The 288,358-nt window shown below is 40.0% G+C and overlaps 6 protein-coding genes across 17 annotated transcripts; 3 read left to right on the top strand and 3 right to left on the bottom strand.

Moving 5' to 3' along the window:
- Positions 1-13,298: 13,298 nt before the first annotated feature.
- On the bottom strand, positions 13,299-112,647 carry pag1.L (phosphoprotein membrane anchor with glycosphingolipid microdomains 1 L homeolog). 10 transcript variants are annotated; one of them, XM_041565469.1, is made up of 11 exons: positions 112,435-112,646; positions 101,959-102,070; positions 98,205-98,285; positions 92,249-92,319; positions 52,792-52,863; positions 24,900-25,111; positions 24,160-24,211; positions 22,273-22,369; positions 20,177-20,793; positions 17,702-17,761; positions 13,299-15,818 (listed from the first exon to the last, which is right to left on the bottom strand). In XM_041565469.1, the coding sequence occupies exons 6-11, from the start codon at positions 25,046-25,048 to the stop codon at positions 15,477-15,479; spliced, it is 1,317 nt and encodes a 438-aa protein (XP_041421403.1). In that variant the 5' UTR covers positions 25,049-25,111; positions 52,792-52,863; positions 92,249-92,319; positions 98,205-98,285; positions 101,959-102,070; positions 112,435-112,646; the 3' UTR covers positions 13,299-15,476.
- A 14,187-nt stretch (positions 112,648-126,834) lies between these two features.
- mrpl53.L (mitochondrial ribosomal protein L53 L homeolog) lies at positions 126,835-134,187 on the top strand. Its single transcript, NM_001094318.1, is given in 3 exon segments — positions 126,835-126,952; positions 128,218-128,330; positions 132,391-134,187. Coding segments are annotated over 3 exon segments (327 nt in total). The 5' UTR covers positions 126,835-126,857; the 3' UTR covers positions 132,510-134,187.
- An 11,910-nt stretch (positions 134,188-146,097) lies between these two features.
- On the bottom strand, positions 146,098-154,449 carry fabp4.L (fatty acid binding protein 4, adipocyte L homeolog; the record flags this gene model as incomplete). Its single annotated transcript, NM_001095783.1, is given in 4 exon segments — positions 146,098-146,290; positions 147,547-147,648; positions 147,960-148,132; positions 154,085-154,449. Coding segments are annotated over 4 exon segments (402 nt in total). The 3' UTR covers positions 146,098-146,239.
- An 8,988-nt stretch (positions 154,450-163,437) lies between these two features.
- Positions 163,438-171,330, top strand: pmp2.L (peripheral myelin protein 2 L homeolog). Its single transcript, NM_001090167.1, has 4 exons — positions 163,438-163,546; positions 168,078-168,250; positions 169,472-169,573; positions 171,071-171,330. Exons 1-4 carry the CDS (start codon positions 163,474-163,476, stop codon positions 171,125-171,127), a joined length of 405 nt encoding a protein of 134 aa, NP_001083636.1. The 5' UTR covers positions 163,438-163,473; the 3' UTR covers positions 171,128-171,330.
- A 44,373-nt stretch (positions 171,331-215,703) lies between these two features.
- LOC108719312 (E3 ubiquitin-protein ligase RNF31) lies at positions 215,704-257,497 on the top strand. Of its 2 annotated transcripts, XM_041566526.1 has the most exons (22): positions 215,704-216,000; positions 222,867-223,157; positions 229,132-229,178; positions 231,775-231,865; positions 234,189-234,245; positions 235,298-235,461; positions 236,611-236,719; positions 237,130-237,187; positions 238,733-238,770; positions 241,264-241,389; positions 243,805-243,854; positions 244,074-244,244; positions 244,546-244,728; positions 244,890-244,988; positions 247,267-247,356; positions 247,672-247,786; positions 249,556-249,674; positions 250,209-250,322; positions 252,623-252,671; positions 254,030-254,063; positions 255,991-256,159; positions 257,388-257,497. In XM_041566526.1, exons 2-22 carry the CDS (start codon positions 223,151-223,153, stop codon positions 257,427-257,429), a joined length of 1,932 nt encoding a protein of 643 aa, XP_041422460.1. In that variant the 5' UTR covers positions 215,704-216,000; positions 222,867-223,150; the 3' UTR covers positions 257,430-257,497. The 2 variants fall into 2 exon arrangements, with proteins under 2 accessions (XP_041422460.1, XP_041422459.1); XM_041566525.1 differs by lacking the exons at positions 215,704-216,000; positions 222,867-223,157 and having other exon boundaries at positions 228,100-229,178.
- A 3,272-nt stretch (positions 257,498-260,769) lies between these two features.
- impa1.L (inositol(myo)-1(or 4)-monophosphatase 1 L homeolog) lies at positions 260,770-272,224 on the bottom strand. Of its 2 annotated transcripts, NM_001087166.2 has the most exon segments (9): positions 260,773-261,451; positions 263,198-263,349; positions 264,368-264,476; positions 266,174-266,282; positions 267,185-267,230; positions 267,648-267,752; positions 268,139-268,272; positions 268,678-268,746; positions 272,089-272,224. In NM_001087166.2, coding segments are annotated over 8 exon segments (843 nt in total). In that variant the 5' UTR covers positions 268,741-268,746; positions 272,089-272,224; the 3' UTR covers positions 260,773-261,326.
- Positions 272,225-288,358: the final 16,134 nt, after the last annotated feature.

A 288,358-nucleotide genomic window follows, 5' to 3' on the forward strand; every position in this document is an offset into this window, starting at 1 on the left:
TTTTTCATAAAGTTGTACAATGAATCTTAACTGCCTGTGTGTATAACACCCATGCCATCAGTTCATGTAATATTCTTTGTACATGCCATAAGTGGGCTAAAACAGAAAGACCATTGTATTAAATGGTGTGCAGTGGGATTTCTCTGATTTGTTTTAGTTGTACTGCAGTGCAGCATGTAATGCTAATCAATTTCCCAGCAATGATCTTATATTGCTATGCAAACTCTTATACTGAATGTGGTTTGCAGATATAGTTACATAGTTATGGTTGGTTGAAAAAAGACCATATATATATATATATGTGTGTGTGTGTGTGTGTGTGTGTGTTTGGTATTCATTATCCAGAAACCCGTTATCCAGAAAGCTTTGAATTACAGAAAGGCTGTCTCCTCCCATAGACTCCATTTTATCCAAATAATCCAACCTTTTCAAAATGATTTCCTTTTTCTCTGTAATAATAAAACAGTTTCTTGTACTTGGTCCAAACTAAGATATAATCAATCCTTGTTGGAAGCAAAACCAGCCTATTTGGTTTATTTAAGGTTTACATTAATCACTACTAGACTTACGGTATAAAGATCCAAATTGCGGAAAGTTCTGTTATCCGGAAAGCCCCAGCCGAGCATTCTGGATATCAGGTCCCATACCTGTGAAGTTCACAGGCACCATCTTCAGCCGCTTCCGTAATCTTCGGGTCTTCTTCCGGCACTTCAGCAATTTCTGTGACTTTTGGCGCATGCTCAGTTGTCGCGAAACAGAAAATTGCTCCAACTTCACATGCGCCGATATGCCGCTCTATTCCTGAAGATTAACAAAGAGAAGAATGTCATAATTATCCATTACTATATGTTATCTATTTAGAGTCTGAACTCTTAAACATATGAAGAATAAGAAAACCCTTAAAATCAGCCTTTATCTATGACAAAGAATAATGTTGAAATACAAGGATAGTGGATGTAATTGTGTCCCTTAAAGGAATAGTTCAGTGTGAAAATAAAAACTGGGTAAAAAAATAAGCTGAGCAAAATAAAAAATGTTTCTAATATAGTTAGTTAGCCAAAAATGTTATGTATAAAGGCTGGAGTGAACAGGTGTCTAATAAAACAGCCAGAATCCAACTTCCTGCTTTTCAGCTCTATAACTCTGAGTTAGTCAGCGACTTGAAGGGGGGCCACGTGGGACATTTCTGTTCAGTGAGTTTGTAATTGATCCTCAGCATTCAGCTCAGATTCAAAAGCAACAGATATGACTCATGTGGCCCCCCCTCAAGTCTCTGATTGGTTACTGTCTGGTAGCCAGGGTAACCAGTCAGTGTAAACCAAGAGAGCTGAAAAGCAGGAAGTAGTGCTCTGACTGACTTGTTATACATGAAATCACTCTAGCCTTTATACATTACATTTTTGGCTAACTAAATATATTAGAAACATTTTTTATATTGCACAGCCTATTTACCCAGTTTTTATTTTTACACTGAACAATTCCTTTAAGCTGGTAATACCTGCAATCTCTCAATTTCATGTGCTCACAGGACTCCTGTGCCTCCTCTATAATCATTTTCCTGTTTACATATTAACATAATTGCCAAAATCTAGCATAATACAAAACAGACGCAGCTTTACAATAGTGAGTTTTTTTAATGTTTAATTTTTTTTTTTAAAACTTTGAGCCCTGTACGGTTATATTTGAGGGCTCAACTCCCCCCCCCAAGAGGGTCTAGGTGGACAATTGGCTAATAACCAGGACCCCCTGGGAGTAGAAAGCAGGTTTAACTAGCCATAACATAACATAATCAATTGTGTAATTACAATTTTCAGTTAGTTGTACAACCCCAGTCCCCAATTGTAAAAAAAATAAAATGTAAAAACACAAATTTGGATGATGTGCAAATCATTTAAAACCTATATTTATTTGAAAATAGTACAAAGACAACACACCACTAATAAAAATATATGCTCATTTTGAATTTGATGCCAGCAACATGTTTCTAAAAAGTTGTGGCACATTTCCAATTGTTGCATCAGCTCTTCTTTTAACAACACTCTGTAACCTTATCATACAAGGCAGGGAGTAGAGTGCCGCACGATGGATCAAATGTTTTTATGTTACTGGTCCTATAACTGTGCACCTTTGGGTGGTCACAAACTCTATAGGGACAGACAAAAGGAGCTGGGAGTTCTAAGGCACAATTACGACATGGCTAAATCTGAAGAGGCTGCAAATCTTATGTGTGCTCAAATAAGTGCTTCCCCAAAGACTGTACAGAAATTAAGGAGATTTTCTCTATCTACCATAGCTTGCTGTTGCCATTACATTGTAAAAGGAAGATATGCGCAGTAGTGTTTGTGAAGCCTTTAAAGAAGAACTAAACCCTAAAGTTAAAAAAACCCTACCCTACATAGACCCCCCAGCCTAGCTGCTACCCCGGGCAAATTCCCCTAAGTCTTTACTTACCCATCCGTGCAGATTCTGTCCAGCGGAGGTAATGACAGCCATCGTCTTCTCTTCGGTAATCTTTGGAATGAGACCGGCATAGTGGCGCATGCGAAGTTGGAGCAATTTTATGTGACAACTGCGCATGCGCTGAAACTCGTGAAAATTTCCAATGCCCGGTCACATTCCAAAGATTACCGAATCAGCTGAAGATGGCACTCGTTAACTCCGCTGGACAGAATCTGCACGGAGGAGTAAGTAAAGAATTAGGGGCATTTGCCCAGGGTAGAGGAGGGAGGGGGGTCTATGTAGGGTAGGGGGATAGGGGTTTAGCTCTCCTTTAAGGAAGTCGCAAGACTAAACGCGTCAGGCTATGACATCACTCAATTTCCTGACAGATGTCGGCTGAAAAATCGTAAGATGTACGATCGTTGGAATCCCACTAACCGCACGATAATTTCGAAGGATTGGTCTGACTTCCCTAAAAATCGGTCGTTCGGCAAGAAGAATCGTCGCGTCTATGGGGAGCTTAACACAATGTTATTGGTCAGTTATCTGCTTATCAATTTACATAATTAATTATGTTAAAGGCTTACATTGGAATGGAGTACTGAAACATTGATGTTATAAATGAACCAGCATTACCCTATTAGAGGTTGGCCTGGAAATTGAAAGTAGTGATTTCTACTCATTAACCCGCAGGTGCAGAGAAACACATGCCCTTGCTCTTAAGCTGGCCCATAGACGCAAAGATAAAGTTGCATGAAAATCGGTTTCAAACGATTTTCAGACCACGTGTGGATTATTCCAACATTTATTCGTTCCATGGCCATTTAGTCGATCGGACAGGTTAGAAGATTTCTGTTGGCTAACAATAAGATTTCTGCATGTATTGCCTATTTGATGATATCAATGGGTGACTGTCACTTCTATTTGTCAGACATAACGTTCGTACGATTGATGTCATAGCCAGAACATAGCCTGGTTTGTTCTTTTACTATTTTATGTAATATGAATGTATAAGCTCAGATCAGAAGATTGTGACGTCAGATATGAGGCTAAAATCCGCACATCAGCTTTAGTCTTCACTGTGCTCCATCCAAGACCCCCCTGTAAGAATAGCAAATGATAGGCTTTGCAACTTACTTAGGGTCTGATATGAATCGATATCCTCATTAACGAAGAGGGATTGTTAACAATGATTGCTAACCAGACCTCCACCGACACTGACTCTGTCAACCACTCGTTAAATCTCTGCCCTGTTTGAACGACCCTGGTCAACTATAAGAGATCTGATTGTAAAATGGAAAGCTACAGAGCAACAATTGTTCAGTTGCAAAAAAGGGCCAATGCGTAAAATTACCTATCCTCAATTGGAACATTTACTGCTCAGTTGGAAACTCAGCAGATCTATTAGTGGCGAGTTTAATGACACTGCTTCGTATAGGTGAGCAGCCACACACAAACTTTACATGACCCTGTCCTAGTGTACTAGTTTAAAGTTCTACTGTAAAAGCGGAAGCCTGTTGTCTGAGTGATGAATCGCAGTTCCCCATCCTAGTTTGGTGGATGTAAGGAGAACATTACTGGCCTGAATACAGCTTTTGCGGATGTAAAGTTTTGGTGGAGGAATAAAAATGGTATGGGCTAAAGGTGACCATAGACATAACAATTACAATCTTTCTTGGAAAAGATCTTTCCAAGAAAGATTGTTCATTTCAATACACACGTGTAGAGCTGAATCGTCAGATATACAGGTAGATATACGGGAAGAAACAATAGAATTCTACCTGTATCTGACGATTCAGCACTAACAATGGGTGATGTTTGGGTCCCTTCAAAGGCACCCGATCAAAATTTTCCATCCAGCCCGATCGACGAGTCGACCGTTATCCAAGTCTTCTGCCGATATCGGTCGGCTCTTTTTCCACCATACACGCAACGAATATCGGACGAAAATTTGTTTTGTACAATATTATCTGTGCGTCTATGGCCACCTTAAGTCTCCCAGTTCCAGTTAAAACAAAGGGGTTGATCACCTTAGAGTTTACTTTCATATGATGTAGAGAGTGATATTCTGAGACAATTTGCAATTGATTTTCATTTTTATTATTTGTGGTTTTTGAGTTATTTAGCTTTGTACTCAGCAGCTCTCCAGTTTGCAGTTTCAGTAATCTGGTTGCTAGGGTCCAAATTACTCTAGCAACCATGCCTTGGTGAGTAATAAAAAGTAGCAATAATTATACATTTGTAGCCTTACATAACATTTGTTTTTAGATGGGGTGAGCGACTCCTATTTGAAAGCTGGAAAAAGTAAAAAAAAAATTATGAACTATAAATAATGAAAGCCAATTGAAAAGGTATTTATATTGGGCCATTCTATAAAATACTGAAAGTTAACTAAAGGTGAAGCACCCGTTTAACGTTATCTCAGTACTTTGTTTCAACAATTTAAGGAAATAATCCCCCTGTGCACAAATCCAGGTCCATATAGAATAAATTTGCTGAGCCCTGACCTAAACCCAACAGAACACCTGTGGGATGAATTGGAAGGCTGATTCTAAACCAGGCCTGAGTACCCATCATTAGTGCCCAGTCTTATGGATGCCTATGAGTATGGATTGTCCAGTGAGTAAAGAGGTTTTAAACAAACTGGACTGAGAAGTCACAGGCTAAGTTGAGGGTCATTTTTACATTCTGGACTCAACACTCTCAACCCACAAGGCGCATGGGGCAGGAACTTTTTTTCTAATTTTGGTTCTGTACATTACCACAATGAATTTTAAATGAAACAACTCAGAAACAGCCTTTACTTACTCACATTTTTATGCAATCTTTTTGTTCAACCCACTGAATTAAAGCTGAAAGTCTGCATCCAAGTTGTTTCTTTTAAAATTCACACACACACATATATATATATATATATATATATATATATATATATATATATATATATATATATATATAGATATATATATATATAGATATAGATAGAACAGGAAAAAAGCTTGCACTCACAGGTCTTAGCGAAGAAAATATAGGTGTTTATTAGAAAAAATCGACTAACGTTTCGGCAAACACTCAAGCCTTTCTCAAAGTGCAAATACAATTTTTACTGTTCTATATTCTTACCTTTGGCTCTAGCACCCAGGCATCTGTGACTATTACACGAGTTGTGCTGGCTTCCAGACTTATTATATATATGAGTGCAAGCCAAAACGTTAGTTTTTTGAATAAAACATTTTTTGATGTGATAAGCCCTGAGAGTGCGAGCTTCTTCATTCTTCTACTTAATTTTTGAGCCTTTTGCACCCAGGCAGTGATGACCTTTTGACGTGTTGTGCCGGCTTTTGGACTACATATATATATATATATATAGAAAGAAGATCAGCACTCAATGTAGTTTTGGTGAATTCGTGTTGATTTATTTGTCAAAAATCACATCTTATCCGACGTTTCGGTCCAGCATGGGGACCTTTCTCAAGGACGTTTCGGTCCCCATGCGGGACCGAAACGTCGGATAAGATGTGATTTTTGACAAATAAATCAACACGAATTCACCAAAACTACAGTGAGTGCTGATCTTCTTTCCATATATATGAACTACATTTGGATCGAGCACCACTGGCTTTACCTTTTGGTTTGTGTGCGGGCACTGTGGGACTTCATATATATATATATATATATATATATATATATATATATATATATATATATATATATATATATATATATATATATATATATATATATATATATATATATATATATATATATATACACACACACACACAAGCAAGAGGGGCACTGATGCAAGTAAAAATTAAAAAGTAAGATACTGGGAAGGGACACACTGGATAGATTTGTTAATGAAGAGAGAAAATGGTAAAATTGTCAAAATAACACTTTGTACCTACTGACAATAATGGGCAAAACTTTGATTGAACCTGAGATTAAAAAATCAAACTGCAAATTTTTAGATGATAATCAGTCTAGGGACGCCTGCAAGTATTGCCACGAGAAAGAACCTAAATAGCTGAGCTAAATAGTAAAATTACAAAAGAAAAGGAGCATTAGTTAAAACATCCACTATTTAGAAGGATATATGGGTGCACATACTGTATTATTGGTGCCATTGATTCAGTGGGAAAAGTATGTGACTGTAGTACAATGGGGAAGAATTGTATATTTCAGCAAGTTGATGATGCATAGACAGACCTGGATTTGTGGCACCCTGGCCTAGGGCAGCAAAACTTCAGGAGCAGCATCTCACCCAGTCGCATTCTATGGAGCCGCAGCTCCCCATTGCTACATGTGCGGGGGGTGAATGCGAATGTGCGCGGGCGCTAGGACCTGGTGGCCAAGGGGACTGAAGAAGGAAATCTAGACCTGGGCATAGAGAGTACAGTATATATAGTAAACAAGCTGGAATGTGAAACATTTGGTAACATTGTGGAGGCTAATATAGTAACAGTAGCAAAACTCACAGCATCAGCCAATCAGCAGTTACCTTTTAGTAGCCGAATTCATTTAGATTAATGGAAAAACACTTTTTTTTTTGAAAGAACTTTTTTTTTTTAGTCTGCATCCCTTGCTCTACCAATTGCATTGCATAAATTTACAGGTACTGCCAGCAGAGACTACCTTATACAGTATATACCCTCATCTAGCATTATCCCATACCACTTACCTTCTGCTCACCCTGCCAGCTGGGCTCTCCTCAACCTCATTTACTTTAGCTCCAACAGCCTTGTACCTTGTCTCAATTCTGGCCGTCGGTTACCCCATCTCTTCTATATCCTGCAATGCTTGTAAGTCCACTCATTTTGTCTTTAACTCTGTATCAGTGACTGTATTCTGCCTTGTTCTCAATCTGTAGATTTAGAATGTACAAGACCAGAAACGTTCTTCTGCATTTTACGGCACTTATGGGATTCAAATGTTTACGGACTGCAAAGGTATTTTCTGTTGCTTTGGTGTTTGCGCTGTAGGAGATTAAGCATAAGGAAAGCTGGCTGAATTGGGAATTTTTACACTGGATAATAGGCACTTAAGGGTGGATAATGACATTTGTTCTAACTTAAATTTTTACAGCAGCTTTGCATTAAAACTCATGAATTCAAATTAGGGTTTCCAAAACGCAAATGTGCGAGAAAAGTTTGAAAAACTTGAATGTGAAACTTATGCATATTTAATGTGAGTTCCTGTAGAAGTCAATGGGTGTTATCCTAGGCAAAATGTAAGCAATATTTTCCAATTCAAGTTTTTTGAATGTTTTTGAGAGGCATAGACAGTTTGTACACCCATTGAAAATGATGAGTAAAATACGAATTTGATGCATTCAAGATTTTATTTTTTCACAGTTTTAGCCAATTGTGTTTTTGAGGTTACATTTTTTAAATAAATAAGCAAACATCCGAGCTCAGTAAAATGCACAAATTCGAATTTTGACTACATAAGGGGACTTTAGCAAAAGCTCTTTGATCATTTATTCACCCGCAGATATCTCCAGAGAACGCAAAGATGTTTCATCTAAAGATCTAAAAGGGTTCCTAAGCTGTGATGTTGAGGAATTATTTCTCTGAAGTGGTTGTACTGGCACAAACATTAGATAATAAAATAGAGTTACTGAAACTGTTAGGGCAAAGTCCACAGGCTGGTCTGATTGCACTTAATTCAGAAAGTTGTTTTTTTTTTCTTTCTGAGGCAAATTGGAGACAGCTTCAGATGGAGTTTGCTTTTGATCAGCTACAAGTAGGTGTGTCTTTTTTTCAACCTCATCTTCTAAGTCACTGTGTAACTCCTGCGACCAAAGAAATATGTCAAAAGGAAACTTTCCCCTTACGTTCTCCATAGTGGGAGATGGAAGCTTCATGGAACGTGTTGCTAAGTAAACATGGTCTCTGTTCAAAGTTATTTTTAGGATCTGTGTTTTTTTTTATCCTGGAACAGTTACCCCCAAGTATTGATAAGCTGCCATAAAGGAGAAGGAAAACTACCAAGGCAGTTTATTGCCAAAAGATAAGCCACAACAGTGTAAGCTAGAACACCATTTTTATTCTTTAGAATTCTTTTCCATACCCAAATAAACAGCTCTAGAAGCTCTCTCCGTTTGTCTAGGATAGCAGCTGCCATATTAACTTGCTGTGATGTCACTTCCTGCCTGTGTCTCCCTGCTCACTCATAGCTCTGAGCTCAGATTACAGCACAGAGCAGCATTACTATGAGGGTTTACTAATGTATTTATATAGACCTTTCTGATAAAGCTAACTTACTTGTAACCTTTCCTTCTCCTTTAAAAAGAAGAAATTGTCTGTTGTGGATCCCACAAGATTACACTATTCAAGGCCAGAGACTACTGGAGAGGAAAGAGCATTATTATTTACAACTTGCCTTCCTGTGTGCAAAGGGGGAGGGGGTGCCAACAATATCCGGAAGGTCCTTAGTTCCCCAAAACAGATTTTTAATACCTTGTAAATGCCATGCATATGTTTTAGTATATAAATGACACTAACCAATTGTCATATACTCTTTATTGTATTATAGTAAACTTGTACTTGAGTAACACATTACTCTTACAATGCACTTTACAATAAAATGTACATGCAAGTCCCTTTGGGGTGGCTTCCCTGCCACCCATCTTCTAATAGTACCAAGGTGGAAAGGCATTTGGGAGTTAACTTATAACAACACTGCTATAGTCCAGTAAGCCAAACACAGCAAATAATGAGAATGGATGCTAATGGCTTTGCAGCCTGTCTTCCCCTAGAACAGTGATCCCCAACTAGTGGTTTGCAAGTAACCCTACTCACCAAGCCTTTTGATGTTGCTCCCATTGTCCTAAAAGAAGGTGCTCTTTTTTGAATTTCTGATTTGGAGGCAAGTTTTGGAGGCATAAAGACCATGTTTACTGCCAAACAGACCCACCTGTACTCTACCAGTCCACATAGGGGCTACCAAAATGCCCAATTACAACCCTTATTATTTTGAAATGTGGCTCATGGGTAAAAAAGGTTGGGGACCCCACCCTAGAAGATAGTCCCAGGCTGTGGCATAGGGCTTCCTTAAAGGAGAACTCAACCCCTAACTAAAAAAACTCTACTGCCCTACCCTACGTAGACCCCCTCCCTCCCGGCAAACGGCCCTTACTTTTCACTTACCCCCAGGGGAAATGCCCCTAACTTTTTACCCCTCGGCACAGATTCAGGGATCGCAGTTCACCGCAGCCATCTTACGGGTCTTCGTGTCTTCTTCCAGCGCTTCAGCAATTTCCCTCCATTTCGGCGCATGTGCAGTTGTCGCAATCTGGTAAAATGCTCCAACTAAGCATGCGCCGCTTCTCCGGTCTCAGTCTCAGCTTACTGAAGACCAGTAAGATGGCTGTGGTTAACTGTGATCCCTGAATCTGCGCCGAGGGGTAAGTATTTTCCCCGGGGGCAATTAGGCTGGGGGGGAAGGAGGGAGGGGGGTCTAGGTAGGGGAGGGTTAGTTACGGGTTGAATTCTCCTTTAAGGGAGGTAGACTGAAAGTCAATGAAGCTGAGGTTTGGGATGAATATATTTGCCACAATGGAGGATCACATGAACCCCCATATGTAATAAAAGGCACTACGTTTGCCCAGGAGCAGTAACCTATAGCAACCAATAAGATGTTTTATTTTAAACAGGGTTACTGCTCCTGGGCAAACCTAGTGCCTTTTATTACATAACCCCATAATGTCTAAAAACTGCTGCCCTACAATATTGGCACTTACAGTGGGCGTTTACTGGTTTGCTACCCCTTTCTTATCCTTCCAAACTAGTAATAGATTTAAAACGGAAATCTGTAAAGTGCTCATTGCACTTATGTTATCTGGAGACTGAGCAGGTACACCAAATACTCTACTGGTACTTGCCGTTCTACCAGAAACAATACACTACACCTGGCTTTTTCACTTCTGTACAGCTGCATATATTGTGCCTCATTGTGTTACTATTTGTATATTACATATTTACAGTATAAACACCTTTATTTTATGTACCTCTTATAAAAGAGCAAATGCTTTCAGTCTGTTTAATGAAACTGAAACACTTGAAAGTCAGATTCATTTGTCTCACCACTGTCTATTATAAATGTCTAGTGTGACAGGGATACAGCTATCCAGAAACCCTTTATCCAGAACCTTTTTCTCTGTAACAATAAAACAATACCTTTTACTTGATCCCAACTAAGATCTAATTAATCCTTATTGGAGGCAAAAACAGCCTTTTGGGTTTATTTAATGTTTATATGATTTTCTAGTCAATTAAAGGTATGGAGATTAAAATGACAGAAAGACCCTTTAAACCCCAGGTCCCGAGCATTCTGGATAAAATGTCCCATACCTGTATATAAGCTACTGGTTTTATAGACAGTTCCCCTATATTTACCAGCATTTGCAACACACAGTAATAGACCAAGCATGAAAATGGGCAATAAGTGAATAAAACAGTTGTACCAATATTTATACTTATAGTTCTAAATTAACTTGCATAAGGCAAACTCAAGATCATCTTTACAAAACATTACATTGACTCCTTTTGGTTTTATATTTTTACAGCATTTGTTGAATAAAGGAAAAAAAAACATACCTGAGTAATAGGTGTATAGAAGAAGAAGCCATCCCAGGATGAACAGTACTTCAAGACATACAGACACCAGAAATTAAAGGAACAGTTTGGTATAAAAAAATAAAATGGCTAAATAGATAGGGTGTGCAAAATAAAAAATAGTTTGTTAGCCAAAAATGTAATGTATAAAGGCTGTAGTGATGTCTAACATAACAGAACACAACTTTCCAGCTCTCTAACTCTGAGTTAGTCAGTGACTTATCAAACTGGTATATATATATATATATATATATATATATATATATATATATATATATATATATATATATATATATATTTAAAAGCGATACTGACACTAAAAAACGACTTTTTAAAATATGAATCTACATTAAAAGTTGCCTATAGGTCATGTTGATTGTTTTTTGCAGAGAGGTTTGTTTTTGTAAGTAATTGTTAGATGAAGTTTCTAAAGGCCCACATACACGGGCCTATAAAAGCTGCCGACAGACCGAGTTTATTGGCCCGTGTGTGGGGCCATCCGACGGACTTCCCCGATCAATATCATCTCGATCAGGCAGGTTAAAAAATCCCGTTGGATCGCGGCCGTATCTGTGTGTTTATGCTGTCCCGCAATCCGACCATCCGTATCGGAATTAGTGTTCTGGCTGTTATGTTAGACATCCAGTCACTCCAGCCTTTATACATTACATTTTTGCCTAACTAACCATTAGAAACACAGCTATCTATTTACCCAGTTTTTTATTTTTGTACTGAACAATTCCTTTAAAGGGGTTGTTCACCTTTGAGTTTACTTTTAGTATGGTGTAGAGAGTGATATTCTGAGACAATTTACAATTGGTTTTCATTATTTATTATTTGTAGTTTGAGTTATTTAGCTTTTTATTCAGCAGCTCTCCAGTTTGCAATTTCAGTAATCTGGTTCCTAGGGTCCCAATTACCTTAGCAACCATGCCTTAAATTTGAATAAGAGACGGGAGTATGAATAGGAGAGGGCACGAATAGAAAGATTAACAATAAAAAGTAGAGCAAGAAAAACCTTTCGTACATCATAACATTTTCTTTGCATAATATTTATAAATTTGCCATAAGGATTTGTCTGATGCTTTTACATAATCCATCTGATTCAATGTTGCTCTGTGAGGGAGCTGCCATATTTGTGCAGCATTAGTCAGGTTGGCAAAATAGTCAGGTTTAGGGACTTCAAGTAACAATTACTTACAAAAGTAAACATATCGGAAAATGATCAACTTGACCTATAGGCAACATTTATGGACATTAATATTTTGAAGAGTATTTATTTTATGGTCAGTATCAATTGAAGATAGGGATGTCACATCTACAGCTTTCTCTATCTGTTGTCTGCTACAGCTCCCAGTCGAATTACTAGGGATGCACCGAATTCACAATTTTGGATTCGGCCTGACCGACAAATTCTTCGTGAAAGATTCGGCCGAATACTCGAATCCGAATCCTGCTGAAAAAGCCTGCATCCCAAACCGAATCCTGGATTTGGTGCATCCCTACTAATTAACATAACATAATAACAGCGTGAGGACCATAAATGTCAAAAGTAATTTCTGTTCATCTGAATTAATATAATGGAACAGAGCAGCTTTATATACAGCAGGGGTGCAGTATACTAGAGCAGATACAGGTATGGGATCGGTTATCTGGAAACCTATCCAGAAAGCTCTGAATTATGAAAAGTCTCCCATAGATTCCATTCTATCCAATTTTTTTTTTTTTTAACAATTTCCTTTTTCTCTGTAATAATAAAACAGTAGCTTGTACTTGATCCCAACTAAGATATAATTAATCCTTATTGGAAGCAAAACCAGCCTATTGGGTTTATTTAACACTTACATTACAATTTTCTCGTAGACTTGAGGTATGAAGGGCCAATTTATGGAAAGATCTAGTATCCAGGTCCCGAGCATTCTGGAGAACAGGTCCCATACATGTAAAAGTTTGGCCCTATATACACTTTTTTTAGTCACTGGAATGGCAGCCAGCAGCACCAGAACGTTTTACCTGTAGTTAGATTAACCACTGTACTGCTGATCTAAAGCTAAATTGTGCAATGCACAATTTAGGGCAGCAATTAGTGACCAGTCCTGCCCTCCCCCACAAAAAAAATGAAACTAAAGTTGTCTAAAGTCATTGTAGTTGTATAGGGCACTAGTTAGATTCACCTTTAACCTTGTGACCTAACTGATAAATGTTCTTCTCCTCATTAGCCACTATTTAATACACACAACATACTGATGAAATATATAACTTTATAGTGTTCACTTTATAGTATTCTACACATTGTTATAATATGACCTCAACTGGAAATTAAACAATAACATAGCATTGTTTTTTTTTCTTTCCTAAGTAATGCTAACATGTCCTCAAAAATACTGCTTTGCAAACCATGCAGGACTGGTCATATTGGAACTAAAATAAGGTTGCTTGTTGGAGCTGCTGCTATTTAGTCAAATGGACCATAATTATAATAAAACCTTAGATTACTCCTCCGATGTACATCCGTGTTCCAGTATTCCACTAAATTGCCACTAGAGGGCAGCAGAACCTGTAACTAAAAGTCAATTTTAAAAAGGTCTCACAGAGTCCGGCTTCTCATTTCATTTTGATGCATCTCCCCTTCAGCCCTTTTTGTTTAGGCAACAAGAAATATCATTGACTTTGGTGGGGAAGGGAGACTGAAATAAGAAGACAATTCATTTATAGATTTATATAGAACATAGGATATAAAAGGCAGCTAACCGCAGCCTCACTTTTCCAGTTCTGGCCTCCTTCATGTGAAGTGTATTCACACATTAAACTCCAGCCTGTCATGGTCTCCAACCAGCCCCAAGTCCAATGACTATAGTAATGGTCCAGTCTCCCAAGCGTCCGTGTTCTATCCTGTACCGTTTATAACTGTATAGTACAACAAATAAAGATATCTCATTGTTCTGCAGCAGTAACTGCACCGGATCAACTGATTATAAAGGTACCGACATGACCATAAAATCCGATAGTATGAATAAATGTCTGCAGCCAGCCCAGGGTTGCCAAGTTGATGGTTTCCCAGCCAAATTGAGCTACTAATTTAAAGGCCAGTCAAGTTTGAAAGTACAAACTAGCCAAGGTACAGATTTGGTTGGTTTGTGCTTTGGAAACTAGCTAAAGTTTTTTTCTTGCCCTAATGTGCCTAGCCTGCATCTCCCAGTGCATGTTGGGTAATGCAGTTTTTGTTTAACAACTTGCCAACTGCCAAGTTTAATGTAAGACTACAATACCCAGCATGCAATGGGACTGACTTGTGTAGAAGTCAGGAGTTACCAGATTTTGGGCTCTGTACCCCAGCTTTCCGTCCCATTCTCGCATTTTCCTCCACGTCAGACAATTTGGGTCAAAAACCTTCTTGCCACCAAAATGTCTGGAGGTTGACCCGTTTTACCAATATTTAATGAAATTGAATATGAATTAGGGCCTTATGGGGCCCCTATACTTCTTGGGCCCCCATCTGTATTTACGTCCCTGGTTACAAGCTAATCTCTCCTATTTTGCTTCATGGAAAAATTTGAGAATCGTTAAAAATTTTCATATATATTCATTTTTTTTCTTACTTTTTTTTTTGCTATTTTTGGGCTGGTTTTGTAGCTGACTTTGGCTGGATTTGAAAATTAGAACTTGCAACCCTGGGCCAGCCGAAACAAAAAGCACCACCAACTACATTTTGCACAATGGGTTAATGCTCTCGCTAGAAGAGAGCATATTTCCTATTGCCAGACTTGGCCCATCACATTGGATTTGGGTTAAAACAAAGCCAGACAGATTTTAATACCTCGATTATAAGAAGGGAGCATAAAACCGAGCAGCTGTACAGAGGCGTGACTTAATCCCATTTACTCTGGCATCAATCTCTAGAGTGAATCTATTGCAGACTTCATTTTACAATGCAAGCGTTGCACTTGCTGCCATACTACTTAATTGAATGCTATTCAGAAACAAAAAAATACTTTCTGGCATATCCAACGGTATTCTAAATAATGTACATCCTGCTGAGAACATAAGCTTTCACCCCCTCCCCCAATATAATTATCAATACTGTCGAGTCCCTATTATTTGTATACACAGTACAGCCGCAGAATAGAAGTCATTTACAGAGGATTTCTTTAAAAAAAAATGATACAAAAACGACTTAAAAGCTGCCAGAATTCAAGATCAGTTCCCATTTGGCAATCGTTCAGATTATGTTTAATGCCTGGCACATGTTCTTTAAGGCTGATATGAAGAGGCCCCTACGTGGGCCTGGAAGGCAGCAGTAAGCAGATGTGCTTTCTCTATGTCCCAACTCCACAATGACAAACAATACAAAAGGCTCCATCACAGGCATGTGCTATTCAAGCTGGAGAAGAGAAAATGATACTACCCTTAGCCCCCCCCCTAAAGCCTTGTGAAATCCGCATTTTGTACCAAATCCCCAATACTTTCATAGTCACTCTCTCCATGTGCATTAGCGTATAACATAGTCCTCTCCTCTTCTCTGCTTATATTAGCAATGGCTTCATACTCCGGATCAGACCCTCCGTTTGCTTTGTCCGTTGCATGGGGCCCAGCAATGATATCTGGGCTTTTGTCAAGGTCTCTGACAGTGGCGTAGGTCCCATTGCAAGTGGTTGGGGACGTGTCCTGTGCAATATCCTGAATGTAAGCATAGTGAGAGAATTCCTCTTGAAGCTCAAAGGACTGTCCCATTTTAGACACAGTAGAATACATGGCTGAAATCTGAACCAGAGACATAATAGAAATAAGTGCCTATAACATGGAACCTGAGACCATCAGATTTAACAGTTTCTTCCTAAACATACTAACGTGACTTTAAGGGAAATCTGACTCCACTGTGCTAGGGCTTGTATTTCTTATTGTGTACATTGGTTCACAGTTTTCTGCTGACACTTTGTTTCCCTTCTCATTGATGACTCACCAAGCAAGCTTGTCTAGCAGTACCTGTGTATAGTTTGAATCTAGGAACTGCAATTAAACACCTCCCTGTCTGTCGATTCAGCACCTAATTGAGCTAATTGTTAAATCGTTAAATCGGGCTGCACCCTGGTCCTGGCATGTGTGGCGCAAGTGAAGGTGGGGCATTGAATGGCCAAATGACTGCCCCGGTATAACTAAAATAAGTGCAAGATCAAATATAGTGTGGCGTGCTGGTTTGTGTTTTTATACGGACTATGCCCCTAGGCTATGGAGATTGAGCCGACCCATGGAACCCTACGCACCGGTACCATCCGCTGTTGCTATGGGTCTACCACGGGGTCAACAGTCCCTGAAGCGTAGCGTGACGTAATCCGCTCCGCCCACTGTAGCTACTGGCACCTTGTGCGCAAGGCACACGCCACTACAGGACCCTGGACAGGTCTCAGGACACGCCCCTCAATCCTTTGCTTTCACTCTGGACTAGGTGCTGATCAATGACATAGGTGTAGAATTTGGTGGTGAGGAGGGATTAGTTGCTTGCTACTTTAGCGATTGCTAAGAGAGGGGAACAAGTCGACTTTTGTATTATACACGAAAACACTGACTTTTCTTTCTGGTTGCCTAGTAACCAACTTTGGCGCCATTATTTGAATTTAAACGCCGCACTGTGCACTTTTTTCCTCCTTCCCTGACGAAAGTTCCTGTGAGGAACTGAAACGTTGGTCTAATAAACCTACACAATGTTTTCAAGCTGATTTTGGTGTTGATGCGTCCTTGGTGTGCCATCTACTTCTCCAGATAGAGATATATATATAAATATATATATAAATATATATAGAACAGCAAAAAAAAAAAAACCCGCACTCATAGGACTTAAAATGCAAAGAAAAAAGTGTTCAATTCAACGTTTCGGCTCTTAAACGTGAGGAAGTGCTGACGTTCAAGAGCCGAAACGTTGGATTAAACACTTTTTTCTTTAAATTTTAAGTCCTACGAGTGCATTTTTTTGTATATATTCACATTTTAGAGTAGAAATACTTATAAAGTATAATCTGCACAAGCCCTTTGAATTTATATTGAATAAGGGGTAGATTATCATGACATATTCATATAAGTGCAGTTAATACTAGTTATTTTAATGTGTTTATTATGCTATTGAATAAATAGTTCATAGAGTATTATTAGAATGTGCACACGTTTATGGGCAGACAATCGCTGGAAATATTTGGGGACAATTGGAATTCTGGTGTTGAATCAGTAAAATCATTCAGAAGATCAGTGTAAAACACATTTATGTGGAAACGTGTAAGCGCAGCCTAGAATGGAATACCTGCATGACTATTCGCATAAACAAGTTATATACATAAATCACAATAGAGCTCATTTATCAACACTGGGCACATCTGCACCTGGGCAGCTACCGACGCAGCCAATCAAATCTTTGCTAAGATTATTCTACTTCACTGATTGGTTGCTGCAAATTCCCCTAATGCTGATGAAAGATCCCCCCCCCATGTTTATTATGTGTATCCATCTATCAATCTATATGTCTAATATATAAAATGAGGTAATTTGGAGGGGTATTGTCTTTTAGAAACCCAAATTAAGTAGAACTATGTAATGGCACACTGGTACTGTTATCTTAATTTACACAGGAAATTTTAGATTAAAATCAAAGTACATACATCCTCTTCTGTAAGACACGGATCTTCTTCTCGAGATTTGTAGGATACAGAACTTAGTCTCTGAAAAGAAAGAAAGAAAGAAAGGAGAAAATCAATGGCACTGTATAATCTATGAAGGGTGATGTATCGTCAGGCTAACCTGCCAGAGAATGTCCCAGTGTGCATTGGAGTATTCTTAGCCACCTATTAAAGGGGACCTGTTAACCTAATAAATAATTCCAAATTATATTCCATTGGGAGAAAGGTACAAAGGCAGGCCAGGCAAAATATGATGGACAGCCGAGTTTTGCAAATACCTTTATAATTGGTATAGATGTTTAAATTAAAAAAAAAGAAAAAAAAAAAAAGAATTTGGTTTTCATGTTTAATATGAAAAGGACTATTATTATACAACTTTTTTGTTTGGGTGTCCACTTAATTTTTCCACCTTGGACCTATATAAACAAAAAAACAATACAATGTGGCATGAGCTATATCTAATTGTGGTCATGGCTATTCAGTGGCTATTTTCAGTTTTGCCATTTGCCAAATTAAAATTGCTTAGAGAAAAATGTAGACTATAATATAGGGGGTTACTCATAAAAAGGTTGGGTTTTAGAGGTTTGTGAGGTTTTTCAGTTTAAGAAAAAACTCGAATGAATTCCGGGTGAGCATCCCCAAGACTCGAATTGTGAAAAAAAAACTTGAATCGCTTGAAAACTTTGTTCGAAACCCACTGAAAAAAACCCTGAATATCACGAAGCTACAAACATCTTCAAATGTTTCAAGAGACCTCTGCCACTGACTTCTACGTGATCTTAAAAAAACTGAAAAATCCTAGTTTTGACTGAAAAATACCATTGAATACTCAGATTGTTTGGGTTTAATACAACTTTTATATATCGGGCCCTTTAATAAATCTGCCCCTAAATGTAGACTGTAAGCTTTGTATTTAGCAGGAATACTCATCCCGCTGCTTCCCACCTACTTGGAAATCTGTCCTGACCAACCTATGTTCCCCCAGCTCTGGTTTAAACATACAACATCCCCAGATGACACATATTGCTTTCACGGAACATGATTGCTAAACATACATAGGGTAAGTACACAATGTCCCAAACTCTTTCCTCTGAACATGAGTCAAGCAAAGTTTCTTTTTATTGGTTGTGGATTGCAAAACAGAATCATTACCTTCTGTTGTCCTGAATGAGAATTTCACGTGAATTTCTCCTATTTACCCATTGTGGCACTGATAATATTTCTCGGATAATATACGGTAATGTTTTCATATGGATTTCCAAGAATGAAATAGTATCACTCAGCAGTGTGGGGACATCATCATACAGTATTTCTTCCACCCTCACAGGGTCCGTTTACTGAAGCGCAGTTAAAATATTCGCACAAAATATAGACAAATTTGTCTCCAAATATGTTTTAGGCAGTTTACTAACCTTCGGTTATCGCATTTGCTGAAAATAACGCTACGTACACATTAATGCCTGGTTTACTAAACAGCCAGAATATTCTCAAAATTTACCACCATCTATATAGTGGCGGTAATTTATTTTTTCACCAGAAAATTCTCAAGGGGACAGGAAATATCCCATAACACCAGCATTCTGTTCCTGTAGAAGAGAAAAGTGACGGGATAATCAAAGGTGTTTTGGGTTATTCTTTTGTCTGCTGCTATAGCAGCTTTTTCAGCTGAAAGACGATTTATTACAGCTAGGAGGGACCAAAGGCTTCGTCAGCCTACATTAAACTACATTTATATGACGCACTCAGATTGATTGGTAAAACGTAAAAAATATTTGCAGTGATAACATGCGGAAACATATTGTCAAATTTACCGTGCTTTAGTAAACGGACCCCTTTGCCCTTACAGTAAAATATTTGTATCCCTTCTGACTGATTGAGCTGCCACCACAATAACACCACTGATCCTTATGTTTTGGGACTGCGACATGCTTTCACAATATTGTTCTCAAATACTGAATACCCTTGATCTAATTATGCAAAACAGGCTCCACAGAGACCCTTGATCAGGAAAGGAGGCCAATCTGTTAATTTGTGCCAGGAAATGACTTGTCTAGGGATGGAAGTTCCTCCACCCACCTCCAATCCATAACTGGAGCAGAGATATGAATCATGAACGTGGTAACATTTGGTGCCTCTGATTAATCTATGACCCTGGTTAATAACCATTCCTGCTAATATAAACCAGGCACATAAGTCATTTTTCAATGTTTCGTATCCAAAATCAGTACCTGTTTCCTATTGTCCGCCATGTTAATAAATTATTATTATATATAATGGCGTGACTGTGTAAGCCTGCACATAATCTTCCCATTGTTCCATATACGTAACATTTTGCATGAATCTTATGTTTAGGAAATCATGACTAGTACATCTTATCAATTGTATCCCAGTGGCTGCAGAACATCTCTGCAGAGACCCTACACATTTAATTTGTATGTCATTTTTCAATAAACCTACTTTGTCATCTTGACAAGCTCCCTCTAGATTTTCCTCTGCGGCTCCTGATTCTGCTTCCGGTTCCTTGCTTTGCACATTTTCATTTTCATCCAATAGTTTCTTGGGCAGTGGAGGAGGAATGTCCTCTTCTTGGGATGTCGGGGTGCTGCCGGCACTTTGTGTGTTGATGCTCTGGCGGCTTTTCCTGTTGTGATCCACAGAAGCGTATTCTGCACCAGCCTCTATCCTAAATTCTTGTTTCCTGGGGCTTACAGGGTGGCCAATATCATCCAAAGATCTATCCCTTTCTTCTCTCCTTTCTTCTTTGCTGGACAGTCCATTAACATCCTTTATTTCTTTTACAGTTTCATACAGACAATCCTCAATAATGTTCTCATGAGAGGAACTCTCCTTCAACACCTCATATGGCCCTTCATTTCCAAGAGGTAAATCATTTTCATCGCCTTGTGCTGGGAGCATGGTCTCTAGGTTACTGTTAGGGGGGATTCTGGGTAGCTCTCTGCTTTGGTGGCACCTTGTTGATTTCCCTGTGCAGTCCTGAAGGTCACATAGGTCAGGGAGAGAGCCCTGTACATCTTCGTATGGCTGAATACAGGCAGCGCTGCTGTCTTCTGAAACTGCAGGAAAAGCAAAATTCATATTCAAAGGCATTTTCAATCCATTACCACGATCAATAGCGCAGCACAAGAAAAGAAAGACTGTGGAAATCATGTTTATATAGTAAAATAAACGGGAAACTAAATTTGTACTATCACAGAAATATGATAATTAAGAATTCTGTATCAAGTTAACTCTATGTAGAGACAGGCTGTCGAGAGGGGGATAGTATAAAGGTGTCACGTTTTGCCGTAGCCAGAAGGGGAAGACGTGTTGTATTCCTTAGAGCAATCATCTGTTTTATGCTAATATTCAGCATATTCTGATTAAAATAATTCTGTCTTGATTTTTATGATGTAGTTTTTATTTCTAAATTACACTGTTTACACTGCAAATAATTCACTCTACCATATAAAATTGTATTCCTGAACCAGCAAGTGTATTTTTTTTTAGCTGAAATATTGGTGTGTAGGCGCTATCTGAGGTCATTTTGTCTGGTCATGTGCTTTCAGAAAGAGCCAGCACTTTAGGATGGAACTGCTTTCTCACAGGCTGTTGTTTCTCCTACTCAATGTAACTGAATGTGTCACAGTGGGACCTGGATTTCACTATTGAGTGCTATTCTTAGATCTACCAGGCAGCTGTTATCTTTTGTTAGGCAGCTGTTATCTGGTTACCTTCCCATTGTTCTGTTGTTAGGCTGCTGGAAGGGGAAAGGGAGGGGTGATATCACTCCAACTTGCAGTACAGCAGTAAAGAGTGAATGAAGTTTATCAGAGCACAAGTCACATGACTGGGGGTTCCTGGGAAATTGACAATATGTCTAGCCCCGTGTCAGATTTTAGAAACAGATTTTAGTGAGAATTCTGCTGGAGCAGCACTATTAACTGATGCGTTTTGAAAAAAAACCATTTTTTCCCATGACAGTATCCCTTTAAAGGAGAATTCAACCCTTTAAGAAAAAAAAATGTACCCCCACTCCTCGGAGACCCCCCTCCCCCCCTAACTGCCCCCCCCTGGGAAATGCCCCATACTTTATACTTTCCCCATGGCGCTGATTCTGGCATCAGAGTTCCACGCAGCCATCTCCCGGGTCTTCAGCAGGCGGAGTGGGAGATCAACATGTCGGCGCATGTGCAGTTGTAGCAATTTGACGGTTTGTGACAACTGCACATGCGCCGAAACTCATGAAAATTGCATAATTGCCAGAAGAAGACACAAAGACCCAGAAGACGGCTGCGTGGAACTCCAATGCCAGAATCTGTGCCGAGGGGTAAGTGTAAAGTATGGGGCATTTCCCCGGGGGGGCAGTTAGGCTGGGGGGGGTACAGGTTTTTTTCTTAAAGGGTTGAATTCTCCTTTAAGGTGTCCAAGAGGAACATACACAATCACTGTCTCTTTCTAACACTGTGTTAGCTCCACCGAATGGAAATAGGAATGTGGGAATGGCACAATGTAAACTGACTGCTACTTTGCCTATGATTGCTGCCGTTACTCACCATTGCCATTACTGACTGCACCATTTCGGTAACTACTAGTCGGTGCCTCAGTCCCCAGGCTTGTAACAGAGTGGCTGTAGGTTTCCTTATCAGAAGGCTGCAGTTTTGACATAATAAAAATAAAAAAAGAAGTTACTTTTGCTGCTTTAGCTAGAATACAAAACATTACCAGATATTCCTTGGCCAGAGAAAAGATTATGCATTTTTACAAGAATAAGTCAAATGTCAGACAATGTTAAGCAAAGATAAATGATAAACATGGACACACGAGCACATTTTCCTTAGGTCTCCACATATTGTATAGAGCAATACATCTGTTTTGTGACATACAACAAGTTCTACACCGAAAGGCATAATTCTAAAAATCATGGAACTTTAGTAAAGCAGAGTTGCCAATAGTCACACAGGTTACTAATGAGTCTAAATAAGTTTTATAGCCACATATTATGGATCACAACTGAATCTACAAAGGAGTTCCACAGTCATATAAAGGCACATGAGGAAAGCAAAGTGCTTTTATAAAGGTCATGGAATTTCAAAGTGACTTCTAATATCCTAATATTTTAATACGGGGGTACATTTTTCCTTATAATACACAAGTTATGTGACACTTATTAAAAGAGAAGAAAATGTTATTCACCCTCAGCGATAATGATCACTTACCTGGTTCCCCTGGGCCCCAATGTTCTGCACCAGCCTCGGGTTCTGCCATATTCTGCTAACAGAAGCACTGGCCTGGGGTATCGGTAAGTGATTATAATCAATGGGGGTGCCTTATATTTTGGTACCCCCCAGTGAATTCACCTTTCCTTCTCTTTTGATCTCCAGTTTGCAATTTCAGCAATCTGGTTGGAAAATGGAAAATGTTTTGGAAATATTTTTTTTTAGGATGACAGGTCCCCTTTACTTAGCAGCAGTCCAATATATATTAAGGATATTTAGTGACTTTCATAATTGTAATTGCTATTAAAGTTCATTTGTTTATGCCCTTTTGATCCCTGCACTTTTGTTCATCATCTGCTACATTGTTTTGGGAGTCAGAACCAGTAATGCAAGGAATATAAACTGCCACACAGAGACAGCTTTCAATAGCAATTACATACTTTCACCGGTTTTAAATCATCTGTAATTATTGTATATGGTACAGTTGCTTAGAATTACATTTTCTTTCATTATGGAAAATATTTTTTTTGTTAGAAATCCCCTCTTGGGGGATATAAACCCATCTCATTTTGTATTCTCTGAGTCCTGCAGCGGGTCGGGTACACGTGGGTTACCGGCAAAAACCTGCGGTTCCCTGGGGGTTGCGGGAAGAAGTTCTGGGTGCGGGTATAGACGTGGTTCGGTGGTTCTGCGGGTCGGGCCGCAGGTCTTCTTAACGATTTTTACTCCTTTTTTCTGATCACGTCTACTTCCGATGATGTCACTTCTGGTTTACAATGACAGCACTTCCTGTTTTACTCCTTTTTTTCTGATCACGCCTACTTCGGAAGATGTCACTTTCGGTTTACAATGACAGCACTTCCTGATTCTTGATGGTCAGCAGGTCGCGGGTTGTGGATAAGGTACTTGCGGGTCGGGTAGCGGGTAAGAATGCGGGTTGCGGATTGCAGATCGGGTACGGGTTCAAAAAAATGGACCCAGCAACTCTCACTTTATCTATATTATTTGAAATGTCCATGGCTCAGATGTATTAAAATGAACTGAGTGCCATAGTTAGATAGTATATCACATAGACCTTTTCATTAGGCACTGGGAAAGAATGTAGTTTAATCATCATTGAACAAATGGTAGGGATTATTTATACATAGTGCCATATACATATTTCTGTCAGACCAATATACCAGTGTATTTCTACATGTAGATAATAACACATTATATGCTTACCGCTGTCATCAGATTCTCATGGTCCCCATTCTGATGTTTCTTTTTCTTTTCCCTGTTGAAACCAGATTTATACTTTATTGGAACATTTGGCCTAATATGGGTAAGTGCCTTTATTTTTTAAGCAATTTATCATTTTAAACTAAGATTTAAAAACTGATTTATACCATACAATGTAGGCTGCTAATTAAGATACACATTTAGCATACATTATATAGTATACTGTGCTATATTGTGTCTTTTAAAGGGCACCTATAACTATGATAATGTTTTGCCCATTGGGCAAGTGGGCTATCAGAACCTCACTTCGGATGGGGGGGGGGAAACAAAATTTTCTGAAGAAAACCCCCCCACCATCATGTGCTGTGCCCCCCAGACTGAGACCCCAGTGACCATACTAGGGCACATTCAAGCACATCACTTTATTGGCTCCCCTATCTGAAGCCTAGGTTCTGTTAGCAGACACCTCCAGTGCGGGAAAAAATATTTTGGGGGACAGGTGCTTCATAATTATGGAAAGGCATCTATAGCTTGCAGTGCCCTCTATAAAGACCAGTCATTGCCCTCCAGTTGACGGCAGTAGTAGCTTTTTAAATTTGCTATCCAGACTCTGTAGAAGCCAAAGTGTATTTTACCACTCTTTTATTGTTTGCCATAGTACATCTTGCCACGCTTTTTTGCTCTTTAAAAAAACTGTATCAGACCCATGTTATATATAAGAGTAAATAAGTTATCAGCCTTGCCTGTAACAGCTGGAACAAAGAAAGAGAAGAATGGAGACAACGATGATGGTTGACACAGCAGCCAGGCCACCCCATGCCATGAACTCTGCTTGTTCCCCACTCAGGTCATTACTTGGGCTTCCCACCATCTCCTGTACAATGGGGGCCATTCTTAGTGGATGGGTATCTGCTCAGAAGGGGGCTTCATTTGTGGGAACGGACTGTGCTTCTTCCTGGAAATAAACAAGCAGAAATGTACTGATGATACTCAGGAAAACACATTAAACAACACAAGTTTCTAATAAAAAAGAAACTAAACTCAATATATGCAATTTATATTCCCTGTAGCCTCCAACTGGATTCTGTCTGTCCTGCTTCCTAAGCTGGCCATACATGCCCAAGATTGGTTGATTAATTTGGCTAATTTCTGCTATACAACCCAACTATTTGCCCATGCATAGCCAGTCAAGGGGCTGTTTAGACTGAAGAACCATGGATAGCTATCTTCAGGATACAGACTTTAATGTATCTGATGCCAAAATGTATCAGAAGAACACTAGCCATAGTTGCACTGTATGCAGCCTCTATGGTTAATTATAGTTAAGTGAACTTGCAGAATGTCAGAAGCTAACCCTCTGTACTGCAATTTGTTTTTATTAGTGACATCTCTATTAATGATCCTTCTATTTTTGAAGGTTTCCAGTATACCTAAGAAATGGTGCCAGATCCCAAAGTGCTCTAAGGAAGGTATTTCTGAAATGCTCCTATCTGGGGAAAGGGTAACCTTTACTGTGATGTATTATTTTGCTTTTTCACAGGCAATACTGCACAAAATAAAGATGTACATGTTACAGGATACTGGTTCACATAGAAGCACCATATGCATTAGCCCAAAGCATAACCAGCCCGGCCAAAAAGCAGTAAAAAGTACATCAGCCAAAAACTTTGAACCCCTCCCTATATAAGCACCCTCCTTTAGTGTGTTTTCTCCAAGCCATAATAAAGAACATAAATGTACACAAAACAAAGTTTACTGGGAGGAAATACCATGTTGCCTGTGGATCTAAAAGAAAGGGGATTTATACCAAGTATAAAGCCAATAAGAGTTACAAAGAAGTAGAATAGGGAGGGAGGAATAAACCCACACAGAATAAAGCTGCTTTTTGAGGTGCTGCCAGATCTAGATGGAAATATTTAATAAAGGTAGAACATTTTGACTCTGACGATACATATGATCCACAGATACCCTTGCATTTTGTTCATAAGTGCCTGCCATAGCTCTGGGGAATGAGGTTTTAATTCTCCAGTTAAAGGAAGACCAGCTTAATGTAGCAGTAGTAGCCAGATTGATCTAACATGCTAGAATTTTTCTTGGGGGGGGGGTATTCATTTTCCTATTTATAATATGAATTAACAAAAAATGTTAGTTGAGAAAGTATTTTTGAGATCTGGAAAGCACTGTTTTATAGAGTCCTGCAGCGGGTCGGGTACCTGCAAAAATCTGCGGTACCCTGCGGGTTGTGGGTGGAAGTTCCGGGTGCGGAACTTCTCCTTTTTTCTGCTCACACCTACTTCTGATGATGTCACTTCCAGTTTACGACAGCACTTCCTGATTATTGATGGTCAGCGGGTTGCGGGTCCGCGTTGCAGATAAGGTACTTGCGGGTCGGGTAGCGGGTCCAGGTTGTGGATTGCAGGTTGCGGGTACGGGTCAGGTCTGGGTTCCAAAAAACAAACCCGCACAGGACTCTACTGTTCTAGTTCAGATACCCCTTGAGACAGACACACACCGCAGATTTAGAACAGTGCTCACACTGGATTTATTTGTCCACCTTGTCCTGGAACAATGATTATTCCTTTTGGGAGCTCAGTTCTTAGTCATTGCACTGACCTTACACCATTGAATAATAACGTCTCACTGGACTGATGTTACCCAAAGCCACAAGAGGCACCAGAAGGCTAAATAATAGTTCTTAAAATAAATTAATGACAGATGTATTAAAAACAATACAAACATTCATTAGAAAAAATGACCAACTATTAAATGAAAAGGAGTACTGGGTACTGGGGGGAGCCAGTAGAGAATATACTTTCAATCATCAATCCAGGGACAAATTCTCCTGGCAATGGCAGAGATGAAAAGGGACAGATTCATCCATCACTACTAGATCACCTACAATGCATTTTCCCCTCTTTAGTACCAGGTAACCACAGTACATTGTCCCACAATATTCCATTTCTTTACTGTATAGGTTTTGGCAGCGATAAAATGAGTACATTTCATTCTATGAATGAACACGTTGTGTCAATGGTTATTAATGCCATGCCTAGTCAGCAATATAAACTCATTTAGTGAATTCTTCTATAAACCCTGCACTTACACATCATGCGGACAGTTCAGTGAAAGAGCGGCTGTGTGAGGACTGACCTAGTTGGCAATGCTTGGCACACTCTAGTCACAGGACACTGCACGTCCACAATGAAACCATGGCAGATATACACATAATAATATCAGTATATAACTGTCTGGCCTCTGCCGTAACATGTTAACAGAATGACCTGTGTGGAGTCAATGTGAGGCAGCAATATGAAAATACAGTATGTACCAGCGTTATGCTTCTAGGACACACCACAGGTGCCAAGCTTGGATCCCTGCCACCAAGAAGGGTTCATTTCGGGCTCTTGGAGACAGGATTAAGAATTGGACTGTAATCTTCAACCTGTGGCTCTGCAGCTATTGCAGAACATTCTATCATTCAAACAATGGTTACACAAGAGCACACAGTTAAATGAGGCTGAAGGAAATCGTACAGCTGTTATCCAGAAAACTCCAAATTACAGAAAGGCAACCCCTATAGACTCCACTATAATCAACTAATCCCAATTATTTAAAATAATTTCCTTTTTCTCAGTAATAATAAAACAGTACTTGATCCCAACAAATATATAATTAATCCTTACTAGAGGCAAAACAATCCTTCTAGGTTTAATTAAGATCCAAATTACAGAAAGATCCCTTATCTTTCAGTAAACCCCAGATCCTGACCATACTGGATAACAGGTCCTATTCTGTACCAGGAAACTGGACCTATGCCTAGAATTATGTGCCTGTTTGTATCAGAGCAATGGCCCCAAAAATCTCAAGGTAATTAAAGGAAAGCTATACTATCAAAACAATTTCTTAAAGGGCATGTAAAAACAAAACAATTAAAATCCAATTTTTACTTTCTTTAATGAAAAAGAAACCTATCTCCAATATACTTTAATTAAAAAATATGTACCATTTTTATAAGAAACCCGACTGTATTCAGTGAAATTCTCCCTTCATTTACTGCTGTGGATAGGAATTGTCAGATGGTCCCTAACTGCTGAGCAGGGAAACAATCATACTTATGAACAGCAGGGGGAGCCCTCGCCTTACTTCCCAGCCATGAAGAACTCAAGCAGCTTTGTTTGTTTCCCTGTAGAGCAGTCAGCGACTGTGTAGAAATTTGTATTGGATTTTATTTTGGCTTGACACCCCCTTTACTGTTTCCAACTGCAGCTGCAGGGACAAAGATCATGGAGCCAGATTTAAATAGATAAACTGGGATTCTATTTAGAGGATTATTTTGCTGCAGTGATTGGTTCTGCAGAGTTGGAGAAAGTTTGTATTAAACAATACAAAAACTAAAAAATCCACATTAGATTACATGAAAACACACAACCCAGTGTAGTCTGCCTATTCTGATTACTAATCAGTCTTGCTGTATCGGTTTCTGGCAGATATTATTTGACTTGTGCTGTTTTGATCATTTATGACAATCCCTAAGCAGCCCAGACCACACTGAGCATGTGCACAGTCTTGGTCTTGCAAAGTTGTTTAACAAAGTTACAAGATGGTGACCCTCTGTGGCCAACTTTGAAAGCATAAATCATTTGTTTGATTAGGCTTTTGGTGCAGTATACAAAATACAGCATTTCTAGCCTTATTCTGTTTTAGACTTTACTTCCCCTTTAAGCTAATGATCATTTATATCATGCAACAAATTAAACATTTTTACCTAATTGTCATATGCACATCAGTAAATACTGGCCCTTTACATCTTTTACCATGAGCCACCATTTTGTTATAATTGGGAGTGTCATTCACTGATCACCTGGCAGGAAATAACACAGGAAGTGAAAGCTTTGTCCATTCATTGGCTGATGTAACCTAACATGTATGCGTGCCCTTGGTTTGTATGTGAGCACAGAGCCTTCTATGAGCCGGAGGGATTATCCAATGGCACATATCACTAGAAAAGTATATTTTTCATGAGAAAGCTTTATCACTTCGAAAAATCGTAATTGTAATATTAGAAAATTCATATATCTTCTTCGTGTCTATTGTTCACATAATGTGAGGGCTGTGCCTTTTCTACCATAGTTGCTGTGCGACACTGTCCTACTTTCATGTAATTCACCTCAGCCTCAATGGACACAGACACTGCAAGCTAATCTGCCACCATCCTCTGGGAGTCCCCGCCACGTACTTTATTGATGGCACTGCAATTATACTATCTAATGAGCTGAGACTAATGAAATTATAAAAATCTTTTGAACTAATGAAAAACAGGTTTCTCCCTATAGATTTTATTAGGAGCTGATATATAGCAGAGACTCCATTCTAATGAAGTATTATCTCCCAGCGTTCAGCGGCATCCACTCACCAGGCCCCAAGGAGCGATGCACACGATATGCATCTTATTATCTTTATTATTATCCCTGATTTAGAATGGTCAGGAATTTCCCATATGGCTCTGCAATTAACATATTCAAACATTAAGGGTAAGGGCACATGCTAAGATTCGGGGAGGTTTAGTCACCCCAGTAGCGTTCGTTTCGGGGGGTGGGCCCTCGTGCATGACGCGCAGCCGGGCCCTGCCCCCTCTGTGCGGCCGCATTTGGCCACATTTTCAATGGTGAATGGACTGCCGGGGGGCCCTGAGGGGGTGCGGGCCCTGGCCCGCTCGCACCCCCTGCTCCCCCAGTAGTTCCGCCACTGAGTCACCCGGCGACAAATCTCCTTTTCAGGTGACTAATCTCCCACGGGATAGAATCTAGATCACCAGTCGGATGGCACTCAGGGCGCTTAGTTTTCCGAAGATGCCTCAAGAGGAAACTTCAGGGAGATTTAGTAAAATCTCCTCTTCTTCAGGCGACTAATCTCCCCGAAAAGCTTTCCCGCTGTCAAGAATCTAGATCGCCAGTGGGATGGCACTCGGAGCGCTTTGTTTTCCGAAGTTGCCTCAAGAGGAAACTTCGGGTGACTTCTTTTAAAGAAGCGCTCCGAGTGCCATCCCACTGGCAATTTAGATTTTAGCCGACGGGAAGGCTTTTTGGGGAGATTAGTTGCCCAAAGAAGCATCGATTTGTCGCCGGGCGACTAAATCTCCCTGAATCTTTGTGTGCGTGTCTGTCCTAATTAGTAATGGAGAGATGTTACAAGAAAAGCTAAAACTTTCACAAAGGATTCTATCGCACAGATAATTTAAAGTAAAATTACAATTGGTCATTGTAAATTAGATGACAAAAAAAATCAATTAGGATCAGGGGCTGGGCCATAAATGGCCTAAATTTTCATTTAGCAGTGAAATTCACTATCTATTCAAGTAAAAAAGTATACAATAACAGGGATTGTAAAAACAATATATTTCTCCTTTAAGAGTGAATACAGAGGAATCAAAAGGTACATCTCAGCTTAATCTTTCTTTTGTTTGAAACCCTGTGCTGTATCTATCAGTGCTCACATGAGCATCATTATTAGATAAGATGGTTCTTTCAGGTGCTGATTTGCATATAACATTTTCTAGAAGGCATGGAGCGGGCACATTATGGGCAGTGAGTGCATAATCGCCCCTTGTTAATGAAACAATAGCCACAAACCTGCTGGCATATCAAGTGCAGATAAATCTTAAATAAAGGTGAAAATCAGCATTATCAGCTCTAAGTTAATGCAACAAAAAGCAGCTATGAAGCTTAAGAGGAAAGAAGGGCATTAATTCAATTAAGCAGGCTAATTAGCTTGTCTTGTCATCTCAGATTTGTGTGTGCTGTTCATTCAGACAGATAAATCAGCCATGGGATGTCATTAATATATTCTATACTTAACCCCGGCGAGGCATCCAGCTGTAGATATTTCTAGATTTTAATTTGGTTTCTATAAATGCCCTTTTTGGTCACTTTCTGCATTGTAAAGCAAAATGTGACCTGAACAGTTAGCAACTGGTGAGTGAACATATACAGTAGATTTCTATTTAAATCTAAATTCCTAGAGCCATTCCTTTGTTTGTGGGGGAGAGGCTGGAGGATGTAGTTCTGCAATAGATGGAGGGCTGCAGAAATGCCATAAATATCCTTATATACCCTTTATATTTGCATTATATACAGATATTTCCCAGGGGTGAATTATTTAAAGCTTTACCCTAAAACCATCCTTGCTGTATTGTGCCAGTAGCTTATGAACAGTCACATAATATTGTTAACCTTGAAGGGGGTGGTTCTTTCTTGCAAGCAAGTGCAATGGGGCACCCCTTCCTGGAGAATGGTTGGTTCTTTTGATGTAGTGTAGAGCCCAGAGCACATCCTTAAACCAATCTTCATGTGCCCATGACATGCTGATCCTGTACGATAACTGCCCCGGCACAGTCACTTTCTAATAATAGGAACCCACCTAATCCAAGGCAAACAATGTGACACTGAATAAAAAAAACAATTGGCGTGAAGCTGAAATTTGAAACATCAATCTGGTTATGTTGTAAGATTTATTTACGTGTCAGTGTGGCGGCAGGAGGATGAGGTTTCCGCTCGGGTGCATTTATTACATTCGTGCAAGCACTGCTTAGCCAGGCAACACCTCCAGGGTGCAGATAAAGAAAGGACTAACTTAATATGCCTGCTCAGTACCCAAGCTTAAAGTTTTGCCAAAAGAAAAACCTTTTAGCTTCTATATATTAATCCAATTGTGGCAGAAATGAAATTTCCCCTGAGATAGAGGCACATTCTAACAATAGTTCTTATTTCAATCATCTGCCTTCCACCCACTGAATATTAATGGCAATGCATCAACAGGAAATTAGAACATTTTTCACTTCCTATATTGCCAAGAGACATTAAGTAGCTGCCCCAGATACCCAAGGAAGCAAACAATACCAGCACGTCTGGGGCCCACCAAGCAACGTGGAGTCTCGGCGGTAGATTCAGCGGCACTTGTAAGGGTAAGGGCACACCTGGCGATTCATTTCCGAAGTCGCCTGACAAGGAAACTTCGGGTGACTTCGGAATACAAATTGTCATGTGTGCCCTGCCGCAGGCGATTTTTCATTCTAGCGGAAGACAGGGGGAAGCCGTTTGGGGAGATTAGTCGCCCCAAAAAAGAGGCGATTAGTCGCAGGCGACTAAATCTCCCCGAATCGCCAGGTGTGCCCTTACCCTAAAACTCTGCAAGAACACCGTATCTTACTCATATTATAGATACAGACATATAAGCCCCTAGCAACATTACAATGCCAAGCCTGCAATCTCAACAAAAATGGTATAGATTATATTTCAAAAACCACATACACACTGCTCTATAAATCATAAAAGTGTTAAAGGTGAACTACCCCTTTAATCACCCATTCATGAGAGCCTTGGGTCACATGTCAACTTAAATGGGACTGTCATAAAAAGCTGTATAATAAAAGTCCTTTTCAAATTAAACGTGAAACCCAAATAATTTTTTATTGCAACATCCATACCAGCTATAAACTTGTTTAAAATCTCAGCTGTCAATCATATATTGCCCCTCCTCCATGCCTAGTTCTAGAATCGGGGTCAGTGCACTCCCCACTTTCTCCCTCCTCACCATCAGTAGAACCCCCATTTTACGTTTTTCAGGGAACCAGAAAAAAATGGTGTAAAATCCAGGAAAATGTAAAATCAGGGAAATGTGTTATGCATGATATATAGGTGGGACCACAAAACAACAATGTAAAATGAAGGAAACCTTAAAATCTGGGGATGTAAAATGGGGGTTCAACTGTAATTGTTTAGCCAGTGAATGGGCATCAGGTGCCCCATTCTGGCACATAAACAAGATTTTAACATGATGCAAAGCTTGTCCTTATAACAATGCCCACAAAATTACATTTTACCTCCCAACTGTCCCATTTTGAGTGGTACAGTCCCGCTTTTGACAGCTCAACCCGCAGTTCCAGATTTGTGCGGAAATGTACCGAGTTTCTCTTTGATCTGCTGCACTGAACAGCCAGAAAAAGATACAAAGTGTCAGAACACATACTTAAGATACTTTTGCAACAGTTTTAGATAAGATAATAACCAAGTCATGCGCCTTCATTAGCAAAACTGTAATAACATATAAAAACCATAGAAATGTGTTCAAACTTTCATAAACTGCCAAATTTTGTAAAATGGACATGATAATTAGGGGGTGTGGCCACAAAATGGGTGTGGTCAAAGAATTTGCCATGCATTTGTCCTTCTTTCTGTTTCCAAAATGTTGGGAGGTGTGCATCTGCCTGCTCATTGTGAATTACAAGACTTAAAAAAAAAAAAAAAAAGATTTATATACTTTTTATAGTGGAAGTGAAGTTGATTTTGCTTGACTAACATAAAATAGGATTTGGAATAATTTCTTAAAGTGACAGGTCCCCTTTAATCACCTGGAATTGGGTTCCTTTAAAAGCGGTTTAAAAATTAAATGAAGCCTTTTTCTAACACAGAGACCAACCCATGGCCTCAAACTCTATTTAAAATAATAAATTATTAATATGCCATGGAATAAAGCATTGTGAAGAACGTTTCGTATCAATTAAAAACACTTTCCCTGACGAGTTAAACTTGGGTAATGGAGCGTTGCTGCGGCTGTATATGGCTTTTCATAAAATAAACAACATAATACATTAATTTCAAGTAAAAAAACATCTAGAATGTATCTGGCTGAGAGTCTAGCACTTTATTATTAACAGCCAGGCCGGCCGTGCAGTCATTCAGTGATACGGACTCTCAGTGTTTTTGTGCAAATGATTCCACCACCTTAATAGATTGCAGTTCTACAAAAGTCAGGCTGAATGACACATCTGAGCTGTGATCCTCACTCCAGGCCTTTACCAGTCATAACCCAACAACTAAAGGACAAAAAGCAGCTTCGGTCAGATCCATGTACCAGCCATTTATTCAATAAACTAGTTATTTGTTTGAAGCAACCCACTGGACTGCTCTTAAAGGAGAAGGAAACCCCCTGGGCGCAAAAATCCCTCCTCCCTCCCCTGTGTTGCCCCCCCTCCCTCCTCCACCCTGGCCTACCTGTCCCCCCGGGCAAATGCCCCTAACTTGTTACTCACCTCTCTGCGCAGGTCCAGTCTACGGAGCTCACAGGCGCCATCTTCTCCCAAGCGTTTTTGGCGCATGCGCAGTAGGAGCATTTACTGGGTACGGATCTACTGCGCACGCGCAGAATGTCACAAAGTTTTCAGACTTCATGACATTCGGCACATGCGCAGTAGATCCTTACCCGGTAAATGCTCCTACTGCGCATGCGCCAAAAACGCCGGTCAAAGCAGGAAGAAGACCGCTTGGGAGAAGATGGCGCCTGTGAGCTCCGTGGACAGGACCTGCGCAGAGAGGTAACAAGTTAGCGGGACAGGTAGGCCAGGAGGGAGGGGGGGCAACACAGGGGAGGGTTTTTGCGCCCAGGGAATTTCCTTCTACTTTAAGGTGGCCATAGACACAAAGATCCGCTCGTTTGGCAACATGGCCAAATGAGGGGATCTTTCCCCTATATGCCATTTACGCGCATGGCTATATCGGGGGTAATGTGATTGTTCGGCCGTACGGCCGAACGATCCAATTACGATGCGCAATGGGCTCCGGCGGGATCAGTCGGGTCATAATCAACCCTGACTGATCGACCAAAGGACCGATCTCCTCCGGACGAAAGATGTCGGCACACGCCACACAGGATCCGAAAATCGTACGAATCCTCGATTTGTACGATAGAATCTGTGTGTCTAGGGCCAGCTTTAGTTCCAACCTGGTTGATGTGTGCACCAGGAGACATACAGAATCCACCTGAGGGTACGGTCAACGCACACTGCAGGGAGTTGCTCACATCTCAAGGGTATTCAGGATACAATAGCAGTAAGTCACACTACTTAAACACCATTCTCAGGCCCACACACAGGTGTGCTACAAAAGTACCATATGAGCTTCCATATAAGCATTTATTACAGAAACCCTTTGAAGACATACAGTTAGGTCCATAAATATTTGGACAGAGACAACTTTTTTTCTAACTCTGTACATCACCACAATGAATATTAAATGAAACAACTTGGATGCAGTTGAACTGCAGACTTTCAGCTTTAATTCAGTGGGTTGAACAAAATGATTGCATAAAAATGCAACTAAAGCCTAAACACAATCACTACCTAACTCTATATGCACAAGTCTCGACCAGAAATCGATGGGTTCTGGCAAATGCCAAAGTGGCTACTTTAATATGCTATTAACAGTCTCTGCTTAGTGGGCTGGTGGGGGCTCTCTGCACTTAAAATGCCAGGGCCTGTAATGAATCCCAGTCCGGACCTATATATTATCTATACATTAACTTGTATTTGTACAACATGGCTTTTTTCCTGGGTGTAATAAGAGAAAGTGCACACACTGCTGAGCACTGTAGAGATCACTCAAGCAGAATTATAGTGCAACACTGATCTAATGTAGCAATGAAATGCAACTAATTACCATTCAGTGGGATAGGGCAAGGCTCCTCTGTGCCTACGATCACTCTGTAAAGAAAAGACTGTCAAAACACTATAAATGGGTTTAAACGGCAGAAATAAACACAATGGGGCTTAGAGGCTAATGTCACTGAATTTCACAAGCAAAAATGGACACTAGCCTTCATTTCTATCCAGCATTACCCAAATACACACAGTATAAAGCAAGGGTCAACTTCATAGACATGGGTATTTGATAAAGCTCAATTACTACATCACAGTATTTGGTCACGTTTTATTGACCTCAGACTTTGAACATTGCTGATCATGTCCCGGCTCCATGAAGAAGGGTTTATGGAAACTTACGGAGAACTCTCGGCTCAGTGCATCAGTAGGGAATGTGTTGCCATTAATTAGGCTCAAATATTGGCTGCTTCATGATGTGCCTAAAGGAGGCTGCAAATGTCCAAAGCTGCAGAGAGAACTCCGTGGTATGAAAATCTGTGATACTATCAAGCAGTTACGGTGACTGGGAATGTGAGTGTCTTGCTCTGGGGCAGTTTGAGATGCAGTCGCTAAGGACTGTAGAATTTAAGTTAGTTATCTTTTTCATTTTTTTTCAGTGGGCATTTACACCACCACCGCCCGAGGGGGGGGGCTGTCCATATTTATTTATGATCTCAATAATCTTGTGTCTTAAGGTAAGGCTGAAGGCTGAACTCAAAATAGATGGGGTTATGATATCACTAAGTTGGTTTGCACCCTTTTCATTATACTGTATGTGTTGGTTGGTAGGAAGTACGATTTATATTCCTGATGATGGCTCTAGAATAGAAGTCCCCTACATGAGGCTCTATTTAGCAGCACATCTGTTAAATAAATAGTATTATTTATCTAGCTCGGGGGACCCTAACCTTTTCTACCCATGAGCTACATTCAAATGCAAAAAGAGTTGGGGAGCAACAAAAGCGTGCTAAAAGTCCCTGGGGGTACAAAATCAGGGTTGTGACTGGTAGCCCCTATGTGGACTGACAGCCTACAAGAGGCTCTGTTTGATACACCAGTTTTTTATACAAACAAAACTTGACTCCAAGCCAGAAATCAAAAAAAAAAAAAGCACCTGCTTTGAGGCCACTGGGAGCAACATCCAAGGGATTGGTGAGTAACATGTTGAAAATAAAAGTTTTTCGTGCTTGCACAAGTCCAGAAGAGTTTTCTCGCCCTCTTTCTCGTATATAGCAAAAGGCACAGGTCTTCAGTTAAGTTTAGAGAGTTACACAAAGGCATGCAGCATTTCAATAAAATAGGGTTAAAAAACAAATTACAAAGTCACGTGCTACTCAGCACAGACCATGTGATTTTAGAACACTTCCGTCTTTTATGCTGTGGTTAAGAATGCCTAGCCGTTTCTAATGAAAACACTCAGCACAAATAGATCCCCTTTTGTAACTCTCTTTAGAATTCAGGATATATTTACTATGTTCAAGGCTTCTGATGTGTCTTTTTAGAACAGGGAGGACATATTTTGCAAGTGGCTCATATTTACAAATCATTTTCCATTACTGCCGATTCATAATAAAAAGGCTTTTTTTTCTTCAGCTTCACAAAGTGACCATAGAATATCGTTGCATTAAAAGCAACTCAAATCTTAGTTCAACACGTTAAACACAGACACAGACAACAATCTGGTGAGGTTGCTGCTCACATCTGTCCATTGTGTTTTACTAGAGATCAGAAAGTTTTTATGATGGTTCAGGCAGCGGTGGGACCCCAGTTACAGAGGAAGCAGACCCTGCGGTTGCAGGGGGCCCCAAGAATGTAGGGGCCCAGTGAGGCCCTAATTAATGAGCAATTTTAATAAATCTTGGTAGGCTAGGCCAACTTATGAATATTTTGGGGTCATATAATGTATATAATATTGCAGAATCTACTCACTTTATTGGGTGGTGCTCTATCTGGGATCCTTGCTGCAATCCTTAGTCCATATATTCATAGAAATCAGATGGCACACACAAAAGCATTCTATAAGTTGTAGTTTTATTTGAGATCCCCACAACGTTTCGGAGAGCACTTGAGAAAGGAGGCTGTGCCTCCGAAACGTTGTGGGGATCTCAAATAAAACTACAACCTATTTAGCACGAATGCTTTTGTGTGTGTGCCATCTGATTTTCTATGAATATTTTGGGACCCTAAATTGAATTTGCTGTGGAGCCCCGTAGCATCTAGTTACACCACTGGACCCCAGTGTAGGGCATCATTATATATAAGCATGGCTGTGCAGGAACTGAATAATACAGATGCACATCTCAAGTCTCAGTAGTGTCTTTGCCACCCTCTAAAGGTGGCCATACACGGCCCGTGTATGGGGGCCCCCGACGGGCTTCCCCGATCGAGATCTGGCCGAAAGTCGGCCAGCTCTCGATCGGATGGGATTAAAAATCCCGTCGGATCGCGGCCGCATCTGTTCGTTGATGCGGTCCCGCGATCCGACCGCCCGTTTGGCGAACGCTAGGATCCGATCGTTGGGCCCTAGGGCCCACGATCGGATCAGCCCGATATTGCCCACCTCAAGGTGGGCATATCGGAGGGAGATACGCTCGTTTGGCGACATCGCCAAACGAGCGGATCTATCCGTGTATGGCCACCTTAACTCTGTACCCACAATAAATAAATGTGACACTCAAGTGTGTATGTAACCTTTCAGCATTAGCCGGCTAGTGACCAGCTGTCATTTAGTAGATCAATGAAAGTGTCAGTAGCCTGCTATACACTATGCATTCTCATCGTGCCTTCCTTTTTTTTCAGGCTACAGCAGGTTCCGTTTAGAGAGGCTGCCATTTGCTGAATTAGCTGTGTGCTGAGAATGGTGCAGTCTGTGGTTAGAGATGTAACTCACTCGCCACTTCCTTTTGTTTGCTACTAACTCAGGGTGAGGTTAAATTTAGCAGGTTTGGTAAAGCCAATTTCCCACTGGAGTCTCATAAACAGCTTCTAAAACAACCTCTTATTCTACTTCACTTCTACCCAAATCGCCCTACTCCAATATTGTGAGAACAATTCCATCTGCAGAAACTAAAATTCCCACAATGCTTTGAGCAGCAGCACACAAAGGCTTGACTGCTGAGAATCACGTGCATAATGTCTACAAGGAACGACCTAATGTGTTGGCACCATATGAACATATCAATAAGAACTAATAACAGTCCACTTCTAATTCTGTGAGGTTAATGTAATAACATGGGTAAAGTCTAGTAGCCCAAAAGCAAACCATTAACATTTTGAAACAGCAGAAAGTGTTATAAATAGATGGAACTTACGTTCCTCCAAAAGTAAAAGATTTCATATATACTCCCAATGATAGGCATAGCCACAAATATGCACATATGACTTCATAACTTATAACTATAGCATTTGGTACAGGGAAACTCACTAAGCTTTCAGGACAACATACAACAGTTGTTGAATTTTATGACTCTGCATTATACGACAAGCTCTCTACACGGATGATGCACAACTAGATTCTTCTGATATCTTCTCTCTAGCCCTGGTCTATTGAGCGGCTGCATAACTGCAATAAGGTCCCGGCTAATTTCTGTTCCAGTAGAACATTAATGAGGTCAGTCGTGGGAAGGACATCCCTGTTACTCCCCATGGTGCAACAAGGTTTCTGTTCCAGCTGGGGGTCATGAGCTGGGGCAGCCACAGAATTCTTCCTCCTAAAATTCTCAGCAATTCAAAGCAAATTTACCCAATTTCCCAGCAGTGACCCAAGCCACAAAAACACTTCCTTAGTATTTCTTAATCATTTATGTTAAAACAGAAAGGGCCACATTTAATACCTTGAAACAGCAGGAGGCTCTGTTTCCAACCACAGGACATTTATCTTACATCTCCCCCACACACTCAATAAAGAAACAGTAGCCAGCAAAACTCTGTCATAAGGCACAAACACCAAATTATTACATTACATCAGGGTCGGATTGGGGCCCACCGGGTTCCAAACTTCTGGGGCTCCTGCGCATGCGAACGCCGGTGCATCAGGCCACATATTTCTATAGGGGGAGGGGCAGTCGATCAGGAAGCGGGTTTTTTTCCGCTGTTCGGCCCAGTCTGCCTGCATTAATTGAACATGGTTGAAAAAGTTTCAATATTTGCATTATAGCTGCACAATCTGTAGGATTTAACCTGGGTTGACCTGACTTTACACCAATTTCACAAGTGTTGTTTCTTAAAAACACTCAGTGGTGTAATAACAGTCTATGAACATGTTTTCTTTCCCATCCTCCATTACGATTATCAGTAACTTCTCGTTCTCCATGATGCATACCTCCCAACTGTCCCGCTTTTAGAGGGACAGTCCCTCTTGTCAGCTCAACCTGCAGTCCCTCATTTATACTGAACAGCCAGAAAAAGAAACAATGTTTCTAACTTAATTGGCTTTTGGCAGAGAGCCCAGAACAGCCACCAGGTGCACTTAGAAACTTTTGTAACAATTTCAGATAAGCATATAACTAAAAAGCTTAAAAGGCTACTGAAAAAAATCACAGAAATGTGTTCAAACTTTCATAACCTTTTCATAACCTGCCAAATTTTGTAAAACGAACATGGTGTGTGGCGACAAAATCGGCGTGGTCAAAAAATGTTGAGGGACCTACTCTACCAACCAGTCACTGTTCTGAATGGCAGACGGGAAGATGAATAGCAAAGGGACTAAAGAAAAACAAGTTATAAAACGATAAACAATAATTAAAATTCAGCCTCGGGATGAATCTGCTTTCCGACTGCTGGCATTGTGGACACCAACAAACTAATACAACCCTAGCATTTACATTTCAGGTTACAGAGAAGCAGAACATGAAGAAATTATAAATACCTGCATTATCCACAAAAAGTTCACTCAAAGATGTATTCTAATGCAGAAATTCATCTTAATAAATCAGTGTTACCTAAAGAATCCTGCAGCGGGTCGGGTACCCACGGGTTACCCGCAAAAACCTGCGGGTTGAAGTTCCGGGTGTGGGTATAGACACGGGTCTTCTCAATAGCGATTTTTACTCCTTTTTTCTGATCACGCCTACTTCTGATGATGTCACTTCCGGTTTACAATGACAGCACTTCCTGATTCTTGATGGTCAGCGGGTCGCGAATCCGGGTTGCGGATAAGGTACTTGCGGGTGGGTAGCAATGCGGGTTGCGGGTCCAGGTTGTGGGTATGGGTCGGGTACAGGTTCCAAAAAATGGACCCACGCAGGACTCTACTCTAAGGTGTACACTTGCATGCACACAAATTCTGCGGCCATCACACACAAGAAATTGTGGTACGCACAAAGAATTGTGTATAAAAATACAAAATGTTATTTACTCCGACCTGGTCTCAAAAGTTTTAAAAGTTTAAAATGTGCGCACAGCCAAGAAGGAATCAGAGGGAACATTGTTTATAATCCTGACATAACAAGGGGGTATCACAGGTCCTTGCTTTACCGACAGTCAAAAATAGGACATCTGTGAGCGCACACCGCCAAGCCAGGCTACTAGTACAGAGTATAAATATAGAGATTGTATAAATATAGAATTACAAAGAATTCCCAATAGCAGCCTAGACGTAAGATCAAGCCACGTGTTACACTGTAGTAAAATTGTTATAAGTGAAATATCCATCCAAAATACTCTTCCCTTTATATATCAAGAGCAACTTTAAGAACCAGCGTGGGATTTAGGATTCTCAAGAGAAATGTTTCCTAAAATTCTAGCATTCTTTGTGGTCACTAAATGGAGTAGTGTCTGCTGCCAACTGTGGCCAGTTCATCAAAATTAAAGGGGTGGTCCACTTTTAAGTTGACCTTTAGTATGTTATAGAATGGCTAATTCTAAGCAACTTTTTAATTGGCCTTCATTTGTCCTTTTTTTTAGTTTTTTTAATTATTTGCCTTCTTCTTCTGACCAGCTTTCAAATGAGGGGGGGGGGTGTCTAAAAACAAATGCTCTGTGAGGCTACACATTTATTGTTATTGCTACTTTTTATAACTCATCTTTCTATTCAGTCCCTCTCCTATTCATATTCCAGTCTCCTATTCAAATTAATACATGGTTGCTAGGGTAATTTGGACCATAGCAATCAGATTGCCGAAATCGCAAATTGGAGAGCTGCAGAATAAAAAACTAAATAAATTAAAAGCCAGAAATAATTATAAAAAATACCCTCTAGATCACACTCAAGGTTCATTTAAAGGGTGAACAACCCCATGAATTGCAACAATTGCGTTTGCAAAGTAGACACAGCTATGCTAAACGTTTTTAATGTCCAGAATTCTGCCACTCACCAAATCTTCAGAATGACCTCTGTAGGAGATTCTGTAACAAAACTGCATCTCCTCTCCTATAACGCTGCCTTGGGAAGTCCATATCAGAGCACATGGTGCCCATAGAAAATATGATGCCTGACACACCCCTGCCAAATGTTTCTGCTCGGCCAATGAAAAGCAAAGACAAACCAAAATCTAGTTAAGCAGCCAACAGCTCAACTAGATCTTCCAGTTTCTATGACTAATTAAATAACCAGCCTCACCAGTTCATTAGAATTTAGTGTAAAAAAAAAAACCAGAGCAGGAAAACCAAATGCTTCAGAAAACTCTGTGTCCCCCTCCCTCACTAAATAAGGAGCCACTAACAACACTGGCACAACATCTATTCTTATCTCTGCCAGAGACCATCTGCTCTTCCCAAAGCATTGGACTTGCTGGCCTCTGCTGCACGCTCTCAAGCTTATGTTTTAGGTAACCGTTTAGTAACTTTCGTTTGATTAAATGTGCTGCAACTGCAGCCCGTGCCACACACAGTAAGTGCAGCTGCACAGTAATAAAGCACTATCACTACACAAGGGTCTGCAAACTCAGCCAAATTCTATTTTTGCTACCAAATGTGTTTTATTCCCTTTAGAGCAAATTCAGTATATCTGTACCTAGAGCCAATGTTATACAGGTATGGGGACCTGTTATCCAGAATACTCGGGACCTGGGGTTTTCCGGGTAAAGGATCTTTCCGTAAATTGGATCTTCATACCTTAAGTCTACTAGAAAATCACGTAAACATTAAATAAACCCAATAGGCTGGTTTTGCTTCCATTAAGGATTAATTATATCTCAGTTTGGATCAAGGACAGGGTACTGTTTTATTATTACAGAGAAAAGGGAAATCATTTTTTAAAACTTGGATTATTTAGATAAAATGGAGTCTATGGGCGACGGGCTTTCCGTAATTCGGAGCTTTCTGGATAATGGCTTTCCGGCTAATGGATCCCATACCTGTATATCACAGGCACATAAGTTGCACAGTGCACACTCTCTGGCATGCAGCACCAGCATGTGGACCTTACCTCCATTCTTTGCATTATCACGCACCCATCCCTTGCATGATCACACACCCATCCCTTGCATTATCACGCACCCATCCCTTGCATTATCACGCACCCATCCCTTGCATTATCACGCACCCATCCCTTGCATGATCACGCACCCATCCCTTGCATGATCACGCACCCATCCCTTGCATTATCACGCACCCATCACTTGCATTATCACGCACCCATCCCTTGCATTATCACGCACCCATCCCTTGCATTATCACGCACCCATCCCTTGCATTATCACGCACCCATCCCTTGCATTATCACGCACCCACAGCTTGCATTATCACGCACCCATCCCTTGCATTATCACGCACCCATCCCTTGCATTATCACGCACCCATCCCTTGCAATATCACGCACCCATAGCTTGCAATATCACGCACCCATAGCTTGCAATATCACGCACCCATGGACCATGCAGAGCGAGTTCACAAGTAGGAATCAAAAAGGCAATATTTACCTATACGCACACTGCTGTCTCCCAGAGAATGAGCATGGCTATCCAGAGAGCCTTTAGAATTTGCAGCTTTTTCGGTGCCTCCCAGCTAATCCTCCATCAGATTGGAATTTAAAGATTGCTGTGCGCTGGGTCAGAGAGAGAATCTGCATGCAAAGCACAGAGCACTTCCTTATTAGGCTGCCAGCCTCTTTCACTCAACAATGCCTCCTCTGTCAGCTCACAGCTACAATCAGCCCGTCCTTGTGTACAGATCCATGCTTTAGCCTCACACGCTTAACCCACTCGCTGCCACATACTCAAGGGTTAAAGAAAACCCCTTTTAGCGCGCTGCAAGTTCGTTTAAGGGTATTTCCATCCCAAAACGGTTTCTGTATGATGAAACAATGGCATTCTAAGCAAAAAAAAAAAAAAAAAGTAATCTGTCTGGCCGTTAATCTGCACTGCTGATTGTGACTCCTTAACAGTGTAGCAGAAGCCAGAGGTAACAGACCTAGAGGGGAACTCTGCTATATAGATTTTCAGAGAACAGAAAGGGATAAACAAATTTTGACTGCAATTACATTTGCATAGATGCACAAACTTTTAGATTGTAAGCTCTTTTGTGCAGGGCTATTTGAAATGGAATACGGTATGAGCAATGTAGTCACCCATTAACTTTACAGCTCCAGGGGCAATTTAGAGCAGGGGAGATAAAACGTCCCATCACCCGTATAGGGGAACTTATAATAGCTTCCCCTCTCACTTCCTTTTTATATGCACTGAAAACGTGGTCCATCATATTAAGCTTTTCAACCCCCCTCCAACACACAAACACACAGTGATCGCTAAAGCAGCTGGGAAATGGGAACTAATGTGAGCAATGGATAGGGACTTCCTGTCTGAAATTATTATCTGGCCTATTACTTAAAAAAGAGATTTCTTGCCAAGAGTCAGGATATGAAAGGCAAAAGGAAAATAAATTGTTGAGAAAACAAAATAATTCATTCTGAAGGATGCCAATTGCATCGCCTCAGGGGCAGGAACATCAGAAGGACGAGCAAAGTCTTTCAACCTTCTGCAAAGAATTATCCATGAGAGCGAATAGACATCACTTAGTCTGGAGGGAAAAAGAAATCAATAATTGCTTTTGTGTAAATATCTAGGAAATGACTTCCTTCAATGTCCTGTACACTAAGTACAGTGGAACTTTCTATTCATTTCAGTTATAGAATATTCACTCAAAGGAAAACTCATTTATGGATCAGAAACCGGCCATCGTTTTTAGTGCTGAAGTTCCCTAAAAATATTTAATTATTGTGTGGTTTTTCAATGTGGTTTTAAAAATATATATTTGATTTATGACCCACATTCAGGCCAAAATTTAATAAACCATCAGGTTTAAAATGTTTATAAACATTATTTTACCAGTTTGCTATAGTACCGGGGGCGTATCCAGTATAGTGCGCAAGCAGTCACCCCCAAATTGTCTTCAAACTGGGTAACCCGGTCCACTGCCCCATAGATTTTATATTATTTATTCTGCACTTCAAGGAAAGATTCAGAAATTACAAAATGAATTATTTACACAATGCTTTAAGGATTGAAGAATTTGCCTTTAGGTCATTTGAACCAATTAGTCACTAGGCCTCCGTTTGAGAGTCAAATCGTTGGGGATGTGCATGTTAATTATGTTTCTTGTCGATGGTTTGTCCTTTAGGTGACGGCACACGTGGCCATAAATCTGCTGCGGGCGAATTTCACAAAAATGCTTTTCCACGGACACTAATGTAAATCAACAGTGGGAAAACATAGGAAAAAGTGACACGTATGTTTTGCCACCAGTAGTTTCAATTATTGCGGGAAAAGCACTTTCTGGAGATGTCACCCACAGCAGACAACAAATCTCCCCATTTGCCATGGTCCTTAAAGGGGAAGGAAACCTAGTCGGTGCAAACCCCCCACCCCCCCTCCCGTTTGTTGCCCACCCTCCCTCCTCCCCCCTGGCCTACCCGTCCCGCTGGGCAAATGCCCCTAACTTGTTACTTACCCTTCTGTGCAGGTCCAGTCCAGGGAGTTCACAGACGACATCTTCTTCCACGCGATCTTCTTCCTGCTTTGAAGATCATTTAATATCATTTCACCGGTACGATCTACTGCGCATGCGCGTGACTTTTGGCGCATGCGCAGTAGATCCATACCGGCGAAATGATCCTACTGCGCATGCGCCAAAACACGGGTCACAGCAGGAAGAAGATCGCGTGGAAGAAGATGTCGTCTGTGAACTCCCTGGACTGGACCTGCGCAGAAGGGTAAGTAACAAGTTAGGGGCATTTGCCCAGCGGGAAGGGTAGGCCAGGGGGGAGGAGGGAGGGTGGGCAACAAACGGGAGGGGGGGGTGGGGGGTTTGCGCCGACTAGGTTTCCTTCCCCTTTAAGGTGGCCATATACAGAGAGATTCGCTCGTCTGGTGATGCCGCCAAACGAGCGGATCTCTCCCCGATATGCCCACCTTAAGGGCAAAGAATACGGGCAGTCGGATCGCCTCACCGCATCAATGAACAGATGCGGTCTGTGATCCAACTGGATTTTTACCCCTTGCCCGGTCGACACCTGGTCAATTTCCAGGCAGATATCGATTGGGGAAGCCCGTCGGAGGACCCCATACACAGGCCAATAAGCTGCAGACTCAATCTGTTTTTATCGGCCTGTGTGTGGCCACCTATAGAAGAGAAGTTATGCTGGTTCCCCCTAAAGAACATCTAATGGGCAAAGTGTGCTACTGTTCTGATCACCTACAGCAGGGGTGTCCAAACCACGGCCCAGGATGGATATGAATGCGGCCCAGCTTGAACTTCAGGAAACATCATGTTGCAATGTCACGCACAGAGCACGTATGTACAGGGTCGCTAATTGTGTGCATGTGTGGTTTTAATTTTTACATGGGATGTGCAGTGTGTGGCTTTCTAGAGCAGGAAAAGTGGTTAACAAGTGAGTGTTTGGTTACTTACAAAGGCAGGAAAGCATTCTTTAGCGGCATCGCCCGCTATGCTAGGGATATATGCAGCACCTACATTTGCTAGCAACTTTTTTCAAGACTAAACACACTTGGGGGGTTATTTACTAAACTCCGAATCTTTTCATGAAATCGGACTTTTAAAAAATCACAAATTTTTCGGAATTTATTAAACCCCGAGGATGGAAAAGTCCAAATCAGAAAATCCGGCATCTCAGAGCTGTCGAGGTTGCATATAAGTCAATGGGAGAAGTCCCAATGATTTTTTGATGTGCGCTGGATTTTGTCCAATACCCAAACGTTTTTGGAGTTTTCGGGTAAAAATCTGAGTTTTCCGATGAAAAATCCGGAAAAAAACGCAAAAATCGGATTTTTCTCACAAAGCAACATTTCAGGAAAATATAATAATAAATAATCGCAAAAAAACCTGAGCAGATTTGATCGAAGTTTGTAGCAGAAAATACTGAGATAAATTCTGACTTTTATAAATAACCCCCTAGGAGTAAAATTAGAACCAAATTATCTGATGAGCACCTTGAGAATTAGTTTCTCAAACACAATTTTAAAAAATCCCATTAGGTTTATGATGCCCTCTTTCCTTTTACGATAAAATACATCAAAAGCTTGCGTTAGTGTTTGTGTGTATTTCAAGTGTGGCCCCAGAACATTTTTCTTCTTCCAATGTGGCCCAGGGAAGCCAAAAGGTTGGACACCCCTGACCTACAGCAACCAATCAGGAAACATTTACTGGTCATGTGTTTAGACACAAGCATCTTATTGGTTATTTTGGGTTTCTGCACCTGGGAAAAATGTTAAATTGTGTGTATATGTATATATATATATATATATATATATATATATATATATATATATATATATATATATATATATATATATATATATTATATATATATATATATATATATATATATATATATATATATATATATATATATATATCCTTAGCTATGAGTCTGATGTCTTCATATTTCTAAGCAGGGACTGATAGCTCTTCAAGGAGATCATAACTCGAAACTTAAACAAACGTTCCCTCTTATGGCCACTTACCCCTCCCCAACTATACTTAAGAAACCCAGAAGGACAGCCTCACGAACTCGTGTACCCATACTGAAAATGCACTGATTCGCAGTGAAGATGGTGGTCTCCAACACCACTGTACAACTATTTGTTTTTAAGAGCAGTGCAGGGTGGGGCAGTTATTTAAGGTTTCTTTGCTGCAGTTGAGGAGGGGGATGAGGGAATTGAAATGTTTCGCTCTCCTTTAATTAAACCCATATCAAATGTTCTATTTAATAATGCATCACTTTAGCTTGACAATTAACAATGAAATTCCAGATTAAGGAAATTGAAACATGAAAGGGCTTTCTATACTAAATTACAGGATTGAATTAGGGCATGAGAGCCCCATGGCCAGAGAATATCCTTGGTTAAAAAGAACATATTACAAATAGTATTGTATTCTCTAGTAATAATTATGTTCCCTTCTTACAGTCCTCCAGCTGTTATTAAACGACATCTTCAAGCAACTGCCAGCCTTAAGGTGGCCATAGACGCAAAGATCCGCTCGTTTGGCAACATCGCTAAACGAGCGGATCTTTCCCCGATATGCCATTTACAAGCATGGCTATATCGGGGGCAATCTGATTGTTCGGCCGTATGGCTGAACGATCCGATTACGGTGTGCCATGGGCTCCGGCGGGATCAGTCGGGTCAAAATCAAACCTGACCGAGTGTCCAAATGACCGATCTCTGCTGGACAAAAGATGTCGGCACACGCCACACACGATCCGAAAATCGTACGAATCCTCGATTCATATGATAGGATCTGTGTGTCTATGGCCACCTTTAGACTGAAAGGTAAAGATTAGTCACCCACTGCTTGAGGGTCCCACAGGTTGGACTATGAACACCACCTTCCAAGATGGTGAGGCTTATATTTTCCAGCAACTGGCCCTGAGTAAGTTATTCCTTGGCTACAATAAATATATATATTTGACAAGGCAGAGGTTGAGCTCGCTGGCAGTGAAGGAGTTGACAGTGAGGACTGTCTATTTGCCGTTGAACTTGACTCATGGGAACTGACAATGCCTGCAGTGCTGGCAAACAGTATCTCATTCACATGCACTTCCCAGATGTCTGACAACTTCGTACATCTGAAAACCAAATGGCAACTCTGAATAGATCATAGGTTTTCCTTTCAGCACCAGCGCAGAAATGACATTACAGCCCCGTTCCCAGGAAACAGACTGATTCACAGAACATAGTCATCATTCAAAGTGATGGGAACAGCAAGAGACACCCTATAAAAACATATTTGCGATTTACATGAACAGACAATGATTTACCTTATGCGAGATAATATGTAATGAAGCATCATTTGTGTTTAAAATAATAAGGGGTATAAATAGTTACATGGAAAAACGTACCCTAAATATTGCAACCAATCAGACTACGGGCTGGTCATTGTGGTTTTGCTAAAGTTCTGCCCCAGAGTCCCTACGGGGGGGGAGGTCAATCTTTATTATGGTCACTCTCCCTGTTCCAACTTTAGGTGGCCATACATAGAGATCACCAAACCAGCGGATTTCTCCCTGATATGCCCACCTTGAGCTGGCCGATATTCGGCTGATTCGATCGTGGGCCCTAGGGCCCAACAATCGGATTATAATGTAAAAATACTGGCAGTCGGATCGCGGACCACATCAACGAACAGATGCAGTCCTCGATCTGACCTGATTTTTACCCCTGCCCAATCAACATGCACGACTCTCGACCAGATATCGATCGGGAACGCCTTTTCGGAGAGCCGCACACACGGGCCAATAAGCTGCCGACTTGGTCTGTCGGCAGCTGTTATCAGGCACGTGTATGGCCACCTTAATTCACCGTCTTATATGTGATGGAAATTAAATTCATAAATGGTAAACTTTTCTCATCTTTACGGGCATTTATTGGGAATATTGTTATAAAGTTGATCCACTACCAAAATCAAAAATGATGGCAGCAGCATCTGCATTCAAGCTCGGGTATTAGGATTTATTTAAGCAATAGGCTGAACACAATATTATTAATAGGGAATAAAAGAAATATATAGGAAGGCCGATATTTTTTCCAGAAAAGGTGGCAACCCTATATGTGGTTGGGGGGGGCCTCTGTGGGAACCATTGGTTTAAAAACATACAGAGGACAGTCCAGGTCTACTACACATTTAAAGCGATACTGACACTAACAATTTTTTTTCAAAATATTAATCTACATTAAAAGTTACCTATAGGTCATGTTGATCTTTTTTCGCTGACAGTTCTGCTTTTGTAAGTAATTGTTACTTGAAGTTCCTAAAACGGACTGTTTTGCCCACCTGACTGTCCCTTCTTATCTCAATGAATTTCCTTCGTTGGTTTATTGGTTGTGGTATGAATACCCAACTGACTTTAATCCTAGAAGTCTGCTCCCGTACCTTGTCCAATGAACATAATAGAGGCAGACCAGGAAAACGCAGTGCTTTGCTGCAAAATATCCTTTATTCGACAGTAGGGGGCACATTTACTTAGCTCGAGTGAAGGATTAGAATAAAAGAATACTTCGAATTTCGAAGTATGTTTTTGGCTACTTCGACTTCAAATCGAACGATTAAAACTAATAATCGTTCGACTATTCGACCATTCGATAGTCAAAGTACTGTCAAAGTACTTTTTCCTTCGATCGCAGAAAATGCAGTAAATCCTTCGACAGTCAAAGTATTTTACTTCAACGGTCGAATATCGATGGTTAATTAACCCTTGGTATTCGACCCTAAGTAAATCTGCCCCTACATTTTTTGAGCAAAATTGCCCTTTATCAAGTGTGCTTCACACCATTAACACACGCTCTTTAGACAAATACAGGTGGTGGAGAGTTAAGCTGGCCATAGACGCAAAGAGGATTCGCACGATTCGTACGATTTTCGCAACGTGTGTGGAGAGGCCATGACATTTTTCGCCCGGCCGAGATCGGTCGTTTGGTCGATCGGACAGGTTAGAAAATTTCTGTCGGCTGCCGATAATATCTCTGCGTGTATTGCCGATCGTACGATTTTCAGCGGGAATCTGTCACTAGCTTTGGTTGGACATAGATATTGTACGATTGCTGTCAGGGGCAGAACATTGCTGATCTGTTCTTTAACTTCTTTTTTTGGTCGGAATGGTAAAACTTTGATCTGAATGGTTAGTGGCGGGTCGTAGATGGGATCGGATCTTTGCATATGTGCCAGCTTAAGTAGCCCGCCCCTAGAGGGAGGGTACAGGTCAATCCTATTTGTGCAAACAAACATGATTATTTAACACCAATATGTGCACATACATAAGTCTATTATTAATTGCCACCCCGAGGTGATCTGTGTCAAGTTCCAAATTGAATCCATTAATATCCATGTAGAAAAAGAGAGTTCAATGACCACTGTTGGTGGCTTCATGTCAACCTGGTTAGATAAAAACACAGGCAATTTAGGCATGGGCAATAGCGATCCTAGAGGGGGGCGGACCCTGGTGCGTGACGCGCAGCCGGGCCCCGCCCCCCTCCATCCCACATTTTCAATGGCGCGCGGGCTCCCGGGGGGGAACTGGCCCGCTCGCACCCCCTGCTCCCCCGGTAGTTCCGCCACTGGGCATGGGAAAGTACCAACTTGAGGAGTATTATGAAAATTTGTTTGCATTAGACAATTAAGGATAAGCTATGTAAAGCTGAATTGGAAAGTAAAAGTTGAATGCAAACAATTTTTCATAGTACTCCTCAAGTTGGTACTTTGCCATGCCTAAATTGTGTGTGTTGTTCATCTGTTATAAAGGGCCAATACATTAGTCACCCCACAAAAGGACATAAAATAAATATGAAACACTTTGCCACAAGTTCGGTAGTATATCTGTTAGGAATGATAGGGGAAAAAAAAGCATGATTGCAGAGAGAGCCATGTGGCTTATGAATGCTGATAGCATGCAACCGAATGGTCTAAATGACCAATGGAGTGTTAGATGCTTCCTGTAATTGTTAACCTAATACAGGCTTTTTTTCACTCCACAGATACAAGCGAGTTCTGCCCTAACCTTACATTCGGTAAGAAATGAAATACTTCATACTTTCATAGTGTGTCAACTTATGAGGTCGTTTTTATGCAAACATAATTCGTTTTATGTATAAACATGAGATGTGAAAGAAACTGGTTACTTGCGTGTCAAGGCATTGCCCCAGTAGGTAAACAGTTTGCAGTTCTAGCCTTTTAAAGTGTATTTATTTGTACAATGTTTTCAGCGCCGGATTCGCTGGGCGGGCGCCCCTAGGCCATGCGCTCGAACGATTTTAGCATACGATCTAAGGATTTTTATTCGATGTGTAGAGACTTAGAAAAAGTTTGTAGAAGGTCCCCATAGGCTAACATAGCAATTCAGCAGGTTTAATTTGGCAAAGTATTGAAGTTGAAGTTTTTTTTAAAGAGACAGTACTTCGATTATCTAATGGTCGAATATTCTAACGATTTTTTCTTCGAATCGAAGTCGTAGTATCCTATTCGATGGTCGAAGTATCCAAACAAATACTCGGAAATTCGAACTTTTTGTACTTCGAAAATTCACTCGAACCTTAGTAAATCTGACCCGTAGTGTCGAATAAAGGATATTTTGCAGCAAAGCACTGCGTTTTCCTGGTCTGTCTCCACCCAACCTACTTTTATTATCCCTTCTTTTCTTGTCAGTTAAGAGTTTCTAATGCTAACGGACTCATGCTGCACAAATATGGCAGTCCCCTCATAGAGGAACAGGGTAGTAAAAAAGGTCATGTAAAAGCATGAGGTAAATACTTTTATGGCAAAATGATAAATAGCATTCAAAGACAATGTTATGATAGATAATAAAAAAGGTTATTTTCTGATGTCAGTATCTCTTTAACTACAGGGTTTGTGCTGAATCTAGATGAGTGATAAATACATATACAGCAGCAAACACAGTATATCAGGGGCCTATTTATAAAGTTGTGCAAATAGACTGCATATCCCTATATAAAACTTATACATTATAACTCATTGCATCAAGTTACTGATTGCTCTAATTGTAGATTATTTGTAAGGAAGCTTTTTAGTACTACAGTGGAACCTCAATTTTACATCCCCTGATTTTAAGTTTTTCCTCATTTTACATTGTTGTTTTGTGTTCCCACCTATATATTATACATAATACATTTCCCCGATTTTACAAATTCCTGGATTTTACACCATTTTCACGTAAAATGGAGGTTCTGCTGTATAAACTTAATATTATTTTCCCTTACCATCCAAGCTTTCAATATTCGACGTATTCCGCATGTCTCAAAACAATGGCGCATAAGTACAGCTGGGCCATCCTGCAATACAAGAACAAGCACAGACATTTATTAGAAGATGATAGAAATAATCATGAATCCGTATGCTAATCCGAATCCGCCCAAAAATGGATGAATATTGGTTAAATCCCAAACTGAATCCTGGATTTGGTCGATGTATCTAATCATTGAGAGCCGAGTAATGATTTGTCATGAACAAGTTTTAATAAAATAAAACCAGCTCTTCTCTTGTCCCCAGTGTGTCCCAGTACAAATACAAGTAACTAACAAGAATCAAAAAGTTTTCTGGACCACGCAATTCTCCAGGTTTCATTTAAGAATTAAAACAAAAAAAAAAAAAAATCATTATTTCACATATGAATGGCACAGGGCATTAAACACAAGCCAGTGTATCAATATCAAAATATCAAACACAACTCAGGGTATCAATATCTAAATATCGGAAACTCTATTCAAACCTGAAAAACTTGCTGTAAATCTATTTTATGGTAAAGGAAGACCAACTGCACTGAACATATTTATATATTTTTACTGCTAAATGGAAACCCTCTCAACCTTTTCACGCCATGTAATTAGACTTCCTCAACAATTGTGTCTATGTAATTGGTAAGGGGATAAACATTTCCATAACAACCTTCTCTAGCCGTTGTAGAAACAGAAAACACTTGACCACAGCTGTTAAACCACACATCCAAGCAAAGGTGCTTATTTAGTATCTAACTGACAAAAACAAAGAACATTTCTTGGTTGACATTGTAGGACTTGCCTTAGTGTCTGCACAGTAATAACATTTGCCTCAGATTAAAAACCCATACCAACTATTTAGCCATAATATATAGACCACACCCAAGAGTTAAGGTTCGCATGTATTTTCCACGAAAATTCGAGTTTGAGTATTTTTTGGGAAATTTTTTGGGGAAAAAAACCCTTGAATTTTCGAGATTTATTAAACCCCGACCCTGTAAATAGCTTGAATCCGAAAATACAACATCTAAAACCTGTTGAGGTCATGTAGAAGTCAACAGCAGAGGTCCCCTTGAACCATTTGAAGATGTTAACAGCCTGGTCTTTAAGTTTTTTAGGAGGGTTTTCAATTAGAGGTTTCGGGTTGTGGGACTCGAACTTGCAGAATCAGTTTTTTCTCATTTGAGTTTTCGATTCGATTTGAGAATTCATTCAAGGTATAAAAAACGAACACCCAAATTTCGATAAATAACCCTTCAAATGATGTCCACATTTCAACTGGGGAAATCACTTAAAATATTCTAACTGCATGCTGAGATAGTTAGTCGATCCTGCACTTCTTGGCTGCAACTCTGTCATTGAGTTTGTCACCTGTTTAGGTGCATTTGTTCACTGGGAAAGTTCAGGGAAAGTTTTATAGGGACCCCTCCTTGTATTGGGCAGCTACAAGCTGGCTATTCCCAAGTTTCTCTTATAATTCTATACTATTTAATCCAGGGACTAGCCATTTTGGAGTCAGGGAGAAATTTCTTCCCCCTCTGAGGCAAATTAGAGACGCTTCAAATGGGTTTTTTTGCCTTCCTCTCAATCATCTTGCAGTTAGGCAGGTTAAAAGAGACTTTAAAAGGTTGAACTTGATGGACGTGTGTCTTTTTTCAACCTAACTTATTATGTTACTTATAAGATAGCCAGCGGGTATAAGAGCAGTAGTGGCTGGTACCACCAATGGACAACCAGGTGGTTGTGCTTAAGGCTGGGGAGATCAGGGTTGGACTGGGGGCCCTGGGCCCACCGGGGCTGCTTTCTCGGGACCCTTCCGACCCCTGCCCATACTGCAAAGCTCATTCTGGGGCCCCTGCCATGCGTGCAAGCCCCCCACCCACCACCCTGGGGAGATTAACTGCACTTTCAAGGCTACTTTGCAAGGGATGACCATTGCTTTGATGTTAGAATCCCACTGGATAGTGTTCAAAGTGTTTCAGAAAGCTCTTAACTGGATTATGGTGGTTAGGACCTGGTTACTCTTAATGATTCTTAAAGGAAACCTCCCTAATTTTATATCTATCCCTGGAGTTAGCTGCTAGGCTAAGGCAGTAAAAAAAACTAATGATATTGTGATTGATGGAAGTGTAAGCAACTTATCTCACTGAAAAATGAATTACACTTCTGCCCAGAGAGATTATTTTGTTAGCAACTACTCTATCATGCCAGATAGCAGCTGAAATTCCCAAACTGCTGAGCAAAATAATTCAAAAAACCATGAATGAATTCCAACTGCAAATTGTCTCAAAATATCATTGTCTACATCGTACTAAAAGCTGAGGTAAAGGTGAACAACCCCTTTTAGTCGTGTACTAACTTGTGTTACTTCAGAAATTTCCCGTCAGCCTCCTTTGGACTTCTGATAAAATAAATGACTTTCTCCTAAATGAGATATTAACATTTTTAGTGCCTGGGACTTATAAATAGCTAAACCATCTCATGAACTTTGAGTAACTTTGTTGGGTGGTTTCCCTACTCGTTTCTTTCCCCCTTTCCCAGCCCTTTCTTCCCCTTCTCTTCTTTCATTTCCTTTTAGCTTTTTCTCACAAAACTAAGTAAAACCTTTGACACAAAATGTTTGCCTATTTAACTACACAACACTCTAGAGAAATAACAGTAGAGGGCTTTGTATTATCTCCTCCCCACTCAAGCAGTGTACCTTTGCACAACAATAAACAGCTCACTCTCTCTCTGCTGTATTCAATTTCACACAGAAAAAAAAATACACAATGGCAATCATGTACCAGAGTTCAATGTGTTTCTAGTAAGACTTCCTCCCACTCTAACCACAAAATCTCACACCCACAGCTCTTTTCATTCTTATGAACTCAAATTGAATTAGGTGGGAATAAAATCAACTTAGGGATTTGACCCCTACTCCTTGGATGACTTCCCAGCCTATCACTTTATATTTAGCATTGAACTGGGGCCAGTAAATATAAATATAATGAATTCCAATCTAGGGCCTCCTGCAACATATGACCATGGGCCAATATACAGAAATGCACAATACTGTAAGTTGGTGCTCTAAAAATACAAGTTAATAATAATAACTTACTGCTTCTTTATATTTAAATGAAGTTAAGCAACTTTAGGGTTGCCACATTTCTGCTTCTGAAACTCTGGACAGGGGGGCAGACAGTGATGTCACAGTGGAGGGATAGGTGACATCCAGTGTGGGGACATGATTTCAGGGGGTGATACCATAAAGGTGGCCATACACAGAGATCCGCTCGTTTGGCGATGTCGCCAAACGAGCGGATCTCTCCCCAATATGCCCACCTTGATGTGGGCAATATCGGGCTGATCTGTTTGGATCCTAACAAATAGTAATGGCCGGTCGGATCGCGGGACCACATCAACGAATAGATGCAGCCGCGATCCAACGGGATTTTTCGTCCCATCCGATAGAGATCTGGCCGACTTTCGGCCAGATCTCGATCGGGGAAGCCCGTCGTGGGGCCCCATACACGGGCCAATAAGCTGCCGTCACGGTCTGTCGGCAGCTTTTAATCGGCCCGTGTATGGCCACCTTAACACAGTATCGACCAATCAGGGAGAGCCCTGTCCGAATTTCCTAATTTGCATAATTTTGCAGACAGTATTGACTTTGACAGCCCTTTTGAAAAACCAGGCTGTCCCGAGTCGAAACCCAGACAGGTGGTAACCCTAACCCACTTGTATAATGAAATCGTCCTTATCTGTAAAACGGAGACAGGCTGGGGGAGGAGATCTTGTTTAAACAGAGCTCATTTGCATTTATACTACTTTATAACAGAGTGAAGGAGAGGCAAGTACTAGGGATTAAAACAGAAAAGTAATAGCAGGCTGAGGTAGCATGCACTGACCTATATGATGTGTAGGAAAATGAAATGTTTAAACCTGTCCAATGTCAGAATAAACTGATAGTACATAGATATCTGTCAGGACCATAGAGATGTTGGCACACGCATGACTAGTTTAATTCTAATGACCCTGGGAGATGTGCCGGGTATATGTAACATATGTGCTTTGTTCAGTGGAGGCAGATTGTGAGTAACAGCTGGAAGCATCTGTTTTGAGTGTGTCTGGGGGACAGGGTGCATTTGTTTCTACTCCAGTCCCATACGGCTATGAGAAACCATTATGTACTTGTGTAAAAAAACAAATAATTGTAGTGTGGGAAAGTCCGATCATTATAACATGTAAGCGAACTAGAAAGCAATGCCAAAGCAAAAGAACTGCCCATACGACTGGATCTGCAAATGATTACAAGAGACAGCAATTCCTCCGTATAACTTAATGCAGGATTAGTAACTGGACAACCTACAAACTTATAACTTCCAGGACCCCACTAAGAGCAGAATTCTGAACAGCTGCATAAAAAGGACATTAAAAAAAGTCTATTTCCCCTTTAGAAAATTGTATTAGAAGAGTATATCGGGCAGTAGAATAGTGTCTCAACAATATGTAAAAAGGCTCTGGACCCTGGTACTCCTGCAGCATTTTTCCCTTGTATACATTTATACATTATTTCTGTTGGTCTATGAGAAACAAATTAAAAGTGTTCTGCTAGAGGAGAGGACATGGTGGTTACATAAAGCCGAGGCCACACATTAAGAAAATAACTTTGTGGCATAAATACACCAATGTATAAATACAAGCAGATTCAAGCTGATTTTTGAGGCGTCTCCTTTTAAAGCAGTGATTCCCAACCAGTGATGTTGCTCACCAACTCATTTAATGTTGCTCCCAGTGGCCTTAAATCAGGTGCTCATTTTTTTAAATTCCTGGTTTGTAGGCAAATGTTTAAGGCAAAAAAAATCCAAGTGAACTACTCAGACAGAGCCTTCTACAGGCTGCATGTCCACATAATGCTACCAAACCACTAATCAGTGCCCTTATTTACTATTCCTATGAGCTTTTTCATGCTTGTTACATAGTTAGTTATAGTTACATAGTTAAATTGGGTTGAAAAAAGACAAAGTGCATCAAGTTCAACCCCTCCAAATGAAAACCCAGCATCCATACACACACCCCTCCCTACTTTTAATTAAATTCTATCAAATTTAATTGTGTTGCTCCCCAACTCTCTTTACATTTGAATGTGGCTCATCTGTAAACAAGTAAACGTTACAATTATGAAAGTGGACTTCTAAGCAATTTACATGAATCATTTTTTTTATTCATCATTCTGACCACCAAGTAGTGAAGGAAGAAAGAGGGCTGTTCTGACAGTGGCATAACCAGGGGGACACAGACCTTGCAGCTGTGGAGGGGGGGGGGGCAGTGGTAGGGGCCCGGTAAAGATAAAATACTACAAGTACTGAGTTATCCTAAAAGCCCAGCCCCCAGTGCCAGCTTTAGATCTTTATAGGACTGACCCTGCCAAACCAGGCAAGTCTGTGATTAACAAAGTTACCAAGATTTTTTTTTTTTTGCATTCCCTTTACCTGTACATTCCTCTGGCCTTCCTCTATCCCAGGGGAGACAAACATATTTTGGGAGAAAGGTAAAAGGCGCCCTCTTATCACAGATTTCCTCTAACTTGGTGCCTGATCCTGTTTCACATGAATTATCACAATCGGGTGAGGAGCAGGGGTCGGAAATAGCTGTACTACAGTTGACAATACTTTCCACCCTTGCATGTGTGGCTGTGTCTGTTAATTTTACTTGACCCCTCGGGTCCCTCTCCTATGTATTACCTCCATACCTTCCAACTGTCCTGTTTTTCGTGGGACAGTCCCAAATTTGATAGCTCAACCCGCAGTCCTGGATTGTTACTGAAATGTCCCAAGTTTCTGTTTGATCTCCTACTCTGAACAGCCAGAAAAAGATAAGAGTATTTCTGAAATTAAATTAAATAAGAGGCTTTTGGCAGAGAGACCAGAACACTTGACAGCTGCACTTAGATACATTTTAACACTTTAATAAGCAGGTCTCTTGGGGAAACGGTGTAGACACACCAGTGAAGATTCGGGGAGATTTAGTCGCCCGACGACAAATTGCCTCTTCTTCGGATGACTAATCTCCACAAACTGCCTTCCTGCCAGCTAGGGATAGCATTCTGAGTAATCCGAAGTCGCCTCATGAGGAAACTTCGGACAATTTCTGAAAACGAAGCACTCCGAGTGCCATCCCGCTGGTGATTTACATTGTAGCCGGCGGGAAGGCAGTTCGGGGAGATTAGTCGCCCGAAGAAGAGGCGATTTGTCGCCGAGCGACTAATCTCCCCGAATCTCCACACGTGTCTCTGCCCTAAAGGGCAATTTTACTTTCATTGCCAAAACTGTACATAAAACCTGACCCTAAAACCCCCAGAAATGTGTTCAAACTTTTCATAACCTGCCAAATTTTGTAAAATGGATGTGGTATTTAGGGGGTGTGGCCTTGTGGCAGATCTTTTTGTCCCGCTTTCTGTTTTTTAAATGTTGGGAGGTATGTACCTCCTTGTTATCTGCATCTGGGACAGATCAAGACGAGTACAACAGCAGAAAAGTAGCAAGACAGAAAAACTGAATGTAAAAGTAAGGGTAATAAAATAATGAGTACAAAAATAAGGGAACGCAGAAAACGGTAAAAGTGCGGCACAGGAGGAAAGGTAGAGCAGTAAAGGTGACGGAAAAAGACTCTAGGGATATGGCAGACGCACCTAGTTGACATATGCACTTCTACTGCTGGATATATATATATATCTAATGTCTAATATATATATCTAATGGCCCTGGGGTAGCAGTCTCATGGGCCCCCCAGTCCAATACCCATTGTAAGCAGCAGTCCTGCTTTATGTTAATGGGAAGCCCATGTAGTAGTATGTTTTTCAGCTGTGGAATTTACAGTTGCCTGCATATTTTATTCTGGTTTACATCTTTTGCTAGGATTTTGATTAGTAATTATATTGGTAAGGCTAAAATAGCAGTCATCTGACGTTAGGATGGAACTCACGTACATCATTTGAGTTGCACACTAGGGGGAAGGGGGACCCGTAAATATATTTTGCAGGGGGGCTCGGTGTTCTTATGGATAGGAAAGAAATTAAAAAAGTTATCTGGGGTTTCTAATGTTTTTCCTAACCAGAAGAACATCAGAGCAGCCCTCTTTCAATTGTACATTTGCTTATTTTAAAGGTTTACTTATCCTTTAACCTTTTCCACACTCCTTTGCAACAGTAGCTTCTTGCTCCCCATGATGCACTGTAAGTTTGGCTAATAACATTGATGTAATGACGTGGGGCACCACTAACGAGGAGGTACCATGCTCCACATAATGACACAGTCTTGTGAGAATTGCAGGTGCCATCTTGAAAATGTAGCAAATTTCACTGGCCCCAATGCAGCCCCTTAAGCTTATCTCTGTTGTGTTGGGCGGGGACAGGGTCAACCCTCTGCACTAGCCCATAAGCAAGAAACATTCAGGGGCTAATTTATTGAGTAGTGTAAAACAAAATTTGATGAAGAAAACTACTATTAAAAGCTGTGTAAAATAAATGGGAATGCATCAAGGTGTATTTTATTTTACGCAGTCCGAACCCCAGATTTGACAGTTATTTCACGCCACTTCCTGTAAGTTCCACTGGAAGTCACGATGGAAAATGCACTGTTTTTAACATGCAAAGCCTGGCAATGTGTGGCAAATGTTTTCTCTATATTTCACATTGTATAATAAATCTGCCCCTTAGAGTTCACCATCTCGTTCATGCCACAATCCCAAGGCCTTTGTTCAGAAATGATCAGACTCCGTGTTTCCCTGCACCAGTAACCAACCTCCCATTATTGTTATTAATAATAATAAAATAAAGAAAACAGAACATATTAAAGGCATTCTTTAAAGCAATAACTGAGCAGTAGGCGTGTGAGCTTCCTTTGCACAAATCTTCCTGCAGATGCAAATTTGTATCATTTGACTACATGATATTTCTGGTTTCTATTCCCTATTTTAGTCACACTTAATTATATTTCAGAGAGATTTCCCATGTGACTTTGAGCTTCCCCAGATGTTAGACAAACAAATTTATAGACACTTTTGTTTGACTTAACATGTACCCTGGGCCTGCAACATTTCCTCTTATATAAAAAAGGTTTTATATACGTTTTGGACATCGGCTTGGAAGTGTTTTAGACCATTCTTCCCAACAGAAAAGCTTCAACTCCACCAGGGATGTTGGATGAACTGCCTCCTTCAGGCCTTTTGCAACATTTCTATAGGATTTCTATAGTCTTTCTCTTGACTCGAGTTTATGGATAGTCTGGCATTCTCCTACAAGATTTGCTGGTACAATTCAGAATTCATAGTTCCGTCAATAAAACAAGCCAGCAAAGTCAGCAAAATATGCCCAAACCACAATACTGCCACAAACATGACTGACAGATGAGATAAGGTTCTTATGCTGGAATGCAGCATTTGCCACCAAACATAACACTATTAATTTAAGCGAAAAAGTTCTATTTTGGTCTTATCCATTGACAGAACGGTCTTCTGTTATGCTTCTGACTTATTCGTGTAGATGCCCAGCAATGTTTTCTTTTGGATAGTTGTGGATTACTCCTGGCACCTTGTCATGCACACCATTGTTGTTCAGTGTTCACCTAATGGTGGACTCATGAACCATGACATTTCCCAAGAATAAAGAGGCCTTTAGTTCTTTAGCTATTTGCCTGTTTTTTTTTTAGATCTACGAGTATTAAGCTGGCCAAACACTCGTTTGGCAAGGTCACCCCCTTTCCCAGTTATGCTCACCAAAAGGCGGGAAATAATGGGCTAATCAGATTGTTTGGACCTACGGATGAGAACAGCATCAACTAGCCAATACAGTCCTCAATCAGGCAGGAAAATCAAACCTGACAGATATCTGTCTGGGAGGCACGTCAGAGGGCCCCATACACTAGCAGATAAGCTTCCAAATCGGTCTAAAGCAGTGCTGTCCAACTTCTTTGGTACTGAGGGCTGGAATTTTTATGGCCTACGTGGTGGAGGGCCAAAAATAGAAACCGGTATTCACCACTCCCTGTTTTTAAACCACACGCATTTGGAGTAATCTTCCGGTTCGCAACAACTGTGCATGCGCTGAAAGAGACGGAAATTGCCGAAGGGGAGAAAGAAGATTACCAAAGAGAAGAAGATGGCGCCTGAGCGCTCCGCTGCACTCACTCTGTGAGTAAGTCTGTGCAGGGAGGGGGGCCAATGGGGGGTTCAGTTCTCCTTTAAGTCCAAACTCTTAAGAAATAGTTCTGTAACTTTTTCCAACCCAAGGAGCATTAATAACCATTTTTTGGACATCATCAGAAATGTCCTTAGTTCAAATCACAACATGACACTTCCACAAACCTGTGTTAAGATCAGACTTGGCTAGTGAAGACCCATATATCCCTCAAGACCCCTCATATTTACATCTGATTTAGAAACACATCTAATTTCCCCTTCAAATTAACGGAGAATCCTAGAGGGTCACATTTCTCACATAATTAGATAGAGGATTCAGTTAAACATTGCACTTGTTCATGTATATATTGTGGAAAATTATCCAAAGTGGCATATTTGTGTGTGGCAACGTTTTGTTTATTTAACTGAATTCTCTTTATCTGGTTCATGACTGTAAAAAAAAAGCCCACCACATTTTAGGTCACATTTATGCAGAAATCTTAAGAGTTTGCAACCTTTCAGGCATTGTTATATGTACGTATGTATGACCCCAATAGCAAAATACAGTGAGGTTTTTGTTCCAAAAATATTAATGGAATGTCTGGAACTTTGTTTATCCATTTGTGCTCCGAACTGCCTGCTGATGTTTTCCTTTCTACTGTATATAGGTCGTATTTTCAGCTCATACCCAGTATAATCACTTTTAGCTGCAGGAGGCAATTAATTTGTACGCTCTGTTATACACTCTGCTTACAATCTGAATTGCTTGCTACATTATGAACATTGGTGGGGGAAGGAAACAGTAGGCTTGCTACTCACCCAGTCTATAAACTAAAGAATTTGTTAAGATTATTATAAGACCCCTGTTTAAGTCCTACTAAGCCCTACTTATTTAGTCATGCTGAACATAGATGTATATTGCCCCTAAAATAAGAAAGTCTTCTATCCACCATTGTTTGGTGAATATTGTGCTACTGACTTGTTGCTGGACATGTCACCTCCATCTCATAATGTGCATATATTAGGGTCCTGCAGTGGGTAGGGTACCCACAAAAACCTGCAATACCCTGCGGGTTGCGGGTAGAAGTTCCAGGTACAGGTATAGACGTGGGTCGGTGGTTCTATGGGCCGCAGGTCTTCTCAATATAGATTTTTACTTTTTTTTTCTGATCATGTCTACTTCCGATGATGTCACTTCCGGTTTACAATGACAGCACTTCCTGTTTTACTCCTTTTTTTCTGACCACGCCTACTTCCGATGGTGCCACTTCCGGTTTACAATGACATCACTTCCTGATTCTTGATGGTCAGCGGGTCACGGGTCCGGGTTATGGATAAGGTGCGAATGCAGGTTGTGGGTCTGGGTTGCAGGTACGGGTTCCAAAAAATGGACTTGCGCAGGACTCTAGCATATATCATCTTAACTGCCAACAAGTGTGTCCTCATGTAGTGCTCATACTGTGCTTCTGATGCTCAGGACTAAATCGATTGAAGTCCATCAACTTTAGGAGCCTCATCTCAGTGGCCAACCTTACTAAACAAAGCATGGAAATAAATGAGCAGCAAACCTGCTCTTTTCCCAGAGTGCCTTGAAGAGTAGGTGGCATGACACTGCTCATGATCATTGATCGGAGATCGCCTGGAAGCTCCAAAATGACAAATAAAAAGTATAAATAGATACATGAAGAACCCTGCACTTAAACAGTTGCCAATCTGCTGGTGTTGGTGGCCCAAGGTACCACATCGTTGAAGGAAGCATAAATGGCTTATCGAGTCCAACAAGGTAAAAACCTATGTTACGCTGCTGCAAATACGTGTAATTATTATTTATTGAACAAGATCATGCTTCTAAAAAAATCATTAATAATCAACTTACAGCAAAAACACAAAGTGCACAAATGACACGTCTGCCCCTGTCTGAGACACTTGTCAACACAAGATCAATCTCTTTCTGCACTCACGTTGTGTGGCACACGGCCAGAATCCTATGCGGCAACTAAACAGACAACACCTATTTCTATTGACTCGCTTTGCATTATCTCCTGTAGAACAATAAAACTAGTGCGGGGATTTGTAGCTTGACATTTATTTACCAGATTGTTTAAAGACTTTCCTTTGCATATTCTTGGTTCAGCCATTTTATTAGGCAGTAAATGTCTACAGTTTTTCCAGTAAAATATTTTTAGATTTTTATCCGTTTAGGTCTACCAAATAGATATGTGACTCTCATACCAAGACAATTTTCAGTTCTTAAAAGCTGAATTGCAACCTTTCTGGCCTGGTAACGACATTATGCCTCAAATATTAGGAACAGACTCAAGAGTTGGGGAATAATGTTATTACCAGGTCAATAAGGTTTCTGGGTGGGGTCTGTATGGACAGGACACTCCTTCTGGAATCAGGAAGGTAAGCACATACCTCAGGTGGCAGAAATGTTGATTCTTTTGGGTAAAGAGCTTCTCTTCCCTAGAGACCCCCCTAACCTAGTTTGAGCATTGGATAACATTCCAGCATTGTTGCAGATGCCAGGGGGGGGGGAGTTGTTTCTAAAGCAACTGAAGTTAGATGTGTTAAAAGGGATATAAAGGCAAAAGACGAAATCCAATTTTTACTTTCTTTAATGAAAAAGAAACCTACAGTGTCTCCAATATACTTTAAGTAAAAAATGTGGTGTACCGTTTTTATGAGAAACCTGACTGTATGCAGTGAAAGTCCCCCTTCATTTTACTTGCCCTGACAGCTGCAGATAGGAAACTTCCGACGGTCAATAACTGCTTTGCAGGGAAATGATCAAACGGCAGGGGGAGCCCCTCCACCTTACTTCCCAGAACTCGAGCAGCTCTGTTTGTTTCCTTGTAGAGCAGTCGGAGACTGTGTAGAGATTCATATCCGCAGACCAAGTGCAGTCTGCATATTCTGATTAATCAGACCCGCTGTTTCAGCTTCTATGGCAGATGTTATTTGACTTTTGTACTGTTTTGATCATTTATGACGATCCCTAAGCTTAACCGCCCAACTGAGCCCAGACCACACTGAGCATGTGCATGGTCTTGGTCTTCCAAAGAAGTTTAGCAAAGTTACAAGATGGAGACCCCCTGTGGCCAACTTTGAAAGCATAAATCATTTGTTTAATAAGGCTTCTGGTGCAGTTAGTTCATGTTTATGTTTAGTATACAAAATACAGCATTTTTAGCATTATTCTATTTTAGACTTTAGTTCCCCTTCGAAGTCCAAAGTCCAGTTAGTGAAAAGTCCAGAGGTGGTGGTAGCTCAAAGGTTCCCACCTTCATCCATAGGAGTAGGGCTCAATTTGGAACAGGAGAAAGACAGCAGCACTAAGTACAACTATAAGGACGTGCAAGTAACATGTTGACTCAAGTACCTTTAACAAATGGGGATTTGTACAATGATTGCTGGGAAATTTGTGAGCCCACAACTACAATTTTGGCTATAAATAACAACTAATGGTTGCTCTGCTGAGGCCACACATTTCAACCAACCTCACCATCCATTGATCCCAAATCAAATCCATTTACTGTAAACTATATAAATGATCTAGTTTATTATGCAAGTAAACTAGGGATGCACCGAATCCACTATTTTGGATTTGGCCGAACCTCCGAATCCTTTTCAAAAGATTCGGATGAATACTGAACCGAATCCTAATTTGCATATGCAAATTAGGGGTGGGAAGGGGAAAACTTTTTTTACTTCCTTGTTTTGTGACAAAAAGCCAGGCGATTTCCCTCCCTGTCCCTAATTTGCATTTGCAAATTAGGTTCGGATTCGGTTTGGCCAGGCAGAAGGAATCGACTGAATCCTGGTCGAATCCAAATCCTGGATTTGGTGCATCCCTAAAGTAAAGTGTCTGGTGCTTCATTCTGCTAGTTACATATATGCCAAACTGGGTACAGATTTGTGTTCTTTTATAATCCCTACTTGCTTTCTCATACAGATAAAGATGCATTCAAATAAAGATGCAATACATTAAGGGAAGTTCTGGATTCCAACTGCCATTATCATTTGTCTCATTTGCATTAAAACACAGCCAGATGCATTTCATTAATAAACCATCACTTTTTCCCCTGGTAGAGCCACAATTAGCAAGCGCTGATTTGCATATCGAGGGCAGTGGATCAAAGGGCCATAACATATAATGAATAACAAAGAATGATTAAAACTATATACTATCGCTCAATGATACCACGGGGCACAAGGAATATAAGCAGGAACCATCTCTTCAAATTCCATTATTGTCTTTTCCAGGGACACAGCTGGGAGTTCAAAGCGAAGTGACAGCTAAAACCCAACGTTGTCCCAAAAGGGATTATGTTGCATCCTCATTTATCAGTTCTCTGCACCATTCTACAAATTATCGACAGGCCTTCAGGCAACTGAAAGGGTTAAGAGATGCTCCACGTGAAGCTCATTGACCTTTCCTGGCTGGGAGAGCATTTACATTCCTAGCAGAAGCCTGACAGAGATTGGATTGATTTGCTCTCCAGTGCCAAGGGAGCCTGGCTGACAAGATTTCTTGGGCTGAATTTAAAGCACATTAGTGGCTGTGTTTCATGTGCTTATGTGCACTAATCTAATCTGTTGGGCAGTTCTATTAGAAAGCCTTTGCCGATCCTCTGTGGTCCACGGATGTGTAGCAGAGGCACTAAATGAACCCTAATGTACAAAAAGCGCCCCATGCAAAATTACATTGGGAAGAACTAAAAATAATTATCTTTTCTTCTAGTCTACAGCTTTATTATTATCCCTTGGGAAGATGCAGCAGATAAAATATGCCTTACCTATGGAATAAATCAGTGCTGAAATCAGATTACATTACTGTGTCCGATACCCTGACATATTAAAAGACACTTTGGGCCAACATTAGTTTGCAACTAACATGTGCATGTTATATATGGGATGGCAGACTCCTGAAGGTTTGTAGAAGGGAGGAGGCATAACAAGAAACACTTCTATGCAGGAAGGCATTTTGGATTTGGAAATTAGAAACATTGTTCTCTAAGGGGTTTAAATAGAACTGGAGCTTGACTCTGATTTACAAAGATTATTCATCATTCGCTGCTTCAGTGGTGCTTACAGCCTAATTTCCCTATAACATTCACACAACATACGCACACACTAGGGTTCATTCAGCCAATTAACCTGCCTGTATTTTGTTTTTTGGAGTGTGGAAGACAACTGCAGTTCCCGGGGGAAACCCAAGACTTGCTCAAAGTCTTCTTACCCAAGTAATTATCCGTATGCAGAAAGTTAGCGTTGGTTATGGGCTCCTCTACCAGAGTACATGTCTTAGGGCAGTGCTGTCCAACTTCTGTGGTACTGAGGGCTGGAATTTTTCTGGCCTACATGGTGGAGGGATGATAATGGAAGGCAGTGTTGCCCACTCCTGACATACACAGGGAGCATAGGGAAGGCAGAGTATGACACACACAGACCTGCAGAGTATGGCACACACAGGGAACATAGGGCAGGCAAAGTATGACACACACAGGGAGCATAGGGAAGGTAGAATATGACACACACAGACCTGCAGAGTATGGCACGCAGGACCGCCATTAGAAATCGCAGGGCCCCATACGACAAAATTTCCTGGGCCCCCAAGCCCCACCTACAGGTCCGCCCTCCCCACCCCACAAGTTCGCCCCCCACCACACAGTAAAAAAACAAAAAAAATATTGGTGGCTAGGGTTCCCACATGTTAATAAAAAATTAAAAGATATTGGTGGTCAGGGCCCCCCATAAAAAAAACATTTGTGGCCAGGGTCCCCCCAATATGGCTAGGACCCCACATGAGAAAAAAAAATTTGGTGGCCAGCCCCCCCATTATAAGAAAATTGGTGGCCAGGGCCCCTTAAACGTCCATTCCTTCGCGAAGTCCAGGGCCCCCCCAATAAAAATATTGATGGCTAGGACCCCACATGAGAAAAAAAAATTGGTGGCCTAAATTGGTGGCCAGGCCCCCCCACACACATTATAAGAAAATTGGTGGCCAGGGCCCCTTAAACGTCCATGCTTTCCCGAAGTCAGCAGCTCTCAGAAAGATGGGGGGCCCGGCTAATCAAGTAAGTGTGGCGTGGCCAGGCCCCCCTTACCCTCGGGTAGGGTTGCCACCCGGCCGGTATTTTACCGGCCTAGCCGGTAAAATACCTGCCAAGGCCGGGGCCGGTATTACAAATTTACCGGCAATGTAACTGCCGGTAAATTTGTAATACGATCAAAAGGAGCCCTCGGCCTGCCCCCAATCGCCCCCAACTTACCTTTTCTTTTGCTTCTATCGTCCGTGGTGCCCGTGGTGTGCCCCGCCCCTTTTGACGTCACGTCCAGCCCCTTTGAGGCCCCGCCCCCAGCAGCCGGTAATTTTTTTTATAAAAGGTGGCAACCCTACCCTCGGGGCCCCCTACAACTCTCCCCCCTGTCCCCCCCTGATGGCACGCACAGGGAACATAGGACAGAGTATGGCACACACAAGGAGCATAGGACAGGCAGAATATGGCACAAACAAGGAGCATAGGACAGAGAGTACGGCACACACAAGGAGCATAGGGCATGCAGAGTATGGCACACACAGGGATCATAGCAGGCAGACTTTCATGTGGTGGGTACCAAAACAGGGGGGGGGGGTCACAGGCCACTAGTTGGACAGCACTGTCTTAAGACACTGTAACACACGGGTTCCAGGATTAATACATATAAAACAGGGGAACACAAAATTTTTTCTTTTCTACAAAAGTAGGAGGCTAGAACTTCTACAACAATGAAAACTCTTGGCCACAAAATTCTATTGACGCTTTCTGGTGGAAACACTAAATATATTGGGAACAGCATTTCATAGAAAATAAAACTCATCAAGGGATGTCATTCTGTTGTGACATACCTTCACTGTAAAACAAAACCCGCTTTATATAATGAATGACAAAAGCGGCCGGCACTGAAGCAATAATTTACAAAGTCACATTCATTATTTTGTAAGTGGAGCCCTAAAGGCCTGTTCTGATGGAGGCCCTGGCATTAGGCCGGACTTATTAAATATAATTTTCTCCTGTTTTTGCCTTCAGCATTGAGTTGATAAATTTTTATGTTGGGATAAATCGATACAGATTTTACGATGGAAAAAACCTATGAAATAAAAAAAGAAATAATTCGCAGTTACTGATCTAGCTACTAGAACTAGGTGAGATAAGGGAAATTTGGAATGGGTTCCAATAGTAAATAAAGGAACCAAAATATCTGTTCCGTGCAAATGACTGTTCTAAAACACAAATCATCCCTCGGGAACATGCAGTTAATTGCCCAACTATTAATCGGCTGCATGCCAGTGTCAGAAGCCTGCACATAAATCATGGAATGTTCAGCAAAGGGAAATGGAACCAATAATTAATAAGGCATCAAAATTAAAATAAATTAGTAGTATTTTGTTTAACTTTTAGTCCTTCTTGGGGTCTAGCCTGGGCTGTGGAGTCGGTACATAAAACATCAAAAACTGAAAGTGTATAAGATAAGATATCAAAGTATTTAAAATATAATGTACTGTTGCTCTGGACTGGTAAAATGGTTGATATATACTGTATATACTATATTCTTCCTGAAGCAAACTGCTGTGTAGCCAAGATGGCCGTTTTTCAAGCTGGAAAAGAAAGAGGAAAAAATAATATACTTTATTTAAAATTTTAATTATTTGTTTAAAATGGAGTCTGTAGGAAACGGCCCATAAAAGTGACATTAGTTCAGATGTTGCTATTTGCATGTGATATACGACTGCGTATGATAGGTTACCCTTAAAGAAAAACTATACCCCCAATACTATACTAAAAAAAACTATACCCCCTATAGATTTTTACAGACAGTTGCTGGAATAATTTTAAATACCCAAATAATGCTACTTATGCTTTCTAAAACTAATAAACCATTCCCCCCTCAAACCCAATCACTAACCTGTGTCGGAGTTGAACATGCTTTCCTCCATTGCTGCTAAAGCTGCGATTGGGCACATATGTTAAAGTGCCTCCAACCCTACAGTGTCTTGTCCTGCCTCTACACCCACAATTGTGGCTTCAGTAGCAACCAAAGAAGACATAATCAAGGCAAACATTTATTACATGCCCCCATTGCTCACCATAGGACCTTATTAATAATATCTGTCAGGGGGGAGCTCTGTAAGCAAAGTAAAAGAACAAACACAGAGCAAGCAGCATGGAGTCATTAAAGACTGATGGAAAACCATCAATTAAATGTAAAATTCAATAATAACTGTAAAGAAACCCCACAAACAATACCAAAAACCAGTACAAAGAAAACAGTATAGATTTATCTATCTGTGTTTGTTATGGCCCTGAAGGGAACTATATAGCCCTGGCTTAGCCAACAATTACACACACATCTGTATATATTACCATTATTTCTAAAGCATTTGTCTCATAACCATGTGACGTAATTATTTATAAAGAAAAGGTTAGACTGCACTAGTTACCTGGGAGATAACATATCAGTGGTTTCAAATTGTAGGGCTGGACACTAGTGATGTGCGGGCCAGCCCAATACCTGCGGGACTCGGGTTTAGGCCAACTTCACACCCCCCTTTGCGGGCGGCGTGCTGGCCCACCAACTTCAACTGCCAACTTCATAGCCGCACGCCTGCTTGCCCCGCCCCTTTGTGACGTCATCTGCGGGGCAGGTCTATAAAAGGAAGCTGGAAGTCAGGAGGGCAGGGGCAGATCGGGTAAAAAAACCCGACCCGCACATCATTACTGGACACCCAAGAGCAGTGATCCCCAACCAGTAGCTTGTGAGCAACATGATGCTCTCCAACCCGTTGGATGTTGCTACCAGTGGCCTCAAAGCAGGTGCTTATTTTTGATTTCCAGGCTTGTAGGCCAGTTTTGGCTGCATAAAGACCAGGTGTACGGTCAAACAAAGCCTTAATGTAGAGTGACAATCCACATAGGGGCTACTGCATGGCCAATCACAGCCCTTATTTAGCACCCCATGCTAGTGTTCCCAACTTCTTTTAATTCTGAATGTTGCTCACGGGTTCTTAAGGTTGGGGATCCCTGCCCAAGAGGGTCCTGAAACAGCTTAACATAATATCCAGAACACTACTTCCTGCTTTGCAGCTCTCTTGGGGGTAAATTTATCAAAGAGTGAAGTTCCGACACTAGAGTGAAATTAAACTGCTCTCAATTCATTTCTAAGGGATTTTGAAAGGCGTATTCATCAATGGGTGAAAGTTCACCCTTTGATAAATACGCCTATAAAAATCCCATAGAAATGAATGGAGAGTGGGGAATTTCACTCTAGTGGCGGAACTTCACTATTAACTTCACTCTTTGATAAATATACCCCTTGGTCTCTATTGATTGGTTACCAGCACATGGGTCATAACTGTTGCTTTTGAATCTGAGCTGAATGCTGAGGATCAATTGCAAACTCACTGAACAGTTATGTCCCAAGTGGCCCCCCTTCAAGTTGCTGACTAACTCAAGAGTTAGAGAGCTTAAAAGCAGGAAGTAGTGTTCTGTTCTGTTAGAAATCCCGTCATTCCAGCCTTTAGCCATTACATTTAAAGAAGAAGGAAAGATACCGAAGAAGTTTATTGCCAATAGATTAGCCACAATTTTGCAAGCTATAACACTAAATTTATTCTGCAGACTTCTTTACCATACCTGAGTAACAGCTCTAGAAGCTCTGTTTGTTTAGGATAGCAGCTGCCATATTAGCTTGGTGTGACATCACTTCCTGCCCGAGCCTTTCCCTGCTCACACATAGCTCTGAGCTCAGATTACAGCAGGGAGGGAAGGAGGGAGGGGAGAGAGGAGCAAACTGAGCATGCTCAGGCTCGGGGCAAGGAGGTTTAAGGCAGGAAGTCTGATACAGAAGCTCATGTGTACACATTAGAAGGAAAGAAATGTGATGTTTCTTTTGACAGAGAACTCAGAGCAGCATTACTTTGAGGGTTTACTGATGTTTTTTATATAGACCTTTCTTATAAAGCTTACTTAGTTTTAACCTTTCATTCTCCTTTAACTAATTATATTAGAAACATTTTTTACTTTGCACAGCCTATATTTTTACCCAGTTTTTATTGTTTACACTGAACTGTTCCCTTAAGTCTTCTAGAAAATAATGTAGTCATTAAATAAACCCAATAGGCTTACCAATTTGCTTACCAATAAGGATTAAGTATATCTTAGATTGGATCAAGTACAAGCTACTGTTTTATTACAGAGAAAAGGGATTTTTTTTTTTTTAAAATTTGGATTATTTGGATAAAATGGAGTCTATGGGAGACAACCTTCTGGATAATGGGTTTCTGGATAACGGATCTCATATAATAAATAAAGTACCCTCTGTTGCAAAATATGAGTTACATGATCTGTATAAAAACACTGGGCCCTATAATATCCTTATATTTTACAAGAGTGGGCACTATATATTTGTCACAGCAGGGGCATAAACCATCCAACTTTTGACCATAATTATCTGCAAGTCAGTATTTTACTTACTGTTAATATATACATGAAATATTAGAACCTTCCAATCATATTAATGATGAAGAAACAATCCACCCCACTTAGAATCTCCATATACATAAGGATAGTAAATAAAAATATATGAACAGTTTCTAACAGCATACATGAGATGGTAACCATGCTATAAAGACACACCCGTGCCAACCCTACAGTGTAAGGAATGATATGTACCAGTAAATAACCACTAATTATTGTCATTTCATCTCTGTCTCAGGCAAATCATTGGTACATTTATGGCTTTGAAATTCTCAATACATGTCAAACAGGCAATTTAGTGTAAATCATACCACGTTAATATACAAAGCATTCCAACTGTGGAGATATTATGTGGCAGCAAAGTCATAAATAACATAGCGCTAAATTATTATGTCTCTCCATTGTGTCCTTTCAAGACAGAAAATCAAACACAAATCAATACAGGTTTCCAGTTTATGGAAGCATAAGCATTTTTGTTCACAAAAGAAAGTTATTTCTTGCAGGTGCTTGTAAGCAAATCATGTACATTGCTCTGTGGCAACTCTATGTGTTGCAGGTAGATTCGTTGCAAGGGTTTTATCCTGGTCACTATCTGCTTTGCATGTTGCAAAAAGTAACATGCCAAATAAATAAAATTAACAGAAGAGTGAAAAAATATTAAATTGCTTAACAATAACCTCAGGAAAAGATTAGAGTCATGATATGTTAGGAAGGCGATTGTGTAGGTAGAAGAGCAGATGAATAGGTCAATGGAGAGACCAAAGACACTTGCATCTCTAAAACAAAGTAAGCTTGGATGTTTAAAAAACAAGGTTTAAAATGAATGCCCTCTGCTTTTTTAGTAAAGGTTTAGCCTTCTGTCCGCCCCCAGGTAGGTCTTGTGTTTCCTCGTTCTTCATCCACCCCCCTACAAATGATATCTTGTGCCCATAATTGTACACCTATGCTGCCAGACCTTCATCCTTTTGGATCTGTGGAACTTCTCCACCTAAAATGAAATAATTTTAAGGTCTGTAAGATCAAGAGGAACATGTATGTATAGAGGAACAAGGTGTTCTCTAATCACAAAGACTCCAGTTAGACCAGGGCTGTCCAACCTTTTGGCTTCCCTGGGCCACATCGGAAGAAGAAAAATTTTCTGGGGCCACAATCGAAATACACACAAATGCTAATGCTAACTTTTGATTTATTGTAAAAGAAAAGAGGGAATCATAAACCTAGTGGGATTTTTAACATTGTGTTTGAGAAACTAATGTATCAATATCTGGTTCAATGGAAGTATAGTAGAACCCCCATTTTACGTTTTTCAGGGGACCAGAAAAAAAATGGTGTAAAATACAGGAAAAAGTAAAATCAGGGAAATGTATTATGCATAATATATAGGTGGGACCACAAAACAACAATGTAAAATAAGGGGGTTTATAATGGGGGTTCTGCTGTAGTTGCAATTCTCAGTGAATTCTCAAGGTGCTCATCAGATAACTATAACTTGGTTCTAATTTTACTCTTAGTGTGTTCATTCTTGAAAAAAGTTGCTCACACATGTAGGCGCTGCATATATCCCTAGCATATGGGGCGATGCCCCTGAAGAATGCTTCCCTGCCTTTGTAAGTAACTGAACGCTCACTTGTTAACCACTCTTCCTGCTCTAGGAAGCCACACACCGTGCACCCCATGTAAAATTTAAACCACACATGCACACAATGAGCGACCGCGTACATACGCTCTCTGTACATGACATTGCAACATGATGTTTCCTGGATTGGCAGACGTTCAAGCTGGCCCGCGGGTTGGACATCCTTGAGTTAGACTATACATTTTACCTACACTCTCCATCTACAGCCAGAAACGCCTGCATGGAACAGCTTTTTAGTTGACGTCTTACCTAACACACTGCTGGGATTTCCATTAGGGGGGTCTTCTGAGCTCTTTTTTTTTTCACTTTAAAAATGTACCTCAAAACAGCTCAGAATATAAGCAAGATCTAGAAAGAAAAATACCAATCATGAGAAAAAAGATGCAATAGATGCAACCACCAAGGCCTGTTCATCAGGAGCTCCCACAACTCATTGTAACAGAATGAGTTCTGGACTCCCACTTATCTGTAGAATGATTGGCGTTTGCTAGGAACATGTCACTTGGGACATTAACAAGCCTAATGAGATATGATATTTAGTGACAATATTCATGAACTCCCTTCTCTGAACAGAGATATTTTGCCACCTAAATGAAGGAATCGTAACCAGGTTGCCATCTTTAGCAATAACTGCATCATTCTCTGACTACTTGTTCTGAAACAGAGCTCAGAATGTCAAAATGCTCAGCTTCTTACATCTGTTAGGGCAGAGACACACGGGCAGATTCGGGAAGATTAGTCACCCGGTGACTGAATCTCCCTGAACTGCCTTCCCGTTGGCTAGAATGAAAATCGCCAGCGCTTTGTTTTTGCTCTTCTTCCAAATAGGTCCCACCACCCGACCTTAGACTTATACTGAAATAATGAAGGGTAGGAAGGGGGACATGAGCCGCAGTCTCAGCTGCAAATCTTTTATTTAACATGTTACAGACCGCATGGATCCTTTTTCAAGTGCAAAAATACAAATTATTTGTATTTTTGCACTTGAAAAAGAATCCATGAGTTTCAAAACATGTTAAATAAAAGATTTGCAGCTGAGACTGCGGCTCGTGTGCCCCTACATACCCTTCGTTGCCTCTGTTTAAGAATTTAAAACAAAAAAGTAAATGAATGCGTCGCCATGTGATAGATGGGATCCGACCAATATCCCCACCTTCCAAACATTTTTTTTCAGTTCAATTGTTTTCAGATTGTTCACCAGAAATAAAGGCTTTTTTTCAATTGCTTTCCATTTTGTTTTTCTAAAATTGCAGTTTAAAGTTAGTTAGTTTCTCTGGTGTTTGAGTCTGGCAGCTCAGTGATCCAGGAGCAGATTCTGAATGGTTACAACTTGGTCCATTAGTTGATACATTTCTCAGCGGCATCTGTGGAGTATTAGCAACTATTGTATCAATTCTAACAGCCGCCTTTAATTGAAACCCAGGGATTCTGCTCAGCAGGGACAAACATAAGAAATGTACCAATTATTATATCATTTAGAACAGTTTACAGAATCGGGGTGAACTGCCTCCCAGAGCAATTTCATTAACACATAAGAAAAAAAATGAAACTTTAAACCTTAATATAGGGAAAAAAAACTGTTACAGACAAATAGAAAGTCATTGAAAAAAGTATATTTCTGGTGAAAAATCTAAAAACAACTGAATTGAAAAAAAAGTGTGGGAAGGTGAACAACCCCTTAAACTTTAAGAATGAGTTTACTCCACAGTCAGTGCAAATACAAACTGCCTCCATAGATACATCATTATCTACTTATTTATATATAACACCAGCAAGCTACACATGCATTTAAATGAATCACAATACATACAATACAGATTGTCTCTATCTAGGCAGGTCAATCTAGATACAATCACAGACACCAGAAAATGCAGAGATTGGGCAGCTTTTGTAGGGTGCCCGACACCTATAGTATCAGTACCTATAGCATTTCCATCTAATGCAGCTGAACCATATGGGGCTGTTTCCATGAGATTAAAATCCCTGGCAACTCATAAAGTCCTCTCCTCACATACAGAACCTAATCAGCCTGTCATTTGGAAGAGAGTAGGCCCGTATTCCTACCTACAAATGTGCAGGTTTGAAAAACGTGCTTGTCAGCAATACAACAGAAGTAGTATTCACGTTTCTTTCTAATCAGCCTTTCTTCTCTGCAGCGAGCAGTTAATAAAAGGTTCACACAAATTAAATATGCTCTTTATCCAGCAGGAGCAGCCTGCATAGCAATTACTGCGGAAACAGAACCTTAACTCTGTGGGTGCCAGACTCATCCCCCAGAACATCCCTAGCATCATCATGTTCAATGTGAGAGAAGGGGTGAAATACAGGTTAAAGGGGAAATAAAGCTTCTAGAAGAAGCCAATACTGTTGTACATTGTCTACGTTCAGCAGTCCTATGCTAAATATGCAACACCCCCACACTTTTCTTCTTGGCCCAAACATATCTGGTGTCTTTCCTATAGTGAAGCCTTGGTATTTCTGTATGAGCAGCCAGTATGGATCAGAATTTGTCTCAGTCTACTAAAGATCGGAGAACACTGAAGCCCCCCATGCCTACCTTTTTTCCTGCTCACGGACACAACCAGGGCCAGTAGGGAGGTCGAGGGGCAGAGCCAATAGCGGGTCTGGGCTGGCGGACCCACCGCGTTTTTTCCCCATTGTCCCGTCAGACCCTGATAATATTAGAGCTCTATTGATGCCATGCTGTGCTGTACTAATCAGCCTTATATTATGACATTTCTATTCTATGTGTACTGTATATTGTGAGTGGGTCCCTAAGCTCAGCAAGTGACAGCAGCACAGAACATGTGCAGAGAATCAGCAGAAAAGAAGATGGGGAGCTACTGGGGCATCTTTGGAGACACAGATCTTCACTGCTAAAGGGCTGTGGTTGCCTTGGGCTGGTACAGAAGTCCAAAACATAATGTATAACATTTCTATCTTACATTTTTAGTTAAGCTTAAGTTCTCCTTTAAGAAATTGCTCTCCCTGCTCTATATATACTGTGATTAGTTGCTCCTATATGGACTGGCAGCCTACAGGCTCTGTTTGTACAGTACACCTGGTTTTAAAGCTCTTGTACGGTGTAAATAGTCACAATGACAGACAGAACTAAGCAGGGAGCATCAGAATACATTCCAACATCAGCAAATTCATCTTTTGCCATTCTGGCCAGTCCCCGACCAGTGGAAACAGCAGAGAGCATGATGGTATCTATTTAAAAATATGGCCAATTCTCTTCTAAATAAATAAACTTGTTGTATTGAATAAATGTAGATACAGTTGTCGCTAAAGCAAGATGCCTCAGCAAACTCCTTTGTCAGCAATTCAGTCTCCCAGCTCCTACGGAACCCATTGTTACACTGCGCCTGAGAGCGCAATTATTCACTATATGTGGCTTGGAAATGTTACGGATATAAAGATTCCACTGCAGCCGCAAGTAAATCATTACCGGGTGCTTATGACAGCTGCACCGAGATCTGTATTCTCTCTGAATTTTAAACAATGAAAAAAATGGAAGCTCATACGAGACCACATGCATGGTGTGAACCATGTTAGTTTTAACCCAATTTTCCCCTACCCCTTTTCTTTTTCCTGTATCCACATACTTCTCCGATTTATCTTTGTCTTTAAAAATTTAAAAAAAAAAAAAAGATACATACATGCATGTTCCTGGTATACTTACATGCACATCCATTGTTTCACATGCCAAATAAAAAAAAGTACTCTCTGAGCTCCGTGTAATATCACATTTATATTCAGAGCAATTACATTAGATTAATCAAGCCCCACAGTTCAAGGGCCCTTATTAGAGGCAAAACAATCCTATTTGGTTTATTTAACGCTATGGGTTAGGGCACACAGGCAGATTCAGGGAAAATAGTTGCCCGGCGACTAATCTCCTCTTCTTCGGGGCAAATAATCTCCCCAAACGAATGAAAATCTCCAGCATTTTCCGAAGTCGCCGAGAAACTTTGTGTGACTTCAGAAAATGAATCACTCCGTGTGCCTTCCCGCCGCCGATTTTCATTATAGCCGACGGAAGGCAGTTTGGGGAGATTAGTTTCCTCATCAGGCAATTTCAGGCGACATCGGAAAACAAATCGATCTAAGTGCCATCCCGCCGGCGATTTATATTTTAGCCGACGGAGAGGCAGTTCTGGGAGATTATTCGCCCCGAATAAGAGGAGATTTGTCACCGGGCGACTAATCTCCCCAAATCTGCCTGTGTGCCCTGACCCTTAAATGTTTTATTTAGCAGACTTAAAGTGTTGTGATCCAATTTGCAGAAAGACCCCTTATTTGGAAAGCCTCAGGTCCTGAGCATTCTCGATAGCAAGCCCCATGCCTGTGTAAATACAAAAATGTAGAGTTTACAAGAAATCAGCATGTTTATCAGATTATTTGCCTCAGTACATGTTGCGATCTCTTACTAGCCAGGCTGTCACTCTCCACTACTACTATAGGTCTCTGATTTTTTCCATGGCACTTTAAGGGTACAACTACACGTGCATCTTCAGCGCGATTCCGACTGATCCAATGTGGTGCGCCAAAACGCAGGCATTAAGTCGGATGCCATGGTAAATAAGGTAAGCAATAGCAACGTCGGATGGTGTCGCATTGTTCATCCAACATGACTGACGGATGCAGACGCTGCACAATGCGTCTGCATCAGACAGTTGTGTCGTGTTGGATGAACGATGTAACAACATCCGACATTTGTATTTCTTAGCTTATTTTTCCTGGCATCTGACTTGATGCTTTGTTTGGCGCACCGCATCGGATCCACCGGAATCGCATTGAAAACGCTTGTGTAGTTGTACCCTTAGTGAATAAAAACATTTTTCAATAAAATGAACGGCCCTCTCAATGGTTTGGCAATAAAGCACACAGAGCTGGAACAGTAGCAGATTTTGTTCCCATCATCATGGAGAGGGTTGATAAAGAACGAGTTTCAGGCTTTGCTTTACAAGCCCAAGTGACAACAACCTGCAATGTTCCCAAATAATGAAAGCAAATCTCAACACGTTCTGTCAAAGAACCGCCGGGAAAAGCAAGACATCCCTGTAAATCCAATCTACGTGGTGTTCCGTGGCAGTTTTATTCTTGTGGTACAAGATAAATTACCAAGAGCTGCAACGCAGTCAGTATTTCTAATAAGCCAGGAACATTGAACAGAATATACATATTCTATGTAGTACAGATCCGTTATCCAGAAAATGCCCCAGCATTCCCTATACAATACCCATGCCTGTGTACAGCTTTGTATCCTTTCAATTTCACAGTGAAATGAAGGATCACCATTACATCCAACCTGCAGTCTCCAGCTGCACTATACTAACAGGAACAGTTTATAGGGCTCTTATTGAAAGAGGCTGCTGGAAACTTTAATTTGGAGTTAGAAACCTGCTCTGCTACATTGGTTAGGCATGCTTGGGTGAAGGCAGTTGCTTTTACTCATACAGAAGGAAGGAAAAAGCAATATTGCCTGTGTGGGTTTAACCTCCTGTCAAAAAACGTATGGCTTGCTACCATCAAGGTTATTTGGTTGTTGGGGATGGGGTCACTGACCCTGGCAACCAAAAAAATACATACAGAGCTAGAATGTGATCATTATTGCTACTTTTTATTCTTATCTTTATGAATAAATCCTCTTCTATTCCTCCAGTTTGACTTTAAAAAAACGGTCAAGTTCATAGGGTAATTATGATTTATAAATATACACCTCACACAGTGAGCAATACACATAGGTGGTATGCTTTTGCGATTAGGTATTCAGTTAGAAAGATTATTCCAGTACAATGTACAGCAAGTCAGCATGTACAACAATATGCAACACTTTACATCCAAACAAGTCAATGTGTATAATCCCACCCTGCAATAAAAAAAGTAAATTACCAGAAAGTGAATACTCCTGGGTTAAATGAGAATTACCCCAACATTTCGTTGCAAGCTTTTGTTGAGGGAAATTCTTTGATAGGGACCCTATCCGTGGCGTAACTATAGAGGCAGCAGAACTCTATAGCTAATAAGAAAACCCCCTCCTCCCCAGCCACTCAATTACTGGCGAGTAAGGGTTGCCAGGTTGGTGGTTTTCCAGCCAATTTGGGCTACTTATTTAAAGCACAGGCGGTTTTTGAAAGTACAAACTAGCCAACTGGGCTCTGTACCTCAGTCTCCAGTCACTCTTAAGCTTTCTCACATTTTCCAATGACTTTCCTCAATTTCAGACAATATTGGGGAAAAAATCTGCTGGCCACCAAAATGTCTAGAGGTTGCCCTGTTTTACCAATATTTATTGGAACTGTACATGTGTTAGGGCCATATGGGCCCATATACCTCCTGGGCCCCCCTCTGTAGTTACACCCCTGGTGACAGGCAAATCTGTCCCATTTTGCTTCATGGAAAAATTAGCAAATCGGTTAAAATTTGAAAAAGGCATATTTTCAGATATATTAATTTAGACTTTTTTACTTCATATACAGTATTGTTGTAACAATCTCGTTATTAGGAACCTTGTGTAGTGAACGGTACCTTTGGTTGCACAGGTGAACCCTGTGGTTCCGGTGTTCACCGACGACCTTTTGGGGCCCCGGGCTTTTCTGCTGAGGAAGCAAACAAGGAAGTGCATAGCAAGAACGAAAACGAGGTACCGGCAGGGATAAAGAGTAAGCATAGTCGGAGTCAGGCGAAGAGTTCAAGGCAGACGGCAATAATCGTAGTCAAAAGATCAGGCAGAAATCAAAACCAGGATATCGATAAACAGGAAACCGTTTGAGCAGGAACAGAAACTGAAGCCTAGCTTGGGCACTTTAAAAATGGAGATTGGCTTTTTATTAGAGATATGCCGCCAAAGTTTGAATTCTGCGCCCAAAAACGACATCATGTCGATTGACGTTAAAACGTGGGCATCCTGACGTTTGACGCTGGCGTCCATTAACTTTCGATGATGTCAGTGTCGGACACCTGCCCCTTGAGACGAGTAGAGACAAGCGAGAAGGTAAGAACAGAGGAAGATCTCCTGGAACGTCTTACAATTGTGCTATTTTTGGGCTACTTTTGAAGTGCCTCTTTGCTAGTTTTGGTCTGATTTTGTAGCGGACTTTGACTTTTTGAAAATTCTGGCAACCCTGCAAGTCAGGGCGGGATGTGGGCGGAGTCTGGTGGCTTGTGGGCAGAGCCTGGGCAAGAAGTGGTCGGGAGGATTGGGATCAGGGTGCGCCGGGTCCCTATGAAGGTTTTCTTGCAGGGGGGCCGGTACACTCTAGTTACGCCGCTGCTATAATTTACTATTATCTTTAAAACTAATGATGTTTCAATGGACAGCTTCCGATAGGTAGAAAGATATCAAACTGCTCCTTACTATGTATTACCTACTCTTCCTTCCCTGGTTACTCATATCTTTACAACATTGTACCGTTAATCAGCTAAACCACTACTCCAATTCCCACAATGCTTTGTATGTTTGGTGATTAACAGACATGAGAAGGAAAATAACTGTAGTGCGCAAAACTCTTGGCTGGTGGAGAGTTGATTTCTGTAGTCTGGCAAACTGAGAAGTTTCAATTCTTAAACTTGAAAACCACTTTACAATTCTAAGTGGCTTAGAATTAGATTTCCTTTCATTATACAAAGAACAAAAATAATTTTCCGGTGGCTGTCCCCTTTAATGAAATAAAGGATCCATTCAGATAAAGGAAAATCGCCACGGAACTGTCCTTATCAGAAGCAGATGATATAGAAGGAATGGCTGCTCCTGAGGTGTTTCATTGAGGGTAATTAGAGCAGCTCCAGGGTATGCAATAATCCCTTATGTGAGTACATTTATAATGGAGAGCAGCAGAAGTAAACAATCAATCTCTGATGCATCACAGTAAATCCGCTCCCAGGCACGGAGATTCAGTAACAAAATAAAGGCAGGCTATGATAAAGGACTTTAAAGATTTTCCGACAATGTTGTACTTTGCACAGCGCAGGGTTCTGTTCCAGATATAATGAAAGATGAATTATTTGTGTGTGACAGAGAACTGCAAGAGGTTCTTTTAAAAATACATGTATTTAATCTTTCCATCGAAAAAACTGGCTCAGAGTCAGCAAATGCTGCTTACTGATAACCAGCACCGTAAGGATTTATGGCTCTCATAAACAGGTCATCTTTAATCTTGCCATTACTTGCCTTCTTTCAGATACGGCCTGTGCAGACCCTGGCCATTCCTACAGCGTATAAAATAAGCAAGTCTGCTCAGATTCCCTTGAACTGTGGTGTCAAAATATTCACAATGAGAAAGTCACAACAGGTTAAAAACACACAAAATAAAATAATAGTACCCAAGCACTGATGCTGCTTAGGAATTACATTCAGAGGAAGGGGTAGTTTATCAAGAAGACTTGGGACCTTCTTGATCCCTCATTTGGATTCACTATGTCTAAAATCTAATAAAAAAAAGACAATTAAAAATTAGAAAATCCAATATGAAACTTTTAAAAATATTTTTCATGGAATTCACTGTACGGAATGGCACAGCCAATTTTCAGAGTGTTCTAGATACTGGATGGGCAGGTTGGAACATGTATGCCGAGTAACAGGGTGAATAGAACATAGAATGGGTTTGTACACTCTAAATAACATACAAACAAAAGGTGGTATAAAATAAATGCAAACCCATTCTATGTTATATTGAGCTTTTGAGCTATGAAAATTTGAACATATTTTTTTTCAGTGATTACAGTTTTGCTAATAAAGGTGAATTGCCCTTTAAGCTGTGAGTCTAACTTCTCCCAAGGGACCTGTTATCTTATTTTGTTACAATTACTTATTTGCTTATCTCAAAATTGTTACAAAGTATCTTAGCTGCACCTGGTGGCTTTTCTGGGCTCTCTGCCAAAAGCCAATCTTTCTCTGACTGTTCAGTGCAGAGAAAGTTGGGACTTTTCAGTCAAATGCGGGACTGTGGGTTGAGCTGTCAAAAGCGAGACAGTTGGGAGGTACGCTAGGGTTGCCGCCACCTTTTGGTCTATCTAGCTACAGTCAAGGGGTGGGGCCGTGATGTAATGGAGCGGGGTAGTGGCACGACAAGGGCAGAGTCAGGGGTGGGGCTATGATGTGGCAATCGGCCAATTGCCACATCAATCATGGGGAATCCTGCCCTTTTCCGAATTTGTAAAAACAGGCAAGCAGTTTTGACACAGACAGCCCTTCAAAAAGCCGGGCTGTCCGGGTCAAAACCAAACAGGTGGCAACTCCAGGCATAACTAGAGAGGAAGCAGACCCTGCAGCAGCCAGGGGGCCCCATGAGCCACTACCTAAAGGGGAGGTTCACTTTTAAGTTAATTTTTAGTGTGTTGTAGAATGGCCAATTCTATTTTCTGTTTTTTATTTATTTATTTTTTAAATTGGAAATTCCGCTCTTAAAGGGTACCAGGAGTGGATTTTTGCCCCTGTTAATGTGCTCGCCACTGCCGCCTGAGGCGATTTTATCAACTTGCCTCATTAGGTAGCGCCCCTGTGTGTAACTTCCAGTGGGCCATGAAAATGGACAGTCTTCCCTCTTGCACAGTGAAACAGAAGTTACAACAGGCAGCAGGCAGACAGGACTGTTAAATTAGCCAGGGGTCAGGAAATGCAGCAAACAAGAGCAGGATCCAATAAAAAGGAACATACCACTGTCAGTAATAAGGAAACACCACCACAAACAGGTAAGGACAAAGCGAGAAATTCAGGACAGAACTGCAGTTAGATCACAGTTAAGACCTAATATAATCAAGCCCACAGGACAAGAGGCACCTATTATAGACCCTTATTTAAGGGGTCCATGCACAAATAGATATTACCGTATGGCAGGAGATGAGCCGACCGATATCCAGTGTTTACTGCTGAATCATCAAATACAGGTAAAATTCTACGGTTTCTATCTGTAAATCTGAATATTCAGCTCTAAATGTCTGTATTGAAAACAAGCGATCTTGCTCGCAGGAAAGATCGTTATTGTAACGTGTATGGCCACCTTATTAGGAGAATGCTGGTAAATGGGCTTAATGAGGTAAATGCTCTTTATAAGAATACTGATGTGATAGCTATAAACTTTGTTCTTATCATTATTATTATTATTAATAACATTTTTAGAGCGCCAACATATTCTGCAGTTCACTTGTAGGGGTAAATGCAAGCATCTCCATGTAATACATAACCTACAGGTTTACATTGCTTGTTTAAGCAAGGCTCCTTCATGCTCTACAGTAATCACAATGCAAAACAGGGGTCAGTGTATAATATCATTACCAACAACTTCATACATTTAAGGATAACATAACACTCATTTGGAGATTCATTTCCATCCTAGCTATTGTTAGAAGGCCGTCTTCCTTAAGACATCTAATCAAATTTAGCAATAAACATGTTTGATATATAGTTCCTCCATCTTTTAGCCTCTAGGGAGGCAAAATGGGAAAAGCGATGAAGGATTCAATCATGGCTACACAGTTTCCTATAAATCAGAGGTTCATTCATTTTGTGCCACTGCTTTGTTGCCTTTAGAAAATAAAGAAAAAGTGAACAGTTTATAATCCCAAGCACAAACTTGTTCAGTGGCACACACAATATACATACAATACTTATACATGCACGCAGACAATGCCATAAACATCAGCCTTGTTCCAGATGACTCCAATGTGGTCCTACAAGTAACACAGAGCGACATATTTATTTAGAATTATGGAATACACCATTTATTGAATGTCTGTAAATGTAGTTTAAGGGCAGAGACGCACGAGAAGATTCAGGGAGATAATCGCCCGGCGACAAATCACCTCTTCTTTGAGCGAATAATCTTCCCGAAAAGCCTTCTCGCCGGTTATAATCTAAAACGCCAGCGGGATGGCACTCAGAGCACTTCTTTTTCCAAAGTCGCCTGAAGTTTCCTCGTGAGGCAACTTTGGGCGACTTCAGAAAACAAAGCGCTCCTTGTGCCATCCTGCCGGTGATTTAGATTCTAGCCAACGAGAAGGCAGCTCGGGGAGATTAGTCGCCCGAAGAAGAGCCAAGGGCGACTAAATCTCCCCGAATCTTCGCGTGCGTCTCTGCCCTAAATGTCGGGATCCATTCTCCAGCACAGGGATGATATAACTGGAGCGCTCTAATTTTCCTAAATGATAAAATTAATGCATGAAATGTGATAATAAAAATGCAAGCAAATTGGTAAACGCGATAATGGAAAGAGAGGAATTTCAAAGGGTATTTCACTTGACCCTGTACAGATACATGAGCAAATTACTTGATAAATATGTGCTGTTTAGGTGATATTTCGCATCCAACTGCTTGTTCATAGGTTAGTCATCGTCCTTGACCATTTCCAAAAATGCTACAATAAAGTTGGACCAGCTACGTTATTTCCAGAAGCCACCGATGTTTCTTCATAGCGGTCTCAGCTGCTTAGGCCTGTCCAGCATTTTATGTTCCAAACCTAAAAACGGCTATTCTAAACCTATGACAGATGTCTTGCATAAGAGATCAAGAGATACTTGATCTTTGACCATTGCCTTTCATCTGTATGATCTGTTTAACCCTACCTACTTCATTGACAGAGCCGTTTGCCTAATCATGACCTCTGTCTACTAGCGGCCTGGTTATATCTGTTATTTAACCAATACCACATCCAATATACTGTGTATCTGCTTAAAAAGAGATTTTGCATTGAGTTTTAAAAGAGGGCTGGTATTAAACTGGTACAAATGCAGTAAAGTATTGCTAACAGTTGTAGCTAGTAGCTCATCATCATCATCTTTCCTTAAATCCCCACTGAATAAATAAACTTATTTTCTGACTTGACAAAAAGACTGTTCATGTCACTGAGACAATGGTTTATTCCACAAAACCTGAAAGCTTGACATCCCTGTTGTAGAAAGCAAGGACCGCACACCTTAAATCTTATCTTGGTGCTCAATGATAGAAGAATCGGCCACCTCACATCCAAGGTATGAAGTAATTCACCAGCACACAAGAATTGCATTAGCAGGTCAAGCCCTTGCAATTTTATTAATGCACGCCCCTTTGTCAAGCATCATGCTGCTGAATAAAAAGCTAAATAACTAAAAAAACACAAATAATAAAAAATTAAAACCAATTGCAGATTGTCTCAGAATATCACTCCCTACATCATACTAAACATTAACTCAAAGGTGAACAACCCATTTAAAAGAAATTCAATGCTGGTGCTTCCAGACCATTTTATAATGCCATGATTTTCCCTAAGAAGGCTGTGGGGATAATGTCTGTGCTGCAGCCCTTACAGAAAACATTTAAAAAACTTTTGGTGCAGAAAAAAAATAAATCAGAAAATCCCAAAGTATATTTCATTGGCACACACGCAAGAAACCACTATTGTACAACCCGGATGAAGGAGAATTTCTGCATTTATCTAATCAAATAAAAAATACGTTCAGGCCTTTGTGCAGATGAAGCTCAGGGTAAGGTTTCTGTTTTCCTCCTGCAAAACACAGACGCTTTAATATCTCTAGTACCAAGCAATAATATGCATTAATCATATCCTAGTAATAAATACACTGGATACACAAACTATTTAATTATTTAATACAGGCAGCCTTCATTATGTGCCGAAACCTAGAAGACTACAGATCATCAATAGACACCAACTATGCACAGAATATATTCTATTACAGAGCATCTGGAAGACAAAAAAAAAATGCATCTCCTGAGACACGATGCCCATTCCATATTCAGATGAAAAAGAAATAACAATGGCAGTATGAATACAAAGAGTAATATGGATTATGATAAAAAAAGTGGATAAAATAATGATGTTGAAAATATACTAACTAAACCTCATCAACAGAAAGTTCAATGTAAGGAAAGGGTCTTGACATCCCCAGACTACCTGTTTGCCGAAATCATGTCCCCAAAGGTGTATGGTCACCTTGTAGCTTATGCCAATTGCATACGGAGATACATTAGGAAGACAGAAAAATATATGAACTGAAGACCCCAAAATAAGGTATCTACATGTGCACAAGTGATAGAAGCCAGACAACTACCTCATAGGATTGTCCTTGCAGTTGAAATATCATCCTTACGCCGTAGACCTCTACTCAATGCTTTTGAGACACAATATGGATAAGGACAAAGGCAAAGTACCTACTTATATACATTTTTTTTTACCTTGATCTAAACACACAAGGGAACGCTTGGTGCAGGTCTAGTCATCAAATGTGCAATCAGAAGATAGAATTATTTGATCTGTTAGAAATCAAACAATCCAACCTATAGAACTAGGGCAAACGTTGCAAATTTTACTGGATTATCCCACAGATATTTCCAATATTTCCACAATTCAGAAAAAGTAGAGGGGTCTGTGATAATGTCCTACTGATGATAAAGCAAAGCTCCTCTAATAGCTATAGACTATTATTACATGAAAACTCTAAAATTTTGTTTATGTTTTGTTCTGGGTGTGGGTCCAGGATTCCCCTCCCTAAATCCTATTTTCATCTGTGGGAAGCAATCCAAAATGTTAAAGATACTGTTATGGGATTTTACCGCCTACATTTATGAAGCTCCCACAAGGGTCTGCACACAAAATATTGATCAGCGGAAGAGCAGGAAGCGCTCACAAACATGGTTGTTATTGATCTGCCACATAGAAGCCCCTTCTTTATCCTGCCTCATTAAGATAAGGGGTGGATAGAGACATCAGAGCTGTGCTGAAAGGTTCTTTATCAGGGGGAAGTACATTATTAGCACTGTTAGTATTGGACTACTACACCACCAGCCTATGTTGCCAAGTTTGCACTATTATTCCACTTATTGAACTGGTCTGAACCACTAACAGTGCCGATTTAACTTGCAGAGAGTGTTTGGGCAGGGACAGGCAAGGAGGATTTAAGTGGTGAAGATAAGCTTCTGGGCCAAGCTGCATATACAGCTCCTAAAATTTAGAAGTGTGCTAAAGGGGTTGTTCATCTTTGAATGAACCTTTAGTATGATGTAGAGAGTGATATTCTGAGACAATTTGCAATTGGTTTATTTTTTTATTATTTGGTTTTTGTTATTTAAAGGGGTTTTTCACCTTTGAGAACTTTTAGTATGATGTAGAGAGTGATATTCTGATACAGTTTGCACTTGGATTTTATTTTTTATTATTTAAGGTGTTTGAGTTATTTAGCTTTTTATTCATCGGCTCTTCAATTTTGCATTTTAAGCAATCTGGTAGCTAGGGTCCAAATTACCCTAGCAACCATGCACTGGTTTGAATAAAAAACTGGCATATGAATAGGAGAGGCCTGAATAGAAAGATCAGTAATAAAAAGTAACAATAACAATACATTTGTAGCCTAACGGAGCATTTGTTTTTTTTAGAAGGGAATCAGCGACACCCATTTGAAAGCTGCAAAAAGTCAGAAGGAAACAGCAAATAACTATAAAACTATAAAAAAAATATATGAAAACCAACTGAAAAAATTGCTTAGAATTGGCCATTTTATAACATACTAAATGTTACCTTAAAGATGAACACCCCCTTTAACTTATTGTTCAGCAGGTTTGCAATTTCAGCAATCTGGTTGCTAGGTTCCAACTTAACCTAGCATTTAAGACTCTCCACCTTTTCTACAGCAAGAACATCACAATCTGCGGAATGGCACACGCGGCGGTTCGTATTCCGAAGTCGCCCGAAGTTTCCTCGTGAGACAACTTCGGGCGACTTCGGAATATGAATCACCGCGCGTGCTTTATCGCAGGCGACTTTTCATTATAGCGGGCGCAATACAGAGGGAAGGCGTTTGGGGGATTGGTTGCCGCAAAGACGAGGCGATTAGTCGCCAGGCAACTAAATCTCCCCTAATCGCCCATTGTGCCCCTAACCAAAGACTGTTTCTGTCAGAGAGCTGCATAACACATGTAAATAGAGACAAAAATGGAAGGGTCTGAACACACAATAAGCAATGGGAAACAAACACTTTTTGATCCAGGGTCCCATTGATCTTGCAGTGTCACACATTGCTATTATAGATCAAAGAGAAAATCAAAGATTCAACAGTGAGAGCGGAGTTGCCCTTTTAAGACCATGCCGCCGGGCACTCAAAGGGTTAAACTATATAAAACGGTCTCTCTCTCTCTCTCTCTACAGATCTGTTTAATAAGAATAAAAATACAGAAGAAAATGAAATACAGATAGGCCTGTGGTTATTTCACCGTCTCACAGCAGAAATTCTCTGGAGCTTAAATCACAAAAGAATATTGTGTTTATTATCGGGGGAATCTGCACTGAAAAGCTGCACAATAAAGCAAAGCATCATACAGCCCCAGGTGACACAATCTGTATGCAAAATGACAACGACAAAACCGAAGCCCAGGTGGAGCCCAGAAACTTAGAGGTATATCTATCAAAGAGTGAAGTAAGAGTTAAACTCCGCCACTCTCCATTTATTTCTATGGGATTTATCAAAGGGCAAACTTTTCACCCACTGATAACTACTCTTTTAAAAATCCCATAGAAATGGACAGAGAATGGCTAAATTTCACTCTAGAGGTCTGTGGAGATTTCTAATTTCAATCTTTGATAAATATTCCCCTTAAGAGTCTCTTAATGATTGTGATTTCATAAAGCCACACTGTCCACTGATCTGTTTTGTTAAAGGGATCCTGTCATCGGAAAACATGTTTTTTTTCAAAATGAATCAGTTAATAGTGCTACTCCAGCAGAATTCTGCACTGAAATCCATTTCTCAAAAGAGCAAACAAATTGTTTTACATTCAATTTTGAAATCTGACATGGGGCTAGACATTTTGTCAATTTCCCAGCTGCCCCATTTCATGTGACTTGTGCCTGCACTTTAGGAGAGAAAAGCTTTCTGGCAGGCTGCTGTTTTGCCTTCTCAATGTGACTGAATGTGTCTCAGTGGGACATGGGTTTTTACTATTGAGTGTTGTTCTTAGATCTACCAGGCAGCTGTTATCTTGTGTTAGGGAGCTGCTATCTGGTTACCTTCCCATTGTTCTTTTGTTTGGCTGCTGGGGGGAAAAGGGAGGGCGGTGATATCACTCCAACTTGCAGTACAGCAGTAAAGAATGATTGAAGTTATCAGAGCACAAGTCACATGACTGGGGGCAGCTGGGAAATTGACAATATGTCTAGCCCCATGCTGTTTTACAATAAAAAACAGCAACAAGCCTTGTGTTTCACGTTTAGCAGGAAATACAAAGATCAATGTGGGACATGTCTACACCTGTCATGGCTTTACATTGTTGGGGTTATTTATCAAAATATTTTTTTTTCTGAAAAGAAAAAAAGTCAGACCAAACTAGAATCCACAATTTGACCTTATTAATCATCGGATAAAATCGCTTCGGAAAAAAAAAAACTTGAAAAATGTTGTGCCATAAACACAAACTTTTCATGAAATCTCTCGAAACCTCCCAATTTTTCTGGATTTTGGGCCGAAACTCAGTGCAGACCATGATACCTTCAAATTTGAAACGGGACCATAACCATTGACTTCTACAGGACCGTGACAGCTTGGAGATGGAGTATTTTCAATTCGGACTTTTAGCAGCCTCGGGGTAAAATAAAATCACAAAAAATCAATTTGCTTTTTTTTCCATTAAAAATGTGATTTTATAGTTAAAAATTTTTTTTTTGGCATTTGGACTTTAATAAATCACCCAGTGTGTTTTATTGAATACATTAAAATCACTTCCGCAATATTCAATCTGAAAATCAGTATGGCAGTACTAGGCTTCCCTGGAACTTTTCATGTGGAAAAACTGCTACAAATATATTTGGCACTTGGGTAGGGCAGACACATTGGCATCAGTAATTTTACTGAACAGTGTTTTGACTGGCACAGTTACACATGGATATTTGTACCTTGCGTTGTGCTTTGCAATCATAAAGGAGTCCTTATGAGAACTATAAGAACAGCCATAGCCTGTTTACTCAATAATAATAAACTGAAAGACCAAGGATTTACTCTCAGACTGGCATATGTCTGTCCTAGATTCCATTTAATCTATATGTTAACAGAGCTTAGACTGAGGGATCATCTCCAGGGACATCTTTCTGATATATCTTGTTGTATGTAGACAGAATAGGTGAGTGGGGTCAAAGACCCTGACTGATCATATATAAATACCTTTCTGCCCTGCAGCAAATACCCAGAATTAAGATCCATGCTCACATAAACAGTTCTGTAGCAATTAAAAATCTCAAGCAGGGAAATAGCACGGCACAATGCAAGATACTCAAGGCCCGTATACAACTGCAGCAAACATAGAACGTTGCAACTTTTATATTATATTCAGACATTTGTTTATCTAGTTGGTACAGGACAAGGCTGCACAGCTATAGTTTTTATTGTTACTTCACCCAGGGTCAGGGCAGCCATCAGGGGGGGACAGGGTGGAGAGTTGTAGGGGGCCCGAGGGTAAGGGGGGCCCTGCCACGCCACACTTACTTGATGAGCCGAGCCCCCCATCTTTCTGAGAGCTGCTGACTTCGGGAAGGCATGGACGTTTAAGGAGCCCTGGCCACCAATTTTCTCATAATGTGGGGGGGGCCCTGGCCACCAATTTTTCTTTTCTCATGTGGGGTCCTAGCCACCAATATTTTTTAATGGGGGTCCCTGGCCACAAATATCTTTTTATTTACATGTGGGTACCCTAGCCACCAATATTTTTTTTGTTTTTTACTGTGTGGTGGGGGGCGGACCTGTGGGGTGGGGAGGGCGGACCTGTAGGTGGGGCTTGCGATGGGTGCAGCCCAGGGGGCCCAGGAAATTTTGTCATATGGGGCCCTGCGATTTCTGATGGCGGTCCTGCCCAGGGTCACACTGGGCCAGGGGGAAAAAAGCCAGTGGGCCCCCCTGTCCCAGACCCACTCCCTGCCATTGCTGCCCCCGACCATCCTCTCCAGCCCAGTCACGGCAAATTAAGGTACACACATGCAAGCGTGGGGGGGGGCTTTGCGGCATGGGAGGCGGGGCCCCTGAGACAATGTCCCTGAGGGGCCTCAGGCCCCCAGTCTGACCCTGACTTCACCTACAGACCCCAAACTCACCAGCCGGGCCTTTTTTTTTGAACTACAAATAAAATGTTGACAAAGTAAAAATGAATTCCTACCTGAATTTTTTAGCAGCTGTGAGTCAGGAGCGAGAAAGGCAGTTACTAGGGGCCACCAAGTATGATAGGATCTGGAAAAAATCAATGATAAGATTTAGCAAATATACAAAAGTAAGGGCAACATATAGGAAGTATTAAGAGGAATAAAAGCCCAAGAAGCAGCATATATGCTGCCTTCTAACGTACAGCAGAACTGTAAAATCCAAGAAATCTCATGCTGTGTCAGTCCCCTGTGATTTGCATTCACACATGAGCACTGACACAATATTTTGTCTGGGTCTCAGATAAAAAAAAATGATGTGTTAAGCTGGCCATAGACTGGCAGATATAATCATATCTGTTGGATAATGACAATATCTTTGAATGTATTGCCCGACTACTATTTTGTCACTACTATTCTTGGGACATAAATTTTGCACATTTACGGCCGGTCAATTAATGGTCAGAAATTGTCTGATTTGTTATTTTATCTACTTTATTCCTACAATTTAAATCTGAATGGATCTTGGCGCTGAAATGTATGACTGATATCCAAACATTCGTCGTACACAGAATATAATCTGAACGTCTATGGCCAGCTTTCGGCCTGCACAGCAAAAGAGTGTAGAACGAATAACTAAAATTCCAAGTTATATTGGCTGCTGTACATTAGGTCTATGTTTAAAACACAAATATAATTTTCTCTGGCTTTGGTGCCCAATTAAATTAACACTGTTTCAGGAAAATGTGGTTATACTGTAACAACAGAGTGTAATTTAACATAATGTGGCTGAACAATGAGCTATTAAAAGCAATCTGTGAAAAAGAGACCATGTAAGGGTTTTATCTTCCACATACCTTAAGTACATCTATATCAAACAGAGTGCAATATCTGACTGAGCCCCATTCAGAAATTAGTTAGGGGACTATCATCATTTTGAACCCAAACAATTTAATAAGCTATCAAGATTGCAGTCCATATTGACCAATGTTCTATCTTTTGACAGAAACACAGTCATTTAAGGCTTTTGTGAAGGTACCGCCCCCCCCCTGAAAATCAGGCGGTTTTGAAAATCCTGATAAACAAGAAGCACATCAGCAATCCCTATCTAATGGGCCCAGTTCATGATCCGATTGTTGGCCCTGGAGTCAGCCTGATTTCACCATATGTGTGGGTGGCCAATATCTGCTGCTACTGTATCTATAATCTATAGATGTGCATTCCCACTTGGCTTCTAATGGACCATGCCTGAGTTTTTCCATTAGAGCTTACTGTGTGCCCTTAGGTATGATAAAATGAAATGCTTGCCTCATTTTGAGATGGACAGAGCTTTTCCTCCAACTGAGAGGCAATGAAAGCAATCAGATCTCTGAAGCCCTAATCAGCAACAGATCATCCGCTCCAGCAGGAACAGCATCCAAACTCCATTGTGCTCAGCACAAATCATCCAGTAACACCTCTAGCTCACTAGCAATCCCCTCCATTATAGACTGTATGGAACCAGCTCATATCAAGGGGGATGAACCTCATGTCCCACGAGGTAAGATCTCTGAAGGACAACAACCTCAATCGGCAACAGATGCACCAACGCTTTCTAGCAATTTGCTGCTTTACTGCTGAAAAATGTGCATGCTGGTCTCCACATCAATAAATGCAAACTGTAAAACCCTATGTTGCAAAACTATGGCCAATGCAGAAGCAGCTTGAGGTTGAGCCTCCCAGGGTGTTTGTACAATACACATTTATACAGACACAGAGAATCCCAAACACTTTATTGATTCAATAATCAAACAAGTGAGCAGCAGAGGAATTGATCTGTACCATGAATACAAATGTTAATATATTCCTAATAACAAAATAACACTGGTATATTCCATCGTAAGAGCTGGACACTGTTTATTAGAAGGGGTACATTTGTTTCCCATTTATTTCCATTACAGAATAAAGCTAAAGATAATTTACTGTGCCTGCAATGCTGTTCAGATTTGCATGTGTGGCTGCTGCTGCCATCATTTGCCTTCAAATAAGAACCTCTGCCATGCATGGTCATGAATCAGACCATACCAAGAAAAAGTGGGGGACAAAAATGTCACCCAAGATTATTAGTTACAAAATAGTCTATTTCATAAGCTGAGTAGCTTCCAGTCTTGCTGGCCATATTGCAAAGGACAACTTACTTTCATGTATAACGCAGATACCTGGCTGTTGAAGGGGCTCTGGACCCCCCCTAGCGTAACTTCGCTTTGCTTGGCGAAATAACGCTAGCGCAACTTCGCAACCTTACGCTTCCCCTGAGCGCAACTTCGGATTTTAGTGATTTTGCGTAGCACTGGCGAAAATACGCCTGAAGTGCGGCTTAGCAGACGCTGGCGCAACGACGAATCTTAGTGAATTTGCCCCTATGTCTCTCTACATGCAGAATTTGTGAAAAATCTGTTTTTTTTGTTAGTAGATTTTGTTTGTACTGGAATAAGTTTTTTGAGTGAGTGAGCTCCAATTCATCTTCTAGGAAAGGAGCCCCCCTATAAGATATATTGGATCTAACCGTCGATGAATATCCCAGATACAGTACAGAATGTTTAATTGATTATATTTAGAAAACTTCCAGTATGCTGAAGCTTATATTACATTTTCACGATAGTTCCCCTTCAACTGGCACATCTGCAAGACTAAAGATGGGAAATCCAATGGCAAAATGGTTCTCTTTTGAAGAAGGCATGAGTTACCAGGTATTAAATGTAATAAAAAAAAAAAAGTATTTACTTAGTCCAAGGTCTGTCAACTTGAGTCAGAAACCCTATTGTCCTGAATGGACAATTACCGGTTTGTTTCTGGAAATGTTGCTATTTGTTCAAAACCTGAATGAATACAGAGAACTGGGGAGGAGAGATAGCAGAAATAAGCTCTCACTTTTATTTGAAACCCTGCCTGTTCCATTCTGAGATACCAGATTGAAAACGAAACTGTTAAACCCGTATTACAGCATAAAGAGCACTGAAGAAAGAAACTTCAATTCTCTTTTTTTATCACTAAAAAGAATAACAGTATCAGTCTTTGAAGAGCTGCACGGACCCAATGACCTACATTTCATACAGGACATGACATGAATGCAGCACACGCCAGTGTAAACAGAATATATAATATCCACCAGTCAGTAAGATGTTACCAAGTCCAATAACTTACAGTGATTGCACGGCCTGAATGAAGAGCCGAGGAGCTCAGCAATCACTTGGCAGCAATTCCAATGAGAAATCTGCCACAGCCAAGCGTATCGATTGCAGCCTGTAATTTCACTCGGCCTCTCTCACTGACACATATCAATATGTTGCCTATTAGCCAAGCGAAGATCTGAAGTAAGGCATGAGGGATGATTAAAAAGATATTTGCAGGTTACACAGGTAGAGATTTACTCAATACTAAATTATATTTAGACAGCAGAGATGGTATTTGCATAATGCTTCATTACTCAGCAAACGAATTCCTTATTCTGCTCCACCAAGGAAAGTAAATCATTATGGAGTGTATGAACCCTAACAAGAGTAACATTGCGCCGAGTTGGCAACCTCTGCCAACCAATTAGATACATGCTATTGTCATTTCTACTGAACAAGAACACGCGAAGCTAGAGGAAGACGAGTAACTAAGGGTAACTAGGCCACAATATGTCTCTGATTACTATAAACCAAGGGAGTAATGAAGGGATATAATCAAATGTAGCCATGTCTTACTTCATCCACCAATTAGGAGGTATCCCCCAAAAGCTCACTGCTAATTGGTGACTGTAGGTGCTAGGCCTGGGCTAACTTTGCTCATGTTGCTGTATAACCACCTAATGGGTTTTGTAGTAACCTGGGCAAAACTTGCCCAATCCTATTAACCCAAAACGACTTGCTTTACTCTAACTACACCAGTGAAAGCTAATAAATGTTTGTCACTCTAAAGTCATATTTTGTCAAAATGAAATGGGTTACTGGAGAAAGACTGTCCTTTCCCACCTCTATGGACAGAAATCTCAATCGCTCAATTGTTAATCTGCCAAAATATTTCCACTTGTAGCAGCTCTCCAGCCCAGTGACCACTCCAGTAGTTCTCCATTTAGTCATTTGTTATAGGGACAACCTATTTAGGACTTCAGTAGAAATAGAGGGGTTATTTATAGATAATGGGACACTGTGCAAAATATAGGCACAAGCTATGTACAAACAATGTTTATTTGCACTGTAAACCCTAGTCGTCCTGGCTTGCCACCCAGGACGACAGCTCTTTCTGAATAAGTACTAAAGGCCGCCATTTTTTCCTCTTTAGTGCTGTAAAATTTATGTTGGGGCAATAATTAAGGAGGCCCTATAAGTTATTTAAAACTTGTAAAATTGCTGGAGAGCTCAATGACTGAGAAATATACTTGGTTTTGACATCTTACTTTATATTTAATATAAGCAGATTTGAGTTCTCATGTTATTGTTTCATTGAACTCAATGAGACAAATATATACTAAGAATACAGCTAGTAAGCATATTAAAGTAGTTGTACAATTATTAGAATGTTTTCTATTAGCCATTTCATTAGTGCGCACCTCCGATCTATCCAATAAATCACCGTATATTAAGCCTCTCACTATTGATTTGGAGAATATTTGCTTTTGCTGGGTCATGGCCAGGAATGTTAGAGCAAATAAGGGGCTTCATTTATTTTCTAATTACAAAGTCAATAGTCAGCTACAAAACAAGTCCACAAAAGGGGCACACATACGCACGGCTGCTCTGTCATATAGATGATGGAATGGAAACCTCCTGAATTCTGTTTCATACAGAAAACACTATGCTAAAGTAGTTTTATGGTTTCTCTTGTTTTATCAGATTCTCAAACTAGTGGAAGTGGCACCATCGAGGCTCAGATAATTGGAGGTCTTGTGACAACATTATAGATGCTAGAGGGAATGGTATAAGCGTAAAATAACAATATTCAGCTCTTAATATTTTCCATCAGAAAAAAAAAAATTTTTGTGCTGGTTGGAAAAATCATCTACTGATGCACTACTTGGTCAGTGTATGGTGCATCAGCAGATGAGGAAGTAAAGAGGCACCACAGCTCCTCTTCACTTCCTGAATTTCCAATTATTGAAGCTGTTGCCTGAAAGAGCAGAACAATATAAGAACCATTAAAAATATGCTCCCTGCTTCAGTATACAAAATATGGGATCAGTGCATGGTGCCATTAGGTCCCCCTTTAGAATCTGGACATCTTTATTTGGCCTCCTGTTCCCTTTGATTATCCGCATACAAGTGGCTTTCAGGAAACCTGAACATTCACTCCCACACAAAGACTCTCTCCACAAGATCAGTGAAGATGTCATACTTAGTCTGACTGGTGGGCATCAAGCCTCCAGACACTTCGATCACATAGTGTGAACCCATGCAGTCTCCATAGCATTTTTTTGTAGGGAGATCAGTCAAAAAGTCTAAATAATCTACAATACTAGCATTTTGCATTTACTTGAAACACCACTATAGCCTATTGCTTTCTATATATATATGCATTTTTGGTTGACATTCTAAAATACACACAGTAGTATAAGTAAATTTGAGACAAGACCCAAGTTCTCATGAATAAGTAAATGTTGTATAGTCAAACACTTAATCAGCCTGTCATTGCAATTCAGTGATTCCCTCAGGCTGTGCTTGTATCTCCCGCTGCTCGCTGAGGTTCATGCAACAGTGGACACTTTATGTTCCTTAGGGGTTTTAACTCCAGTACCAAACATGTTACTCTCTTGTTTGCGGTCTTTGGGCTTGAAGAATTGAAGCCTGGAATGCTAATAGACATGACAGTACTGTTGTTTCAGAACTCAGATAAGTCTTATCCATTTCAGAGACGCACAATATGCAGCTATTGTAGTAAATGTTCCTCTGAATATACAGCACCAGGCCTAGTAGTTTTGGCACCTTGGCAAATGTCACAGGTGGTACTCTCTCTTACCCTATCATTTTGTATTTGTTTCGGCCTTTAATTCTTCTCAGTGCCAATTCGAAAGTTTTTCATGTTTTGTTGCCTCACAACCTGGAATTTAAAGAAGAACGAAAGGTAATGATAAATCCCTTGCCTCCAAGGTAGTTCTCCTTGAGTAGTAACAGAACGCTAGCTTTATTGCTCGCATATTGCTTCTATAATTCGTGTTTGCCAATGCCGCCGCCATGTACTTAAGGAAACTGTTACTTCCTTTAACCACAATGTGCTTCTGTGCATGTGCCAAAAATGCTAACCTAGCCGCGAGCTGGGGAGAAAGAAAGATAACTTTTTCAAGCATGCGAAGTATTTCAATTTTTGTCAAAAGTGCATCTAGACTGCATCGGGCAGTGGGGTGGATACAGCGGGATCTTTGAGTGATGTCAGCCAGCCATTTTCTACAAAGTTGCAGCAGGAACGCAGGAATAACTATGCACTGTGAGTAATAAATAAGGGTGCCTTTGCAGTAATACTTTTTTTTAAGGTTTCCTTTAAAATGGATTGTTTTCAGAGTTTGCACCATTTAATTTACAGAACATGCCTACAACTTTGAAGATAAATATATATATATATATATATATATATATATATATATATATATATTTTTTTTTTTTTTTTTTTTATTGTGAAGCAGACAACAAATAGGACAAAATAACAGAAATCTTCAGCGTGCATAACTGTTCACCCCCCCCCCCCCACTAAAGTCAGTACTTTGAGAGTCACCTTTTGCAGCAATTACAGCTGCAAGTCGCTTTGGATAAGTCTCTATGAGCTTGCCACATCTTGACACTGGGGTTTTTGCCCATTCCTCAAGGCAAAACTGCTCCAGCTCCTTCATGTTAAATGATTTTCGGTTGTGAACAGCAATCTTCAAGCCTGACCACAGATTCTCAATTGGATTGAGGTCTGGACTTTGACTTGGCCATTCCAACACATTTAAATGTTTCCCCTTAAACCACTCGAGTGTTGCTTTAGCGGTATGCTTCAGGTCATTGTCCTGCTGGAAGGTGAACTTCTGTCCCAGTCTCAAATCACAGGCAGACTGACACAGGTTTTGCTCAAGAATATCCCTGTATTTAGCATCATCCATATTTCCCTCGACTCGGACCAACTTCCCAGTCCCTGCAGCTGAAAAACTTCCTCATAGCATGATGCTGCAACCACCATGTTTCACTGTGGCGATGGTGTTCTTGGGGTGATGGGAGGTGTTGGGTTTGCGCCAGACATAGCATTTTCCTTGGTGGCCAAAAAGTTATATTTTAGTCTTATCTGACCAGAGCACCTTCCTCCATACATTTGAGAAGTCGCCCACATGCCTTTTGGCAAACTCAAAACGTGCCTTCTTATTTTTAACTTTAAGTAATGGTCTTTTTATGGCCACGCTTCCATAAAGTCCAGCTCTATGGAGTGTAAGGCTTATTGTGGTCCTATGGACAGATACTCCAGTCTCTGCTGTGGAACTCTGCAACTCCTTCAGGGTTACATTCGGTCTCTATGCTGCCTCTCTGATTAATACCCTCCTTGCCTGGTCTGTGAGTTTTGGTGGACAGCCCTCTCTTGGAAGGTTCGTTGTGGTCAATGTAGTGTGGATTGGCACACCCACCTTGTCGATGAGTGAAGATATGCCTGGTGCACGTGGGTGGAGGCTCGGCAACCCCCCAAAGCAGTAATGTAGAAAGAACCTCACGGCACACAGGTCTGCATGAAATTTTCAGTGATTTATTGAAGCGGAGTGCACTGCAACGTTTAGGGGTTACCCACTTTGTCAAGCATCACTTGACAAAGGGGGTAACCCCGAAACGTTGCAGTGCACTCTGCTTCAATAAATCACTGAAAATTTCATGCAGACCTGTATGGCGTAAGGTTTGTTGTGGTACCATGTTCTTTCCATTTGAAGATGATGGATTTTTTTTTTTTTAATAACTGAACCCTGACTTGTACTTCTCAACAACCTTGTCCCTGACTTGTTTGGAGAGCTCCTTGGTCTTCATGGTGTGATGCCTCTCTCTTAGGGATGTTGCAGCCTCTGGGGCCTTTCAGAAAAGGCGAGTTTATACTGACAGATCATGTGACACTTAGATTGCACAGGTGGATTTCATTTCACTAAATATGTGACTTTTGAAGGTAATTAGTTGCACTTGGATTTTTTAGGGCTTCGTGGCAAAGGGGGTGAATACATATGCACATGCCAGTTTTCAGGGGTTTTTTTTGTTTGTTTTTTTTTTTAAATTCTCTTTTATATATATTTTTCTCATTTTACTTTACCAACTTAGACTATTTTGTGCAGATCCATCACATAATACTTTTGCAAGGCATTTGTATATACAGTTCAGTTTACCATTGTTTTGCCATTTTCCCCTTTCGCATCTGTTCTATTTTAAGTAAACACTGGCTTCTTTCCACATCTTTCTCCCTCTGCACTTCTATTCTCCTCCTATCTGAAGGGTCAGTGGCTGCCATGTCTGGTTTCATCACATCCTCTCTGACCTTTTTACTGCAAAAAAGAGGTGTAGCATGCACCAGGGCTGCCATTATTAATCATGAGGCCCCCATACTATAAAGGTAGTATGCCCATTAATCCCCAGGGTACCCCAATTATTAGCCTACTGGTGACCCGGGCCCCCTGGGTGGGAGGCCCTGGTAAAAACTTAAACTGGGAGAGAAAATAAAAGTAATTTACAGGCACAGCCACTCCCCAATTATGCCAAGTCTTATTGTAAGCCACACCCCTTTTTTACCAGTGATTTCCACCCTTCTGGCACTGGGCCCATGACCGCATTAACCCCTGTACCCAGACTCAAAGCAGTTCTCCATCTCCAAGCAACAAACCCCACTGTCTGTGAGGCTAAATAAATTTATACAGTATTTCAGAGAAAATTTTATAAACTCTTTAATAATAACTGCAATACACAATGGGTTCTTATGTATTGCACATTGAGTATATTATTTTGTAATCTTCATGTTGGTTCCACCACCAAGATTCACACAAAAGCATCTAGCATATGTGGTACAAATATGGGACCCGTTATCCAGAATGCTTTGGACCTGGGGTCCTTCCGTAATTTGAATCTTCATACCTCAAGTCTACCAAAAAATAATTTAATCATCAATAGGCTGGTTTTGCTTCCGTTAATTATCTTAGTTTTTGATCAAGTACAAAGTAATGTTGTATTATTACAGAGAAAAAAGGAAATAATTTTTAAAAATGCGGATTATTTAGACAAAATGAAGTCTATGGGAGATGGCCTTTCAGTAATTCAGTGCTTTCTGGATAACAGGTTTCTGGATAACGGATCCCATTTCTGTATAAGGCTGGTGTGGACTAATGTAGTATGTAGAAGGCAATAGACAAAACTGAATATTAAGCTGCCATGTCAGGCATCAGACCTATCCCCAGCATTTAAAGCAAAAAAAAAAAAAAAACTTGTTAGTGGGGTGGCAGATGCAGGTTGGGGGTTCAGGTCAGGCACAGGTCTACCCTACCAGACCCACGCAAGTCTCTAGCTGAACCATAGGAATGCTCTTCACTAAGAAGGAAAAACCAAAAAGCCATAAGAAGGAAAAACCAAAAAGCCATACAAAATATTTATTGACAATCTAGTCTATCTAAATAAATAGATGAACACATGATAACATTGTGCATATTTTATAGAAAAGAAATCCAAGCTCTGTCATTCTGTGTTTTTTTAGCCACTAACAGAGCCTGGAGCTTTCCTGTTGCATTTACCTTGCTTGATTCCCTCTTCTAAATGGATTTCTAAGCTTTCACCGGACTCCCTGGGGTAATTTACTCCAAGAGAATGGAATGGTGACTGCATTGCGAGAAAAAGATATACAGTCTAAAACGAGAAAGAAAGTGTGTGTGCGTTCATTAGCTTCTTTATGCATTTGATCATATTTTAAAATATGCAGCAGATCAGATGCATTTGGGACACCAGCAGCTTCTGGATGAGATGCAGGAAGGTTGCAGATAGAGGGGTTCAGGTAAGATAATGATACAGTTTCCAGCAGGTCCAGCTCTGCCAGAACTAGGGGTATTGCTTTCCTAGAAAAACAGTTATCCTGCTGAATGAAAACTCACAAACGTAATATACTTTTAATAAAAGTGTTGCTAGATCATTAAAAACTATACAACTTTATGGCCAATTCTGATTCCCAGTAAGCTTCATGTTTACTAATCTCAACAATGTTATTCACCTGACCCTAACTGCAGTTTTTGTTTTTCACTTTTTATAACCAGAGATCTACTGCTTTTCCTGCAACCTCAATACCCCTTGGAGCCAAGCCTCTGTCAAGCAGTGCTCTCTAAATTGTCCAGTGTACCCCACACGTTCATGCTCCCAGATATAATATAATGGAATTGACGTAATTGGAAGGAGTCTATAGTCCCAGTTGGAAGGCTGGGGGCAATAGAAAGGCTGCATCATAATGGGCTTTGGGGCTCTAGTTGGGCAGCCCTATATACAAAGATATCATATGCTTAAAGGTCACACACTGCTGAAATCAAAATTAAAGGAGAACTAACCCCTAAAAATAAATATAGCTAGAAATGCCAGATTTCATATACTGAGCTGCAATATCTTTATAACAATAATGATTCAGGCCTTCAAAGTCATCACAGGAGCTCTCCATGTTGGGTTTAGTTAGGAGTATCAGTCACAGGGGCATACTCTGTCTGTGACACTGCACATGCTCAGTGTGCTCTGGGCAACTATTGAGAAGCTGTTTAGGGGTTGTCACAAATCATCAAGCACCCCCACTTAGTCCTTTGGGAATAATATGCCCCACTTGCAGATGATGGTGAGCAGCATTTCCTAGTATCCTACAACCAGCATTAGTTGGTCCTGCTCTACTGTATGTGGTTAGAGATAATGTTATTATCGAATACTGGCTGATATTTTAAGAACTTGAGACCTCTTTGCTTCAGTACAGGCACACAGTACAATTTGTATGGCTTACAGAACATTTTTGTATGCAATAATTTAAATACCTGCAAGTATTGCTAGTGATTTTTTCAGCTGGCAACATTTGTAGACTTCGTAGATATTTGCCCTACAATGTGCCATACTTTTCTCGTCTTACTTCTAGTGCTTTTGTGTATTTCACCGTGAGTTCTGCCTACCCCCTTTTTTTCTTTTTTGGTCCTATTATATGCTTGTCTGTCCTTGCAGGTGAGATTTGAACAAGCGCTGTTCTTCCTATCCCCATACTATTTATCATTGTTTGGCAGATGCAGCCACATTTGCTGACATCCTTCTCCTTGACATGCGGCAATTACCCAGTCCCTTCCAAGAGCTCCTGGAGCTTATGTGGTTTTGAAACGGACAAATTAAAGTGTTGGCACCTCTGATTTTATAGCAGAAACATTAATATGCATTGTATTAAAACCATATAATGCTTCTTTAAATTATTTAACAGCCATTGATTTAGCCTCTGGAACCCAATGAGACAAAGTGAACTCCTGCCAGAAGAGTCAAACATAGCCAGTCTGTTAAGAGTTCCCCCTCATTTTTAAAACCAGACAGCACTAATGGTATTAAAAAAGGGGCATCATTGGCTTTAAAGGTTTTCATTCTATGATTATTTTAAGCTATGATGACGTTTTAGGGTTTGGCATTTATTTCTATGAGTATGGTTTTTGCCTTTCATTCTTTCTGCAAAGCTGTGTTAATAAAATTTATAAATATTTATGTAGGATATTGGATAACAGGTAGCAACACAAAACTTGATAAGCGTCATTGTGTTAAACCTGACAGACATCAATCTAGTTGAACAATTTGTAGGAATATTCTGCCTTTCAATATAAGCTCAGCAATATGTGTTACAAGCCAGAGTGGCAGCTGGTGACCTAATCTCATAGGAAAATTGCATTCTGTGAATGAAGATGAAGCACAGAATAATACCAAATGCTGCTATTGTATAGTACATAAACAAAACAATAAGAATGTTTACTGTCAGCTAAGAAAGAGCTGATAACTGTAGTGCCTTTCCCTTATAAACCCACAGGTAATTACGGCCGCAGATGCATTAAAACAACCTCAGCTAGTAAAATAAAAGCGAGTGTGATGTACAGTATCTGGCTGTGCGCTAGCGGAAAGAATGGGCATGAAATATTCAAGATAACGACTCCAGACTCGCACTGCACAATGGAAATGTAAGCTCAGTGACTCCGCTACCTAGGATCTGAACAAAAGAACATTAACCTGGCACTTGCTTTCCAAATGACAAATTACAAGCGGTTTAACGTGACTGAAAGAATTCTCAAGCAAGTTATAGTATGGGGAAATATTCTGCTAGTCCGGTCAGCACAGGGACTCATTAATAATATTCTTCCATTGAAATTGTTCTTCCGTTGGTACGGCACTGCACAAACTAAAGATTTTGGACAGCACCAGGGTCGGATTGTGATGCATCTGGAAGATGTGGGGGCCCCTGAGATGGAAACCCCGGTGGGCCCTGGACCCCCGGGCTGACGCTGGATAACACTACCCCCTAATAATTGGAAGGCCTGGATTTACATAGAGGATGCCCCATGCATTTGCAAGTTTCCCTAGTCAGGTACGGAGCACTGGGGATTGGTACAAAGGAAATTTTAAAAAAAGTCTCCTGTGTCTTCCCAGTGCTTTGGAACCAATTCAGATGTGGCTGGGTAGCATCCTGCTACTCTAGGTCTGGGCCTTTGTGCCATTTCCAAAAATAAGACAATTGGCACAGACATGCCTAGCTACTTAATTTATGAATTTTATATAGCAAGTACATCAACATGAATGTAACGTCAGTTTTTTTTTGTTTTTTTTTTATTGCCCATGTTTATTGCCTAGGAACACTGATCAGCATGGGTGCCATATAAATTTTTTAATTGTCAGTTGAAAAAATGAAGTGCTAACATTGCATTTTATGCCCCAAGAACACACAGTAGTATAAAGGCAGGGCCAACTCATGTCACCGCCTCTTTGGTAAAGGTCTGTACATGAGGGAGGCAGGAGAAGGGTTTTAACTTTAAAACTTGTGTTTTACTTGGTTCACAACAAAAGGTTTCTCTCTTCTGTTTATTGAGAAAACTGGGTGCCCAGGAACCTGCACGAACTACTTCCGCCAGCCAGCAGTTATCCAGAATTTGAGAGCCATGCACAGGTAGGGTTGCCACCCAGACGGTATTTTACCGGCCTAGCTGGTAAAACACCTGCCAGGGCGGGTATTACAAATTTACCGGCAATGTAGCTGCCGGTAATTTGTAATACCCTTAAGAAAAGGCCTTGCCCTTGGGTGGAAACTTACCTTCTTTTCCTCATCTTGCCCTCGCGCAATGTGGCCCCGCCCCTTTTGTATTGCGGCTCTGCCCATTTTGCATCACAGACCACCACCCCCACCCGGTAATTTTTTTTTTTTTTTTACACAAAGGTGGCAACCCTATGCACAGGTCAAGGCAGACTGCAGATAGATCCAATGCCCCTGACCCTTATACAGGTATTGGACTAGTTATCTTTCCATAGTTGGGATCTCCTTACCTTAAGTCTACTAAATAATAATTTAAAACATTAAATAAACTCAATAGGATAGTTTTGCTTCCAATAGGGATTCATTATATCTTTGTTTGGTACAAGGTTTTAATAATACAGAGAAAAGGGGTGGCCTTCCCATAATTCAGAGTTTTCTGGATAACGTTTCCGGATAATGTATCCCATACCTGTATTTTTATTTATATAGTGTCAACCCATTTAGACTGCATGTTCCATACAGTTGAGCTTACAAAAGAGCATGTGCCCAAAAAACCTAAAGATGAGTCTGGAATGTCGGAAAAAACTGCAAAACCCAAAGGAACTGCATAACAGTCTGTCAATACTACCCTCTAGGGGACACGGCATGTAATAATTTATTGGCTAGGATATATCAGTATTAGCTTTAAGTGCATATGTAATGGCACACCATAAAACATTTCTGACATTAATAATAACTAGTGAAATGAAGTGTCCATAAATTGGAGTTGTAGAGTATTTTACATCCACCGTAACCACACCCTTAGCCCAGCTCCATACATGATACCACTAACACTTCATCTCACAGCAGAATTACAGAGTAAATAAATGCAGTGCTCTGTGGGTATATCCAGGGAGGCTGTATACAAGCAAACTCTGTATATACCACACCTCAGTACTTCATTCTGCCAGCAACCACACCAGTGTCTCTAACACAGCTCTAGACAAAGGAAAACGGCCGAGATTTGCAGTAGGATTCAGTGATACTGTGATATCAGCCTGTGGTCACACAATTCAGACTAAATCATGGATATTAAGTTAGTTCATCGAGTAAAATGTCTAAAATGTATACAGAGAAAATGAGACAGTTAACCATAAATTTGTGTGTTCGTAAAAGTATAACAGCTTGGCACGTGCCACCTCACTCTTGCTTTGCCCTTTGCCACCATATGTCATCTAGTTAGTACTGTCCAGTCCCGGGACACAGTAGAGGGGCCTGAAATAAGTCATAATGTAAGTCTTATGTACTAGTGACCTGCGTTCAGCTCCTCGCACTACTCATTCTCATTAATTACACGATAAGCTGACAGTTACATACATTATCTGACTCATTTGACAAGCAGCTTGCATTTTTATTAGCTCACCGAGACATTCACAGATGCACTCGCAAGAGCGACTGACTCATGGACTAAAATACCTACATTACTCATTAGTTATACATCTCCCTCATTCCAAAGAATTGGCATGGCCAGCAGCAGTCAGTAGGCAGTCAGTTACATTACCTCTGTGGGTCAGAACCAGAAACTGGGTCCCCATTCTATTTAATTAAGATGTAGTTTTCTCTTAATATAAAAAAAAAACACATAAGCAAATCTTGAGGTGTAGGCGACACACTGAACCTATATCAGAAGAAATGCTGAACTACACAGCGTGATGGGGTCCTCTCAATATAATAATGCCCTGAGCCAATAACATTGCAGTTCAGCAAGCATACTTCCCAGTAGGTACACTTATGTAACGCGCATTGTTCAGGGCTGCAATTTATCTGCAGCTCTCTCTATATATGCTCTATCTGCAGTCTTTCTCCGATGGAAGCGATATGAGATTTCCAAGCATCCATCATTGCAGGAAGTATTTTTTTTTTTTTTTTAAAGGTGGAATATTAAACAATGATGGATGAGGAGGTTGGCTAGTACTACAAATATAAATATAGAACACAGCTCAGCCTTAGCCCTATTGCTCTGTTCCTAGAGAGTATTTTCCTGCAGTGCCATTCCCAAACCCCAGCACATAGAGACATCTCACCGGATTCTGCACCTTCAGCTGTTCAGTGCTGCACAGAGACGGGAATCACAACACCCGGATACCAATATCATATGATGGGCATGCGGTCCTTCCAGCACACTGAGCCTGCAGCCTTATCTCGATGCCCATGTGGCCAAAACGGCACCTGCCTGCTGTATAACAGGGGAAGGATCCAATCTGCAGCAGCTGACACTTCTCTGCCCCCCTCCCCTCCTCACATGGCAGGCCGGGCCTACTGAATATTCACAGCTGGGAGAGGCCAGCCCCTGGTGAGAAGTCTTCTTTCCAAAATAAACAAAAACACTTTGATAATCTTTAGTTGTGTAATTCAGCTGTTCCCAACCTTTTTAGCCCCAGGGACCGGTGGCTAGGTGGGTGTTGCATAATAAAAACACAAACCAGTCACAGTGGATACATAAAATATGTATACATACAAAAACATTTGTTTTTTACTTAGTGAGCTTGCTAAAAAAAAAAAATTGCAAATAGCTCAGCCCGTGGCCCAGTGGACCCCTGGTTAGGTGGCCGCTACAATTACAATCTTTCCCAGAAACATTGTGCCTTTCAATACACAAGTGTAGAGCTGAATTGTCAGATATACAGATAAAAACAATAGAATTCTACCTGTATCTGACGAGTCAGCACGAATGCTCAATGTTCAGGTGCCTTCCAAGTAGAGTTTTCACCAGCCCGGTATTTTACCAGCCTGGCCAGTAAAAAATTCAGCTTGATCCCAAAGTTATAAATAGGGAAAATAAATAATAACATAGGAAGGCCGGTATTTTTTTTTTCAAGAAAAGGTGGCAACCCTAGGCTCCAAGGCACCTAATCAAAATTTATAACCAGCCTGATCGACAAGCCGACTGATATCCATCGTCTTCTGCCGATATCGTTGGCTCGTCTCCTACTATGCAGGCAACGAATATTATACGAAAATTTTTTCATATGAGAATATCTATGTATGGACATTTATATCCATGCTACAGGGTGTCTAGACTTTCGCTGCAGGAGTTTGGTAACCACAATTTTTAGCAGCTCAGGGGGTGGAACCAACCTGCCTGTAATTGATCCCCACTTAGGGTTGCCACCTTTTTTGGAAAAAAATACCGGCCTTCCTATATATTTATCTTTTTTTCCTATTAATATCATTGGGATCAGCCATCATTTTTATTGGCCAGGCTGGTAAAATACCGGCCAGGTGGATACTCTATCCCCACCACTGGCCTTACGGCAAGTACAGATGTCATTCCCCCGTGCATTCAAGCTGTGCAGTGTTCTGTTGAGATTTAATGGACTGTCAATAGCAGCTGAACTCAGAACAAATACTGCAAATACTGCTCTGTATTTATAGGTTTTAAAGGACAAGTTGGTACTACAGAGAACTGTAACAAATGTATCAAACTAGTGACTGCTCTGAAATAATATACCAAGAATGGGACATCTTGCATATAGAAAGATTAACCCTTTAACAACAGGCATCAATATTGCAACGGATAGGCTGCCCTCTCACACAGCAATGGAGTAACACTGCAGGGATGCTGCTAAAGACCCAACAGTCAACAAGAGGTGTTGAAACCATGAGTACTGGGAAAGTAAATCTGCTGGGACACCTACATTCAGTACCTGGTGGACTGGAGAGGATTAAAGGTCACCAATAAGCAAACCCCTATGTGCAAACGATCCTTAGTAAATACACAAAACCTTGCCTAGTGTGGGCATGGGAACTTTGCATCTTAAAACCCAATTTTCAAAAATAAAATATGGGACACTGTATAAAATATAAATAAAAATACATTTAATTGCAGATAGTACAAAAACAACATAGCAAATGTTGAAACTAAAGCTGGCCATAGATGTTAGGATTTTTAAAAGATCTTTTTCGTTATCATAAGACCAAGCTTATCTTGAAACGATCGTTTCAATGTACCGGTACGATTTGTCCATCAACTAAAAAGACCAATTCAAGCAATATTGTCTAGTTGAAGCCAGGAAAACCGAGGGTAGCTACCTGATTGGCCCTGCAAACAACTGGGCAATAGATAGATTCCACTGTGACCGATTAAAGTTTTCTAACCTGGCCGATCAATTTTCTGACCAATGTCGGACGAAAAATCGTTAAAGGCACGACTGTTCGATTCCCACTAATCTCACGATAATGTGACGGATTGGTCGGATGGCACTGAAATCAGTCGTTCATCAAAGAAAAATCTTTGTGTCTATGGGGGCCTTGAGAAACACAGGACACTTAATCATAGGCTATAATCAGAGCCTATGATTAAGTGTCCTGTGGGGACACGAAACGCGACAGGCTATTATTTTTATACAAGATGTAAATAAAGATTTTTGTACTGCTTTACTAATATTTTGAGACTTCTGGATTCTACTTGATTCATTAATATTTTTGGGGTGTTGGAATGGTGCCAGCTTTATTTTCTAGGTTTTTGTATGTATTTCCCCCCCTGCTGAGGGTTTGGAGCATGAGCACCCGGACCCCTTGTGGAAAGCGGTAAGCTTGTCCTTATATCTTAAAAAGTCCATGTTTTTTATGATTTTCTATTATATAGGCCAAGGCCTTAGTTGAGCTGTAGGGCCACTGGGTTGGCAGCAGTGGTGTAACTAGATATTACTGGGCCCCACAGCAAATAATTTTTCAGGCCCCCAAAATGTGTAGAGATTGACCTGATTTACCAATATCTATTGAAATTGTATATGAATTAGGGCCTCATAGGGGCCCCCTGCAGCTGCCGTTGTTACACCACTGGTTGGCAGTATGTTGATAAGAATTTATCCCAAATCATCAGGGGGCAATGATCCAGTCCTGGATTTCTGAAACCTTATTCCACATTATGCTGGCAGCCATTATTTCTCAGATAACACGGATGAAGCTGGCATCTCCATCACTAGGAATCAAACAGGTCAGATAACAAAGGAATGTTTGGGATCCCCAGAGACACAAACACTTTTTTAACAAGTTTGCACAATTGCAACAGCGTTAACACGGCCATGGAAACAAAACATCAGAGGGGGAACTCACAACATCGGGGTAGTTTAACTTTGGGACAGAAACCCATATCGTGTAATTAGCACTTTAGCTCTAATCATTCAGCTGCCGTTAATGAAACAATTCCGACTGGTTGCTATGGGAGACACCTCCTGAGTTAATTAACACCTGTTTTATGGATTACCTCCCCCAAAGTGTTAATTTCATTGATTTTAGTCATCCCACTCCAAAGACTTGCAGAGCTGCTGGGAGAAACAGAGAGGGGGAAAGCTACAGATGATATGGATATTGCAGCCAATGACAGCTGTGCAAGGGGCCAGGTATTATTTTCTCTTTATACAAATAACCCAATGAATTGACTAAAGCTGGCTATAGATGTAAAGACTTTTAAAAGATCCAATCGTTATCGTGAGACCACGATTATCTCAAAATGATCGTTTAAATGTACGATATGTCCATCAACTAAAAAGACCGTTTCAGACGATATTGTCAGCAAAACGGAAGGGTAGCTGCCTGCTTGGCCCTGCAAACATAGATAGATTGCACTGGGACTGATAAAGATTTTTTTTAACCTGGCCGATGAATTTTCTGACAGATGTCAGACGAAAAATCTTAAGATGTACGATTGTTCGAATCCCACTAACTTCACAATAAAGGTGGCCAAGTCAGCAGCTTACTGGCCAGTGTATGGGACCCCCCCGGCGGGCTTCCCCTGATCGAGATCTGGCCGAAAGTCGGCCAGATCTCGATTGGATGGGACTAAAAATCCCGTTGGATCATGGCAGAAGCGGCCCTGGCGGTCCCGTGTTCCGACCCCCCGTTACCATTTGTTACGATCCGATTGTTGGGCCCTAGGGCCCACAATCGGATCAGCCCGATATTGCCCATCTCAAGGTGGGCACATTGGGGAGAGATGTTGCGATGTTGCCAAACGAGCGGATCTCTCCGTGTATGGCCACCTTTATTTGACGGATTGGTCAGACTTGGTCGGCTAAAATCGGTCGTTCGGCAAAGAAAAATCTTTGCGTCTATGGGGACCTTAACATTATTTCCAAGTAAAAAATAAACAAAAACCCACGTTAAGAGGGCTACAAAGTGGCAGTTTCAGCAATTGCAACTTTCAAAGCGGTTGTTCACCTTTAAATTAACTTTTAGTATGACGAAGAGATGGATATTCCGAGACAATCTAAATTGTGATTTTATTTTTTTTTCCTTATTTGCAGTTTGAGTTATTAAGCTTTCTATTCAGCAGCTTTCCAGTTTGCAATTTCAGCAATCCGTTGCCTAGGGTGGAAGTTACCCTAGCAACCATGCATCAATTGGAATAAGAGACAGGGCCTGAAATAGAAAGATGAGTAGCAATAGCAAATTTATCAACTTGCTGAGTATTTGTTTTATGGGGACAGTGAAGCCCTATTTGAAAACAGGAAAGAGTCAAAAGAAGGCGGCAAAGATTTCAAAAACTATAAAAAATGAATAAAAGTTAAGATTAAAGGTGAAGCACCCCTTTATCCGCACTTGCCTTGTGGGAAGGATTCCTATGACAGGAGGAAGGGGTTATGTTTATGAATCCCACACATTACTGGCCAAGCAGATATTTACACGTCCCTCCATTATGTCACCAAGCAGTTGACTCATTAAAGCATTAGCAAAAGCTGTCCGGGTGCCCGAGATGCTCCATTACAATGTGGCGCTCATTCATTATGCACGAAGCCTGGTCCAAGCGGCTGTAACTGCGCCTCACAGAGCGATAATCGCGCGCACAGCAGCCAAGAACAGCGAGGGCTAGGACTACTGCAGCTGCCAACACATTAGCTACAAGCCCGGGAACTAGGGGGTTAATAATACACACAATTAGCGCCCTATCTCCACATCGCCATTCCCTAACCCCGTCACACACACAGAGTCAGAGGCTTCTCACCAGCTCTCGGTCGCTCAATCCCGCGCGACACCCAATGACCCGAAGGGCTCCGGTTCCTCCTTTACATAGAGCCGACAGCAGCCTCTGTATCCCTCCTCAGGCGAGCGCTCGTCCTGTTCCCCATGTGTCCAACACAGCACCTGCCTCACTGCTAACAGGGAAACGATCCAATCCGCAGCCGCCGACCCCCCCTCCCATCACATGGCTGGTCAGGCCTACTAAATATTCACAGAGGGGAGGGGCCAGCGGTGGTGGGAAGCGCTGTACTACGCTATGGTATCGGTATGTTCTTCATTCAGTGTTGCTATTGCTCCTTTTGCTTTTCATGTGCTGCAGAGGGCGTGGGACATTATTATATATATATATATATATATTTTTTTTTTTTTTTAGTTACCTTTTATGAACTAAATCTGAGCTTCACCAGCCACAGTGCACTGTACACCCCAATACATAATATTCTAATGTATTGGGGTGTAACACTAATTATTACGCAGTGACGAGTGAATTTATTCGCCAGCCATGGATTTGCGGAGAAATTTTTTCTCAAAACTGCTGCAAAATTTCACAGCGGAAAAATTCGCAGTGAATAAAACACCTTTTAGAAAAAACGCCCATTGAGTAATGCATAAGGGCAAAAAAAAAAGTCGCCATAAGAAAAAACGCCCATTGAGTAGCATAAGGACAAAAAAAAAGTTGCCATAAGAAAAAATGGCCATTGACTTTAAGGGTAAGGGCACACCTGGAGATTCGGGGAGATTGTTGCCCGGCGACTAATCACCTCTTCTTTGGGGCAACTAATCTCCCCGAACTGCTTCCCAGTGTCTGCCTGCTTCAATAAAAAACTCCTGCGCCAATGTACTTGCGGAACTTCAATTTTCTTATTCGTGAGGAAACTTCGGAAATCGAAGCGTGCGCAAGTGCATTGGCGCAGGAGTTTTTTCATTGAAGCAGGCGGAAGACATGGGGTAGCAGTTCGGGGAGATTCCTCGCCCCAAAGAAGAGGCAATTAGTCACCGGGCGACTAAATCTCTCTGAATCTCCAGGTGTGCCCTTACCCTAATGAATTAGGAGAAAAAAGTCGCCATAAGAAAAAAGGCCCATTGAGTAATGCATACGGACAAAAAAAAGTCGCCATAAGAAAAAACGCCCATTGACTTTAATGCATTATGGGAAAAATTTGCCATAAGAAAAAACGCTCATTGAGTAATGCATAAAGACAAAAAAAGTCGCCATAAGAAAAAAACGACCATTGACTATAATTCATTTAAAAATCCCGTCGGAGGACCGCATGGGTTCATTTATGTGGTCCTCCATCCGACCGTCCGTAATTCTCCTTGTTGTGATCCGATCGTTGGGCCCTAGGGCCCATGATCAGATCAACCCGATATCACCCACCTCAAGGAGGGCATTTTGGGGAGAGATCCACTTGTTTGGTGACCTCGCCAAATGAGCGGATCTCCGTATGAGGGACAAAAAAAACAGTTTCAACAGTTTTATGTGTTTTTACAGTTTTGCTAATGAAGGTGAATAGCTGCTTAAGCTTCAAGCCACAGTTTCCACAAGAGACCTGTTTATCTTAGTTACAATTGTATCTTTGTATATCTTAAATTGTTACACATGTGCAGCTGCCAGGTATTCTAGGTTTTCTGCCAAAATCCTCTTATTTAATTACATTTCAGAAACATTGTATCTTTTTGTGGTTATTCAGTGCAGGAGACTGAATAGCATATTTTTATAATATTGGCCATATAAAAAACGACATTATCACTAACCCTAGCAACCCAGAAAGGACTTTTTTCTTGAGCACAACCTTAAAGGAACAGTTCAGTGTAAAAATAAAAACTGGGTAAATAGATAGGCTGTGCAAAATAAAAAATGTTTCTAATACAGTTAGTTAGCCGAAATGTAATGTATAAAGGCTGGAGTGACTGAATGTGTAACATAATAGCTAGAACACTACTTCCTGCTTTTCAGCTCTCTAACGCTGAGTTAGTCAGTGACTTGACGGGGGGGGTCACATGGGCATAACTGTTCAGTGAGTTTGCAATTGATCTTCAGCATTCAGCTCAGATTCAAAAACAACAGATTTGACTCATGTGCCCCCCTCAAGTCTCTGAAACCAATCAGTGGATACCAAAAGAGCTGCAAAGCAGGAAGTAGTGTTCTCGCAGTTATGTTACACATCCAGTCACTCCAGCCTTTATACATTACATTTTTGGCTAACTAACTATGTTAGAAACATTTTTTTATTTTGCACAGCCTGTCTATGTACCCAGTTTTTATTTTTACACTGAACAATTCCTTTAACATCATCATGTCTGAGGTCTATAGGACCATGGAATAACCAAGCCATTACTAGAATAAATGCCAAGTGATATGGACAGGTCTTTGTTAATGTTCCTCTTTACATACCTGTATCAGACTGTCAGACACCACTTCACTCATTGCAATTGAAGAAGTATAGTTGGGTTTGAGGCCAGGGCAAAGACCAAATCACATGCGGCATTAGCTTAGTTCATGTTCTACCATTTCTATGGATTGAAATCACTCCTAACCTATATCTTTGTCTTCTATGGTTTGTAGAACTTTTTTAGTTTTTTCAAAGTACAAGTGGTGCCAGTGAATTGGAATCAATAGTAGGGACGCACCTAGGGTTGCCACCGGGCCGGTATTTCACCGGCCTGGCCGGTAAAAATGATGGTTGAGCCCAATGTTATTAATAGGGAAAAAATATACATAGGAAGGCCGGTATTTTTTTCCAGAAAAGGTGGCAACCCTAGATGCACCAAATCCACTGCTTTCAGATTTGGCTGAACCCCTTGCGAAAGATTTGGCCGAATCCTGGATCCAAATTTACATATGCAAATTGGTAATAAATGGTGAAAGAGAGCCACACGATTAAAACATATTTTACATCATTTGTTTGTGTGATGAAAAGTCACTCGATTTTAAGGATTCGGATTCGGTTTGGCCAGGCACGTGTATTCGGCCCAATCTGAAGCCTGCTGAAAAAGGCAGAAAACGAATCCTGGATTTGTTGCATGCACAGTTTATTATCAATTATGTTGGCAAAGAAACAGAAAGAAAAAAATACAGTGCATGGGATTTGAAATTGCAACCATCAACACTTAGAACAACATAAAATGTTTATTAAGATTCTTTCTTTATTACAAAAAGTCCAAAAATTATCGTTCATCTGCATAGTCTTGCTGTAAGGCTACTGGTACACTGAGCCAGCCTGTCTGTTCCCCCCTGCACCCCACCTCTCGCAACTTGTACCCCCACAAACTCTTACTGCTAGTAATAGAAAGAAGGGAGTCTCCAAAGGGGACTGGGTGGGCAACGGATTTAACAGCTGTTTGAATCTCCTACCCAGTCCACAGAATAGCTCCCTTCTTTCTACTATCAACAGTGAGGTCTGCAAGTATAATGTAACCCCTAAAAACTTTCAGCTCTAGGACTTTGTGGCCTTCCCTCAAACCTGGGTGTGATCTAGGGCTTGCACAGAACAACAGCACTTAATACAGTACATCCAAATGCAGGAGCATTGCCACTCAGCAACTATCAGCTTGGCATTTCCAAACTGCTTTCAGTGATGTCTGGAACCTAAAATAATACATTCACACCAGTTTTGACTGACCAAAACAGAACAGCAGCGGACCCAAGGACACCAAAGCCTAAGCAGACAAATGCTCTGAGGGGACATGAATTTCATTTGACCAACCAAAGCTTGAACAGATAACTCATTTGTCTTTACATTTCCTTTTAAACTCCAATTTAAGACTGGCAATAACATGATTAAATATTAACTAGAAACATTAAATATTCATGTAAGTGATAAACAATTATTGTGAACTAGTTTTAAAACAGATCATTTGAGAGACAATAGAGAAAAATTTGGAATTTCACACAATTAGTCTTTTAGGATTTATTTAACACTTGTTGCGAAGTCTTATCTTTCAAGGTATTAGAAAATCCAGGGGCCAGAGCACTCATTTGCCCCCCAGTTTCCCAGTCCACCTCAACTACTTCAGGTTAATTTTCTGTAATTACTGATCTAATATTGGCCACTGGCTAATTGCTCCCTACATTTCTCCCATTTTCAGCCGTTCAAAGTGGTCATCTGCCTGTGTATGGGCCCTGTTATTACTTATCACACCAGTTTTGATTGACAAAAATGTAAGACCTGCCAAACTGAGGGTCCAATTGTTTGTAGTGACATTGGAGGCTGAGTTGCTAATTTGATTGTTTTAAGGGTTGGGGCAAAATCATGCACAGACCAGTGTTCAGAGTAGTCTGGTCCAAGATGACATACTATGTAAAAAACAGAAATGTGCTAGTGCATTATACTGTTTAAAATACAGAAGAAATGTGCTTAAAACACTTCTGCTGCCTCTTTCCCAGGCTGTGCAGGGGAGCCAGCAGCACTTAGCACTGTAGGATAGGAACCAATCAGCAGCTAGGCCGACCTGGGAACTGAAGCCTGTCTTTGTTTGTGACTGTCTGATTGGCTATCCCCCTTCTACCGTGACCATTAGGACACACCCACCTTTTTAATGCAAAACATGGATACAGTCCAGAGAGGAGACCATTTTTAAAGAGATTCTGTCATGATTTTTATGATATAGTTTTATTTCTAAATTACACTGCAAATAATCCATTCTACAATATAACATTTCATTCCTGAATCAGTAAGTGTATTTTTTTAATAATATTAGTGTGTAGGCAGCTATCTCAGGTTATTTTGCCTGGTCATGTGCTTTCAGAAAGAGCCAGCACTTTAGGATGGAACTGCTTTCTGGCAAGCTGATGTTTCTCCTACTCAATGTAACTGAATGTGTCTCAGTGGGACCTGAATTTTACCTTTGAGTGCTGTTCTTAGATTTACCAGGCAGCTGTTATCTTGTCAGGGAGCTGCTATCTGGTTACCTTCCCGTTGTTCTGTTGTTAGGCTGCTGGGGGGGGTGATATCACTCCAACTTGCAGTACAGCAGTAAAGAGTGATTGAAGTTTATCAGAGCAGGCACATGACTGAGGGCACCTGGGAAACTGACAGTATGTCTAGCCCTATGTCAAAATTAAATATAAAAAATCTGTTTGCTCTATTGAGAAATGGATTTCAGTACAGAATTCTGCTGGAGCAGCACTATAAGCTGATGCGTTTTGAAATATTTTTTTCCCACAGCAGTATCATTTTCATATTATTCACTATTGCCTACAAAATTGGGGGAGTTAAGTTATGTTATATGTCCCCTTTAATTATACCACAAACCTGTGCATATCTGTCCATGCATGGGATAACTATTGGAATATCCCGCTGTTTGGCTCAATAGAGGTAGTGTGAGTTAATACCACTGAATATTATGGAACAAGCAAACAAGGTAAAAAAATGGAGATTAGAAAAGGAAGTATAAAATAAATGAAGATGGAGGTTTTCTGGCCCTCACATCCAGTGGCCCTGTATATCCTTTGCTCCAATCCACAGCATTATATCATGCCATCCTATACATTTATTGTACAACATGCAGAAACATTTTTCAGGACAACTTGAGAAGATAAGATCTCCTGTCTGTCATGACCCACCGATATATATGACCAATATGATTTTGCCGCTCAACAAAACATGTATTAGGGTTTTTTTTAAATACACGGAGCTTCAATGTGCCGTGTGATTACCCCAACATTAAAAGCTTGCCCATTCGACCAATGTTATTCCATAGTATTGCAACAACTGGCGAGGCATCATGCTCCTATCTGTACCTAGCAAGGTACTCACACGAATCATGCTGCTGAGACTGAGGGAGGCTCTAGACAAACGACTGCGAGATGAGCAAGCAGGCTTCAGGCAGGACAAATCTTGCACGGACCACATTGCAACACTGCGCATCATCATAGAACAATCACTGGAATGGCAGTCTCCACTTTACACAATCTTTGTAGACTTTGAGAAGGCCTTTGATAGCGTAGATAGAGAGGTCGTCTGGAAACTTATGGCACATTATGGGATACCACCAAAATTCATCCCCATTATCAAACAACTTTACAACAACTCCACATGCCAGGTTGTGCATAAAGGAAAAATGACAGAGCCTTTTGAAGTGCGGACGGGGGTGAGACAAGGCTGCATGTTGTCACCAACCATCTTCCTGTTGGTAGTAGACTGGATTATGAAGAGTTCCACACAAAATGCCAACACAGGAATCCACTGGTCCTTCACTAAAATCTTGGAGGACCTAGACTTTGCAGATGATGTCAGCCTCCTGTCGCACAGACAACAAGATGCACAGCAGAAACTCACACGTCTATCAGAGGAAGCAGCAAAAACTGGCCTCAAGATCAACACTAACAAAACAGAAACCATGAGGATTAACCATCAGCAGCAAGATCAAATCCAGCTGCAAGGAGTTGACATTAAGGACGTGGACAAGTTTGTCTACCTGGGCAGCGTAGTAAGTAAGGATGGAGGAGCAGATGAGGACATCAGGAGCCGTATCAACAAAGCCAGATATGCATTTAACACCTTACGTCCCATCTGGAACTCCACTGCCCTTTCACAACAAACCAAAATTCGTATTTTTAACACCAATGTGAAAGCAGTCTTGCTTTATGGTTCGGAAACCTGGAGACTGACCATGACAACCACAAGTAAGCTCCAAACCTTCATCAACTGCTGCCTACGACACATCCTACACATCAGATGGCCAGAGAAGACTTCCAACATCAGCCTATGGAAAAGATCAAAACAGATCTCCATTGACCGAGAAATCAGAAGAAGAAAGTGGGGCTGGATAGGCCACACCCTCAGAAAAAGTTCTGACAACATCACAAGGCAAGCCCTTGAGTGGAACCCACAAGGGAAAAGAAAAGTTGGCCGGCCAAGACAGACATGGAGGAGGTGCATGGAGGCTGAAATGAAGGCAGCCGGATGGACATGGGCTCAGCTGAAGAGGACCGCTGCGAACCGAGTTCGTTGGAGGAGTGTCGTTGAGGCCCTATGCTCCCCGCTGGAGCAAACGGACTAAGAGAGAGAGAGAGATTGGAGAACTACTGAGTGTTGTTGCACAGGAGAAAACATGTACATAGGGGTCTTACATGTGCGGTGAGGATATTTGTGTTCCATTTGCCTGCACACCTGATTGGCCAACTACCTATCTAATCAATGAGACTGTGGAACTCCATAGTATAGGATGCTTGTAAATATTTTGCAACAGAGTTCTTTTTAATTAATTATTTTAGAGATGTAACATCATATATTTATATATCATATATACATGCAGTAAATATTAAAAGTCATACTGAATTTGCCTAGCGACTGGAACCTAAGCTTGCACAGCGCATACGCTGGCATACAGTGTCTGGATAATGTTTGTGGAGGAAATGTTTGGCAGATGAGGTGCTCTGCTTCACATTGGATATTGCTGATCCATATTAATAGTGAAATCTTCTATGGACAGGTTGCCAGTAATTAACTTTGCGTGCAAATTGATTGGGTAGCATATTGCCAGATGGAAGAGGTCAAATCTTTAATTAAAATCCAGAAAACATTACAAAGAAGAAAGCACTGACCTAGCATATAAAACGTGCAACACTGACTCTACTAAACTGCAAATGGATTGAACAAGACACTCATTTACTAGTATACTGTATGTCACTTACTAATTCACTTATTCATAGTAAAGAATTACAGAGCAGTACCCTAAGAACTTACCAGTTTTTTTTTCAGGAAAATATGAATTTGCCGAGGAAGACACCTGGGACATTGGAACCATTCCCAAATGCATCCTAACGTATCAGTGTTCCCTTTTTGTTCACTTTGGCCATATGATCAAGATTCTCTGTGTTATAATGTGAAGTGTGTATTGTACACAAGACTTGCACAGCTTAGAACATTGCAACCTTGGTCTAGCAAAATCTATCCATGAATCTAATGCAAATAATATGTTTCAGAAATGTCTCAACCAGACAGTAAATTATTTTCCAGAGTCTATGGAGAACCCAGCTTTCCAGTAGTGATCTGTGGGTCGACAAACAGTCAATCCACACCCAACCCTAACCCACCCATTTACCACCCTCACCCAAACCTAACCTGGCACACATTCTTATTTATAGACCCACCCTGTATTGGTGCGGGGCATGCAGACGGGAGTCTATAAGATCATCATTAGATATGGAGTAAAGTAGAAATGTGGATACCAAAAGAAGCATGGATTAGGACACCTTTACAAGTATTACCTTTCTTTTAATATTCCATGGTGCATCCAGTTCGTACAGCTTCCGGAATCCTTGAGGAAGAAAAAATAGGAACTTGGGTCCACACGAGCCAGGAAGGTGCAAGGCTTATAACCACTTTTATTTGAGAAAAAGGCAAGTGCAAGTAAGGTAGAAACGTGGAGCCAGACAGACTGACTGCTGCTGTACAGTAAAGTAATAAAACTTGAGCTCATATTCATTTTGTTTGATAAATATATCTGCTTCACTAAAATATTATTTTGCATTTTTGAAGAGACGGGATGATGCAATATCTCAAAATTATTTTACATCTACACTATCGGGCAGTAAAATACCGGCTAGCAGTGGCTTAACTAGATATTACTGGGCCCCACAGCACATTATTTTTCAGGCCCCTAGGTTGACCAGTTTTAATAGTATTTATTTAATGGTATAAATTAGGACCTGATGGGGCCCCTATAGCTCCCGGGCTCCACTGTAGCCACAGAATGACACTGCCCAGAATTAGACAACTTGTTATCTACAAAAACCCCAAGATCCTTCTCATTTAAGGAAACTCCCAACACACTGCCATTTAGTGTATAACTTGCATTTATATTATTTTTGCCAATGTGCATAACCTGCATTTATCAACATTGAACCTAATTTTCAAGTTTGCTGCCCAGTTTCCCAACTTAGACAAATCACTCTGCAAAGTGGCAGCATCCTGCATGGAACCTATAGTTCTGCACAATTTAGTATCATCTGCAAAAATAGAAACAGTACTTTCAATGCCCACCTCCAGGTCATTAATAAGCAGAAAAGCAAGGGACCTAGTACAGAGCCCTGCAGTACTCCACTAACAACAGTGGTCCAATTAGAAAATGTTCCATTTACCACCACTCTTTGTAGTCTATCTTTTAGCCAGTTCTCTATCCAGATACAAATACTATGTTGCAGGCCAACATCCCTTAATTTAACCTAGGGATGCACCGAATCCAGGATTCGGTTCGGGATTCTTCCTTTTTCAGCAGGGTTTGGATTCAGCCGAATCCTTCTGCCTGGCCGAACTGAATCTGAATACTAATTCGCATATGCAAATTAGGGGTGGGGAGGGAAAGCATGTGACTTTTGGTCACAAAACAAGAAGAAATATTTTCCCATTCCCACCCCTAATTTGCATATGCAAATTTGGATTTGGTTCAGTATTCGGCCGAATCTTTTGCGAAGGATTCGGGGGTTCGGCAGAATCCAAAATAGTGGATTCGGTATATCCCTAATTTAACCAGTAACCTTTTGTGTGGCACTGTATCAAATGCTTTAGCAAAGTCTAAGTAAATCACATCCACTGCCATCCCAGAATCGAGGTCCCTGCTTACCTTTTCATAAAAAGAAATTAAAGTTAGTCTGGCAAGATCTATTATGCATAATAGATCTTATATTCTCTAATGCTCAAACCAGAGGTTTTTTGAGTCTTTTCGTTTAAGCCCCATTTAAGATTTGGTTAATGGAGAAGGAAAACTACTGAGGCATTTTATTGCCAATAGATTAGCTGCAATAGTGCAAGCTAGCATGCTATATTTATTCTGTATAATGTTTTACAATACCTGAGTAAAAAAGCTCTAGAGGCTCTCTGTTTGTTTAGGATAGCAGCTGCCATATTAGCTTGGTGTGACATCACTTCCTGCCCGAGTCTCTCCCTGCTCACTTATTGCTCTGGGCTCAGATTACAGCAGAGAAGGGGGGGGGGGAGAGGAGCAAACTGAGCATGTCTACGCCCAGGGCAAGGAGGTTTAAGCTGAAGGCAAGAAGTCTTTACAGAGGACTCAGAGCAGCTTACTTAGTTTTAACCTTTCCTTCTCCTTTAAAGTGCCCTTCAACTAAAAATGTCAAAAATGTCTAGAACAAGAAGTGTGTCTTTTGACTCATATGGAAAAAAAGTGAAAATTGTATTTTTACAATTAAGGTTTGTATTTGTTTGTTGATCGAGCATTTTCATCTGCCATTATGAAGCCTTCAAACTTTCAAGAGGAGCCAGTAGAGCAAACATTTTGTCCCCAAATCTTACCTTAACTGATGTTCACTCCAGGCCACCCCATCCACTGTTCTGGGATACCTTGGGGAGTCAGGCCAGTTTAGGAACCGCTGGCTTAATGCATAGTTGCTCAGACTGAACCAATGCTATTAAGTGATGTAACAGCATTTGACACAACAGAAAGCCATGCCCATTGTGATGTTTCCACAGAGTCTTCTGTTATTCGTTCATCCACATTTGGCACAGCAGGGAATCTCCTTTGTACTGTACCACTGTATCAGAATCTCAGTGCTCCTTTGGAATGGCGATTATGACTTCTGTGCACATTAAAAAACACTCATGCAAGCAGATTAGTCAGACGAATCTTGTGGTCTATGGACGTTTGCTGCTGTATTATAATGGCATTCTGCTGCGCAATGAGAGCTGTTGATGTATTTTTAATGAGATGCTGGTTCACTCGGCTCAGCTGATTGCTTTCTGTGAAATGCATTGTGTGGTGATAATAGAAAGTGTAAGATGATTAAGACAAAATAGGGCAAACTCCCACAGACAATGTTTCAAAAAGGAAAGGTTAAATATTGTACCCCTCTGCGCCTATTTTGCATTTTAAACACTGTCACAAGTCTTGGCACCCTGTTTTCGAAGCGCAAAGAGACCTGCAACTACTCCCATAAATACAATACTGTCTGTATTCAGCAGCATTATTGGCATTGCATGTCAAGGAGACATAAAAGTTAGGGAGACGCAGATAGAAGCAGGGTCCTGTTCTTAAAGGGATACCGTCATGGGAAAAAAATTTTTTTCAAAATGAATCAGTTAATAGTTGCTGCTCCAGCAGAATTCTGCACTGAAATCCATTTTTCAAAAGAGCAAATAGATTTTTTTATATTCAATTCTGAAATCTGACATGGGGCTAGACATATTGTCAATTTCCCAGCTGTCCCAAGTCATGTGACTTGTGCTCTGATAAACTTCAATCACTCTTTACTGCAAGTTGGAGTGATATCACCCCCCTCCCTTTTTCCCCCCAGCAGCCAAACAAAAGAACAAAGGTAACCAGATAGCAGTTCCCTAACACAAGATAACAGCTGCCTGGTAGATCTAAGAACAGCACTCAATAGTAAAAACCCATGTCCCACTGAGACACATTCAGTTACATTGAGAAGGAAAAACAGCAGCATGCCAAAAAGCATTTATCTCCTAAAGTGCAGGCACAAGTCCCATGACCAGGGGCAGCTGGGAAACTGACAAAATGTCTAGCCCTATGTCAGATTTCAAAATTGAATATAAAAAAAAATCTGTTTGCTCTTTGGAGAAATGGATTTCAGTGCAGAATTCTGCTGGAGCAGCACTATTAACTGATTCACTTAGAAAAAAATGTTTTTCCTATGAAAGTATCCCTTTAACAACTTGCCTATGACTGTACTGCACCCCATGACACTATGTTCTGCAACAGAATTTTTGAGCCAGAACAAGTGCCAGCTAAATGAGCATTAATGTGGTTGCAAATGATCTTTAATGTCTCTTACTAACAGATTATTTTTTATGCTTAAATTAGCACCACCTGGTGGTGTATTAGGGTAGGAATAAGAAGGAGTTGGGCTTCTGCATTCCCTGCAACAAGGGACAGTTAACAGCCTGTGACATGCATTCCCATACATGGAAATGGGTAAACTCAGTGAATAAATGCTGGCCAGCACAGTGCTTGTAGAGTAAATCAGATTTATTATTATCTCAGAATTATAAAGTGCCAACACATTCTGCAGCTCTGTACGATAGAACACTGTGTAGTAGTTGGGGCAACAACGGGACCCCTTAATGTGATGTTATTTATGAAAACTGGCAGCAACAGAGTTTTGTGGTGCAATCAGGGCCCCGTCTGGGGGGGGGGACAGAGGGTACTCCAGTCAGAAGCCCATGCTAGAGGGTAATCTATGAGAAGCCACGGTGCAATTTGTTGGTCACAGTGGGATGGGAGTGATTTGGACAAGATTAAAGGAGAAGGAAAGGTTAAAACTAAGTAAGCTTTATCAGAAAGGTCTATATAAATACACCAGTAAACCCTCAAAGTAGTGCTGCTCTGAGTCCTCTGTCCAAAAAATCCTGCATTTCTTTCCTTCTATTGTGTACACATGGGCTTCTGTATCAGACTTCCTGCCTTCAGCATAAACCTCCTTGCCCCGGGCGTGAGCATGCTCAGTTTGCTCCTCTTCCCCCCTCCCTTCTCTGCTGTAATCTGAGCCCAGAGCTATAAGTGAGCAGGGAGAGACTCAGGCAGGAAGTGATGTCACACCAAGCTAATACTGCAGCTGCTATCCTAAACAAACAGAGAGAGTGTCTAGAGCGGTTTACTCAAGTATGGTAAAGCATTCTACAGAATAAATATAGCTTGCACTATTGCAGCTAATCTATTGGCAAAAAAATCCCTCCGTAGCTTTCCTTCTCGTTTCAGGATGGGGTTTGGGCATAGCAGGGGAAAGATCTGGGGCATAAACCTATAAATGGTAGCCATTCAATTTAACGTCATTCTCTACCCAGGGGAACCTGGTGACCGGTAGGCTAACAATCGGGCCCCCCGTTGATGGGAAGGAAGGGTCCTGGTCACAGCAGTATGAGTCCCAATGATTACTGTACTGGGCCCTCTGCTGAATGTGCCTGCCCTGACTAATGCCCGACAACCTGGCATAGATATAACAATGATGATAAGTAGACCATAAAATTCACATTGTTGATGCCTGTATGGAGTGTATGCTGTCGTCTGCAGTATGTTATGTAAGCAGTGCAAGCGCCAATGGAAGTTGAAGAGGATAAAAGGGCACACCATAGTCATAGGTCTTGGTTTAAAATAATCTGTGATTCTTGGAAAGAAAATTGGGCAAAATTCAGCAAGAATGATTTGCTTAGAGTTAAAGGGGTGGTTCATCTTTAAGGTAACTTTTAGTATGTTATAAAATGGCCAATTCTAAGCAACTTTTCAATAGGTTTTCATTATTTGTTTTTATAGTTTTATAGAGATTTGCCTTTTCCTTCGGGCCATTTGCAGCTTTCAAATGGGCGTCGCTGACCCCTTCTAAAAAAACAAATGTATTGTTATTGAAACTTTTTATTACTCCTCTTTCTATTCAGGCCTCTCCAATTCATATGCCAGTCTCTTATTCAAACCAGTGCATGGTTGCTAGGGTAATTTGGACAATAGCTACCAGACTGCTTAAAATGCAAATTGAGCTGCTGAATAAAAAGCTAAATAACTTAAAAACCTTAAATAATAAAAGATTAAATCCAATTGCAAATTGTCTCCAAATATCCCTCTCTACATCATACCCAAAGTTAACTCAAAGGTGAACAACCCCTTTAAGAACAACGCAGGCCTAATTTAGAAGACTAATAAGGGCTTATTTACTAAAGGAAAGTGGAAATGTGATTTTTCCACTAGTTTTACCCATAATAAAACCTCCCCTACCTGGAATTCCAGTGTAGTCGAGTCCACCATATTCAGAGGCAAAATCTAGTAGAGGGGGTTCATCTGTTGATAGGGGTTGTCACCTTTTCTGGAAAAGAATACCGGCCTTTCTTTAGATTTATCTTTTTCCTCCCCTATTAATAACATTGGGATCAGCCATCAGTAATACTTGCCAGGCTGATAAAATACAGGCCAGGTGGAAACCCTACCTGTGGATGGAACAAGAGAGTAAACTTACATTAACTTAATTCAGCTGACGTTCATGCAAGGGTTGTCACCTGTCCGGTTTTAACCAGGTGTTTTAAAGGGCTGCCCTGGTCAAAACTTACTGCCAGTGTTCCGATTAAGGAAAACCGGGCAGGATTCCCCATGATTGACACGGTGATCGGCCAATCGCCAAGTCATAGCCCCGCCCCCAAGTCACGGCCCTGTTTCCTGCCCGGTCTCCACCGGGTGAAAAAGTGGCGACTGTAGGTGCTTATATTGTGCTTATATTGTCAACACAAAGATATCCCTGTAATTTGTACTCGGTATTGCTTTATTGTTTATATATAAACCCATATAACCCCTAATCATGTCCTATCTAGACTCACGTCTTTTTCCCCAGCTTGTAGAACTACATATCCCAGCAAGCTTTGGCCGGGGGGCGGAGAGCCATTTACGAATTGCATTCTGGGAGAGGGAGGATCTGGCTGTCATTGGCTGCATGTGGGTAGGAACATGGCTGCTGTCGGTGCTTCGGAGCTGCTGCTAAAGTCAGTGAAGTCCATCGCTGTGCGATTCTGTCCCTTTGAACCCAATGTCCGGCATGTTAGGTAAGTAGTTCCCCGCAGGAGCATCGATACTGCGCTCAGTCACTCGGCTCTGTATGGGGCGCCAGAATGATGTACATTCTCCTCATCAACTGCTTAAGGTCATAGAGACTTCTGTCATTAAAGTCTAATAGAGGCAAATACAATAGTGCCCTGGCCGGTATCAGGGCAGTGTATTGTTGTTACACTTTGTGTTTGAACCAGCTGCTTTTATTTGCACTCCCCCCTGGCTGCAGGTGGTACCTTCCTATAAGCGCCAGTGTCACAGCAGATGCAGCCTAAGGCTGGCTTACCCTTTAATATAAGTGTGTATAAAACAAGCAGTTGTTTGTTCAGCTATGGGACCTGTAATCCAGAATGGCTGGGACCTGGGGTTTTCCACATAATGGAGCTTTCTGTAATTTGAATCTTCATAACTTAACAGAGTTGTTCACCTTTGAGTTAACGTTTAGTATGACGTAGAGAGGGATATTCTCTGACAATTTGCAATTGGTTTTCTTTTTTTATTATGTTCTTGTAGCTAGGGTCCAAATGACCCTAGCAACCATGCACTTATTTGAATAAGAGACAGGAATATGAATAGGAGAAGCCTGGATAGAAAGATGAGTAATAAAAAGTAGCAATAACAATACATTTGTAGCCTTACAGAGCATTTGTTTTTTTAGAAGGCGCCCAATTGAAAGCTGCAAAAAGTCAAAAAAGGCAAATAACTATAAAACTATAAAACTATAAAAAATGAAAACCAATTGAAAAGTTGCTTAGAATTGACCATTCTATAACATACTAAATGTTCATTTAAAGGTGAACCACCCCTTTAAGTCTACTAGAAAATCATGTAAACATTAAATAAACCCAATAGGCTGGTTTTGCTTCCAATAAGACCTAATTATAAGTTAGTTGGGATCAAGTACAAGCTACTGTTTTATTATTACAAAAAACAAAGGAAATTTGGATTATTTGGCTAAAATGGAGTCTTTGGGCTACAGCCTTTCTCTAGCGGATGCCATACCTACACTATTTACAGATGGAGATGTTCCCAATACCTGAAAGAAGTGCTAGTCCACCATATTAAAGGGAAACTACACCCATTGGCTCTGTTTTGTCCACTATCGAGGGGCACAGGCAAAGCAAATTATTCTTGCTATTGGAGGCTTCTTCCTGACAGACATGCAGGCAAAAGTGTCATTTATTATAATTAATATTACTCTGATTTAATTGCAAATGACAGGACAGTTCTTCACTATTTAACAATTTATTTTGCCTTACAGAGAATTTGTGGAAAAAATAAACTCGAAAAAGATCCGCTCTACCAACGCAAACTGTGACATTGCTGTAGACATAAGGCATGACCGGAGTGAACCCCGTGTAGATGTTCTATTTGGTAAGTCTGTTCAGCTGGGAACGTTCCTGCACTTGTAACTGCACTCACAGTCACCTACTTCAGCCTAGGTGCAGCCACACAGAGCGGATTTCAGCACATAAACTTTTACACCAAAATCTGCTCTTTGTCTGCACCCAGGCCAACACAGCAAACCTGTGAGTGCAGGCAGATGATCCCAGTTGATTGGCTGATTCTTGGCCTAAATCAGCCCTGAGTTGCACTATTCTGATACTGAGCAATAAAGACTGATTGGCTGTCTCTTGTCGGTGTTCCAGCAGGAATCCAATAAGCAATTCAGGCGACACTTTGAAAAAATGTAATGACGTTTATGGCAACATAAGGGTAACAGCATCGCCTTGTGCGTTTCGGGAAGCACTCCCTTAATCATGCCTATCAGTAAAGAAGCGCTTCCCGAAACGCGTAAGGCAATGCTGTTACCCTAATGTTACAATAAACTTCTTCAAATTTTTCCGGAGTGCCACCTGAATTGCTTATTGGATCTACGTTTCAGTCGGGACGCTGGTGGCTGAGAACACAGAGTTTGTGGAGCTGATTGGAGGGACACGGCGTGGTGGGGTGAGTCTAGAGCGGTCACATTCTAATTGAGTTCCAGCAGGAATGACTGACAGAGTTAGTTTAGGAATGACTGTACATAATGTGTCAACAGCATAGATTGTCATATCTATTTATGTAGCTGAGATTCATCCTCCACCCATAGACCCTGTGTTAGGTACTTCACCACTAAGTGGCGCCAAAATGCTATGAAACCAGCTATAAAAACAGACAACTACAATACATTAAAGGGGTGGTTCACCTTGAAGTTAACTTCTAAGGTGGCGATACACTATAAGATTTTTGCAAACGAGTGGATCTAAACCCGAAATACCCACCAAAGGCAGGGAGATTTCGGGTTGATCCAATCGGCGCCAACGGGACGAGGGCTGCATCAACTAGCCGATGCCTCGATCACCAAGAAAAATCAAACCTACCTGATCGATATCTGCCCGATTTTTGGCTTGATATTGATCGGGGAGACGCCTCGGAAGCCCCCACACATGGGCAGATAAGCTACAGAATTGGTCTAAAGGACCGATATCTGCTGCCCATGTATGTTATAGAATTTCTAATGCTAAGCAACTTTTAAATGTTATAGTTTTTGAATTATTTTCCTTCTTCGTCTGTCCAGCTTTCAAATGGGGGTCACTGACCCCATCTAAAAACAAATGCTACAAGGCTACACATTTATTGTTACTTATATGACTCCTTTTTCTATTCAGGCCTCTCCTGTTCATATTCCAGTCTCTTATTCAAATCAATGCACGGTTGCCAGGGACCCTAGACACCGGATTGCTGAAATTGCAGACTGGAGATCTGCTGAATATAACGCTAATAATTATTAAAAAGTGAAAACCAATTGCAAATTTTCTCAGAATATCACTCTCTAGATCATACTAAAAGTTAATTTAAAGATGAACAACCCCTTTAAAGGTTGCAGTCAAGACAAAGGAATGCACAATCTTTTTTAGTTTAAATGGGTGGTTTACCTTTAAGTTAACTTCTTTTTTGTTACAGAATGGCCAATTCTGAGCAAATTTTCTATTTGTCTTCGTTATTTATTTAAGCCAAATAACTAAAAAATCACAAATAAAAAATGAAAACCAATTGCAAATTGTCTCAGAATATCACGCTCTAGATCATACAAAAAGTTAACTCAAAGGTAAACAACCCCTTTAATAATACATCCACTGTGGAATAGAAATACTTGCATGGCTAGGGTGTAACTTCCAAAACTGCTTATGAGCAGTTCAACAGTTTATAAGCACTTATTGGTCTCTCTGGGGCCCTGCAGGCAATACAGGGGTAAACTGGCACCTTTTTTTCTTAGATTATTATTAAAGGATAAGTAAACCTTTTAAATAAGTGAATGTAAAAATGATGAGAGTGCCATTCTGAGCACTCTTGAAATTTACATTCATTATTTTCAAAGATATTAAGGGATACGTGTACTGTTTATATGAATAAACACCTGCTGGTAAGTTTCCCACCATTCTGACCACCGGGTAGTCAATGAAGTTGCCAGGAGAAAGAATTAGAGATTGTCTAATGTTCTTCTGGTTAGGAAAGATGTGAGAAAATTTATCTGAGGTCTCTAATAAGTTTCATACGCTATGGGGACTGTCGCACGTTAGGGGGTACACTCTCTGATCTGATTTCCTTTAGTTTTCCTTCACCAAGCCGACTCCACATTTTTCATAGTGAGGTGAAGGTAGTCATTCTTTATTATCTACTATGTGTTACACAAACTAATGGAACCACAGAGAGAATTCTTATGGCCTCCCACAGCCTTTAGTGTGGCAGCTGGAGGGCTGCCATGGCATGTGCTGGAGGATACCCTCTATTTTTGTAGATAGAGAACCCTCTAGCAGTACCCAACTGTCATATATATCTCCAGATTTCATGTACATTACTGACTGACAGTCACATCACACACATGCATCTCTCCAGCCTCCTATTTACAGCACATACTGTACCTATACCAAAAAAGCCTATGTATGAATTATGGCATAATATACTGATAAAATATATGCATATTAGAAGTCACTTACACAGTCGCATTTTGTGACCTATACAAAAACAAACCAGTAGCCTTCCCAGTGACTACTAATATGCTTGTTTAACACTAGGAGGTGCCCTGTCGTTATACAGTGAAACTTCGATTTTGAGTACCCTGGTTTTAAGTTTTCCATCTTTTTCATTTTTTTTTTGTGGTCCCACCAATTTATATTGCATTTCAATAAGTGCATTTCCCTGATTTTAAGTAATGTTTTCCCGGATTTTACATCAAAATTTTGTCCTGATATACCCATCAGGTTTCCACCATGTCCCTCTATGAATAAAGAGTGAAATAAAGAGGTTTAAAATACTAGCCAGATTGTTTATTTTGCCATGGTTCTGCCTGTAAATGGTCAATTCCAATTAGCCTGTCCATTATACAGTCCTGCACCAATCACTTATTGATTTAGTTTGTTTATGTGACTGACGGAGAGGCCTTGCACATGCCGCCCATAGTGTAACATTAACACTGCAATGCTTAACCCTGGTTATTAACACAGTAAATATTGTATCTCAAAGTAAAACTGACTCAGTTGCTTATATCCTTTCAGTACTTGAAGAAAAAGTTACTTTAACACATTTCCCTGATTTTACATTTTCCCAGATTTTACATCGTTTTTTGTTGGTCCCTTGAAAAATGTAAAATGGGGGTTCTACTTTACTCCGAAGCTTGTAGCAATGGTCTGTTCCGTGAGCAAATTAAAGGGTTTACATTTAGAGCAGCAACATGTGGAACAATTTAATTACAGCCAGTATTTGGTTTGGGGAGACCCCTGGGATGTCCGACGCACTGGACTCACTACTATGGGCTGTGGTTTATCACAATTACTAGGCCTGAAAATTGCAGTGAGCAAAATAACACTTGTGTCTGGCTAATTTATCTCTGAGATTGGAAATGGTCTCCTCATGACACACCAGAGTGGCTTTAAAGACAGGGCAGAATGTAGAAATTATTTTGCCACCCCTTTAGGCTCAGTTCCCTGATTATTTGACTCTAGCGATATATAATTAACTTTATCAAGGGTATTGGATGGTTTGAGATGTGCCTTCCAAGCATCTGGCTCTGAGCTTACACCCATCCAAGTTGGCTTTGTTCTCATTTAGCATTTAGCTGTATAGCAGAACAGATCTGCATTGCCAGTGTTTAGTTAGGGATTCTGGCTACGAGCAGCTTATGAATAAGTAATGTAATTATCACTAATCGTCTTCATTTGTATAGGGCTTGCAGTATCCATCACACATATCGGTATAAATGGCACTTCTTCATTTCCTGCTAATGGCAGTAGCATTCTGAAGCACTTTCATTTATATTCCAGTTTTACTCGCACAACCAGCAAATCTCTTTTTTAGTTAAAGGGGAACTAACCATTTATGTCCAGCAGTGTCTGTATTTGCCTTTAGGCCACAGTCGGAAGCACAATTACATATTTTCTATTTCTCTTTCCAGCTGACGGCGAGAGGCTAGTGATAAAAGGCTCCAATGTGACCTCCAAGGAAATGCTATCGGCATTAAATGTAAAATGTGCCTCCAAGGACCAGCAAGCAAAAGACAGTGGCAGAAAGTAGTGCTTCTCTTTTGATCATTGTTTCATATGATTATGTAACCTTCTGCCTGGGGCACAGCAGCATCATCATGGACTATTTCTACTGGGATCAGCAGTCATAACACAGTCTTCTAGTGAACTGGCAGAATCACTCTGAGCCAAAACCCTACATTCACTGGAGAACTTGTATTTGCTTTCTGTTAATATTTCTTTTCCACCTGCACAAAAAACATTTATACAGATAGATATTTCCACTGTTTTAAAAGACAATATAACTCATCTGTAACAAGGGTTTGTATTGTATTCACTCTTCTATAAAGGGATACTATCATCCTAAAATTGAGTCTGTAAACAAGATGTAATAATGCAACTTGGTTTGGACAAGCCACTATATCACTGAGATGGGTGAGCTTATTTCTCGCTCCTTATGTGACTCCACATCCCTATTTCTTAACTTTGGGTGCCCAGATGTTGTAGAACTTTAACTTCCATAATTCTTCAAAACACCAATAGCTAATGTATGATTGAAGTTGTAGTTCTGCAACGAATCCACTGTTATGGATTCTGTGAATACCGAACCGAATCTGAAGGGGATGCGAAGGGGAAAACTTCCTTGTTTTGTGACAAAAAGTCATGCGATTTCCCTCCCCGCCCCTAATATGCATATGCAAATTAGGATTCAGTTCGGCCGGGCAGAAGGATTCGGCCGAATCCTGGATTTGGTGCATCCCTAGTAGCAGGGCTCTATTTCTTTATAGCAAAAAAGCAGAAGCTGTGTTGTTCTTCAGGGTTGGGATTCTGGATGAAAAATCTGTGAAATAACCTTTGATTCCTTTACCATTTAGGGAAAAAACGTATTAACTGTTATGGCTGTTAGCGGTTTAACTAGAAGGGTGGAGTGTGTACAAACATTATATTTTTTTGCTGAATTGCTCTAAGAATAGAGGAATACCTATGCTATCATTATTTTATGGTATCTCTCTGGCTATGAAAAAATGTAGGGAGTTGGTAGGCCATGTCTCTCTTCAGCTTTTAGTAAGGGAATTGTATCACAATGGGCTTTAGGAGACAATAAGGGACTTGTGGATAAAACTTCAAGCTGAGAGCTAGTAAGACCTTTAAGGTGGCCATAGCTGACAGAAGACTTGGATATCGGTCAGCTCATCAATTGGGCAGGCTGGAAAATTTTGATTGGTTTGAGACCAATGGCCGCAGGAAAGATTGTAATTGTTATGTCTATGGCCACCTTTATAGAAACTGTAGAAGTTTCCCAATTCATAAGGCAGGCAGTGGAAAGGGCCCAGCTTGAAGGCCAATTACCATGATTTTGTTAGTGGGAAGGACCTGACAGCAAAGTGATAGAGCCTCTGTTTTTGTATCATTTACTTTTTGACAAACTAAGGGCTGCCTAAATCCAATATATCTTAGTATCTATCTTTCATTAATATTCACGTTAGACAAGTTCCATAGGGAAAGTGTAAATGAAGATACAGTGGAACTGTAAGCTGCTACCAAGAAACCAAAACCATTTACAATCAAAATATATAAAAATTTGGGCTTGCGCAGAATGTAATTATCGTGACAGAGACTACGCCCAAGTGAATACATATATTTTGTGCTTTCCAGATTTTCATCAAAATTACAATCCCACTTCGAAATTGGCCATTCTAGAGAGTACTAAACATTAAAGGGATTCTGTCATGATTTTTATGATGTAGTTTTTATTTCTCAATGACACTTTTTACACTGCAAATAATTCACTCTACCATATAACATTTCATTCCTGAACCAGCAAGTGTATTTTTTTTTTTTGTAATATTGGTGTGTAGGCACCATCTCAGGTCATTTTGTCTGGTCATATGCTTTCAGAAAGAGCCAGTGCTGCAATATGGGACTGCTTTCTGGCAGCCTGTTGTTTCTCCTACTCAATGTAACTGAATGTGTCGCAGTGGGACCTGGATTTTACTATTGAGTGCTGTTCTTAGATCTACCAGGCAGCTGTTATCTTGTATTAGGGAGCTGCTATCTGGTTACCTTCCTATTGTTCTGTTGTTGGGCTGCTGGGGGGGGGGGTAAAGGGAGGATGGTTATATCACTCCAACTTGCAGTAAAGATTGATTACAGATCAGAATGCAAGTCACATGCTGGGAAACTGAAAATATGTCTAGCCCCATGTCAGATTTCAAAATTAAATATAAAAAAATCTGTTTGCTCTTTTGAGAAACAGATTTCAGTGCAGAATTCTGCTGGAGCTGAACTATTAACTGTTTTTTTCCCATGACAGTATCCCTGTTATGCCTTTAAGCTATTTACAAGCTCTGCATGTTTAATATGCTCCTCATTTCAAGAGTGGCTTCCAATGTATTTCCTTAAAATATACAGTGCAAAGTAAGTACTCAAGTCAAAAGGTTTATTAGTTTAACAGAGGGGCCCAGCAGAGTTTTGGGCTTTTCTAAGCCAAAGGACAAAAAGTTTTAAAGGAATACTGAAAACAATGAAAAAAACTGCAAATTGTAGTTTTGGAAACAAATGTTTTACTTTATTTATTACCCCTTTTACTGCCAGCAGATTTTGCAACTTGGTTTGCAAAAGAAATGAATGTAAACTTCTCAAGAGTTTTCTTCTAAGCACTTTTGCAATTCACTTTCCGTATATGAAACAACAGTATTATCTCATCATGTTGGCCAACAGGCTATACAGTCAGCTCAAAATACGTTTCTTGAGAAAAACCAATGTTTTTTTTTTTTAAGTTGTTCTAGTTAGAACTAACCAGTGAAATGTGAACTCACTAGAGAAATATCATAGGATATACAGAACATCAACTTGGCTTAGGGTTGCCACCTTTTATGGAAAAAAATACCGGCCTTCCTATATATTTATATTTTTTCCCTGTTAGTAACATTGGGATTAAACATAATTTTTACTGGCCAGTTGGCAACCCTAGATGTACCTTTTCTCAAAAAAAAAAAAAAAAATTTCTAGCCGACTGTAGCCAGATGAAGCAGTTGTATCAAATTCATTATAAGTAATAATCTTACAGTAATTTATTTTGAGGATTTACCTGTCCTTTTGATCTGTGATGAGATCATTGGCTTGCTGGGCAAGTGCTCAACTCATAATAGCACACATAGGGCCAACTTTATAATTATATAGTAACATAGAAGTTCAGGATGAACAAGAAGTCGAAAAGGATCTCAAAACTGCACGTTGCCGAGATGAGTGAGTGCCATTTGGAAGTATTTGGATTTTGTCTAAGTGAAAGAGAATTCTTTTTTTTTAAAAACGTATCAGTTGCACTGCAATCCATTTCTCGAAAGAGCAAACAGATTTTTTTATATTCAATTTTGAAATCTGACATGGGGCTAGACATTTTGTCAATTTCCCAGCTGCCCCCAGTCATGTGACATGTGCCTGCACTTTAGGAAAGAAATTCTTTCTGGCAGGCTGCTGTTTTTCCTTCTCAATGTAACTGAATGTGTCTCAGTGGGACATGGGTTTTTACTATTGAGTGTTGTTCTTAGATCTTCCAGGGAGCTGTTATCTTGTGTTAGGGAGCTGCTATCTGGTTACCTTCCCATTGTTCTTTTGTTTGGCTGCTGGGGTGGAAAAATGGAGGGGGTGATATCACTCTAACTTGCAGTACAGCAGTAAAGAGTGATTGAAGTATATCAGAGCACAAGTCACATGACTTGGGGCAGCTGGGAAATTGACAAAATGTCTAGCCCCATGTCAGATTTCAAAATTGAATATAAAAAAATCTGTTTGCTCTTTTGAGAAATGGATTTCAGTGCAGAATTCTGCTGAAGCAGCACTTATTAACGGATTCATTTTGAAACAATTTTTTTTCCCATGACAGTATCCCGTTAAGGTATAAAAGCAGAGAACTTCAGAGCTCTTTGTGATCCTTCCAGCATTTTCATTTTACATTTACAAAGAATAAATAAATAACCAAAACAGGCATGTCACTCTTCTTTAGCCCATATACATTTATAGCCAGCTTAACAAGTACAGGCAGGTAGATCAGCTGCATTTACCAGTGTCTCATCAGATATAAAACTTTGAGAGTCATTTCCAAATGTACAGGCTATTCTGACCTTGTGCCTTGAATTGCAAATGGTCTCCACAACATGCCCAGAAAGAATGTAATAAAAATATTACTTCCCTTCTTATATAGAATTGGATTGCCACCTTTTTGCGAAATCTTTACTGGCTAGGACAGGGGGGGGGTCCGCAAGGGGAGGATCATGAATGGGCAGGACAGTGATGTCACAGCGGGAGAGTTGTACCATCAAGAGAGAAAGTGTACTGGCAGGCCGGTAGCAGATTGACTAGTGATTATAAATTTTACCGGAAGCTACATTGCTGGTAGGTATTTTTAAAGTTAGGCCAGTAAAATACCAGCCAGGTGGTAACCATGTATAGAAAAGCGATACATTGTGATGGTGGAGTGGGTAAGGGAAAAAACACATGCAAAAGTTGGTTGCCAAGAGCTTTTAATGTTTTTTTTATCAGGCAGGTGACATAGATAAGCCTACACTATAAAGCAAACACTACAGGCAATTGGACCAGAGCTCATTGAACTGAGCTTTTAATGGAGAACTAAACCCTAAAAATTAATATGGCTAAAAATGCTAATTGCACTGGTTTCTGTGCTGTAGTAATTATCTGTATTAATTACTAATCAGCCTTATATTGTGACACTTTTATTCTATGTGTACTGTATATTGTGAGTGGGTCCCTAAGCTCAAGTGACAGCAGCACAGAGCATGTGCAGTGAATCAGCAGAAAAGAAGATGGGGAGCTACTGGGGCATCTTTGGAGACACAGATCTTTACTGCTATAGGGCTGCGGATGCCTTGGGCTGGTACAGAAGCCAAAACATAATGTACAACATTTCTAGCAACTTCTTTAGTTACGTTTTAGTTCTCTTAAATGGGGCATTAAGCATCAAACCTTTAAATCTTGTCTCCCCAATATCATACTTATCAATGCTCAGTAGAAGATGCTATGGGACTTTTTCATCTTCAAGGTATCTGTGGAAAGAGAACAGTTCCCACTATGCAACCCATAAGAAGGCTGTTTTCAATTATCTTGACCTGATTGCCTGCATAAGTAACCTATTCATTTTATGTGTAGAAGTGTCTCGATGCAATAGAACCGAGCAGAAAGAGTCAGGAGACTTTCTTCAGTGAAATAAAGCTTTTGAGGCTGTGCCTGGCTCAGGCAGCAAGTCATTCATTCATATTAGCAGGGTAAAATACTCATGAATGATACCCTTTCATGTATGTGTTTTGGGGGATCTTGTCTATTATTTACCCCACACAGTTAAATTTATTCAACACAAGGGTCAAATGATGCTACTTAAAGGGGAACTCCGGCTTCCAAACCAAAATCTGAAGAGGCCACAGAAGCCCCTAATATACCCATCACAGTTACCTGTTTCTTCAAAAAGTATGAATAAATGCCATTTTCTATGCTGTAATCCAGCTGTTTAACAGTTCTTCTCTTTCTGCATCATTTGAAATCCTGGCAGGGAAGGAGGGACTAAAACACTGATGTTACAAATTGTAACAACATCTCCACAGCTTACAGACAGCATGCAGGAACTACATAACCCACAATGCATCGCACTATGATGTTCTATTCCTTATTGAAATCACGTGTGCAGGGAATTGTGGGGTTTGGAGGATGCAGGCTGAGGACAGATGGCTGTTGATACAAAGTAACAGTAGTCAGCCAGCTCAGCAAAGTAGTCAGACAGATCAGCAGGGGGCTAGGTGAAGGGAATTGTCAGAAACCATTAAAAATCGTGAAAAGTCTGCATATTTTCTAATTGATGTATATTGCAAAGTTGCTTGAAATTATGTTTACTTTTCAAAAAGCTTCAGTTATGTTTGTGTGGAGTTCCCTTTTACGATGGCCCCAAGAGTGAAATTGGGGTTTGGGGGAGGAGAGATAGCCATCCCTGAAACTTGATTATTGTTCTCCTATGCAGGTAGGATTGCCACCTTTTCTGGAAAAAAATACAGGCCTTTCTATATTATTATGGTTTTTCCCTATACATAACATTGGCATCAAGCAACATTTTTACCGGCCAGGCCGGTAAAATACCGGCCAGGTGGCAACCCTATATGCAGGCCATACTGATGCCAAAGTGCACAGATCCAACTGTTCAGCCATTAAACCAGAATATTCACTTGGATAAAAACCATTAGACCAATTAGTTTTGCCATCTTAATGGGGCAGTAAATCACTTCAACATTAGTTCAGTTAAAAGGGCTTATGCTCAACATATTTTTTGTAATTTCTTGCATTAAATGGAACACTAAAGTCTCATTCTACTTCCCTAAAGGGCATGTAAAGGCAAAAAAATAAAATCCCATTTTTACTTTCTTTAATGAAAAAGAAACCTGTCTCCAATATACTTAAAAAAATGTGTACCGTTTTTATAAGAAACCTGACTGTATGCAGTGAAATTCTCCCTTCATTTACTGCTGTGGATAGGAATTGTCAGACGGTCCCTAACCGCTGAGCATGGAAACAATCATACTTATGAACAGCAGGGGGAGCTCCCGCCTTACTTCCCAGCCATGCAGAACTCAAGCAGCTTTGTTTATGACGATCCCGAAGCAGCTCAGACCACACTGAGCATGTGCACAGTCTTGGTCTTGCAAAGATGTTTAACAAAGTTACAAGATGGTGACCCCCTGTAGCCAACTTTGAAAGCATAAATTATTTGTTTGATTAGGCTTGTGGTGCAATAAGTTCATGTTTATATTTCGTATGCAAAATACAGCATTTCTAGCCTTATTCTATTTTAGAATGTAGATGCCCTTTAAAGGGAATTCTATGTAAAGCTTCACATTTAGGGAACCTGCCGAGTTCATGTAGAAGTCAATGGCAGAGGTCCGTTGACCCATTTGAAGATGTTAATAGCATTCCTGACGTTTGAGTTTTTTTTGGAGGAAAACTTGATTCGAATTGTGTTAGAATTCGATTAGAGTTTTCTGTTCGTTAACATTCATTCCAGCTTTTCCATAAATAAGCTCCCATTTGAGTTGTGAGAAAATCTGAGTTTATAAGTTATAAAAAATTCACATAACTCTAAGGACAGATCCACACGCTGCTGACAAATTGCTTCTTCTTCGGCGACTAATCTCCACGAAATGGCTTTCCACCGGTGGGATGGCACTCGGAACGATTCACTTTCCAAAGTCGCCCGTAGTTGTCTCACGAGGAAACTTCGGAAAACCGAAGCGATCCAAGTGCCATCCCACCAGTGATTTACATTCTAGTTGGCGCTCAGGCAGTTCGGGGAGATTAGTCGCCCGAAGACTAATCTCCCGAAATAGCAGAGTGTGTCTGCCCCTTATTGTTATTGTTACCATGTTCTGGTAAATGGAGATACACCCCCCCCAATACTCAGATCAGAACAACTTTACTTGTACATATGGCATTTTCCATACTCTAGGTCACTAGGTCTTTATAGGGGGCACAACCTCACTAAACTGCTTGACTACAACTCCCAACTCCAAGAGATTATCAGCAGTTAAAAAAAAAAAAGATGGGGGGATAGTAGTGTAACCAGTAACAGAGCTCAAAAAGTTTCCCTCAGCTCTATGGGCAACTTACTCAGTACGAATCCTACCTCCTCTATGTATACACCAATCCTCATGTGAACATTAAATTTCAGTATCACCATGTCATCCCCTAAATATGGCTCCAGGATTCGGCCTTTTTCAGCAGGATTCGGATTTGGCAGAATCCTTCTGCCCAGCCGAACCAAATCCGAATTTGCATATGCAAGTTAGGGATGGGGAGGGAAATCCCGTGACTTTTTGTCACAAAACAAGTAAGTAAAAAATGTTTTCCCCTTCTCACCCCTAATTTGCATATGCAAATTAGGATTTGGTTCGGTATTCGGCCGAATCTTTCATGAAGGATTCGGGGTTCAGCTGGATTCGGTGCATCCCTATCCTGGATATAGACTAAAACTTCTGTTTTATTATTATGGAGAAAAGGATAATAATTTGGATTACTTGGATAAAATAGAGTCTATGGGAGACAGCCATTCCGTAATTCAGGGTTTTCTGGATAATGGATTCCATACCTGTACAATAACACCACCATGAAAATTAAAAAATGTTTTAAAGTAATTCAAGTAGTATATAAGTAAACTGCTATGCATCCTTGGGGGCAGCTATTAAAAGAAGAGGGGGCTCCTGTTACATAGTCAATAAGCTCTGTAGAGTATAATGATGTTCTACATAGCTTAACTGTTACTTGCTATTTAACCTGTACCACCTAGCCCTATTTTCATTACCTCTATTGCTACACAGCAGCTTGTTTATATAAACTATAGTAGTGTTTCTTTCGTTTTTTGTTTGTATTAATGCTCCTTTAAGTGTAAAAAAAAAGTTTTACTATTTTCATGATCACTTGTCAAAGCAAATAGTACTTTTAATTAGGGATGCGCTGAATCCACTTTTTTGGATTCCGCCGAATCCTTTGTGAATATCAAACCAAATCCGAACCCTAATTTGCATATGCAAATCAGTGAGGGGGAGGGAAAAAAAGAGCCGCGGACGGATTTTTTTTTTCAATTCCTTGTTTTGTGACGAAAAGTGACATGATTTCAAGGATTCGGTTCAGCCAGGCACAAGAAATCGAATGCAGCTGAAAATGGCCGAATCCTGGCCGAATACCGAATTCGGTGCATCCCTACTTTTAATTCTCATCTGTGCAGAGTTTACACAGTTGCTGCCTCAGGGATCACTTTAAAAGTAGCATTTAAGATTTAAGTCACCAGCCCCAATAACCTACAGGCAGAAGACTTTACCCCAAATTAAAGTGCAACTCAACCACGTTGGAATAAACGGCTCCTCCTATAGACACCCAGACTAGTAGAATCAGGAGAGTCACAGAACAGTTCCATATCAGTGATGATCGCTACTAGACTGCTATCTGTCCAAAATCATCAAAAGTGACTCTCAGTGTGGGTTTATATGAGCCGGGAATGGAGCCACAAGTGAAACAGCGGTTTTGCTCAGGTGTAGAACGCCTTCTTGTTCACTCTGAGCTATTTGGGCACTGCTGATTATGCCTTGCCCCAGGAATGCGACATTCGAATTAGGGATGCACCAAATCCAGGATTCGGTTCGGGATTCTGCCTTTATTTAGCAGGATTTGGATTCAGCCGAATCCTTGTGCCTGGCCGAACCGAATCCTAATTTGCATATGTAAATTAGGGGAGGGGAGGGAAATCATGTGATTTTTCGTCACAAAAGAAGAATTTTTTTCAACTTTTTCCTTTCTCTAATTTGCATATGAAAATTAGGATTCGGTTCGGTATTCAACCAAATCTTTCACCAAGGATTTGGGGATTTGGCCGAATCCCAAATAGTGATTTTGTTGCATCCCTAATTCTAATAATCTGTTCAAGAAGAGTCTTGCAACTTTTTTTCAGCAGGTTTCCCCCAAAATACACTCTCACCTCTGAAAGGTGCCGGTCCCTGTAGAAGCAGCTTTAGTGACATGATGGAAGTTTGCACATGGGTAGAAATCGTATAATGGGAAAAGGACTTGACACTTCTTTAATGATGTAGTAATAAAAAAAGGGCAGTGTGCACTAAAATTCAAATAAAGGATGGGGGTGGCTAGATTCTAAAACGACCTTAGTGTGCACAAGCCCTTAAAGTCATTAAAAAGTCATTAAAAGGGTTATTCACCTTTATATTAAAGGGATACTGTCATGGGAAAAAAAAAATTTCAAAATAAATCAGTTAATAGTGCTGCTCCAGCAGAATTCTGCACTGAAATCCATTTCTCAAAACAGCAAACAGATTTTTTTATATTCAGTTTTGAAATCCGACATGGGGTTAGACATATTGTCAATTTCCCAGCTGACCCAAGTCATGTGACTTGTGCTCTGATAAACTTCAATCACTCTTTACTGCTGTACTGCAAGTTAGAGTGGTATCACCCCCTCCCTTTTCCCCCCCAGCAGCCAAACAAAAGAACAATGGGAAGGTAACCAGATAACAGCTCCCTAACACAAGATAACAGCTGCCTGTTAGATCTAAGAACAACACTCAATAGTAAAAACCCATGTCCCACTGAGACACATTCAGTTACATTGAGAAGGAAAAACAGCAGCCTGCCAGAAAGCATTTCTCTCCTAAAGTGCAGGCACAAGTCACATGACTGGGGGCAGCTGGGAAATTGACAAAATGTCTAGCCCCATTTCAGATTTCAAAATCGAATATAAAAAAATCTGTTTGCTCTTTTGAGAAACGGATTTCAGTGCAGAATTCTGCTGGAGTAGCACTATTAACTGATGTGTTTTGAAAAAAAAAACATGTTTTCCGATGACAGGATCCCTTTAACACTCAGTATAATGAGAGAGAGGGATATTCTGAGACAATTTCCAATTGCTTTCATTTTTTTTTTTTTATTACTTTTTTTTGCTAGGGTCTAATTTACTCTAGCAACCATGCATATGAATGAGACTAGAATATGAATAGGAAGTGGACCTGAACAGAAAAATTAGCAATAATTAGCAACAATAAATGTGTAGCTTTACAGTCCAACTAAAAGTTGCTTTGAATTAGCCAATCTATAACAGCACTTTACTCAAAGTCTTCTGAAATTGAGACGCCCCAGACAATTGTTATAGTGTTGATGCATTGAAACCATTGATTGTATTTCTGTGTTTTATGAATTGGAAATATTAAACAGCAAAAAAAACAAGTTTTAAAACAATTAAAATATAATGTACTGTTCGCCATGCATTGATTAAAGTTTTGCATTTGCTTCAGAAAGACTACTATAGTTTATATAAACAAGCTGCCGTGTAGCCATGGGGGCAGCAATTTAAGCTGAAAGGAGAAAAGGCACAGGATACATAATCGATAAAAACGAATAGAATACAATTGTACTCTACAGAGTGCATCGGCTATGTAACCTGAGCTTGGAATGGCTGCTCCCATGGCTACACAACAGCTTGTTTATATGAACTATAATAGGCTTTCTGAAGCAAATACCAGTGCAAGAAACAGTGCATTATGTATGTATATTTGTATAGCGCTCCTTAAGGGCAAAGCACTGTACAGCAAAACAAATTAGTAACAAACAAGGGGTCATTGAAATAAAAAGTAACAATAAGTGCATTACTAGAAATACAATTCACGTAAATATAAAATATAATTACAATAGAGATTAAGCACTCAGTTTCAAGGAGACAAAAGGCTGGAGGACCCTACCCCATAGGTCTTACAGTTAAAATGGGAGGGTAACATACAGACATAATTCAGAGGGGTATTAAAGTGCTGCAGGTTACAGTTTGTTACGCTGTCATAAGTATCAGTTCCCAGTTCAGGTGTTATCCAGGTGCTCCCAGAGGTAGTCTTTGAGTTTTGTTTTAAAAATACTGAAGGAGGATTCTCTCCTGAGAGGTTGAGGAATGACATTCCAAATAAAAGGAGTCGCAAGAGAGAAGGGTTTGATACGGGAAACAGCAGTTGTAGTGGGGGGTACAAACAAGCGGTTGCTCTGAGAGAAGCGGAGGTTTCAGCAGGAACATATAGAGAGACAAGAGATGAGATGTAGTTAGTTGCAGAGGAATGAAGGGCTTTGAAGGTTATGAGGAGGAGTTTATATGATATTCTTTGTTTTATAGGAAGCCATGATAAGGACTTCAGCAGCGGAGGGGCCTGTACCCTTTTGGATGAGGGGAGGATAATTCTTGCAGCAGTGTTTAATACAGACTGTAGAGGGGAGAGATGGGAGTTAGGGAGGCCAGTTAGTAGGTTACAGTAATTAGTCTGGATAGGATGAGAGCATGCACGATTGTCTTGACTGTAGCAGGTGAAAGGAAGGGACTTTTGGCAATATTGCGTAAGAAAAAGTGACAGGTTTTGACAGTGGTAATATGATCAGAGAAGGAGAGAGAGGAGTCAAAGATTACCCCCAGACAGCGTGCTGAGTTGACAGGGTTAATGAGCATGCCATCAATAGAGAGAGTAAATAGGGGAGTAGGACCAGGCTTAGGTGGAAAGATTAGTTCAGTTTGTTAGTTTTAGTGGTTGAGTTTGAGGTGGCGCTGGTTCATCCAATTTGACATAGCTAGGAGGCAGTTAAGAGATTTGAGTCTCTGTTTCAGCTGTTTATGAAGGGTGGATACATATATTTGGGTATCATTAGCATACAGATAATTAAAGCCAAATGATTGGACGGGATTTCCCAAAGACAGAGTGTACAGAGAGAACAGCAGCAGACCAAATACAGAGCCTTGCGGCACCCCCACATTAAATGGAACTGGAGATGAGGTGTTGTTAGCATAAGAGACAGTGAATTATCAGATAAGAAAGCCAAGATTCGGCCTGGTTTCTGATGCCAAGCGTATACAGAATCTGCTTCATGAGAGAGTGGTCATCTGTATCAAATGTAGATGATAGGTCAAGGAAGGATGGAAAAGTGACCTTTGGCAACCCCAAGATAATTTGTAACTCTGCACAAAGCAGTCTCAGTAGAGTGACCAGGCCGGAAATCAGATTGCAGGGGGTCGAACAGATCATGGGTGTATAGAAAGTTAGTAATATGGGAGAACACAATACGTTCTAAGAGTTTAGCGGCAAGTGCGACAGGAGGGCAATTTGACAGGATGGGTCAAGCATGGCCTTTAAGAATAAGCTTTACACAGGCATGCTTGAAGGGAGAAGGAAAGGTTCCAGAAGCTAGAGACAAATTGAGTATGTGAGTAAGTGGCGGCATAAGCTCTGCAAAAGTGTTTGTTTTTTAATAACTTTGGAACACCTTTGTGTTTGGTGTTACTGTTCCTTTAAGCACTATAATCAGGGGCAATGCTGCCATCAGGCGAGTTGAAAAACTCTTAAGGTGGCAGCAACATGCAAGTGATTGTAAATCTTGTTTAGCCCATAGACAATTCATTTATACCCATCTTAATGACTACAGGCATATCAGCTGAATGAATTTAACAGTGTCTGATCAGATCTAAAAATTGACAATACTGTCCAAATGTACAACATATCCTGACCTTGGTGCCTTGAATGCATGTGATCTCCAACAGGCCTGGGAGTCAAAGTAGGCCCTACCATTCCAAGTACACAGAGGCCCAAACAGCCCCCTGTATGGTAACTTTCTATTGACCCAAACAGCAGCCCCTATGGCATTTGCCAGAACCCACAAATTGCCAGTCCGGGCATGTCTCCAACACATGCCCAGAAAGATTGCAATACCCAATATTACTTCCCTTCTTATATAGAAATAGGGTTGCCACCTCTTTGGGAAATCTTTAACAGCCAGAGGTTGGGGGAGGCACGGTCTGTGAGGGGCAAGGATTGTGATGTATATGGGCAGGCCAATGATGTCACAGGAGCAGTGCTGCGCATCAAGGGGGCAGGGCCAAGTCATGGCGTTCCAAATTAGAAGGGGATTTAGTAAGTATTGTAGCTAGAAAAGGTGGTGATGGGGGCAGATTCACAACTAGGAATTACAAATTTACCTGTAGCTGATTAAATACAGCCAGGTAGCAACCATACATAGAAAAGGGACACACTGTGATGGTGGAGTAAGTAACAAACACACAAACGTTGGTGACAAAAGCTTTTAATGTTTCTTATATCAGGCAGGTCACATAGAAAAGCCTACAATATAAAGTAAACACTACAGGCAATTTGACCAGAGCTCATTGAACTGAGCTTTTAAAGCAATTTCTTCCTTTCAAGGACAAAATCATTTTTTCTTGTAGGTCCTTTTAGCCGTTATGTCTCCGGCTATGCAGGTCTGTTGAATGGAGTAAGAGAAAAATTAAATGCAACACCTAAAGTGCAAAGAGAATCAACAACCCTTAAGATTAAAGTTAACTTCCACAACAAACTGATGTTTAACAATAACTATATGCCAACCACAGCAGCCATCTGAGATCAGTGCAGTATAGTATCACCAAGTGTTACATGGTTCTCTAACTGCAGTTCTCTCTCCAGTTAAGAAATAATGCTGCATTTAAAAATGAGAATGTTGTGGTTAACAAAATAGCAAAATATTACAAATGACAGATGTATCACTTAAGTGTAATTAGCAAATGAAATAGTTTAGTCTAGAGGGAGAGGGAAATGGGAGAAGGACAGCGTCTGGCTTGACCAAAGTTATACCGTTTAGAACCCACTGCATAACTCAACACAAACAAGATTACCATATGTCTAGTGGTATATATAGACCACCTACCAGCCCCCTCCCACAAACCTAACAGCACTTTCACGTAGCTTCAATTAAAGCCAACAGGAAGTGCCACAAGTAGTTGTATGCTTGACATACTACCATGTGTACAGTGAGCCAATAGTAGTGACCCAGTCGTTCTGTGACTTAAGATTTTTGCCTTGAAATATATTTATTGAAAGTTTTTAAAGAGGTTTACATCCCAGAGATCTTGGAGCTTTTTGGTGTAGCAGAAAGTCAAATCTTGCACTAACTGGACTTCAACCTAAGCTCAGGCACTTATTCCCTTTACAGAGGTTCCAAAACTGGAGATGCTCCTCAAAGGACCCAAAACAGCAGGAAGGAGTGCTCAAAATAAATTTGCTGTTCTCATTACCCTTTACATAAGACATTAATGAGCTAATGCAAGGGCCCAACTGAAAAACAGCTGGTCATAGAATCTAAATAGATGCCTTAGTTGAACCAAGTGCAAGACCTGTTTTGTCTGCAGATGCAGCACAACATATGCAGGGCCGGATTCCTTTGGCGGGCGCCTCTAGGCCGCGTGGTACTTTTCAGGCAGCTGCATGGCTCTAGCACCCACCCACACTTCCCCCTCCCGGCGCGAGTATATGCGCACCTGCGAATAAGCACCGGTGAAGGATGCCATTGAACAGGGACACACAGGTTCCCATAATGCGACTGGGCGGCATGCCGCCCCTATTTTTTTTTTGCCACCCTAGGCCCGGGCTTGAACATATGGGTGGATTTATGCATCCCTGAAATAAAACTGAAAGAGCCAATACAGGGGGGGGGGGCTGGTGGGAACAAAAAATAATACTTACCGTCACCATCTGGTCATCTTTGATCTCTCGTTTTATTGTGGACTCTTTGCCTTTCCATTTTTGCAACTGGACCAACACATTATTTTCTAAAGTAACGTTCGTCTAGAAAAGGAAGAAAACGGGCATTAGGCATCAAACTTCTGATTAATAATGTAAAAAAGTTACCAGTAGGTGAGGTGATTAAAAGAAGCCATTTTTATTTATGAAGTAAAGGTACAAGTATTCTACAAGAAGTCACCACCCAACTCAATGGCTGCTAAAGGCAAGACATGACCTAGCTAGCCAAGATCACCAGATAGATCATTGATATGAACATTTTGTATGCACTGGATGCTCAAAAGAAAAAAAACAATGAGGAGAGCAAGAAATCAGGGAAATCAAGTAGGATATACAGACAAGATAGCATTGCTCACTTTTGTCTTCCTGCCATCAGCAGTCTCTTCATCAAACTCTTCACCAAGCTTGAAACATATCTCGTGATTTTTGAAAGTACTTTCAGATCTTATCTTTATAACATCACCATCCTTGGAGATGATAACGTCAGGTTTTGAAGCTCCTGCTGCTTTTCTCATGAACGATGAGACATCTGAAAATAAGTAGGACAGGATAGATTAAATAAAGCTTAATTCCTCACTCAGCAGGGTCTTATTTTTTAAAAACAAAACAAAACAAAAACACCCCTCTCACCCCATGGTTTTATATTTCCAGTTCATGCAAAAAACAGACTTCTTATTTAGAAATTAAGTAAAGAATTCAAACGCATCAACGCTATTCAGCAGAATAAGAGATACACACACACACACACAGTCCCATTGAAGGATCGCACTCTCAGGTCTTACGTAGAAGTACAACAAGTGTATTTCAGCCCTCTAGCCTTTATCAAGGTTTGATAAAGGCTAGAGAGATAGCCGAAACATCAGTCTTTTTTTGCTGAAATAAAGTTGTTACTTCTACGCAAGACCTGAGAGTGCAATCCTTCAATGGGAATATATACACACATATATATTATAAAGTAGTAAAAGAACAAATCAGCCGACGTTCTGCCCCTGACAGCAGGACTCTCCACACAAGGTCCAAAAAGCGTACGAATCCTTGATTCATACGATTGGATCTTTGCGTCTATGGCCAGCTTTACTGGTGTGTCAGTCATTCAGTCATTGGCAACAATGGCTCACAGTTAGGGCCAGTGTCGGACTGGCCCGGCGGGACACCGGGAAAATACCCGGTGGGCCCCGACCGTCAAGGGGCCCGGCCGGGTCAGACCCCCCATCGTAATAGTTAAAAAAAAAAAAAAACGTAGCCGGCGTGATGCGCTGTCTGCGCACTCTCGTCAGCGCGGGTGCCGTCTGCGCATGCGCGCCGGCGTGGGACAACGCCAAAGGGGAGCGTGGCGCTGGAGCAAGGGGAGGCGGGGGCCCTGCAGCAAGGGGAGGCGGGGGCCCCTGGACAGCAGTCCCGGTGGGCCCCAGGCCCCCCAGTCCGACCCTGGTTAGGGCTCATTACCTTGCCCAGCCAGTGACCTGCCTTATTGTACTGTTAAAAATTAAAAAAAAAAAATCCCTAGTGATATCTGCCTTTGAGAAGGCAGGAAACTTGGGGACTGCAGACTTTTATATACCTTGTCAGAAAACAGTGGTGCAACTAGATACTACTGGGCCCCACAACAGATTATTTTTCAGGACCCCAAAATTTCTAGGTTGACCTGTTTAAACTATTTTTTTTTTAAATTGTATATGAATTAGGACCTCATGGGGCTCTATACCCCCTGGGCCCCCCTGCAGTTGCAGGATCTGTTTCCTCTATATAGTTATGCCCCTGTCTGACACAGATGTACAAGAAAAGAAGAAAAAAAAAGTGCCCCAAAGGACCATGGAAAGGAAAACAGAATAAAAGTATTAAAAAGGCAAAATGAATCATCCTCCTAATCACTTGGCATCTTTTAAAAAGATCTGCTGTTAGCATGTTTTTTTTTTTTTTTTTTCTACCATCTTGCTATTCAGGCCCTCATTGATATTTCAGTCTTATTCAAATGAATGCATGGTTGCTAGGGGAATTTAAACCCTAGCAACCAGATTGTTGAAATTGTAAAAAAAGCTGCTGAATAAAAACCTAAACACAAAAAACACAAATAAAAATGAGAACTCAATTGCATATGGTTTCCTAGTATGCTACATCATACAAAGTTAATTCAAAGGTGAACAGTCCCTTTAAAGGGAACGGCTCAAATTAAGGGATGTACCGAATTCGGCTGAATCCTTCTGCCCGGCTGAACCCACATTTGCATATGCAAATTAGGGATGGGGAGGGAAATCTCAGGACTGTCACAAAACAAGTAAAAAATGTTTTCCCACTTCCCACCCCTAATTTGCATATGCAAATTAGGATTCAAATTAGGTATTCGGGCCGAATCTTTCGCGAAGAATTCAGGGGTTCAGCAGAATCCAAAATAGTGGATTTGGTGCATCCCTAGCTCAAATACTTCCCCCCAGCTTTCTATGGGCAATTTGCTCAGTGACAATGCAAACCATCTACAGAAAACCTCATGTGAGCATTAAAATTGATTATCCCCAAATATTGGCGTAATCTTGGCAAAACAGAGAACACAGTAGTTTCACCATGTCGGATGGCATTAACAGGAATGATTGAGATGCTACTTTGAGTTAGTGGACACAAATACGTTTTTCTGAAGGTTTATATGCCTTTAAGGACAGAGACACGGTCAGATTCGGGGAGATTAGTCACCCTGCCGTCTAAAATGTAAATTGCCGGCGGGATGGCACTCTAGAGCGTTTAGTTGTCCCGAAGTTCTCGTGACGCAACTTGGAAAACAAAGCACTCAGAGTGCCATCCCGTTGGCATTTTAAATTCTAGCTGGCAGGAAGACAGTTCGGGGAGATTAGTCGCCCCAAAGAAGAGGAGATTTGACGCCGGGCGACTAATTTCCCTGAATCGAGCGTGTCTCCGTTTTAAGGCAATAACTCCTGGGCATAGACAAACTTCTCTCCATGGAAACCCCATTTCCACAGTTTAATTCTCTCCCCCCGTGCAATTTTTTTTTTTTTTTTTTTTTTTTTTTTAGTACATCAACATGTTTAAAGGCTAAAAAAAAAAAAAAAAAAAAGGATTTTAAACGAGAGGCCTACTCCCTTTACCAGAGATTTAAACTACGGGGCTATAAAACACGGTGTCTCCGTAGGGCATACCAACATGCTCTATCCCTTAACAGGGAAGATCTACTTTACAAATGTCGGAATTCCAACACCCAGACTTCCTCCCCCGAGACACAGGAAGCCACACGACTGGTATTGACTTTTAACACCAATGATAAGGAAATTCGTTCCTCAATATACAAACATTGGAACATATTATCAAAGGACCCCATTGTGGGTAAACTGGTGTCCCCTCGTCCCCTGTTTAGCTATAGGAGGAATGTTAGTATTGGTGACTCACTTACTCATAGTCACTTCCAACCCCAATCGAGAACGACATGTTGTAAAACATTGGGCAGCTACAAGTGTGGCACATGTGAACAGTGCCAACATATTAGAGTGTCTACAAGTTTTGGAAATGGAAAAGTCAATTATGACATGTACCATTATACGTGTTGTACGACCACACATGTGATTTATTTATTTACCTGTCATTGTGGTAGCAAATATGTTGGCAAGACGAAAAGGCCCTTTAGGAGACGCATATATGAGCACATGCGCGATATTAGAAATTGTAATCTGTTATCAGCAATCGCCAAACACATTTTTTGCATGCACAATGGACACCATGTAGGTTCCTACTTTCAGGGCATTGACCGCCTACATGGGGACATTAGGGGGGGCGACTTGGATAATAAATTATTACAGTTGGAAACAACATGGATCTTCAGACTCCATACTTACAAATCTGAATTTGGTTTGAATGGCCATCTTAACTTTCAAGCTTTTGTAAATAAATGTTAGGACAGGATGCTGAATGACCTTTGGTATGGTCAATGTATTTGGCTGCCCATTTCGGCATTTCTAATGATCTTATACCATATCTTTTGTCTAGAATTGTACTGATTCTGTATATATATCATTTTTTCTTTTTCTTTCTTCTTTCCTTTCCTTTTTTCTCCCTTTTTTTCTAATATATTTATTTTTGGGAGTTATATATACTTACAATCGAGAATTTTTGATCATATGTCCAGGACCTATTGGATATTCATCTATTGTGTATCTTATCACCAGGCCTTAGGGGTATACAAACCTAGCGAGTAGCTATGTGAATAGTGCCACAACAAAGCTTACCTTTATACGTTTATTTTTCATTTCCATTTATTTCTAATTTTTGATATAGGATGCATTGATCTGTGTATTATTGTTTATTTTGGTTTAAAGGATTTCCTCAGATCGCATATTATTTCAATGACGTTACCACATCGATACTAGTGACATTTGAAAGCTTTACGCAACAAAGTTGTGGCAATTACGACCATTGGAGTCATGTGACTTTACCCTTAAAAGGATGTCATTTCCGGTTTGTCGGTCTCTTGACAAAGCCGCAGGTAGCGGCGAAACAGCTGTCGAGGTACAGCGCTGCAAGGGGATTTTGTGGTTTCCTGTTTCCCTTCTTGAGGATGATGCGCATCAGAGGCTCAAGTGATTGCGGGAGTCGGATGTGAGTATGGCGCGATGAGCAGCCGGTGTGAGAGGTGATCCATCACGGTCAGTAATTTCTCTATCTTGAACAGCGGTCTGCTGCGGAGTGGTGGGATAAATACTATCACATAGCGATTGCTATACCACCAGAGTACCGGGATCTGAATGTCCATTGGATATGTATAGAGGATATTCCCTCTTCTAGTGCCTACATTTACATCATTTAAGACTGCATTATTCTGGGCACTAAAGAATTAACCCCACACCGGCTTCGCCCTCACATGCCGTCTTAATTCAGATATCTCATTCACAACTGAATCCGACTAAGTACTTTCTCTACCATCAAATTGAGCACCCTAATGGTTACCTATACTACAGCCGCGACGACTGTCGCTCTCCTCATCCTATGAACACTCAATTACGGATTTATCCAGTTGTTTGCAATCCACATACATTGGAGGTCTTGATCTATAGCGTGCACGCAGCTTCTTATATTGTATTGTATTGTATAACATATGCAAAATAGGATAAATGGGATCCCCACCCCCTAAGCAGCGCTGCTTATTTTAAATGTTTTTAGTTATTTGGCATGGTGATAATAATTATTGCTTTTTAATATAATCTGTATGGTCCTGGATATCTAATATTGTCTATTCGCATATAGAGGTTAAGTCCCATATGGTTGTGGGGAAATATGTTTAAAGGCTAACTTACACAAAAGTTTGATTAAAAAAATCTATTATAAGAGGCTGTATTTGTTTTAACTGTAATTGCTATTGAAAAACAATTTGCTTTTTGTTCTCCAGTTCTAGACGCGGAGGAAAAAACGATTCCTACTACATTATTTCAGAAGTCTAGAATAGAAGACAGGCAGATACTTCTTTCAATATCCATGAGTCGGGCCTCATTCGTACCTTCCTAATATGTAGGTGTTAAAATAAACAGGTGAAGATTTTTACATGGGTGCGCGGATTTTGAAATTCGTGGATATGTATTAATTATAACTCTGCATCCCAATTATACATACAAAATTTTTCATTGGCGTGCGGATACTCGTCAGACTCACACAGGAACAGCAAAACCAAGTAATTTAAAGTATATAATGCACGGTTGCCCTGCACTGGTAAAACTGGTGTTTTTGCTTCAGAAACACTACAGGTATGGGACCGGTTATCCAGAATGCTCAGGACCTGGGGGTTTCCAGATAATGGATCTCTGTTTCATACCTACTAGTAAATCATGTAAACATTAAATAACCCCAATAGACTGGTTTTGCTTCCAGTAAGGATACATTAGATCGTAGTTTTTATTGTTATAGACAAAAAAGGAAAAATTTTTAATTTGGATTATTTGTATAGAGTCTCTATAAAAACAGCTTTTCCTCAATTCAGAGCTTTGTGGATAACAGAACCAATACCTGTACAGTTATATAAATAATCTTCAGTGTAGACACGTGGAGAACTATTCAAAAAGGAGGGAAGGCTCAGGTGACATAGATAAGCTCTTCGAATACAATGGTGTTCTACTGTTTTTTTTTTAACTTGGACCTGTGACATTTAGTCCTATATTAATGGCTACACAGCAGCTCGTTCATATATAGTTTTGTTTTTTGTGAATGCGGTTTCTTAAAGGGTAAGTAATAAGATTTTCATTATAATTTGGCACAGCACTTTTCTCACTTTCGCAGAGTTACAGTTGCTGCCTCGTTAGTCACTTTACCTGAATACCATTTAACGGTCACCAGCCCCAATAACCCACAGGCAGAAATGTCTTTACCTGGCGATAAAGCGCAACTCAAACACGTCGGAATAAACGTCTCGCGCTATAGACACCTATAGTATATAGATTAGTAGCGCCAGAGGCAAACATAGTAAATCACCCAGGAGCTAAGCGAAAATACTTACCCACTGCCTTCATATACATATCAAAGTTGTCACTATCCGCATCTATCAGCGCCCAAGAGGCACAGAACGACTCCATGTCTGCTATGATCGCTACTAGAACGTTTCACTCCAAAATCAGCGCAAAGTGACAGATAGACGCGCTCTAGGTGGGTTAATATTGGCCGGGGGCGGAGTCACGAATGAAACTGCCGTTCGGCGCCGCGGCTGCAGCGTTTTTCTCAGGTGTAGAGAACGCTTTCTTGTTCTGAGCTGATTGGGCGTTGCTGATTACGCCTTGTCCCAGGGATGCGCTATTCTAATAATCTGTTCAAGAAGAGTCTTGTACCTTTTCTTGTTCAGCAGGTTTCCCCACGCTACACTGTCACTGCCTGTCCCTATGGAAGCGGCTGCAATTGCAAGTGTTTTGGACAAGGACTGACACTTTCATACTGATCTACAGGGCCGCCTTTAGAAATCATGGCTGGGTCCACCCACCCCACCCTAGGGCCGCCTTTAGAAATCATGGGTCCACCCACCCCACCCTACCCTGGTGCCCAAGCCCCCGCCCACTCCACATCACAGTTAAAAGACCACATCAGCGCTAAAAAAGTAATCGCCCCACACCAGGGTCGGACTGGCCCGGCGGGATACCGGGAAAAAACCCGGTGGGGCCCCGACCCTCATGGGCCCCCCGCCGGGCCAGACACCCCTCTCCGGACTGTACCCCAAAACTGTTTTCCAGCGCCGCGCAGTGCCAAATACGCATGCACGCTGAGTGACGCCATTAGCGTATGCGCTCCAGCTTTTAAACATGCGCGCCGGCTTTTATACCGGCTTTTATACATGCGCGCCGAGTCGGCTCGGCGCATCACAACAGGGGGTAGGGGCCAGGAGGGGGGCCCTAGGCAGCGGCCCTGGTGGGCCCCCCAGTCCAACCCTGCTCCACACACACGTTATTAAAAGCTATTGATGGTCAGGGCCCCCCTTATAAGTTAAAAAAAAAAACATTGGCGCCAGGGCCCCCCTTACAAGTAAAAAAAAATTGGTGCCCCAAAAAAACATTTTTTTAAAAAACATTGGCGCCAGGGCCCCCCTTACAAGTTAAAAAAATTGGGGCCCCCAAAAATATTTTTTTACTTGCTTGTTAAAAAAACATTGGTGGCAGGGACCTAAAGAATATTAAAATAATACATTGTTGGCCAGGGGATTAAAAAAACCCCAAAAAAACACAAATTGGTGTTCAGTAGAATTCTTCAGGACTTCAACTTCGCCTCCTTTCGTGACTTCGGGTCTTTTCGGCGCTTCGGGACTTCGGCTTTGGCTATTTTTGTGGCTTCGGGAGTTCGGCACTTCCGCATTTTCGGCTGTTCAGCTGGCCGCAAGATCTTCGACACTGGCAAGGGGGCCCGGCTCTTTCTAAACTGCAGCACTGCCAGGCCCCCCTTCATGCCAGGGCCCGGGACACTTGTCCCCCCCTGATGGCGGCCCTGCTGATCTATTCCTAAAAAAAAGACTGTGTACACCTGATGGGGGGGCTGGATTCCAAAAAGACCATTAGGGTGTCCAGGCCCTCAATCATATTTAAAGGGTTGCTCACCTTTAAATTAGCTTTGTTGTAGAGAGGGATATTCTGAGACAATTTGCAGTTGGTTTTCATGTTTTAATTTTTGTGTTTTTTCAGTTGTTTTGCTTTTTATTCAGCAGCTCTCCAGTTTGCAATTTCAGTAATCTGGTTACTAGGGTCTAAATTAACATAGCAACCATGCGTTGATTTGAATATTTGAAGAGACTGGATTGTGAACACGACATGGACCGGATCGAAAGAGGAGTAATAAAAAGTAACAACAATTATGCATTTGTAGCCTTACAAGGCATTCCTTTTTTTTATAGATGGAATCAGTGACCCCCATTTCAAAGCAGGAAAAAGTCAGGACTCGGAAGGCAAATAATTATAAAACTATTAAAAAAACAAAAAATGAAAACCACTTGAAAAGTTGCATAGAATTATTCATTCTATAACATACTAAAAGGAAACTTAAAGATGAACCACCCCTTTAAAGATCACCATACTATTTCAAAATAATGATAAAAGAAAATCGCAGGTACATGCTGGTCGGGGTGGGGTAGAAGCAGGTTTGCGGGCAGCTGCTAAGGGTCAGGCCACACTGGGTGTTTTGGGGAGATTTGGTCACCTGGCGACTAATCGCCTCGTTTTTGCGGCGACCAATCTCCCCAAACGCCTTCCCTCACTCTGCGCCGGCTAAAATTAAAAAAAACGCCGGCGCTAATCACATGCGGTGATTTGTTTTCCGAAGTCACCTGAAGTTTCCTCGTGAGACAACTTTGGGCGACTTTGGAAAACGAATCGCAGCGTGTGATTAGCGCCTGCGTTTTTTCATTTTAGCCGGGAAAGAGTGAGGGAAGGCGTTTGGGGAGATTGGTCGCTGCAAAAACGAGGGGATTAGTCACCAGGCGACCAAATCTTCCCAAAACGCCCAGTGTGGCCTGACCCTAAAGCAGAGCCCTAAAGTAGGTGGGTGGTTTTGGGCCCCTCATATGGCAGCCTCGGTGGGCCAGGACCCCCTCAGTCCGACACTGCTGATATGTTCAGGTCCAGATTGGCATCTCTGAATCCTGGTTCAAACTTTGAACAACACTTTTTTTTCAAGGAATAAGCTGAATCCTGCAGAGGAATGGCGGGGGGGGGGGGAGGATAAGGGGACCCCGTGGGTGCTGTTGGCCGAATTTTCTTTGGAATTATTGGGAAATCTCACTACATATTTGCATTTTTCTGTTGTTGATATGCACCCTCAGACTGGGGTGAACAGTGGGATTATCCCTAGTTTTACTATATTATTGAACTTTTGAACATGATGTGGTGCCTACTTTTGATGAGGGCTTTATGCACTGTTTTTCTCATTTTTTTGTTTTTGAATTATTTGCCTTCATCTTCTGACCCTTTCCAGCTTTCAGATGATCTGTAAGGTTACATACACATGTAGGGATGTAGCGAACTGCCGATTTGGTGTTCGCGAACGCCGTTCGCGAACACCGGCAAAAAATGCGAACGTTCACGGACAGTTCGCGAACTTCGAACACCCGCTAAAATCGTTCGAATCGAACGACCGAAGGATTTTAATCGTTCGATCGAAGGATTTTCATTCGAATCGAACGATCGAAGCCATTCGATCGAATGCTTTTCATTCGATCGAATGCTTACAATCGTTCGATTTTTAGCGGTCGAAGGAATTCGAATGGTCGAATGGTCGAACGACTTGTATTCGAATCGAACGCGAACTCAAAATGCGAACGTTCCCAAACGTTCGCGAACATTCGGCGGACGCGAACGGTCGAAGTTCGCGCGAACTAGTTTGCGGGCGAACAGTTCGCTACATCCCTATACACATGTATTGTTATTCTATTCCTACTTTTTATTATTCATCTTTCTATTCAGGCCTCTTCTATTCATAGTCCAGTCTCTTATTCAAATCAACGCATGGTTGCTAGGGGAATTTGAACGCTAACACCAGATTGCTGAAATTGTAAACCGGAGAGCTGCTGAATAAAAAGCTAAATAACTCTAAAACCACAAATAATACTAAAAATGAATACTAATTGCAAATTGTCTCAGAATATAACGCTCTATTTCATACTAAACGTTAACTCAATACCAACCCCTTTATTGTAGTTAGTTATTACAGTCACCAGATGAAATAGGGAAAATGGGCATGGAATGAGAGGTTTTTCTTTGGTAAGCCCACGTGTGACCCAGACCTGCCAAGTAGTGTCCTGACCCAGACTAGCTGACCTGCTCATCATCACATTTGGCCTGTTATCCAAACCAGTATTAATCCAGATAATTAGCCAGATGTGACCCACGGTAGGTTGCCACCTTTTAAAGAAAATATGTCACCGGCTTGTTGGGGGGCAGTGAGGGCGGTGGAAAAAAGGGGAGGGCTATGATGAAAATGGGCATGTGAAAAGAGGCAAATAGCATCATAGGGGTGAGGCTATTGCATGACCGCAGCTAGCAGTTGAATCAAAGGAGAATCGGGGAAGGAAAAAGGTATGATTGGGGCAGGTTGAGGGCAGGGCCACCATCAGGGGGGTACAGGGGGTACAAGTGTACCGGGCCCAGGCCTGAAGGGGGGCCCGGCAGTGCTGCACTTTTCAAAAGAGCCAGGCCCCCCTTCCGAGTTACCTAATCAGAAGGAAGCAGTAAGTGTGGGAACACTAACTTGCAAGATTTATTCGCAGGCTGCCATTTTATGTCTGGCATTGTTCTGAGGGTAAGGTCTGCGCCCAAAGACAATTCTGTCACTTCACACACGCTGCAGCAACTCCTCAAAATTACACACTGCGCACAACGTTCTCTTGCGAACATCATCATGGAACGCTACAAGTGGTTTCCATAGTAACAAGATACAGCCCTGGGACGTAACACGGCTTCCTCCAGCTGGAAGTGGAGCGTGGGCGTGGTTTGAATTCCAGCACCAGGGTTTGGCTAAGGCTGTTGGTTTCTGTGTCAGCCCTACATTGGTTGGATGTGGGGGTTGTCCCGCTGCCTGAGTGATCCCCGTGTATGGCTGCTTCTTCCTGCTGGTGAGAGACACTCTGTGGGACATTCACTAAGATTCATTGTTGCGCCAGCGTCCGCTTCGCCGCGCTTCGCTGCACTTCGCCAGGCGTATTTTGGCCAGCGCTATGCAAATTCACACAGTTTTTTTAACTTATAAGGGGGCCCTGACATCAATAGCTTTTTATAACTTGTGTATGTGGGGGGTTATCTTTTTTGGTGCTGATGTCTGTGTGGTCTTTTAACTGTGATGTGGGTGGGACCAGGGTGGGCCCCAAAAATTTTGTTGTACGGGGCCCCGTAATTGCTAATGGCGGCCCTGGTTATGGGGCTATGTGGGGCCAAATCTAAGGACATTATACATTTACCAGCAACTACTTTGCCGGTAAATTTGTAATACTGGCAGGTGTATTAGTGTGATTCCAGTGGCAACGTTAGACCCACCTGCTGCTGCACAACCCTGTAAGCAGGGCCGGAACTAGGGGTAGGCAGAGTAGGCACGTGCCTAGGGCGCAAAGCTGGAGGGGCGCCAGGCACGTACCTTCTGCCTCTCCTACCCCTAGTCCGGTCCCCTCTCTGGCTGCGTGTGCCAGTTTGCGCATGCGTGCTTTCCCTTTCGAACTGCCTCATGTTTTCGCGCATGCGCGCACAACAGATTATTTTGCACATGCGCGTGCACGCGTTTTTCCGCACACACTAGGTTTTCTGCGTGTGTGCTGCTGGGTGCTCCAACCAGTTGGGCTGCCTAGGGCGGCTGCCCAGGCTGGCCCGGCACTGCCTGTAAGTTATGGAGAGGAAAAATTCTAAATTTTTTTTGTCTCACCAGGTCGTGGGGTCTGTTTCCTGCACAGTTACCCCACTGTTTTTTAGTCAGATTAACAATCTCTGTAAATAGAATGTGTCTCTATAATTATTGAATTGAGACAAAATAATATCACCTTTATTTTCTAGCGAGTTTAACATAGTTTCGCTCAATTTTATCAATAGTCTGGGTAATCCTGGCACAGAACAGATCCCTGAGGTAGAATTCTTTATGATAAACAATAAATACAGGCAATGCTCGACTGTACCAAGAGGTAGAATTCATTATGATAAACAATAAATCTAGGCAATACTCGATTATACCAATCCTCTTGTTGTAGCATCAGGTGCAAGCTGCTAGTCCCACTGCCAGTACACATGTAGCTCAAAAAATATACATGCTGCAGCACTAAGAATATTGTAACAGTGTTTTATTATGCCAACAAACCAGGCCAGCTTTGTTTGTTGGCACAATAATACAACACCAGAAGATTCAGAGTGCAGCAGTGTGTCTATTTCCATTGTTTTCCCCTAGACATCCCAACAAGTAGGGAAATCCAACTCTGTTTAGGCCTGAGAGGAGCAACCATTAGAGTCTGCACTTGTTCCCTCCTGATCTTCTGCAAAAGTTTGGGGATAGGGCAGGAAAATTGCCACCCAATGGCATCAATGAAAACCAACTGGAGAGCAAAAAATATAGAGCTTGTAATTATTCCTGGCTGCCACCAAGTCTATAGATGGGATGCCCCAAAGTTCTGTAATATAGTATCACAATCATAAGGTTGAAAAAAACAGACAAATGTTCATCATGTTCAAGAGTGATCCGTCTAACTTTAAGCAAGGCAAAAGAAAAAAAATCTGATTCATGTTTTTCTCCTCAGATGGGACATTGAATCCCTCTCAGACTCCAGGGTTGGACTGGGCCATTGGGGTAAAACCTGATGGACCCTTGTCCTCGTGGATCCCATTGATTCTGCCTCACACTATTACCACTCTCCCTTACCTCCCCCTGGTTGAGGCTCCAATGGAAAAGAACAAGGTGTGTGTGGACTTCTTGACTCAACATGGGAACTCTTGTCCCCCTTACTTGTTTATATTAGCTTTGAATAACTGTTGACAGGTTGTAAGGGCCCGAAGGCTCAGTCTGGAGTAGCGGACCTATTAGGAAGCCATTAGTCCAGCACAGTTCGCGGTACAATAGGATTAGGCAAAAGAATGGTCAAAGTCCAGGCAAATAGGTCAGTTCAAGGCGCTAATCTATACAGAGGAAGGTGGAGAGATTTTATTAGGGATACTTCCTGTATTAGCTGGAGACTTTATTGTCTGTAATCGCTTCTTGCAGAAAGATCTTAGTTTCCCTTAGTCTCTCTCCAACAGGAAGATGATTTCTGATGTCAGACAGAGAGTTTTCTGTTTTGGCAACACTACCTCCATTCTGGTAGAAGAGGGACTGTTAAAATCAGTTTTTCATGCTCATATAATAGTATTAAAGGCACAGTAACACCAAAGAATGAAGGTGGTTTAAAGTAATGAAAATGTAATTTACTGTTGTACTTAGGGTTGCCACCTTTTTTAAAATGTTTTACCGGCTGCTGGGGGGCGGGCTGTGACGTCAAAAGGGGCGGGCCGTGACGTCAAAAGGGGCGGGCCACACCACGGACGCTAGAAGAAGTAAAAGAAAAGGTAAGTTCCAGGGGATTGGGGGCAGGCCGAGGGCTCCTTTTAATCGTATTACAAATTTACCGGCAGCTACATTGCCGGTAAATATGTAATACCGGCCCCGGCCGTGCCAGGTATTTTTTTTTTGCAATTAAACTTTTATCGAGTTTTCAGAGAAATAAAAAAAAAAAATTAAATAAAAAAAAAGGGGGGGTACAAAAAGGAGAAAAAGGGGGGGGGAAGTACATACAATTCAGAATAACAATTTGCAATGCAAAAAGTAGGCCCAAATATCGCATACATGAAGGCAGCAAAAGGGTTTGGCAGGTATTTTAAAATACCGGCCGGGTGGCAATCCTAGTTGTCCTGCACTGGTAAAACTGGTGTGTTTGCTTCAGAAAAACTATAGTTCATTTAAAAAAAAGCTGCATAGGGGCAGCCATTCAAAACTGAAAAAAATAAAAAAATGCACAAGATGCACAGCAGATAACAGATAATCGCTGTAGAATACAATAGGATTCTTTAGAACATATCTGCAATCTACTGTGTGTCCTGTGCTTTAATGGCTTTTCCTATGGCTGCACAGCAGCGTGTTTATATAAACTATAATAGAGTTTCTGAAGCAAACCCACCAGTTGTACCAGTGGAGGGCAACAGTACATTATATTGTCATTCCTTTAAAGCACTTTAATTAATTAGTTTTACTGTTCCTTTAAAGTAATGGTTTTACATTTTCGCCTAGATTCAACTGTAGTAGTAAAGCTTGTCTTATGTCCAGATTTCCCAATGGAAGCAGACGGCAAGCCGTAAATCTAGTAAGGTGCTGTGTATCAGCCTCATGTTGGGAAACTCTATGCAGTTAGCAGTTGTGCTACAGTGTGTGCTAAAGTTTTCCAGCTCTGTCACTGCTGCTCTGGGTTCAAGCCAGGATCTGTACCAACATAGAGATTAAACATTTATCCCACACACTATAAAAATGTATAATTGCAGAGAATATTGCCTGCATGTAAGGTTATTTCAATAAAGGAAAGTTAACACTTATTCATTTCATTTAAAGGGGAACTGTCATCCAGACTTAAAAAGCTGTATAATAAAGGTATTTTTCAAATTAAACATGAAAGCCAAATTCTTTTTTTTTTAAGCATTTATAGTTGTTATAAACTCATTTAAAAATCTCACCTACTATACCTGCTATCCGACAGCCACAGTCCCTTCCCAGAAACTATTGTCCCACTGTTACTATAGGCACCATCTCTCACTACTATACCTGCTATCCCACAGTCACACTCCCTTCCCAGAGACTATTATCCCACTGTTACTATAGGCACCATCTCTCCCTACTATACCTGCTATCCCACAGTCACACTCCCTTCCCAGAGACTATTATCCCACTGTTACTATAGGCACCATCTCTCCCTACTATACCTGCTATCCCACAGTCACACTCCCTTCCCAGAGACTATTATCCACTGTTACTATAGGCACCATCTCTCCCTACTATACCTGCTATCCCACAGCCACAGTCCCTTCCCAGAGACTATTATCCCACTGTTACTATAGGCACCATCTCTCCCTACTATACCTGCTATCCCACAGTCACACTCCCTTCCCAGAGACTATTATCCACTGTTACTATAGGCACCATCTCTCCCTACTATACCTGCTATCCCACAGTCACACTCCCTTCCCAGAGACTATTATCCCACTGTTACTATAGGCACCATCTCTCCCTACTATACCTGCTATCCCACAGTCACACTCCCTTCCCAGAGACTATTATCCACTGTTACTATAGGCACCATCTCTCCCTACTATACCTGCTATCCCACAGCCACAGTCCCTTCCCAGAGACTATTATCCCACTGTTACTATAGACACCATCTCTCCCTACTATACCTGCTATCCCACAGTCACACTCCCTTAACAGAGACTATTATCCCACTGTTACTATAGGCACCATTTCTCCCAACTGAAGGATGTTTTGCCCCTTCCTTTGCGCTTTCTAATCCAGGCAGTATTAAGTGAAGGGGATTTCAGACCCCGGTCAGGTCAGAAACAGTTAAGCCTGGCACAGTAACATTAGTAACTATCGCTAATATAAGATGACTGTGCGCAGGCTGACGCCTCTACATGAGGAATGACAGGGGCTACTCCTGATCCTTTGGTCGAACTGGCCCGTTGCCAAAGCTGTACAAAGCGCTGAGCCAGCCCGGCCAGTAGAAAGGCATTAGCCGGCGGATTAGTATCAGTCTCGCTGTCACAAGACCCCGCCCACTGTTGCTCCAGGCGCATTTATAGCGGCTCTCAGCATCCCAAGCGCAGCCTGCGCTCCCTGAATCTGTGTCACTGTCTGTGCCCGGCGCTATAAGGAACCATGGTGGATCAATTCGTGGGCACCTGGAAGCTGACTGACAGCCAGGGATTCGATGAGTACATGCAGAGTCTGGGTAAGGCTTTAGCTCTATGTACCACTTGTTGCATTGCTTTATGCCTCTCCCTCCTTGCGCCTTATTTATTTGATAGGCTGAATGGGAAAGGTCCTGAATTTTGCTTCATCTTTTATGCGTTTTCCTTCCGTCAAGAAACCTCAATTTATTAATAAAGCTGCAAATTTGCACAAGGGTTGTAAGTCATATCAGTCACTGTGGAAATCACTTTGGTCAGTTGATTTCATTATGAATAATAAATGCAGTATCTGATTGGTTGATTTATAAGTTGAAGTGTAGACTCTGGCCATGCACAGCTGGTGATTTCACAACTTTGATTCATTCAGGGCAAAGCAAAGGGGCAAATCCCCATCTCTACCTGTCATTACCTTCCAGTCAAAAATAAGTGAAACACTATAAAGCCTGTGCAAATCACTGGTGGTGGTGGTGGGGGGGGGAGGGTACTTGGTGGTGGTGGGGAGAGGGTACTACTCCCACCCAGTAGTAGTTGGTGTCAGTGTGTGCCATAGACAGAGCATTTGCTATTTGAGAAATGGAATCACTGCGTTCAAAAAAAGTACCTTACATCAGTGCCAAAGCTGTCTTTAGGGGGTCAACAATCAAGACAACTTATTTTACTCCAACACTTTGCCTAGCAGTATAGCAACAGCTGTATGCACAGTAAATACATTCCACCGTTTGCTACAGATTTATCTCTCTGTATGAGACTACCCTGTATCATGCAGGTTCCAGTGGAGTTGCTGAATTGAGTAACAGCTTAAAGGCCACATGTGTGTCTTTCTATGGGTCCTTGGTCCCCTCCACCACTAAGGATTATTTTCCCCAGTATGGTGCATACTTAGTGAATCAGATGCAGCATCACAAGATATTCAGGGAATCTGTGCTTATGAGCTGCAATTCCTCCACAAGTGTTATAATAGGGCAGTGATCCCCAACCAGTAGCTCGCGAGCAACATGTTGCTCTCCAACCCCTTGGATGTTGCTCCCAGTGGCCTCAAAGCAGGAGCTTATTTTTGAATTCCAGGCTTGGAGGCATTTTTAGTTGCATAAAAACCAGTTGTACTGCCAAACAGAGCCTCAATGTAGGTTGACAATCCACATAGGGGCTACTAAATGACCAATCACAGCATTTATTTGGCATGCCAAGAACATTTTTCATGCTAGTGTTGCTCCCCAACTCCTTTTACTTCTGAATGTTGCTCATGGGTTCTAAAGGTTGGGGATCCCTGTAATAGGGGGATCAGATCCAGCGGCTGCTGGGGGGCGAAGTGGCATCCTATCTGCAAAACTCATCATCTTCCCAGCAACCTGTAGCAATGTTGTTAGTCAGATGGTATGTGCAATGCCTGTGCTCAAGCAAAACAACAGACTGGTTTAGTTTGTGGCACTGTAATAATTACAAATGGCAGCATCCAACTGCTTTTCTAGTGCTAGTGATCCCTGCTCTAGGATCTGCCTTTGCTGGCCATATTATAGATTGATAAGGATGGCTTGGCACTGATTGGGGCTGGTACTATCAGTCATATGCCAGTTCTGCTGGCCCAGCATCAGATCATGTAATTACAGGCTCACTGCTTGTCCTCTAGGGTTGTAAACTTCCACATTTCACCACATTTCCACTGATTGTTGCTCTGACACCAGCCTGCACTTGGGGTATAAGGTTTGCTGAATTTAATGTTTTACTATTACCAAGGAGAACATTTTTTGGCAGCAATTGAGCTGTTGATAAATAAATAAATAACCATTTTGCTTTACTTTGTGCCAATTGGATTAAACAAATTAATTGTAATTATTTTATTTGCTTATCAGTTTTTTCCCTGGACCTTTGATTGACCAGGGTTGCTTATCGTTCTCCCTTTACCTGGTAAAGAGAGAACCATAAGCGACCCTGGTCAATCAGAGTGGTAAAGTTTATCACTTCTAGACTCATAAAAAATCCACACCCTATTTGGCTAAGCAGAAGTAATTTTAGGCTCATGGCACACATGGTTGGCACCGGCTAAAATACCCCGGAGGAGCCTATTTCAATTTACTGTTATCTGTTGTAGCAGATAATGTGATGTCATCAGAGTGGTCATAAACAACATGGAAACCCAATATTGTCAGCTGACCCATAGATTTATTCTCTCGTTTGGTGCATGACTTGTAATGTACTGTAGTCATATTGCTGACAGCTAAATACACGTCAACTCACCTAATTTTATTAGGGCGATAATAGTGATCCAAGACGGGTATTTTTGACACCTTACTTCATGTTTCCTTTGAAATGACTGAGGGGCATTTCTAAGTAATTTTTTGTCTGTTTGATCTGGAAATGATTTGGGCAAAGGAACGCTCTGATTCATCCTGTGTGCCATTGCCCTTAGGCTAAGGGCACACGGGGAGATTAGCCGCCCCAGCGACAAATCGCATCTTCTTCGGGACGACAATCTCCCGGAACTGCCTTCCCCTTCAATCTCCCCTTCCCGCAGGCTATAATGAAAAATCAACAGCAGTATGGCACTCATGAGGAAACTTTGTGCGACTTTGGAAAACGAACTGCCGCGAGTGCCGTACCGCTGCCGATTTTTCATTATAGCCGGGGCAACTAATCTCCCCGATTCTTCCTGTGTGCCCTTACCCTCAGAGTAAAGAGGAATTAAAACAGAATAATTATCACCACTAATGAGATGAGGTTAATTGCTGTCTCTGCTGACACAGAACCCTTAGGACCTGTATGAGTGCTGCTAAGCAGATACAGTCAGTGGTGCTTTATGCGTGTGTTATACCAGTAATATTACTAATGAGCCTTTGTAGCACTGGGGATAATTAGTTACAATGTGCATGACTTCCCCTGGTGTTGCATCACTTTAGATTGAACTTCGTCCCCAGGCATCTCATTGCTAGCTGAGCAGTCAAGGGATGTTGGGAGTTGTTGTTCTGCAATAACTGATTTGAGTGTCCTCCGCTTTAACACTTGACTGGATATAACGAGTGTTGCGGTTCGTTTATACATCTGGACATTGGCAAACTCATGGCTTCGAGATCTGAGTGTCCTCTATGGGTCAGTAGCCACATGAGCGTAATTAAACACAGACATGACTAATTTCATCTGTGCTGAACGTAGATGTGAGGTTATAGGTTCATTGTATAATAGTTAAATTAGTAGCACAACCCTATACCACACTGGATAACGGTTAGTATATTACAACCCTGAGCTCAATAATAAATAAAAGACATGCACTTTATTAAAGGACTCTATTTTCAGCTTTGTCATCAGCTTTAACACTTGACTGGATATATTGAGAGTTGCTGTTCAGTTATACGTCTGGACATTGGCAGACTGCAAGCTTATGGGTTAGAGGTCACACTCTTTCCCTTGACAAGATGCTAACTGGCAGGAATGTGGGAATATACAGAGTGGATTTAGATGAACAAAATGAAACTGAATTCCTTTTGTTACTGGAGCGTGTTTACTTATCGTTACTGTAAATTCTTACTTGTCTGTTCTGCCTTACACACAAACATCTACCTTTCCACTCTTAGCGCCAATATTGTGAAAAGGAGCATTGGCTAAAGCTTATAGAAAATGTGGCCATAAGCCACTCCAGAACTAAGCCATTGGCTTTAACGGAAACTGCAGTTTCAGGTTCTTCCACACAGTTAAAGGGGGTTCACCTTTACGTTAACCTTTAGTATGTTTTAGAATGGCTAATTCTATGCAACTTCAATTAATTTAATTCAACTTCAACTCATTCAATTGGTCTTCATTATTTTTTTTTTATATAGTTTTTAAATGATTTGCCTTTTCCTCCTGACTCTTCCCAGCTTTCAAGTAGGGGTCACTGACCCCATCTAAAAACAAATGCTCTGTAAGGCGACACTTTTATTGTTATTGTTACTTTTCATTAATCGTCTTTCTCTTCAGACCTTATCCTACTCATATTCCAGTCTCTTATTCAAATCAATGCACGGTTGGTAGGGTAACATGGACCCTAGCAACCAGATTGCAGAAATAGCAGACTGGCAAACTGCAAAATAAAAGGCGAAATATGTCAAAAACCACAAATAATAAAAACTGAACTAAAGTAACAAATATATTACAGCAAATTCAAACCGTCTAACAGATTTGTGTGACTCTTAAATGACAATCCAAATTCATGAAAGTGTCGCCCCCCAAATGCCAACTTTTACTCCATTCATTTTTTTTACTCCAATTTTGCTTTACTTGACCTTTGTGAATATCCCACCCAGTGAGTATTATGGGGGGTTCAGTGTGGGTTGGAGGGATTATAAAACTGTTTACAGTAGTTGCCCAGGAGCAGGAACCCATGGCAACCAATAAAAAAGGTGAGTAGTAAATTTTACCTAATTGGTTGTTATAGGTTACTGCCCCATGGCAAACTTAGTGCCTTTTAATACATAACCCCAATTAGTGCTCTTGCATTGATAGCATTCATCTGTACTTTGTAATCTAGAGCTACTGAAGCACTGTCAATAGCAAAGGAATTTTCATAAATATCTAAAGCAATAATTTTGTTCCTTGGCGCAGGAGTCGGTTTTGCCACAAGAAAAGCAGGCGCTATTGCAAAGCCCAACGTGATCTTTTCTGTGAACGGTGACAAGATCTTGTTAAAGACAGAGAGCACCTTAAAAACATCAGAGGTGGCATTTAAACTGGGGGAAGAGTTCGATGAGACGACCGCAGATAACAGGAAAACAAAGGTTTGTACTCGCTTTTAGTCTAAGGGCCTCTATAAAACTAGCAATAAAACAGGAGAAACAGAAGAATAAATAATAAATAATGGGAGGTAGAATTTTAATGGCTAGCTATTGTTTCAGCTATGGTAGCTATTGTTTCAGTATAGGCTGGACCCAAGCTCCTTTTCCTCTCCATAGGCTCCTGTTGTGTTTATAATTCCATAAAGTGGACCTGTCACCCAAACATAAAAAGCTGTATGATAAAAGTCCTTTTCAAATTAAACATGAAATCCAAATTATCTCTTGTAAACTCATTTTAAAATCTGAGCTGTCAATCAAATATTGGCTACCCCTCCTCTATGCCTTAGGCATAGAGGCAGGGCAAACAATTAATTTTACTTTCCATTCAGAACTTTCTAGATGTTACTGCTCTCCACACATTCCCCCGTTCTCTTAACCATTTAATTGTGTAGCCAGGGCATGGGGATGGACATTAGGTCCCCCATTCAGGTGCACAAACAAGATTCTGAGACTATACAAGGCTTGTCTTAATAACAGTGTCCATAAAATTGCTCCTGCCTGCTTGCTATAATTATGAATTTCCAGACTGATGGAAACAAGATTCAAATAATTTATACAGTGTAATTAAAGTTAATTTTGCTTGACTAACATGATAAAATAGGATTTGGAATATTTTGTTTGGGTGACAGGTCTCCTGGAACTGGAGGTAGCAGGATGTAATTAGGGCATGGGCAATCTAACAAACCCATGAATGGCGCACATTATTTCATGGCTGGAGCCCGTCCTAGCTTTAGTTATAGCATGTAACCATAATTATAAGTATTCTCTTGTAATTAACACAACATATATATTTATATAGGGCCAAACAACCTACAGTAATCCAGTTATTGGGCTAGCTCCTCCAACACGCTATTGCTGTTTACTGAACAATTGAGTTTGACTATTGTGTATAGTAAGATATATGCTCAATGCATTGTATTTGATTGGGAAAAGAAACTATGCAATGTGAAAAGGCAAGCTAAATGTATTATGGCATAGAAGTTGGTATGGTTCCGAAGGATATTACAAGGGTACAAGGTAAATATTCAAGCCTTTGGTATTTGAGGTTCATAGGTACCTTCTCATTATTGGAGATCTAGTAAACTCTAACCCTGTGTGATCTTTATATGTTCTAGCCAGTAGATACTCCTCACCTATGACAGTAATTATTGTTCTTTTCCACAGACGATTGTGACTTGTGATGGTGGCGTTCTGAATCAGTTGCAGAAGTGGGATGGCAAAGAGACCATTATTCAAAGAGAAATAAAAAATGGACAGTTGGTAGTGGTAAGTTGGATTTGTGACATCAACTTATCTAGTACACCTATAATGTGATCCATTTCCCAAAATGCAAGTTCTATCCAACTCAAGTTCCTGTGAAGCTGTAAAAAAAATAAATATATATATATATATATATATATTCTAGTAGTATATTATAGGTAGGGGTTATCAATCATTTATTTTTCTGTACACCATATGTTCCTAAACCATAATGCCCAATAATGCATAATGAGGTTGCTCAGTTTGAAGTGCAAATAAAATGATAATTGGCGTGAAGACTTATTTGTTCTAGATGGTCAATTATGGTTATATCAACTTGTTGTCCTAGATGTTCTAAGAGTGCTAGCAAGATGATTCCTATGACAATGGAGGGGGGTAAAAATCAATGAAAGTACTGCCTAAAGTAAAATAATAGAACTAAAAGAACTACCCTACATTCAGATGCAAAAAGAGTTGGGGAGCAACAAAAGCATACTAAAAGTTCATGGGGGGTACCAAATTAGGTCTGTGTCTAGTAGCTCCTATATGGACTGGCAGCCTACCGGCTCTGTTTGTACAGTACACCTGGTTTTAAATGAGAACTAAACCCTAAATATTAATATGGCTAAAAATGCCATATTTTATATACTGAACTTATTGCACCAGCCTAAAGTTTCAGCAATGATCCAGGACTTCAAACTTGTCACAGGGGGTCACCATCTTGGAAAGTGTCTGTGACACTCTCATGCTCAGTGGGCTCTGAGCAGCTGTTGAGAAGCTAAGCTTAGGGGTCGTGCAAATTATCAAGCAGAAAATGAGGTTGGACTGTAATATAAGGTGATGCTACAGGGCTGATTATTCAATTCTGATGCTAGTTGCACTGGTTTATGTGCTGTCATGTAGTAATTATCTATATTAATTACTACTCAGCCTTATATTTCCATTTTATGTGTACTGTGTATTGTGAGTGGGTCCCTAAGCTCAGTAAGTGACAGCAGCACAGAGCATGTGCAGTGAATCAGCAGAAAAGAAGATGGGGAGCTACTGGGGCATCTTTGGAGACACAGATCTTTACTGCTAAGGGGTTGTGCTTGCCTTGGGCTGGTACAGAAGCCTAAAACATAAGGTACAACATTTCTAGCTTCTTCATTAGTTAGGCTTTAGTTCTCCTTTAATGCAACAAAAAGTTGCCTCCAAGTGAGGAATGTAAAAACAAACACCTGCTTTGAGGCCACTGGGAGCAACATCCATGGAGATGGTGCACAACATGTTGATAGCCACTGGTTGGGGATCACTGATCAAGCTACTCCATAAGGCCTACCAGGCTGGTAGGTAGGTAATTTTGTTTCTGCTAAAAAAGATTGGCATGTGCCTTTGTAAGTCATTAGGTCACCAGTGAGATGTATAATCATCATCTGAACTTGGTATGTAGGCCAGTTGCCCATTGATGCCCATTCATAGCAACTGCTGGTGTCATTTCATCTTATGTGTTTCATATGCTGTTACTGTTTTATTTTCCCCCAGACATGTACAATGGGAGATGTGAAGTGCGTCCGTACATATGATAAGGTGAAGGCATAAGACGAAATCTCAGCTGAGGCTGAGGAGAGCTCAGTTCAATGAGCCAGGCTTCAGTCACATCATTCAGCCCTTAAAGTTACTTTGATTTTCAGTTTTGGCCTCTTCATTTGATAACTGAACAACTGTATAAGATTGTATTTGAAAGAACTAATATATCCAATGTGACCTGCTCTGGATGTTCAATAAAAATATTCAACCCATGACTGGTGTTCTCTTCACATTCATTGAAATGCAACAATATTCTCACCTTTCCAAATACAATTATTAAAATGATCAAAATGAATGCAAATGAACAAATATCTGCCAGATGAGAAAAAAAACACGACAACCTAATTAGAAATATTTCAGTCTCTTTTTAATTATACTATGTTATACTATGGGGCCAATTCATTAACTTTGAGTGAAGGATTCGAAGTAAAAAAACTTCGAATTTCGAAGTGTTTTTATGGCTACTTCGACCATCGAATGGGCTACTTCGACCCTTGACTACGACTTAGACTTCGAATTGATTGATTCGAACTAAAAATCATTCGACTATTCGACCATTCGATAGTGGAAGTACTGTCTCTTTAAAAAAAAACTTTGACCCCCTAGTTCGCCACCTAAAAGCTACCGAACCCAATGTTAGCCTATGGGGAAGGTCCCCATAGGATTGGCTACGTTTTTTTGGTCGAAGGATAATCCTTCGATCGTTGGATTGAAATCCTTCGAATCGTTCGATTTGAAGGATTTAATCGTTCGATCGAACGATTATTCCTTCGATCGTTCGATCGCAGTATTTGCGCAAAATCCTTTGACTTCGATATTCGAAGTAGAAGGATTTTCATTCCCAGTCGAATATCGAGGGTTAATTAACCCTCGATATTCGACCCTTGATGAATTTGCCCCTAAATCTCATGGTCTAAAGATACATGGAGGTGGGGATTTTGTATAGGATGCAAGTCAAATGTTACTTTGACACAGAACCCATAAACAACTTGTTTGCTTCCCATTTGGGCTCCATTTGGGCTCCATTTGGTACTTGGAGTAGTTGCCTCACGTACTAAGGGCTGAGCTGTTCAGCAGCACTTTCCATAATATAATGTTAGACCTTTAGTTATAACTGTCGATGTCCCTTCCAACTGGTGGCTCCACTTGTGACGTCACTGCTGGTACTGTGCCATTGAACTGAGGCCATACCTTTACTATATTACCCAGTTTGATATGTAAAAGTGAAATTACTGAAGCAGGTGAATATAATAAGTTTTGTATATAAACATATCTTTGCTAGTAGAATTTTTGTTATGGCTTTTAAACAACAAGGTAAACTTGGTAATAATAATAAAGCCCCGCTATAGAAAAAGATTTAAGTTTTCCCTTTATACTTATGCCCTAGTCAACTCCACTTGCCTCTTACTTCTTTCTATCTGCCCTTGATGTCTTCTTATTATATACAGCTGGGGGGCTCTAGGATCCAAAAAGCTCCACCGGCATTTCCCATTGTGTCCTATTTAAACAAACAACTATTTTTTGATTGGTTTGTGTCATTGGCTGGAACTACACAGTGCGTCTTGTAGAGGTCAGACGCGCTAAGAGGAAGCACATTAGAGGAAGTTTAACTGGACTTTATTAAACATACTTAATATTGAAATTGCTCTTCATTATGTAGGGCTGTATAGTAATGACAATAACTGGTGCCCTTTTTTTGCCTGTTCCCAAATACAATGTTGAATTCATTCTATTATGGAGTATTAATATATTAATTTCAGATATTTGTTTGCATTTTGATATATTTTACTGAAAATATGTGAATGGTTCAATGGTTTAATTGTACTAATTGCACTGACTGCCTTGCTCAGCTGTAAGACCCAAGTGATCCTAAAACCCTGGCAGCCATTAAACGTAATATCGTGCTCCCCTTGGTGAGACAAATCACATAATTCATTTTTGGAAGGATTTAGCAATCTGTAGCACTTAATGTGGATTATCGTCAACACAAAAACAGTAATTAAATGGGAATAAATCATTTTCCTTTTCATTTTAAAGCCTTAATCCATACTCCCTGCAGATAAATCCTGACGTTAGTGCTGATTTTTTCTTTTTGAACTGAGATTTTTTTTAATTTAATGATATATAAAGCAGTAGTAATGGTGGAAATGTAAGGTTATAACAGCTGGAGGTCTGAGGCTTTGATTTATACCCACTGTTGTCCAGAGTGTAGCCAGAAAACAAAGTACAAGTATGGGACCTATTATCCAGAATGCTCGGGACCTGGGGCTTTCCGGATAATGGGGCTTTCCATAATTTGGATCTTCACACCTTAAGACTACTAGAAAATGATGTAAACATTAAATAAACCCAATAGGCTGGTTTTGATTCCAATAAAAATTAATTATATCTTAGTTTGGATCAAGAACAAGCTACTGTTTTATTACTATAGCGAAAAAGTAAATAATTTTTAAAAATTTGGATTATTTTATTATAACGGAGTCCATGGGAGATGGCCTTTCCATAATTCAGAACTTTCTGGATAATGGGTAGCTGCATAATGGATCCCATACCTGTACTTACGTATAGGATGAGTACCACAGGGAATGCTTTTGTACCCTAATTGTTTTAACACTTGCATCCAGCCATAAATGACCCTAAGGGCTCTTACACACGGCCGTTCCGACCTGCGCTCCCCTGCGTTCCGTTTTTTGGCGTTCAGCCGCAGGGGAGCGCAGGAATAGACGCAAGTAATGATTTGAAATGGGGCTGTACTCACTCAGGCGCGTGTAGGCGCCGAACGCAGGAAAAATGCAGCATGTTGCGTCTGAACCTGCGTTCGGCGCCTACACGCGCCTGAGTGAGTACAGCCCCATTTCAAATCATTACTTGCGTCTATTCCTGCGCTCCCCTGCGGCTGAACGCCAAAAAACGGAACGCAGGGGAGCGCAGGTCGGAACGGCCGTGTGTAAGAGCCCTTATAGTTTTCACAGTAATATCCATATTGCCAGTCAGGGTCTGGCCTGGTCCATAAAAAACGTTTGTTGCTTCTTGGTGTACTGGCACCATGCCTGCTCACTTTATGGCACACAAATTCCTTGTGCTTCCTTTCTGGGTTGTGTAAAAACACTTTTGTGCAGAGGAAATATGTGTGTTTTCCCATATGTAATTCAGCAACCTCTGATTTATCTTTCCTGTTCTGTAATGAGCATGTTTAGCTAAAACATTTAGCCTTGATAATATAGAAAAAAAAATCTTCTTTGGGGCTTACTGACTAAAGGTCACATCTTTCTGGGTATGAGAAGAATAATCTCAGTCCCTATGATTGCTTTTGGTATTTCTTTTCATGCTTCCAGTTTATAAATGGCAAAATAAAAAGGATAAACGTTCAACCGTCATGTAAGCTGTCAGATGGGAATAGAGAAAAAAACCAAATGTGAATGTGAATATATAGTGCCCATATCCGGCCCGTGACCCCACCTTGTGTGGCCCCCACATGAAAGTCTACCCGCTGTGTCTGTTTACCTTGTGAAAGATTTAAAAGGTATCAGTACTGAGATTAATTGGCCCCTGCATTGGTTACACCTCAAATTCAGACTTGTAACTTGTAACACCTCTATTATTCACACCACATAAGCCCTGTACTGTTCACATCCAGGGTCGGACTGGCACAGTGGGGGCCCACCGGGTTCCAAACTCTGGGGCCTCCTGCGCACATGTGTGAATGCTAGCGTGCAATGGCGCACATCATATTTTCTTTTAAGACCCGCTGATTGGGAGATTGGATCTGGGTCGGCAGGGGCCCATGAGGGCCATGGCCCACCAGGTTTTTTTCCCAGAGTCCTGCCGGCCCAGGCTGACCCTGTTCAAACCTCAGACCCAAACTGAATGTGTCCACATTGTTCACCTGTTCACACCTCATACAAAGGGGCCAGAGCCGGGCCAACCCAGCCAGGTGCCCTAGGCAACCTGGCTGGGCATGGCGCAGGCTGATCGCATGCTTGGGTGCGCATGCGCGAAACTGCGCTAGAACGCGCATGCGCAGAACTGCATGCGCACATGCGCAGAAGCGATATTACAAGAAATTATCCGTGGCAGTCGGCGAAAGACAGGACCGGACAATGGGGTAGGCGTCAGAGCAGGTACGTGCCTGGCGCCCCCCCAGCCCGCCCTAGGCACATGCCTACTCTGCTTACCCCTAGTTCCGGCCCTAAAAGGGGCACCAGCACTGTGTCACTGTATGTAGTAGAGTGGTCTTCATAGGTTTCACTATATCCTGCTGTATTCTGCTTGCCCTATACTCCCGGTGTGTGCCGTATTCTGCCTGCCCTAGGCAGGCAGAGCATGACACACAGGGAGCATAGGGCAGACAGAGTATGACACACACAGGGAGCATAGGGGAGGCAGAGCATGACACACAGAGAGTATAGGGCAGGGAGAGTATGGCACACACAGGGAGCATTGGGCAGGCAGAGTATGGCACAGAGGGGGAGTATAGGGCAGGCAGAGTATGACACACACAAAGGGAGCATAGGGAAGGCAGACAAGGTCGAGATCAGCCTGCTGATATCCACAGGTCAACTTCAGCCCTTGCCACGAGTGGTATCCTTGCCACGAGTGGTATCTTCCTTCTTCATTCGTGTCCGAAACCCTTGTGCTTTGGATTTTGGATTTAGGCAATGAAATCTGCTGAGTGTGTACGCACCAGAGCCATCTGGGTCCAGACACAAAAGAAGAATGAATTAACCACTCGTGTTAGGGGCTAATATAAACCTGTGACAACTGTGCACAATGGAATAAAAGAAGCTTACAGCAGCATATTTGGTCTATTTACAGAGTATCTGGGAAGTAAAATGTGGTGAACTATTATCTGAAGCAAAAGAGGAAGATGTTACAATGAGTTCTAAATAAGTATTGGCAGCATTAAGCATATGCTCCGTTAGTCATTTGGTCAAGTTAAGGTCAATATATAAGGAATGCACTTAGTTATGTTTATGTTTTGATATTTTCTTGTTTGTAGATCGAGCACACTGCGTACTTTTCCTTCCCTGTAACTTTTAATTCATCCCAAGAGTATTTCATTTTTAATCAGAACCGGACAAGAGCAGCTCCTGTTGATAAGGCTGATGAGAGAGAGAGAGTGAGCCATGCCAAATTACATATCCCTGTTATTGGGAGGCAAAGATTCCTGTAGCTAAACAGATTTCCAAAAGCCTCAGGCTTCTAGTACAAAGTCACAGTAGAACAGAGTGCAGCCAGGTGGAAAATGGGTGGGGTACTGTCAGCTAGAATTTGAACTAGAGTAAACCCAAATGCACTGCACAATAATGAGGCTCACAACTGGCCGAATGTCATTTTACATATATCTTTTCAATTTTTTTTGCAACCCAAAAGAAAATTATAATCCTAGCAAATGAAAAATAACTTTTTAGGGCGAATTCTGAATATTTACGTCTTTGTATCATGGAAAATGTTTCCCTGTTCTATAAGAACACCAAAGTAAAGAAAAGAAAGGCAGCTGTTTGTTCTAATACATTGGGGCTCATTTATTAAACCTTAAATTTCTCTGGTCAAGGGGAAATTTTTCAGGGAATTTTTTTTCCCCCCAAAGCTGCTAAAAATGCGAAAATACTCCATCTCAAAACTGTCGAGATCATATAGAAGTCAATGACAAATGTCCCTGAAGTTGTTTCTGACATTGTCATCTCTGCTGGATAATCTGATAAAGTTGGGGTTTTCATCCGATAATCAGAAAAAGTCGAGTTTTCGGAGCTTCAGTCGTACGATGCAAATTGATGCTCAATTTAGTAACGCCATTTTGTCGCTCTGAAAATGAGTTCAATTCATAGAAGGGAGTTTGGTCAACTTTGTTTTCATAAAAAACTGATATTAAAGGGGAACTCCACACAAACATAACTTTTTGAAAAGTAAACATATTTCAAGCAACTTTGCAATATACATCAATTAAAAAATATGCAGACTTTTCATGGTTTTAATGGTTTCTTACAGTTCCCTAAGCCTAGCCTCCTGCTCTCCTGCTGATCTCTCTGACTACTTTGCTGAGCTGGCTGACTACTGTTACTTTGTATCAACAGCCAGCTGTCCTTAGCCTGCATCCTTCAAACCCCACAATTCCCTGCACACATGATTTAATAAGGAAAGGAACACCATAGTGCAATGCATTGTGGGTTATGTAGTTCCTGCTGTCTGTAAGCTGAAACGTTGTTACAATTTGTAACATCAGTGTTTAGTCCCTCCTTCCCTGCCAGGATTTCAAATTATGCAGAAAGAGAAGAACTTTTAAACAGCTGGATTTCAGCATAGAAAATAGCATTTATTCATACTTTTTGAAGAAACAGGTAACTGTGATGTATATTATGGGTTTCTGTGTTATGTGGGCCTCTTTACCAAATTTTGGTTTGGAAGCCGGAGTTCCCCTTTAAATAACCCCCAAAATGTATGTTATTTAATAAGCCATAGGAAAAGTTGTAGACGTACCATAAAAACTTGGCACAGGCCTATTGTATAAAACAGGGTGGTTCAGCTAATGCAATAATTGGTACAAACAATATGATTTATTAAATGTTGTGAAATATGTATGTAACACAGACCTAATCTAGAGCGTACAATGCAAACAATGACTCATTTGCTTGAGTGAGGTGTTGTATAAATGCAATCATCCCATGGATTTCCAAACACCCCTTTATATTGGCTGCTTATGAAATATGAATTACAGGACTATGCTGAAATATCAGGAACCAAACCTTTGGCGTATTACGTACAGTTTTCCAGTTTATGGTAGGTACACAAAATGTACAGATATCTCAGCCAGCCCACATAAGATGCATTCCTACGGATATGTTTATATATATAATTGTATTTATAATTGTATTTTATGTAATGTAATTTGTATTGCTAGCACTATTCCCAGTATCGAAATATAACACGAACGGAGATGAGCTAAACTTTCAGCAGTTCTACAACAAGGGGCCAATTCATTAACTTAGAGTGAAGGAATAGAAGAAAAAAAACATTCGAATTTCGAAGTGTTTTTTTGGCTACTTCGACCATCGAAGGGGCTACTTCGACCTTCGTCTACGACTTCGACTTCGAATCGAAGGATTCAAACTAAAAATCGTTCGACTATTCGACCATTCAATAGTCGAAGTACTGTCTCTTTAAGAAAAAACTTCGACCCCCTAGTTCGCCACCTAAAAGCTACCGAACCCAATGTTAGCCTATGGGGAAGGTCCCCATAGGCTTGGCTACGTTTTTTTGGTCGAAGGATAATCCTTCGATAGTTGGATTAAAATCCTTCGAATCGTTCGATTTGAAGGATTTAATCGTTCGATCGAACGATCGAACGATTATTCCTTCGATCATAGTATTTGCGCAAAATCCTTCGACTTCGATACTCGAAGTCAAAGGATTTTCATTTCCAGTCGAATATCGAGGGTTAATTAACCCTCGATATTCGACCCTTTATGAATTTGCCCCCAAGTGTTTTCCAACCAAAGTTCCCTTGTCAATTGGGAAATGTTTTAAACACATGCCCTGTATAAGTCCCATGAGAATCCAGACTAAGGCTAGGGCCAGACGATGGAGATGATTGTGGATTCTCCAGAAGCAGTACTGCTCCCCTTATATTCTGAAGGCTGGGTGGATTTTGGTACAGAAATGCAAAATGTCGCATTTAAGCACCAAAATCCCTGCATCTGCCTGTACCCACAATGCTTCCAGGTGCAGACAGAGCAGGAGTCAGTGTCGGACTGGCCCACAGGGATACCAGGAAAACTCCCGGTGGGCCCAGGTGTCAGTGGGCCCTCCTGCTTCTAAAAATTTGGCATATTTCATGGCCATTCCCTATTTCTGTAAGAACAAAGGGGCTAAATAGATGGAACAATAGATTATAGTATGTAAAGAAAAGAGAATAGTGGTTGAGTGAGGAGAAGAAAAATAATACTGAGTATGGGCCCCTGGTGGGCCCCTGATTTAAGTTTTTTTGGTGGGCCCCTGGTGTCCCAGTCCAACACTGGCAGAAGTGGATTGGAGTGGATTGGAGTAGTGGATTTTCAGCCTGTGGAAAAAATTTGCCCAAGAGTCGCAATCATCTTGCCCAAGCCTTACAGTTGTTTTTCAATAAAGTAAAAAGTAGAAGGTTACTGTATGAAGTATATATAGGTATAGGATATATTATCTGGAATGCTTGGGACCTGGGGTTTTCCAGTTAAATTATTGGTTTTTCGAAGTAGCCAGAAGTTGCCTTGCAAGGATTTATGGGCAACTAAACATATGACAAATTAAATACAGAGAAAAAGGCCAACGTATCTAAAGCAAGAAAATTACATTTTCTAAATAGCATTTCAGACACAATAATTTCCCTTTATCTGGCTGTCTGTGGCCCCCACCATTCTCCATTTACAGCAGGAGTATAACCAGCATAAAATAATTTTATACTTTGGGTTTAAAATCTCAGTTTTAGGGTTTGACTTCGACCATTCGCCATCTAAAACCTGCCGTTTTAGCCTATGGGGGACCTCCTAGAACCTATTTGGAGTAAATTGGTGGCGAATGCGCTATTCCTTCAATTCGTATGATTCGAATGTGGCCGTATATGGATCTATTTGATCGAAAACTGACCTATTCAACCAAAAAAAAAAAACTTGTAATTTTTTATTAAGGGTTTCTCCTTTAAGGCTAATGACAGATGGGATGAAAATCAATTGTGTGCAGTGGCGTTACTAGATGTTACTGGGCCCCACATCAAATTCATTTTAGGGCCCCAACATAGGTTGTCTTGTATTACCAGTATATATTTAAAATGCTCATTAATTTGGTCCTCATGGGGCCCCCTATACCTCCTGCCCCCCCCCCTGCAGCCACAGGGTCTGCTTCCTCTGTAGTTACAGTCCTGATTGTGTGCCAGTTCAGGTGCAGGCAAACGTGGAGGACTTCAGTATGGGAATGCAAACTCTTTTGTTGCTTTGCTGAAATCCACCATGAGTGCCTGCACTTGGATCAACACAATTGTTCTGGGTGCATGCAGGAGAGGATTCTAATGCCAGCATATATGAGCAGCCCTGTCTGGCATTAGCCTTGTGTTATTTATGTCACCATTGGGCTAAATCGGCAAAACTAAAAATGGAACAGACAAGAAAGTTGCCTAACAAAGGTTCTTTTGAGGTAAACTCTCTTGGGGTATAGTGCCCTGATTACCCTTTAATCTAATCAGCTTTCCGTGACAGTATTTATTATCACACATCCTCCCTTTTGTTAAAAAAATCTGCACTGGCGCAAGTTCATCTCTCTCCAGATGGATAAGTAAGTGTTCCAGTAATATCAGAACAATGTCCAAAATAACCACTGCATAACTAGCTATTCCCTGTAGGGTAATTATGCTGAAAATATTTACACAACATACTGTACTGTATTGTGAAACAGCCGGACAGGGCTGCAAGCTTAAACAAAGAACAAACTCTCCAAACTGTATACATCTGCGTTATGAATGATTTCAAAAGCACATGCAAAAAAAAAAAAAAGTCACAGCATTTAGGACACACAATGTAAACTAGTAAATAACAAGCTGGCAATACACAATTTTCCATGAAAGCTCCTGATCTAAGTCAGCAAATGCAGAGAACAATGAAAGAGACCAGTTGCTGCAGATTCTGCAGATACATACATAATTATGATTTTGAAATTCGTCTACTAGTGAGATCCCCAAACAAAATATTCACACTCCACCCTTGCAAGTCAGATCAGGCTGTGATTCACTATAAACTGGCAAATGTGCTGAATCAGTGATGTTCTCTTTCAGTGTTTTTGTCTTTATCTGCAGCCCTGACTTCAAAATGGCCAAATAAAAGTACTAACAGGACAGAACTAATACAATCTTTTATTGTAGATAAAAATGACTGTGTGCGTATCCTAATTACATTATTGTTGTTATTGCTATTATTATTGTTCAAGTGTCAAAATATTCAGTAGAGCTATATATGTATTCAGGGTCGGAGTAGGTTGGCGGGACACCGGGAAAAAACCCAGCGGGCCCCCTGCTCTTGTGGGCCCCGCATCTGCACCCAGATCCCTGTTCCAGTGGCTTCTTTCCTGCTGAGACCTCCCAGTGGTGTAACTACCGGGGGAGCAGGGGGTGCGATTGGGCCAGGGCCCGCACTCCCTCAGGGCCCCCCAGCAGCTCGCGCGCCACTGCACACACACAGAAAATAGAGTACGGAGGGGCACGTCCCGTGCCAGGGCCAGCCCCCCTCTAGTTACGTTACTGAGACCTCCCTTTTTCAGGCAGTCGCGGCAAAAACATAGTGTGTGCACACATTTGCGGCAGCGCGCATTCAAACAAGCGCAACAGCATGGAGGTGCAGCAGAGGGGGGCCATGGGACAGCAGCCCTGGTGGGTCCCAGGCCCCCCAGGCCGACCCTGTACTATATACAGTATATCATTTAATGCTCAGCTTTATGGTAAGATTTTCTATGGAGTAAAATGAGTGTATTGTAGTTGACTTACATTACAGTGGTTTGGCCTAACTTTTACATATTTTCTGACTTCCATACTTTCTATTCAATATCAAAAACTGGGATACTTAGGGCTGCTCCCTGATCGGCTGTCATTTCCAGTTATGCACAAACAATGCCCCCCTCCTAACTCTGGACCCCTATGCCCCTATTAGGGTTTACAACTATGGACAGTCCAATCTAAACATTTGGGAATTATAGCCATTAATGGAAGCTACCATTTAATACTCAGCCATAACCTTCCATGATTTCTCCCCTGCACCATTATTTTATTCCTTCTACCATTATCCCTTGATATGTTAAATGATTCTCTACCCTATGATGCCCTATTTAATTCTAAAGGCTGTTATTTTTCTGGATTTCAGGTACGAGTAAACATTTTCAATGTTTTGCCCCCCCCCATGTGGGGACAAAAGGACAAAATTAAAATCACATTATCTGGAAGCCTGTACATTCCATGGTAGGCTTCCAGATAATTTGGAACCAGGGACCCGAGGATGATCATGATATTCTTACTAATAATGACATGTGGGGCCCCTAAACTACATTCGCACAGACCCCGTTATAGGCCACTGTTGGGTCCGGATGCCTGCACACATCCAGCCACACACACCCACATACCTTGCATGTCTTCTTCTCCCAGCAGGTGTGCCTGACCACACCCAGCAGCAAAAATAAAAATTAAAAGTAAATAGAAATTATAATTGAAAAATGCTAAATGGGCCCCTAGGCTATAGCCTAGGGTAGCCTGTGCATTAATCTGCCCCAGTGGCATAACTAGTTGTTACTAGGCCCTATAGCAAATTCAATTTAGGGCCCCAAAATATTTATAAGTTGGCCTATTTTACCAAGATATATTAAAATTGCTAATTAATTAGGGTCTCACTGGGCCCCCTACACTCCTGGGCCCCCCTGCAACCGCAGGGTCTGCTTCCTCTATAGTTACGCCCCTGATCTGCCCTGTTACTAATCTATACTGGTAAATAATGAATACAAATACACATTTAAGGGATGGGGTAGCTTTATTATGATTTTAGTTTACCTAAATATAAAGTAATCAGTTCAATTATACCCATCTGTTGTACAGTGGTGTGGAATATGTTGGTTATTTATAAGTATGTGTAAATGAAATTTATATGAGGGGGGGAGAAACTGGTGATTCACTGTAGTGGTCTGTGTTCCCTAGGGATAGACATCCAACTCATCAGCATTTACTTGCAAAATAAACCCAACATAAAAGGACATTAGTGCCAAGGGACTAAGGAGCTTTTAGGTTTATTGGAAATGCTGCTTCTAAAAAGATGAAAATATGAAAAAGAGTTGTGATGTAATAACCATTAGATTTATTTTGTTCTCCAGTTTTTGCCACTTGTTATTTCCTCTTTGCTGTTAATACGAATACATGAATGCAAATGATAGGCTCATCCTGCTCCCATTACAGATGAAATTCAAAAGACGTTACCTTCAAGGTCTGCCCCCAGGTAAATAGTTCCCGGAATCCTCTGCACTGTTTGGTGGAATCTTTAGCTAACCTCATGCAGATTTATACTGTTCTACTGCTAACCTACTCACCTCCAGCACAAAACCTTAGGGAAAGGTTTCCAACTGTTGTAGTTTGTAGCCTTTACACAAAAATAAAAGGACTTTAATGAAGACCTGTACATGGCGTTTTATAAAAAAAAATTATAATAATAATAATAATAAATTGCCATTCTATCAGTGACACAAACTCATTGTTTGCCAGGGCAGCACTTGGTATTTTCCACTTTCTTTACAAAATTACTAGGCAGCAGTTTGTAGAATGTTATTCCCTCTAGAGTTCTAGATATAGCAGGATACATACAGTGAAGGGTCCATTTTACATTCCCTCATTTTAAGTTTATCTATGTTTAATACCATTTTTTGTGGTCCCAACCATATACTGTATAATGCACAATACATTTTCCTGACTTTACACCATTTTTTCTGGTCCCTTGAAAAATGTAAAATTGGGGTTCTACTGTGCATGATTTTCTGGACTTTAAAAGACTAGTAACAAATTTTTTTTTTAAAAAAATGTGTTTCTACATAATGGAAAAAAAAACAAGACACATTTAACTTTAAATCCACAAAGTCTTTCTTAAGAAATAACTTACTGATTCTCTGCTTGCGCTCCTCTTCACAAACGGCCACAGGGCGATGATCCATCGTGCGGTGCTCGATTTCTCCTCCCAGCCTTCTATAGGAGATAGCCAGGGAGGAGAAATTGAGCACCGCAAAGTCTTTATTATTTCTTAATAAAGACTTTGCTAATTTAAAGTTAAAAGTGTCTTGGTGTTTTTTTTTTTCGTTGAGTACAAACAAATTTTTTTTTTTTTAAAGAAAATTCATGTTACTGGTCCTTTAAGGTATGAAGCTCCAAATTACAGAAAGATCCATTATCTGGAAACCCCCAGGTCCTAAGCATTCTACATAACAGGTCTGTTTCACATAAAGGGATAAAGTATGCCCCTTGTGTTTGTCACTAATCAAAATGATAGCATCTCTGATATATACAATCAGTTCATGTAAAGGCAGGGGGATCCTCCCATATCTGTATCCTGTTGCTCTGTTAAGTTGAAGTGGTTTTGTATCCTGTTTGCCACTGTGTATTTGTGTGCTGATAACCTAATACATTGCTGTTTTTGTGAGAGCTTAAGGGTCAGGGCACACAGGCAAATTCAGGGAGATTAGTGCTTCGGCGATGAATCTCCTCTTCTTTGAGGCGGCTAATCTCCCCGAACTGCCTCCCCTGCCTTCCCGCTGGCTAAAATGCAAATCGCTGGTGGGATGGCACACGATTCGTTTTCCGAAGTCACCCGAAGTTGCCTCACTCCTGACTGCTGCCTCAGATTAAGAGTGGGGATGTGAGTATCCCTCTTTCTACACAGCTATGCCTTTGTATCTGACATAACAAAAATCTATTTGTTAAGAAATTTCAATCACAGCTCCAGTTTTTGCTTTGGTACAAAACTACTAGATGAATATTCTCCTCTACTGTTTTATACTTCTAAATGATCAGACCAAAGAGATCAAGGAGGATTAAAAGAACAAGATTTCTTTACAAAAACACCACACCCAAACTCTTTTATAGTGAAACAAACCCAGTGCCAAATCACCCCACCCAAAATAATAATAATAATAGTGCCAATAATCACTGATATCACTCTGTATCTCAGACTTATAGGTTCATATAACTAGGTACACATTTCGTCCATGTCTAGTAATCCAGAGCAACGGGGAAAGTGCAATCTCTGATGAAATTTGCCATGTTTTTCACCCAGAATGTGGTGTTTCCCCCATAATTTCACAGTAAGGGGCCGATTCACTAACTTCAAGTGAAGGATTCGAAGGTAAAAAACTTCGAATTTCGAAGTTTTTTTTGGGCTACTTCGACCATCGAATGGGCTACTTCGACCTTCGACTACGACTTCAAATCGAAGGGTTCGAAGTAAAAATCGTTCGACTATTCGACCATTCGATAGTCGAAGTACTGTCTCTTTAAAAAAAACTTCGACCCCCTAGTTCGCCATGTAAAAGCTACCGAAGTCAATGTTAGCCTATAGGGAAGGTCCCCATAGGCTTGGCTAACTTTTTTTGATCAAAGGATATTTCTTCGACCGTTGGATTAAAATCCTTTGAATCATTCGATTCGAAGGATTTTATCGTTCGATCGAAGGAATTATCCTTCGATCGTTCGATCGAACTATCTGCGCTAAATCCTTCGACTTCGATATTCAAAGTCGGAGTAGGATTTTAATCCCTACTCGAATATCGAGGGTTAATTAACCCTCGATATTCGACCCTTAGTGAATCGGCCCCTTAAGTGTGTCTGTAAGGGGAAGTTGTGGTTGATGTAATTGTGCACCCATAGATAATGCAAGTAAAGTGTTTGTAAATTCACACTACTGAGCCCATGTACATGAGACCCTGCAGTCGTAACCAATAAGATGTTGATGACAGATGACAAGTAAATGCTGATTGGCTTCTATGGATTACTGGTACTTTTCACCTTATTACAATACACCTTCAGCATATTATGTCCCAGTTATTCGCTTAGTTAAAAAAAAATAGCGTTCACTGTTCACACGCAGAATGGGTGATGTTTTTTTTTAACGTGTAGGTTTCACAGATGCAAAAGGGGTAATATTTTGTGATTTTTTTTTAGAGTTAATTCTTCTAAGTCTGACTATTTCTAAGCAACTTTTCAATTGGCCTTCATTTTGTTGTCTTTATAGTTTTTTTTATAGCTTCTGGTTCTTTCCAGGTTTTCCAGCTTTTTTTCACTAACCCCATCTAGAAACAAATCCTCTGTAAGGTTTTATTGCTTTTTTTATTACTCATCTTTCTATTCAGGCCTCTCCTATTCATATTCCAGTCTCTTATTCAAATCAGTGCTTGGTTGCTAGATTCATTTGGACCCTAGCGACCAGATTGCTGAAATGGCAGACTGGAGAGCTGCTGAATAAAATGCTAAAAAAACACATATAATAAAAAAAATTAAGACCAATTGCAATTGTCTCAGAATATCACTCTCTGCATCATACTAAAAGTTATTTTAAAGCTGAACAACCCATATAAATTCCCATTACACAACACATAAGCATTAAAAGCCATTATTCTACCTGTTTATTTTTGGGGTGTGAGAGGAAAGCAGAAACCTGTGCAGACACGAGGAGAATATAGAATAAAATCCATGCAGCATTGAACTCAATGAACCATTGTATCTTTGCATATTTAAAGAGCAGGCTGAGTTCAAATAGGATATTTATTTAGTGCAAATCCATCTTTGCTTTCTATTATTTAGTTCTTTATCTGTGATTCCTAGGCTGCTTATAGGAACAGACAGCTACAAAAAGTAATAATCTTCTGTAATACGTTAATTTGTTTACACATAAGGTAAAAGACATTTACATTTCCTCATCACTAGATGCCCTGCCTGCCCACACCTGCAATGGAATGTATTCAAATGAATGGGAGCTGCCACCCAGCATTCTAAAACATCATCCATGGACTCCAGTAAAATAGTAAATGCATTTTCCCCAGATTCTCTCTGTACTCAAACCACTTCTGCTGCAAATACATTTAAAGGGGTCGTTCATCTTTAAATATGTTCTAAGACAATTTGCAATCGGCTTTCATTATTTATTATTTGTGGTTTTTGAGTTATTTAGCTTATTAATCAGCAGCTCTCCAGTTTGCAATTTCAGCCATCTAGTTGCGAGGCTCCATGCATCAATTTGAATAAGAGACTATAATATGAATAGGAGAGGCCTGAATAGAGAGATGAGTCATAAAAAGTAGCAATCACAATACATTGGTAGTCTCACAGAGCATTTCTTTTTTAGATGGGGTCAGTGACCTCCATTGGAAAGCTGGAAAGAGTCAGATGAAGGAGGCAAATTATTTAAAAACAATTAAAAAGAAAAAATGAAGGACAATTGAAATGTCTATAACATACATAGGGGCCGATTCACTAACTTCGAGTGAAGGATTCGAAGTAAAAAAACTTCGAATTTCGAAGTGTTTTTTGGGCTACTTCGACCATCGAATGGGCTACTACGACCTTCGACTATGACTTCGAATCGAACTAATAGAACTAAAAATCATTCGACCATTCGATAGTCGAAGTACTGTCTCTTTAAGAAAAAACTTCGACCCCCTAGTTCACCATCTAAAAGCTACCGAACTCAATGTTAGCCTATGGGGAAGGTCCCCATAGGCTTTCCTAAGTTTTTTTGATCGAAGGATATTCCTTCGATCGTTGGATTAAAATCCTTCGAATCGTTCGATTCGAAGGATTTTATCGTTCGATCGAAGGAATAATCCTTTTTGCGCTAAAATCCTTCGACTTCGATATTCGAAGTCGAAGGATTTTAATTCCCAGTAGAATATCGAGGGTTAATTAACCCTCGATATTCGACCCCTTTAATGTAGTTTTAATTGACTTCCAAGGATTAATTTTTGACTAAACATCTCTCATTGAAATACCCTTGATTTGATTAGCAAGAAAAGTAAATATCTACTGTATACACTGGATAGTGGAGCAGATGTGGGGTGCTGGGCATGCAAACACAGTAGGGGCAATTTATTTATTGCACAGCAGTGCAATTTTGAGTGCAACTGCCATGTTTTCTTACCCACAAAACTGTGTGTGTGTCCCCGATTCTTTTGGGCACACACCTGTTTCAGAGGGGATGGTAGACATAGTGTCCCACAGTGGACTAGGCATTAGGCACAACTGCACTTGATTTGGAGCAACAGGTTCAGGAAGAAGGCAGCAGAACTGAGTGCAACTGTATGGAAACACAAGGGAACAAATTCACTAAAGGGCAAATTTTAGCCAGAGACCACTTCACCACACTTCGCCAGGCACAAATTCGATACCTCTACGCTAATTCACTAAGATGTGAACGCTGGTGAGTTTCCGCTACAGTTACTTCGGCAGTGCAAGCATTTCATAGTGAAGTTTCGCAAGCGTTCATTTCTGCCTAGCGAAACTTCGTTGGTACCCTTATGCTTAGGTCAATTTGTATAGTACACAAAAGTCGTATGGACGTCTTTATGTGTGATGTGGTGCAAATGCTTGAAGTGGCCACTTTTTATTACAAATGTCCAAGGAACCATAATAAAAGATCCCTAGACATGAGCCCACCCTAAAACAAGTGTGGCATGCCCTTCAAATGTCTGGAAAAAAAATGTTAACACAAAAATCTTTAATAGTTCGGACTTTTGAAGGCAATCCAGCTTTAAAAAAGTAAAAGTCGCCAGCGTTTTTTTTACAACTTTTACGAATTTCCGGCATACAGGATATGATGTCACTGACTTAAGATTGAGGAAGATGTAGCTTTGTTTTATCAGTTCATCTGGTCTAAGGTGTGGAAGGAAACTTTGGCGAAAGAAGTAATGTTCAGCAAAATTTGCACTTTAGTGAATTTCTATAGTAATGACCGTTAACTAGAGTGAAGGTACACTAGCGACAGTCTCTTTTGCTAGCGAATTGTCCTCTATGCCTGTTAGTAAATTGGTTATGTGAGTGCGGATGGGATTTCTGGCGAATTGTTGCTGGCGACGGCCACTTCGCCCTTTAGTAAAGCTGCCCCATTGAGCTCATGTTGACAAAAGTGAATGGAACTTTTACACAACTGACTGCTGGGAAGTTTGTTGGCCTGCAACTGGGGAACGGTAAATAAATGACCCTACTCTCCACATCATTCAGAGGTGTGGTGTAGCTCTAGGGGTCAACCAACTATGGGCCAGATTCAATTCAGTGAGAAAAAATTATCTCATGGTTTATCACGTGAAAACTTTTCTCCAAATTCAGTTCCACATTTTTTTACCATAGAGTTTTCACATGATAAACGTAGACGTTTTTTTGAACTGAAATGCATCTCAAATTAAATCTCATCCATGACTCTTCACGTAATTAACCCTTTTCTCACTGAATTGAATCTGGCCCCTTGACTGAAATGTGCCATTTATTTTGACTCTCACTGAAACTATTATATTTTATCCCATCAGCCTGTGTTTTATATTTAAAAGAAAATAATAGTAACTTAACCCTTTGCCTGCCAAGCACGTACACCGTACGTTCTGGCAGGCAAGGGCTTTAACTGCCAAGCACGTACATTGTACGTGCTTGCAGTTTTACATGCTGTACTCTGCATCAGCGGCTTTAGCCGCCTCTGCAGAGGTTTAGCAGCATTGACAGCCCCCTGGGCAACGAGGCTGGGGGGCTGTCATGTCGGTCCTGCGACTGGATTGTCGCAGGGCCGACCTAAAAGAGGCAGACACAGCAAATCGCGTGTCTGCCTTGCTGCTCTGCTTCCTCCTGCTCACCTCGTGTTCCAGCGACGCCCACACACTTCCTGCTTGCTGTAACTCTGCAGATCTCTCTTCTCCAGCTCTTAGATCAGCCAAAAACGGTAAGTGCCCTTTATTTTACACACTTGCATACACCTACCTACCTTATACACACATACACACATATTTTAGTAGTAAAAAAAAACAAAAAAAAAAACGTTTTTTTTAATTTTTCATTTTCCACTTATATGCACTTATATGCATTTATATACACTTATATGGACTTATATACACACTTATACACACTTATACACTGTCACACAATTCTTGGAAGTGTACACACATGTATACACATTTTATTTTTTTACTTTTTCATTTCACCAATTTGTGTTTTTTTTACCCATAAAAACTGTTTATTTCAGCAGCGTGACTATTGGATAATCGATTTCGGCCACTAATTACGCTGTCGGTGCAGTTATTTTGTTATTTCATTGATTTGCACAATTTTTGTGGTTTTATTGCAATTTTATCCCTGGATTATTGTTCCTTATGTATCTTTAGTATAGTTTTGCTGTTTGGTGCTTTGGTATATTATTTTACTTAGATTGATCCGTCAGAATATATGCTTTCCAAAAATATATGGTTTTCTGGGGTCTTTTTACAGTTTGGGGGTCTTACGGCACATAACGCACAGTTGGGGTTCTCTTTTCAGCAGCTTAGTTGGCCAGTGTGAAAATTCATATGCACATTTTTCATTTGCGGCCGTACACACCATATACTTTGGTAAATCTATACATATTGGGCATCAAACTATTCAGTAGACCTCTGATGTCCATATTTGGGGTGATTTTTCTTTGTACGTAAAACATTGTGTGAGATAAATGTGGCATACTTCAACATTTTTAGGCGATTTTCAGAAATGTAAAAATCTCTATGTTTATAAAAGTTTTGCAGTTTGGTACTTTGCTGTAGAAAGATGTCTTTATCTTGGTTGTTTTCGTCAGAATGTGTACTTTCCAAAAACATATGGTTTTGGGGGGTCTTTGCTGTTAGGAGGGTCTTGAGGCACATAATATGAAGTCAATGGTCTATGTTTACAGAAGGCGAATCGGCAGCAGAGAAAACTCATATTCACTATTTACATTTGGGGTCCGCACATGCCAGCTGCCTTGGTATATCAATGCATATTGGGCATAAAACTGTTCAGTAGACCCTTGGCATCAGTATTTATGGTGTTTTACAATTGTATGTAAGAAGTTGGGTGAGATAAATGCGGCCAATTGCAATATTTTTAAGCGATTTTCAGAAATGTAAAAACCGTTGCTTTTATCGCCAAATTTAGGAAAGGCTTGCGACTTGGTACTTTGGAGTACAAAGACATGCATACCCAATTTGGATTCGCGGGAATGTGTAATTTCCAAAAATATATGGTTTTCTGGGGCGAACATACTTTTTTCTACCTTTGCCCCCCCCCCAAAACTATGTAAATGTGTTGATTTTGCAGTACCTGAAATGACAGACCATATGGGGGTCTTCCTTTTGGGGCCCTATATGCCACGTGCTTGGGTACACCTATACATATTGGGCATCAAACTGTTCAGAGGACCCTAGGCTTTCATATTTGGGGTGATATCTCTTGATACCTAAAAGTATGTGGCTTATACGATGCTGCAGGGTAGAAATTTTGAGGTGATTTTTGGAAATGTCGCCAAAATCATCAAATTTAGGAATGGTTTGCGGCTTGGTACTTTGGAGTACAAAGACATCCATACCCAATTTAGATTCGTCGGAATGTGTACTTTCCGAAAATATATGGTTTTCTGGGTTGAAATTACTTTTTTCTGCCTTTGCCCCCCCCAAAACGATGTAAATGTGTTGATTTTGCAGTATCTGAATTGACAGACCATATGGGGGTCTTCCTTTTGGGGGCCCCTATATGCCACGTGCTTGGGTACACCTATACATATTGGGCATCAAACTGTTCAGAGGACCCTAGGCTTTCATATTTGGGGTGATTTATCTTGATACCTAAAAGTATGTGGGAAATATGATGCTGCAGGTTGGAAATTTTGAGGTGATTTTTGGAAATGTCACCAAAATCCCCAAATTTAGGAATGATTTGCGGCATTGTACTTTGGAGTACAAAGACATGCATACCCAATTTAGATTCGTGGGAATGTGTACTTTCCGAAAATATATGGTTTTCTTGGGTGAACTTACTTTTTTCTACTTTTGCCCCCCCCCAAAACAAGGTAAATGTGTTGATTTTGCAGTACCTGAAATGACAGACCATATGGGGGGGGGTCTTCATTTTAGGGCCCCTATATGTCACGTGTTTGGGTACACCTATACATGTTTGGCATAAAACTGTTCAGAGGACCCTAGGCTTTCATATTTGGGGTGATTTGTCTTGATACCTAAAAGTATGTGGGTAATACGATGCTGCAGGGTGGAAATTTTGAGGTGATTTTTGAAATGTCACCAAAATCACCACATTTAGGAATGGTTTGTGGCTTGGTACTTTGGAGTAGAAAGACATGCATACCCAAATTGGATTCAGGGGAATGTGTACTTTACGAAAATATATGGTTTTCTGGGGTGAACTTACTTTTTTCTACCTTTGTCCCCCCCCCCAAACAATGTAAATGTGTTGATTTTGCAGTATCTGAAATGACAGACCAAATGGGGGTCTTCCTTTTGGGGCCCCTGTCTGCCACGTGCTTGGGTACACCTATACATATTGGGCATCAAACTGTTCAGAGGACCCTAGGCTTTCATATTTGGGGTGATATCTCTTGATACCTAAAAGTATGTGGGTAATACGATGCTGCAGGCTAGAAATTTTGAGGTGATTTTTGGAAGTATCACCAAAATCTCCAAATTTAGGAATGATTTGTGGCTTGGTACTTTGGAGTACAAACACATGCATACCCAATTTAGATTCATGGGAATGTGTACTTTCCGAAAATATATGGTTATCTGGGGTGAACCCACTTTTTCCTACTTTTGACCCCCCCAAAACGATGTAAATGTGTTGATTTTGCAGTACCTGAAATGACAGACCATATGGGGGCCTTCCTTTTGGGGCCCCTGTATGCCACGTGCTTGGGTACACCTATACATATTGGGCATCAAACTGTTCAGAGGACCCTAGGCTTTCATATTTGGGGTGATATCTCTTCATACCTAAAAGTATGTGGGTAATACGATGCTGCAGGGTAGAAATTTTGAGGTGATTTTTGGAAATATCACCAAAATCACCAAATTTAGGAATGGTTTGCAGCTTTGTACTTTGGCGTAGAAAGACATGCATACCCAATTTAGATTCGTGGGAATGTGTACTTTCCAAAAATATATGGTTTTCTGGGGTGAACTTGCTTTTTTCTACTTTTGACCCCCCCAAAACGATGTAAATGTGTTGATTTTGCAGTACCTGAAATGACAGACCATATGGGGGCCTTCCTTTTGGGGCCCCTGTATGCCACGTGCTTGGGTACACCTATACATATTGGGCATCAAACTGTTCAGAGGACCCTAGGCTTTCATATTTGGGGTGATATCTCTTGATACCTAAAAGTATGTGGGTAATACGATGCTGCAGGGTAGAAATTTTGAGGTGATTTTTGGAAGTATCACCAAAATCACCAAATTTAGGAATGATTTGTGGCTTGGTACTTTGGAGTACAAACACATGCATACCCAATTTAGATTCATGGGAATGTGTACTTTCCGAAAATATATGGTTATCTGGGGTGAACCCACTTTTTCCTACTTTTGACCCCCCCAAAACGATGTAAATGTGTTGATTTTGCAGTACCTGAAATGACAGACCATATGGGGGCCTTCCTTTTGGGGCCCCTGTATGCCACGTGCTTGGGTACACCTATACATATTGGGCATCAAACTGTTCAGAGGACCCTAGGCTTTCATATTTGGGGTGATATCTCTTGATACCTAAAAGTATGTGGGTAATACGATGCTGCAGGGTAGAAATTTTGAGGTGATTTTTGGAAATATCACCAAAATCACCAAATTTAGGAATGGTTTGCAGCTTTGTACTTTGGCGTAAAAAGACATGCATACCCAATTTAGATTCGTGGGAATGTGTACTTTCCAAAAATATATGGTTTGCTGGGGTGAACTTGCTTTTTTCTACTTTTGACCCCCCCAAAACGATGTAAATGTGTTGCTTTTGCTGTACCTGAAATGACAGACCATATGGGGGTCTTCCTTTTGGGGCCCCTGTATGCCACATGCTTGGGTACACCTATACATATTGGGCATCAAACTGTTCAGAGGACCCTAGGCTTTCATATTTGGGGTGATTTTGCTTGATACCTAAAATTATGTGGGTAATACGATGCTGCAGGGTAGAAATTTTGAGGTGATTTTTGGAAGTATCACCAAAATCACCAAATTTAGGAATGATTTGCGGCTTGGTACTTTGGAGTACAAACACATGCATACCCAATTTAGATTCATGGGAATGTGTACTTTCCGAAAATATATGGTTTTCTGGGGTGAACCCACTTTTTTCTACTTTTGACCCCCCCAAAACGATGTAAATGTGTTGATTTTGCAGTACCTGAAATGACAGACCATATGGGGGTCTTCCTTTTGGGGCCCCTGTCTGCCACGTGCTTGGGTACACCTATACATATTGGGCATCAAACTGTTCAGAGGACCCTAGGCTTTCATATTTGGGGTGATTTCTCTTGATACCTAAAAGTATGTGGGTAATACGATGCTGCAGGGTAGAAATTTTGAGGTGATTTTTGGAAATGTCGCCAAAATCACCAAATTTAGGAATCGTTTGCGGCTTGGTACTTTGTAGTACAAAGACATGCATACCCAATTTAGATTCGTGGGAATGTGTACTTTCCGAAAATATATGGTTTTCTGGGATGAACTTATTTTTTTTACTTTTACCCCACCCCAAAACGATGCAAATGTGCTGATTTTGCAGTATCTGGAATTACAGAACTGATAGCTCAAATGAGGTGTCTACAGTTTAGGGCCCCTATATGTCACGTGCTTGGGTACACCTATACATATTGGGCATCAAACTGTTCAGTGGATCCCAGGCTTTCATATTTGGGGTGTTTTACATTGATACCTAATGATGTGTGGGAGATACGATTCTGTAGATTGGAAGCTTTGAGGTCATTTTTCAAAAAATTCACCAATTTCTATAAAACATTATAACTTTAGGAAACAATTGCAACTTGGGAGTTTGGAGTACAACGATATGTTTACCCATTTTTGATTCACCAGAATCTGTTCTTTCTAATAATGGGTAGTTTTCTAGGGTAAACCTACTGTTAGTGGAATGTTTGGCCTTGAAATCAGAAGTATGCCGTTTGGGGAGCGGTGCTTTGGACATTTGCTAGTGTACTGCTTTTAGATTTTGATCTATACAAGTGAGAAATCTCCATAAAACTATATATATTTGGTATTGCCGCGTTCAGGAGACACAGACCTTTCCAAATCAGCTGTTTTCTCATACATAAAGTAAATAATGTTTCTGATATATGTGATTGTTCTTTGTGAAACATGATTTTTTTCATTTTATTGGACACTTAGAAGCCTATATTTTTTTACAGAAGTAGAATTACACCAAAATTCTTGCATATTTTGAAAGTTCAGGTTGTCCTGAAAAAAACAATATATTGTTTTCCTGGGTAAACTAAAAGACCGCCCCAGGAAGGGGCCTAAAAGTGAAAGAGTGCAAAATATCTAAAAACTGCTTGGCAGTAGATGTTCGCATCTAGGACAAAACGGCTGGCAGGGAAAGGGTTAAAATCAATTGTTTTGCAAACATAATATTGTGATAGACAGTTTTCTTTCCAATGCTCTGGTATTCCTATTGACCGCTATGTTTTGTGAAGCCTTTCCTTGTTTGTGGACAACTCGGCCCAGCAGAGCAATAACATTATTACACTTTGTTTTATGCTTTCATGAAGTCTTGCCAATTATCCAGCACATTTCTAGCAATACAAATGATTTGTAACAGCAGGAAGATCGGATATTTATATGGATGATGACAACAAGTTGTGGTTGGGAGTGCAGGTAACAGGCTTCTGGGTAAATTAGGGAGTTCAGTAGTGAGTAAGGGCTCTTACTGACGAGCGGTTGAAGCTGCGCTCCCCTGCGTTCCGTTTTTCTGCGTTCAGCCGCAGGGGAACGCAGGAATAGATGCGTTACATTTTTTCCAATGGGGTTGTGGATGTGTCTGAATGGCTAAAAATCATCCATGGCTAAAAATTGCTGGCTACTGAATCACCACCACCACTTACTGCTAACAATTTTAAGCACAATTGTAAGTGCATTACTTTTATACTTTTTAATAAATAAAAGGTTTTACATTATGGGAGGTGGGCCTCTCTCCTCTTAACTTCATTATCAGATTGCCAGGAGAGGGAAGTTTTCAGCAAATGAGACTAATCTATGGAAGGCACTGGGAGAAAGTAATAGTCTAAGAGTAGCCACTCCTGCCATAAAAACTGGTGAAAAGGCACGTTGTGGAGACAAAACTTTAACTAATCCTTATACACCAGTGTTCGTGGACTGTGTGTTTAAAGGGCAACTAAACCCAAAAGTTTGGTGACACACCTCACGTTACGTAGCACAAGTGATGATTACGTTTAAACATAAATACTACATTACTATTATATTCTATCATTTTACCTTTTTTTGTTGTACTCCTTTACCAGCCTGATAAATTGATATGAACAGTACAAGTGGAATGCCTAGTCATTGACTCCAAGATAAGGGTAATGGCCACTGAGGAGATTCGTCACCTGCGATAAAAATGTACAACTGCAGGCGGTAAATCTCCAGAAACGGCTTCTTCACCCGGGGCAATAATTGAAATAGCTGGTGGTGAAAACTACGCATCACTCTGTTCTTTCTAAGTCACCTGAAGCTGCCTTGCAAGGAAACCTTTCGCGACCTTGTCATATTTAGGTGAATTCAATTATTGCCGGTGGAAATGCATTTTCCAGAGATTTGTAGCCCACAGTTGTGCATTTTTATTGAGGGCGACAGATCTCCCCGTTGGCCATTACCCTAATGGAAATAATCCAGCAGCTGGGCACTTTTATAGACTAGTCAATGTCCTTTGGGGAAGTCAACCCCAAAATAAAAATGTGCGAATCAAAGAAAACACAATTCTGAAGAACTTTCCAATATTCATGTATTAAACATTTTCAGTGCATTTAAAGTTATTTGTAAAGACAATCGCTACTGAAAAAGCAGCATTTGTTTCTCATAAGGGTAGGGACACACTGGACGATTTGTCGCCAACGTTTTTAAAAAGCAAATTGTGGCGACATATCGCTCGTTTTGTCTCTGAACAAAAACAAATGAAAGACGCCAGCTCCTGTGCCTACAGCGCGTTTGTGAATCGCCTGTAGCTCCAAAATGCACTGAGACCCTTTTCCGAGCGATTTATCAGAAATAGCATGTACTTAGAAAAGCACTGAAATCTCCTAGACACGCACACACATACAGATAAGTAGCAGCAATTGTATTCAAATTACAATGCGAACGCAATGATGCAAGAACGCAAGCACGTAAAGACGCCAGGTTACAGCGGGAAGCACAAACCGTTTCCGGTTTGGGTGGAGCACGTACCGCACAGAGTAATGGGATACAAATCGCTCTGTGTCAATAGTCGCTGTGAATCGTCTGTCTGTTCAAAAAAGACGATCGTCTTGTCGCCGCGATTTACTTTTTTAAAACGTTGGCGACAAATCGTCCAGTGTGTCCTTACCCTTATTGTTACTTTTTGAACAATGTTGCAAACGTTTCCTAGTAGTGACAGGTGTCTGCCTTGTCTTACATTGTATCAACAGAGCTACCAGGGCATGGAATAGAAAGGGACAAACATTGCTTTCAATAGTAATACATATATAAATAACTTAAAAAACATAGAACATTTTTAATTAATGTATATTGCAAAGTTGCTCAGAATTATGTTTTCCTTTATTCAGTTACAGTTTTTTTTGGGGGGGTTAACATTTCCTTTAATTAAATAAACCGAGTATTATAAATAGTCAAAATTAATCCACACAAAGAGTACATTGCTAAACCATTTACAGCTCTATCCACACCTATAATGCACACACTACTAATTAGAAGCATATTGAAGGAAGGACAATGCCTTTTGTTTAAATTCTAATCTGACTACTGGTAGTCACAAGACAACATGTGGGACTTCTAATGATCACATGAGAATATCTGACTGCTATGCAAAGGAAAATCCTAGGGATCCATAATTGAAACCGATGGCGTGATTGGTCCCATGCAAATCCGCCAGTTGTGTAGTGAATATCAAGTGTTCAATAGCTGAATCATGAGGTCAATAAAGATAGTTTACCCCAAATTGTGGACCTGAGAGCAATGAAAGGCCTTATTTATTGTCTTGGAATCTTCTAACACCATGGTAGAGGGATTGCTACTGCTCCTAGCATGGCCCCCGATAGCCTCCTGCTGCTGTTCAAGGAGGGCTGCTGGATCTACATCATTTATATAGATTGTGAAAATAATAAGCAACTGTTCGATAATATAATATCTCAAATCATCTAAAAAGGACCAAGGCACCAAAAAGTAGAATATGTGGATTCATCAAATCACCAGAGTTTTATTGGACAATTCTTCTACTAATGGGGCAGGATTGGGGGAAGGTGCTGACTGGGACATAGTCATTAAACCATGGGGGACACAACACAAGGACCAACTGAGGATGGGCACAAGGGACAGAGACAATTGGTTGATAGTAGGATCGGTTCTAGGATAGTACAGGTATGGGATCCATAATCTGGAAACCCATGGGCTCAATTTTATCATATCAAATAATCCACTTTTTTCTCTGTGATAATAAAACAGTACATTGCACTTGATCCAAACTAAGATATAATTAATCCTTATTGGAAGCAAAACCAGCCTATTGGGTTTATTTAATGTTTACATGATTTTCTAGTAGACTTAAGGTATGAAGATCCAAATGACAGAAAGATCTATTATCCGGAAAAACCAAAGTCTCAACATTTTGGATAACAGCTCCCATATCTGTACTGATGCAATGCAATAAATAGATACTGTTATAATTTTAGTGAACAAATACAGTAGAGGCAGAATGTATGGTTTGACATAAAAACATTTTTTTTCATCACTATACTATACTCACTGTCTTGCATTTCAAAGGTTAAATTGCAAAACAGAGAATACTTAGCTCTTAAGAAACAACCACAAAATAATTATGTCAACAGCATGGAGACATAAGCATTGCTTAGCCTTTAATATGTTTCATTTTCAGCCAAAGTTCATTTATACTTATATTCATTATACATTTCTGTGACAATTCCAACCCTTGCCGAAACTGAAGCAAATGAATAAACGTAATGTGACAGAGATCTTCTGTCAGGGAATATGCAGGATTGTTGATAGGGCTGTAGCGTCAAAGCCAAGGTCTCTGTAAGTCAGTCTTTATCATGGGGCCGACACCTTCATTCCGTACTTGTGAGAAAGTGCGCCCCTAAAGCCTGCCTGAGCATGCCCACCCTCTTGCAATCCTCTGCCACAACATGCATTAACTAAATACACATTTCTGCTTTCCAATAGAACATGATGGGGAACTTCAGATCAGAGATGAAAAAGATGCAAGGAACAAAGTAAACTCTTTCTGACAGTGTGTGTTTCTGGCATGAATTATAGTGTTGCCTTTGTGCCCACAGTTGTGTGCCAGATGTCCCCTGCACTGGTGCTTAAATCCAACACAAGGTGCATGCCTTTTGGGCTTCATACTTTGCACACTTGGGCATTTTCTTGCTATGACCAGAATTGGGTCCTTTTAACAGTTTTCCAATTCTCCTGAGGTCATAGTTAACCCCACACCACCCTGTGTAACTGTTAGAATACTGCAAGGGTGTAGTTCAACAGATTCTTTCAAACAAATATTTTGTCTGCTCTACAAGTGTGCACAGTAGGAGTTCTGAGCAGAAACAAACTGACATATATTTCCCATCCACATTTACAAGACACTTAGTAAACAAATACATTTCCATTAGGAATATCTTGGCTGCTGTGTGCTTTGGGGACTGTGGGAATAAGGGAAGTTGCGTGAGTAGATTGTACATTCTCCTTTATCATTTTCCTTTCCTTATTATAGCTCAATACTTTTGGCCCATATTTCTTGGTACTTGATATATGAAACACTAAAATACCGATGAATATTAATCATAGGATATATTCATCGCTAATAAAGATGGATAGGAAGAATGTGCAAATGTGTACTTGTGCTGATCTAGCAGTCATTTCTATTGTTTTCTATTTTTTCACGTAGGCATTGCAATCTCAGCTGAGACACTAGTCATATACTTGGCATCTCGTAACTCTTTAAGGGATACTGGTCTTTTCCTCCAGTCGGCAATGCTACTTCAGACCTCTTCTTCTGGCCACACTAAGCAGTGGCTGCTTCCCTTCTTCCTCCTTGAACAGTATTTTAAAGATGGCTGATGCTGGGTGCTTTTTAAAGCTGTGGTTGTGCATCCCTGCTGCTGCATACATCTAGTCTAGGCTCCCATGGGATCCTCCCTGTCTCTCTGTAGTCTCTATATCCTTAGGGGATCTATCTATCTATCTATCTATCTATCTATCATCTATCTATTTATCTATCTATCTATCTATCTATCTATCTATCTATCTATCTATCATCTATCTATTTATCTATCTATCTATCTATCTATCTATCTATCTATCATCTATCTATTTATCTATCTATCTATCTATCTATCTATCTATCTATCATCTATCTATCTATCTATCTATCTATCTATCTATCTATCTATCTATCTATCATCTATCTATCTATCTATCTATCTCTATCTATCTATCTATCTATCTATCTATCTATCTATCTATTTATCTATCTATCTATCTATCTATCTATCTATCATCTATCTATTTATCTATCTATCTATCTATCTATCTATCTATCTATCTATCTATCTATCATCTATCTATCTATCTATCTATCTATCTATCTATCTATCTATCTATCTATCTATCATCTATCTATCTATCTATCTATCTCTATCTATCTATCTATCTATCTATCTATCTCTATCTATCTATCTATCTATCTATCTATCTATCTATCTATCTATCTATCTATCTATCTATCTATCTATCATCTATCATCTCTCTCTCTCTCTCTCTCTCTCTCTCTCTCTCTCTCTATCTATTTCACCTTGTCAATTAGTGGCTATTTTCTACCTGCATAAGAAATAACTTTTTTATAATCACGTACTTAAAGGTTTTACAGCTGTAACATAACCCCATAGCAGTCTATTTGATTTATGAGGCATCAACTTTTCAGCGTCAGTACAAAGGCAGCCATGCACTTGTGTCTCATTAGTAATAGAAGCCGCAGATTTTAATATACAAAACCAACCCTGGCAGGTTAAGGCAGGGATAATGGTTTAAACTTTGCAAATATATTTAGAAAAAATGCTGTGTTTTGAAAGTAATAAATGAGCAGGAACTATTTGTAAAGGCATGCCTTAAAGAGGCTCTAAACATCACATTTTTATATTATACAGACAAAATAACAAATGAGTTCTGTATGTTACATGAGCAGCTTTCTCAGTAGTCATAGTCTTGTGTCTGTAATTAAGTTTTCTGTCATTTTCGTTAGGGAAACAGGGAAGGAAGTGAACTGATTGCCCCCTTAATAGCAACAAATCTTTTCCCCCTGCACCCATCCTTGTAGGAAACGGCATGACGTTTAGTAACCCTATAGTCATCTCTATATGTGTGTCCTGTATTGTTACTACTGCTTAGAAACCCTAAGAATTATTCAGTCAGTACATAATATTTAAAGGGGATCACTTAAAAATACAGGTATGGAAACTGTTATGTAGAATGTTAGAGACCTGGCGTTTTCTGGATAAGAAGTATTTCCATAATTAGGATTTCCATACCTTAAGTCTGCGAAACAAATTTAAACATTGAATAAACCCAATAGGATTGTTTTGCCCCCCCAGTAATGATTCTTTATATCTTAGTTAGGATCATGTGCAATCAAGAAAATAATTTTTTACATTTTTAATTATTTGATTAAAACGGGAGATGGGCTTCCTGTAATTTGGAACTTTCTAGATAAGGAGATTCTGGATCAGTGTCAGACTGGGATACCAGGGGCCCACCAGAAAACCTAAGACGATGGGCCCACTTTACAAACTATTATTCTTCCTCTCCTTACTCAACCTCTTTTTGCTCCTAGGCTTTTATATCTACTAACTATATTCTTTCATTATTATGCAGTATATTGGTATTTTTCCCATAAAGAAATAGGGAACATTTTATTTTGGGTGGAGCAGCCCATTACAGAATGCATTTCCAGGTCTAAAATATTCCCTACAACATTCCCATTTGAACTAAGCAATGTTTTGGCAAATACACAAACATACAACTTATTCTGGGAAAGGAAAGCTCTCCTGGGATTTTTTTTCTGGCCTCAACATTTTAAAAAAAATGCACATTTATGAGATTCCCACGGAGTCATCATTAGCGATTATCTTTTTATCTTTATACTTTTTATTGAATTGTGTGTTGTTAAAACGTCTTTTACTAGAGACGCTACCACAAAAATGAAGGCAGCTATCACACAATCAGCACGTTGCAACTATTATATGGAAATGTGTACAGTGTCATTATCTGTATGGCAGGCCCGGACTGGCAATCTGGCTGCTATAAGGTCCCATAGAAAGTCAGTATTTGGTGGGCTAATGGGGGCTGTTTGGGCCTATATGTGGGCTGATTGGGCCTCTGTGTACCTGAAATGCCAGGGCCTATTTTAATTCTCAGTCCGGACCTGCTGTATGGTAAGGTGGTAGGCACGTGCGTAAGGAGCATTGCTTGGGAGTGCCCGGCACATACCTTTAACTGCCGGACGTGCCAGTCAGCGTGCATTTGTGCGCTCATATACGCACTCATGTATGCTTGCGGCCGATGAAGGGGGTTGCCTGAGGCACCCGGCTGGTCTGGCCCGGCCCTGGCTGTAGTGCAAGAATATGACATTTTGCTCCCCACCATTGTAAGGTATGGTATCCATTATCTGGAAACCAGTTATACAGAAAGCTCCGAATTAAGGAAAGGCCATCTCCCATAGACTCCAAATTATCCAATTTTTTAAAAAAATATTTATTTTTTCTCTGTAATAATAAAACAGTACCTTGTACTTGATCCAAACTAAGATATAATTGATCCTTATTGAAAGCAAAACCAGCCTATTGCGTTGAATTAATGTTTACAGGATTTTCTAGTAGACTTAAGGTACGAAGATCCAAATTATGGAAAGATCCTTTATCTGGAAAGCCCCAGGTCCCAAGCATTCTGGATAACAGGTCCCATACCAGTACTGGATTTCCCTGCAGCCTCATCTAGCTGAAGATTGTATTGCTACACTCTTGCACATAAGCATCTACATTTATATAAAGACAATAGTGTTTGTGTACGTGTTTGAGCAATGGAGAGCTGTGGGAGTAAAGTTTATTGAAGGGTGGGAGAATAGTGAATAAAACAGAACAATTGTGACCCTGTACATGTGTGGGGTCCAGTAAGTCTGATTTGCCCTGGGCCAGTCTACATCAAGGATTGCCATGTCTCAAGTATCACGTCCAACAATCTGCTTAGTTTCTTAATGACATGCAAACCAGAATGTTTTTTCTTTCCTTCCTTGTGCCACTGTATCATAAATTCTGCCTCTCAGCACTAGTAACTATTATTTCTGTTCATGACGCAGGGACAAGATATGACAAGGGCTCATTACAACATGTTCATGCCTAGTCAGCCAGGGCCTGCGCTAGCATGTTACTTGTTGCTAAATGTTTTACCTGCATCAAAATACAATTAAAAAAGAGATAAAAGACCTGCATTGTTTTATGAACCCAATAATTACAGAGCCATGGGAAGATTACACATGCTGTCTGGATACCCTTGTAAAGCTAGTCAAAATTGGGGCTATTTATCTATTGATAAATGTGTATATATATATATATATATATATATATATATATATAAATATACAGTACCCATATATAAATGTATATAGTTTGACACATGCTAAAATGAACAAAACCTGGAATTTAATACACATTTTGAAAAAAATTGCTGATGAACACCAGGAATTTAAATAATGAAAACATTATTTAGCAGATGGACGTTTCTGTCCTCACCAGGGACATTTACCAAGATATAAGTACGGTATATGTATGTTTATATATATACCATAGCCACCAATCAAACGCTTCATTTTGTTTTCTGACTCATCAAAATGGAATCCTAAATTGCAATTGTGCAATTTATGTTTTTTTGGGTTCCTATGTTACTAAATGAGCTCTTATATGTGATAGGACTTCAAATGTTATAGCAGCTGCTTTAACAACAATAATTGTATAAACAAACATGGGACCTGGGGTTTTCCAGGTAACAGGTCTTTCTGTAATTTGGATCTCTGTTCTGCACAATATGTTATTGCGCTATAAATACATGTTAATAATAATAATGTTCATAATAATAACAGTTCTAAGAATACTATTTTTTAAAATGAAACGTTTCCAAATCCTCCCTGTATTTGACTTATAATAACAGGTTTTTAATGAGAGTAGAGCTTATATATTTTTTTGACCTAATGAGTATTTCTTAAGCTTTGCATTCCAGCAGTGATTAGTGCAGAAGACAGAGATGCTCATAGTGGGAATGGAATGTAAGGCCATAGCAGTCATGGGTGAAATGTAGGAGGCCAGGGGCATTGTCTTCCAATCATAGCAGCTCTGCAGAGGGAACATTAACATTTCATATTAATGATCTAGTGTGTTTCTTATGGAGACACCAAAGTGGGGCAGCTGACATCACAGCATGGTACTGGGATTTATAAGTCAGCACAAAGCTACTTTCTAGAGGAAATTAAACTTTGTGACCTGTCACTAGTCACCCATCAGCCATATAGTATTTAAGCACATCAGAAACAGGGGCAGAATTAAAAAGAGGGAACCATGGAAAAAGTTTGAGACTCAACTTGTAAACCAGGAATGCCCAGCGATGATAACTTGATCTCCCCAGAAATTTTTTTTTTTGTGTACCTCCCTCCATCATGTGCAAGATCGGAAATGCCACTGGCTCCCTCGTGCATATTCTTCTAGCAGTGAGTTCCAATGGGAGAAGGGGAGATCATGAGTCCCATCTGGGCTCTTAGTTAGGCCGTGTTGCATTGTAGATGTACTTTTATTCTGCATGATAGTATAATGGTTTGCCTTGCAGCACTGTAGTTCTCAAGTTCCTCCAATTACTCTTAATGACTCCTATTTCTGCCCACACTCCAAAAATATACAGTCAGGTGAATTGGCTTGTGAGGAAACTGACCCTAGTGTGTAGGTGGAGGACTTGTAAGCTCTCTGGGGCAGGGACTGATGTGGATGATGTATAATCTCTAAAAAGGGCTGCAGACGCTAAATAAATAATACATTCTGTGAGAACTTGCTAATTGTCAGACATCAGCTTTTATTTTCAGCATGTCAGACTCCCAGCCATTCTGAGATCACAAAAGGTCTCTCTTTGTGCTGTGTGGTCCTTACCAATGTGATAGTCTCATACCATGCGCCTGGGCAGTTCCATTCACAAATCAGCTTGGTCATCACCCCATATTAAGCTTTAATGCTCTGAATGTCTGCTGAATTGTAACTGTGATCAGCAGAACACTGACACTTCTATTGAAAAGGATTTGCTGCAAAGTGCTTTCTGGTTGCAAGTCTGTGAAAGGTGGTGGCGCGGATTAAGGGGAAAAAACATACATACTGTAATTTATTAGCTTGACAGTGAAACAATTTTAATGAATGAAACAAACAATTGTGCAAGCCGACATATTAAGAGATCTTTAATGCAAGTCTCGACATGGTTACAGTATATTACATACAATCTGTCACTGTCACAACTCTCTCAAGTAATAGCCATTAGTGTGTTTGACCAGTTTGCACAAATGAATGAGAACAAAAGGGCTGGTATAAAAGTTAGAAAATACTTTGATTATTTACTAAAATATATTAGGGGACCCTGGATACAAGTGCACTAAGGGGTGCTAAAGCTGTCTGTGCCTGGCTGGGGTCAAATTAGAAACCAAGTGCTAGGTGCAGAATATGTGCAAGAACCACTAGACTATGATTTATGTGCATTGGTTCAAGGCCAAATAAACTTGCATCCATCTATCAGGATCTGTCATTAACTATAATCTTCAGTTCAATTAGCAGAGAGTAATATTGTGTGTGGGTGGGTTTATTTATCTTTCTCATTTAGGTTCATTATATGGTGGTAGGTATGTTACCTAGTGGACCAGTGGCAAAACATTTATGAGCCCAATTTACCTAGATTCCCTTATATCACTTTCAAAAACAACCCATGGGCTGTGCAAAACTTATCGGCACAGACTTCACACGGGGCAAACATTTGTCAATGATCCCATGAGCTGGACCCCAGCTTCATTCAAGTATGTAGATTTGAGTTCTATTAAAAAAAATAGAAGAGTTAACCCCAAAAGAGCAGATTTAGTGCCAGTAACATAATAAAGTTAATATGTTACTGACTTTATCATTGCAAGTGGGTACAATGTAGAAAATATGCAGCTCATGTACTATAACAGGTGCTAGGTACAGGTATGGGACCTGATATCCAGAATGCTCAGAACCTGGGGTTTTCCAGGTAACAAGTCTTTCTGTAATTTGGATCTTCATACGCTATAGGCCCCATTTACTAAGGGTCGAAGTGAATTTTTAAATTCAAAAACTTTGAATTTCGAAGTAATTTTTGGGTACTTCGACCATCGAATAGGCCAAAATTCGATTTGAAAAAGACTTCACAAATTCGACCATTTGAAAATCAAAGTACTGTCTCTTTATAAAACTTTGACTTCGACACTTCGCCGCCTTGATCCTGCTGAATTGCTGTTTAGCCTATGGGGGACCTCCTACAACCTCTCTGAGTCTTTGGCTAAGTTTTTAGAAGTCAAAGGTTTTTTTTGTATGATCCTTCGAATCATTCATTTCGAAGGATTAAATCGTTCGATCAAATGATTTTTACTTCGCTCGAAAACAGCCGTTTTCGATCTAAAAAATACTTTGTCTAACGAAGTATCAAATTCGATGGTCGAATCTCGAAGTTTTTTAACTTCGAAATTCGACCCTAAATGTGCTCCCATGTCTACTAGAAAATCTGGTAAAAATTAAACAAACCCAATAGGCTGGTTTTGGTTCCAATAAGGATTAATTATATCTTAGTTTGGATCAAGTGCAATGTACTGTTTTATTATTACAGAGAAAAAGGAAATCAATATTAACATTTTGCATTAGTTGGATAAAATGGAGGGACGGCCTTTCTGTAATTCTGAGCTTTCTGGATAATGGGGTTCTGGATAATGGATCCCATACATATACAGTCATCTATGGCAACCAATTGGCAATAAGCTTTGATCAGTCTACTACAAGTATGTGTGCTGCTGCCCTATTGGCTGGAATTTGGGGAAGTAGCAGAACATCTGCTGGGAAGTTGCACATTCCTGATTTCCTTTGCTTGTAGCCCCTTTGCTTCTGGCCTGGTTTGACAAAGTGGAACATATTCAGGAAGATAAAAAAAGAAGTGAAACACGTTGAGCAGCTTTTGATGGAGCGGAGATGAATCCCCCCCTGAAGCTGTACTTAGTCGGACATGTTCAGGCATCATGATGTAGAAATCAGGGCATGAGGAAATCACTTCTTAAAATATGAGTCAGGTTTTCTTAGCAGTTTTGCAATATTGTAAACTTACCATAAACCCTGTCCTACATACACTTGCCTTACTGGCCTTTCTCGTGGATTTATAATCTGAATCTGGGAATGTGGTGTTGATCCATGTACAGACTCAGGCAGGAAACGTTATTGTATACATTTATTTTACTTTCATTTTTGCTTTTTTACCCAAGGACGCAAGTGCTAGAGTACTAAGGTGTATAGTGCACAAGCCTCTTAGCGTTCAGGCCCGGACTGGCAAACTGTAGATTCTGGCAAATGCCAGAGGAGCTGCTGTAAGATGCCATAGACATTCATTATTTAGTCGGATGGTGGGGGGGCTGTTTTGGTCCCTGTTTAATTGATATACCAGGGCCTATTTTAAATCCCAGTCCAGGAGGTGTAGGAGTGCCCTGTACGTACCTTTTGCACATATCTAACTTGCATATTTAAATGATGTACAAATTTGGGGATGGGTAGTGTTTGGGAGGGGGGATGACTACATGCCTTCCTCTGCCTTTCTTGGACTGTGCATTCAGTTATGTAAACAACCCGCATGTATTCCAACTAAAGGATTAAAAACAATACAATAGCTGCCTTCAGTGCTCTTTGTTTCTTGACTTCCCTAACTCAACTATAGTTTTACCATCGGATATTGAGAACACAGGTCAGGTTAAAGGTTCTGATCTAAACTCCCCCACAACTGAGTAATAGCTACTCATGACATTTCCTGTTTTTGTCCTTCAAGCTGTAATTTGCAAGTAACCTTTGATCCACTTCCATTAAGGTTTGTCACTGTGAATGAATACTTTAATTTAGCTGTAAAGTAACAGATAGTTGTTAATATTATGCTTAACAAATACAAATCATTTTCATCTTTATATATATATACACTATATATATATATACTGTATATGTATGGCTATTTTATGCCATGAACATTTTAGCTACTTGTTGAAAGAACAGTAGCTTGGTTGTCTTTGTGATATTGTGCCTGAAAAATAAAGGCACCCATGAATATTTTGGATGAACATTTACTGTATATGCTGCCTTGTTGGCTGTTCCATCAACCTACTTCTTTATCTTCAAACTCGTTATATACTAAGGGGCCATCGCTAAAGGTTAGACCTCCAAGGTGGTTTGAACCAAAACCATCTGACATCCATTACTCTAAGGCCTACGCCAGCATGGAGTGCCATGCTACAAGTTCTAGTTCAACAGCTAGTTCAACAGATTGCAGGCTCACCATGAGCGACTACATTTCAAAAACAAGCTAAAAGTAAAGCGTAAAAGATGCTCCTAACTTTTACCTCTGGTCATATTTTTCATAGAGTGGCACCTCCCTGCTTGGTTGCATTTCTTGAGCGTCTATCAAAGAATTGGTCTGATAGGCTGATCCTCCTCACCAGCCTATATGGCAAGAGGTAAATAGTTAGGACCACCATACCGGGTTTGCCTTGACCTGATATGCGGGCTTAACAACTTTATCATCATATTTATCCCTAAGAATATTCCTTTCTGAACCAGAATGGCAATGGCCCAAGGCAATATTGCTAAATGAAAGCTTATTCGAGAGATGTTTGTAGTGATTAGCACAAGTTAGGTTTTAGGCAGACTTTCTCGTTAATACAAAATCAACCTTTCAAGTTGAACAAAGAACAAAGTACTTAAAAGTTTAACAACTTGACCCTTTCCTTCAATTTATCGTGGGTTTAAAATATAAGCATGTGTAAGCTTGGCTTGAATAGAACTCCTTTGTATTTGTAACTATATTATAAATATAAAACTATATTTATAGCACAAAGTCAGAAGGCTGGGCCTAAAACCTGGGTAAATTGACAGATTACATTAAGAATCTTACCTTAAATGATGTGGGAAGGCAACACACAAGGCAAACGTATCACATAGACAAAATTCAACGGGGAGTGCCAGATTGCCATTATTGAGCCAATGCCTCACATACTGTGTATATATATATATATAAATATATATATATTGATGCAGAGAATGCAGAGTAATACCAGCACTCACAAAAAGGTACTCACCGGTGTCCACAGTCCACGGAAAACAAATTATACTGGGTAATGTAGAATGGTCGCATCGTAGGTCTTACATTATAAATAGTATAATTTATTAAACGGCAAAGACCAACGTTTTGGCTGTGTCCACACTTTAGTCTTTACCGTTTAGTAAATTATACTATTTATAATGTAAGACCTGCGAGTGTGACCAGTCTTCATTACCCAGTATATATATATATATATATAAAATATGTCCAAAGGTCTTTGTGGGTGCTTGGTCAAAAGGGTGTTATACAACAGTCGAAGATGGACCAGCACTCCAATATAATCAAACAATAGTGTTTTTTTGTTTTCAATAATTTTATTGAGTTTTCCATAAACACAATAGAATATATTACGCAGATTGAGTATGTCAAGATAACAAAAGAAAAGAATATACAATGCTGTACAACATGCCAAAGATACAAACACATATCTATAAATTTATACTCAAAAGCACACATTCCAAAGGAAAATAATTAACATAGTAAATAAAATAATGAAGTAAAGAAACAATAATAAACCAAACTTCACTCAGTGGATTTACTAATTAATGTAAAAAGAATTATCAACAAAAATGGCAGTATCAAGTATCCAAAATATGCATGAACTGATAAAGCCACCTTACATTTCAATATATTTAGATTTGTAATAGTTCTAAGACTTTAGTTTTTTGACCAGGATCGATTAGTTTGAAAAAAAGAGACCAGTCATCCATGAATTTGCGCTTTAAATGTGGTTCAGCTGTTTTTGCCCATATAGCTTCTTGCCAACACAAATTATTTATCTGCGATAAAATATCTTTCATGGAGGGGGGAGATTCTAAAAGCCAATATAAGAATAAAGTTTTTTTCGTAGCAGCAACAAAACGAAGGATTAAGTTGGCTAACATTTTAACATTGGCATTGCATTGATTTATCTTAGAGAAAGAAGGTGAGCCAATATTTAAGAGGACATAAGCTGGAGAGAAATTAAAGCATATTTTCAACTTTGAACTAATGAAGTCTTTTAGTCTTTGCCAGACCAACTTAATCCGTGGACAACCCCAAAAGTAATGGAACAGGTCTACATTCTCATGCTTACATTTTGGGCAAAATGAGACATGACCCAATCCCTTACTTTTGCGAAAAAGCTTCCCGTATCCCAGGTGGATCAGTTTGAAATGCTGGACTCTCCAGTCCTCTGAGGTAAAATACTTGTTAAATTTTGTAATAGAAGAGGACAATTGGGAAGAGGTAATTTCACAATGCAAATAATTTGTCCATTTTAAAGCTGCATCTTTAAGAGGGTGCATTATTCTAAAAGGGGGACACCAAAGTTTCCATGTTATATAATCTATATTTAAGATCCCCCAGTTATCTTCTATTTTAGCTAGTTCCTCAGCTAACCAATGTTTCTGAATAGCATAGAGGTTTTTGTTGGCAACTGAAAGAAAAGCGCTTTTTACAATAATATAGAGAAAGTGATCTCCTATCTTCAAACCAAGTTGTCTTTTTAAAACTGCCCAAGAAAGAAGTTTCCCATTAGTAGGATCCACAAAGTCTCTAATCATAAGAGGATGGCGTTTTTTAGAGAGGGAAAGTAAGGAGTAGTATCCGGGTTGTGAGTTTTTCCAAAGGCGATGAATTGGCATGAAAGGAGTCTGCATATGATTAAAATTGTGACTGGAGAATAGCAATTTCCATGTAAAAATTGAGTCCCTAAATAGAGGGTTTACTTTACATTCAAAAGGAACATCCTTCCATTTCAAATGGAGGATATTTAAAATGTGGGAGGTGGATGTGGGAAAAAGTTCAAGAGCAGGATTTGTAAATTTGTCTCCTTTAAACGTCCACTCAATAAGGTATCTAGTAATTGCAGCTAAGTTAAAGATTCTGAAATTAGGTAACTTTAGGCCACCTAAAGCATAGGGGCCTCGCAATTTGGATAGGGCAATTTTAGGTTTCTTACCACTCCATATAAAACTATTCAGTACTGAATCCAGTTTCTTAATGTCATTATGTTTAATTAAAATTGGCAAGTTTGTTAATGGATAAATTAATTTGGGAAATATCAACATCTTGAATAAAGCTATCTTTCCTTTTAGATTTAGAGGGGTATTATTCCATTTATGGCAAAGAGATAATACTTTATTTATGGCAGGCGTAATGTTTAGTGAATAAAGGTTCCTCAAGTCTTTGGGAAAAATTAGCCCCAAGTATTTAAGCTGTGATTTTGGAAAGTCAAGTCTCAGGTACTTCAATAAGGCACTAGATAAAGTAGCATTGATGTTCATAATCTCAGTTTTATGAATGTTAATTTTGTAACCTGAAAAAGTGCCAAATTTATGTAACAAGTTAAAGATATCAGGGAGTGAATTGTTAGCATTCTGAACAACTAATAATAAATCATCCGCAAATGCTAAGGTTTTAACATGACATTTATTGATTTTAACACCTTGAAATACTTCCAGATTATCTAGTGCTCTGATCAAGGGCTCTAATGAAAGATTAAAGAGGAGTGGAGATAGAGGGCATCCCTGTCTGGTCCCTCTAAAGATTTTAAATGGGGGGATTTCACACCAGCAATTAGTAATTGAGCCATTGGAGAGGAATATAAGGATTTGACAAAACTGTTGAAGGGGCCAACAATACCAAAATGGTCCAGACAACTGAAAAGATGTTCCCATACTACATTATCAAAAGCTTTTTCAGCATCAAGACTAATCACTGTACAAGGAGTTTTATGTCTAATGGCAAAAGCAATGGTACTCAAAAGGGCTCTAATATTTTTAATACCAGAGCGCCCTTTAATAAACCCATTTTGTGCTGAAGAGATAATTGAGGGTAAAATCAAAGCCAGTCTATCAGCTAATATTTTTGAAAGTATTTTAATGTCCTGGTTTAACAGTGAGATGGGCCTATATGATGATGGGAGAGAGGGATCTTTGCCCTCTTTGGGTATTATAATCAAGCTAGACAGAGAACTGGTTGGGAGTATACTTTTATTTAATAAAATATCATTAAACAAATTGGTAATGAATGGGCAAATTTTTTCTTTTAAGATCTTATAAAAAGTTGGGGGAAGACCATCTGGACCACTAGCTTTTTTCTTTTTCAGGTTGTTAATGACGGATGAAACTTCCTCTATAGAGACTGGTTTATTTAAGTTCTCCAACTGCTCTGCAGAAAGTTGGGGTGTCTTAATTGTTTTTAAAAAAGCTATACTATCCATAGGGATTGACTTTGATGAAGAGTATAGCAACTCATAATAATCCTTAAAAATTTGAACCAGCTTAGATGGGTTATTAGTTAGGGAACCATGTTTGTCCTTAACCTTAATCAATGAGGACTTCTTATTCCAACACCTTGTAAGATTCACTAATACATTATTAGCTTTATTGCTAAAATTAGACAGTTTTGCCTTAGAATGTTGAGCAAGGACAGAGTCTCTTAAAGTTATCCAATTCTTTAAGGATTTAGATACTTCTTTATATTTCTGACTATTTGCTGGAGAGGGAAAATGATTTAGTTTAAGGTAGCAATCTCTTTGTTGTGTGCTTAGCTTAAAAAAATTTTCGTTGATTTTACGTATAAGACGAAATTTGTAAGATGATATTTCACCCCTTATCACGGATTTCCATGTTTCCCACATTAAAGATGGATTATTAACGTGTTGTGAGTTGTCTGAAACAAATAAATCCCATCTCTCTATAAGCATCTTTGAAAATTCAGGTTGATCTGCTAACGTAACCGGGAAAGACCATGACACATAATCCCTAAAACCTTTAGAGGTGGCAATTTTAGCAATCACAGGTCCATGGTCAGAATGATCAATAGGACCAATATCAACAGAGATTGTTTTACCTACAATATTATTTGAAACTAAGATATAATCAATTCTGGTCCCCACCATATGTTGGGAGGAAAAATGTGTAAAATCCTTTTCAGTTGGGTGTAATAATCTCCATATGTCAGTTAGACTAGAGGAGTTAAGTAACTCGTTCATCCAATTGGATTTTTTCCCTGCGTTAGCCCTATTAGAATCTGATCTATCCAAAGACCACAGATGAGTCTCATTGAAGTCACCTCCTAAAATAATATTTGATTGAGGGATTGTCGAAATTCTATGTCTAAGGTCAACAAAAAAACTTTCTTTATGGTGATTAGGAGCATAAACCGAAATGAAATGCCATTTCCTATCCTGGATCAATACTTCAACATGAATAAATCTACCTTGCTCATCTTTATATTCTGATAAAATTTGGGCATTTAAATTTCGATGGAATAAAATTGCTACCCCACCTTTTTTATTTATGGCCGGGGAAAAAGCCATAACTCCAACCCATTCTCTAAGCAGGGTATTGTGATCAGATTCATTAAGATGAGTTTCCTGCAATAGAGCACATTTACCTTTTTTAAGCTGTTGTAAAATGTTTTTCCTTTTTATATAATGATTACTGCCATTAATATTCCAAGAGACTATGTTCAGAGACATTTTACTATATATTGTAAATCAGGATAAAGATGAGCATACTTACATAAGCACAAAATAAAATATCATTGTAAAGAGCCACTGAGTGAGAGAACCTATTAACATATATGAGAAGGATAATAAGTAGGTATAAAAACATTTTCAATCTCATAAGATATAAAACTAGAACTAATCTAACCAATAACTTGGGAAGATATATAGTCAGCAAAACAAAAGCAAAAATTGACCTCCTTTTTTCCCTAGAGGTGGAGGACTATCAACCCTCTTATAAAGAGAAGTTATCAGGAGAAAGAGAGCCATCTGTCAGCTTGTCTATGCAGATAAACATTAAGACACAAACATTGTATCTTCTTCACTTGAGATAAGTGGAGAAGTCCCTTTAGGTGAGATGGGAGATCTGGATCTGGATCTATGTTTGCGAGAATGAGATTGGAAAGACTCTTTAGTAGAACCCTTAGGTCTTTCTAACTTTTTATCTTTGTGATCTCTTTGGGGAAGAGAAATTGAATGGCCAGAGAAGGTGCTTGAATTAAGAGTAGACAAGTTATTACATCTCTGCTTATTTAGGTGGTCCACAAAGTAATTAGCTTCTGAAGCGTCACCAAAAATCCGAGGACCAGTTGTCAGAAAATTTTTTAATTTTGCTGGGTACAGCAGTGCAAAGTTAATGTCAAGAGACACCAAAGTTTGGCATGCTTTTGAAAATTCCTTCCTTTTTTGAGAAAGGTTTACAGAATAATCTTGAAAAATTAGGATTTTATTCCCTTCAATCTCTAGACTCTTAGATTTCTTGAATGCTTGGAACAGAGTATTCTTATCAGAGTAATCAAGGAATTTAGCGATAACAACTCTAGGTCTAGTGTGATGCATGTCTTTCAATGGGCCTATTCTGTGGAGCCTTTCAACTTTCATTGGGTAAGATTCCAATGAAATCCCCAGTTTTTGAGGGATTATTTTGGTAACTATTTTATGTAAGGAATCCATTTTGTGAAGTTCTGAGATTCCAATGAATCTTAAATTATTGCGTCTGGAACGGTTTTCTAAATCATCAACCTTCAGAACAAGTTCTTCTGCACGTTTTTCCAAGAAGTCAATTTTCTTTTGCGCTTAAATGAATCATCATAAATGGAAGAGACAGTTGACTCTAGTTCAGAAAATTTTTTATCATGACGTCCCAGTTGTTGGGAAATTTTATTAATTTCCAGATGAAGTTTACTTAAGGCTTTATCCACGGATTGTTCTATGACAGGATTTAATAGTCTTGCCACTTCAGCCGCAATCAAAGCATGTTCTTCTCCAGAAGCTGAATTTTGAGAGAGAGTTTTTTGAGACTGAACCGTAGTTGGGGTGTCAGCATCTGACTGCTTTGCGAATTTCTTATGTTGTTTTTCATACGTTTTGCCACTGAATTTGGATGCCATATTAGGACTTATCAGTGTTATCCAACAAATGACGAATAAAGAAAGAGTCCAGAGATCTCCAAAAAAAAAACAAAAAAAAAAAAATACAAAAAAAAAAATACAAAAAACAAAAAAAAACAAAAAAAACAAATAGATAAACAAACAGTTTTTTTTTTTGTATTTACCTCTTTTTATTTGTTTTTGTTTTGTTTTTTATGTCCTTCTTTCCCTTTTCTTTTCTTCAATTATATATATTTTTTTCCTTCAGTGAGAAGTATGAAGCAAGATTCCAAGTTGTTGCTATAGAAAGATGTAGTGAAAAATATAGAGATGGGAATGCAAGAGAACTAGGTGTCAAACTTACAGAATTTGTATAGGTGTAATAACCAGTGAAAATTTAGGCTGAAAAGCTTAGTCCCAATTGTATCTGGTACTGCAATAGGGATGATATGAGGTAACCCTGAGGCAGCAAGAAGAGATGAAAAATTGTAGTTTGCAGCCAGCCGAAATTTATAAAGTCCAGCAGATGGCGCCAAAGTATTTACCAGTTAACTACTGGAATTTTAATACACTGCACCGATTGATTTAAGACTGAGATGAGGGCAGTTCTCCCCCACCGCACCGCAGTAAAAGAGAGGAGAGTAGCCAGCCGCCGTTAACAGTGTCACAGGGTCGCCATTTGCACACGTCAGGTACCTCAGGAACCGCACTAAATCTCTTTATTCAGCTCCTTGCCGTTCAGTACCCAGAAGAATGATTTGCGACAGTGACCAGGAACCTCCCCCACCTACTCCGACTCTGTTAAGGTAAAATGCAGGCTACAAATTGCAGATTTTGCCACTAGACAGCAGCTCTCAATCCCTAAGCCTCCATTCCTGTCAGGCGCCGAACCGGAAGTCCCCAATAGTGTTTTTATTCAAACATCACTGTGCATCCAATGTTTCGGCCCACATTGGGGCCCTTATCAAGCCAACACATCTTCTGGGACCTTCAATTTTTTTAAGCAACACGATACTTATATTTGATGTATTTACTACTTTTATTCTGCAGGAAAGCTTTAGGCTGGGGTCAAATAGACAACCAGGCCAGAGTACAGTTCAGCATCTTGGGGGTTCACAGTAAGGGACTGTGTGATACAATTATTACAGAGATCCCATTTCTCAATAAATACAGTCATAGCTTTCATTGCACCTTGGTTGTTGGTATTTTTCCAGCAACAAGCTAGTAGGGGTAATTCATTTAACTCCAGACACAAGTGCAAGAGCAGTAAGGAATGCCAATAGTGCACCCTGATGTGCCGACCCTGCCCGCTTCACATGAATACAGTGCTGCCAAATGCAGGCAGTGCTGTTTTCTTGGTCTCTACATTCCATTTTGTAAAGTAGGGCTAAAAATTTGGCAAATCATGCTCACTTTTTACACTTTTGCCCTGCACTTAATAAATGACTGCCCATAGTTCTGCCTGCAGCATTCACTAGCACGTGTCTCTGTTGATATTTATAATTCCCAAAGGGGCCACAAATTATTTTGGAGATACCTTTAAAAAAGAGACTCTATTTAAGTTTTCAATACATTGGAGAAACATAACATTTACCTTGATACTCTAGTGCTGATGTGGATGCTTGTTACCCCTTGTCTGAAGACATGGTCATGAAATGGCTTTTAATGCAGCAGGCTGACCCGTTTTAACCGGAACACACCAAATAAAACCTCAAATGCTGATTCACTTCATAGCCTGGAAGAGCCAAAAGCTGGAGCAAGTTGAAGTGCTGCTGTTGAGGTTATATCCGAGTTACTTTCATTTAGTTCAGCTGATGCCTGTTCATCCACGATCAACTGAATAGACGCCTCTCTGGCTTTGGAAACTCAATGCGGAAAGATTTTGTTTGCTCATCTTGTAATTCTTCACTTTGGGCAGTAAGCTGTCATAAGAGGAGCACAACTTCATACTGAGCACATAGTGCCCAATGCAAACTGGATCTCACATATTAATACCTACCTATGGAAATCCCCCAAACACACCACTTTTTAAGGAAGAAATATTAACTAGGAATAACAGGATAAGTCACAGAAAGAGAAACACACGCAGAACTCTAGGAAAGTACCAGGGATTAGGGAAGGAACTGATGGTATAGCCAAAGAGAATTACATTTTCCCCAAAAAGACATTCTCACATACTGGAGAAAATTGACCCTTCTCTTTTAGTCTTCTCAGGTGAATAATCTCAAGTTAAATCTCCCCAAGAGACATATGTGAAATGGGAACTGTTCCAGAAAGACATACAAACACAGAATGAACTCAGTGAGGAACATGCAGACAGGACACCTCCCAACTGTCCTGTTTTGAGTGGGACAGACCCGCTTTTGACAGCTCAACCCGCTGTCACAAATTTGTACTGATAACCCGCTGACATGGATTTGTACTGATAAGTCTCGGGTATCTCTTTGATCTGCTGCACTGAACAGAAAGAAACAGATACAAAGTTTCTGACTCAATTGCATCTTGGCAGACAGCCCAGAATAGATACTTTTGTGACAGTTTGATAAGATAAGAACTTAAGACTCACAGCTTGAAGGACAATTCACCTTCATTTGCAAAACTGTAATAACAAATAAAAACCACAGATATGTGTTCAAACTTTCATAAACTGCCAAATTATGTAAAATGAACATGGTAATTAGGAGGTGTGGCCACAAAATGGGCGTGGCCACAAAAATTTAGGCACGCTATGCGCGCCAAATCTTTTTGTCCCTCTTACTGTTTCCTTAATGTTGGGAGGTATGACATTGTGCCAGAAACAGGGGAATAAAAACAGCAACCTATGATATCACTAAAGACTGTTTATAAGGATATAAGTTACAGATGACTAAATAGCAGGGGGTACATTATTTTTATAATACAATTTTTAGTGAGCCAAAAATAAAACTATACATCTAATATATCATTTGACTGCCCTCTTGTGGCATAATGCATTAGATCTGCAGTGGTATTTTGTTTGCATGTTGGCTTATATGTCTTTTTCTTCCAAACTGTCCCATAGACTCAAGCCAATTGAAGGTAAAGAGCATTAACATTATAAGCACACAAGTTTAAAGGTTGCATGTATGTCCTCAGGTGCAGTGAGCAACTTGCACTTTGCCCCGCAGTAAGTTGCACCAAAAACCACTCCAATTCAAATACTTGTGTCCAAATGCATTCTTTGCACTTCTGTATAGTTGCACTTGGCACAGCTCAGTCATTCCTGCCTTCTGTTCAGAATTGGGCACTGCTACACTTATCAATGCAGGAGAACACAGGAGATACAGGAGAACACTGGAGATACAGTACCTCCACCCCCTGACCAGACACTAGTTCAATGTTCTATTTGTGCCCTGTGTCATTGGGTCAGCAATGGCTCTAGAATTCAGGGGGGAAACGCTGAATTGTGGGAAAAAGCGATTGCACTCAAGATAAGAGAATTGAGAAAACACTTTTAACTAATGTTTTTATTAAAAATTTTATTTGTTTTTTGTTATTTCTGGCAATAAACAGGACAAACACAGATTCCATTCCAACTTTCTGGATTGTTCCAGCTGCTTAACATAATTTATTTGTTCATGATTTTATTATAGTGTTTATTCCACACTAAATGATTAGAAGAAGGAACAAAGTTTTCCTCTTTTTAATGCTTTTTAAATACTTCCCACGGCAAAATTATCGTAATCAATAGTCCCATGTTTGCTTTTCTTTTCCAAGCCATAACTGTCTGAATGTAGGATCAATTAGACAAGGGAGTGCCCTTGTTTTTAGCAGCAAGAAAAGAAATTAGAAAAATATGCACGGCCACCCTAATTTTAATCTCAATGTTTTACCCACAAAAGGGGTTGGAGGCAGAATAAGTGCAAGACACAAATATTACATACTCTTTTTAACCTTTCCCTCATAGTCAATTTCTAGATTTTATTGTTTTTTTTAACACACGCATTGGTCAGTGCTTTAAGGAATCTTTAGGGTTACAAATCAGCTAACAAAATACCTAAATATACATTATCCTTATTATTACTGATTCCAAACTCAACTTGCTTTACATCTGACTAGATGGTCCTCCTTGCCCCCCAAAACTACCTCATTCTAGGCACACCAACAATAAATTGGTATCATTGGGTGATACACCTTCTATTGTGTAACTATGCATTTATCTAAACCTAGCTATGTAGAAAATATCTGCATATCATGTTTCTTTCTTATTACATGGGTTGTTCACCCTTCAATACATTTTTTCAGTTCAGTTGGTTTCAAATAGGTCACCAGAAATAAAGACTTTTCCCAATTACTTTCTATTTTCTATGAGTGTCTGTTTTTCTAATATTTAAGTGTAAAGTCTAATTTTTCACCTTCTAAAGCAGCTCGGGGGTGGGTCGCTGACCCTGTGACTGTAACCCCTGTTACATACATTTGTTATCTTTGTCCCTGCTGAGCAGAATCCCTGAGTTTCATTAAAGGCAGCTGTAAGAATTGATACAATAATTGCTAATAGGGATGGGCAAATTTTTTCGCCTTGTTTCGCAGCAAAAATGACGCCCATAGACTTGTATGGCGTCGTGCGTCAAAAAAAAAAAACATGCGTCAAAACATTTTTTTGACGCCCATAGACTTTAGTGGGCATCAACGACATTTTACCGGCGGTGAATTTTTGGCGAAACGAAACGGGCCGAATTCGCCCATCCCTAATTGCTAATATTATATTAATAATATATGCTGATGAGAAATGTATCAACTAATGGAGCAAATTGTAACAGTTCAGAATCTGCTCCTGAATTACTGAGCTGCCAGACTGAAATACCAGAGACAAGAACATTAAGCTTTAAAATTACATTTTGGAAGGTAAAAAACTTAAAAGTAAAAAAATTAAAAGTGATTGAAAAAAATCTTTATTTCTGGTGAACAATCTGAAAACAATTGAACTGAAAAAAGTATTTGGAAGGTGAACAACCCCTTTAACGCGGCAATGACATCTCCGAAAAATACAGATTGCAATGTATTTTTATTGTTAGCCAATATAGGTATCACTTCTACAATACTTTTTGTATTTGTTTGTTATTCCACAGAAACTCAGTAACTCAGTGAGCTCTTCTAAATAAAAACGTATTGACTGTCCTCTTGTGGTGGCATAGTGCATGGACGCCTCTCAGTTCACCTTTCGCTTCATGTTTTATGTGATGTAGATAGCAAAATTCTGAAACAATTTGAAATTAGTGTTGATTATTTTCAAAAATTTTTTTGTAGCATTTGAATTATTTCATTGTTTGTTCTCCGGTTTGGAATTTCAGAAGCTATCTGGTTGCTAGGGTCTAAATTACCCTAACACTCAGAAAGTGGCTTGTATAAGGGTAGAACTAGACGAGCGTTTTCCACGCGATTCTGTTGCATCCGACATGCTGCACCAAAACGCAGGCGTCAAGTTGGATGCGACGGAAAATAAGGTAAGAAATAGAAATGTCACATGGTGTCGCAGAGTTGATCCGACGCGACTGTCAGATGCAGACGCTGCACGTTGCATCTGCATCCGACAGTCGTGTTGCGATCAACTCTGCGACACCATGTGACATTTCTATTTCTTACCTTATTTTCCGTCGACAGAATCATGTGGAAACCGCTCGTCTAGTTCTACCCTTAGAGACTGCAATATTGTTAGGTGCCTGACTGAAAAAGAAAAGTCATAAAAAGTAGTAGAAACAATAAAATTATATGTAGGCTCGCAGAGCAGTCATTTTGTTTTTGCTGTAAAGTCGCAGTATAGAAAGACAAATCATTCAGAAAGATTTTAAAAAATGTAGACCAATTGAAAAGTTGCTAAGAATAGGACATTCTGTAACATACTAAGGGGCATATTTATCAAAGGTCGAAGTTCGAAGTTAAAAAAACTTCGAACTTTGAATTCAAAAAGACCAACTGAATGGTGGTCGAAGTTTTTTGGGGTCAAAGTGGACCCACTTCGAATTGTACGTTTCGAAGTAGCGCTACTTCGATCTACTTCGATTCAACGTTTTTTTTAACTTCGACCTTCGATCTCCCAAACTCCCCCAATTGCCTCCATACAGGTTCTAGTAGGTCCCCCATAGGCTAAAACAGCACTTCGGCAGCTTTTAGGTGGCGAATGGTCGAAGTTTTAAAGAGACAGTACTTTTTCAACTTCGAATAGAAGTTGGACTATTCGATGGTCGAAGCACCCAAAAATTACTTCGAAATTCAAAGTTTTTAACTTCCAACCTTCCCTTCGACAAATAAATAAATCTATCCCTAAGAGTTAACTTAAATTTGCCAAGCAAATTCTTTTTGACTAGACAATAAGTAACATAGACCTCTCCTCTTATTATCTCCCTCCTATTATTGTGCCCCCCAACCAACTGTGCCCAATTCATGTGCTGCTTACCATAGTTCTGTATGTTGACAGACACTCATACAGGGCAGTAACCCATAGCAGCAAATCAGTGATCATCTTATTCAGCTAGCTGCAGATAGATAAATGAAAACAAACGTGTAATGTCATGGGTTACTAACCAGGTAGAAAATGTATGCAGTGTTGATCGATAAGCCCCACAGTCTGTCACTCAAGTTTTATAAGAATATAATCATTTTGCTCTACTTAAAGGTTCACATCAGCCTTACAGAGGAATAGGTCTGCAGCTGCCGAGGGGCAAAATTAAAAATTATTCAAAAAAATGAAGCGTAATTTAACAGTTGATAAGAAAAGTACATTCTATAACATACAAAAATTTAACATAAATACGGTAACCTGTGAGTATGATTCTAACCACCATAAAGGAAGGGAACTAGGGTTGGCAGCTTTTTTTTGGGATGAAAACGTGCAGGGGGCTGGTGAAATAGGGGTGGGGTGGTGATGTTGGGGGGAGGCCAGTGAGGCTGGGGGACAGAGTGGGTGATGTGGGAAAGCGGGGCGGTGACATCAGGGACTACTGATAATGTCATTCACTTCAATGCCCTGTCCGGATTTCCTAATTTGGAACATGAGCTTTTCACCCGGGCAGCCCTTCCAAAAACCGGGCTGTCCGGGTGAAATCCGGACAGGTGACAACCCTAAAGGGAACTCCCTCACAAGATCAGCGTTTTTATAATGGTGAGCACATAATAGTTTACTCATAGCTTTGCTTGACCCTGAGGAAGTTGGTTTGACTCTTTTGAAATGTATTTATCATTAGCTCAATTATGGCTCAATTATGGCAGCATAGAGCTGGACATATTTACACTAGAACTCGTGAAGAACTATTTATTGGATTCGAATTTTTGTGGTTTTAGAGGTTTATGGAACCACGGCTAAACTCAGTTTTTCTAAAACCATGAATGTCATGAAATTTATTAAAAGATACCTTGTGAAATGCAAATTTTTATTCTTATTTGTGCAAACTGTTGTGACTTTTATTACATTCCCCCGATACACTTTAATACCATAGGTTACAATACAGAGGAATTTATTCCTTGAAAGAAGCAACATTAACATTTTTGTTACAATTGTCACAATAATTGACTGTCTGAGATTGAATTAGACACTGTTTCCTGCTAATGTCAGTGAAAGTTACTGACTGTTACTGATTACAATCAAGCCAAAAAACTAAAGCAATAATGTTGAATCCGGCAGGCAATGTGTAACTCTTGTTTTTTTTCCTCTTTTCAGGATTTTCCAACATCTTGCCAGGAGGCAAAATTCGGCTTTGAACGATAAAGTGCCCCATACAGGGTAACGGATAATGTTCAGGTTCACCTGTAAATGATTGATCAGCCAATTATGAGTCTAGACCCCGAGGGGGTAGAATGAGCGGATAACTGTACTCCTACATATGGGCATGACTGTGAACCAGAAATGCTGTCCAATGGGCTGTAAGAAGCGCAAAAAATGTTCTCTGCTAATCGCCTCTGGGAGACAGAGCCAGGGAGCATATGCATCACTAAGGAACCCTGATGTTGGGTGAGTAGGTCCTGGCGAGTGGATGCGTTCACATTACATAAAAAGCCTGGTAGTGTGGAGGAAAAGGTAAGCCATGCTTGTCAGGTTTATGGCCCAATACGTTATTCCGTACCTGGTGCAGGTATGACACAGCTGAACAAGCCACCTGGCAGCTAGGGTTGCCACCTTTTCTGGAAAAAAAAAATATATATTTATATTTTTTTCCTATTAATAACATTGGAATAAACCATAATTTTTACCGGCCAGGCCTGTAAAATACCGGCCAGGTGGCAACCCTACTGGCAGGGTATCGTATGTTCCTCTTAATTTTCTCATATGGGGATAGCGAGAGGTTTTTGTTTTGTTTTTATTACTACAAAGGAATGTGTATTTGTTTTTATGGTTATACCTACTCATGTTTGCACAGGGGGTAATATAAGTTTTTGGGATACATAAAAAATGTGGTTGTTTTGTTTACAAGGGTATGACATTAACAATGTATAGGACGAGATCACGCCCACCGTTCATGCCACGTAACATTTGGCAAATTTCCATTAGTGCTTAAATAGATTTGATTTTGTGCACAGCCTTCGCTTCCTGAAGACGGCTCGAGTGATAGAGGCGAAACGTTGAATAAAACCTAAAATTTCTTGATTGCAATGCAAGTGAGTGCTGTTTTTTTTGTTGTTGGATATATATATATATATATATATATATATATATATATATATATATATATATATATATATATATATATATATATATATATAGCACCATGGAAAGCCAGCACTCTCGAATAAGAAGTTCATATGCCTGGGTGCAATATCAAAACTATTATCCACAGAAATCCAAAGGATCCGCACTCACAGGTCTTATGCGTAAAAAAAGATCTAAATCCCAAGATCTAAAAGATCTAAATCCCAAGTTAAAATTACTTTTTATACTCTGTTACAATGGTTTTAAGGGTTACTATGTTGCAGAATCTTTGAGGATGTAACTATTAACCATGGTCACATTTCACTTGTAACAAGCTCGATAGAAAGCCTAATGTACTAGATTTGCCTTCTCTTCAGTCGGTCTATAAAAAGCAGTACTATAATCCCAGGGCCTTACTCTGCTCACTCCCTAATTTTGGACAGTGTTATCTACCCACAATTTTAATTTGGGATTTAGATATGGGTTACATTGTGTTTTGTTTTTAACCTGTTTTTAACTTTACTCATGAGTTGTTGGGCTAAATGAATTACAGAAGTGATAAGGATAATATATTAATACATTAATGGTTTAATTTGTATATAGTGGGATTTCACATATGAATATTAATTATCTCGTTATGCTAATCATGACATGACATCATTGCAGTTTCCCGCCAATTTATGTATATATTGCTTTCCTGTATGTGACCAATACACTTTGAGAAAGGCCTCGGAGGAGGCCGAAACGTTAGGCTGTAAGCTTTGTAATAAAATCTTTTTTTACGCATAAGACCTGTGAGTGCGGATCCTTTGGATTTCTGTGGATAATAGTTTTGATACTGCACCCAGGCATATGAACTTCTTATTCGAGAGTGCTGGCTTTCCATGGTGCTATTTGTGAAAAATTTTAAGCCTTGCACCCGTGTTACAAGTTTTTCTTTATGTAAGTAAGGACGGTGAGCATATGTCATATCTAACGATGGGAAAAGCAACATTAAATGATGTTATTGCCATTCCCGTGATCAAAATCCATGGTCGACTTTATGATTGAGCCGGTTTGTGCTCAACAAGATGGCCGATGAGAAGCCTTTCTATGCACTACTATTTGCCGCAGAGCCATCCATGATTGGGAGAAAATTGGCTGGTCGTATACATCTGCTGTGTAGCGGTAAATGGAACCCTCCCTCCACAAGTGTCTACCCATTTTTCCACATCGGCTGAGTACCTTCCCTGCACAAGTGATTTCCCCTTACCCACAGGTGGAGAAAATTCTCTATACAAGTGATTACCCAATATCCACACCGGCGGTGTATCTTCCCTGCACAAGTGACTACCTATTATCCACACGGGCGGAGTGCAAGGGATCTTCGACTCCGCAATGGGGAGCGCCTCGGGGTTTGCCACATCGATGGGCCCTGTCGCTCTCTGTATAATTCGGGGGAACCAGAGATGCGCTATTTGTGTGTGGAGCGTGAAATTTAAAAGTACCGGGTGAGGACAGCTGAAGCGTCACTCTGGTAAGGCGCTATTGTGTTTTTCGCTCCTTGATGTCTGCAGACTTAGTGAAGCGCTGCCTGTGGGTGTTTGAATCGTTGAACAAATATGGGAGCTGTTTGGATAGGGTCCGACCCTGTATGGGATCACTTAATATATCAATTTAAGATGGCAGCAGGCTAGCCGATTGTAGAGATCACAGAGTTGTCCTCGTATAGGAACATGTTCGGTTTAACACACTAACTGTTTGCTTTGGAGACGGACCATCGATCTCGCAGTACCCATGTCACTTGGACCCTTGTAATGAACCTTTGAATATGGGCTATACACATGGATTTTCTAAAGACTTAGAGTACTCTTGCACAATATGAATCGGAAATTTGATTTATAAGGTTTTTTATATGCATTAAGATATGTCAGTTTTATCACGATATTTAGTTCACGTAAAGGTTTGTTTATTCTTATAGATCCTTTAATTTATTTTATATATAAGGATATTTATTTTTTAGATTCACTCACTTAGTAATTGGATTTATTTATGGGCACCAGTATATTATAATTTGTATGAATTGTATTATTATTTATTTATTATTCATTTAAAACTATGATATCACCGCATCAGTGGGATTTATGTATGGGAATTTTGTCCTACCATAATACTGGGTAGTAACATAAGGGTTAATACTGCGGTGGGTTAAAGCCTAAGAAACGAGGAACCTTATCTTGTAGATACATCCTTGACAAATATAAGTATGCATGACACGGACAGCGCACGGGACACGGGTGGTTATGGGAGGTCCCTAGGGGAATAGTGGATTATATTGATAATAAATATTACATCATTGTGGGTAGATAACACTGTCCAAAATTAGGGAGTGATCAGAGTAAGCCCTGGGATTATAGTACCGCTTTTTATAGACCGACTGAAGAGAAGGCAAATCTAGTACATTAGGCTTTCTATCGAGCTTGTTACAAGTGAAATGTGACCATGGTTAATAGTTACATCCTCAAAGATTCTGCAACATAGTAACCCTTAAAACCATTGTAACAGAGTATAAAAAGTAATTTTAACTTGGGATTTAGATATGGGTTACATTGTGTTTTGTTTTTAACCTGTTTTTAACTTTACTCATGAGTTGTTGGGCTAAATGAATTACAGAAGTGATAAGGATAATATATTAATACATTAATGGTTTAATTTGTATATAGTGGGATTTCACATATGAATATTAATTATCTCGTTATGCTAATCATGACATGACATCTTTGCAGTTTCCCGCCAATTTATGTATATATTGCTTTCCTGTATGTGACCAATACACTTTGAGAAAGGCCTCGGAGGAGGCCGAAACGTTAGGCTGTAAGCTTTGTAATAAAATCTTTTTTTACGCATAAGACCTGTGAGTGCGGATCCTTTGGATTTCTATATATATATATATATATATATATATATATATATATATATATATATATATATATATATATAGTCAACTACAAGAGGTCCTCTGCACTCAACCCATTATCAATATATTTAAGACAGAGACATTTTGTGCATACTGCTACTGAAAAATGCCTTACCCTTTAAACAAAACAGGGATTGTTTGTCCATATATCGCAATATATTTAAGCTGGCCAACTACGTCAAAGTCATCCCATATCTGGCCAGTCCTACGCTTAATTTTCATCTGATTCATTAAGAATTCAATTGCTTAATTATACATTTTACAAAGGGACTAAGTTTTACCTGCAACTTACTAGCTGCTTTCAAAGTAAAACTCCCAAACTTGGTTGCCCTTTTATTAGACACCAGTGGGATCACCTGACTATAGCTGGGAGGGGTGGGAGCTACAACATGGAGCTGGTCACTGCTCCTGTATAACTATAACAAACAAGGGAAAGTTGTGCTCACCACTATTTTTTAAAACCATTAGGCGGGGGTGCAATGAGGGTGTGACCACAAAATACATATAGTCAACTACAAGATTCCTCTGCACTCAACCCATTATCAATATATTTAAGACAGCGACATTTTGTGCATACTGCTACTGAAAAATGCCTTACCCTTTAAACAAAACAGGGATTGTTTGTCCATATATTGCAATATATATAAGCTGGCCAACTACGTCAAAGTCATCCCATATCTGGTCAGTCCTATGCTCAATTATATCTGATTCATTAAGAATTCTATTGCTTCATTATACATTATATATATATATATATATATATATGTCTTAAATATATTGATAATGGGTTGAGTGCAGAGGACTCTTGTATTTGACTATATGTATTTTGTGGTCACAGCCTCATTGCACCCCCGCCTAATGGTTTTAAAAAATATTGGTGAGCACAACTTTCCCTTGTTTGTTATAGTTTATACAGGAGCAGTGACCAGCTCCATGTTGTAGCTCCCACCCTTCCCAGCTATAGTCAGGTGATCCCACTGGTGTCTAATAAAAGGGCAGCCAAGTATGGAGGTTTACTTTGAAAGCAGCAAGTTAAGTTGCAGGTAAAACCAAGTCCCTTTGTAAAATGTATAATGAAGCAATAGAATTCTTAATGAATCAGATGAAATTGAGCATAGGACTGGCCAGATATGGGATGACTTTGACGTAGTTGGCCAGCTTAAATATATTGCAATATATGGACAAACAATCCCTGTTTTGTTTAAAGGGTAAGGCATTTTTTAGTAGCAGTATGCACAAAATGTCGCTGTCTTAAATATATTGATAATGGGTTGAGTGCAGAGGACTCTTGTATTTGACTATATATATATATATATATATATATATATATATTCATTCCCCACGTTCACAGCACTCACGTTTAAGGTTCCTTATTGGCCTGGGTGCGTGTGTCCAATCCTTATATAGGGGTAGGATGTAAATGTATATGTGACTTTGACAAAGGCTGTGATACAGCCGAAACTTTAGTATTTATACATTCGTAAGCCCTGAGAGTGCTGTCTCTACTTTGGAGGATTATAAATATATATATATATATATATATACATACACACCTTCTGGTTTATTTTTCGTGTAAAGGTGGATTCCCCTTTATTGGGTATTATCCTGACAATATACTGTAAAGATAGGATATCCCCTATAAAATTTGCTGCATCCACAAAATCTCCGTTAAACATACTGGAGGTTCAATCTCTGGAACGGAATTAAAATGCCTAGAATCCAGGCCCGGACTGGCAATCTGTGGGTTCTGGCAGAGGGGCTGCTAGAAGGTCCCATAGAAAGTCAGTATTTAGAGGGCTGGTAGGGGCTATCTGGGCCTACATGTGGGCTGATTGGGCATCTGTGTACCTGAAATGCCAGGACCTATTCTCAGTCCGGACCTGCTAGAATCTTCCGGGCTCCTTTTAAAAAACACGACAGCTTTAATGTAGCCAACCCAAGTCAGACTTGTACTGTACGCTGTTCTGCAAGCCCTTATTTTGGAGCGGTACAGTTCAGTTACAGTATTTTTCTCTGGTGTTTCCTGGTGATGTCAGACAGTGTTACAGTAAGGAAGTGCATGAAGGAGGGAGGAGGCAGCCTGCGGTTAAAGGAACTGTATGAAGTTTGTTATAGATTCTCTTTCTACTCATTCCATGGGATAATCAACAATTTCATTCTGCACCACCTTTTCCCTACTTTGCTCAATACAAAGATACCATTTCTCAACTTGCTGATATACTTTCAGGTGCTTTTTCATTGTTCTAATTGATCCCATTGAAGATAAGCACTGAAAATATGTCTTACTATTTCCTATATTCATTGATGTTCTGATTGTATAAATGATGCTGCCTTCGTCTTCAGCCAACAGAACTTCCCCAGATGGTGGGATAGACGATGCTCTTCTTAAGGTAAGGCTACTGTGGTTCTTCCATTTGGCTATGAGAAGAACAATGTTTGAAGAATCACTTTATTGTCTTTCTTGGAATATACTAGTTTAGCTGCTTTAAAAGTTTAAGTCATATGTTAAATGCTTAAGGGTAAGGGCACATCTTGCGATTCGGGGAGATTTAGTCGCCTGGTGACTAATCGCCTCTTCTTTGGGGCGACTAATCTCCCCGAACGGCTTCCCCCTGTCTTCCACCGGCTATAACGGAAAATCGCCTGCGGCATGGTACACGCGGCCCTATGTATTCCGAAGTTTCCTTGTGAGGCAAATTCAGGCAACTAAAACTCCCCGAATCGCCAGGTGTGCCCTTACCCTAAAGGGAAGACAGATCAAATGCTCCCGTTCAAGAGCTACCAATAAATGAATCATTGCAGCTCCCTTTAGTAGGAAATTCTGTAATCTATTTGTCATTAAGTAAATAAATCCTTTAATGTTACAAGATCATACGTGTGCTAATGATATGCTTGTAAAAGTTTTACAGAAAATAAAAATCTTTAAATAAATTTAAAAAAAAAGTAAATAAATCCTTTCTCTGCTGATGGTAAAATCTCTTTTCATGTAATCTCAGTGCATGTCTGCTTTTCAGCTGTATGATACAATCATACAGGTTACATCTATTTCTTCGAAGGGGTGAAATCCAACCTTTTTTTTTTTTAAAATGAGCTCAGTAGATGAGGCTTGTGCCAAACATTTGCTTTGCCTGTTCTTTTAATGAGAAAATATCTATGGTTTTTGTTATTTCTTGCACAATGAATTAAACCACATCCATGTACTAGTTTCCTGTTAGAAAATAAACCACTTCCTAGTTTTGCCAGGCAGAGGGATAGAGGCCTTGGCACAGCGAACAACACTTGTGACTGAATTCAGTGGGAGAGGTGTCTAACATATTGGCACCCTCCAATAAATTTGGGGTTTTTTCTCCTTTAAACTCAAGTTATCAATAGACAATAAGGGGGTTATGTACTAAAATCCAAATTTGTCTCATAATTTAAATAAAAAAACTCCCATCCCCGATTTTGCCTCATTTATTATATATTATATAAAATAACTGGAATAAATTGGATCAGGAAAAAAATTATAAAATCGAGCGAAAACCCAAAGCATATAATTTTTTTCGGACCTTTTCCCAGAATTGCTGGTTTTTTTTCTGTTTTTTGCCCTAAAACCCAGAATTTATTGGATTATTGGACTAAACACAAGGCAGACCACAATATCTTCCAATAGGGATAGTGACATCTCTCATTGGGGCTCATTTATCAACACTGGGCAAATTTGCCCATGGGCAACTACCCATAGCAACCAATCAGTGAATAGCTTTTTAAAGCCAGCTGCAAGTAGAACAATGAATTCAGCAATCTGATTGGTTGCCATGGGTTACTGCCCATGGGCAAATTTGCCCAGTGTGGATAAATGACCCTCACTGACTTACACATGACCTCGACCACGAATTTTCAGATTCAGGCTTTTTGCAGCATTAAGGTATAATAAATCTCAAAAAACTTGACTTTTTGTCCCAAAAAGCCCGAACAGATAAATTTGAGGTTTAATAAATTATTGTTATTTTATTTTACCCTTACAACCCACCATAAATGAGAAGTACTAGTTTAACCATTCCCCTGTCCGCTTTTTCCTGATTTAAGATACAACGTAGCTTGGGAAAAGTGCATAATCTTAAAACGGGAAACATTTTTTTTTTTAAAGCTCTAAAATGTCAAGATTCATTAGTTGTTAAAACCACAGAAACCTCTAATACAAAACTTCACCAGGTAAAAGTTGTTGAGGTCCTATTGAACGGTTTTAAATCAATTCGGTTTTTGGATTTTTTTCGCTAGGAATTATGTGTAATTTTCCATTCGTACTTTTCGTATTCAGATCTTTTATTAAATACCATGACATTCATGGTTAGAGAAACTAAGTTTAGTCGTGGTTTTAAAATCCTCTAAAACCACTAAAATCCAACCTTTAATAAATAGGCCTCCAATTGTTGATTAACTTTTCTTCTCCCACAGTTGAACTTAAATACCAAGGAGGTGAGATCAGGTGTGGATTACAGTGATCTGCAGATGTATGGTTCTGTACTATTCGATACAATATAATTAACCCTATTTATTAAGCCTATGTTGCATACGGGTGTATATTAACCCTTTCATAACCTCTTTCTGAGTATCACAAGAATCCTGGGAAGAATGGAACTGTAAAACTAGAGACAGTTTCAAAACATAGAGAGAATTAAGTCACCTGTATATTGAGACACTGGTAGCAATTACAGAAAAAAGAATTTTGCTGCTCACACTGGAGAGCCAATAAGATTAATTATAAAACCATAAACATTAGTTCATAATCATTTAATCATTAGTCAAAACATTTGAGAAAAAGCTATTCAGTGAAATTAAAAGAAAAGGCAGGACACAGTTACAGTACAAGTCCGCTGTATAACAATTCCTAGGTACAGTGGAAGAATATGGGGTGCAATGCACTGGAGTTTGAAAAGGCTGCAAATCATTTCTAGTACAGGTGAACCCATGTTGTAACTTACTCATTGTTCCATTCCCTTACAGGGTTTCTATACACATGCTCAGAGAATCAAGCAAGAACTAGAACAAATAAGAGCAAAATATGGAGATATTCTGATAAAAGTGGGATTTCATGGTAAGTTTTCATGGTATTTTATTTTGACCCAAGGAAAACCTTTACATCATATATTATATGCAAACTATAATACAGGTATGGACCCTGTTATCAAGAATTTTTAGGAGCTGGGGTTTTCTGGATAACTGGTCTTTCTGTAATTTGGATCTTCATTTTGATTTTTTTGGCCATAGACGCAAAGATTTACCTTCACATCGGACAAATGATTGTTCGGTGCCATCTCCCGACTTGCCACTAACCATTCAGATCAAATAAAGTAGTAAAAGAACAGATAAAGCCGATGTTTTACCTCTGACAGCAATCGTACAAAAGTTATGTCCGACAAAGCTGGTGACAGTCTCCCACTGATATTGTCAGATCGGCAATACACGCAGAGATATTATCGGCAACCGACTTTCTATTCGAATTTTCTAACCTGTCCGATTGACTGAACGACTGATCTCCATGGCATGATAAATGTCGGGACTCTCCACACACGGCCCGGAAATCATACGAAACGGAGATTTGTATGTGGCCAGCTTTAGTCTAAATTAAATAAACCCAATAGGCTGGTTTTGCTATGTTTTGCTAAGTATTAATTATATGTTAGTTTGGATCAAGGTACTGTTTTATTATTACAGAAAAAAAAAATTTTAAAAAACATTTTGATTATTTGACTAAAATGAAGTCTATGGGGCAAATTCACCAGCGATGACTTCGCGCTCATCGCAACACTTCGCCAGGCGTAAATTCGCCTGGACAATGCTAATCCACAAGTTGTTATAATGCCCTACACATGTGCCCACAGTATAGTTTAGGTGCCATATGTTAGCAAATGTTTTTTTGCAGTCGATCACCCTTTAAATAGGAAAAAACACCAGCGGTTTTTGGGACTTAGAAAAATTTTCCAATTTTTTTAGAGGAAGTCCTGTCTACTTTATTGCACTTCGCCTGGTCTGAGGTGGCGAAGGCAAGTCTGGCGATAGAGGTAACGGTCAGTAAAACCAAAAACTTAGTGAATTTGCGTAGTAACGCTCTTTCGCCAGACCGAAAGTTCTCCTGGCGTTGGAGTGGGCAGTTGCGCCAGAGTCTATCTCCTTGGCGAAATGACGTCACGCTGGCGAGTTTTCACCAGCGTTAGCCACTTCGCCCTTTAGTAAATTTCCCCCTATGGGAGATGGCCTTTCTGTTATTCGGAGCTTTCTGGATAACCGGTATCCAGATAACAGATCCCATTACCTGTATTTGCGATCTTTCTTCCAGTTCCACCTGGGTTTGTTAAATATTTTCTGGGTTTGCCAAAAGCTATATTACAGTTGAGCAAATTGATGATTATCTTTAACAGATTTCTACCTATTTATTATTTATTAAACCTCAAATGTATCTGGTCGAGTTTGTTAGGAGGAAAAGTCGAATTCTTCCTGGAAAAATAAAAACTCTTATTTTCAGAGATTTATTACACCCCAAAGCTGCTAAAAATCTGAATCCTAAAATATTTCATCTCAAACTTGTCGAGTTCATGTAGAAGTCAATGGCAGATGTCCCTGAAGTTGTTTCTTGATGTGATCTGCGCTAGATAATCCGATAGTTATGGTTTTCGTCTGATAATCCCATAGTCGAATATTCGCAGCAACAATTCACTAAAATTTTGTTTTCAGGAGCGTCAATCATACAATATATTTTCGAGAAAAAATATTGATAAACGAGTTTAATTCAGGACGTTTGGCAGACTTTGTTTTAAGAAATTTTTTTATTAATTTAAGTTTTAGTAAATAGGCCCCTAGATGTTATGTAATAAATGGTGCAAAATTTACTTCATGACACGCAAGCAACCAATCAGCATGTAGCATCTACTGATCACCTGTTGCTGGTTGACCTGGTTGCTACGCGTTACTGCACCTGGGCAAACATAGTGCCATTTATTATTCGATGAGATCTAGGCAGAAATTCAAATAGAAGAATAATTACAATTACAAAAATTAAAAACAAACAGTAGCAGTGTGCAAAGTACTCTTATTTATTAGACAATGATCACACTGCAAATTTTAATTGCACTTAACATATTCCATTTCTTTGTAAAACAAAAAAAAACTGGTGCAAACTAGAAAGTGTTTAAAATTTTTCCTATGCCGCTATGGGTTTTCGAAATTTAAATAAACGTATACAGGTAATAGGACTAAAGGAACATTTATCTGTGCATTGGAAATTTTGTATAATTTTGTGAACTTGGTTTATTCCACTTCACCAAGCCTTTGTTTTATACCTTTTAACTGTAAATGATTATTTTTTGAACAGGACAGTTACGGACTATGGTTGTTTGTATCTATGTTTTGTTACATTTTAGGTGGAATAAAAAGAAGACTGCTTACATTTACTGTCCCAGTTTCTACTCAGTATAATGGTGAGTATTCACCTGTGTTATAATATGTCAGTATATTAAAATAACATCACTGACGTGGTACAAGTCACTACAGTTGTGTTTTGCCCGAATGTTATCAATCATATTTCACAAACAAAGCCAACATATAGGGGCCAATTCATTAACTTCAAGGGAAGGATTCGAAGTAAAAAAACTTCGAATTTCGAAGTCTTTTTATGGCTACTTCGACCATCGAATGGGCTACTTTGACTTTCGACTAAGACTTCGACTTTGAATCAAATGATTCGAAATAAAAATCGTTCGACTATTCGACCATTTGATCGTCGAAGTACTGTCTCTTTAAGAAAAAACTTCGACCCCCTAGTTCGCCACCTAAAAGCTACTGAACCCAATGTTAGCCTATGGGGAAGGTCCCCATAGGTTTCGCTAAGTTTTTTTGGTCGAAGGATAATCCTTCGATCGTTGGATTGAGATCCTTCGAATCGTTCGATTATTCCTTCAATCGTTCGATCGCAGTATTTGAGCAAAATCCTTCGACTTCGATATTCGAAGGATTTTCATTCCCAGTCGAATATCGAGGGTTAATTAACGCTATTTTTTTCCATTCGAATTCTTCACTCGAGATTAGTAAATCTGCCCCACGGTATATAGAGAGCAATGCCGGATGCACAGCTTGTTTATTTCTTAGAACCCAGAACAGGCCTTGTTCCTTGTTCTACAGATCTATTCAGAATTTCAGGAATGTACAGTGTGTACAGACAGTGCTTGTGTCATAAAGATCATTTAAGATAATGCTTCATTTTAGCTCTGTTTGACCTTTGTTCTCTTGCTATAGCTATAGAATACATAGCAAATGGCAAGACAGAAATGTCTTTGTATGCAAACCTTAAAAAATGGTCCATAATAAGTACAGCATATTTCAAGTCCTTTTTTGCAGTCACCCCCTTAGCGTGTGCTATGCAGTGTGATAGTAGAAACATGAGCCCTGATAAGCCTTAATTATTACTAATTTGTTATCTTGCAGCATTTGATAGAAACAAATTAATATTAATACCTGATTTCTTGCTTTCTAGGTCATTATTTTCAGATACAAGTGTGTATCTGGCTCCATCCCACTCATCCTGAGACTCCACCACAATGCTACCTTGCAGATAAAGTAAATATAGACTTACAGCCTGGTGACGTTATTTCCAAGAACTGGCTGATGAATCTAAAATATGTTCAAGAATGGAATTATGTAGGTATATCAGTTATTGTATTATTATTGTAGAACTAGCATCATTAGCATCATACAGTATATCTTATCCCCATGTACCAAAAGATGCATGAAAATAAGGGATTGGTTCTTAGACTGTCAGGGGCTACCATCACTCTCTTCCTTGCACGCCTGCTCTCCGACCTAAAATTCACCATGCGCGTCCTTTTAAATTTGGCGCGCAGTGTGACATTATCGTTTGGAGTGAAATTCAAATATTTTCTTGTTGCCCAACGAAGGTCCATTCTAGATAGTTCCTGGCGGTGATTAGCTGTTTCTTGACCCTTGCCTATCCTTAATCAGCTTTTTCGCTGCCTGAACTGACCATTGTCTGTTTTCTGACTACGCTTCTGGATAAGGTTGCCACCTGTCCAATTTTAACCCAAACAGCCGCTTTTTGGTCTTTTTGGTAGTGTTGTCTGGGTGAAAACTGCCTGTCCTGAATTCCAAATTAGGAAATCCGGACAGGACATTGAAGTTAATGGCATGGTGATTAGCCAATCGTTGATCGCACTGTCATCACTCCTCCATCCCAGTCACCCGGTCTGCCCCCCAACATCACCCGGATTTTGCTCGGAGTTGGGCAAACGAAAAGGTGCCAACCCTACTTCAGGATCCTGATTCTGTACTGTACTGACATTGACCCCAACCTGGTTCCTTGACTATGTTATGCTCTTTCCCTGTTAACTCCAGTCACATGTCCTTGTTGCCTTGCCTGACCAGACCAGAACCCTCGCCTTAGTTCTCTCACTTCAAGACCTGGTGGCATCCGAGTAGCAAAAAAAGCTCCAACATGAAAGTCGGCTGTCAAAGAATGAGTCATGACTGGAACCTTGGCGTCTGTTCTGGGTTGGCGATACCAAACGTGCCAACATTTGTGGATTGTGGGCCAAGCCTTAAATGTTTATTTGACTTCTTAGATGTATGGCTACCCTTGATTTCGCCAAGCATTCATTACTTGTTCTACAAAACAATACTTTGTATTATATCACCCTTACATTTGTAGTCATTCAGACTGGAATAGAATACCTCTGTGGCACTTTTCTGTATTGCTTCCCTACTGTAAATATGTTGAGAGGCAAACACTTGCTGCTATCATCCCACCAATGAATAACTCCTGGTTCTTTATAGACAAGCTCACATTTACTTGGACTTTTAGAGGATGTTGAGGATTTCCTGAAGAAAGAAATATCTGCACGTTTCACTGCAAACTGTTGGAATAACAAATCACTTAAAGCAGGTAAAAACAGTGAAAACTATTAAGGGTAATATAACATCAATATAGAGGTATGGGATCCCGTTTTTGGAAATCCGTTATCTAGAAAGCTCTTAATTATGCGAAGGCCCTCTCCCACAGACTCCATTTTATCCAAATTATTTTTAATCTTAAAAATTATTTTCTTTTTCTCTGTTATAATAAAAGTCTTATTGCCACTTTGGTGAATTTCCCCTTGCTATGTTATTTTCTGCAATGCAATGAATCTTTTCAGCATGAAAAATAAATGATTAAATCACCAATCGTATGATTTTGGTATTGCTCATAAAAATATATACCGTAAAAAGAAAAATATATACCGTATTTAAAAATGTGTAAATCTGGCTTTTAATAATTGATGTATTTCTAATTTGCTTTTATTGTTTATTTTTAAGCCAGCACAAGCCCTTCCATTAGCAGGACGTCTCAAACAAGTAATCTGGTTTCTCCCAGGTATGAATGAATTTATAGTTGTGTATGAAGTATAAGATATGGTATAATGGTTATAAGCATACACACGATGGGCTTTAGTAAGGAATCGGTTTATAAGAACCTAAAGTGATCAGCAGTATATTCAGATTCAGGTATCTTGCTGAAAGTGCATTAAGTGAACTTTATTAAGCTTATTTACAAAGCAGCAGTTTTTCAAAATAGTGGCTACCCACTAATTACCATCCACCATAACTTTGTGACTGGTGTACAAATTTCATTGTTTGAATGGAATTATATCCAGAGACCACTTGGCAAGAGTGCACAGAGTGATTGTTTCTGATTCCTATAACGGATATGGAGTAGAATTTCTGACCATTTACCTATAACAAGGAAACGCTGTAGATAGTGGTCCCTCTGGTGTTTGCCTAAAACTGTATAGTTCTGTCAAGTCCTTTCTTAAAGTTTAAATTTTGTAATTCCATAGTTATGTAGTTATAATATAGAAATATCTTGATATAATTTCCTTTTTAAAGTTGTTTTAATATATTTAACAATTTAATTGTGAGTTCCTCAACCATTCCTTTCCATCTCCTAACAACATACTCGTGATGTGAGTCCTGTGTCACATTTCCCCTGCTCTGATTGGCTGCATATGTCTTCATACCTTGTCTCCTAGAAAATCATTTAAACATTACTGGGATACTGTCATGGGAAAAAAATTTTTTTTCAAAATGAATCAGTTAATAGTACTGCTCCAGCAGAATTCTGCACTGAAATCCATTTCTCAAAAGAGCAAACAGATTTTTTTATATTCAATTTTGAAATCTGAAATGGGGCTAGACATATTGTCAATTTCCCAGCTGCCCCTGGTCATGTGACTTGTGCCTGCACTTTAGGAGAGAAATGCTTTCTGGCAGGCTGCTGTTTTTCCTTCTCAATGTAACTGAATGTGTCTCAGTGGGACATGGGTTTTTACTATTGAGTGCTGTTCTTAGATCTACCAGGCAGCTGTTATCTTGTGTTAGGGAGCTGTTATCTGGTTACCTTCCCATTGTTCTTTTGTTTGGCTGCTGGGGGGGGGAAGGGAGGGGGTGTTATCACTCTAACTTGCAGTACAGCAGTAAAGATTGAAGTTTATCAAAGCACAAGTCACATGACTTGGGGCAGCTGGGAAATTGACAATATGTCTAGCCCCATGTCAGATTTCAAAATTGAATATAAAAAAATCTGTTTGCTCTTTTGAGAAATGGTTTTCAGTGCAGAATTCTGCTGGAGCAGCACTAACTGATTCATTTTGAAAAAAAAAACTTTTTTCCCATGACAGTATCCCTTTAAATAAACCCAATAGGCTGGTTTTGCTTTCAATAAGGATTAATTATATCTTAGTCTAGATACAAATTTTTTATTACAGAGAATAAGCAAAAAAATCTGGATTATTTGGATAAAAATTGAGTCTTTGGGAGCTTTCTGGATGATGGGTTTCCAGATAAAGGATCACATACCCGTACAAACAAATAACATTTCCTTGTATTTATCTTCTTGCTCACAGCTTGTTCTCTTTTACAGAATAGATGCAAATGTTTCTCCCCTTCTACAAAAGCAGCGTAAGTACAGACAAGATCTTAAGATTCGGCTTATCCTATAGCCTTTTGAGAAAGGCTATAGGATTAGCCGAAACATCAGTTATTTTTTTTCAATAAATTTCACCGATTTTCTTGCATCATAAGACCTGTGAGTGCTCGCCTTTTTTCAGGATATATATATATATATATATATAGCACAGTGTGTATTGAATAAACACGTTTGATTGAAGAAAACGGTGTGCTGGTCCATTCTATGCATATATATATATATATATATATATATATATATATATATATATATATTTATATATATATATATAGTGATGGGCGAATTTGCGCCGTTTCGCGAAAAATTAGTCTAGTTTTTTACGGCGCCCGTTTTTGATGCCGGCACCCGTTGTTTGACGCTGGCGCCCGTTTTTTACTCCGGCGCCCGTTTTTGACGCCGCCAAATTTTTTACGCGAATTTTCGCGGGCGTTTCGCGAATTTATTCGCTGGCGGTGAATCGCGCAAATTCGCCGCGAATTCGCGCCTGACGAATAAATTCGCCCATCACTATATATATATATATATATATATATATATATATATATATATATATATATATATATATATATATATATATATATATATATATATATATATATATATATATATATATATATATGCTTAGCATATGAGCAAAACTTTATTACAGACAAAGTTTGTGAATAAGTAAGATATACATCACCAATTGAGGAAATGGAGAGATCTCAGCCACCAAAATGCGGACCCCCGGTTTTATAAACAATGACCTCAATTAAACAACTTGGTCAACAACAGATCTTGCGTCCCATGCGCTCATCAGGAGCTGGCCAGGCTTCCAACAAGCACACCCTAAGCAGAGATCTTATCTTATTGGCTAGTACATATTCTGCCCCTGGCTATAATAAAAGAGGTTCTCATGAGAACTTCCAGAAGTCATAAACATATTAGGAACTAATAGGAGTCATAAACATATTAGGTAGTTGAGTCATTGAGTTCAATCGTTCCTTTCCTACAAAGCTGTATTATACAAGATATTAGTATGAGATATTAGTATGAGATTGTCTGGGGTACAGCAGTTCCTACCTACAAAGCTGTTTTGTACATAACCCTTATCAAAGTATTACTTGGAGTCACTGATAAAAACCTCTCGCAGTTTGTCTTGCTCCTTCTAGAAGAAGTTCTTGCCTGTTTTGCTTATTCTCAATAGTACTGATTTATCCTACAGATAACAAATTAAAGGGATACTGTCATTGGAAAACATGTTTTTTTCAAAACACATCAGTTAATAGTGCTACTCCAGCAGACTTCTGCACTGAAATCCATTTCTCAAAAGAGCAAACAGATTTTTTTATATTCAATTTTAAAATCTGACATGGGGCTAGATATATTGTCAGTTTCTCAGCTGCCACAGTCATGTGACTTTTGCCTGCACTTTAGGATGGAAACTACTTTCAGGCAGGCTGTTATTTCTACTACTTAGGGGCACATTTACTATGGGTCGAATATCGAGGGTTAATTAACCCTCAATATTCGACCATCGAAGTTAAATCCTTCGACTTCGAATATCAAAGTCAAAGGATTTACCGCAATTCGTTCGATTGAACGATCAAAGGAAAAATCGTTCAATAGAACGATTAAATCCTTCGAATCAAACGATTCGAAGGATTTTAATCCATCGATCGAATGATTTTCCTTCGATCAGAAATTGCTAGTAAAGCCTATGGGGACCTTCCCCATAGGCTAACATTGGTGCTCGTTAGGTTTTAGGTTGCGAAGTAGGTGGTTGAAGTTTTTTTTAAAGAGACAGTACTTTGACTATCGAATGGTCGAACGATTTTTAGATCGAATCGTTCGATTCGAAGTCGTAGTCGAAGTAGCCAATTCGATGGTCGAAGTAGCCAAAAAAATACCTCGAAATTCTAAGTATTTTTCATTCTAATCCTTCACTCGAGCTAAGTAAATGTGCCCCCTGATGTAACTGAATTAGTCTCAGTGGGACTTGGCTTTTACTATTGAGTGTTGTTCTTAGATCTACCAGGGAGCTGTTATCTTGTGCAAGGGAACTGCTATCTGGTTACCTTTGTTCTTTTGTTTGGCTGCTGGGGGGGGGGAGAAGGGGTTGATATCACTCCAACTTGCAGTACAGCAGTAAAGAGTGACTGAAGTTTATAAGAGCACAAGTCACAGGACTGGGGGCACCTTGGAAACTGACAATATGTCTAGCCCCATGTCAGATTTCAAAATTGAATATAAAAAATCTGTTTGCTCTTTTAAAAAATGGATTTCAGTGCAGAAGTCTGCTGGAGCAGCACTATTAACTGATGCATTTTGAAAAAAAATGTTTTCCCATGACAGTATCCCTTTAATGTTTAAAGCCAATAATGAAAAATCCTTCCAGAATGGCCGACCTATCATTTCCATTAGGTTGTGCATCTTGGCATTGTGTGTAATAGTACTTACCGACTTGTATGTTTGTATTCTTTTAGAATGGCAGCAGGAGACAAATAAAGGCAGAGATTCATGTAGCGATATTGAAGATGCCTTTAAGAGCCTTACTCTGGAAAGCATAGTCAGAATGTATGACTTGAAGGCATCATCTAAAGACACTGAAGGTAAATGGGAGAAATGGAAACACTTTAAATATAATATATATATATATATATATATATATATATATATATATATATATATATATATATATATAATGTCTGTATATGTATTGAAGGAGAGTATGTGTCAGTGGGGGCACATATGCTGTGTTTTTTCTGAATAGTAATTATGCTCCTACATCCCAGGATATTTGTTGACTGAATACGGTTTCCTAAAGGATTTGCCAGTTCTTCATACCATAACAAACCTCCCTGCTTGTGCCTTTAAAGCAGCCCTACAACATAAAGCTTCCCCCACACACCCAGCAATGCACACTACCTAATCTGTCAAGAAAATTTATGTAAAATACGTGAAAGAAAATTTATTTTTGCCTTGAGAAAGGTCCATATTGGGGCCAAAACATAACATTGACTGTTCATGCTCCAATAGAAGCACACATTTTTTTTTGCATAATCCTGACTGTGCTTGTCTTCTCTACAGTAAAATAGAATAAATATATAATATATAAATATTGGACCAGTATCTGCCAGTGCATGGGCATGAACTTTAACTGCCTTGGGCCGCTATAATATAACTGCTAAATAACTTTTGCTATACAGTGATGACCTGACAGTGTCCCAATGTTTATTATAGGACTATAGTATCTTTATGCCAGAGGTCTTTTAGCATCTTCTTCAAATTTAATATTGGTTCGGTTTCCCTAAATACAGAAACTTAACTTGATTCTACAAACAGAATAAGTTAATTAACTGTTACTCTATTTTCAAATGCAACTAAAAGGACCACTATTTAAAGGATAAGGGAAGCAAAACATACTGGGGAGGGCAAATTTGTTAGGTACCCCCACTGGCCAAAATTTATTTTATCACAGCCTGGTGCACCAGCCCCAAATACTTTGCCAAAGAGTGACTCCGCTCGATTTTTCCTCTGCTGCTCATTAATACCAGGAGTTATTTTGTGTTTAAATAAACACCAATGGGTATTTTAACCATTCCAGACTTTACTTACCTGTGGGTTAGGATAACAGATGCACGTCAGCAGAATTTAGCCCTAAATTTAAATCCGCTTATAGATTGGTTCAATAATAAACTCAAATTATGGACTAATCTCCGTGTCAGAGCTACAGGGTGGATATACCTTATAAAGATGCTCATATTACCCAAACTTCTTTATGCCCTCGAATATGCACCTGTCTGGATTCTAAAATCCTACTTCTAAAGAGAATGCAGTTGTTCACTAGTTAATATGGTCACACTCCAGATACAGATAAAAACTGGAAAAAGGAATGCACCCAAAATTGAAAGTTGGGATGTCCATTCCAGACATCTATGGCAGCACAGTTGGGGCTCCTTCCGGGCCCAGTTGACTGGATTCCAAACCAACCCCATGAGCACTAAATGTTCTATGCCGCTATCTGTTGTCACTGCAACACAAATATTTCCATCTAACCAATGAATCCTACTAATTAAATAACCAGACTGAACACCAAACCCTGTGGAAAATAAGAAGGACCAGAGGTCACAGCTTTATTAAACATTTTAGTCCCCTCCACCAAATGCGGCCCAGTTGACATCACATGTAATTTTTCAAGAGCATCCACCAAGCCCTTTGCCCTGCACTCCCTGGGTTCTCTCTTCTCAGAGTGCCCCATGGTGGTCCACACCCCAGGTATGGATCACCACTGTATGATCACAACCTACTAGCCTAGGCATAGCCCCTACCCTCTGGCACTTTCTCTGTCTTGAGCACCCCCCAAGGATGAGCCCAGAACCCTTTGCCCTGCTCTCCCTGATTTCTCTTTTCTCAGTGTGCACCTTGGTGGTTCATACTACAGGTTTCCATGCAAGTCTGAGCCCAAAGCCCTTTGCCCTGCTCTCCCTGGTTGGTATTTTCTCAATGTGGTCCATACCACAGCCTACTAGCCTGTATATAGCCACCACATTCTACTGCTTTGAGTTCATTCAACCACCCTTGCTTGGGATCTCTCTCCTCTTGAAAAACTGAAACTGTATAGCTTAAGGGGTTGGGAGGGTTGGAAAAAAACACAAAAACACCCCTCTCTTCCCACCTCACTTTATCAGCTTTATTCTCCTGCCCTTTCATACCTGCCTTGAGCCAACCAACTAGAGAGACCCCCATCCCCTCCCACTGGCAGTCAGCAACACCTAGCCCCGTGCGTTCTTTAAACAAACACACAACATGTTATTCCTATGCAAAGAATCCATATTCTAAAAATATGAAAATATACAACTGTCTGATTAATGAAGCAATGTTCTTTAAATATAGGAATGCCTTTTTATAAAAATATTTTAATTTACTATAATATATGTTATAAATGTTTAGAAATGAAAAGGCTAAGAGGATATTCTAATGTATTCAATTCATCCACCAAATGAGATTCTCCTGTGTTTTTTCAGAACCAAGTAACAATACAGTCTGTGGCATTTTCCAGCCTTCTCCCGGCCACGTAAGAAAACCTTTTCATCTTCACTGCTTTAAGAAGAATGTTTATTTTAGATTTGTCAAATTCCATCAGGTCCCAGTATCCTCAGCAGACAGCTGCTTGGCAGAAGGCTATGTGCCATGAATTTGACAGAAATGTTAGAAAGAGCAAACAGCAGTCAAATAAAAATACATGTATGATGTGTTATGTCATATAAATGATCCAACCCTACATTCTATACAGACCTCCACAGAAAAGCAAAAACTCTTTGAGGATATATGGAAAGTGAACAGAGGATTTTGGAGCACAGAGGATGTGCAGGAAGCAGTTAACACTTGCTCAGAGTATATTTCTGCTCTTCATTACCTTTCTCATGAATGTCCAATATGTTACAATCAATATCCATTTTCCAAGGTAAAGTTTACATCTCCCGTGAGTGACTGTGGTTCCATCTATCTATGGCAGGGCTTTCCTTACATTAAAGAGTAGACTCTGAGCTGCGAAAGTGGTGAAATTATTTTTAAATTTGTTTTAAATGTCTATAGGAGCTTGCCATCCCAGAATTTGGAGCTTTCTGGTTAGAGCTTTTTTGGCATCCCATACCTATACTATAAAACATCATTTTACCTCTATTCATTTTAGAAGTAGACTTCATTGACTGTGGGACATCTTGGTTGCTTTTCAACGTTATTATCCATTATTCTTTCTGTTGCAGTTTGTGACAATGACTCACTGCAGCTGTTCCTTCTGTAAAGCTTGTTTTGCTCAATATTTTTCATCCGTGATCAAAGAGAAAAGCATTAGCGATGCAGTGTGTCCGCTCTGCAAGAAACCTGATCTGGAGAAAGAAGGGGACACAGAGGAGGTCATGGACTACTTTAACTTTCTAGATACACAGGTCTCGTACTATTTCTTTCTCACATACATTAATATACACATTTCACAAAGAAGGCTAATACAAAGGTAGAAAAAAGAACTAAATACATAGTGGAGATTCCTAGCTAATAGGTTTTAGATTCTAATTAGAGGGATTTACTCATCTTCCCAATTTCCTTTCAGATCCGTCATTATCTTGACCAAGCAACGCATGATTTATTTCAGTGTAAACTCAGAGACAGAACTTTAATGAAAATGCCAAATTTCAGGTGGTGCTGCCATGTAAGTCACACATAAGGCAAGATGCCGTGCTTTTATTAACACTTTTGTTTGCCACATATACCTGCAATTTACATGAGAATAGCCATCAAGATATTCAGCTATGGATTAAAGAATTGAGGTGCAGATGTAGGTTGAAAGTGTTATTATCTGTGTTTGCCTATGCATTCAATGGCTCTACTAGTTAGAGACAAAATGAATCACTACCAGTTTACTTAAGGTCCCCATAGATGAAAAGATTTCTCTTGCCGAACGACCGATTTTAGCGAAGTCTGACCAATCCTTTGAAATTATCGTGTGGTTAGTGGGATTTGAACGATCGAACATCGTACGATTTTTTCGGCCGACATCTGTCCTGAAATTGTCAGTCCCAGTGCAATCTATGTCTCAGAGCCAAGCAGGCAGCTACGCTTTGTTTTCCTGGCAAATTGGTTGATGGACAATTCGCACGATTGTACGATCGTTCCGAGATAATCGTGGTCTCACAATGACGATTGGATCTTTTAAAAAAGATGCCAGCTTTAGTCAACTGCCTGGACCAGCGTGGTGCACCCACAGCTCAGACAATTACTGTATTCAGACCTTTTAAGGAATTTGCCATTGAAGTAAATGGGAAGCGATTACAGCATATTGTTGCCTGCCAGCAGAGCTATTAAACACTTGGAAGAAAAATACCTGAAATCAATGCACGTGCTATTGCCCTTTTGGGTTTTGTTGCTCATAGTAAATATGATAAAACTACTCTAGTGTTGGCAACAAAACATCCATAAGTTGGTTTCAGTGTGAATCTCCAGCAAAATACTAGTGCTTCCCATTTAATTAACAATGTTAAAGATCAGCCCAGCAGGGCAAATTAATGCTGAAAAATTCCTTTGCATTTACTGTATTGCGTCAACAAACATGGCAATGGGCCCTGCCTGTGAAATGGTGGATAATGGCACAACAGATGTTCTACTGTCAGGGGTGCTTCGCCAATGAGGCGAGTTGAGGCTGTCACCTCAGACGGCAGCACCCCACTAGGTACCAGGGGCAGCAAAAATGCTGCCCCTGGTACTTTAAGAGCGAATTTCTGGGGGAGGGGGGGCAGCAGCAACTGCTGCTGCCTCAGGCGGCGGAGGGGCCAGGATCGCCCCTGTCTACTGTGGGCAACAAATCTCCCCAAATAAACATTTGCCAAATGGTGATTGACATTATTGCCTGTAGGGAAAGCATTTTTGGGAAACTCCCCGCTAACTGTAGCGCAGTGGTATAGTGGGTGACAAATCTCTGTGTGTGCCATTACCCTGTCATGAACAGCCAAGATTTGAACTCAGGTGTTTGTATTTCTGGGACTGATTACTTACATTTTTAGCCACTAGAGACGCTTAGGGCTGGCCCTGACCAGTTCCACTTGTAACCTATTGGTTTTCTATCTGTCTGCTCTTTCCTCCACTCACCTTATAAGAATCATGTGTAGATCATTATCTAATTTACACCCTTTATACGCCTGCCCCTGACCATTTCTCCTTGCTTGGTCATTAAGCTTTACAGCAGAAATCTTGCCCTCCTGTGATCCCTAGTCCTAAGACCACATCTGGTTCCTAGTTCCTGAGTTCCTTCAGTGTTCCGAGACCCCAGCCTTGTTCCTGAGCTCCTGTAGCCCTCCTTGTCCTGTTTTTGTGGATTTCTTGGTTTTGACCCTTTGCCTGTTCTTGGATTCTGTTTGCCTGCTGCCTGACCTGACCATTTGGCCCATTTACTGGACACTTTCTCTACCTGCGATTGTTCCTATAACTGGCCTTTTTATTTGTTTATATTTTTTCCTTGTACCAGCTCCTGTTTTTTTTGTCTTTACTCCAATATGGCTTCCAGATCCATTCTGCATTTATGGCTATACCCCGGGTTACCCAGTATACAGACTCAGAGGGCATAATTACAGAGGAAGCAGACCCTGTGGCTGCAGGGGGCCCCAGGAGGGATAGGGGGCCCATGAGACCCTAATTAATGAGCAATTTCAAAATATATTGGAAAAACAGGACAACCTCTAGATATGATGGCGGCCCTAAAATTAAATTGCTGTGGTTCCCAGTATCATCTAGTTATGCCACTGTACAGACTCCCACCTGATTGCCTCTCTGCGGTGTTACATCATAACATACCCTTGTGCTCTTACAGGAACTCAGGGTGTGTTGTGCAGAAAATGTATTGTGCTTCCCATATAAGTAATATAGGAAGTGATTTTATGAGTGACATTAGATATTAAAAGTGATATTTAGATACAGTGTCGTTTCTTATCTTTCAGTGCTCGTTTGGTCTTCTGCATGAAGCAGACAGATTACGGATGGACTGTCCATCCTGCTGCAAAAGCACCTGTTTCAAATGTAGGAAACCTGTAAGTATTATGGCAAGGGTCTCTTACTTACATTTACATGTCATGCTAGAGTATCAAATTAATGGCCGTCACCATACAGTGAGTTATTTGTATACTATATATACTAAAACATAAGATTTAATTAAAGGCTTGTTGAGCAGTCTCAGGTTTCAGTTCAAGGTTCTCCACTTAAATCTACTTGTAAGCTCTATTCAGTCTTGACTCTCATTTTCACTCTGTCCTTAGACGAGTGCCTGTTGTAGAGGTAGCACAATTTAGATATATATGAGTGATCATTTTCTTAAAGTGTTGTTTTTTTAATCTTTTTTAAACCAGTGGGAAGAGCAACATGAGAAAATTAGCTGTGAAGAATTTAGGATATGGAAACTAAATAATGAGCCAAGCCACCAAGAGGAAAGGCTAAACGCATATCTTACTCAAAACGGTATAGGTACGGTACCCTTCCTTACACTCAACTAAAATCAATGAAATTAATATATATATATGTAAAGCAATTGTATTTCAAGAAAAAAGCAATGATGAATAACACCACATACTTTAGTAGTAACATGAGCAAAAGCTCTAGATGTTTTTTTGCTCATAGTAATCCATTAGATGCTTGTTTGCATAAATACAATGCCAATAGACAAGTCAAAGCTAACTGCGGATTGGTTGATTGATTAGATACAGGAGCAGGGCAAGCTTTTCCCTATGTTACTGTCTCACTCCAATATTCAGTCCAGCAATATATTTGATTAGTAGATTTCAATACATGATGTGATTAATTAAGATTCTCCATCTAGCAGTCTCATAAATAAGTCTTTGGTTATTGTCAGAAGAACCTGCCTGAATATACAATACTGACTGTAGGTTGGTGGAAGAAGATCAATGGTCTGGAGCTGCTTTCATGGTTTGAGTGGGACCATAGTTCAAGTAAAAGCAAACCTTTATAGGGTCAGACTGGGCCGGCGAGACACCGGGAAATAACCCGGTGGGCCCCGTGCATCATGGGCCCTCTCATGGCCAGACCTGCTCCCCCAGCTGCACCGGAAAAGTAAGTTAATGCCACGGCACGTCTTGTGCGCATGCACGTTGCGTCTTTTGCATACATGCGTGCGCACGGCACGTTCATGGAGGCTTCCCAGAAAAGAAAGTTAATGCTGTGGCGCTGCATGTCTTCCACGCATTGCGTCTTATGTTCGTGGAGGCAGGCAGGGGGCTGGAGTTCAGAAGGGAGCCCAGGAGACTGCTCTGACCCTGCTGTTAAACATTTGGTCTATTTCATGGCCATTCCCTATTTCTATGAAAACAAAGAGGCTAAATACAGGGTTGGACTGGGGGGCCCCGGCCCACTGGGGCTGCTGTCCCAGGGCCCCATCAGGCCCCCCTGCTTGGCCGTGTGTGCGTGCATGCGTGATATGCCACATGCGTGCGTATGCACTCATGCGTGCAATGTTCCTGACGCTACTGCCCGACAAAGGGAGGTCACAGCAGGAAGAGATCACGGATCTGGGCAGGTGGGACCCACAAGAGCTGGGGGCCCATCGGGTTTTTTCCTGGTTTTGCGTCGGACTCGGCCCAGTCCGACCCTGAACCTCTGTGCCACAGGCTACAATATATTCTTGAGAATTCCTTGCTTCCTACATTGTGGCACTATAATGGCCATAATTGGTTTTTCTGGGATAGAAGAGGAAACATTTCATTGACCTGCACAGAGACCTGACATGGACCCAGCTGAACACCTGACCCCCAACATCAATACCAACTTCACTAATGTTCTTGTGGTTGAAGGGAAGCAAAACCCCTCATTTCAGAATGAGATGTTGAACAGACAGGTGTCCAGACAATTTTAGCAATACATTGTACTTTATGAACCCTTTGCTTTGTTGTTGTGAGTATTCTGTATGGTTAGTAGTGCATGACTGGATGGATATTTACAGCATCTTTTATCTATGAATGAAGGAGGAAATATACATCACTGTTCAACATACAGTATGTCTAGACAATGCTGCTATTGTTAAGAATGTGTTCTTAATGCACATGGAATATGAATACATTTAGCACTAACTCAATGCCACTTAATTCTAAGAAGAGAGAAGTTTATTCTATCAAATACCGAAACTTACCTTCTGGCTTTCTTTGCCTACCTTACACTTTGTAATTTCTGCCAATAGTTTCTTTCCTTCTTCAATTACAATCTAACTGTTGATTTGCCTCTAGATTGTCCCTTGTGTAAGTTCCGATTTGACCTGGCTAAAGGTGGGTGCTTACACTTCAGATGCACCCAGTGCCTGCACGAGTTCTGCGAAGGCTGCCGACAGCCATTTAAACATGGACACGTAAGATTAATATTTTACTTCCCCCCCCCCGAAATGCAGACGTTTATAATATAAAGTCTTTCATTTTCATTTGGAGCTCTTAGGGTTAGGTTTAGTGCTCCACTCTCAGCACAGATCCCTCTACTCCAAACACAGGGCAAGATGCTCAAGTGATCTCACACCTCCCCGACATGTAGGATTACATACATACAGCTACAGCCTAATCACCAGGCTAAGATAGAAAGTCATTCAGCTTCCAATAGGAAGCCAGTATTTAATTATTTTTAAATATCTCTTTATAAATGTGCAAAAGGAAGCCAGTGTTTTATTTGAAAAAGATGTAAAAGTGTTTGCTTGTTTTTTTTATAGAAATGCATTACAATGGTACAAGAAGTTAAATATTTGTTAAAATTTGTTTCATGTATTAAAATACAAATAGTTTTTTATAGGGGGTCAAAGCAATCCCCCACGTAGTTAGTTGTGTGGTCATTTCGTATATCACCTGAAAAATTCATATTTTTGTATTTTAATTAAATTATATTTCATTTCAATCAGGAATGTGATTTTTCAACTGACTGCCACAGAAAGGGATTGCACGCACACCATTTGCGGAACTGCTTGTATTACATGAGAGACTGGGATTTTCATAGACTTTACCGGCTTCTACAGGTAACGGTACATTTGGCCTCAGAGAGTGAAAATGCCGTAAATGCATGAATACAGAATAGTGACTTCGCTTCTGCTCTTGAAAACACTGCTGCTTGATAGAATTATTTTAATGTGAATATAAAAGAAACCTTTGGGGGGCAGATTTAGTAAAGGGCGCATTGTTGCCAGCGACGGCTTCGCATGAATTAAACCACTTCGCCTGGCGCAAATGTGCTACAAATACACTAATTCATTAAAATGCGAAGTTTCGTCACTGGCGACTTTTTGCAAGCATTACTTCAGCAGTGCGAGCATTTCGTAGTGAAGATGCGCTATCGTTTGTTTGTGTCGAAAATACGCTAGTTATCTTGCGCTTGTCAATTTGCATACAGCGGGTAATTTAAAGTTGTATGGATGTCTTTATTATAAATGTTGGTGCAAATGCTTGAAGTTACCACTTTTTATTACACATGTCCAGGGAACCTTAAGGGCTCTTACACATGAGCGTTTTTACCTGCGCTCCCCTGCGTTCCGTTTTTCGGCGTTCAGCCGCAGGGGAGCGCAGGAATAGACGCATTTAATTATTTCAAATGGGGCTGTACTCACACAGGCGCATGTAGGCGCCGAACGCAGGTTGAGACGCAACATGCTGCATTTTTCCTGCGTTCGGCGCCTACATGCGCCTGTGTGAGTACAGGCCCATTTGAAATAATTAAATGCGTCTATTCCTGCGCTCCCCTGCGGCTGAACGCCGAAAAACGGAACGCAGGGGAGCGCAGGTAAAAACGCTCATGTGTAAGAGCCCTAATAAAGACAAGAGAGTTAATATAATGCCCTACACATGAGCCCACTGTAAAATTAATGTTCCATATGTTATGCTACCCAAAAAAACTTTGTCAGCCAAAAAAAGTGTAGCATTAGCCACTTCGCTCTTTAGTAAATCTACCCCTTGATTTTTTTTTTTTGATTTGAAATATTTTATTTGGTTTTCACAATAAACCATAAAAATCAATATGATAACAAATAGTATGCAGAACCTTGATTTTTTTTTGGCGGTGCTGTTGCTGACAGATCAGGTGGGTATTATCTGAGTTTGGGTAAACATAAGAAAATCTACTCTTTTAGCAAGGTTGCCACCCCTAAGCCAAATCAAGCTGAAATGATTATTTGGGCCCCATGATCAGTGATTGGATCATAATAGGGGCCCTATGCAGACCAGATATAATTCAGGTAGGTCATCAGTTTGGCCCCTACTGAAGACCAGACGGTGTTGTATTGGTCAACAGATACAAGATGTCTGAATGTGGTTGAGCTGATAGCAAATTGACTATAATTGAATACATCTGCTTGAAAGAAAACATTCACATGCACAGGAGGAAAATCAGTGGTGAGATAAAATAACTGGCCCTGTGCTGTGCCACTTCTGATCACCTGGCAATTGAGGCAAGCGAGGATTCCATGCAATATTCAGCTGAACCCAGGCACAGAATTTGGATTCAGCTCCTCATTTTGAATATTCAAATAACAGTTCAGCTTTGTTCCACAAATCCTTTGTGGAGGATTTGGTAGCTAATCCCAAATAATGGATTCGGTGCACTTTATTAGAAATTCAGTTCTGTTAACTCTCTTTATTACACTGTTTTTATTAAGATCGACTTATTCTGTTATTTCAACTCATTTTCCGGTAAATTTTTTTTTTCCCAAGAGCAAAATTTTCTGTATTCCACATTCACATTCACCTCTGCTCCTGTGGATAGAGTAAGATCTATTAACACTTGTGTTGCTTAGTGGTGAAACATACAGAACTGGGTTTCACAGCCAACACAAATTTAAACATCTCTGGATCCACAGGCTCAGCTTATGAAACAATCAGGTTGCTTTGTCACAGAGGACACCATTGGGTGCAAACTTTCCCGTGTACGTTTAGATTTTTGAATGGCTTTAAAATGATTTGTAAAAATATTAGGATCTTATTATGCCTTCCTTTCTGGTTCATACTTATAAAACGATGTAGCAGTTGCCTCCAGGTTTGTTCCCAGCTCCCTTGTTTTGGTGAACCCTGGACAAATGCCACTTTTTCTCCTGATCCAATTTTAATTTTTGGTTTTTAGATCTGCCTGGCAACAGAACTTGTGGTCTCAGATGATCTAAATTTGTAATAAATATATGTAAAAAATATCTCATTAAAAACAGCTAATGAAAAAGCAAGCTGTTTTCTTTCTATATTAAATAATACACATTATGTAGGGATTGTATTGATAACACATTATAATGCTGGTATGCTTTAAATTCTCATATGTATTGTCTTTCTTTAACTGCAGGAAAGCGGAATCCAGTATAAAGCCAATAATGGTCCAGGATCTGAAAAAGGTGATCCATATTTTTCTGCAGCAATATATTAATATAATATAGCCATGAATAATTATATACAGTGACTTGTGTATTATAAAGAATAATGTATCCTCTCTTTTTTTATCATTCTGTTTTACAATAGTTGGTACATTATTCCATATATCTCTGGCAGACAGTGTTAATTGCACAATAAGCAAGTTGCTTCTTGAAAACGTGTATACTTGTCAATATGTCATCTCTCAGTGAAATAATTGATACTATCACAGTAATGCCTTAGAGATCCTGCAGCAGAAGAAGAAATATGTATTGCAATGGCTGACGAGGGGATATAACAGTGTTGGGCAATAGTGATGGGCGAATCTGTCCCGTTTCGCTGAAAAATTTTCGAACCGCATTGAAGTCAATGGAAATAATTTTGACGCACAACAATTTTGACATGAGCAACAATTTTTTTACGCGCGACTCTTTTGGGCAAATGCATCAAAGTCAATGGGCGTCCGAAAAATGTTGACACACGACAATTTTTATTAGCGTTCCAATTTTGATGTGTGGAAATGCAGAAAGTTGCCGCAAATCCATGCCTGCCGAATAAATTTGCCCATCGCTAGTGGCCAATAATAGAAGGCCATGACCAATCATTTAGAAAAAAGAACAAATGTGGGGCCGGAAGAGCATCTTGAACTAAAAGGAGCACATTGGCCCAACCCCTGCTAAAGTTGTGACAATAGCAAATATTATTCACATTCACATCCAATGATTCCCCAGATTCTATGGTATGAAGAGAGGGACCACCTGATGAAACCCAGGCAGGGCCATAACAGTTAGTTGAACTTGGCTACAGATAGTTTTCAGTCCTGGATTTGTGGCGAGGCAAAATTTTAGGTGCGGCATGCCGCCCAGGCACGTACCTGAGGTGCACTGGGGACTCAAAGCTTCCCAGTGCTCTGGCGCAAGTTCGCTAGCTTGTGCGTTCCCCGCTAGGCCGGTGCTAGGACCATGCGGGGGGATTCAGACTTGTAGGCAGAAATAGAAACTAAAGCCCCGAATCACCCCTGTTGTTACTGAATCGTATGATATAGAGAAGTTGTGATCCATGTAAAATAGAATTGTGAACAGCTTTATTACATTTGTGGTTCCATCAATACAGACCTGCTTCTCCCATTCATCCAGGCACAGGGGATGCACTAATTTCTAGGACTGAAAGATAAGGGTGGCGCCATAGAACCCCATTATGTAAATAAAGCTGCACATTGAATTCTGTCTTCCAACAGGCGCCAGCCATTGATAAAATACATTAATCTTTAATTTCTAATGCTCTTTCACAGAAAGAAAAAAAACTTGGTTGAATGATTACTGTGGCTAATTTTATTTTACAGATCAGTGGACAAATGAAGATAGAAGAGCAGCAAGGTATGATCTAGAGCAGGGAGCTTGATAAAAGGCCATTTGAGGCCTGAAACGTCGCTGTGATGCCCAGAAGGCTGCAATAAAGGCATTTTAAGTCTACAAAAATTGAGTGGTGCTGTTCAATTACTATCTCTTCTAGAGCAGGGATCTCCAACCTTTTGAACCCGTGAGCAACATTCAGAAGTAAAAGGAGTTGGGGAGCAACACAAGCATGAAAAATGTTCTTGGGGTGCCAAATAAGTGCTGTGATTGGCCATTTAGTAGCCCCTATGTGGATTGTCAACCTACATTGAGGCTCTGTTTAGCAGTGCACCTAGTTTTTATACAACCAAAACTTGCCTCCAAGCCTGGAATTCAAAAATAAGCTCCTGCTTTGAGGCCACTGGGAGCAACATCAAAGGGTTTGGAGAACATGTTGCTCATGAGCTACTGGTTGGGGATCACTGATCTAGAGGGTATGATTAAGGCACAGTAATTGTAAATATACACCCCATTGTTCTTGCTCCTGTTGTAATGAAAAATACATCAAACTCATTAAGTTTAGAGTAAACTTAAAGTGATACTGACACATTGATATAAAAATCATAGGAACGTGTATCAAGTTAATGCTGCACCTGGAATAGTTCGCCGCAAAGCCGCCCCCAGCCCTGCGAACCTGTGTGCAACAGACCGGCTGACACTACTAACAGATCTTCAGTGTTGCTTCAGTGCCGCTGGGCTGGTGGCGGAGTGATCCGTTCATAGGCTGAAATCCTGTTTTCATTTGTAATTAGCCTATGGAAGGATTGCGCCGGTCTGTTGCACACAGGTTCACGGGGCTGGGGAGTTGCTTTCCAGGGGGATTTGAGGAAAAAATATGCCGGGTGCAGCATTTACTTGATACTGACAGGTTGCTATGATTTTTATTAGAACGTGTCAGTATCGCTTTAAGTTAATTACTCTTCACCTGAAATATTGTTCCACCAATGGCAAATCTGTGCCATCCTTTATATTTGCGGGAGTTCTGTATTTCTTCTGGATGCGCCAAATGCAGGATTCAGTTAGGGATTCAGCCATTTTCAGCAGGATTCAGTTTTGGCCCAATCCAAATTCCTGACTGAATCCTTAAAATCAAGTGACTTTTCGTCACACAACCAAGGAAGACAAAGAACTTATGTACATGGTTCTCTTCAACCCTTCTTATTTTTATTATGTGTGGTTTTTGAGTTGTTTAGCTATTTTAGTCAGCAGCTCTCCAGTTTGCAATTTCAGCAATCTGGTTGCTAGGGTCCAAATAACCCTAGCAACCATGCCTTGATTTTAATAACAGACTGGAATATGAATAGGCCTGAACAGAAAGAGGAGTCATAAAAAGTAGCAATACGTGTAGCCTTACAGAGCATTTGTTTTTAGATGGGGTCAGTGACCCCCATTTGAAAACTGGAAAGAGTCAAATAAATCAAAACTATAAAAAAAAAGAACAAAACGAATGGCAATTAAATTGTCTTAGAATTCTAACATAATAAGTTATCTTAAAGGTGAATCACCCCTTTAATATGTGCTAAAATACCTGAACAGATGGCGCTTCATTTTTAATTCATTTTATAATATCATAGCATAAAGTATATATATATATATATATATATTACCGAGAATGCTCAGGACCTGGGATTTTCTGGATAACAGATCTTTCCTTAATTTGGATTAAGATTATAGAGAAGATTTATATATATACATAACTTTTTTTAGACTAGTTTCCTCTGGGGCAATGAGTGACAATAAATGAAGATGCGTCTTAAAGTCTTTTCTATAATCTCAATCCGAATTAAGGAAAGATCTGTTATCCAGAAAATCCCAGGTCCCGAGCATTCTGGGTAACAGGTCCTATACCTGTTTCATATTTTGGAAAACTGATGTTTATGGTCTTCCTTGTGGCTGAATCTTGTTACAGTGCTATCCATAAGGAATACTTGGTGAAAATAATCTGCTTGAATGCACTGGACCCAGCAGATTTGTATACAGAGAAAGAAATGGAGACAGAACTTAAGCGATGGAAACTTACAGTTCCAGGATTTTGCAGCGAAAACAACAGAGAAATGTATTTACAAAGACTCCGAATGGTAGGAATATTTAATGTGGTTTTTATTGGTAACTATAAGAATTCAAGTGGCAGATTTATAAAAGGTTGAGGTGAATTTTCAAATTAGAATTTCGAGCTATTTTTTGTGTACTTCGACTAGGGAATAGGCCAAATTTGATTCAAATTGGAGTCAAAAAGGTTTTTTTTTTTGTGAAAAACTTTGAATCGAATTCGATCGATTGCACTATTAATTAGATTCGAACAATTCAAATTTGGCTGAATGCGGACCTATTCGATCCCAAAAAAACGACGACTTAATTTAGGTTGGGCTTTTTGAATTTCAAAGTTTTTTCAATTCGAAATGTGACCCTTGATAAATATGCCCCCAAATATACTATGTGTATTAAAAGCACATTTGCAAGTAGGGGTTTCACAGTTATTCTGCAGGTAAAACTCCTAAACTAAAGGGGCTGCTTCTTACCTATTAAACAGAAATATAACCCTAGGGCCGATCTTTCAGTTAGGAGGGTGCAGCAAGCAAACATATTGATCAGATATCATTTAATATCAGGCACCACATTAGAGGCTTTGTTTGCTTTGCCTTAGTCAAATTTACATTTTTGCCGTTTCATAGATAAGACACATACAGACTATCTGAGCAGCAGTCACTTTGATAGAAACTTGTCTTTTAAAGGGCATGTCATCACCAAAATAAAAATTTGCCTAATAAGGAAACTTAGGCGCTCGTTGACTAAATTCTAAGCAGCTTTCCAATATACATTTATTATAAAATGTCAAAGTTCTTCGTAAAAACAATTGCTATTGAAAGCAGCATTTGCTTAACACCTAGGTTTTTTTTATTTTTTTTTAAAAACAATGCTGCAAAAGTCTTAGTTCCTCAGCAAAGACAGGTCTTCATCAGCTGCCTTGTCTTACATTGTATCAACAGTCTGAGCCATCAGGGCAGAGAATAGAAAGGGTCAAACACCGCTTTCAATAGTAATAGATCTGCTGTAGAAAAAACTTTAGGAAAAATGTAACAAATGTATAATGCAAAGTTGCTTAGACTGATGTTTTCTTTTATTAGGCAACACATTATTTTTTGTGTTGACTTTCCCTTTAAATTCAAAAAGGCAGATGCAACATTAAATCTATTTGTGTTTTTTTTTTTCACAATTACTCTTGAGCATATAACGAATAGTAATACAGGCAGAATGAATTGGCCAATACTAGACTGACTAATGCAGACTATTTTTTTTTTTCTTCAGATAATAAAACAAGAAATACCATTACCGTCAGCTGCTGTCTAAGGAAACTTCGGGCGACTTCGGAAAAAGAATCGCCGGTGTTTTTTCATTTTAGCCGGCGCAGAGTGAGGGAAGGCGTTTGGGGAGATTGGTCGCCGCAAAAACGAGGCGATTAGTCGCCAGGCGACCAAATCTCCCCAAAAGGCCCAGTGTGGCCTGACCCTAAAGAAGGCCTTTGTGTGTTTACTTTATCTGTTTGATGCTGCAACACTGGAAAAAGTTTCATACTAGGACTGCTTCTCTGGCAGTATAACACCTGCGGGACTCTATACAAGCAGCACCTCTGTTAGGAGAACAAAACCCCCTCACAAAAAAAACTCCTTCGACCACCTCCTCCCTGCAGAGTCTATTACATAAAAAAAACTGTCTAGCAGAGAAGCGCAGCGGAATTCACAGACACCTGTATCTTCAGATCCTCTTCTGTCCCTTCACTGACAGACAAGAGATTTGACAAAAACAGAAAACTGGGAAGCAAACTGGAAAATGAGATGCAAAGTTATACACTTTGACAGAAATAACATATATGTGAGTTATACACTAAGGGGCATATTTATCAAGGGTCGAATTTTAAAAATTTAGAAATTCAAAAAGAACAAAATTAAGTCTTTTTTCGGCCGAATCGGTCCGTTTTAGAACGAATAGGTCCGTATTCGTACGAATAGAAGTAATATCGCATTCGATTGAATTCGAATCAAAGGTTTTCCCCCCAAAAAAGTTAAAGGGATACGGTCATGGGAAAAAAGTTTTTTTTTCCAATATGAATCAGTTAATAGTTCCGCTCCAGCAGAATTCTGCACTGAAATCCATTTCTCAAAAGAGCAAACAGATTTTTTTATATTCAATTTTGAAATCTGACATGGGGCTAGACATATTGTCAATTTCCCAGCTGCCCCAAGTCATGTGACTTGTGCTCTGATAAACTTCAATCACTCTTTACTGCAAGTTGGAGTGATATCACCCCCTCCCTCCCCCCCAGCAGCCAAACAGAACAATGGGAAGGTAACCAGATAGCAGCTCCCTAACACAAGATAACAGCTGCCTGGTAGATCTAAGAACAACACTTAATAATAAAAACCCATGTCCCACTGAGACACATTCAGTTACATTGAGAAGAAAAAACAGCAGCCTGCCAGAAAGCATTTCTCTGCTAAAGTGCAGGCACAAGTCACACGACCAGGGGCAGCTGGGAAATTGACAATATGTCTAGCCCCATGTCAGATTTCAAAATTGAATATAAAAAAATCTGTTTGCTCTTTTGAGAAATGGATTTCAGTGCAGAATTCTGCTGGAGTAGCACTATTAACTGATGTGTTTTGAAAAAAACATGTTTTCCGATGACAGGATCCCGTTAATTTTTCAAAGTCCACCAATTGACTCCGGGTTCTAGGAGATTCCCCATAAGCTAAAACAGCAATTCGGCAGGTTTTAGATGGTTGAATTTTTAAAAAGAGACTACATGATAAATTTCAATATTCAAATTTTTTACAAATTCATATCGAATTTGGGCTATTCCCTAGTCGATGTACACAAAAAATAGCTCTCAAATTCGAATTCTCAGGGGCTTAACTACTGGGGGAGCAGGGGGTGCAACTGGGCCAGGGCCAGCACCCCTGCAGGGCCCCCCCGGTAGATTGCGCGCGCTGCAGTCGGCTGCAGCGGCAGAGAAAAATCACGCAAACGAGGGTGGGGGCGGGCCCGGTTGCACGGCCCGCACCAGGGCCCGCCTCCACCAAGTTCCGTTACTACGAGTTGTGAATTATGCAAACTCGATTCAAGTTATAATTCTAATTTCAAGATAAATCTCACTCTGGCCCTTTAAAAACTTGAATTTGAATATTCTCCACCTAAAACCTGCTGATTTCATGTATAAGTCAATGAGAGAGGTCCAGGGACCAATTTGGACATGTTAGTAGCCTTCCTGACATTTGAGTTTTTTTTCGGAGAAAAAAAACCTCACGTTTGTGTATTTGGATTTGTCTTAAATGAGAAGAGATTTTTGTGGATAACAAGCTGTGTAACTCTAGGCAGTGTCACTCAGTGGCTACTAAAGCCAATAAAGTCCTGTCTTGTGTATAAAAATGGCATTGCATTGTGAATACTTGATTTCCCCTACATTTAAAAGAAGAATCTTTACAGTAAATCTCATTCAATTAATTGCTGTATATACCTGTTATAGAATTATAAAACATTAGAACATACTGTTACTCTATTTAATGGGTGAAGTCGAGCACCACCTCAGACTGAGTTATATTTAGATCAGGGATGCACTGAATACACTATTTTGAATTCTTTGCGAAAGATTCGGCCGAATACCGAACCGAATCCTAATATGCATATGAAAATTAGCGATGGGAAGGGGAAAACATTTTTTACTTCCTTGTTTTGTCATGCGGTTTCACATTCGGTTCAGCCAGGCAGAAGAATTCGTCCGAATCCTGCTCAAAAAGGCCGAACCCTGGATTCGGTGCATCCCTAATTTAGATAGTTTCTTAGATCATTATGATTTTCATAGTAGTTCCCTTTTAACAAAAAAACTGCATTCTTTACCATTTCTTTTGGATTTCAACTCACCTGGCCCACCATAAAAACATTCCCTGGATATCCTTCAATTTCAGGGAACTCTTCAAGCTACAAAGGTTACTTTATCCAAGACAAAATTTTACCCTGTCCATGACCAGTCATACTGAACCTTATTTCAACAGAACTACTGCCTTCTGCCTTTTTCCTCTCCAACCAATTGCAGGTTTGTACACAGGGCCCTCAATGTGTGTGTCAACAAACTATTTATATCCATTGGGTGATATCCATTGAACAGTACTAAGGCGTATGTTAAAATTAACATACATATGTTACATACAGTATATAAAAATAATTAGGAGACAGATTTTAGGAAACATTTGGCCACACACATATTAGCAGAGTAGGAGAGTTCAAATGTTATCATAATGGTAATGGCATATTTAAACTAGGGATGCACCGAATCCGAATTTGCATATGCAAATTAGGGTCAGGGAGGGAAATTGTGTGATTTTTGTCACAAACAAGGAAGTAAAAAATGTTTTCCCCTTCCCACCCCTAATTTGCATATGCAAATTAGGATTTGGTTCGGTATTCGGCCAAATCTTTCGCAAAGGATTCAGGGGTTTGACCGAATCCAAAATAGTGGATTCGATGCATCCCCAAATTTGTGTGTGTGGTCCAATCAATTTATTTGTTGGGGCCACATAAGTGCTGCTTACTGATCCTTTTCCCCTGATCCGTTTAACCCTTTAGTGTTCATTTTATAGCGGCAGGTCACCAGAAGGGTGCAGCACAGATCAAAGAGAGACCTGGGACTGTAGAATGTATGTCGTCAGCACTATGGTACTTTTATTCCAGCTTTGTAGGTTCTATGACAGGAAGCACAAAATAGAGAAAATGACTAGTAAAATAAAGAGTAAGAATTAAATATAAGATAAAAAATTTGACATGGTTTGCTCAAAATGTTTGTTGTTGCATGAAAATAAAAACACATTGCAGAAGATAATTAGGGATGTACCGAATCCAGGATTTGGTTCGGGATTCGGCCTTTTTCAGCAGGATTTGACCAATCCTTCTGTTCGGCCGAACTGAATCGTAATTTGGATATGCAAATTAGGGGAGGGAAATCGCGTGACTTTTTGTCACAAAACAAGGAAGTAAAAAAATGTTTCCCCTTCCCACCCCTAATTTGCATATTCAAATTCAGATTCTGCATTTGGCTGAATTTTCGCAAAGGATTCGGGGGTTTGGCCAAATCCAAAATAGTGGATTCGGTGCATCCCTAAAGATAATACATAAACATATGTACACAATTCCATAAATATCCATAGATTCTTATACAAATAATGCGTAAAACCCCCTCTAGCTAAAATTGGAATTTTAATCAGTGTTTTTGCCATCATCCCGTTCCAGGGGTATAATCTGTAGCTCTTTAGCTATTCGCTCAGCTATTTCTCTGCTGCTCGCTGCTATTATCCTGCAGGACATCAGGTCAAATGGTCCTCCTGCAAAATCAATAAGTAAATATGAGTAACTGTGCATACTCTGGAATATGTCCACTGCTTTGTGCATAATATAATCTATATCTAAGCTTTAATGCAAGTATTTTGTATTTCCTGCTCTGCACAATGCCTCATCCTGAGAGTAGAGAGAGAGTAGATGAGAAGAAACCCAGAGGTCAGACGGAGACCTTTGGATGTGAGCAGTGCTTTGCCAGGAGACACGATAGAACAGTAAGGGAGTTACTAATCAAAGGTCATACCTTGAATGAACTCACAACTCGAATGGTTTCTAATTTAAGAAAAAACGAATAAAAAAAAACAAAAAAAAAAAAACTTGTTTCAGCGAGTTCAGGGTTAACAACACAAAATTCGAATGAATTGAGTTTTCAGCAAAAAAAAACTTAAATTGCTCGTTGGGCAAAATCCTCAGAAAAAAACTTGAACATTATGAAGGCTATTAATATCTTCAAAGAATTCAAGGGACCTCTGCCATTGACCTCTACTTCACCTCAACAGCTTTTAGATGGTGTATTTAATCTTTTTAAACTCGAAAATGAGAATTTACAAAAAAAAAAAATAACCACAAAAACGCGATTTTTTTTTTGTGGATAACACAACTCGATCCTTAAAAGACAAGGAAAGGCAAAAAAATAAAATCCCATTTTTACTTTCTTTAATGAAAAAGAAACCTATCTCCAATATACTTGAAATAAAAAATGTGTACCGTTTTTATAAGAAACCTGACTATATGCAGTGAAATTCCCCCTTCATTTACTGCTGTGGATAGGAATTGTCAGACGGTCCCTAACTGCTGAGCAGGGAAACAATCATACTTATGAACAGCAGGGGGAGCCCCCGCCTTACTTACCAGCCAAGCAGAACTCAAGCAGCTTTGTTTATGACAATCCCTAAGCAGCCCAGACCACACTGAGCATGTGCACAGTCTTAGTCTTGCAAAGATGTTTAACAAAGTTACAAGATGGTGACCCCCTGTGGCCAACTTTGAAAGCATAAATTATTTGTTTGATTAGGCTTGTGGTGCAGTAAGTTCATGCTTATGTTTAGTATACAAAATACAGCATTTGTAGCCTTATTCTAATTTAGACTTTCCTTGTCCTTTAATAAATAACCCCTAAATGTACACTTTCTCACTTCTGACCATTTTTAATGTGAATGCTTTGTAATTCTGGTATTACACCAAGGGGTTATTTATTAAGATCGAGTTGTGTTTTCCACTAAAATGAGTTTTATAGTTGGTTATTTTGGTCAAAATTCTCATTTTCAGATTAAAAAAAGAGACTCAGATCCTGGAAATATCTTGAATCCAAAATACACCATCTAAAACCTATCTAGGTCACGTAGGAGTCAATGGCAGAGGTCTCTTGAACCATTTGAAGATGTTAATAGCCTGTATGATGATCACTTTTTTTCCAGAGGGTTTTGCAGAAAACTCAAGCGATTCAAGGTTTTTCCCTTTATTGGTGTTTATCACAACATGTTTCGAGAGCTTGTGCCTTTTTCAAATGATAACAAAAACCAATTAGAAACACTTTAAATAGCCTGAAGTCAACAAGTCCCCTGCCCCTTAATAAAGCACGTGATAAGTTTTCTAAATTTAATTCAGATTTTTAATTGAATTTAATACAAATTGTGGCCTGAGATTTACTTAGTGAGGTCCAACTGTTAGCTAGCTCTGACTGTTCAGTTGTTATTACAAAGTTTAATTTCAATGTTATTTAAATGGCAAACCTGTTGCATCCAGGATCGCTCCACCTGCTTCTGTAATGATGACAGATGCAGCTGCCATATCCCAGCAGTGGATACCCATCTCATAATAAGCATCTGCACCTCCAGTGGCCACCAGACACATATTTACTGCTGCTGTACCAACTGCTCGAATCCTGCAAGTTATAAAAAAAAAATATTTCACTGTCATGCAAGTTCCCAGTGTACTAAAGGGAGGACTCACTTATGAATGAGAAGAGCTATGCACATTAACAGATGCAAAATGCACCATTAGCATACAATCATAGTGATGTGACAAGGCATAAAGCAGTGCAACATCTGGTTAAAGGGATTCCTGTACTTAACGGGCACGTAAAGGCAAAAAAATAAAATTCCATTTTTACATTCTTTAATGAAAAAGAAACCTATCTCCAATATACTTTAATTAAAAAATGTGTACCGTTTTTAACATGACTTTTAAGCCAGGTTGTTGCACTTTGCAGAATACCTCCCTTTTATAAATAAGCTCTTGTAATGGTATATAAGAGGAAATAATTCAGGTTTTATCCTCAATAACAATATCTACCCATTTATGACTTTAGTTGTATGCAGGCCTGCACTGGCAATCTGAGGGGCTGCTATAAGGTGCCATAGAAAGTCCGTATTTAATGGGCTGGTGTGGGCTGATTGGGCCTCTGTGTACCTGAAATGCCAGGGCCTATTTTAATTCTTAGTCCGGACCTGGTTGTATGACCCCACAGGAACAGCTACCCAATATTACTGAACATCTAGGACATAAAAATCTGTTTTAAAAGTGTACTGCCTCCCCCTCTATAACTTTTTGGGCCTATACCTCAGAGGGTTGTATATGTTTAGAGTTATCAGTCAGCTTTCCTATATATGTTGACACCAATGTTGTGCCTTACCTATGCTCATTTCACACAAGCACCCCTCTTTCAGCTGTGCTCTCCCATTTTTGCCTCTACCTCTGGCCCATGTCCTCTCCTACAATAGTCCCAATGCTCTGTGTAACCTCAGTCACATAAGTATATACCCCACTATACAATATACATTTAGCTAAAATATGAGGTGTAAGGAAAACGTTGTTAGAAAAAGGTCCCATTTACAATTGCATATGGAGTCCTTTGATAATTAAACCAGAAAGCTGCAGGCAGCAGTAATGTTAATACTCACCCGTGGATGGGAATACACAGCAGTCTCTCCATGTTAGACAGCACAGTTTTAATAACCTCAGGATTGCGATTTGACCCTAGTTCCGTTATTATCATGGATTTGGTAATATCTGCCACAAGAAAGGTAAATGTACAATGTTAGAACAACATAGTGATGTCAGTTATTTAGGTAAATCATATTCAAGACTTCATGTAACATTTATTTTCCACTTTTTTTTGTAAACTCCTTGTCAGTATAAACTGAACTATGAAATCAATAAACATATCAAGTTGCTAGCAATGCTTGCTTATCAAGTGCAGAGGATTAGATCTTTATTACGGTTTCATAAAACAGTGTAATAAGATTGATCTTTGCACCCTAGCTAAGCTCCAGTAACTTCCTCTTACAGCCACATCTCCCAATACTAAAACATTTTAAAGGGGAACTATCGCAAAAATTAGAATTTAATATAAGCTTCTAAATACAATCAATTAAACATTCCGTGTCATTTCTGAAATAATCAGGTTTATCTTCAGTATCCCTCTCTTAGCATGTTTCTCTTCATTCTCTCTCCATGCAGCAGTTGGGTGTCAGATCACAGTGTCATTCACAGTTTGATCCAATATATTTTATAGGATCAAACTGCTTTTTGCACATATTCTGCATTTAGAGAGACATGATGTTTGGTGATTTTAATAGAGCGAGCTCCATTACATCTTCTAGGCAAAAGGAGCCCCCCTACAAGATATGTCGTATCTAACTGTCAATGAATATCTGACACCCAATGAAGACAGAATGAGGAGAAACAGATGATGAGAGAGGAATAGTGAACATAAACTTGATATTTCCAAAATGATAAAAATGTTTAACTGATTGTATTTAGAAAACTTTTTATTTCAGTATGATGAAGCTTATATTAAATTTTTATTTTCGCGATAGTTCCCCTTTAAGGATTTTCATAAAATGCTCAACAGTGTGTGTTTTCAACAGAGCTGAGGCAGAAACTGAAGCCTATGTGACATTTCGGTCATCCTTCTTGATACTCTGCACAGTGTCACACAGTTACTATAAATTATAAATGCAGCAGCACTCTGCCACTCTTTATGTTCAATGTTAAAACCTACGCAAGGTATGCACTATACCCAGACTGTGTTTGGTGCATCTACATATATGTTGTACACAACACTGACCATGTGTGTTTGTGTAAAACACTGTTGTTGTGCTTGTTGTATCTGTATGTACAAAACACTGACTATACTTGTGAATGCAGGAAGCTAAAGTACAATTAATATCATTAATACACAAGAGTCATGAATATCCGGTAAATTATATCCTTATAAAATGTGCTTAGTGAGGTCATTGGTTATAATCGGGGCTTAGTGATGCCATTTCTGTCACATGACTCACTGAAACTTGTGTATTATAATAAATAATGTACCTCCTGTTGCAAAATATCAGGATATTAGAAGTCACCTCGGAGTTCCATGATCTGTATAAAAACACTCGGCCTTCAGCCTCGTGCATTAATATGGTCATGGAACGTCTCTGTATCTTATAATATCTTTATATTTTACAAGAGGGGGTACTTTATTCACTATATTATTAACACAATTTATAAAGTACCAACATAGTTCACAGAGCTAAACAATAAATGGGTGTATACAGTGAACATACAGATTTAAATACAAAAACAACTAAAACAAATACAGTAAACAGACCCATGTCCAAAAAAATCTGACAATATGTGCACTGATGAATCAGAAGTATAAATCCCATGACAGAATTTATATTACATAGAACATATATTTATGGTAAATGATAACTTGCCTTTCTGTCCTGAGACTTGTAATTTTTGACCATTACAGAATGCCCCTTTTCCCTTTCTGCCAGTGTACATTTTGTCTTCTACACAGCTGTAAACAACTCCAAATTCAACCTGAGAAAGAAGAAAGGAAAAAACAGAATACAATAAATGGAGTGAAACCAATGCACTGAGCCCAATACACATAAATGCTGGCCAGCAAGTCCATGCTGAAATAAATAATACTGATCTACACCTATTATACAGGCAACTTACACTGTTGTAAATATAACATTATAAATTATGTTTTTATTTCCTAACTAAATGGGGAATGGGTGCACCAAAACATATTTCATGAAAAATCATAGGACAGTTGTATCAGGTTCCCAATTTTTGTAATACTGCAAAACAGAGATGTAAGAATAGGCACAAATATGTGCACAATTCATACACTCCCTTGTTAAAAATATGGCGTCACGCATACTTGTGGTGTAAATTCGAAAGCACTGTGCTTTCTTGTTTGGCAGTGCTATGTCTCAGCAGAATAAGTACATATAGGAGCTACACACACCAAAATTCATGAGGACTCACCCTCACCTGAATAAGGGAAGTGGAGACCCCTCAAAATGTTGAAGTGGTAAGGATTGAATAAATGGGTTAAGAACATCAGTTTTAATGTGTGTAGCTATATTTATACTTCTTGAAGTGAAAGTAGTCAATTCCATTGCTTGCATATTAAATGTGATTGACTTAATGTAACACACATTTTCCCATGTTGCTTGGTGTTACTAGGCATAAGACAGCCCCTTTGTAGAAACTGTGCAGAGGCTCTCAGGAGTCATGTGACAGCTATTTATACTTGGCTGGTCGCATCGCCTCCCACCCACTGACGCACCACGAATAGGCCCAAACAATCCCTCTCACCACTAGGGAACAGCCGGGCACGACAGAGGTGAGTGGAGAGAGGGGACTGGACTAGGGGTAGGCACCCCTGATTTATACATCATCCCATAAACAAATAATACTGATCAATCTACCTGCTTGTTCACAGCAAATCCAATAGACACAGCCACAAATGGAAACCTAAATAAACAAAACACAAAATAAAGATTGGATAACTGCACTGAGTTTAGCAAATTAAATACATTACTTGGGTCTTTTGCAAATATTATTATTATTATTGGGCCTTATGCAGATCTGCATATTGCATGCAAGTTCAGTGGGAACAACAAATGAGATCCAAATGCTCACAACTCATTGCTGCATAGCAAAATGTTAATATCAATTTAAAATACAGACCAACTGCAAACTGTATTTGAACATCGCTTTCTACAGTAAATGGCATTAAAATATCCCCTCTATATTGTACTGTATTAATCATAAGCAAACAATTTTTTTTTCCCCACTGAATCAAAGGTTGGCCCCCTGCAGGCTACCATATGTTACTAACTATAAAGCATATTCCTGCATTAAACAAATCACACACTAAATACCACACACCTGTGTACAAAGTTTGTTGTCCCATCTATGGGATCGATGATCCAGGTTGGATTATCAGTAAGCGTGCTTCCAGCTCCTGCGGCTACTGACTCCTCACCTATAAAACTAGAACATCAGAGCAAACCACAAGTGTAGTGTTAGGCTGGGCTGATATATTTATTAATATAATATAATTATGCTATATTTAATATATATCGTTTAATTTTGATTATCAGAACTGTAATTGATGGCCACCTGAAGTTACAGTCTTTTATATATAGACTGAACCGAATCCGAACCGAAATCCCAACCCGAACCTTAATTTGTACATGAAAGAGAACCACGCATGTAGCTCGTGGTAACGAAATTTTTGAATTCCTTGTTTTTGTGACAAAAAGTCACATGACTTTTTGGATTTGGATTCAGTTTGGCCAGGCACTTGTATGCCTAATGTTTGTTATAGATCTTATTATCTATTACACTGTGTTTGCAGTTTATGGGTTATAACTTACCTGTGTGATGGATATTTTTCCTTAATGGATGAGATAATCATTTCTTCTACTTTTTGATCTGTAGCTGTCACCAGATCTGCCGGGGAGCTTTTAACCATTACGGAAACATCTTCCTTTAGTGCTGCACACACCACCTGCAAATAAATTCCACTCTCAAAATTGATGGTTTGTGGTTGTAATGAATTCCCCATATTTCAATGTGTAATAAATATATTTTTCTCAAATAGGTTTTATTTAGTTTGCTGTTGTAATTACAATATACATGGTTTTTTAGAGTGTTTCTTCAACCTAATGTTTTCTCCATACAGCTAACGACCCAACCATACGGTGTATCAATAATGCAATGTGAGTTGCCAACACATGCTGGAATCAGCCAAATAGAGCAGGGGAAATCTGACAGTGACTCTCAGCATGAGCATGTTGATTGCAACTAATGAAAAAAATGTTAGGTTGACCAACTCAAGAATGAATCATTACACACATGCACCAACACCTGTGAGGGTTCTGTTCATTATCTGTTCAATGGTAATGATACCTACTGAGCCTGCCTGTCTTGCTATTGTAACAGCAGAATCCATGCAGTCTTGCCACCGGTCTTCCATTGTCACCTAAAAGAGAAGAATGAAAGAAGCTTTGAGCATTGGTCAGCAAGGACATAGGGGATGCTAGTTAATCCTATTAACAGTTAAAAGGAAAATATATCCTTCTTTTGACATGAACACATTCAACTGGGCAAAGGTGCATAATCACCTAATCTAATAGGGATGCACCAAATCCAGGATTCAGTTCAGGATTCGGCCTTTTTCAGCAGGATTTGGATTCGGCCGAATCCAATCCGCATATGCAAATTAGGGACGGGAAGGGAAACTATCTGTTGCTTAAGTATTCATTTTGGGGGTATGGTTTTCCTTTAATTAACCCTCGATATTCGACTGCCGAATGTAAATCCTTCGACTTCAAATATCGAAGTCGAAGGATTTACCGCAAATAGTTCGATTAAATCCTTCGAAACGTTCGATTCGAAGGATTTTGATCCATCGATCGAACGATTTTTCCTAGACCAAAAAAACATTAGAAAGCCTATGGGGACCTTACCCATAGGCTAACATTGCACTACGGTAGGTTTTAGGTGGTGAAGTAGGGGGTCGAAGTTTTTTTTTTTTTTAAAGAGACAGTAGTTCGACTATCGAATGGTCGTATATTCGAATGATTTTTAGTTCGAATCGTTCGATTCGAAGTCGAAGTAGCCAATTCGATGGTCGAAGTAGCCACAAAAAACATTCGAAATTCGAAGTTTTTTTTATTCTTTTCCTTCACTCGAGCTAAGTAAATGGGCCCCTTAGTCACAAAACAAGGAAGTCATAAAATTTTTTCCACTTCTGACCATAATTTCCCTTCCTGTCCATAAATTGCAAATTAGGATTCGGTTCGGTATTTGGTCGAATTCTTCACAAAGGATTCGGGATTCAACCCAAACCCGAAGTGTATTCGGTGCATCCCTACTATCCAAGATTCAGAAACAAATAAAAAAAATTTTTTTTTATTACACAGGCATACATAATTGTCAGATTAAAAGGAAACCATAATAAGTCTGCATTCGACTTGTAAGAACCATTTCACAAGCCCCTGTAGGTTCACAGCATGAGTAATGAAGTGATCGGGACATGAATCACTATGATAACTATAGTGGGTAGTGCACAGATTCTATAGAACCCCCTTTTCTTATCCCCCCAATGGGAATCCTTATGGATTCCTCAGTTTGCTCTATTATGAGTCTATCAATATACAAGTATGGGATCCCTTACCTGCAAACCTGTTATGCAGAAAGTCATTTTACAAAGTCAAATTACAAACTCCATTTGAAGCAAATAATTCTAATTTTTAAAAATGATTCCCCTTTTCTCTGTAATAATAAAACAGTACCTTGTATTTGATGGAAATTAAGTTGCATGAATCCATATTGGTGGCAAAAATTTATATTGGACTTATTTGATGTTTATAATGATTTTTAGTAGACTTAAGGTATGGAGATCCAAATAACGGAAAGATCCCTTAAGTGGCAAACCCCAGGTTCTGAGCATTCTGGATAAAAATCCTATATTTATATTTCCCTCTTTAATTTGCCAGTGAAAAGGACTGTATAATGTTTAAGATTTACAGCATGGCACACTGCATGAATACATCAGTTGCCCTTTATGACTAATAAATAAATGAGATGTGATCAATATTTTGCCCTCAGAAATGGTCAAGGGAGGTTGAGTTGGCACCAAATATCTGCCGGTGTACATATGGCAACTTTAAATTTAGGGGCAGATTTATCAAAATGTGAGTTTAGAGCTTAACAAATAAAAACTCACCCATGTTCTATTCCTTCCTCGTATTTTACAAATGGTTAGTTCTAACTATAACCCATTGATAAATACAATTCTAAAAACTCCATAGGAATGAACAGAATGTGGGTGAGTTTTTTTTTATTAAAGAGGGCGTTCCCTTTGAAATTAACTTTTTTTTTTTATTAAAGAGGGCGTTCCCTTTGAAATTAACTTTTAGTATGATGTAGAGCGTGATATTCTGAGACAGCTTGTAATTGGGTTTTGTTTTGTTTTTTAAATGTTTATGGTTTTTCAGTTATTTAGCTTTTAAAGTGGATGTAAAGTCAAAAAATGAAATTACTTTATCGGGTCCAGTGTCTAAAGATGTAAAGTCAAAAAATTAAATTCCTTTATCCACGTTCTAAAAATAAACCTATTGTCAATATACTTTCATTAAAAATTCAGTACCTTTTTCATAAAAATCACGATTATGTGCGCTCCAGCTCCCCCTTCTCTCTATGCGCACAGACTTCAGCCTGCATGAATTCCTCAACACGGCGGGGCCGGCCTGTGGCTGCTTTACTTCAAAACAATCTCCCCTCCTCCGAGATCTGTAGTGTCAGGGAAAGCGTGTGAAGTTGTCATGGAGGTCAGCTTTAGGAACAAGAAGATAAATTAACCCGAAAATATCTCTTATCTTGAAGTAAAGCAGCCACAGGCCGGCCCGATGTGTTGAGGAGTTCATGCAGGCTGAAGTCCATGCGAATAGAGAGAAGGGGGAGCTGGAGCGCACATAATCGTGATTTTTATGAAAAAGGTACACAATGTTGGACTGGCCCGGTGGAACGCCAGGAAGGAAAATATCCGGTGGACCCAGACCCTTAATGGGCCCCCGCCGGGCCAGACCCCTCTCCAGATCTCTGTAAAAAAGTTTTCTTCTCGCATCGCCATCAGCGCAGCGCCTTCTGCGCATGCGCTAGGCACCTTCACGCTGGTGCGCGAGCAGGGCCTTTGTGTGCGCAAACTCAGCGCGTCACAGTAGGTGGGCAGGGGCGGAGGGGGCCCTTGACAGTAGTTCTGGTGGGCCCCGGGCCCCACAGTCTGACCCTGAAGGTACAGAATATTTAATGGAAGTATATTGACAATAGGTTTATTTTTAGACAGTGGACCCCTTAAAGGAATTTCATTTTTTGACTTTACATCCCCTTTACTTCAACAACTCTTCAGTTCCAGCAATCTGGTTGCTAGGGTCCAAACTACCCTAGTAACCATGCACTGATATGAATAAGAGACTGGAACTAGGAAAGGCCCTGAATAGAAAGATGAGTAATACAAAGCAATAATATATTTGCAGCCCTACAGAGCATTTGTTTTTTTACATGTGTCAGTGACCCACATTTGAAAGCTGGAGAGATGCAAAAGAGAAGACCAATTGCAGAATTTCTAGAAATTGGGTATTGTATAAAATACTAAATAATATTGATGATTGAACAACAGGAAGTGGGACAACATTCTTGGTGCACTCCGTCACTCCACGTCACAGACATACCTTTATAAACAAAGCCGAATGTGATGACGACAGCTAACATCGCTATGTGAGTAAATAAAGAAAATCCCCTGTGTGGGAAGCCGACTGACCTGTGCGCTGTGAGATACAATAGAGCAGGACGTCTGTATAGGAAGCTCACAATATGACAGCAGCAGAGCTCTGAGATTGTCTTCGGCAACAAAAGGCGCTTCCGGGTACCGTCCGCAAGCTTCCTCTCTGTGCAGCACTTCCTCTTCCGTACGGAACTATAGTCTTCAAGAACGTCAGTGCCTGTAGCCGGCACTAGATATTCAGATCACTACGCTCCTTAAAACGTTTGCCTACAGGTTAGATGTCACGGCTGCACTAGTCAGGCTCCTGAGTTTCAACCCACTTATAGTTTTGATCAGCGCCAAGGGCTGTGGAATAAAACAACGACTGGCATAACCTAGAGCAATATTTTTAACAAATAGTAAAACCATCAAAGTACTAAGTCTATCCCCAATTGGTTATTTAGCACAATTACAGGTATGGGACCTCTTATCCAGAATGCTTGGGACTTGGAGTTTTCTGGATAAGGGATCTAATTAGGGTTGCCACCTTTGCTGATGTCTAGACCTGAACACGGGGGCGGGGCAGATAGCATTGGGGGTGGGGCAGTGATGTAGGAACAGGCATGATGACATCAGAGGTGGGCACAATGATGTTGGTGGAGTTATGACACCAGGGCAAGGTTATTGCATCACTGGCTGGATTTCTATCCAATGTTTTAAAGTGTTGATGCCTAGTTCAAAACCACACAGGTGGCAACCATATCTCTAGATACATTCTGCTTGATGAGTAAGCCCAATCCTTTAATTACAGGCATGAGATCTATTATACAGAAATCAGTTATCCAGAAAGCTCTGAAATACAGCCATGCTAATTTAGAAAAAAACATTCTTATTTTTGATTGATTTGCTTTTTTTTTGTATCTGTTATAATAAGAAATGACTGTACTTGATAATAATTTATGCTTTCAAAGTTGGCCACAGGGGGTCACCATCTTGTAATGTTGTTATACATCTTTGCAAGACCAAGACTGTGCACATACTCAGTGTGGTCTGGACTTCAGTTGGGAGGTTAAGCTTAGGGATAGTCATAAATTATCAAAACAGTACAAGTCAAATAGTGTCTGCCATAATAATCAGAATATACAGAATGCACTGGGTCTGCGAATATAATTCTCTACACAGTCACCGGCTGCTCTACAGGGAAACAAACAAAGCTGCTCGAGGTCAGGAAAGTAAGGTTGGGGGGGCCTCCCCTGCTGTTTGAAACTACGATCATTTCCCTGCAGAGCAGTTAAAGGGGACCCGTCACCCAAAAAAATTGTTCAAAATCCTATTTTTCACTTTAGTCAAGCAGTCAATGAACTTTAATTACATGATATAAATTATTTGAATCTTGTTTCCTTCAGTCTGGAAATTCATAAATATAGCAAGCAGGCAGGAACCATTTTGTGGACACTGTTATTAAGGCAAATCTTGTATCATCTCAGAATCTTATACTGCATTATACACATGTGGCTCTGTCTTATTTAAAATAATAAGAAGATATTCATTCTAATTACCAAAACATGTTGCTTTGTTTTCTTGGTACAAGCTTCTGAATTTCTGCTGTCCATCATTACGAAAAATGGGCATAGGTGTGTCCTGAGAAAAGTTCTTGTTTGACATAACTTAAAGTGACAAATATGCTTGGGGGCAATGGTGGATATAAGCTGGAAGCAGATTCCAATGCACAAACAGAAAAGCCTGTAGAACTTGAAAGAGAAGAAAAATAATCCTCCATTTTTAGTAAACTTATTTACTGAGCAGAGAAAAGCTCCCAGGTGTGAAATATTTTCCTTAAACACACTGCACAAGTCTCACAGGTGGAGACAGTAAATACTTTCCCTTAACATTCTCAAAAGTCACAGGTGCATATACAGTACGTTGTTACTTTAGAGCAAGAATCAGTTACAGGATGAAATAAAACAGTAAAAGAAAGAGGTGAAGGAGAGATTTCTTTGTTTGTTTGCCTGAACTTTTATTTTAACTACTCTAAACTATGTAAAATGTGATATTTATTAAGGGGGTTATTTATTAAGGATCGAGTTGTGTTTAAATGAAAATTCAAGTTTTCGAGGTGTTTTTTTTGTCAAAACTTACATTTTCGGGTTGAAAATTTTTCTAGAATTTTTATTTAAAAAAACTCGAATTTTTCTAGATTTATTATACCCTGACCCTGGAAATAGCCTGAATCTGAAAATACACCATCTGAAACATGGTCATGTAGGAGTCAATGCCAGAGGTCCCTTGAACCATTTGAAAAGGTTTGAGCCTTCGTGATGTTCGAGTTTTTTTTCGGAGGGTTTTACCCGAAAACTCAATCAATTCGAGTGATTCGTGTTTTTTTTTTTTGCTGGAAACTTGATCGACTTTTCGTATTTCACCACTAGAACTCGCAGAATGGAGTTTTTTCTTAAATCAGATACCATTTGAGTTGTGAGTTCATTTGAGGTATAAAAACTCTAACATTCAACCTTTGACAAATAACCCCTAAGTGTAAAAACCACGAAAAAAACAGTAATACAAAACATCTCCATCTAAATTCTGGTGAGGTTATGTAGAAGTCAGTGGGAGCTGTCCAGGCCAGCACCAGGACACCCACACTGGGAGGGAGTTCCAGTTCAAGCCATGTTGGGGCATACGCATGAGAGTATTACAACTTGCTCATCATGCTCATTCGTGTGATGTCAGATGCTTATTATGCACCCTTGCTGCACAACATGGCTGCTTGCACATGGTGCTCCCTCCTGGTGCAGGTGTCCCAGTTCTGGCCAGATAAAAAAAAAACAACGGTTATCACTACTACTACTAACTACTGTTTTTAGAAATTATTTTAGGGTAACAGGTGCTCTTTTATCCAGGTTTAAAAAAAACCTCTAAAACTACACAAATTAAAATTTTGATACAGGAACCTCCCAATATCTCAAGATTGGTAAATTTTTTGAGAATTACAGCTCCCTGTGTTCTTATCTTGCTAACAGGTACTGTACCTGTGAATAACAGATAGAGAGCTAGCACACTTATTTACATAAACATATTAAAGGGATAATTTACCTTTAAATTAACTTCTAGCATGACATAGACAGTGATACTTGAGATAATTTGCAGTTGGCCTTCATTTTTTTGTTTTGAATTATTTAGCTTTTACTGCAGCAGCTCTACAGTTTTGAGTTTCATCAGCTTTTTGGTTGTTAGGGTCCAATTTACCTGAATGAGAGGCTAAAAATAAATAGGACCTGAGTAGAGAGATAAGTAATAAAAAGTAGTAATAAAAGGGCTTTATGGTTGCCAGGATCAGAGACCCCCATTTGAAAGCTAGAAAGGGGCAGAAGAGGAACAATTCAAAAGTGTAAAAAAAAAATCAAGAACAATTGAACTTTTGCTATAAATGGGCCATTCCATAACATAATAACAGTTATGGGCAGATTTACTAAGGATCAATTGTGTTTCCCATGAAAAAATGAGTTTTCGAGCTTGTTTTTTTGTTATACCCCTGGAACACTGGAAATAACTTGAATCTGAAATGACACCATCCAAAACCTGTCATTTGAACCATTTGAAGATGTTAATAGCCTTCACAATATTCAAGTCTTTTCTCTGAGGGTTTTGTGTGAAAACTCAATCAGAGTTTTCCCCCGCCAAAAACTCGATCCATTCGGGTTGTTAACCCCAAACTCGCTGATTCAAGTTTTTTCCATTCGAGTTTTTTCTTAAATAGGAAACCGTTTGAGATGCAAGTTCATTCAGGGTATGAAAAACTCAAAAATTCGACCATTGATAAATAATCCCCTTCGTTTAAAGATGAATTATCCTCTATAAGGGGCTGGTAGCACATTTTTAGTGGTGCTGTGCAATCCCACTTCATTCTTACACTTTAGTATGTAAGCTTTTGTGAGCAGGGTCCTCTGTTCCAATATTCTTCTGTGAACCTCGTTTGTTAAATGATTGTGTTTGTTATATATTATTGTAAAGTGCAATTAGGAGAAATGCCCTGAGAGAAAACCAGTCAGTCCGTGCACAGTTATCACAGAAGTCATCAGTGAAATATGTGACCTTTAGAAGTTAAGCCTTTAAGTAACAAGGAAAGAATTCTCAGGTGAAAAACGATAAAGTCTCGATAAAAAAAACACCAAAAGAACCTTATCATGGTAAATCTTATTTCTGTTACTCCTGTACTTGTGATACACTGGAATCATTTCGGAAGACATGAACCCCCATGTGCAAACTTCCTTATGTGCCGTTATCCTTGTAGCAAACAAAAATAATTATTTGTGCTAATAGTATTAAAGGGGTTGTTCAGATTCCAACACTTTTTTCAGTTCAGACGGTTTCAGATAGTTCATCAGAAATAAAGGCGTTATCCAATTACTTTCCATTTTCTATGTGTGATCTTTCTTCTAATATTGAAGTGTAAAGTCTAATTTTTCACCTTCTAAAGCAGCTCTGGGAGGGGGGGTCACCGACCCTTTAAACTGTTCTAAATGGATACATTTTGTTTATGCATTGCTTATCTTTATTCATGCTAAGCAGAATCCTTGGATTTCATTACAGGCGGCTGTTAGAATTGATACAATCGTTGCTAATACTCCAGAGACGCTGCTGAAAACTAAGGGGCAGATTTATCAAAGGTCGAGGTGAATTTTCTAATGAAAAAAATTCGAATTTCGAGCTAGTTCGACTAGGGAATAGTCCAAATTCGATTTGAAAAAAATGTGAAAATTGGAATATAAAAATGTATCATGTACTGTCTCTTTAAAAATTCGACTTCAACCATTCGCCGTCTAAAACCTGCTGAATTGCTGTTTTAGCCTATGGGGACCTCCTAGAACCTATTTGGAGTCAATTGGTGGACTTTGAAAAATCTTTGGGAAAAACTTTGAATCAAATTTGATTGAATGCCTTATTTTTTCGATTCATACGATTCGAATTCTGCCAAATACGGACCTATTCGACCAAAAAAAATCTTTGACTTCATTTTGGTTGGTCTTTTTGAATTCGAATTTTCGAAGTTCTTTCAATTCTAAATTCGACCCTTGATAAATATGCCCCTTAATGTTGCAAAATCGTAACTGTTTAGAGTCTGCACCTGAATTACTGAGCTGCCAGACTCAAATACCAGAGACACGAACATTAAACTTAGATTTTGGAATAACGGTAAAAAATAAAAGATGAAAAGTAATTGAAAACAGTCTTTATTTCTGGTGAACAATCTGAAAAAAGTATTTAGAAGGTGAACAACCCCTTTAAGAGATCAAACATATAAAATGATGCTGTTTGATAAATGAATAAAGCATAAAGTCAATATGCAGAGACTATTGTCTCCTGATATGTGTAACAAGGGTTTCCAGCCAGTGAAGAATACAATCCATGTTCAGCGTGACTCGACTGAATAGTGAGTTCAGTTATGTGATTCTATGAAGAGAAAAAGAACCCCAATTGCCTCTCACTCGTTCAGCGGTTCCTCAATTATTAGAATACCTATTAAGTGTTTTGTGATTGTCAAATGGCAACCACTAACTGATTACAAAGTAAAGTGCTTAATTTAAACCAAATAAATTACATTAAAGTGCAAGTGCAATATAATTCATTCTATTAATTATAATATAACTTAAAGGTTAATAAATACTTAATTACTTTCACACAAATTAATAACCTTATGACACAATGTGTTATCTAGTACGTTAGGTTTGCATCCACAATCAATCTGATCAAAGAATTAATTAAAGTTAATAAAGTGCTTCAAGTGCTGATATGATTGCTGTTAGACGGCAATTACCATAAATTCATAATTGCTTCAAGGTAATTTATTGTAAAGTGCTTAACAGTGCTAAGTAATTGATATTGATAAATAGGTAAAAATACAATAGTTGATATAGAGAGGACCACAATTAATGGGATAAATTACTTTTAAAAAATACACATGATGCTCAGATTAAAAAGTTTTAGCAAGAAAAGGAAATTAGAAGAGGTGGAGTTGTACCAAAAACTACTACCTAATTGTTTGCTATCCCTGGGACACCACAAAGACAAGGAGGCAGAGTATCCGGGACTGTGGTCTCGTATATTAATCTAAATCCTATTCTGAGAAGAGCTGAATAACCCTAAAAAACCACAAATCCACGGGCTCTTGTGAACTTTAGTAGCAGAGAAAAGAGAGATTACCGAGCACTGGTTGAAGTGAATATCTTCCCCACCCCTTCTATTCCGTTAACCCAATAGACTCAAATCCTTCTAAAATTAAGTTTAAAAGAGGAATCCAAACGCCGACGCGCGTTTCGCATTAAGTTTTTGGGACAACTCCACCTCTTCTAATTTCCTTTTCTTGCTAAAACTTTTTAATCTGAGCATCATGTGTATTTTTTAAAAGTAATTTATCCCATTAATTGTGGTCCTCTCTATATCAACTATTGTATTTTTACCTATTTATCAATATCAATTACTTAGCACTGTTAAGCACTTTACAATAAATTACCTTGAAGCAATTATGAATTTATGGTAATTGCCGTCTAACAGCAATCATATCAGCACTTGAAGCACTTTATTAACTTTAATTAATTCTTTGATCAGATTGATTGTGGATGCAAACCTAACGTACTAGATAACACATTGTGTCATAAGGTTATTAATTTGTGTGAAAGTAATTAATTAAGTATTTATTAACCTTTAAGTTATATTATAATTAATAGAATGAATTATATTGCACTTGCACTTTAATGTAATTTATTTGGTTTAAATTAAGCACTTTACTTTGTAATCAGTTAGTGGTTGCCATTTGACAATCACAAAACACTTAATAGGTATTCTAATAATTGAGGAACCGCTGAACGAGTGAGAGGCAATTGGGGTTCTTTTTCTCTTCATAGAATCAATTGAAATTTACTGACTTAGGTCAGACCTCTGCCGTGGGACGAATTTAAGTTTATTTGGGATCACTTCGTTTTTGCAAAAGAGTTCATTTATGTGCTTACAGTCTGTGCTAAATCCTGTGTGAATGGCATGTGAACTCATCTATAGAGATAATTTATAGCTCAGTTTCTTTAACTATTGCACGTAGCAGATATTCTGTATTGCAAATGCATTTATCACTGCTCAATATGAAACAGGCCTAAACATACAAAAGGGCTGATTTAGTAATGATCGGTTCATTTTGCTGAGTAGTAATGATAGAGCTCAGCAAAACATTACCGATCATTTAAAAGGGTGGTTCGCCTTTGAGTTAATTTTTAGTATGTTATAGAATGGCCAATTTTAAGCAACATTTCAAATGGTCTTCATTATTTATTTTTTATAGTTAATTATTTGCCTTCTTCTGACTCTTTCCAGCTTTCAAATAGGGGTCACCAACCCCATCTAAAAATGTTTGCTCTGTAAGGCTACAAATTTATTGTCACTGCTACTTTTTATTACTCATCATTCTATTCAGGGCTCTCCTTTTCATATTCCAGTCTCCTATTCAAATCAATGCATGGTTTCCAAAAATGCGCAGTAGCTCCGTACCGGCAAATGCCTCCAACTGCGCATGCACCGAAAGTCTAGAAGTTTCCGATTTCTTTTTTTGGAAACTTCGTGACTTTCGTCGAATGCGCATGCGCCAGAAAACACTGCTGAATCCAGGAAGAAGAGCGATCGGGAGAAGATGGCTGCTGTGAACTGAACAGGAGAGGACCTGATAGGAGGGGTAAATAACAAGTTAGGGTCATTTACCCGGAGGGGGGGCAGGTAGGCCAGGGGGGAGGGAGGGGGCCTACACAGGGGAGGGATTTTTGCATGTAGGGGTTGACTTCTCCTTTAAGCCTGACGCTTTCGTGTCAAGCGTGGGCACTTACTCAAAGGGCAGGGATCTCCTTCCTACTGTCTCTCTTAGCACATGGTATATAAGCTCTGTGAATATATATATATATATATATACACAATATATTGCATTTATTATTTTACGTGTCCTCCTCCCTGTGTTTACTATCATATATTGTACAGTGTATATATTGTATAGCGCTGTGGGCCCTTACAGAGCTTTACAAATAAAGTTATACATACATAAATGATAATGCAAAATTATCTTCTAAATGTCTGACGGGGCATCAATTGTACAGCATCAACAAGAGAAAAACATTCCCACATTTTTCTTTGGGGGGGGGGGCTGCTGTACCTATATGCCTGTGTTCAGTGCTAGATCAAAATGTTACTTACTGGAAATTCTTATAATGGAATTTTCTATCCTTGCTTATAGATGAGATTACATAGATGAGGCCACAGACTCTGGACTTTAGCATTCAATGAGGTCCCTTGTGAAGGTAACAGTGTGTTTAAAGGAATGGCTTGACCCATTCCTGTGGTAAACAGATTGAAGCTCAGACAGTTGGAAAAAACTAAAAATATCCACTATCTCTCTACCAAGCTGCACACTGGGAACTGCTAATGGTGTTATTTTTGGTGTCTTATTCCATGCACTAATTGAATATTGCCTGTCTTATTTTAACTCAATTAATCACAGGCTGCCAAAAAAAGTCTTTGCGTGAGGGAAAAATAAATACTGCCAGTCTGATGTGAACTATGGGGTCTTTATTAATGCCCCAACCACATTAACCAGCCACCAGCCCCTCAAGAATACAACACGGCTAAAAACAGAAAATACAGGACCTGTGCCTGAAGGTGCTGACGTCAGTGCAAAATGTAAAAAAACATGGCAGTTTAGATCTGTTTTTGTCACTTTGCACCCTGCCCCACCATCTGTAAATGAGCCTTTATGAGCTGGAGTTGAAGGGTGTTCATTAATCACAACAATTTCTTATTTGTACATGTTTGTCAAGGCTAAGGGGACCCCGATTTTATATGGTCAAGGTTTTTAGGAGGAAAATCTTTTGTGGAAAAATAAAAACTCAAATTTTTAGAGATTTATTATACCCCACAGCTGCTAAAAAATCAGAAAATACACCATCTCAAACCTGTCCAGGTTATGTAGAAGTCGATGGCAGATGACCCTTTTACAATTTGAAGATATCGTGATTGGAGCTAGGTTTCGTCGATAATCCGAAAAATTTGTGGTTTTTGGGAGACAACTTGAAAACTTTGTGCAATTCAGGAGTCAAACCCTAAAAAATCAAGTGATTCTAATTTTCCATCGATTCTGCTAAGACTTTTCTCAACCTGACTTTTTTGAGCTTATTATTTGATAATTGAGTAAAATTTGAGTATGGGAGTTAGGTTGAGTTTGTTTTAATAAAAAAATGAAAGTAATTCAAGTTTTAGTAAATAGGTCCCTAAAAGTGTGGGAGCTCTTGGTAATCAATGCAATGAATGCAATTCACACAAGGTCCCATTCATGGTATCTGAAAACAATGACAAGATTTTGATTTCATCAGCAGCTTTGAGGCTGTTCTTGAGTTATTTCAGCCTGGTCCTGATGCTGATCATGGCATAAATACACGCTTTAGACCCAGTTTCAAGGCCCCAATACACAGGTTCAGGAATAAAATTTTATATGGTGGAGTACCCCGGGTCGGTGCTCCTATCAGCAGAAAACTGCACTGGCCCGAGGTTATACCAGTGAGCACCACGGAGTGATCCTCTTCCGTGTTCCTTTTTCTCTGCGCGGCTGCGCATGTGCAGCAGAGTGAAGAGCCGAAACTTTAACTAAAAAAGCTATTTAGTTCAACTGCGCATGCGTCTGTCCCGAGAAATTTAAAGAAAGGATAAGCAGAAGAGGATCAATCCGTGGTGCTCACTGGAGTAACCCCGGGCTGGTGCAGTTTTCTGCTGATAGGAGCACTTGCCCGTGGTTTCAGGTAAGTCAATACAATCATTTGGGGGTGCCTAACATTTGGCACCCCCAAATGCAGGATACTTTCCTTCTCCTTTAACACCAGAGATGGGCGTTATCTAGTAATGTTGCTTGGGCTCTGGCTATAGCTTTGTTAATTGCTAGGAATCAGCCTCCACTCCTCGTCTTCTTACAATCTAAGGAGCTGTTAAACAGGTCAATCAAGCCTGGAACAATATTTAAAACATCATTTCTCTCTCTTTCAGAATGGTCTAGTATTTTGCCATGAGTGGAATTTTACAATAACAATGCCTCGCATGCCTCCACAGGAAAGTCTTCATTCCTTTGTTTCAACAACCAGCATCCTTTGTCCTGACCCCAGGACTTCTTCATTTCAGACATTCCAGCTGCATGTGATAAACTAGCTCACATGTTGGCCATGAGGCCATGCTAAAAATATTTATGAGAAGTCTTCCTTGGGACAAATAAAATGTTTGGCTGCTAGACTTTCTACTCTAAATATCCATCTCAGAGTTCCTTCTCGAAAGTCCCAACCAGTTGCCCTTGAATGTACAAATACCTGCTCCTGTCATTGTGGATGGGAAACACAAATATGAAGTAGAAAATATTGTTGAAATGATTCTCTAGAGGTTGCTTTAAGTATTTCATCCACTAAAAAGGGTTTGGACCCAAAGCATACTCCTGGATCAAACATTCAGATTTCCTTGCCCTTCAATTTCCACAGGAAAATTCCTGAAAAACCTGGCAGAATGGGTCCTGTGGCCTCCCATGGGGGATGGGATACTATAAAGTCACACTGAATCCTAGTGACATCATGTGCAGACATGCAAACAACCGTGTCATCATGCTGATACCGCACCCTGATGTCACTGTTCAAAACTGGCTTGAAAATAAAAATAAATCGTACCCAAGACCCAGATTCAATGGCCAGCTGATGCCTGTCCTGTACCTAAGCAGCTTGTATAAATACTTGGAAAAGAGACACCAGCCATATTACCCAAAAATATATTTAAAACCAGTGCCCTCATCCCTACTTGTTTTTGCATGTAATTGTTCTGCAAATGTTACTCTAGTTACAATGGGCAAGCTAATGCGTTATAAACCGATACTATCTAATGATGAAAAATGTTTATCTGGGTGTGAGTTATTTTTTTGTTCTACGTGATTAAGAAAGAATTGGCTTGCATTATAAGTTAGGCATTTGATTCAGAAGCAAAAAAGGTGACTCATATGCACTGTGTGCCAACTAATTATATATTGCCTAAGATGCTTCCACCTTCAGCTATATAGGACAAGTAGAGAGAAGCAATTGTAAATTGCATGGGCTCTAAGGGGCACAGATTTGTTTTAGTTCTTGTATCCTCAGGGCTGGATTTACATAGTGGGCACTCCTAGGCCCGCTGGTGTTTGCCATCACTGTCCCCTCCCTTTTATTTGCTAAAATTTTCACCATCGGACCGGAGCAAAAGGGATTTTAAAAAACGATTTTATCTCATGTGCATCCCCAGTGTTTCTGAACCAATGTGGGTGTGGTTGGGCAGCATGCCCCCCCTAAAATCCTGCCACCCTAGGCCTGGGCCTTGGTGGCCTTTCCACAAATCCGGGCCTGTGTATTATTGTATAGCCACTGAATACTCTTTGCAGGAAGTCAGATAGACCAGATACCCAGAAACGATAGTCCTCCCACAGTCACAGATTACAGTCTACTTTAGGGAAATATATTTAGTCATTTCTACCATATCCACTGTATGAAATGGATAGAATGTCTACTCTCTCCATAGTAGCTGTATTCATTTTAATATAAATGTTTTAATCTGCAAAGGGACCTTTAATTTACTTTTGGAAGGGGAAGGGGTAATAAGGGATGAGATACTAGAATACTGTTAAAACCAGCTAGAATTAAAGCCTGGACTTTGTGCTGAACTGTGCCAACATTATTCCACTGAGACAGTGACCAGAGGGGGGCCCTGACACAGCAGCCCAGACCCCTCAGTCCGACTCTGGTCAAAATGTCTGACTTGTTAGTGCCTCCTAATTTGTGCATCCATGCAGTATCTATACAGTGGGGACGCTGTTGGCTGAACACCTGAGTATACAAGACATTCGAGCAGAGAGGGAGCTTGGAGCTGTCAGTCAATTTTCTGAGTTATCACACTGATTGCACTGATTGGTTGTTTTAAATATTTAAGCATCTGCACTACTTCCTGTCACTATGACGATCCACTACTAGTGGATCATAAATGTGTTGAAATGAGCATGGTGTAATAAAGACTTAAAGACTGGACTGATTTTTTTTTGCTGTGAGTGCTCTCTGTGGTACCTGTATTAAAAAAAAATATAGAAATATAGAAACAAAAGCTAGGTCACACTCACAGGTCTTAGGTAAATAGGAAAATCAAGGTGAGAATTTATTTGTGGAGGCTTTTGATTCATTTTACTTAAAGGACCAGTAACATCAAAAAATGTCCCCATATTTAAGGGGTAGTTAATCTTAAAGGGGTTGTTTACCATTGAGTTAACTTTTAGTTTGATGTAGAGCAGGGGTCCCCAACCGCCGGGCTGCAGGCCACTACCAGGCCGCGGACATTGAACTGAGCCGCCGAGTCGGAATTTGATGTGGCATGCCCGATTTTGATGCGACAAGGCCGAATTTGACGCTGGGCACCCGAATTTGACTCAGGGCAAAAAAGGTTAGGGGCTGCTGATGTAGAGAGTGTATATTTAAAGGGCATTTGTTTTAAGATGGTGTCAGTGACTGAGGTATAATCTCAGTGCTGTGTAATATTTTAGAAATATGCAGCCCTATATAGACTGAAGTAGTATAGTGTGCATAGGGCACAAGACAAATTGTTCCAATTCTGCCAGTCACTGCATTGCTTTAGCATGGGTACTACCCACTAACAGTTCATACTACTTTGAGTGGTGTAACAAGTGCATGATGGCCTCCCCCCCTCCAAAAAAATCTTCAGAGGGGCGTGGCACATAGCTGTTCCTGCCCACAGCTCCAATCCCCCGCCACAAGCTTGCATTGGTATGACAATTTAAAGGACAAGGAAATCATTTCCATTAACTTTTATCCATGCTAAAGATCACACTTTAAGAACTATATATTTTTGAAGTTTCCACATAAACTGCAGTGCCCAGAGGGAAGACATCAATGCTTATCACTACAACACCGTGCTGCACACATTACACAGGGAAACCCACAAATGGGTCATTTGTTTTCTATGCAGCTCTGGAATACATTGAAAACTTTGAAAATACATTTTACTTTTATTAAAGTTGTCTTTGTGTTAGAAATCCTGTTATCTCTCTCTTACCCAGGGGAACCAGAGCAGAATGTAGAAATTGCCACAGACAACTGCCAAGTAATTGAATAATGGGAATTATAAAAAACATTTACCTTGTCATAAATGCATTTTTTTTTGCACCTTCTCTATAAATCAGAATTGATCTGAAATGATCTTTGTCATTTAAGGTGGCCATACACGGGCCGATAAAAGCTGCCGACAGACCGAATCGGCAGTTTATTGGCCCATGTATGGGGCCCTCCAACGGGCTTCCCCGATCGATACCTGGCCGAAAGTCGGGCAGTTGCCGATCGGACAGGACTAAAAATCCTGTCGGATCGCGGCCGCATCTGTTTGTTGATGCGGTCCCGCGATCTGACTACCCGTAATGTAATTTATAGAGCTTTTTTTTTTTGAAGTCGGCTACTGGAAATGTTTCATAGTAATTCAACATAGCTTGGTTCTAATGTATTAGTCATTTAGCATCCCATATTGTCCCTGAGACAGGATGAGGAGGGATAGTCAGTAGAAGTATCTTTATCATATGTAACAAGGATCATAATTTGTTTGCTAAATGGGTGTTGCTTTTTGTTTTTATTTACTAGGTGGATGTGTGGTCTTTAGGAATCACAGCCATAGAAATGGCAGAATATGATCCTCGTAAGTAATCTTAAATAACATTTTGTTGCGCATTTATGTTAATTTATGGAGGAGTGTTTTTAGGAAGGTCAGGGGGTATCACCCATTCTGTAACAATGAAATATAAATTCAAGAGCTTACACTTTGTTGGCCAAAATGATTCAATGAAATGAAACATATCTCCCATTTTAATTTCCTATTACCCAACAGACTTCAGTGTTCTTTTTGAATAATTCTGGCTCTGTGTTTTATTACATCATCAGTAACACTTCCGCCCTGTTTCTTTCTCCCCAGGAGTAATAAATTCCAAAGATTTATTTATAAATGTCTTCAGAAGGATCCAGCCAAAAGACCATTCGCAAAGCAACTCCCATTCCACCGATTCATTACATATAATCGAGATGAAGACGAGGTGCAATATAGCATAGCAGAGCATATAAAGAAAGGTAATGCAAATTACTCATATTCTCTACAAACAAAAAGCAATTACTGGGAAATCTTTAATGCCTATGTGGTTATTCCAGGCTCTATGGATTTAAGGATTCCTAGTTTTGATCACTATCCAAATAATTGTGACATTACATCACAAGCATGCAAAATATGCCCCTAAGTATTAATGCTTTTAGGGCATTTTTATTTTCAGGTGTAATTAGTTTTTTTTAATTACTAATGGCTTTAGCTCCAACCAGTTCTGCTTTAAATCGTGAAAGCTTCTATCAATTACTAACTTAGCTAACCAGTTACAGTCCACTATCATGTGCATAGATATAAAACACAGATCTTCTTGTCTAACATTAAAAACATTTTCTCCTAGGAGCAAAGAAATAAGACATTCAAGTTAAAGATTCTCTTGCAACACCTCATTAAGAAGACTTTGTCAAGACTTAGGAAGGGAATGGAAGAACAATATATAAATCCAAAATTTGATTCTACCCTTGCAAGATCTGAAATGTGGCTCCTTTATTATGTTCCCAAAAGGGAAAGGAGGGAAAGGGTTGGGAACACAATGTAGGGGCCACAGTCCATCTACTTTATACACTTTACCAAATGTTTTATTTTTATACAATCTATTTAAATGTATATATATATTTTTATATATTAATAAAAATAATAAAAAATAAGCTGGTGTTTGACGTTTGAATAATTAATAAATAGTGTAAGAAAATGGGCTGTTGAAGACTTGCATTAACTGTAAAAGAGAGGGAAAGGTTTTAGAAAATATCAATTAGGAGTATATTATTGTGGATATAAACAACTGCTAGTGCTTGTTTCATAATCTTCGAAAATGTTGTACTTTCAACAGCTTATGATGATAGTTATAGATTTTGTACCCCTTCTGTAAATTATATAGAAAATTAACTTTTTGTTAATTGGCGCAAGAACTGCAACAAGTTTTGTGCAAGCACATATCATGGTTGTGCTTGGAAATAAGCCCTAATGTTTTATAACTTGTGGGGTAAGAATGATAGCTCCATGGGTGTAACTCACTGAGACAGAAAATTCGAACATTAGTGCATACACATGTAACACTATAGTAAATTAAGTGTCACCATTCTCTAACTATGAGCTTTACCCCAATACTTGTGAGTTAAGACCTCACAATCAGGCCCGGACTGGCAACCTGTCAACTCGGGCAATTGCCCGTGGGGCCTCTCTATTTCTTGTTCAAGTGGGCCGCTCTTGAACAGAGAGATAAGTTGTGTTTCCCCCTCCGTCGCCTTGAATGAAGGCAAGAAAAGAAAAAACGGCACAACAATAGGGCAGCCCTGAATAGAGTTCCATGCGGCCCAGCTTGAAACGCTCGGTTGCCTGTATTATTAGGAGAGAGACTCTTCTGCTGTGCTCTGTGACAGGACGCCGCTCCCCCTTCCTCCCCCCGCAGCTTCGCTGGGCTGGCTGGACTGTTTGCTCGAATAGGAGACGCCACAGCTCGTCATGTGACTCGCCTCATCTAGACCTGCCTCTCTGCATTGTAATCCGTCGGCATGTGAGGTCCTTGTAAGAGGTACTGTTCAGTAGAGGAGTTTAAAGCTACAGACACGGGAAGGGAGCCTGGGAGAGGGATCACTGACTTTATTGCTAAAAATATTATGTGCTGCGCAGGTACTAGCCACAATCTGATACAATCTGGACTGTTGAGGGGGGAGGGGGGGTTTGGGGAGTTCTAGTTCAACAAGTGCTTTGTTTTTATTGCTAAGAATGTTTCGTGCTGCGCAGGTACCAGCCACAATGTGGACTGTTGGGGGGGGGGACGACTTGATGAGTTCTAGTTCAGTGAGTGCTTTCTTCATTTTTGCAGTTTTACCCCAATATACTGTATGTGTGGATGAGTACAAAACATAGTGGGGCAAATTCACTAAGCTTCGTAGTTGCGCCAGCGTCCGCATGCCACACTTTGCCAGACGTATTTTCGCCAACGCGCTACGCAAATTCACTAAGGGGTAGCGTAAGGTTGCGAAGTTGTGCTAGCTTAATTCGCCAAGCAAAGTGAAGTTACGCTAGCGATGGTTAATTTGCATACAAAGTTACAATGGAGGAATATGTAGCAGAACTACACAAGCCTGGGAAATCTTCAAAACAG

The sequence above is a fragment of the Xenopus laevis genome, chromosome 6L (genome assembly GCF_017654675.1).
Source record: "Xenopus laevis strain J_2021 chromosome 6L, Xenopus_laevis_v10.1, whole genome shotgun sequence".
In the NCBI taxonomy this organism is placed as follows: Eukaryota; Metazoa; Chordata; class Amphibia; order Anura; family Pipidae; genus Xenopus; species Xenopus laevis.

What these genes read in the sequence shown, in the direction of transcription:
- impa1.L (XM_018266287.2), bottom strand. Translation starts at nt 268,236, where the DNA reads ATGGTTAAAAGCTCCCCGGCAGATCTGGTGACAGCTACAGATCAAAAA. An exon ending in GATTTGCTGTGAACAAGCAG is followed by an intron (nt 266,283 to 267,184) that starts GTAGATTGATCA and finishes CTTCTTTCTCAG; the next exon opens with GTTGAATTTGGAGTTGTTTA. An exon ending in ACAAGTCTCAGGACAGAAAG is followed by an intron (nt 264,477 to 266,173) that starts GCAAGTTATCAT and finishes TTCTTGTGGCAG; the next exon opens with ATATTACCAAATCCATGATA.
- LOC108719312 (XM_041566525.1), top strand. Translation starts at nt 229,110, where the DNA reads ATGATGCTGCCTTCGTCTTCAGCCAACAGAACTTCCCCAGATGGTGGG. An exon ending in TCTTACTCAAAACGGTATAG is followed by an intron (nt 247,787 to 249,555) that starts GTACGGTACCCT and finishes ATTTGCCTCTAG; the next exon opens with ATTGTCCCTTGTGTAAGTTC. An exon ending in GAAGATAGAAGAGCAGCAAG is followed by an intron (nt 254,064 to 255,990) that starts GTATGATCTAGA and finishes ATCTTGTTACAG; the next exon opens with TGCTATCCATAAGGAATACT.
- pag1.L (XM_018266553.2), bottom strand. Translation starts at nt 25,048, where the DNA reads ATGGCCCCCATTGTACAGGAGATGGTGGGAAGCCCAAGTAATGACCTG. An exon ending in CTTTGTTCCAGCTGTTACAG is followed by an intron (nt 24,212 to 24,899) that starts GCAAGGCTGATA and finishes TGGTTTCAACAG; the next exon opens with GGAAAAGAAAAAGAAACATC. An exon ending in CGTGTCTTACAGAAGAGGAT is followed by an intron (nt 15,819 to 17,701) that starts GTATGTACTTTG and finishes TCTCTGGTTCAG; the next exon opens with ATTTCAGCCATGTATTCTAC.
- pmp2.L (NM_001090167.1), top strand. Translation starts at nt 163,474, where the DNA reads ATGGTGGATCAATTCGTGGGCACCTGGAAGCTGACTGACAGCCAGGGA. An exon ending in CAGATAACAGGAAAACAAAG is followed by an intron (nt 168,251 to 169,471) that starts GTTTGTACTCGC and finishes TCTTTTCCACAG; the next exon opens with ACGATTGTGACTTGTGATGG. An exon ending in AAAATGGACAGTTGGTAGTG is followed by an intron (nt 169,574 to 171,070) that starts GTAAGTTGGATT and finishes ATTTTCCCCCAG; the next exon opens with ACATGTACAATGGGAGATGT.